The sequence below is a fragment of the Hordeum vulgare genome, chromosome 2H, assembly GCF_904849725.1.
Source record: "Hordeum vulgare subsp. vulgare chromosome 2H, MorexV3_pseudomolecules_assembly, whole genome shotgun sequence".
Classification (NCBI taxonomy): Eukaryota; Viridiplantae; Streptophyta; class Magnoliopsida; order Poales; family Poaceae; genus Hordeum; species Hordeum vulgare.
The window spans coordinates 60,353,602-60,641,959 of NC_058519.1; positions in this window are offsets into that span (position 1 = coordinate 60,353,602).

The following is a 288,358-nucleotide window of genomic DNA, read 5'->3' on the forward strand; positions in this document are numbered from 1 at the left end:
TGCTATTCGATATAGTCTTGATGATCTTAAGGGCATTAGTCCTACCCTATGCTAGCACAAGATTAAAACTGATCCCGATTCAAACCAGTTGCTGATCATCAAAGGGGATTGAATCCTAAGATGAAAGAGGTGGTAAGAAAAGAAATACTAAAGCTCCTGAAAGCAGGTATCATTTATCCTGTTGCTCATAGCGATTGGGTGAGTCCGGTGCATTGCGTTCCTAAGAAGGGAGGCATTACCATTGTCCCCAATGATAAGGATGAATTGATCCCTCAGAGGATTATTACTGGCTATAGGATGGTGATCAATTTTAGGAAACTGAATAAAGCCACCAGGAAAGATCATTACCCTTTGCCTTTTATCGACCAAATGCTAGAAAGGCTGTCCAAACACACACACTTCTGCTTTCTAGACGGTTATTCTGGTTTCTCCCAAATACCAGTTGCACAATCTGATCAGGAGAAAACAACTTTCACCTGCCCTTTCGGTACCTTTGCCTATAGACGTATGCCTTTTGGCTTATGTAATGCACCTGCCACCTTTCAAACATGTATGATGGCTATATTCTCTGACTTTTGTGAAAAGATTGTCGAGGTTTTCATCGATGATTTCTCCATTTACGGGTCTTCCTTTGACGATTTCCTCAACAACCTTGATCGAGTCTTACAGAGATGTAAAGACACCAATCTTGTCTTGAATTGGGAGAAGTGCCACTTTATGGTTAATGAAGGCATCGTCTTTGGACATAAAATTGCTGAAAGAGGTATCGAAGTCGATAAGGCTAAGGTTGATGCAATCGAGAAAATGCCATACCCCACAGATATCAAAGGGATAAGAAGTTTCCTTGGCCATGCTGGTTTCTATAGAAGGTTCATTAAATACTCCTCTAAGATTTCTAGGCCTCTTATCAATCTCTTGCAAAAGAATATTCCTTTTGTTTTTGACGAGGATTGTGAGGAAGCCTTCGAAATACTTAAGAGGGCTTTGATAACTGCACCTATTGTTCAACCACCTGATTGGAACTTGCCTTTTGTGATCATGTATGACTCTAGTGATTATGCTGTTGGTGTTGTTCTAGGGCAAAGAGTTGACAAGAAGTTGAATGTTATTCACTACGCTAGAAAAACTCTCGACAGTGCCCAGAGAAACTATGCTACTACGGAGAAGGAGTTTTTAGCACTCGTATTTGCATGTGAAAAGTTCAGGTCTTACATAGTTGATTCCAAAGTCACTATTCACACTGATCATGCTGCTATTAAGTACCTCATGGAGAAGAACGACACTAAACCTAGACTTATGAGATGGGTTCTCTTGCTACAAGAATTTGATTTGCACGTTGTCGACAAGAAGGGTGGTGATAACCCTGTAGCAGATAACTTGTCTAGGTTGGAGAACGTTCTTGATGACCCACAACCTATTGATGATAGCTTTCCCGATGAGCAATTGAATGTCATCAATGCTTCACGTAGTGCACCGTGGTATGTTGATTATGCGAACTATATTGTTGCCAAATACATACCACCTAGTTTCACGTACCAGCAAAAGAAGAAATTCTTCTTTGACTTGAGACACTACTTTTGGGATGATCCTCATCTTTATAAGGAAGGAGTAGAAGGTGTTATTAGACGTTGTGTACCTGAATATGAACAGGGACAGATCCTACAAAAGTGTCACTCCGAGGCCTACGGAGGACACCATGCGGGAGATAGAACTGCACACAAGGTATTGCAATCAGGTTTCTATTGGCCGACTCTCTTCAAGGATGCCCGCAAGTTTGTCTTGTCGTGTGACGAATGTCAAAGAATAGGTAATATTAGCAAACGTGAGGAAATGCCTATGAACTATTCACTTGTCATTGAACCATTTGATGGTTGGGTCTTTGATTATATGGGACCTTTTCCAAAATCCAATGGGTATACTCACATCTTAGTTGCTGTCGATTACGTCACTAAGTGGGTAGAAGCTATCCCCACTAGTAGTGCTGATCACAACACCTCTATCAAGATGCCGAAAGAAGTTATCTTCCCTAGATTTGGAGTGCCTAGATATCTAATGACCGACGGCGGTTCAGACTTCATTCATGGAGCTTTCCGTAAAACTCATGCTAAGTACGATCTCAACTATAGAATTGCGTCTCCCTATCACCCTCAGTCCAGTGGTCAAGTAGAGCTAAGTAATAGAGAGATTAAACTGGTTCTGCAAAAGACTGTCAACAGGTCTAGAAAGAATTGGTATAAGAAGCTCGATGATGCACTGTGGGCTTATAGAACTGCCTATAAGAATACCATGGGCATGTTTCCATACAAAATGGTGTATGGGAAAGCATGCCACTTACCTCTTGAGCTAGAGCATAAAGCTTATTGGGCAATTAAAGAGCTCAACTTTGATTTCAAACTTGCCTGTGAGAAGAGGTTATTTGACATTAGCTCGCTTGATGTGTGGAGAACTCAGGCATATGAGAATGCCAAGCTTTTCAAAGAGAAGGTTAAGAGGTGGCATGATAAGAGGATACAAAAGCGTGAGTTCAACGTAGGTTATTATGTCTTGCTATATAACTCTCGTTTAAGATTCTTTGCAGGCAAGCTTCTCTCTAAATGGGAAGGTCCCTATGTTGTTGAGGAAGTATATCGTTCTGGTGCTATCAAGATCAACAACACAGAAGGTAATTGTACGAGAGTGGTAAATGGGCACAGAATCAAGCATTATATCTCAGGTACTCCCGTAAATGTTGAAAGCAATATCATCGATACCATAACTCCGGAAGAATACCTAAGGGACATTTATCAGCCTGTTTCAGACTCCGAAAACGAAGAGGTATGTGATTCAGTTAGAAAACAGAGTCCACAACTTTCCCAATAGGAAATGTTCTCCGTTTTGGAATATTTGAAAAAATACACAAATTGGAAGTAGTCCGGAAAGTGCGCGAGGAGGCGACAAGCCTGCACGGCGCGGGCCCACCCCCTGGCCACGCCGTGAGGGCTTGTCGCCACCTCGTGCGCCTCCCGGACTCGGTTTTTGAGCAGGGTACTCCTTCTGGTCTGGAAAAAATCATCATATATACTTCCGTTTGGTCTAACCCCTGCATCACGTAGATCTCTTTTTTTTCGTTTCGAGCCTGTTTTCTGCCGTAGATCTAGGTCAAGATGTCTTCTCAGGATTCAGAGGGGGAGAGCTATGTGGATGATTACCTTGCTAACCCCAAGGTCTATGGGGACTTTGATCCATATGGCTGGACCACCGATGAGGAAGAAGAGTATGATCCCAAGGGGAAGGAACAAACAAGTTCCGATGAAGAGGAGGCTCCTCTACCTCAACCTGGACATACGCATGTGGATTTCAAGAAGTCGAGCCTCCCTGGCTCAAGGAAGAAGCCTAAGACCTTGTTTATCCCTTCTCGTTTCTTGTAGGAGTGTAAACAGGAATTATACCAAAGGGTGTTGAAGCTTGAAGAAGAAAATGATGATCCGAGGGAGCAGAATTTTATGCTCAAGTGGAAATTAAACAAGCTCAAGACCTCTTCAACAACTCCACCACCATCACCACCAAAGGAAAACAACTGAGCTTGGGGGAGTTGCCCCGGTATCGTATCACCATCACATCTTTTTCCTTTACCTTTGTTTTAGTTTTCCTTTTTAGTTTTCTTTTTCTTTAGTAGTTTTAAAGTCTTAGTGTTTTAGTCTTTAGTTTTTGCTTTGTGTCACCCCCGTTGTATTCTTGCTGATGAGCCATATAATAAAGAGTGTCTTAGTTGAAGGGCTTTGCCTCTTGCCATGATCAAAAGAGTGAGAATAGAATAAAAGCATGAAAGATCATGTAATGATCTTATGGGAAATGATGTCTTCACATATAAAAATAATGAGGATTGAAACTTGTTGAGGGTAGGCAAACGTAGACCTTGGTCATTGTTGCAATTAATTGGAAGTGATAAGGAAGGAGAGGTTCACATATAAATATATCATCTCTCACACCATCTATGATTGTGAACACTCACCAAACTATTGCATGCCTAGAAGTAGATGTTGGACAAGGAAGACAACGTAATGAATTGTGTTTGCTTGGCTCTGAACAATGTTAAATGATTAGATATCCCTTAGCATGTGACGATTGCTTCCACCTCATATTAGCCAAAACTCCCACACTAAGTAGAGATACTACTTGTGCATCCATAAACCTTCAAACTAGTTTTGCCATGAGAGTCCACCATACCTACCTATGGATTGAATAAGATCCCTCAAGTAAGTTGTCATCGGTGCAAGAAATAAAAATTGCTCTCTAATATGTATGATCTATTAGTGTGTGGAAAATAAGCTTTATATGAACCTGTGATGGGGAAGACATAAAAGCGACAGACTGCATAATAAAGTTCTTCATCACAGGATGCAATATAAAGTGACGTTCCTCCGCACTAAGAGGATACGCATTCAAACCTCAAAAGCGAATGACAACCTCTGCTTCCCTCTACGAAGGGCCTATCTTGTACCTTTACTTTTTGCCCTTGAAAGAGTCATGGTGATTTTCACCAATTCCTTATTTTGCCTTTGTCTTGGCTACCGTCATATGTTTGCGAAATATCTATATTCATATGTCAACTTGGAGGTAGGCATTCATGAGTTATTATTGTTGACATTACCCTTGAGGTAAGCAGTTGGGAGGCAATACTATAAGCCCCTATCTTTCTTTGTGTTCAGCTGAAACTTTGATCTCATGAGTACCACGTGAGTTGTAGCAATTGTAGAGAATGAAAGAATGATTGAGTATGTGGATTTGCTTTACAAGCTGTTATTTGACTCTTTCTGATGTTGTGATAAATTGCAATTGCTTCAATGACTAAAGGCTATCGGTTGTTACTTCTCGGTAAGGTTCTTGATCCATGCTTTACTTTGTGAAGGAATTATCACTTTAGCATCAGAGATTATATGTTGGTATTGTTGTTCTGAGCTTGATCATGATGCATGCATGTTCGTATCTTGTTTTGTCGACACCTCTCTCCCTAAACATGTGGACATATTTATTGAGCTAGGTTTTCGCTTGAGTACGAGCGAGGTCTAAGCTTGGGGGAGTTGATACGTCCATTTTACATCATGTTTTCATGTTGATATTTATCGCTTCTTTGGCTGTTATTTCACTTCACGGTACTACTCTTATGCCCTTTCTCTCTTATTTTGCAAGGTTTACATGAAGAGGGAGAATACCGGCAACTGGAATTCTGGCCTGAAAGTGGACCAAAGTTGAGATACCTATTCTGCGCAACTCCAAACACCGTGAAAATCAACGGGGATTTTTTTCCCAATTTATAAAAAATAATGGGCTGAAGAAGCGCCAGAGGGGCGCCAGGGGGTGGCCACAAGCCTGCACAACGCGGCCACCCCCTAGGCTTGTGGGCACCCTGCTGGCCCACTTGCCCCCGTCTTTTGCTATATGGAGGGTTTCGTCGAGGAAAAAATCAAGGAGGAGCTTTTTCGTGGTTTCGCCGCCGCCACGAGGCGGAACTTAAGCAAAACCAATCTAGTGATCCGACAGGACGATCCTGCCAGGGAAACTTCCCTCCCGGAGGGGGAAATCGTTGCCATCGTCATCACCAACACTCCTCTCATCGGAGGGGCCGCGTCACCATCAACATCTTCATCAGCACCATCTCATATGCAAACCCTAGTTCATCACTTGTAACCAATCTCCGTCTCGCGACTCCGATTGGTACTTGTAAGGTTGCTAGTAGTGTTGATTACTCTTTGTAGTTGATGCTAGTTGGATTATTCGGTGGAAAAGGCAAACTATCTTGGTTGATCAACATAATAGGTAGATGAGATCATGGAAAAGGCAAAAGTTGATACGACGGAGACGTATCAACTCCCCCAAGCTTAAAGCCTTGCTTGTCCTCAAGCAATTCAGTTGACAAACTGAAAGAGACAAAAGAAAAACTTTGACGAACTCTGTTTGATCTTGTTGTTGCAACTATGTCTAACTCATATCCAGAGTTTCAGGAAGATCACAAGCAAACCACATAAGCAAATGACATCTAGGTCTCACGGTAAACTCATATCAATGGCATAATCAACTAGCGAGCAAATAATAATAAGCCTCAGATGTCAACACTTCAATAAAAATAACATGAAGCAGTACGAACAGATGGTATCTCGCTAGCTCTTTCTGAGACCGCAAAACAAAAATGCAGAGCACTTTCAAAGACCAAGGGCTGACTAAACATTGTAACTCATGGCAATGAAGATCCAGTCATAGTCACACTCAACACTGTTAAAAGCAAAGCATAAAAATGACAGAGGTGCTCTCTAATTGGTACTTTTGTAAGAGGAGGATGACTCAACAGGAACATAAATAGACAGGCCCTTCGCAGAGGGAAGCATTGATTTGCAGAGGTGACAGAGCTCAAGCTTTGAAAACAGAGATAATAATTTTGGGTGGCATGCTTTCATTGTCAACGCAATGACTAAGAGTTCTCAACATCTTCCACGCTACACGTGCTATAGGCGGTTCCCAAACAGAAAAATAAAGTTTTGACTCCCCCACCACCAATCAATCACACTCCACGGCTAGCCGAATCCTCGGGTACCGTCCATACCAACATCAATCCTGGGGGAGTTTTGTTTGCAATTATCTTTTCGATTTGAGCATGGAACTGGGAATTCCAATTACGGGCCCCTTTCTCGTGAATGATAGTGAATAAACAAATATCGAGGATAACACGCCTAGCATGGAAGATACCAATAGCCCCCTGTCACCACATGAGCGGTTCGGGCATGCAAAATAGATTATTTCTTGAAGATTTAGAGAGTGGCACATGCAAATTTACTTGGATCGGCAGGTAGATACCACACATAGGTAGGTATGGTGGACTCATATGGAACAACTTTGGGTTTATGGAGGTGGATGCACAAACAGTATTCCCGCTTAGTACAAGTGAAGGCTAGCAAAAGACTGGGAAGCGACCAACTAGAGAGCGACAACAGTCATCAAAATGCATTGAGAGTAACTAACATTGAGTGCAAGCATGAGTAGGACACATATCACCATGAACATGAACATCATAGAGGCTATGTTGATTTTGTTTCAACTACATGCGTGAACATGCACCAAGTCAAGCCAGTTGAAACATTCAAAGGAGGATACCATCCTATCATACTACATCATAGTCATCTCAACATTCATGTTGGCAACCAAGACAAACCATTCTAAGCTCCTACCTAAGTAAGCATGGCATAAGCAACTATGATCTCTAAGTTGTCATTGCAAACATGTTTCTCTCACAACAAAGCTGAATCAGGCATGATGAGCTAGTCATATTGGCAAAAACAAAATAGATCGAGTTCATACTAGCTTTTCCACGCTCAGTCGCTTCATCATATATCGTCATTATTGCCTTTCACTTGCACGACCGAATGATGTGAACAATAATAAGCGTGCTCGTGCATTGGACTAAAGCTGGAATCTGCAGGCAAACACAAAGGAGAAGACAAAGTAATATGGCTCTATGAAAGCTAAACAGGTATGCATGCAAGAGCCACTAAACATTGTAACCAATATCTTCTACCTTGACCCAAAGAAAAAGAAAACTATCTACACGGGAAAGCTCCCAACAAGCAAAAGAAGAAAAAGAAAATATTTTTGGGTTTTCTGAAACTAGAGACACACGAAAAGAAAACGAGAAAAAGAAAATACACTAGCATGGATGATACAGTGGCAAAGTGTCAACACCGACGAACAAAGTGAAAGCATATTCAATAATGTAAAGTCGGTGAGAACACGTACTCCCCCAAGCTTAGGCTTTTGGCCTAAGTTGGTCTACTCCCAAGGAGGGAAATAACCAGCTCCAGGGTACTCCGGAGTGGATTGAGGATGCCACTGCTGTGTGAGCTCCTCTGGCTTCCACTGATAAACTGGCGTCTGGTACTCGACTGGTGGCTCGGTCACGGGCACCTGTGGTTGGGCTACGCCCCAATATGCGTAGATGTCCGAGGGCATAATAATGTACCTGCCTACATGAAGATTGAACAAAGAAGGAGCAGGCAAAGTAATAGTCTCACGAGTACCCTGACTAAATACTAGGTTATAAATCATCCTTCTATTTATATCTTTATCACGAAAGTCATGGCGAACCATCCTATCGTAATCTAGATATCTCTTGGGAAGAAGAATCTCTTCTTCCTCCTCTAGTCTAATAGGTATCTCAAAGTGTCTAGCAAGACGAGTAACATAGATACCTCCATAGACAACACCTTTAGAACGGTTCAGGTTCAACCGTTGAGCTACTATAGCACCCAAGCTATAAGTTTTATTGTTATAAAGGGCTTCGCGCAAGACCGCAAGATCTGGGGAACTAAGTGACCCAGCTTTCCCACGGCCAATCAAACATTTTCCCACAAATAGTGAGAAGTACCGAAGAACGGGAAAATGTATGCTAGCAGCTCTAGCGCAAGACACTCCTCTCTCCTCTCCTACATCAATTGTATCGATGAAAGCTTCCAAGTCCCGTGGACGAGGTTCATGAATATCCCCAACATAAGGTAATTTGCAAACATTGCAAAACTCCTGGAGTGACATGCGCTGGGGGATATCATAAAGTTTGAACTCAACCATAGGAGGATTCTTCCTCGGATAGCAATTAAAGCTCTGTACGAAGATATTAGTGTGGAGGAGGTATTGCGGACACTTATCTTCGACGAAGGCTGTAAGGCCTGCGTTATCCACCAAGTGATAAAAGTCCTCATAAATTCCAACGGCGTGTAAGAACACGTCGCTTGGCCACTCGCACGCTCGAACTTCTTCGACTCGAGGGGCCAGGTAGTTGGGCTTCTTCTCACTCCCATCATCCTTGGGGTCACGGCTTGACGAGCCTCTTAAGAACCTCCTCATCTTTTCCCTTTTATATCTTTGAAAATTTCTGAAATTTTTAGTGATTCTAAGGAAAAGTGAATAAGGCTCAACAAAACTAGTAGCAACTACTCCCACAAGTGCCTAGAGGCCATATTACGCATCAAAACTACTTGGGACCAGCTAAAATCAGCATGCAAAGCTCAAGAACAGGGTCACCAAGGCAGCAAAAATACGCGGAGTATAAGGCACTAGAGCAAAAACTAATTGGACCAATGGAGGAGTCACTTACCAAGGAGTAATTTCCCCAAAAGTTTGGAGAATGGTGATTTGAGAAAAGAGATCGAAAATCCAAGCAAGAGGAGCAAGAACACGGGTTTGAGCTGCGAAACGATTTTTTCTGGAGGTAGGAGAACCAGATGAGAGCAAGAATGAGTGGAGGGGGTGCCTGTGGGCCCCACAAGCCTGGGTGGCGCGACCAGGGGGGTGCCCGTGCCCCTAGGGCTTGTGGCCCACTGGTGTGACCCCTAGACAAACTCTTTGTCTCAGAATTTTTCAAAAATTCCAGAAAAACAGAGGTTTGTTGCCCATTGGAGAAATTTTATTTGGGGGGTACTTTTCTACCGGTCGCTAAAACAGAAAACAGAGAAAACTAAACTAAATCTATCATTTTTCATTTAAGCAACCGAAGGTGAAAGCTTGGAACAGAGGTTTGTGACTTCTCGATTCATCCAACTCATGGTCATCGAAAGAAATCCGTCAATGGGGTTGATCAAGCCTCTTTGACAAACCTTTCCAAATCGCAAAAGAGAACGGAGAATTTTCGAATAGTCACTCGGTCGCCTCAATGGGGATGTGTATTTCCCCAACAAGCAAATCATACTTCATCTTGACACAAGGAATAGGGCATTCAAAGCTCCCAATAAGAATCGATGAAGTCTTTTCGATAGCATTGATGCAATGTACGCGATATTGTTTCTTCGGAAAGTGCACCGTATACTCATTACCGTTGATATGGAAAGTGACATTGCCTTTGTTGCAATCTATAACAGCCCCTGCAGTGTTTAAAAAGGGTCTTCCGAGGACAACAGCCATGGCATCGTCCTTAGGAATATCCAAGATAACAAAGTCTGTTAAGATAGTGGTGTTAGCAACCACAACACACACATCCTCGCAAATGCCGATAGGGAAAGCAGTTGATTTGTCGGCCATTTGCAGAGAGATTTCAGTGGGTGTTAACTTATCCAGTTCAAGCCTACGATAAAGAGAAAGAGGCATAACACTAACTCCGGCTCCAAGGTCGCATAACGTAGTTCTAACGTAGTTGCCTTTAATGGAGCAAGGTATAGTGGGCACACCGGGATCACCTAGTTTCTTAGGAGTTCCACCCTTGAAGGTATAATTAGCGAGCATGATGGAAATCTCAACCTCAGGTATCCTCCTCTTATTAGTCACAATATCTTTCATGTACTTGGCATACGGAGACATTTTGAGCATATCTGTCAAACGCATGTGCAGAAAGACAGGTCTGATCATCTCAACGAAGCGCTCAAAATCCTCATCATCCTTTTTCTTGGATGGTCTGGGAGGAAAGGGCATAGGCTTTTGAACCCATGGTTCCCTTTCTTTACCATGCTTCCCAGCAGTGAAGTCATTCTTATCGTACCTTCTATTCTTAGGCTGTGGGTTATCAAGATCAACAGGTTCAGTGTCCACATCCTTATCATTGCTAGGTTGAGCATCTTCATGAACATCACAATTGATATTATCATTAGGCTAATGTTCATCACCAGATTGTGTTTCACCATCAGAGACGGAGGCACCGTTTGGACTCTTAGGGGTAGCAGCAACAGGGTTGCTAGCGTGCAGGTTCCTATCATCTTCCTTCTTCTTTCTAGGATGACTAGGTGCATCAGTGCTAGCTCCTTGAGAATCTTGTTCAATTCTTTTCGGATGACCCTTAGGATACAAAGGTTCCTGGGTCATTCTACCGCCTCTAGTGACGACTCTAACGGAATTGTCATTCAACTCATTGAGAAAGTCATTCTGAGCTTTAAGTACTTGTTCTACCTAAGTAGTAACCATAGAGGCATGTTTACTCAGAAGCTTAAGATCATTGACGTTTCTGTCCACACAAGCACTTAAATGACTAAGCATACGAGCATTATTTTCCTAATTGGGAATGTTTTACATTGTAGCTAAGCATCTATGCATAAGTGATTGAAATAAATTAAGCTCGTGAATTTCTTTCGTCTTTTCGATTTGCATTTTCATTTTTCCTCGCACGAGAAATGCCCGGAGAAAACTCTCTTGCAAGGACTCGGAGAAGTGCTCATGCAAGAAGGAAAAGTTGTAGCCTATGCGTCCAGACAGCTCAGACCTCATGAGTTGAACTATGCCACACATGACTTGGAACTAGCAGCCGTAGTGCACGCTCTCAAGACTTGGAGACATTTCCTGATCGGAAATAGTTGTGATGTTTACACTGATCACAAGAGCCTGAAATATATCTTCACGTAGAAGGAGTTGAACCTCAGACTGAGACGATGGCTAGAGTTGATCAAGGACTATGACATGAGATTGCCTTATCACCCAGGCAAGGCAAATGTTGTAGCCGATGCGTTGAGCCGCAAGAGTTATGTGAACACTCTCGCAGCTGGAGGATTACCCCAGGAGTTAGTCGATGACCTCCGAGAATTCAAATTGGAGATAGTTCCAAGAGGATTTGTTGCCACACTGGAAATTCAGTCCACTTTGATAGAAAAGATCCGCGAAGCACAGAAATCAGACAAGGAGATAGCTGAGATTAAACAGAAAATGGAAGACGGGAAGGCTAAAGGTTTTCGTGAGGATGAACACGAAAATTTATGGTTTGAGGATCGCATCTATGTGCCCAATGATCCCGAACTCAGGAAGTTGATACTTCAGGAGGCTCATGATTCCCCGTACTCAATACACCCCGGCAACACCAAGATGTATCTGGATCTGAAAGAAAGTTTCTGGTGGACAGGATTGAAGAAAGACATTGCCGAGTACGTAGCTATATGCGATGTTTGTCAGCGAGTAAAAGCCGAGCATCAGAAGCCAGCAGGTTTTCTCCAACCTCTGCCAATACCCGAATGGAAATGGGAAAAGCTTGGTATGGACTTCATCACAGGATTACCCAGGACCCGTTCTGGCTATGATTCTATTTGGGTTGTGGTCGATCGTTTGACCAAGGTAGCTCACTTCATTCCGGTGAAGACTACTTACACGAGTGCCAAGCTGGCCAAGATATATATGACGAGGATCGTATGTCTGCACGGAGTACCGAAGAGCATTGTGTCTGATAGAGGGACTCAGTTCACATCAAAATTTTGGCACCAACTGCATGAAACCTTGGGAACAAGATTGGAGTTCAGTACAACCTTTCACCTGCAGACAGATGGACAGACCGAGAGAGTTAATCAGATTCTGGAGGACATGTTGAGAGCTTGCGCACTAGACTATGGGTCTAGTTGGGATGACAACTTACCATATGCCGAGTTCTCATACAACAACAGCTACCAGACCAGTCTGAAGATGTCCCCTTTCGAAGCCCTATACGGAAGGAGGTGCAGAACACCGTTGATGTGGGATGGAGTTGGAGACCGACAACTTTTTGGTCCCGACCTTATCCGAGATTCTGAAGAGAAGGTCAAGCTTATTCGTGACCGACTCAAGATAGCTCAGTCCAGGCAGAAGAGTTATGCCGACAGCAAACGCAAGGAAGTAACGTACGTAGTGGGAGACCGAGCATATCTTCGGGTGTCTCCACTTCGAGGAATCAAGAGATTCGGTGTGAAAGGAAAATTGGCACCTCGTTTCATTGGCCCCTACAAAATTCTTGAACGTAGAGGCGAAGTTGCATACAAACTGGAACTGCCGGAAGGATTGTCCGGAGTTCATGATGTCTTCCATGTTTCCAAGTTGAAGAAATGCCACGCTGAGATGGCCGATGTTCCGTTGAGAGATACAGTGCCCCTAGAGGCCATACAACTTGACAGCGATCTGACGTATGAGGAGAAACCCGTCAGGATTCTCGAGACTCCCAACAGAGTTACCCGCAGCAAGATCATCAACTTCTGCAAGGTGTTGTGGAGCCACCACACCGAGGAAGAAGCCACCTGGGAACGAGAAGAGGATCTTCGTCGAGACCACCCGCACCTATTTTCTAGCCAACCCGAATCTCGAGGGCGAGATTCATCTTAAGGTGGGTAGGTTTGTAACATCCCAATTTTCCTAATTGGGAATGTTTTACATTGTAGCTAAGCATCTATGCATAAGTGATTGAAATAAATTTAGCTCGTGAATTTCTTTCGTCTTTTCGATTTGCATTTTCATTTTTCCTCGCACGAGAAATGCCCAGAGAAAACTCTCTTGCACGCAAGAGAGAGCGGAGGAAAATGACACTCCAAAAGTACGGGCAATCTTTGAAATATTTGAGCCAAGAAAACCCAAAGTTCTTTTGCCAAAATAACTGCAAAAAGAAATAAAGCAAATTGGGAATTTCTGAAAAAACATTTTTTTAAAGTTTTTATTTTTGCTTTGGAAAAATGTTATTCGGGTAGAGGATATTTTTCTGAATTTTTTGGTATATAATACCCTATTTTAATATTTTGATTTACTTTTCTTTTTTTTCGTTTTATTTTCTGTCTCAGAAAAGTTAGAGATTAGGAAGTATTCTTTTTTTTAGAAGCAGCCGCCCTCGGCGCTAGATAGGCTTGGGCCGCAATCCCCCACTACCCGGGATTGAATCCCTTATATGCCGGCCACCGACCCACTCCCCACCGCCCCTTCTCTCTGTGGCACGTGGACCCCCCAGCCCGAGCCAAGCTCCCGTCGGTCACCACCTTCCCTCTCCTTCCTTACACCAGTGCCCGAAACCGAGCCGCACCACCGCCGCAATTTCCTTCCCCGTATTCTCCCTCTCCCTTCCTTAGCTCGCCCTCCCCATGGCCTATAAAGACTCCCCCACCCGAGCCGCCCCCGTTCCCAACCCTACCTCGCCGAGCCGCCGTCCCCTCGCCGCCCGAGCAACCTCGCCGGCAGAAGTGCTGCCCACCTGCTGCCCCGCCTCCAGGAGCAGCCCCGAGCCCCTCTCTCCCCCGCCGCCGCCTCCCCCGAGGAGGAGGACTGCCTCGCTGCCGCCGCCCCATCCCCACTGCCCCGGAGCCCCCTCCCCCTCGCCGGTGACATGACCTTGCTGGAGTACCAGCCCCCAACACGGTAGCTCTCCTTCTTCCTCTCTGTTCCTCCTTTTGTTTCTTTTTTTCCCTTAGTAACCGTTAGATCTTAACTGGATGGTTTAGATTAGATCTAGGAATACCTCTTCGGTCTAAATCAGAAAACCAGCGTTTTTTTTGCTCACTTAACGTTTAACCAGCAACTTTTCCTTAGCTTCGGCCGTTTGCCGAAAGCAGTGCAACAAACACCCCTCCCGGCCAATAGTAGCTTGCCACGTGTACCCCATTAGTTAGCTAGTTAGCTTTTCATTTTTTCTGCCTCATTTGAAAAACAGAAACTTTCTGTTTGTTTTGGCCACAACTTTTTATCCCGAAGTCCAATGACATTGATTCTTTTTCCAGTAGCTCACAAATTTCCTTTTGTTTTTAAAAACATATAATTTGTCTATGTTTGAAAGTTTCAAATATAAGTTAGAGCAGATTTAGTTTAAACCTTGTTTTGCCTATTCCAGGAGTTTGAAAAATGATATTGAGTTGATTCTTTTTGCTACTGCTTTCTAGTGATAAAATCTTACTGTGGTAGAAGTTTCAGAATTTTTAAAGTTTTTTTACTAGTGTTTTCAACAGAAACAAGTTTCTGCCATACCGGCGCGTGATAAATTCTTTTGCTTAGGCTTTCGCAAATCATTACTTGTGATGTTATTTCTACTTGTGGCATGATTGAAGTGCTTATGGTGTGCTTTGTGTTTGTATCGGTAGATCATCCGGAGTGCGAAGCGTGTTACTTAGAAGCGCTCGAGCAAGACAACTATCATCAAGGCAAGTCATTTTGGTCATGCTATTTTTACCTAAGTTTTCGATGCATGGTAGATCACCTTCTTTGCCCAATTGCATGCTGCCTAGGTACTTGGAAACTTTAGCTTAAGTTGTAGTATCTTGTGGTAGTAACACAACAACCCCGACACTTGGCCCCGGGACGACAATATCTTAATGCTATGCTTGAGTAGACGGGTTATCGGTTGAGTGTATACCACGAGTGATGCGAGGTTGATATAATAATCAAGACCGGCTAAGACAAGACTTTCAAGACCTCGAACGCAATGCAACTCTGGGTGAAGGATGGTTGATCGGCTCCCTGGAGAAACCAGTGGATGACCTGGGATGCTGGAGACGTGTCATGACATCTTGCGGAAAGCTTCACCCAGGCTCAAAGAGACGGACGGATATTTTCAAGACCCAAGGCTTACCTGCACAGCCACAAGTCATTATGGGCTCTGGCTTGGTTGGACAACACGGTGACTCTGGACAGGCGGTGCTAGCAGATGTAGACGAACGGTCGGAATGGATGGGCACCGACAGGGATTCAGAGGGACCCGTTGAAAGACCATGTTTTGATCATCCGGTCTTCAAACACCCTGAAGTGCGAGGACAAACCCGGAGGCGATCAAATCTTGCGGGGAACGTGTGCAAAACTCTGCAGAGTGCCCAACCTAATCGATTAGCCGTGTCCACGGTCATGGACAACTTGAGCCAAAGGCATTGAATTTCCCCTGAACTCTCGACACAACTTAAAAATGATGTGGGTGTTAACAACTATTCGGGCATGAGAATTGGTTGGCGGAACCATCTCGTTAACAACAAACATTGTAGTAATATTTTGCTTTCAACCCCTCTTGTTGTAGGATAAAAACTGGCTTTATGCAAAATCTTAGCTCCACCGGCCAAATATGCATGTAGAGATAGTTGATTATTATTTTACCCCTCTCTTTGATGACTTGCCGGCATATTCAATATGCTGACCTACACGACTGCAACGTATCATGTTGCAGAGTACTTTTCCGACCAGGAGTGAGGCTACGATCTACGATCAGCGACATGCCCTTGGAGTCGGATGGACTCGTCTACCTGATGCTTCCGCTTAGTCTTCGTTAGATATCTCATGAGTTGGCCTTCAGCCACTTTATTGTAATCCTTTATTGTGATAAAGTACTCTTTATGAGATTCGATTAATAAAGCTGTGTGATTGAACTCTTGGATATATACATTATGTACTGTGTGTGTACCAGCATGATCTTGGGATGGTACAGAAACACCAGAGGCTTGACTCGTCTTGAGTCAGGTCGCTACAGAAATGGTATCAGAGCACACGCTGACCTTAGGACGTAACCTCTAGGAATGGAAAATCCTTAGGAAGAAAACTATTTTTCTCTTATGTCTATAATCTTCTATTTCCTCTTCTGATCATTTCTGACTTCTCTCCGATTTACCAATGTTTAGATGGCCACCTTCATCCCTGTTAAGTTCACGGAGTTTTGCCAGCCCGACGCCACTATGCCGTTCGGAAAGGAGCTGGTGCAGATCACCAAGGATTTGAGGATTGCTCTACCGACTATCACAGGGAAGCCAACTTCGTCTTACCCGGAGGATTCACGCTACGGGATCGAGGTGCACATTCCCGGAAGGACATTCTAGCCGCGCACTGAGCCGATGGATTTCAAGTTCATCGCACCCAACTGGATTCTCGGAAGGGACATGGCGATCCATTGTGCACTCGGACGTATCAAGGAAGAATACAAAGGCTGCCCTATTTCTCCAGACCTATTCACCGTATCTCGGAGAAACGAAGACGGAGAAATCATCTCAAGAAAGACCAAGGACGCTCTCTTGTCTTATGCTCAGACCTTGGAGAAGTACAGCGGGACTCTGGAGTATCACGTGATGAAGGACGCCAGGAAGATCAAGGAACTGTCACTCCGCGAGCTTGAACTTGAAGATGCAGCCCGGGAAGCCCACTATGAACATGAACTGGAGGCGAAGAAATTTCAGGAGCGAATCGAGAAGCTGAAGACTCGAGTTGCATACCTGGAGGAGGAACTGGACATGGGCGAGAACCTTCATCCCGAAGGAGACGTAGCCCCCTTGATCAGCAACGACGAGGACTATGAAGAAAGCTCCACCGAAGGACCCGCCACCATGCTATTCTGAGGAGGACACTTAGACTAGACCACCAAATTTACTTTATCGTTTTACGCCGATGTTTAGGATTATCGAATTTTGTATCCCCGTGTGAACCTTTGTGATGATTGAATAAAATGTGTGGTGTGATACTTGTGTGTTGCATTCATATGGGTAGTGTAATTACTCTTAGACCATTGTTCCATGCTAATCTCACCCCTCTACAAACATCAGATGCCTCCGAGACGCGCCCCTGATTCCAACTTTCCGCCGGAACTCACCCAGTTGATCCAGAAACAAAACACCCTGATGCAGCTGATCATCCAGAACCAGAACAATAACAACAACCATCACCCACCCCAGGCTGACAATCTCACCCGTTTTCTGAGGTTGAACCCTCCAACTTTCTCCAGCAGCATTGAGCCCATTGTGGCAGATGATTGGCTCCGCAAGATGGAGCGTGAACTTATCACTGCTGGTTGTACTGAAGCTGTGAAGGTGCGTTTTGCCGCACATCAACTTGAAGGCCTTGGAGCTGCTTGGTGGGAGAACTACACCACCACTTATCCCCTTGCTGGAGTCACTTGGGAGCAATTCAAGCAAGCCTTCCGCACCGCGCATGTCTCAGCTGGTGCAATGAGTCTGAAGAAGCGTGAGTTTCGCAACTTACGCCAGGGGAATCGCTCTGTGGCCCAGTACGTTGATCAATTCAGCATGCTCGCCCGTTATGCACCTGGAGATGTGGCCGATGATGCGGCCAAGCAGGAAAAGTTCTTGGAAGGACTCAATGATGAGCTAAGCATTCAGTTGACTGTAGCCACCTTCAACAACTACCAGGAGCTGGTTGATAAGGCCCTCATCTTGGAAGGGAAACATCAGCAGATGGAGAACCGCAAGCGAAAGTATGGGGTTGGAAAGTTCAACTCCGGCACTCAGCAGAAGCCTCGCTATACCCCCTATTCAGGGAATACCGGGACTGGATCCGGTAAGTTTGGAGGACACGTTCAGCATAACCACCCTCTGCACAACCATGGAGGCCACAACCATGGAGGAAATGGGAACCACCGCAACAACAGCAACTTCAAGAATGGCGGTACTGGCACTCAGCAGCATTCAGCTCCAACTCAGAAGGATCTGACTCACATCACATGCTTCAAGTGTCAGAAGACGGGACACTATGCCACTGATTGTCCCCAGAACAAGCAGGGAAATGGAAACGACAACGGCAACTCTGCAGCAAAGAAGCCCAATCCTTTTCCTCGAGCTCAGGTGAACCACATTGATGTTGAAGAGGTCTATGATCACCCCGATACTGTGGTTGGTAAGTTTTTGCTAAATTCACGTCCAGTATTGGTACTTTTTGATTCTGGTGCAACACATTCATTGATATCAAGGGTAGTTGTGGAAAAGTATAGTTGGCCAGCTAGAACCCTCAGCCAACCTATTAAGGTCAGTTCCCTAGGAGGCATGATGACAGCCGGGATAGGATGCCATGCTTTGAGTCTCAACATTGGGAACCATAATTTTCCCACCGACCTCATCGTATTAGAGTCCAAGGGATTGGATGTAATCCTAGGCATGGATTGGTTGGCCAAGTATGAAGGGAATACCGATTGTGCCCTTAAGTCTATTTTGCTCACCATCCCCGAGCAGAAGCGGACTAAGTACGTGTCTCAGCGCCCGACACGGAGTAAGCGAGTAAACTCTCTCACGGGAGTAGTCCAGGAGGAAGTACCGATTGTACAGGAGTACCGAGATGTATTTCCGGAGGAATTGCCGGGCATGTCACCCGATAGAGAGATTGAGTTCTTGATTGAGCTATTACCCGGAACAGCCCCGATATCCAAGAGACCTTATCGGATGCCCGCAAATGACTTGATAGAAATCAAGAAGCAAATTAAGGAGTTATTGGACAAAGGGTATATTCGCCCAAGTTCTTCACCTTGGGGAGCCCCAGTGCTCTTGGTTGAAAAGAAGGACAAGTCCTTGAGAATGGTCGTCGATTATCGTGCATTGAACGATGTGACCATCAAGAACAAGTACCCCTTGCCGATGATCAATGATCTGTTTGATCAATTAGTTGGAGCTCGCGTATTCTCAAAGATCGATCTTCGATCCGGGTATCATCAGTTGAAGATCCGTGAACAGGATATACCCAAGACAGCCTTTACCACTCGGAACGGTTTGTATGAGTACACGGTCATGTCATTTGGACTGACTAATACTCCGGCATATTTTATGAATCTGATGAACAAGGTATTTATGGAATACTTGGACAAGTTTGTCGTGGTGTTCATCGATGACATACTGATATTCTCCAAGAACGAAGAGGAACACAAGGAACATCTGCGTCTAGTTCTGGAGAAGCTTCGAGAGCATAAGCTATATGCAAAGTTTAGCAAATGTGAGTTTTGGTTGAAGGAAGTCGGATTTCTCGGACACGTCATCTCAGGAGAAGGCATAGCAGTGGACCCCGCCAAGGTCGCAGCAGTCACCGAATGGGTAGCACCCACTTCAGTCAAGGAGATCCGCAGTTTCCTCGGACTTGCCGGATATTACCGGAGGTTCATTGAGAATTTCTCAAAGATTGCCAAGCCCATGACAGAGTTATTGAAGAAGGAATCCAAGTATATTTGGACTGAGGAATGTGAAACCAGTTTTCAAGAGCTGAAGAAACGTCTTGTTACAGCCCCAGTGCTGATATTGCCGAACATTCGGAAGGATTTCCAGGTTTACTGTGACGCTTCTCATCAAGGACTCGGAGGAGTGCTCATGCAAGAAGGCAAAGTTGTAGCCTATGCGTCCAGACAGCTCAGACCTCATGAGTTGAACTATGCCACACATGACTTGGAACTAGCAGCCGTAGTGCACGCTCTCACGACTTGGAGACATTTCCTGATCGGAAATAGTTGTGATGTTTACACTGATCACAAGAGCCTGAAATATATCTTCACGCTGAAGGAGTTGAACCTCAGACAGAGGCGATGGCTAGAGTTGATCAAGGACTATGACATGAGATTGCATTATCACCCAGGCAAGGCAAATGTTGTAGCCGATGCGTTGAGCCGCCAGAGTTATGTGAACACTCTCACAGCTGGAGGATTACCCCAGGAGTTAGTCGATGACCTCCGAGAGTTCAAATTGGACATAGTTCCAAGAGGATTTGTTGCCACACTGGAAATTTAGTCCACTTTGACAGAAAAGATCCGCGAAGCACAGAAATCAGACAAGGAGATAGCTGAGATTAAACAGAAAATGGAAGACGGGAAGGCTAAAGGATTTCGTGAGGGTGAACACGGAACTTTATGGTTTGAGGATCGCATCTATGTGCCCAATGATCCCAAACTCAGGAAGTTGATACTTCAGGACGCTCATGATATAAGCTTGTGGGAGACTCTCTTCTTCAGCTTGAGCAAAGTTGTATATTTCTTGCAAGGCAGCTTGCTTCTTATGAGTAGGGAAATATTTTTCATAGAAGTCGTAGACCATATCCTGGGGGCTTGTTGGGGAACGTCGCATGGGAAACAAAAAATTTCCTACGCGCACGAAGACCTATCATGGTGATGTCCATCTACGAGAGGGGATGTGTGATCTACGTACCCTTGTAGACCGTACAGCAGAAGCGTTAGTGAACGCGGTTGATGTAGTGGAACATCCTCACGTCCCTCGATCCGCCCCGCGAACCGTCCCGCGATCAGTCCCACGATCTAGTGCCGAACGGACGGCACCTCCGCGTTCAGCACACGTACAGCTCGACGATGATCTCGGCCTTCTTGATCCAGTAAGAGAGACAGAGAGGTAGAAGAGTTCTCCGGCAGCGTGACGACGCTCCGGAGGTTGGTGGTGATCTTATCTCAGCAGGGCTCCGCCCGAGCTCCGCAGAAACGCGATCTAGAGGAAAAACGGTGGAGGTATGTGGTCGGGCTGCCGTGGAAAAGTCGTCTCAAATCAGCCCTAAAACCTCTGTATATATAGGGGGAAGAGGGGGAGCCTTGCCTTGGGGTCCAAGGACCCCTAAGGGCTTCGTCCGAGCCAAGGGGGGCAGCCCTCCCCTTCCAAACCGAGTCCAACTAGGTTTTGAAGGAGGAGTCCTTCCCCCTTTTCCCACCTCCTCTTTTTTTTATTTTCTCTTTGATTTTCTTCCTATGGAGCATAGGGCCTTCTTGGGCTGTCCCACCAGCCCACTAAGGGCTGGTGTGCCACCCCCAAGGCCTATGGGCTTCCCCGTGGTGGGTTGCCCCCCCGGTGAACTCCCGGAACCCATTCGTCATTCCCGGTACATTCCCGGTAACTCCGAAAACCTTCCGGTAATCAAATGAGGTCATCCTATATATCAATCTTCGTTTACGGACCATTGCGGAAACCCTCGTGACGTCTGTGATATCATCCGGGACTCCGAACAACATTCGGTAACCAACCATATAACTCAAATACGCATAAAACAATGTCGAACCTTAAGTGTGCAGACCCTGCGGGTTCGAGAACTATGTAGACATGACCCGAGAGACTCCTCGGTCAATATCCAATAGCGGGACCTGGATGCCCATATTGGATCCTATATATTCTACGAAGATCTTATCGTTTGAACCTCAGTGCCAAGGATTCATATAATCCCGTATGTCATTCCCTTTGTCCTTCGGTATGTTACTTGCCCGAGATTCGATCGTCAGTATCCGTATACCTATTTCAATCTCGTTTACCGGCAAGTCTCTTTACTCGTTCTGTAATACAAGATCCCGCAACTTACATTAAGTCACATTGCTTGCAAGGCTTGTGTGTGATGTTGTATTATCGAGTGGGCCCCGAGATACCTCTCCGTCACACGGAGTGACAAAACCCAGTCTCGATCCATACTTACTCAACGAACACCTTTGGAGATACCTGTAGAGCATCTTTATAGTCACCCAGTTACGTTGCGACGTTTGATACACACAAAGTATTCCTCCGGTGTCAGTGAGTTATATGATCTCATGGTCATAGGAACAAATACTTGCCACGCAGAAAACAGTAGCAACAAAATGACACGATCAACATGCTACGTCTATTAGTTTGGGTCTAGTCCATCACGTGATTCTCCTAATGACGTGATCCAGTTATCAAGAAACAACACCTTGTTCATAATCAGAAGACACTGACTATCTTTGATCAACTGGCTAGCCAACTAGAGGCTTGCTAGGGGCAGTGTTTTGTCTATGTATCCACACATGTATATAAGTCTTCATTCAATACAATTATAGCATGGATAATAAACGATTATCTTGATACATGAATTATAATAATAACTATATTTATTATTGCCTCTAGGGCATAATTCCAACAGTCTCCCAGTTGCACTAGAGTCAATAATCTATCCCTCACATCATCATGCAAATTACATTGTAATAAATCTAACACCCATACAGTTCTGGTGTTGGTCATGCTTTGCCCGTGGAAGAGGTTTAGTCGGCGGGTCTGCTACATTCAGATCCGTGTGCACTTTGCATATATTCACGTCCTCCCCTTCGACGTAGTCGCAGATGAGGTTGAAGCGTCGTTTGATGTGTCTGGACTTCTTGTGAAACAGTGGTTCCTTTGCTAAGGCAATGGCACCCGTGTTGTCACAGAACAAGGTTATTGGATTCAGTGCACTTGGCACCACTCCAAGATCCGTCATGAACTGCTTCATCCAGACACCCTCCTTAGCCGCCTCCGAGGCAGCCATGTACTCCGCTTCACATGTAGAATCTGCTACGACGCTTTGCTTGGAACTGCACCAGCTTACCGCACCCCCATTAAGAATAAATACGTATCCGGTCTGCGACTTAGAGTCGTCCGGATCTGTGTCAAAGCTTGCATCGATGTAACCCTTTACGGCGATCTCTTCGTCACCTCCATACACGAGATACATCTCCTTAGTCCTTTTCAGGTACTTCAGGATATTCTTGACCGCCGTCCAGTGATCCACTCCTGGATTACTCTGGAACCTGCCTGCCATACTTATGGCCACGCTAACGTCCGGTCTAGTGCACAACATTGCATACATGATAGAACCTATGGCTGAAGCATAGGGGACGGTGCTCATATGCTCTCTATCCTCATCAGTTGCTGGGCACTGAATCTTACTCAATCTCGTACCTTGTAAAACTGGCAAGAACCCTTTCTTGGACTGTTCCATTTTGAACCTCTTCAAAACTTTATCAAGGTATGTGCTTTGTGAAAGTCCTATCAGGCGTTTTGATCTATCCCTGTAGATCTTAATGCCTAGAATATAAGCAGCTTCTCCTAGGTCCTTCATAGAGAAACTTTTATTCAAGTAATCCTTTATGCTCTCCAAAAACTCTACGTTGTTTCCAATCAGCAATATGTCATCCACATATAATATTAGAAACGCCACAGAGCTCCCACTCACTTTCTTGTAAATACAATATTCTCCAACCACTTGTATAAACCCAAATGCTTTGATCACCTCATCAAAGCGTTTGTTCCAACTCCGAGATGCTTGCACCAGTCCATAAATGGATCGCTGGAGCTTGCACACCTTGTTAGCATTCTTAGGATCGACAAAACCTTCGGGTTGCATCATATACAACTCTTCCTTAAGGAAACCGTTAAGGAACGCCGTTTTGACATCCATCTGCCAGATTTCATAATCAAAAAATGCAGCTATTGCTAACATGATTCTGACGGACTTAAGCATCGCTACGGGTGAGAATGTCTCATCGTAGTCAACTCCTTGAACTTGTGAAAAACCCTTTGCCACAAGTCGAGCTTTATAAATGGCCACATTGCCGTTAGCGTCTGTCTTCCTCTTAAAGATCCATTTGTTCTTAATAGCCTTGCGGCCCTCAGGTAGTACTTCCAAAGTCCACACTTTGTTCTCATACATGGATCCTATCTCGGGCTTCATGGCTTCTAGCCATTTGTTGGAATCTGGGCCCACCATTGCTTCTTCATAATTTGCAGGTTCATTGTTGTCTAACAACATGATTGACAAGACGGGATTACCATACCACTCTGGAGCAGCACGTGGTCTCGTCGACCTGAGTGGTTCGACAGAAACTTGAACCGAGTTTCATGATCATCATCATTAACTTCCTCCTCAACGGGCGTCGCAACGACAGAGGTTTCCCCTTGCCCTGCGCCACCATCCAGAGGGATGAGAGGTTCGACAACCTCATCAAGTACTATCTTCCTCCCACTCAATTCTCTCGAGAGAAACTCCTTCTCGAGAAAAGATCCGTCTTTAGCAACAAACACTTTGCCCTCGGATTTGAGATAGAAGGTGTACCCAACTGTCTCTTTTGGGTAACCTATGAAGATGCACTTTTCCGCTTTGGGTTCCAGCTTTTCAGGATGAAGCTTTTTGACATAAGCATCACATCCCCAAACTTTAAGAAATGACAACTTTGGCCTTTTGCCATACCACAGTTCGTATGGTGTCGTCTCAACGGATTTTGATGGTGCCCTATTTAAACTGAATGCAACTGTTTCTAATGCATAACCCCAAAACGATAATGACAAATCCGTAAGAGACATCATAGACCGCACCATTTCTAATAAAGTACGATTACGACGTTCGGACACACCATTACGCTGTGGTGTTCCAGGCGGTGTCAACTGTGAAACAATTCCACATTGTCTTAAGTGAGCACCAAACTCGAAACTCATATATTCACCCCCACGATCAGACCGCAGGAACTTGATCATCTTGTTACGATGATTTTCAACTTCACTCTAAAATTTCTTGAACTTTTCAAATGTTTCAGACTTGTGCTTCATTAAGTAGACTTAACCATATCTACTCAAATCGTCAGTGAAGGTGAGAAAATAACGATATCCGCCGCGTGCCTCTACGCTCATCGGACCACACACATGGGTATGTATGATTTCCAACAAGTCACTTGCACGCTCCATTGTTCCGGAGAACGGAGTTTTAGTCATCTTGCCCATGAGGCATGGTTCGCACGTGTCAAGTGAATCAAAGTCAAGTGACTCCAAAAGTCCATCGGCATAGAGTTTCTTCATGCGCTTTTACACCAATATGACCTAAGCGGTAGTGCCACAAAAATATGGCGCTATCATTGTTAACTCTAACTCTTTTGGTCTCAATGTTATGTATGTGTGTATCGCTATCAAGATTCAATATGAACAATCCTCTCACATTGGGTGCATGACCATAAAAGATGTTACTCATAGAAATAGAACAACCATTATTCTCTGACTTAAAAGAGTAACCGTCTTGCAATAAACAAGATCCAGATATAATGTTCATGCTCAATGCAGGCACTAAATAACAATGATTCAAGTTCATAACTAATCCTGATGGTAACTGAAGTGAAACTGTGCCGACGGCGATTGCATCAACCTTGGAACCATTTCCTACGCGCATCGTCACTTCATCTTTCGCCAGCCTTCGTCTATTCCGCAGTTCCTGTTTCGAGTTGCAAATATGAGCAACAGAACCGGTATCGAATACCGAGGCACTACTACGAGAGCCGGCTAAGTACACATCAATAACATGTATATCAAATATACCTGATTTTTCTTTGGCCGCCTTCTTATCAGCCAGATACTTGGGGCAATTGCGCTTCCAGTGACCCATACCCTTGCAATAGTAACACTCTGTTTCAGGATTAGGTCCAGCTTTTGGGTTTCTTCGTCGGATTGGCAACAGGCTTGCCGCTCTTTTTTGATTTACCCTTCTTGCCTTTGCCGTTTCTCTTGAAACTAGTGGTCTTATTCACCATCAACACTTGATGTTCTTTACGGAGTTCAGACTCTGCGACTTTCAGCATCGCAAACAAATCGCCGGGTGACTTGTTCATCCCTTGCATGTTGTAGTTCAACACAAAGCCTTTATAGCTTGGCGGCAGTGATTGAAGGATTCTGTCAGTGATAGCCTCTTGCGGGAGTTCAATCCCCAGCTCAGCTAGACGGTTTGAGTACCCAGACATTTTGAGCACATGTTCACTGACAGACGAGTTCTCCTCCATCTTGCAAGCATAGAATTTATCGGAGGTCTCATACCTCTCGATCCGGGCGTTCTTCGGAAAGATAAACTTCAACTCCTGGAACATCTCAAATGCTCCATGACGCTCAAAGCGACGTTGAAGTCCCGGTTCTAAGTCATACAAGAATGCACATTGAACTACTGAGTAGTCCTCCTTACGTGCTAACCAAGCGTTCTTAACATCCTGATCAGCCGTAGCGGGTGGTTCATCTCCTAGCGCAGCATTAGGGACATAATCCTTCTTCCCAGCTTGTAAGATTAGCTTAAGATTACGAGCCCAGTCTACAAAGTTGCTTCCATCATCTTTCAACTTAGCTTTCTCTAGGAACGTATTAAAATTCAGGGTGACTGTCGCGTGAGCCATGATCTACAACACAAATATATTCAAAGTGGACTTAGACTATGTTCAAGATAATTAGAGTTTAACTTAATCAAATTACTCGCTAAACTCCCACTCAAAAAGTAAATCTCTCGAGTCATTTGAGTGGTTCATGATCCACTTACACTAGCTCAAGTCCCATCATCACGTGAGTTGAGCATAGTTTCAGTGGTAAGCATCCCCATGCTAATCATATCATCTATATGATTCATGGCCGACCTATCGGTCTCATGTGTTCCGAGGCCATGTCTCCACATGCTAGGCTCGTCAAGCTTAACCCGAGTGTTCCGCGTGCGCAACTGTTTTGCACCCGTTGTATGTGAACGTTGAGTCTATCACACCCGATCATCACGTGGTGTCTCGAAACGACGAACTGTAGCAACGGTGCACAGTCGGGGAGAACACAATTTCGTCTTGAAATTTTAGTGAGAGATCACCTCATAATGCTACCGTCGTTCTAAACAAAATAAGGTGCATAAAAGGATTAACATCACATGCAATTCATAAGTGACATGATATGGCCATCATCACGTGCTCCTTGATCTCCATCACCAAAGCACCGGCACGATCTTCTTGTCACCGGCGCCACACCATGATCTCCATCAATGTGTCGCCATCGGGGTTGTCGTGCTACTCATGCTATTACTACTAAAGCTACATCCTAGCAAAATAGTAAACGCATCTGCAAGCACAAACATTAGTATAAAGACAACCATATGGGTCCTGCCGGTTGCCGTACCATCTACGTGCTAGTCGATATTATCTGTTACAACATGATCATCTCATACATCCAATATATCACATCACATCGTTGGCCATATCACATCACAAGCATACCCTGCAAAAACAAGTTAGACGTCCTCTAATTTTGTTGTTGCATGTTTTACGTGGTGACCATGGGTATCTAGTAGGATCGCATCTTACTTACGCAAACACCACAACGGAGATATATGAGTTGCTATTTAACCTCATCCAAGGACCTCCTCGGTCAAATCCGATTCAACTAAAGTTGGAGAAACTGACACCCGCCAGTCATCTTTGAGCAACGGAGTTACTCGAAGCGATGAAACCAGTCTCTCGTAATCGTACGAGTAATGTCGGTCCGAGCCGCTTCGATCCAACAATACCGCGGAATCAAGAAAAGACTAAGGAGGGCAGAAAAACACACATCACCGCCCACAAAAACTTTTGTGTTCTAATCGAGAAGACATCTACGCATGAACCTAGCTCATGATGCCACTGTTGGGGAACGTCGCATGGGAAACAAAAATTTTCCTACGCGCACGAAGACCTATCATGGTGATGTCCATCTACGAGAGGGGATGTGTGATCTACGTACCCTTGTAGACCGTACAGCAGAAGCGTTAGTGAACGCGGTTGATGTAGTGGAACATCCTCACGTCCCTCGATCCGCCCCGCGAACCGTCCCGCGATCAGTCCCACGATCTAGTGCCGAACGGACGGCACCTCCGCGTTCAGCACACGTACAGCTCGACGATGATCTCGGCCTTCTTGATCCAGCAAGAGAGACGGAGAGGTAGAAGAGTTCTCCGGCAGCGTGACGGCGCTCCGGAGGTTGGTGGTGATCTTATCTCAGCAGGGCTCCGCCCGAGCTCCGCAGAAACGTGATCTAGAGGAAAAACCATGGAGGTATGTGGTCGAGATGCCGTGGAAAAGTCGTCTCAAATCAGCCCTAAAACCTCCGTATATATAGGGGAAGAGGGGGAGCCTTTCCTTGGGGTCCAAGGACCCCTAAGGGCTTCAGCCGAGCCAAGGGGGCAGCCCTCCCCTTCCAAACCGAGTCCAACTAGGTTTGGAAGGAGGAGTCCTTCCCCCTTTTCCCACCTCCTCTTTTTTTTTTCTCTTTGATTTTCTTCCTATGGCGCATAGGGCCTTCTTGGGTTGTCCCACCAGCCCACTAAGGGCTGGTGTGCCACCCCCAAGGCCTATGGGCTTCCCCGGGGTGGGTTGCCCCCCCCCCCCCCCCCGTGAACTCCCGGAACCCATTCGTCATTCCCGGTACATTCCCGGTAACTCCGAAAACCTTCCGGTAATCAAATGAGGTCATCCTATATATCAATCTTCGTTTCCGGACCATTGCGGAAACCCTCGTGACGTCTGTGATCTCATCCGGGACTCCGAACAACATTCGGTAACCAACCATATAACTCAAATACGCATAAAACAACGTCGAACCTTAAGTGGGCAGACCCTGCGGGTTCGAGAACTATGTAGACATGACCCGAGAGACTCCTCGGTCAATATCCAATAGCAGGACCTGAATGCCCATATTGGATCCTACATATTCTACGAAAATCTTATCGTTTGAACCTCAGTGCCAAGGATTCATATAATCCCGTATGTCATTCCCTTTGTCCTTGGTATGTTACTTGCCCGAGATTCGATCGTCCTTATCCGTATACCTATTTCAATCTCGTTTACCGGCAAGTCTCTTTACTCGTTCCGTAATACAAGATCCCTCAACTTACATTAAGTCACATTGCTTGCAAGGCTTGTGTGTGATGTTGTATTACCGAGTGGGCCCCGAGATACCTCTCCGTCACACGGAGTGACAAAACCCAGTCTCGATCCATACCAACTCAACGAACACCTTCGGAGATACGTGTAGAGCATCTTTATAGTCACCCAGTTACGTTGCGACATTTGATACACACAAAGTATTCCTCCGGTGTCAGTGAGTTATATGATCTCATGGTCATAGGAACAAATACTTGACACGCAGAAAACAGTAGCAACAAAATGACACGATCAACATGCTACGTCTATTAGTTTGGGTCTAGTCCATCAGGTGATTCTCCTAATGACGTGATCAGTTGTCAAGAAACAACACCATGTTCATAATCAGAAGACACTGACTATCTTTGATCATCTTGCAAGCCAACTAGAGGCTTGCTAGGGGCAGTGTTTTGTCTATGTATCCACACATGTATATAAGTCTTCATTCAATACAATTATAGCATGGATAATAAACGATTATCTTGATACAGGAATTATAATAATAACTATATTTATTATTGCCTCTAGGGCATAATTCCAACAGGGCTACGCACACAACCAGGAACAAGAGAAGTGAACCAGGTCTTAGCATCATCCTTTAGCGAGAAAGGAAACATCTTGAGCATATAGTTGTGGCGGATCTTTTCCTCACTAGTGAATAGGGTGGCTATATCGTGCAGTTTGGTAAGATGGGCAACAACCATTTCAGACTCCTAACCGTGAAAGGGATCAGATTTGACCAGAGTGATTAACTCAGGGTCGACAGAGAATTCATAATCCTTATCGATCACAAAGATAGGTGAAGTGCAAACTTCGGGTCGTATTTCATCCTAGCGTTTAGATATTTTTCTTTCCACTTGCGCAGAAGTTTCTCAACATCATAGATATCCTTAAACGCAAGAAAATCCTCAGCTATCTCTCCCTTCATAACATAGTGTGTATCAGGCATAACAGGCAATTCCGGCATAGTAGCAGGTTCTACTTCAATAGTATCAGCAGTTTGAGAAGTATCATCACATCTAGCAGCAACTCTAGCAAGTTGTGCATCAAGGAATGCACCTAGTGGCAAAGCAGTATCAAGCATAGCATCAGCAGGCATAGTATCAAGCATAGCATCATCAGGCATAGTATCAAGCATAGCATCATCAGGCATAGTATCAAGCATAGCATCATGGGCAGCAGAAGTAGCATCATCAAGCACACGCGACATATCAAGATTTCTAGCAGGAGGCGAAGTCGCAAACTTACTCAAAACTCAAGGTGAATCAAGTGCAGAGCTAGATGGCAGTTCCTTACCTCTCCTTGTAGTGGAAGACAGTATTTTAGTTCATGGATCTTTCGGATTCCTCATAGTGATCAGCAGACATCAATCCCAAGTGACTCCGAGAATATAGCTGTGCTTCCCCGGCAATGGCGCCAGAAAAAGCCTTGATGTCCCACAAGCGTATGGGATCGCAGCAGTTTTCGAGGGTAGTGTATTCAACCCAAATTTATTGATTCGCTCACAAGGGGAAGCTAAAGAATATTCACAAGTATTAGCAGCTGAGTTGTCAATTCAACCACACCTGAAAGATTAGTGTGTGTAAGCAAAGTATCAGTAGCAAGGTAGTATGATAGCAACGACACCAGAAAAAGCCTTGTTGACGGGATGTTAGCGCCAACAAAGTCTTGCAACAAGTAACATCGGAGTAGCAAGGAATAGTAGTAGCAGGAGCAGCAATGTAACAAGTAACAACAGTAGTTGCAGCAACAACAAAGCGACAAGTAACAGTAGTAGTGACAGCAGCAGCAAAGTGACCCAATCCCTTTTGTAGCAAGGGACAAGCCTAGGCAAAGTAACGTAGCGAGAACCATAAGTAAAAGACTCCTAGGCAGTGGATCGGTGATGGATGAGTGTGATAGATGTGATTCATGATGTAACAGCTGTAACACGGAGAGATATGTAACTAGCTCCCGTTCATCAATCTAATGTAGGCATGTATTCCGTATGTAGTCATACGTGCTTAGGGAAAAGAACTTGCATGACATCTATTGTCCATCCCTCCCGTGTCAGCAGGGTCCTAATGGAAACTACGGGATATTAAGGTTCTCCTTTTTAATATAGAACCGGAGCAACGCATTAACACGCGGTGAATACATGAACTCCTCATACTATGGTCATCTCCGGGAGTGGTTCCGACTATTGTCACTCCCGGGTTGCCGGGTCATAACACATAGTAGGTGACTACAACTTGCAAGATAGGATGTAAAACAAACATATATTGGCGGCAACATAATAAGTTCAGATCTGAAATCATGACACTCGGGCCCTAGTGACAAGCATTAAGCATAGCCAAGTAGGAGCAACATCAATCTAGAACATAGTGGATACTAGGGATCAATCCCCGTCAAGAACTAACTCGATTACATGATTGATCTCATCCAACTCATCACCGTCCAGCAAGCCTACGATGAGATTAGTCACGAACGATGAAGAGCATCATGGAATTGTTGATGGAGAAAGGTTGATGATGACGATGGCGACGATTTCCCCTCTCCGGAGCCCGAAACAGACTCCAGATCTGCCCTCCAGATCAAGAACAGGATGTGGCGGCGCCTCCGTATCGCAAAACGCGATGAACCTTTCTCTCTGCTTTTTTCCAGGCGAAACGGAAGATATAGAGCTGAGATTTGGGGCAGTGGTGCCACGTGGGCCCCACAAGCCTGCACGGCACGACCATAGGGGGTGGCCCCGGCCTGTGGGCTTGTGGCCCACTGGCACGCCCCCTCACGTGGATCTTTGCGCAGGTGTTTTTCTTTTATTCCAGAAAAAATCTCCGTAAATTTTCAGAACATTCCGAGAACTTTTATTTCTGCACAAAAACAACACCATGACTATTTTGCTGAAAACAACGTCAGTCCGAGTTAGTTCCATTCAAATCATGCAAATTAGAGTCCAAAACAAGGGCAAAAGAGTTCGGAAAAGTAGAAACAACAGAGACGTATCAACTCCCCCAAGCTTAAAACCTTGCTTGTCCTCAAGCAACTCAGTTGACAAACTAAGAGAGACAAAAGAAAAACTTTGACAAACTCTGTTTGATCTTGTTGTTGCAACTATGTCTAACTCATAACCAGAATTTCAGCAACATCACAAGCAAACCACATAAGAAAATGACATCTAGGTCTCACGGTAAACTCATATCAATGGCATAATCAACTAGCGAGAAAATAATAATAAGCCTCAAACGTCAACACTTCAATCGAAACAACATGAAGCAGTACGAATAAATGGTATCTTGCTAGCTCTTTCCGAGACCGCAAAACATAAATGCAGAGCACCTTCAAAGAACAAGGGCTGACTAAACATTGTAATTCATGGCAATGAAGGTCCAGTCATAGTCACACTCAACACAGTTAAAAGCAAAGCATAAAAATGACAGAGGTGCTCTATAATTGGTGCTTTTGTAAGAGGAGGATGACTCAACATGAACATAAATAGACAGGCCCTTCGCAGATGGAAGCATTGATTTGCAGAGTTGCCAGAGCTAAAGCTTTGAAAACAGAGATAATAATTTTGGGTGGCATGCTTTCATTGTCAACGCAATGACTAAGAGTTCTCAACATCTTCCATGCTACACATGCTATAGGCGGTTCCCAAACAGAAAATTAAAGTTTTGACTCCCCCACCACCAATCAATCACACTCCACGGCTAGCCGAATACTCGGGTACCGTCCATACCAACATCAATCCTGGGGGAGTTTTGTTTGCAATTATCTTTTCAATTTGAGCATGGAACTGGGAATTCCAATTACCGGCCCCTTTCTCGTGAATGATAGTGAATAAACACATATCGAGGATAACAAGCCTAGAATGGAAGATACCAATAGCCCCCTGTCACCACATGAGCGGTGCAGGCGTGCAAAATAGATTATTTCTTGAAGATTTAGAGAGTGGCACATGCAAATTTACTTGGAACGGCAGGTAGATACCGCACATAGGTAGGTATGGTGGACTCATATGGAACAACTTTGGGTTTATGGAGGTGGATGCACAAACAGTATTCCCGCTTAGTATAAGTGAAGGCTAGCAAAAGACTGGGATGCGACCAACTAGAGAGTGACAACAGTCATCAAAAAGCATTGAGAGTAACTAACATTGAGTGCAAGCACGAGTAGGACACAGATCACCATGAACATGAACATCATAGAGGCTATGTTGATTTTGTTTCAACTACATGCGTGAGCATGCGCCAAGTCAAGCCACTTGAAACATTCAAAGGAGGATACCATCCTATCATACTACATCATAGTCATCTCAACATTCATGTTGGCAATCAAGACAAACCAGTAGAAGCTCCTAGCTAAGTAAGCATGGCATAAGAAACTATGATCTCTAAGTTGTCATTGCAAACATTTTTCTCTCACAACAAAGCTGAATCAGACATGATGAGCTAGTCATATTTACAAAAAGAAAATAGATCCAGTTCATACCAGCTTTTCCAGGCTCAGTCACTTCATCACATATCGTCATTATTGCCTTTCACTTGCCCGATCGAATGATGTGAACAATAATAAGAGTGCTCGTGCATTGGACTAAAGCTAGAATCTGCAGGCAAACACAAAGGAGAAGACGAAGTAATATGGCTCTTTGAAAGCTAAACAGGTATGCATGCAAGAGCCACTAAACATTGTAAACAATATCTTCTACCTTGACCCAAAGAAAAAGAAAACTATCTACACGGGAAAGCTCCCGACAAGCAAAAGAAGAAAAAGAAAATCTTTTTGGTTTTCTCATACTAGACAGACACACGAAAAGAAAACTAGAAAAAGAAAATAAACTAGCATGGATGATACAGTGGCAAAGTGTGAACACCGGCTAACAAAGTGAAAGCATAAGAAAGAATGTAAAGTCGGTGAGAACTCGTACTCTCCCAAGCTTAGGCTTTTGGCCTAAGTTGGTCTACTCCCAAGGAGGGAAATAACCAGCTCCGGGGTACTTTTCCACGGGACGCTAAGACAGAAAACAGGGAAAACTAAACTAAATCTATCAATTTTCTTCTAAGCAACCTAAGGTGAAAGCTTGAAACAGAGGTTTGTGACTCCTCGATTCATCCATCTCATGGTCATCGAAAGAAATCCGTCAATGGGGTTGATCAAATCCCCTCAAACAAACTTTTTCGAATGACAAAAGAAGATGGAGAATTTTCGAATAGTCACTAGGTCACCTCAATGGGGATGTCTATCTCCCCAACAAGCAAATCATACTTCATCTTCACATGAGGAATAGGGCATTCAAAGCTCCCAATAAGAATCGATGAAGTCTTTTCGATAGCATTGATGCAATGTACTCGATATCGTTTCTTCGGAAAGTGCACCGTGTGCTCATTACCGTTGACATGGAAAGTGACATTGCCTTTGTTGCAATCTATAACCGCCCCTGCAGTGTTTAAAAAGGGTCTTCCGAGGATGACTGCCATGGCATCGTCCTCGGGAATATCCAAGATAACAAAGTATGTTAAGATAGTGGTGTTAGCAACCACAATAGGCACATCCTCGCAAATGACGATAGGGAAAGCAGTTGATTTGTCGGCCATTTGCAGAGAGATTTCAGTGGGTGTCAACTTATCAAGTTCAAGTCTACGATAAAGAGAGGGAGGCATACCACTCACAATGGCTCCAAGGTCGCATAACGCAGTTGTAACGTAGTTGCCTTTAATGGAGCAAGGTATAGTGGGCACACCAGGGTCACCTAGTTTCTTCGGAGTTCCACCCTTGAAAGTGTAATTGGCAAGCATGGCGGAGATCTCAAGATCAGGTATCCTCCTCTTATTAGTCACAATATGTTTCATGTATTTAGCATACAGAGACATCTTGAGCATATTAGTCAAACGCATCTGCAGAAAGACAGGTCTGATCATCTCAACGAAGCGCTCAAAATCCTCATCATCCTTTTTCTTGGATGGTTTGGGAGGAAAGGGCATAGGTTTCTGAACCCATGGCTCCCTTTCTTTACCGTGCTTCCTAGCAGCGAAGTCATTCTTATCGTATCTCCTATTCTTAGGCTGTGGGTTGTCAAGATCAACACTAGGTTCAATCTCCACATCCTTTTCATTGCTAGGTTGAGCATCTTTATGAACATCACTATTGATACTATCATTAGGCTCATGTTCGTCACCAGATTGTGTTTCAGCATCAGAGACAGAGGCATCGTTTGGACTCTCAGGGGTAGAAGCAACAGGGTTGCTAGCGTGCAGGTTCCTATCATCTTCCTTCTTCTTTCTAGGATGACTAGGTGCATCAGTACTAACTCCTTGAGAGTCTTGTTCAATTCTCTTCGGATGACCCTCAGGATACAGAGGTTCCTGGGTCATTCTACCGCCTCTAGTAACGACTCTGACATAATTGTCATTCAACTCATTGAGCAAGTCATTTTGAGCTTTAAGTACGTGTTCTACTTGAGTAGTAACCATAGAGGCATGTTTACTCAGAAGCTTAAGATCATTGACGTTTCTGTCCACACAAGCACTTAAATGACTAAGCATACGAGCATTCTTTTCCAATTGTCTGCTAACATAATCATTGAAACTCTGTTGTTTGACAACGAAGTTATCAAATTCATCCATACATAAGCTAGCAGGTTTATCAAAAGGAATATCACTCTCATCAAACCTACGTAGAGAATTTACTACTACTACCTGTATCGGGTTATTGAGACAATGGATCTCTTCGATAGGTGGTAGATTTTTGACATCTTCAGATTTTATGCCTTTCTCTCGCATAAATTTCTTAGCTTCTTGCATATCTTCAGGACTGAGGAATAGAATACTTCTTTTCTTCGGAGTTGGCTTAGGAGGTGGTTCGGGAATAGTCCAAGCATTCTCATTACACAAGATGTTATTCAGTAGAATCTCAACTTGTTCTACAGTTCGTTCCCTAAAAACTCTACCAGCACAACTATCTAGGTGGTCTTTGGAAGCATCGGTAAGTCCATTATAGAAGATATCAAGTATTTCATTCTTCTCAAGAGGGTGATCAGGCAAAGCATTCAGTAGCTGGATAAGCCTCCCCAAGCTTGTGGGAGACTCTCTTCTTCAGCTTGAGCAAAGTTGAATATTTCCTGCAAGGGAGCTTGCTTCTTATGGGCAGGGAAATATTTTTCAGAGAAGTAGTAGACCATATCCTGGGGGCTACGCACACAACCAGGAGCAAGAGAAGTGAACCAGGTCTTAGCATCATCCTTTAGCGAGAAAGGAAACAGCTTGAGCATGTAGTAATGGCAGATCTAGGGTGGCTATATCGTGCAGTTTGGTAAGATGGGCTACAACCGTTTCAGACTCGTAACCGTGAAAGGGATCAGATTCGACCAGAGTGATTAACTCAGGGTTGACAGAGAATTCATAATCCTTATTGGTCACAAAGATAGGTGAAGTGGCAAACTTCGGGTCGTATTTCATCCTAGCGTTCAGAAATTTTTCTTTCCACTTGCGCAGAAGTTTCTCAACATCATAGCTATCCTTACACGCAAGAAAATCCTCAGCTATCTCTCCCTCCATAACATAGCACGTATCAGGCATAACAGGCAATTCAGGCATAGTAGCAGGTTCTACTTCTATAGTATCAGCAGTTTCAGAAGTATCATCACATCTAGCAGCAACTATAGCAAGTTGTGCATCAAGGAATGCACCTAGTGTCAAAGCAGTATCAAGCATAGCATCATCAGGCATAGTATCAAGCATAGCATCATCAGGCATAGTATCTAGCATAGCATCATCAGGCATAGTATCAAGCATAGCATCATCAGGCATAGTATCAAGCATAGCATCATCCTAAGCATCATGGGTAGTAGAAGTAGCATCATCAAGCACATGCGACATATGAAGATTTCTAGCAGGAAGCGATGTTGCAAACTTACTCATAACTGAAGGTGAATCGAGTGCAGAGCTAGATGGCACTTCCTTACCTCTCCTCGTAGTGGAAGGCAGGATTTTAGTTCTTGGATCTTTCAGATTCCTCATAGTGATAAGCAGACGTAAATCCCATGTGACTCAGAGAATATAGCTGTGCTTCCCTGACAAAGGCGCCAGAAAAAGCCTTGATGTCCCACAAGCGTATGGGATCGCAGCAGTTTTCGAGGGTAGAGTATTCAACCCAAATTTATTGATTCGCTCACAAGGGGAAGCTAAAGAATATTCTCAAGTATTAGCAGCTGATTTGTCAATTCAACCACACCTAAAAGATTAGTGTCTGCAAGAAAAGTATCAGTAACAAGGTAGTATGATAGCAACGGCACCAGAAAAAGCTTTGACAATCCCCGACAACGGCGCCAGAAAAAGCCTTGATGTCCCATTAGCGTATGGGATCGCAGCAGTTTTCGAGGGTAGAGTATTCAACCAAAATTTATTGATTCGCTCACAAGGGGAAGCTAAAGAATATTCTCAAGTATTAGAAGCCGAGTTGTCAATTCAACCACACCTGAAAGATTAGTGTCTGCAAGCAAAGTATCAGTAGCAAGGTAGTATGATAGCAACGTCACCAGAAAAAGCCTTGTTGACGGGATTTTACCGCCAACAAAGTCTTGCAACAAGTAACATCAGAGTAGCAAGGAATAGTAGTAGCAACAACAGCAAAGTAACAAGTAACAACAGTAGTGACAGTAGCAGCAAAGCGACAAGTAACAACAGTAGTGACAGCAGCATCAAAGTGGCCCAATCCCTTTTGTAGCAAGGGACAAGCCTAGGCAAAGTAACATAGCGAGAACCAGTAGTAAAAGACTCGTAGGCAGTGGATCGGTGATGGATGAGTGTGACAGATGTGATTCATCATGTAACATCTATAACACGGAGAGATATGTAACTAGCTCCCGTTCATCAATCTAATGTAGGCATGTTGACGTCTGCTGAAACTAAGGAGTACCCCGCATGAAAACGGAGTCCGAGAGGCGCACGAGGTGGCCACAAGCCCTCATGGCGCAGCTAAGGGGTGGGCCCGCGCCGTACAGGCTTGTCGCCTCCTCGCGCACTTTCCGGACTACTTCCAATTTTTGTATTTTCTCAAATATTCTAAAACGGAGAAAATTTCCTACTGGAAAAGTTTTGGACTGTGTTTTCTTACCGAATCACATACCTCTTCGTTTTCAGAGTCTGAAACAGGCTGATAAATGTCCCTTAGGTATTCTTTCGGAGTTATGGTATTGATGATATTGCTTCCAACATTTATGGGAGTACCTGAGATATAATGCTTGATTCTCTGCCCATTTAACACTCTCGGACAATTACCTTCCGTGTTGTTGAACTTGATAGCACTGGAACGATATACTTCCTCAACAACATAGGGACCTTCCCATTTAGAGAGAAGCTTGCCTGCAAAGAATCTTGAACGAGAGTTATATAGCAAGACATAATGACCTACGTTGAACTCACGCTTTTGTATCCTCTTATCATGCCACCTCTTAACCTTCTCTTTGAACAGCTTGGCATTCTCATATGCCTGAGTTCTCCACTCATCAAGCGAGCTAATATCAAATAACATCTATTCATCGGCAACTTTGAAATCAAAGTTGAGCTCTTTGATTTCCCAATAAGCTTTATGCTCTAGCTCAAGAGGTAAATGACATGCTTTACCATACACCATTTTGTGCGGAGACATGCCCATGGGATTCTTATAGGCAGTTCTATAAGCCCACAGTGCATCATCGAGCTTCTTAGACCAATTCTTTGTAGACCTATTGACAGTCTTTTGCATAATCAGTTTAATCTCTCTATTACTTAGCTCTACTTGACCACTGGAACGAGGGTGATGGGGAGACGCAATTCTATGGTTGACATCGTACTTAGCAAGTGTTTTACGGAAAGCTCCATGAATGAAGTGTGAACCACCGTCGGTCATTAGATATCTAGGGACTCCAAATCTAGGGAAGATAACTTCTTTCAGCATCTTGATAGAGGTGTTGTGATCAACACTACTAGTGGGGATAGCTTCTACCACTTAGTGACGTAATCAACAGCAACTAAGATGTGAGTATACCCATTGGATTTTGATAAAGGTCCCATATAATCAAAGTCCCAAACATCACATGGTTCAATGACAAGTGAATATTTCATAGGCATTTCGTGACGTTTGCTAATATTACCTATTCTTTGACATTTGTCACAAGACAAGACAAACTTACGAGCATCCTTGAAGAGAGTGGGCCAATAGAAGCCTCATTGCAATACCTTGTGTGAAGTTCTATCTCCCGCATGGTGTCCTCCGTAGGCCTCGGAGTGACACTTCTATAGGATCTGTCCCTGTTCATGTTCAGGTACACAACGTCTAATAACACCATCTAGTCCTTCCTTATAAAGGTGAGGATCATCCCAAAAGTAGTGTCTCAAGTCAAAGAAGAATTTCTTCTTTTGCTAGTACGTGAAACTAGGTGGTATGTATTTGGCAACTATATAGTTCGCATAATCAGCATACCACGGTGCACTACGTGAAGCATTGATGACATTCAGTTGCTCATCGGGAAAGCTATCATCAATAGGTTGTGGGTCATCAAGAACGTTCTGCAACCTAGACAAGTTATCTGCTACTGGGTTATCAGCACCCTTTCTGTCGACAACGTGCAAATCAAATTCTTGTAGCAAGAGAACCCATCTAATAAGTCTAGGTTCAGCGTCCTTCTTCTCCATGAGGTACTTAGTAGCAGCATGATCAGTGTGAATAGTGACTTTGGAATCAACTATGTAAGACCTGAACTTTTCACATGCAAATACGAATGCTAAAAATCCTTCTCCGTATTAGCATAGTTTCTCTGGGCACTGTCTAGAGTTTTGCTAGCATAGTGAATAACATTCAACTGCTTGTCAACTCTTTGCCCTAGAACAGCACCAACAACATAATCAATAGCGTCACACATGATCTCAAAAGGCAAGTTCCAATCAGGTGGTTGAACAATAGGTGCAGTTATCAAAGCCCTCTTAAGTATTTCGAAGGCTTCCTCACAATCCTCGTCAAAGACAAAAGGAATATCCTTTTGCAAGATGTTGGTAAGAGGCCTAGAAATCTTAGAGAAGTCTTTAATGAACCTTCTATAGAAACCAACATGACCAAGGAAACTTCTTATCCCTTTGATATCTGTGGGGTATGGCATTTTCTCGATTGCATCAACCTTAGCCTTATCGACTTCAATACCTCTTCCAGAAATTTTATGTCCTAAGACGATGCCTTCATTAACCGTAAAGTGGCACATATCCCAATTCAAGACAAGATTGGTGTCTTTACATCTCTGCAAGACTTGATCAAGGTTGCTGAGGCAATCATCAAAGGAAGACTGGTATTGGGGAGAAACCAGAATAACCGTCTAGAAAGCAGAAGTGTGTGTGTTTGGATAGCCTTTGTAGCATTTGGTCGGTAAAAGGCAAAGGGTAGTGATCTTTCCTAGTGGCTTTATTCAATTTCCTAAAATCGACCACCATCCTATAGCCAGTAAGACTCTTGTGTGGGATCAACTAATCATTATCATTAGGGACAACGGTAATGCCTCTCTTCTTAGGGACGCAATGTACCGGACTCACCCAATCACTGTGAGCAACATGATAGATGATACCTGCTTCCAGGAGCTTTAGTATTTCTTTTCTTACTACCTCTTTCATCTTAGGATTCAATCTCCTTTGATGATCAACAACTGGTTTGAAGTCAGGATCAGTTTTAATCTTGTGCTGGCATAGGGTAGGACTAATGCCCTTAAGATCATCAAGAGTATATCCAATAGCAGCACGGTGCTTCCTCAGAGTTTTTAGTAACTTCTTTTCTTCATGCTCTGAGAGGCTAGCACTAATTATAACAGGATATATGTCCTTTTCATCAAGATAGGCATACTTATGAGTATCTGGCAACTGTTTAAGCTCGAACATAGGATCACCCTTTGGTGGGGGTGGATCCCCAAGAAGTTCAATAGGCAAGTTATTCTTAAGGATAGGATATTGTTCTAAGACAACTCTATCTATCTCCTCCCTTTCATCCATAGGCATATCATTTTCATGCTCAAGCAAGTATTGCTCTAAGGGATCAGTAGGAGGCACGGCAATAGAGGCTAAGGCAATAGTTTCATCCCTACTAGGCAACTCCTTTTCATGAGGTTGTCTACCAAACTTAGGGAAATTGAACTCATGTGACACACCTTCAAAGCCAATAGTGACAGTTTGCTTCTCACAATCAATATGAGCATTAACAGTATTGAGAAAAGGTCTGCCAAATATGATGGGACAAAAGCTATCTTGTGCGGTAGCGAGAACAAGGAAATCAGCAGGATACTTCGTTTTACCACACAAGACTTCAACATCCCTAACAATTCCCACAAGGCAGATAGTATCTCTATTGGCAAGCTGAATAGTGACATCAATAGGCTCTATCTCAACAGGTGCAATTTCATCTTCGATTTCATCATATAAGGTTTGAGGTATTGCACTAACACTAGCACAAACGTCACATAAGCCATGATAACAATGATCTCCTATCTTAACAGAAACCACACGCGTGCCAACAACAGGCCTATGTTTGTCTCTAGCGTGAGGTTTAGCAATTCTAGCAGTATCTTCACAGAAGTGAATATTATGTCCCTCAACTTCTTTAGACAGAAGATCTTTGATAATATCAATGCTAGGTTCAACTCTAATTTGCTCACGGGGTCTAGGCGTTCTAATATAGCCTCTACGTATCACAGTTGAAGCTTTAGAATGATCCTTTATCCTAACAGGGAAAGGTGGTTTCTCAATGTAAGCACTGTGAACAACAGGATCATTATAGGCAATGACTTTCTCTTCAACTGGAGTGGGTTTAACTACATTGACTTCAAAAGGAGGATGATATTTAAACCACTTCTCTTTTGGGAGATCAATATGAGCAGCAAAAGATTCACACAATAAAGCTACTATTTCAAGGTCAAGTCCATACTTAGCCCTAAAATCACTAAAGGTATTTGTCTCAACAAAAGATTTAACGCAATGAAACGTGAAATTCATACCTGACTCCTTACCTCCTTCAAGCTCCCAATCTTCAGAGTTGCGTTTAATTCTCTCGAATAAATTCCATTTGAAGTCAATATCTCTCTTCATAAAAGAACCGGTACAAGAAGTGTCAAGCATGGTGTGATCATCATGAGAAAGCCAAGCATAGAAGTTATGAATGATAATATCTCTCGAGAGCTCATGATTGGGGCAGGAATATAGCATTGATTTAAGCCTCCCCCCAAGCTTGAGCGATGCTTTCTCTGTCACGAGGCCAAAAATTGTAAATATAATTTCGATCACGATGTACTAAATGCATAGGATAAAACTTTTGATGAAATTCCAATTTCAACTGATTGTAGTCCCATGATCCAATATCATCACATAGCCTATACCATGTCAACTCCTTATCCTTAAAAGATAAAGGAAAGGCCTTCTTCTTGACCTCATCCTCGGGCACACCTGCAAGCTTAAATAAACCACAAACTTCATCTACATAGATCAGATGCAAGTCTGTATGTGATGTTCCATCTCCTGTAAAAGGATTAGCCAGCAGTTTCTCAAGCATACCCGAAAAAGAATCAAAGAAAATATTTTCAGTAGATGCAGCAACTTGAGGAGCAACTATTCGTGCTTCCGTTCGAGGTGAAGATACCCCGAACAAGCCCCTCAAAGGATTAGTATCCATAGTGACAAGTGACAATAAATTTCTGCACACTATATGAATGTTTCCTTACCAAGTTCCACTTACCAAAGGCGCTTCACTCCCCGGCAATGGCGCCAGAAAAAGGTCTTGATAACCCACAAGTATAGGGGATCGCAACAGTTTTCAAGGGTAGAGTATTCAACCCAAATTTGTTGGTTCACCAAAAGGGAAGCGAAAGAATATTCTCAAGTATTAGCAGCTGAGTGTGTCAGATTCAACCACACCTGAAAGATTAGTGTCTGCAAGCAAAGCATCAGTAGCAAAGTAGTATGATAGCAACGGTGCCAGAAACAATCTATTGACAAGGGATACTATTCCTAATTGTTGTATCAGTGGCGCCTGTAAATAGCACGTTGACGGGGGACTATCTTCCCCAGCAACTGCTCCAGAAAAGTCTTGCAACAAGTAACAGCGAAGTAGCAAGGAACAATAGTAGGAGCAGCAGCAGAGTAACAACAGTAGCAACAGTAGCAGCAAAGTGACAGCAGTAGCAACAGAGTGGCCCAATCCCTTTTGTAGCAAGGGACAAGCCTAGACAAAGTAATGTAGCGAGGACCAGTAGTAAAAGACTCGTAGGCAGTGGATCAGTGATGGATGAGTATGACGGATGTGATTCATCATGTAACAACTATAACATGGAGAGATATGTAACTAGCTCCCGTTCGTTGATCTAATCCAGGCATGTATTCCGTATGTAGTCATACGTGCTTAGGGAAAAGAAGTTGCATGACATCTATTGTACATCCCTCCCGTGGCAGGGGGTTCCTAATGGAAACTACGTGATATTAAGGTTCTCCTTTTAATAAAGTGTAGTGACCCGACTCAAGACGAGTCAAGCCTCTGTGTTTCTGTGCCATCCCTGGATCAGTATGCTGGCACACACAGTACATCAATGTATATATCAAAGTGCAATCACATGTAAATAGCGTAAAACTGATATATACCTTAAATATCTCAGCGGAAGCAGTCAAGGGAGTGGAGTCCCAATAAACACCAACGGCAAGTTGAGTGTAGACCGTAACCCTGAACCGTACTCTTACTCGTCAAAGAAAAATATCTGCAACATAAGACGTTGCAGCCGTGTAGGTCAGCATATTGAATATGCCGGCAAGTCACATAAGAGAGGGGTGGAAAGTAATCATCTATACTATATGCATATATGGCGGGTGGGGCTATAAGTTTTTAGCGAAAAGCAAGTTTTCTCCTACATCAAGAGAGGGATAAAAGCAAAATGTTACTACATTGTTGGTTGTTAACGAGATGGTTCCACCAACCAATTCTCGTACCCATGTTGTCAATAATTACCCTCATCAAATATATTTAATGGTGTTGAGAAATCGAGATAACTTCAGTTCCTTTGGCTCAAGTTGTCCATGACCGTGGACACGGCTAATCGATTAGGTTTGAGTACTCTGCAGAGTTTTGCACACGTTCCCCACAAGATTTGATCGCCTCCGTGTATGTCCTCGCACTTCAGGGTGTTTCAAGACCGGATGATCAAAACATGGTCTTTCAACGGGTCCCTCTGAATCCCTGTCGGTGCCCATCCATTCCTACCGTTCCTCTACATCTGCTAGCACCGCCTGTCCAGAGTCGCCGCGTTGTCCAACCAAGCCAGAGCCCATAATGACTTGTGGCTGTGCAGGTAAGCCTTGGGTCTTGAAAATATCCGTCCGTCTCTTTGAGCCTGGGTGAAGCTTTCCGCAGGATGTCATGGCCTCTCCAGCATCCCGTGTCATCCACTGGGTTCTCCAGGGAGCCGATCAACCGTCCTTCACCCAGAGTTGCATTGCGTCCGAGGTCTTCAAAATCTTGTCTTAACCGGTCTTGATTATTTAATCAACCTCGCATCACTCGTGTTATGCACTCAACCGAAATCCCGTCTACTCTAGCATAGCAATAAGAAATTTGTCGTCCCGGGGCCAAGTATCGGGGTTGTTGTGTGCCTACCACATGATACTACAATCTATACTAAAATTTCCAAGTACCTACTCAGCATGCAATTGCGCATAGGATGGTAGAACTACGATGCATAAAACATAGGTGATAGTATGATCAAAGTGACTTGCCTAGTATTACTTGATGAAGATAGTCGCTCTCATAATTCTGATAATTCTACTCGCCACACTCCGAGCAATCTATCGTAAACAAATAGCATTCAATAAACATTCATGCCAAAAAGGAAGAACCAAGAGAACATAAGAACAAAGCATGTCTTGGTGCAAAATAACAACGTACTAAGGTTTAATAAAAAGGTCCTAAGTGTGTTGTAAAGTGAAGGTGCAGAAATGAGATCAAAAGAGGTAATGGACGATGAACTATTGCTATATAAGCTCAACTTGCATACACTATGGGAGATGATCAAAAATATTGGGAGAACAACATGAATGTTGTTTGACAAATAGTATAAGACATAAGAATTTATTTGTAAAAGAATTTCTTGAAATGGAGCACTACAACGCAAGTTATAGCGAATTGAAGTATGAATTGAATTTGCATTCAAAAGGTCGAGAGAAGTTGAAATGAAGTACGATGGTTACGTACAAAAATATATGACATGAGTGTTTAGGGGTAAAAAGAATCAACTGAAAAGGTGGTACGATTTGCAAGATAAGATCAAATGCATGTTCGAATACAAATTTGAATTGCTCAAATTTGTAAGGTTCAAAGGTCGAAACTAATGATGCTACTGGATATAGGAGATCAATATGAGCGTGTAGAAAAAAGAATTACTAGATTTGAACTAGCGGATCAAAAGATACAAATACGTCAATATAACATTGAATCGGCTTAAAACGATGTGAACACTTTTGGGTACTAATAGATAAATCTGATTTGATCAAAATTATAAGTTGAAAAGTTAAAACTAATGATACAAACGGAAGGATTACTTTGATACGAATCCGACGCAATTGAATTCATCTAAAACGGAGCTACGGATAAAAAGATATGATCAAAAGAAGTTTGAATATGAATATGAACAAATTTCGAAATTTGAAAATTTCAAAAAATGATATGATAGGTTCACCGGACAGGTGGGATCAAGACGAAACTCTAGGCGTTGGTTTCATCTAATTCGGATAAACGAGTAAAAAGTTATGGCTATTTGAAAAATCAGGGTCAAGCTGTTTTACGGAAGAAAAGTGCTATGTCTAAAAGAATTCTAGTACTAATGTGTAAATACGAAGACTAAATAATATATCTAAATACTCTACCGTATACTAGTGTAGGAATACTAGTCTAGAAATAATAAACTACGAGAGTATAAAAAAATACGAAGAGAAATACCTTTAGAATGCACAATAAGAATTAATTCCAATGAGGAGACGACTTCGAGAAATCCCGCCGAAGAGAAAAGAATATTTTTATTTAATAAATCTAGTTAAACCAAAAGATTGATTTAACCCGAAATAGATGATTTTTGGATGCTCCTATGGATCTATATTTATAGGTGGAAGGGAGGTCTAATGGTCCATAGGTGGACGATGTGGGACTAAATATATACGTAATGTAGGGAAACTAGAAAAGAGAAGTAAAAAGGTGCCTCATGGGCCAAAGGAATCGGCCGGGCGCGCACACAGCGCATGCACACGTGCTCGCTGGATCATGAGCTTTTTTTTTTCAAATTTGTTTTTTTTTAGAACGAACAAAAATTTTTTTTAAAAAAAGAAGAAAAACGTATAAATGAAAAAGAGAGAATATTTTATATAGACATATTATATATCAAAATTTTCAGAATAATATTTTTTCTAAAACATGAACATATTTTCAAGACCAAATAAAATACTTTTAAAAAAATATTTTATGCAATAACTTTAAAATGAAAAGGAATTTGAATTTCAAATAAATTGCAAATACTTAAAATTTGAATCAAGACATTGTCTCTGATTTTGGAGGGTCACTTTCCTCCTCTCGTTTATTTTTTTTAATCAAAGGGTTTTGAAAATATTCAAACTCAAAATTGAAAAGGGATTCAACATAGAAAATTTTGGGAAAGTCATTTTATTCCCTCTCATGTTTTTGAGAAGTTTCAAATTCCACTCAAGTTTCAATCACTCAAACAAACAAACAATCAATCTAATAATTATATTAACATTCCAAAATTTATAATTTTGGGATGTTACATAAAGAACCAGACCAACGCATTAACACGCGGTGAATAGATGAACTCCTCATACTATGGTCATCTCCGAGAGTGGTTCCGACTATTGTCACTCCGGGGTTGTCGGGTCATAACACATTGTAGGTGACTACAACTTGGAAGATAGGATCTAAAACACACATATATTGGCGACAACATAACAGGTTCAGATCTGAAATCATGGCACTCGGACCCTAGTGACAAGCATTAAGCATAGCCAAGTAGTAGCAACATCAATCTAGAACATAGTGGATACTAGGGATCAATCCCCATCAAAAACTAACTCGATTACATGATAGATCTCATCCAACTCATCACCGTCCAGCAAGCCTACGATGAGATTACTGATACGTCCATTTTGCATCATGTTTTCATGTTGATATTTATCTCTTCTTTGGCTGTTATTTCACTTCACGGTACTATTCTTATACCTTTTCTCTCTTATTTTGCAAGGTTTACATGAAGAGGGAGAATACCGGCAACTGGAATTCTGGCCTGAAAGTGGAGCAATGTTGAGATACCTATTCTGCGCAACTCCAAACGCTGTGAAAATCAACGGGGATTTTTTTCCCAATATATAAAAAATACTGGGCCCTAGAAGCGCCAGAGGGCCGCCAGGGTGTGGCCACAAGCCTGCACGACGTGGCCTCCCCCCAGGTCGTGCCATGCTGGCCCACTTGCCCCCCTCTTTTGCTATATGGAGTGTTTCGTCCAGAAAAAGTCAGACGGGAGCTTTTTCGTGGTTTCACCACCGCCACAAGGCGGAACTTGAGCAGAACCAATCTAGAGCTCCGGCAGGACGATCCTGCTAGGGAAACATCCCTCCCGGAGGGGGAAATCGTCACCATCGTCATCACCAACACTCCTCTCATCGGAGGGGACTCGTCACCATCAACATCTTCATTAGCACCATCTCACCTCCAAACCCTAGTTCATCACTTGTAACCAGTCTCCGTCTCGCGACTCCGATTGGTACTTGTAAGGTTGCTAGTAGTGTTGATTACTCTTTGTAGTTGATGCTAGTTGGATTATTTGGTGGAAGAGTTTATGTTCAGATCCTTGATGCTACTCATTACCTCTCTGATCATGAGTATGATTATGCTTTGTGAGTAGTTACTTTTGTTCCTGAGGACATGGGATAAGTCATGCTAATAATAGTCATGTGAATTTGGTATTCGTTCGGTATTTTTGATAAGTTGTATGTTTTTTCCTCTAGTGGTGTTATGTGAATGTCGACTACATAACACTTCACCATTATTTGGGCCTAGAGGAAGGCATTGGGAAGTAGTAAGTAGATGATGGGTTGCTAGAGTGACAGAAGCTTAAACCCTAATTTATGCGTTACTTCGTAAGGGGCTGATTTGGATCCACTACTTTAATGCTATGGTTAGACTTTGTCTTAATTCTTCTTTCGTAGTTGCAGATGCTTGCGAGAGGGGTTAATATAAGTGGGATGCTTGTCCAAGTAAGGGCAGTACCCAAGTGCCGGTCCACCAACATATCAAACTATCAAAGTTACGAACGCGAATCATATGAACATGATGAAACTAGCATGACAGAAATTCCCGTGTGTCCTCGGGAGCGTTTTTCCTCCTAAAAGACTTTGTCCAGGCTTGTCCCTTGCTACAAAAGGGATTGGGCCACTTTGCTGCACCGTTGCTTGCTACGAATCATCTCACCACACAATCACTTGTTACCGACAATTTCAGTGCTTGCAAATATTTCTTTGCTGAAACCCACTTGTCAGATCCTTCTACTCCTCGTTGGGTTCGACACTCTTAATTATCGAATGGACTACGATTGATCCCCTATACTTGTGAGTCATCAAGACTCTTTTCTGGCGCCGTTGCCGGGGAGTGAAGCGCCTTTGGTATGTGGAACTTGGTAAGTAAACATTCATATGGTGTGCTGAAATTTATTGTCACTTGTCACTATGGATACTAATCCTTTGAGGGGCTTGTTCGGGGTATCTTCACCTCGAACGGAAGCACGAATGGTTGCTCCTCAACCTTCTGCACATACTAAAAATATTTGCTTTGAATTTCCTTCGGGTATGCTTGAGAAACTGCTGGCTAATCCTTTTACAGGAGATGGAACATCACATCCAGACTTGCATCTAATCTATGTAGATGAAGTTTGTGGTTTATTTAAGCTTGCAGGTGTGCCCGAGGATGAGGTCAAAAAGAAGGTCTGTCCTTTATCTTTGAAGGATAAGGCGTTGACATGGTATAGGCTATGTGATGATACTGGATCATGGGACTACAATCGGTTGAAATTGGAATTTCATCAAAAGTTTTATCCTATGTATTTAGTACATCGTGGTCGAAATTATATTTACAATTTTGGCCTCATGGCAGAGAAAGCATCGCTCAAGCTTGGGGGAGGCTTAAATCAATGTTAGATTCATGCCCCAATCATGAGCTCTTGAGAGAAATTATCATTCAGAACTTCTATGCTCGGCTTTCTCATGATGATCGCACCATGCTTGACACTTCTTGTACCGGTTCTTTTATGAAGAGAGATATTGACTTCAAATGGAATTTATTGGAGAGAATTAAACGCAACTCTGAAGATTGGGAGCTTGAAGAAGGTAAGTAGTCAGGTATGAATTTCACCTTTGATTGCATTAAATCCTTTGTTGAGACAAATACTTTTTGTGACTTTAGTGCTAAGTATGGACTTGACTGTGAGATAGTAGCTTCATTGTGTGAATCATTTCTTCTCATATTGATCTCCCCAAAGAGAAGTGGTTTAAATATCATCCTCCTTTAGAAGTGAATGTAGTTAAACCCACTCCAGTTGAAGAGAAAGTCATTGCCTATAATGATCATGTGGTACCCAGTGCTTACATTGAGAAACCACCTTTCCCTGTTAGGATAAATGATCATTCTAAACCTTCAACTGTGATACGTAGAGGCTATATTAGAACACCTACACCCCCTGAGAAAATTAGAGTTGAACCTAGCATTGCTATTATCAAAGATCTTCTGTCTGAAGAAGTTGAGGGACATAATATTCACTTTTGTGAAGATGCTGCTACAATTGCTAAACCTCACGCTTGAGACAAACATAGGCCTATTGTTGGCATGCATGTAGTTTCTATTAAGATAGGAGATCATTGCTATCATTGCTTATGTGACTTGGGTGCTAGTGTTAGTGCAATACCTCAATCCTTATACGATGAAGTCAAAGATGAGATTGCACCTATTGAGATAGAACCTATAGATGCCACTATTCAGCTTGCCGATAGAGATACTATCTGCCCTGTGGGAATTGTTAGGGATGTTGAAGTCTTGCGTGGTAAAACAAAGTATCCTACTGATTTCCTCGTTCTTGCTACCGCTCAAGATAGCTTTTGCCCCATCATATTTGGTAGACCTTTTCTCAATACTGTCAATGCTCATATTGATTGTGAGAAGCAAACTGTCAATGTTGGCTTTGAAGGTGTGTCACATGAGTTCAATTTATCTAAGTTTGGTAGACAACCTCATGAAAAGGAGTTGCCTAGTATGGATGAAACTATTGCCTTAGCCTCTATTGTCGTGCCTCCTACTGATCCCTTAGAGCAATACTTGCTTGAGCATGAAAATGATATGCATATGGATGAAAGGGATGAGATAGATAGAGTTGTCTTAGAACAATATCCTATCTTTAAGAATAATCTGCCTATTGAACTGCTTGGGGATCCACCCCCACCAAAGGGTGATCCTGTGTTCGAGCTCTAAACAGTTGCCTGATACTCTTAAGTATGCCTATCTTGATGAAAAGGAGATATATCTTGTTATTATTAGTGCTAGCCTCTCAGAGCGGGAAGAAAATAAGTTACTAAAAACTATGAGGAAGCACCGTGCGGCTATAGGATATACTCTTGATGATCTTAAGGGCATTAGTCCCACTCTATGCCAGCACAAGATCAAAACAGATCCGGAATTCAAACCAGTTGCTGATCATCAAAGGAGATTGAATCCTAAGATGAAATAAGTAGTAAGAAAAGAAATACTAAAGCTCTTGGAAGCGGGTATTATCTATCCTGTTGCTCATAGCGATTGGGTGAGTCCGGTGCATTGCGTTCCTAAGAAGGGAGGCTTCACCGTTGTCCCTAATGATAAGGATGAGTTGATCCCACAGAGGATTATTACTGGCTATAGGATGGTGATTGATTTTAGGAAGTTGAATAAAGCCACTAGGAAAGATCATTACCCTCTGGCTTTTATCGACCAAATGCTAGAAAGACTATCAACACACACACACTTCTGCTTTCTAGACGGTTATTCTGGTTTCTCCAAATACCAATTGCATAATCTGATCAGGAGAAAACCACTTTCACCTGCCCTTTCGGTACCTTTGCCTATAGACGTATGCCTTTTGGCTTATGTTATGCACCTGCCACCTTTCAAAGATGTATGATGGCTATATTCTCTGACTTTTGTGAAAAGATTGTTGAGGTTTTCATGGATGACTTTTCCGTTTATGGGTCTTCCTTTGATGATTGCCTCAGCAACCTTGATCGAGACTTACAGAGATGTAAAGACACCAATCTTGTCATGAATTGGGAGAAGTGCCACTTTATGGTTAATGAAGGCATCGTCTTAGGACATAAAATTTGCGAAAGAGGTATTGAAGTCGATAAGGCTAAGGTTGGTGCAATCAAGACAATGCCATACCCCACAAATATCAGAGGTATAAGAAGTTTCCTTGGTCATGATGGTTTCTATAGAAGCTTCATTAAAGACTTCTCTAAGATTTCTAGGCCTCTTACCAATCTCTTGCAAAAGGATATTCCTTTTGTCTTTGCCGATGATTGTGAGGAGGCTTTCGAAATACTTAAGAGGGCTTTGATAACTGCACCTATTGTTCAACCACCTGATTGGAACTTACCTTTTTAGATCATGTGTGATGCTAGCGATTATGCTGTTGGTGCTGTTCTAGGGCAAAGAGTTGATAAGAAGTTGAATGTTATTCACTACGCTAGTAAAAATCTAGATAGTGCCCAGAGAAACTATGCTACTACGGAGAAGGAATTTTTAGCAGTCGTGTTTGCATGTGAAACGTTCAGGTCTTACATAGTTGATTCCAAAGTCACTATTCACACTGATCATGCTGCTATTAAGTACCTCATGGAGAAGAAGGACGCTAAACCTAGACTTACCAGATGGGTTCTCTTGATACAAGAATTTGATTTGCACGTTGTCGACAGAAAGGGTGCTGATAACCCCGTAGCAGATAACTTGTTTAGGTTGGAGAACGTTTTTTATGACTCACAACCTATTGATGATAGCTTTCCCGATGAGCAAGTGAATGTCCTCAATGCTTCATGTAGTGCACCGTGGTATGCTGATTATGCAAACTATATCGTTGTCAAATATATACCACCTAGTTTCACGTACCAGCAAAAGACGAAATTCTTCTTTGACTTGAGACACTACTTTTGGGATGATCCTGACCTTTATAAGGAAGGAGTAGATGGTGTTATTAGATGTTGTGTACCTGAACATGAACAGGGACATATCCTACAGAAGTGTCACTCCGAGGCCTATGGAGGACACCATGCGGGAGATAGAACTGCTCACAAGGTATTGCAATCAGGTTTCTATTGGCCCACTCTCTTCAAGGATGCCTGTAAGTTCGTCTTGTCTTGTGACGAATGTCAAAGAATAGGTAATATTAGCAAACATTAGGAAATGCCTATGAACTATTCACTTGTCATTGAACCATTTGATGTCTGGGGCTTTGATTATATGGGATCTTTTCCCAAATCCAACGGGTATACGCATATCTTAGTTGCTATTGATTACGTCACTAAGTGGGTAGAAGCTATCCCCACTAGTAGTGCTGATCACAACACCTCTATCAAGATGCTGAAAGAAGTTATCTTCCCTAGATTTGGAGTCCCAAGATATCTAATGACCGACGGTGGTTCACACTTCATTCATGGTGCTTTCCATAAAACACTTGCTAAGTACGATGTCAACCATAGAATTGCGTCTCCCTATCACCCTCAGTCCAGTGGTCAAGTAGAGCTAAGCAAAAGAGAGATTAAACTAATTCTGCAAAAGACTATCAGCACGTCTAGAAAGAATTGGTCTAAGAAGCTCGATGATGCACTATGGGCTTATAGAAGTGCCTATAAGAATCCCATGGGCATGTCTCCGTACAAAATGGTGTATGGGAAAGCATGTCATTTACCTCTTGAGCTAGAGCATAAAGCTTATTGGGCAATCAAAGAGCTCAACTTTGATTTCAAACTTGCTGGTGAGAAGAGGTTATTTGATATTAGCTCGCTTGATGAGTGGAGAACTCAGGCATATGAGAATGCCAAGCTCTTCAAAGAGAAGGTTAAGAGGTGGCATGATAAGAGGATACAAAAGCGTGAGTTCAATGTAGGTGATTCTGTCTTGCTATATAACTCTCGTTTAAGATTCTTTGCAGGCAAGCTTCTCTCCAAATGGGAAGGTCCCTATGTTGTTGAGGAAGTATATCGTTCCGGTGCTATCAAGATCAACAACACGGAAGGTAATTGTCCGAGAGTGGTAAATGGATAGAGAATCAAGCATTATATCTCAGGTACTCCCGTAAATTTTGAAAGCAATATCATCAATACCATAACTCTGGAAGAATACCTAAGGGACATTTATCAGCCTGTTTCAGACTCCGAAAACAAAGAGGTATGAGATTCGGTAACAGAGTCCGAAACGTTCCCCATTGGAAATTTTCTCCGTTTTGGAATATTTGAAAAAATACAAAAAATGGATGTAGTCCGGATAGTGCGCGAGGAGGTGACAAGCCTGCACGGCACGGGCCCACCCCCTGGTCATGCCGTGAGGGCTTGTGGCCACCTCGTGCGCCTCCCGGACTCCGTTTTCGTGCAGGGTACTCCTTCTGGTCTGGGAAAAAACATTATATATACTTCCTTTTGGTCTGACCCCTGCATCACGCAGATTTCCTCTGTTTTTCGTTTCGAGCCTATTTTCTGCCGCAGATCTAGGTAAAGATGTCTTCTGAGGAATCTGTGGGGGAGAACAACCTCCATCAAATCTATGGAGAAGTTCATGCTGATCTGAAAAGGATGGAGGTCATGGAGGCTAAGGAGAGGCTACCTACAGAAACCAAGGGCAAGGCTAAGGAGAAGGATCAGGCATGGGACGAAGTGCAACCTGTGCTCAACAAGGAGGAAGTTGAAGAAGTGGATTTCCTCCAACCCTACCTCCACCTACTTTCTCCATCTTTGATTGAACTCTTGAGGTTTTGTGAAACAACTCGTGCTCGCAATACTTGTCTCACTCGTGAAGTTGTTTTGCTCGAGAAACATATCACAGATCTCCAAAGTATAAATTGAAGATTTATGGCCCTCATGGAATCAAAGGTTGCAACAACTCCACCACCATCACCAACAAAGGAAGACAACTGAGCATTTGTATGGGCAATCCCCTTGGCTTTTGCCAAGCTTGGGGGAGTTGCCACGGTATTGTATCACCATCACATCTTTTGCCTTTACCTTTGTTTTAGTTTTCCTTTTCAGTTTTCTTTTTCTCTAGTAGTTTAAAAGTCTTAGTGTTTTAGTCTTGAGTTTTGCTTTGTGTCACCCCTAATGTATTCTTGCTCGTGAGCCATATAATAAAGAGTGTCTTATTTGAAGGGCTTTGCCTCTTGCCTTGATCAATAGAGTGAGAATAGAACAAAAGCATGAAAGATCATGTAATGATCTTTTGGGAAGTAATGGATTCACATATAAAAAGAATGAGGATTGAAACTTGTTGAGGGTACGCAAACGTAGACCTTGGTCATTGTTGCAATTAATAGGAAGTAATAAAGAAGGAGAGGTTCACATATAAATATATCATCTCTGACACCATCTATGATTGTGAATACTCACTAAACTATTACATGCCTAGAAGTAGATGTTGGACAAGGAAGACAACGTAATGAATTGTGTATTCTTGGCTCTGAACAATGTTATATGATTAGAGATCCCTTAGCTTGTGACGATTGCTTCCACCTCATATTAGCCAAAACTCCCGCACCAAGTAGAGATACTACTTGTGCATCCATAAACCTTCAAACCAGTTTTGCCATGAGAGTCCACCATACCTACCTATGGATTGAATAAGATCCCTCAAGTAAGTTTTCATCGGTGCAAGCAATAAAAATTGCTCTCTAATATGTATGATCTATTAGTGTGTGGAAAATAAGCTTTATACGAACCTTTGATGAGGAAGACATAAAAGCGACAGACTACATAATAAAGTTCTTTATCATAGGAGGCAATATAAAGTGACGTTCCTCCGAACTAAGAGGACACGCATCCAAACCTCAAAAGCGCATGACAACCTCTGCTTCCCTCTGCGAAGGGCCTATCTTGTACCTTTACTTTTTCCCTTGAAAGAGTCATGGTGATCTTCAGCAATTCCTTATTTTGCCTTTGTCTTGGCTACCGTCACATGCTTGGGAAAGATCTATATTCATATGTCAACTTGGAGGTAGGTACCCATGAATCATTATTGTTTACATTACCCTTGAGGTAAGCAGTTGGGAGGCAATACTATAAGCCCCTATCTTTCTCTGTGTTCAGCTGAAACTTTGATCTCATGAGTACCGCGTGAGTTGTAGCAAATGTAGAGAACGAAAGAATGGTTGAGTATGCAGATTTGCTTTACAATCTCTTACTTGACTCTTTTTGATGTTGTGATAAATTGTAATTGCTTCAATGACTAAAGGCTATCGGATATTACTTCTCGGTAAGGTTCTTGATCCATGCTTTACTTTGTGAAGGAATTATCAGTTTAGCATGAGAGATTATATGTTGGTATTGCTGTTCTGAGCTTGATCATGATGCATGCATGTTCGTATCTTATTTTGTCAACACCTCTCTCCCTAAACATGTGGACATATTTATTGAGCTAGGCTTTCGCTTGAGGACAAGCGAGGTCTAAGCTTGGGGGAGTTGATACGTCCATTTTGCATCATGTTTTCATGTTGATATTTATCGCTTCTTTGGCTGTTATTTCACTTCACGGTACTATTCTTATGCCTTCTCTCTCTTATTTTGCAAGGTTTACATGAAGAGGGAGAATACCGGCAACTGGAATTCTGGCCTGAAAGTAGAGCAAAGTTGAGATACCTATTCTGCGCAACTCCAAACGCCGTGAAAATCAACGGGGATTTTTTCCCAATATATAAAAACTTCTGGGCCGAAGAAGCGCCAGAGGGGCGCCAGGGGGTGGCCACAAGCCTGCACGGTGCGACCACCCCCTAGGCCGTGCCATGGGGGCTTGTGGGCACCCTGCTGGCCCGCTTGCCCCCCTCTTTTGCTATATGGAGGGTTTCGTCCTCAAAAAAATCAGACGGGAGCTTTTTCATGGTTTCACCGCCGCTCCGAGGCGGAACTTGAGCAGAACCAATCTAGAGCTCCGGCAGGACGATCCTGCCGGGGAAACTTCCCTCCCGCAGGGGGAAATCGTCGGCATCGTCATCACCAACACTCCTCTCGTCGGAGGGGACTCGTCACCAATAACATCTTCATCAGCACCATCTCATCTCCAAACCCTAGTTCATCTCTTGTAAACAATCCCCGTCTCGCGACTCCGATTGGTACTTGTAAGGTTGCTAGTAGTGTTGATTACTCTGTGTAGTTGATGCTAGTTGGATTATTTGGTGGAAGAGTTTATGTTGAGATCCTTGATTGTAACCATTACCTCTCTGATCATGAGTATGATTATGCTTTGTGAGTAGTTACTTTTGTTCCCGAGGACATGGGATAAGTCATACTAATAATAGTCATGTGAATTTGGTATTCGTTCGGTATTTTGATATGTTGTCTGTTGTTTTTCCTCTAGTGGTGTTATGTGAACGTCGACTACATAACACTTCACCATTATTTAGGCCTAGAGGAAGGCATTGGGAAGTAGTAAGTAGATGACGGGTTGCTAGAGTGACAGAAGCTTAAACCCTAGTTTATGCATTACTTCGTACGGGGCTGATTTGGATACACTACTTTAATGATATGGTTAGACTTTGTCTTAATTCTTCTTTCGTAGTAGCGGATTCTTGCGAGAGGGGTTAATCATAAGTGGGATGCTTGTCCAAGTAAGGGCAGTACCCAAGAGCCGGTCCACCCACATATCAAACTATCAAAGTAACGAACGCGAATCATATGAACATTATGAAACTAGCATGACAGAAATTCCCGTATGTCCTCGGGAGCGTTTTTCCTCCTATAAGACTTTGTCCAGGCTTGTCCCTTGCTACAAAAGGGATTGGACCACTTTGCTGCACCGTTGCTACTTTTGTTACTTGTTGCTTGCTACGAATCATCTCACCACACAATCACTTGTTACCGACAATTTCAGTGCTTGCATATATTTCCTTGCTGAAAACCACTTGTCACATACTTCTGCTCCTCGTTGGGTTCGACACTCTTACTTATCGAAAGGACTACGATTGATCCCCTATACTTGTGGGTCATCAATTACTCACGAACGATGAAGAGCATCATGGAATTATCGATGGAGGAAGGTTGATGATGATGATGGCGACGATTTCCCCTCTCCGGAGCCCCGAATGAACTCCAGATCTATCGTCCAGATGAAGAACACGAGGTGGCGGTGCCTCCGTATCGTAAAACACGATGAAACCTTCTCTCCGATTTTTTTCCGGGCGAGACGGAAGATATACAACTGAGTTTGGGGGCGGTGGAGCCACGTGGGCCCCACAAGCCCTCATGGCGCGACCAAGGGGGGGTGGCCGCGGCCTGTGGGCTTGTGGCCCACTGGTCCACCTCCTCCGGTGGATCTTTGCGTAGGTATTTTTCTTTTATTCTAGAAGAAATCTCCATAAATTTTCAGGACATTCCGAGAACTTTTATTTCTGCACAAAAACAACACCATGGCAATTCTGCTGAAAGCAGCGTCAGTCCGGGTTAGTTCCATTCAAATCATGCAAATTAGAGTCCAAAACAAGGGCAAAAGAGTTCAGAAAAGTAGATACGACGGATACGTATCACCGCCTCGCGACGACGGCCGCCTCCATGATGACTACCCCATCAAGATGGAGCATTCATCATCTTCACCAGTGAAGGCGACGACAAGCATAGCCTGCGCCAGAGACGGCGCGAGGTGAATGCTACGGTTCCCTTGGTTTCCCAGTACATGCATTGGTCTGACAAACCAATCACATGGAGCCGGGTCGACCATCCTGCGATGATGCCCAACCCGGGCTCATACGCATTCGTCCTCGACCCCACCTTTGCCTCCAAGAGGCTCACCTACCGGTTCTCCCGGGTGCTGGTCGATGGCGGCAACAGCATCAACATCCTCTACCTCGACACTGTCCTCAAGCTCGGGCTCAAGGAGACGGACATCCTGCCAACCAGCACTGTCTTCCATGGCATCGTGCCCGGGCAGTCCTGCTCACCTATCGGCAAAATCCAGCTGGACGTCTGTCTCCTTGATAGGCTGCTTTTAACCAATATTGCTTGTAGTTGGCGTTAAACAATAGCACTTGTTTATAGACATATCAAGCATATGTTTCCCTTGAAGAGGAAAGGGTGAAGCAGACAATTGGAAATTATTTTTTGCATGCCTTCTCATGATACAATATAGATAAGATGTTACTTACTCATTGATACGTCTCAAACGTATCTATAATTTTTTATGGTTTCACGTTGTTATCTTGTCTTCTTTGGATGTTTTATGTACCTTTTATATCTTTTTTGGGACTAACTTATTAATTCAGTGCCAAGTGCAAGTTCTTGTTTTTTCTGTGTTTTTGACACTTTTCAGATCTGATTTTGGAACGGAGTCCAAACGGAAGAAAAACCCCGAAATGATTTCTTTCCGAACGGAAGAAGACCAGGGGCCTTTGGGCCAAGCCAGGTGGGCTCTAGGGAGCCCACAAGCCTCCACTCTGCCACCAAGGGGAGGCGGCGGTGGCAGGGCTTGTGGCCTCCCTGGCCGCCCCCTGACCTAGATATTTGGCCTATATATTCCCAAATATTCAGCAAAATATCAGGGGAGCCTCGAAAATAATTTTCCGCCGCCGCAAGCTTCCATTTCCGCAAGATCTCATCTGGAGACCCTTCCCGGCGCCTCGCCGGAGGGGACTTTGGAGTTGGAGGGCTTCTTCATCATCATCATCGCCCCTCCAATGACTCGTGAGTAGTTCACTTCAGACCTACGGGTCTGTAGTTAGTAACTAGATGGCTTCTTCTCTCTCTTGGATCTTTAGTACAAAGTTCTCCATGATCTTCATGGAGATCTATCCGATGTAATCTTCTTTGGCAGTGTGTTTGTCGAGATCCGATGAATTGTGGATTTGTGATCATATTATCTATGATATATATTTGAGTATTTGCTGATTTCTTATATGCATGATTTGATATCCTTGTAAGTATCTCCGAGTCTTGGGTTTTGTTTGGCCAACTAGATCTATGATTCTTGCAATGGGAGAAGTGCTTGGTTTTGGGTTCTACCATGTGGTGACGTTACCCAGTGACAGTAGGGGCAGCAAGGAACACATCAAGTAGTTACCATCAAGGGTAAAAAGATGGGCTTTTTATCATTGGTTTGAGATTATCCCTCTACATCATGTCATCTTGCTTAATGCGTTACTCTCTTCTTATGGACTTAATACACTAGATGCATGCTGGATAGTGGTCGACGTGTGTAGTAATAGTAGTAGATGCAGAAAATATCGGTCTACTTGTTTTGGACGTGATGCTTATAGATATAATCATTGCATAGATATCGTCACGACTTTGCGCGGTTCTATCAATTGCTCGACAGCAATTTGTTCACCCACCTTCTACTTGCTTTTATGAGAGAAGCCACTAGTAAACACTACGGCCCCCGGGTCTATTCACATCCATCGTTTACACCTCCGCTTTTACTTTCCATTGTTACTTTGTTGCTTTCAGTTCTCACTTGGCAAACAATCTATAAGGGATTTACAACCCCTTCATAGCGTTGGGAGGAAGCTTTTGTGTTTGTGCAGGATCATGAGATACTCCTCCACTGGATTGATAACTTGGTTCTCAAACTGAGGGAAATACTTACCACCGCTGTGCTACTTCACCCTTTACGCTTCGAGGGAACACCAACGCAAGGCTCCAAGGCCACGGGGGAAATCCTTTGCATACTTGCCTAGGAAGTCCCTTAAGGCGTAGCCGCAGCTGAAGGATTCCTGGTGCCGTCGACACGACAATTTCTGGCGCCGTTGCAAGGGAAGCACAACTGACATCAGATGTTTTTCTGGCGCCGTTGCCGGGAAGGAGAGATCAAGATCTATCCAAGTAGGTCTCGCAAACTCTTCTCTTGCATTTACTTATGTTTCCAGTTGCCTCTCGTTTTCCTCTCCCCTACTTCACATTTGCCGTTTTCATTTGCCTTTCTCCTTCGCTGTTTTCTTTTGCCTTTGCCATTTCCCTTTGCCGGTTTTCTCGCTTGCTTGTGTGCTTGTTTGTTTGTTGAAGTCATCATGGCTGAAAACACCAAACTTTGCGACTTCTCGAGCACTAATAATAATGATTTTATTCGTACTCCGATTGCTCCCGCCACTAGTGTGGAATCGTGGGAAATCAACGCAACTTTGCTGAATCTTGTTATGAAAGAGCAATTCTCTGGCCTTCCTAGTGAATATGTCGCATTCCATCTCAATAGCTTCATTGCGCTTTGTGATATGCAAAATAAAAGAGATGTGGATAATGACGTGATTAAGTTGAAACTTTTTCCTTTCTCGTTGCGAGATTGCGCAAAAACTTGGTTTTCTTCTTTGCCTAAAAATAGTATCGATTCTTGGGATAAGAGCAAAGATGCTTACATATCCAAGTATTTTCCGCCTGCTAAGTTCATCTCCTTACGTAACGATATTATGAATTTCAAGGAACTTGATCATGAACACATTGCACAATCTTGGGAGAGGATGAAGCTTATGATTAGAAATTGTCCCGCTCATGGCTTGAGTTTGTGGATGATTATACAAATCTTTTACGCTGGCTTGAATTTCTCTGCTCGCAATATCTTGGACTCCGCCTCAGGTGGAACGTTCATGAAAATCACGTTAGGAGACGCTACAAAACTCCTAGACAATATCATGACCAACTACTCTCAGTGGCACACTGAAAGGTCGCCTGCTAGCAAAAAGGTGCACGCTATAGAAGAAATTAACTCGCTTAGTGCTAAGATGGACGAGTTGATGAATTTGGTTGCTAGTAGAAACGCTATCGTAGATCCTAATGACATGCCACTATCTTCTTTGATTGAGAGTAGCAACGCTAGTTTGGACGTGAATTTTGTTGGTAGGAACAATTTTGGCAACAACAATGCTTTTAGAGGAAACTATGTTCATAGGCCTTTTCCTAGTAACTCCTCTAACAATTATGGCAATTCCTACAACAACACTTATGGAAATCACAAAAAATTACCCTCTGATCTAGAGAGTAATATCAAAGAGTTCATCAACTCTCAAAAGATTCTCAATACGTCCATAGAGGAAAAACTACTCAAAATAGACGATTTGGCTAAAAGCATTGATAGGATGTCTTGTGATATTGATGCTTTGAAAGTTAGATGCTCTCCTCCCAAGGTCAACTTGGATGAAACTTTGAAAGCTATGCGTATCTCCATGCATGAGAGCAAAGAAAGAACCGCCGAAATTCCCGCTAGACATGAATGGTTTAAAAGGGTGCATTCTAGTGATGCAAATCACGAAGATCTTAAAGTGCTTGGTGTGTCTCCTCTTGAATCTTTGTTTTCGCGTGTCAAACCTACTTATGGAGGGGCTGGATATGAATCCACTTTGGTTGAAAAACGCCCCAATGATCCAGAGACAACCTATCTTGATGATAAAGGTGTGAAGAGTGCAGTAGAAGAAATCAAAATTTTGGGTAGTAATGAAACTCCCACTTTGGATTTCAAGGAATTCAATTATGATAATTGCTCCATGTTTGAATGCATTTCTTTGATGCAATGCATTGCAAACTCTCCACATGCTTATAGCCAAAGCAAAGCCTTTACCGCGCATATCGTAGATGCTATGATGAAATCTCTTGAGGAGAAGCTCGAACTAGAAGTGTCTATACCTAGAAAACTTCATGATGAGTGGGAACCTACTATCAAAATCAAGATAAAAAACTATGAGTGCAATGCTTTGTGTGATTTGGGTGCTAGTGTTTCTGCGATTCCAAAGTCTTTATGTGATATTCTTGGTTTTCATGAGATTGAAGAGTGTTCTCTTAATTTGCATCTTGCGGATTCTACTGTCAAGAAACCCATGGGAAGGATCGATGATGTTCTTATTGTTACAAATAAGAACTATGTACCCATGGATTTCATTGTACTTGACATAGATTGCAATCCTTAATGTCCCATTATTCTTGGTAGACCTTTCCTAAGGACTATTGGTGCTATCATCGATATGAAGGAAGGGACTATTAGATTTCAGTTTCCTTTAAAGAAGGGCATGGAGCACTTTCCTAGAAAGAAAATAAGATTGCCTTATGAATCTATGATGAGGGCTACCTATGGTTTGAGCACCAAAGATGACTATACGCGATTTCATCACTTTTTGCCTAGCTAAGGGCGTTAAACAAAAGCGCTTGTTGGGAGGCAACCCAACGAATCTATCCTTTTTATTTCTGTTTTGTGTTTTCCACACTTTCATAATTCTGTTATGCTTGTGTTTTTGTGTTTCTTTTTGCGTTTGTGCCAAGCAAAACCGTTATGATTAGTTTTAGGGATGATCGTTTGGTCATGCTGTAAAAGACAAAAACTTTCTGCTCACGAAAAAAATTTCATTTTTTTCTGTAAGAGATTTTGAGTTGATTCTTTTTGCTGCTGATTGCTCCGCAAATTCTTCAGACTGTCGGAATTTTTCAGAATTTGTGAAGTACCAGAGGTATAAGAAATATAGAGATTGCTACAGACTGGTCTTCAGTTAACAGATTCTGTTTTTGTTGTGTTGGTTGCTTATTTTGATGAAACTATGGATAGTATCGGGGGTATTAGCCATGGAAGATTGAAAGTACAGTAACCCAACATCAACACAAGTAGAATTTAAGGTTGCTCTAGTACCTAAGGAAGTGGTGGTTTGCTTTCTTGTACTAATGTTATCACGAGTTTCTGTTTAAGTTTCGTGTTGTGAAGTTTTCATGTTTTGGGTGAAGTTCTTATGGACAAAGAGATAAAGAGTGGCAAGAGCTCAAGCTTGGGGATGAACAAGGCACCCCAAGAGATTCAAGGATGCCATAAAATCCTAAGCTTGGGGATGCCCCAGGAAGGCATCCCCTCTCTCTCGTCTTCAATCCATCGGTAACGTTACATGGGGCTATATTTTTATTCACCACATCTTATGTGTTTTTGCTTGGAGCGTCTTGTATCATAGGAGTCTTTTATTTTTTTTTGTGACACAATCATCCTTGATGCACACCTAGAGAGAGACATGCACTCACCGTGATTTTGTCGAGCTTCACTTATATCTTTTGGTAGACAATTTAGCTCACATGTGCTTCACTTATATCTTTTGAGCTAGATACTTTTTCTCTATGTGCTTCACTTATATCTTTTAGAGCACAGCGGTGCGTGGTTTGGTAGTTGGTCTATGCTTTGAAAGTAGTCTCAAAAGGGGTAGTTATCCAAAGGGATGCGAAAACTTCCACCTTCATGTGCATTGAATAGTTAGAGAAGTTTGATTATCCTCAATTAGTTTTGAGTTGTGGTTATGGTAATATGGAAGTCATGCTAGTAAGGTGTTGTGGATCCAGAAATACTTGTGTTGAAGTTAGTGATTACCGTTGCATGCACGTATGGTGAACCGCTATGTGATGAAATCTAAGCATGATTAGTCTAATTGATTGTCATCCTTTGCGTGGCGGTCGGGATCGCGCGATGGTTTATACCTACCAACCCTTCCCCTAGGAGTATGCGTTGAATGCTTTGTTTCGATTACTAATAAAACTTTTGCAACAAGTATATGAGTTCTTCATGACTAATTTTGAGTCCATGGTTTAGATGCACTTTCACCTTCCACCATCACTATCTTCTTAGTGCGGTGCAACTTTCGCCGGTGCTCAAAACCCACCATTAGCCTCGCTCAAAACAGCCACCATACCTACCTACTAATGGCTTTTTCAAAGTCATTCCGACATATATTGCCATGCAACTACCACCATGACATGTGCCACCACGTCTACATTGCCATTGCATGATCGTAAGATAGCTAACATGATGTTTCCATTGATGTCTATGCCATGCTAGATCATTGCCACGGTACACTACCGAAGGCATTCCATATAGAGTCATAGTTGCTCTAAGTTTTGAGTTGAAAGTGTGATGATCATCATTAATGTAGCGTTGTCCCATGTGAGGAAATAAAAGAGATCAAACAAGCCCACCAAAAAAAGAGGCCAAAGAGCCCACCAAATAAAAAAAATGAGAGAAAAAGAGAGAAGGTACAATGCTACCACTTTTTCCACACTTGTGCATATTAAGCACCATGATCTTCATCATTGAGAGTCTCTCGTTTTGTCACCACCATATAGCTAGTGGGAAATTTTCATTATATAACTTGGCTTGTATATTCCAATGATAGGCTTCTTCAAAATTGCCTTAGGTCTTCATGAGCAAGCAAGTTGGATGCACACCCACTAGTTTTCCTTAAGAGCTTTCACATACTAGTAGCTCTGGTGCATCATTTGTATGGCAATCCCTACTCATTCACATTGATATCTATTGATAAGCATCTCCACAGCTCATTGATATGCCTAGTTAATGTGACTATCTTCTCCTTTTTGTCCTGCAACCTTCACCACACTCCACACCGTCTATAGTGCTAAAACCATGGCTCACGCTCATGTATTGCGTGAGAGTTGAAAAGGTTTGAGAAAGTAAAGGTGTGAAACAATTACTTGGCCAATACCGGGGTTGTGCATGATTTAAATTCGTTGTGCAATGATGATAGAGCATAGCCAAACTATATGCTTTTGTAGGGATAACTTTCTTTTGGCCTTGTTATTTTGAAAGTTCATGATTACCTTGCTAGTTTGCTTGAATTATTATTGTTTCCACGTCAATAGCAAACTATTGTTTTGAATCTAATGGATCTAGACATTCACGTCACATAAGAGGAATTACAAAGGACACCTATGCTAGGTAGCATGAAAGAATCAAAAATTCATTCGTTATCACTTCCCTACTCGAGGACGAGTACGAGTTAAGCTTGGGGATGCTTGATACGTCTCAAACGTATCTATATTTTTTGATGGTTTCACGCTGTTATCTTGTCTTCTTTGAATGTTTTATGTACCTTTTATATCTTTTTCGGGACTAACTTATTAATTCAGTGCCAAGTGCCAGTTCCTATTTTTTCTGTGTTTTTGACTCTTTTCAGATCTGATTTTGGAATGGAGTCCAAACGGAAGAAAAACCCCGAAATGATTTTTTTCCGAACGGAAGAAGACCAAGGGGCCTTTGGGCCAAGCCAGGTGGGCTCCAGGGAGCCCACAAGCCCCCACTCCGCCACCAGGGGGAGGCGGCGGTGGCAGGACTTGTGGCCTCCCTGGCCGCCCCCTGACCTAGATCTTTGGCCTATATATTCCCAAATATTCAGCAAAAAATCAGGATAGCCTCAAAAATACTTTTCCGCCGATGCAAGCTTCCGTTTCCGCGAGATCTCATCTGGAGACCCTTCCCGGCGCCCTGTCGGAGGGGACTTTGGAGTTGGAGGGCTTCTTCATCATCGTCATCGCCCCTCGAATGACTCGTAAGTAGTTCACTTCAGACCTACGGGTCCGTAGTTAGTAGCTAGATGGCTTCTTCTCTCTGTTGGATCTTCGATACAGAGTTCTCCATGATCTTCATGGAGATCTATCTGATGTAATCTTCTTTGGCGGTGTGTTTGTCGAGATCCGATGAATTGTGGATTTGTGAACAGATTATCTATGATATATATTTGAATCTTTGCTGATTTCTTATATGCATGATTTGATATCCTTGTAGGTCTCTCCGAGTCTTGGGTTTTGTTTGGCCAACTAGATCTATGATTCTTGCAATGGGAGAAGTGCTTGGTTTTTGGTTCTACCATGTGGTGATCTTACCCAGTGACAGTAGGGGAAGCAAGGCACACATCAAGTTGTTGCCATCAAGGGTAAAAAGATGGGGTTTTTATCATTGGTTTGAGATTATCCCTCTACATCATGTCATCTTGCTTAAGGTGTTACTCTGTTCTTATGGACTTAATACTCTAGATGCATGCTAGATAGCGGTCGACATGTGGAGTAATAGTAGTAGATGCAGAAAGTATCGGTCTACTTGTTTTGTACGTGATGCCTATAGATATAATCATTGCATAGATATCGTCACGACTTTGCGCGGTTCTATCAATTGGTCGACAATAATTTGTTCACCCACCGTCTACTTGCTTTTATGAGAGAAGCCACTAGTAAACACTACGGCCCCCGGGTCTATTCACATCCATCGTTTACACCTCCGCTTTTACTTTGCTTTGTTACTTTGTTGCTTTCAGTTCTCACTTGGCAAACAATCTATAAGGGATTGACAACCCCTTCATAGCGTTGGGAGCAAGCTTTTGTGTTTGTGCAAGATCTTGAGATACTCCTCCACTGGATTGATACCTTGGTTCTCAAACTGAGGGAAAGACTTACCACCGCTGTGCTATATCACCCTTTCCGCTTCGAGGGAACACCAACGCAAGGCTCCAAGGCCACGGGGGAAATCCTTTGCATACTTGCCTAGGAAGTCCCTTAAGGCGTAGCCACAGCTGAAGGATTCCTAGTGCCTTCAACACGACAATTTCTGGCGCCGTTGCAAGGGAAGTACAACTAACATCACTCATGTTCATGCAAAACATCGTAATGGACGTATCAACATTAAAGACTTTGTTGGCGCTAACATCACGTCAACAAGGCTTTTTCTGGCGCCGTTGCTGGGGAAGCACAGCTATATTCTCTGAGTCACTTGGGATTTACGTCTGCTGATCACTATGAGGAATCTGAAAGATCCAAGAACCAAAATCTTTCCTTCCACTATGAGGAGAGGTAAGGAATTGCCATCTAGCTCTGCACTTGATTCACCTTCAGTTATGAGTAAGTTTGTGACATCGCCTCCTGCTAGAAATCTTGATATGTTGCCTATGCCTCATGATGCTATGCTTGGTACTATGCCTGATAATGCTATGCTTGATACTATGTCTGATGATGCTATGCCTGATACTGCTTTGCCAATTGGTGCATTCCTTGATGCACATATTGCTAGAGTTGCTGCTATATGTGATGATACTTCTAAAACTGCTGATACTATTGAAGTAGAACCTGCGACTATGCCTGAATTGCCTGTCATGCCTGATACGCGCTATGTTATGGAGGGAGAGATAGCTGAGGATTTTCTTGCGTGTAAGGATAGCTATGATGTTGAGAAATTACTACGCAAGTGGAAAGCAAAATCTCTGACCGCTAGGATGAAATACGACCCGAAGTTTGCTACTTCGCCTATCTTTGTGACCGATAAGGATTATGAATTCTCTGTCGACACTGAGTTAATAACTCTGGTCGAATCTGATCCTTTTCACGGTTACGAGTCTGAAACGGTTGTAGCCCATCTTACCAAACTTCACGATATAGCCACCCTATTCACTAGTGAGGAAAAGATCCGCCACTACTATATCCTCAAGCTGTTTCCTTTCTCGCTAAAGGATGATGCTAAGACCTGGTTCACTTCTCTTGCTCCTGGTTGTGTGCGTAGCCCCCAGGATATGATCTACTACTTCTCTGAAAAATATTTCCCTGCCCATAAGAAGCAAGCTGCCTTGCGGGAAATATACAAATTTACTCAAGCTGAAGAAGAGAGGCTCATCCAGCTACTGAATGCTTTTCCTGATCACCCTCTTGAGAAGAATGAAATACTTGATATCTCCTATAATGGACTTACCGATGCTTCCAAAGACCACCTAGATAGTTGTGCCGGTAGTGTTTTTAGGAAACGAACTGTAGAACAAGCTGAGATTCTACTGAATAACATCTTCTGCAATGAGATTGCTTGGACTATTCCCGAACCACCTCCTAAGCCAACTCTGAAGAAAATAGGTATTCTATTCCTCAGTCCCGAAGATATGCAAGAAGACAAGAAATCTATGCGAGATAAAGGCATTAAATCTGAAGATGTCAAAAATCTACCACCTATCGAAGAGATCCATGGTCTTGATAACCCGATACAGGTAGTAGAAGTAAATTCTCTGCGTAGGTTTGATGAGAGTGATATTCCTTTTGATAAACCTACTAGCCTATGCATGGATGAATTTGATAACTTTGTTGCCAAACAACAGAGTTTCAATGATTATGTTAGCAGACAATTGGAAAAGAATGCTCGTATGCTTAGTCATTTAAGTGCTTGTGTGGACAGAAACATCAATAGTCTTAATCTTTTGAGTAAACATGCCTCTATGGTTACCACTCAGGTAGAACAAGTACTTAAAGCTCAGAATGACTTGCTCAATGAGTTGAATGACAATTCTGTCAGAGTCGTCATTAGAGGCGGTAGAATGACCCAGGAACCTTTGTATCCCGAGGGTCATCTGAAGAGAATTGAACAAGATTCTCAAGGAGTTAGCACTGTTGCACCTAGTCATCCTAGAAAGAAGAAAGATGATAGGAACCTGCACGCTAGCAACCCTGTTGCTGCTACACCTGAGAGTCCAAACGATGCCTCTGTCTCTGATGCTGAAACACAATCTCGTGATGAACATGAGCTTAATGATAATATCAATAGTGATGTTCATGAGGATGCTCAACCTAGCAATAGTCTTAAGCTTCTGAGTAAACATGCCTCAATGGAAATTTTCTCCGTTTTGGAATATTTGAGAAAATACAAAAATTGGAAGTAGTCCGGAAAGTGCGCGAGGAGGCGACAAGCCTGTACGGCGCGGGCCCACCCCTTGGCTGCGCCATGAGGGCTTGTGGCCACCTCGTGCGCCTCCCGGACTCCGTTTTCATGCGGGGTACTCCTTTGTTTCAGCAGACGTCAACATGCCTACATTAGATTGATGAACATGAGCTAGTTACATATCTCTCCGTGTTATAGATGTTACATGATGAATCACATCTGTCACACTCTTCCATCACCGATCCACTTCCTACGAGTCTTTTACTACTGGTTCTCGCTACGTTACTTTGCCTAGGCTTGTCCCTTGCTACAAAAGGGATTGGGCCACTTTGATGCTGCTGTCACTACTGTTGTTACTTGTCGCTTTGCTGCTGCTGTCACTACTGTTGTTACTTGTTACTTTGCTGCTGTTGCTACTACTATTCCTTGCTACTCTGCTGTTACTTGTTGCAAGACTTTGTTGGCGCTACATCCCGTCAACAAGGCTTTTTCTGGTGCCGTTGCTATCATACTACCTTGCTACTGATACTTTGCTTGCAGACACTAATCTTTCAGGTGTGGTTGAATTGACAACTCAGCTTCTAATACATGAGAATATTCTTTAGCTTCCCCTTGTGAGAGCATCAATAAATTTTGGTTGAATACTCTACCCTCGAAAACTGCTGCGATCCCATAGGCTTATGGGACATCAAGGCTTTTTCTGGCGCCGTTGCCGGGGATTGTCAAAGCTTTTTTTGGTGCCGTTGCTATCATACTACCTTGTTACTGATACTTTGCTCGCAGACACTAATCTTTCAGGTATGGTTGAATTGACAAATCAGCTGCTAATACTTGAGAATATTCTTTAGCTTCCCCTTGTGAGCGAATCAATAAATTTGGGTTGAATACTCTACCCTCGGAAACTGCTGCGATCCCATACGCTTGTGGGACATCAAGGCTTTTTCTGGCGCCGTTGCCGGGGAAGCACAACTATATTCTCTGAGTCACTTGGGATTTACGTCTACTGATCACTATGAGGAATCTGAAAGATCCAAGAACTAAAATCCTGCCTTCCACTACGAGGAGAGGTAAGGAAGTGCCATCTAGCTCTGCACTCGATTCACCTTCAGTTATGAGTAAGTTTGCCACATCGCTTCCTGCTAGAAATCTTGATATGTCGCATGTGCTTGATGATGCTACTTCTACTACCCATGATGCTTAGGATGATGCTATGCTTGATACTATGGCTGATGATGCTATGCTTGATACTATGGCTGATGATGCTATGCTAGATACTATGCCTGATGATGCTATGCTTGATACTATGCCTGATGATGCTATGCTTGATACTGCTTTGCCACTAGGTGCATTCCTTGATGCACAACTTGCTATAGTTGCTGCTAGATGTGATGATACTTCTGAAACTGCTGATACTATTGAAGTAGAACCTGCTACTATGCCTGAATTGCCTGTTATGCCTGATACGCGCTATGTTATGGAGGGAGAGATAGCTGAGGATTTTCTTGCGTGTAAGGATAGCTATGATGTTGAGAAACTTCTGCGCAAGTGGAAAGAAAAATTTCTGAACGCTAGGATGAAATACGACACGAAGTTTGCCACTTCACCTATCTTTGTGACCGATAAGGATTATGAATTCTCTGTCAACCCTGAGTTAATCACTCTGGTTGAATTTGATCCCTTTCACGGTTACGAGTCTGAAACGGTTGTAGCCCATCTTACCAAACTGCATGATATAGCCACCCTATTAACTAGTGAGGAAAAGATCCGCCACTACTACATGCTCAAGCTGTTTCCTTTCTCGCTAAAGGATGATGCTAAGACCTGGTTCACTTCTCTTGCTCCTGGTTGTGTGCATAGCCCCCAGGATATGGCCTACTACTTCTCTGAAAAATATTTCCCTGCCCATAAGAAGCAAGCTGCCTTGCAGGAAATATACAACTTTGCTCAAGCTGAAGAAGACAGTCTCCCACAAGCTTGGGGAGGCTTATCCAGCTACTGAATGCTTTGCCTGATCACCCTCTTGAGAAGAATGAAATACTTGATATCTTCTATAATGGACTTACCGATGCTTCCAAAGACAACCTAGATAGTTGTGCCGGTAGTGTTTTTAGGGAACGAACTGTAGAACAAGTTGAGATTCTACTAAATAACATCTTGTGTAATGAGAATGCTTGGACTATTCCCGAACCACCTCCTAAGCCAACTCCGAAGAAAAGAAGTATTCTATTCCTCAGTCCTGAAGATATGCAAGAACCTAAGAAATTTATGCGAGAGAAAGGCATTAAATCTGAAGATGTCAAAAATCTACCACCTATCAAAGAGATCCATTGTCTCGATAACCCGATATAGGTAGTAGTAGTAAATTCTCTACGTAGGTTTGATGAGAGTGATATTCCTTTTGATAAACCTGCTACTTATGTATGGATGAATTTGATAACTTTGTTGTCAAACAACAGAGTTTCAATGATTATGTTAGCAGACAATTGGAAAAGAATGCTCGTATGCTTAGTCATTTAAGTGCTTGTGTGGACACAAACGTCAATGATCTTAAGCTTCTGAGTAAACATGCCTCTATGGTTACTACTCAAGTAGAACACGTACTTCAAGCTCAAAATGACTTGCTCAATGAGTTGTGTCATTCTGTCAGAGTCGTTACTAGAGGCGGTAGAATGACCCAGGAACCTCTATATCCTGAGGGTCATTCGAAGAGAATTGAACAAGACTCTCAAGGAGTTAGCACTGATGCACCTAGTCATCCTAGAAAGAAGAAGGAAGATGATAGGAACCTGCACGCTAGCAACCCTGTTGCTTCTACCCCTGAGAGTCCAAACGATGCCTCTGTCTCTGATGCTGAAACACAATCTGGTGACGAACATGAGCCTAATGATAGTATCAATAGTGATGTTCATAAAGATGCTCAACCTAGCAATGAAAAGGATGTGGAGATTGAACCTAGTGTTGATCTTGACAACCCACAGCCTAAGAATAGAAGATACAATAAGAATGACTTCACTTCTAGGAAGCATGGTAAAGAAAGGGAACCATGGGTTCAGTAACCTATGCCCTTTCCTCCCAAACCATCCAAGAAAAAGGATGGTGAGGATTTTGAGCGATTCATTGAAATGATGAGACCTGTCTTTCTGCAAATGCGTTTGATGGATATGCTCAAGATGTCTCCGTATGCTAGGTACATGAAAGATATTGTGACTAATAAGAGGAGGATACCTGAGGTTGAGATTTCCACCATGCTCGCTAATTACACTTTCAAGGGTGGAACTCCTAAGAAACTAGGTGATCCCGGTGTGCCCACTATACCTTGCTCCATTAAAGGCAACTACGTTACAACTGCGTTATGCGACCTTGGAGCCGGTGTTAGTGTTATGCCTCTCTCTCTTTACCGTAGACTTGAACTGGATAAGTTGACACCCACTGAAATCTCTCTGCAAATGTCTGACAAATCAACTGCTTTCCCTATCAGCATTTGCGAGGATGTGCCTATTGTGGTTGCTAACACCACTATCTTAACAGACTTTGTTATCTTGGATATTACCGAGGACGATGCCATGGCTTTCATCCTCGGAAGACCCTTTTTAAACACTGCAGGGGTTGTTATAGATTGCAACAAAGGCAATGTCCCTTTCCATGTCAACGGTAATGAGCATACGGTGCACTTTCCGAAGAAACAATATCGAGTACATTGCATCAATGCTATCAAAAAAACTTCATCGATTCTTATTGGGAGCTTTGAATGCCTTATTCCTCGTGTCAAGATGAAGTATGATTTGTTTGTTGGGGAGATACACATCCCCATTGAGGTGACTTAGTGGCTATTCGAAAATTATCCGTTCTCTTTTGCGATTCAAAAAGGTTTGTCGAGGAGACTTGATCAACGTCATTGGCGGATTTTCTTTCGATGACCATGAGATGGATGAATCGAGGAGTCACAAACCTCTCTTCCAAGCTTTCACTTTAGGTTGCTTAGGAGAAAAATGATAGATTTAGTTTAGTTTTCCCTGTTTTTTGTTTTAGCGTTCGGTAGAAAAGTACCCCGAAAATAAAAGTTCTCTGAACGCCGTGAAAATCAAGTATGATTTTTTTCTGGAATTTTTGAAAAATTCTGAGACGAAGAGTGTGTCCGGGGCCCACACCAGTGGGACACAAGCCCTAGGGGCACGGGCACCCCCTGGCCGCACCACAGAGGCTTGTGGGGCCCACAGGCACCCCCTCCACTCATTCTTGCTCTCATCTGGTTCTCCTATCTCCAAAAAAAATGTTTCGCAGCTCAAACCCGTGTTCTTGCTCCTCTTGCTGGGATTTTCGATCTCTTTGCTCAAATCACCATTCACCAAACTGTTTTGGGGAAATTACTCCTTGGTAAGTGACTCCTCCATTGGTCCAATTAGTTTTTGCTCTAGTGCCTTATACTCCACGTATTTTTGCTGCCTTGGTGACCATGTTCTTGAGCTTTGCATGCTGATTTGAGCTGCTCCCAAGTAGTTTTGATGCATAATATAGCCTCTAGGCACTTGTAGGAGTAGTTGCTACTAGTTTAGTTGAGCCTTGTTCACTTTTCCTTTGGGTCACTGAAAATTTCGGAAAAGGAAGATCTTCAGGAGAAACTTTCATGGTGGTTCCTCAGGCAAGAGAGGTCCCCATCTTGCGATTCGGGAGCCTGATCCTTACCAACCTAGGGACGCGCAGGTACAACCATGTGAATGGCCCTCTGATGAATTCATGATTGAGGCAGGTTTCAAAGATGAGTTTGATGCACTTGTTCACAACGTCGGACTCGAAGAATTCATCTCCGGTAAATGTGAATAGTATGTTGCTCTCACTGCCTCTTTTGTTTGTAGATTCACATTTTCAGCTGGCCGTGAGCCATCGGTACTGTTTGATCTCTATGATAAATCTTATACCATGGATTTAGAGTATTTCAATGGAATTTGCAAAATACCTATTTGGGGTAGCCTCAATGATCCTCCTAAATCTTCGGTTAGAGATTTTTGCGCTCGTATTACGGTTGGAGAAACTAGAGACATTACGCAAGCTACCATGGGGAGTATTCATTTTCCTGCCTTGCATTACTTTGCCCTCTTCATAGGCAGATGCATTAATGGCAAGATTGAGCATTGTCACCTCTGCGCACCCGACCTTAGTATCCTTAAGAGCGCAGTGACAGGTGACAAAAGCTTCAACATGGGAGTGCTACTACAACAAAAGACCTTCCAACGACACCAGAAACACGTGCTGACAGGAGACTGTTCTTGTCTTGATTCTCCTAAGCAACGGCACCAAGAATCCTTCTGCTACGGCTACGCCTTTAGGGACTTCCTAGGCAAATATGCAAAGGATTTCCCCGTGGCCTTGGACCCTTGCGTTGGTGTTCCCTCGAAGCGGATAGGGTGATGTAGCGCAGCGGTGGTAAGTATTTCCCTCAGTTTTGAGAACCAAGGTATCGATCCAGTGAAGGAGTATCACAAGTGCATGCACAAACACAAAGAACATGCTCCCAACGCTATGAAGGGCTTGTCAATCCCTTATAGATTGTTCGCAAAGTGAGAACTGAAAGCAACAAAGTAACAAAGAAAAATAAAAGCGAAGGTGTAAACGATAGATGTGAATAGACCCGGGGGCCGTAGTGTTGACTAGTGGCTTCTCTCATAAAAGCAAGTAGACGGTGGGTGAACAAATTACTGTCGAGCAATTGATAGAACAACGCAAAGTCTTGACGTCATCTATGGCAATGATTATATCTATAGGCATCACGTCCAAAACAAGTAGACCGATACTTTCTGCATCTACTAGTATCACTCGACACGTCGACCGCTATCCAGCATGCATCTAGTGTATTAAGTCCAAAAGAACAGAGTAACGCCTTAAGCGAGATGACATGATGTAGATGGACAATCTCATATCAACGACAGAGCCCACCTTGTTACCCTTGATGGCAACCACTCAATGTGTGCCTTGCTGCCCCTACTGTCACTCGGAAAGGTCACCACATGGTAAGAACCCAAAACCAAGCACTTCTCCCATTGCAAGAATCATAGATCTAGTTGACCAAACAAAACCCAAGACTCGTAGAGACTTACAAGGATATAAAATCATCCATATAAGAAATCAGCAAAGACTCAAATATATATCATAGATAATCTGATCACAAATCCACAATTCATCGGATCTCGACAAACACACCGCCAAAGAAGATTACATCGGAGATCTCCATGAAGATCATGGAGAACTTTGTATTGAAGATCCAAGAGAGAGAAGAAGCCATCTAGCTACTAACTACGGACCAGTAGGTCTGAAGTGAACTACTCACTAGTCATTGGAGGGGCGATGATGATGATGAAGAAGCCCTCCAACTCCAAAGTCCCCTCCGGCAGGGCACCGGGAAGGGTCTCCAGATGATATCTCACGGAAACGGAAGCTTGCGGCGGCGGAAAAGTATTTTCGTGGATCCCTTGATGTTTTTCTGATTTTTAGGGAATATATAGGCGCAAGATCTAGGTCAGGGGGGCGCGAGGGAGGCCACAAGCCTGCCCACCGTAGCCCTCCTGGCTTGGCCCACAGGCCCCCTAATCTTCTTCCGTTGGGGAAAAATCATTTCGGGGATTTTATTCCGTTTGGACCCCGTTCCAAAATCAGATCTGAAAAGAGCCAAAAAACACAGAAAAAACAGGAACAGGCACTTGGCACTGAATTAATAAGTTAGTCCCAAAAAAGATATAAAAGGTACATAAAACATCCAAAGTTGACAAGATAATAGCATGAAACCATCAAAAATTATAGATACGTTTGAGACGTATCAAGCATCCCCAAGCTTAACTCCTGCTCGTCCTCGAGTAGGGAAGTGATAAAGAACGAATTTTTGATGCTTTCATGCTACCTAGCATAGATGTCCTTTGTAACTCCTCTTATGTGGCATGAATGTTCAGATCCATTAGGTTCAAAACAATAGTTTTCTATTGACGTGGAAACAATAATAATTCAAGCAAACTAGCAAGGTAATCATGAACTTTCAAAATAACAAGGCCAAATGGAAGTTATTCCTACAAAAGCATATAGTCTGGCTATGCTCTATCATCATTGCACAACGAATTTAAATCATGCACAACCCCGGTATTGGCCAACTAATTGTTTCACACCTTTACTTTCTCAAACCTTTTCAACTCTCACGCAATACATGAGCGTGAGCCATGGTTTTTGCACTATAAGTGGTGTGTAGTGTGGTGAGGTTGCAAGACAAAAAAGGAGAAGATAGTCACATTAATTAGGCATATCAATTAGCTGTGGATATGCTCATCAATAGATATCAATGTGAATGAGTAGGGATTGCCATACAAACGATGCACTAGAGCTAAGAGTAAGTGAAAGCTCTTAAAGAAAACTAGTGGGTGTGCATCCAACTTGCTTGCTCACAAAGACCTAAGGCAATTTTGAGGAAGCCTATCATTGGAATATACAAGCCAAGTTATATAATGAAAATTTCCCACTAGCTATATGGTGGTGACAAAACGAGAGACTCTCAATCATGAAGATCATGGTGCTTAATATGCACAAGTGTGGAAAAGTGGTAACATTGTCCCTTCTCTCTTTTTCTCTCATATTTTTTTTATTTATTTAATTTTTTTTGGTGGGATCTTTGGCCTGTTTTTTTGGTGGGCATCTTTGACCTCTTTTATTTCCTCACATGGGACAATGCTCCATTAATGATGATCATCACACTTTCAACTCAAAACTTAGAGCAACGATGACTCTATATGGAATGCCTTCGGTAGTTTACCGTGACATTGATCTAGTATGGCATAGACATTAATGCAAACATCATGCTAGATATCTGACGATCATGCAATGGAAATGTAGACATGGTGGAACATGCCATGGTGGTAGTTGCATGGCAATATATCTCGGAATGACTTTGAAAAAGCCATAGTAGGTAGGTATGGTGGCTGTTTTGAGGGACGCTAATGGTGGGTTTTGTGCACCGGCGAAAGTTGCACGTCACTAAGAAGATAGTGATGGTGGAAGGTAAAAGTTCATATAAATCATCGACTCAAAATTACTCATGAAGAACTCATATACTTTTTGCAAAAGTTTTAGTAGTAATCGAAACAAAGCATTCAACGCATACTCCTAGGGGAAGGGTTGGTAGGTATAAACCATCGCGTGGTCCCGACCGCCACGCAAAGGATGACAATCAATAGACTAATCATGCTCAGATTTCATCACATAGCGGTTCACCATACGTGCATGCTACGGGAATCACTAACTTCAACACAAGTATTTCTAGATCCAGAACACCTTACTAGCATAACTTCAATATTACCATAACCACAACTCAAAAGTAATTGAGATGAATCAAACTTCTCTAACTGTTCAATGCACATGAAGGTGGAAGTTTTCATATCCCTTTGGATAACTACCCCTTTTGAGACTACTTTCAAAGCATAGATCAAATACCAAGCCATGCACCTCTGTTCTCTAAAAGATATAAGTGAAGCACATAGAGCAAATGTATCTAGCTCAAAAGATATAAGTGAAGCACATGTAAGCTGAATTGTCTACCAAAAGATATAAGTGAAGCTCGACAAAATCCTTGTGAGTGCATGTCTCTCTCTCTAGGTGTGCAGTAAGGATGATTATGACACAGTAAAAATAAAAGACTCCTACGATACAAGACGCTCCAAATCAAAACACAAAACATGTGGTGAATAAAAATATAGCCCCAAGTAACGTTACCGATGGATTGAAGACGAGAGAGGGGATGCCTTCCCGGGGCATCCCCAAGCTTAGGCTTTTATGGCATCCTTGAATCTCTTGGCGTGCCTTGGTCATCCCCAAGCTTGAGATCTTGCCACTCTTTATCTCTTTGTCCATAAGAACTTCACCCAAAACTTGAAAACTTCACAACACGAAACTTAAACAGAAACTCGTGATAACAATAGTATGAGAAAGCAAACTACCACTTCCTTAGGTACTATAGCAAACTTAAATTCTACTTATGCTGATTATGAGTTACTGCATTTTCAATCTTCCATGGCTAATACCCCCCGATACTATCCATAGTTTCATCAAAATAAGCAACCAACACAACAAAAACAGAATCTGTTAACAGCAGACCAGTTTGTAGCAATCTGTATATTTCGTATACTTCCGGTACTTAAAAAATTATAAACAATTACAACAGTCTGAAAAATATGCGTAGCAATCAGCAGCAAAAAGAATCAACTCAAAAGCTCTTACAGAAAAAAAAACTTTTCGTGAGCAGAAAGTTTCTCTCTTTTCCAGCATGACCAAACGATCATCCCCAAGACTAATCATAATGGTTTTGCTTGGCACAAACGCAAAAGAAACACAAAAAACACAATCATAACAGAATTATGAAAGTGTGGAAAACACATAACAGAAAGAAAAAGGATAGATTCGTTGGGTTGCCTCCCAACAAGCGCTTTTGTTGAACGCCCTTAGCTAGGCAAAAGGTGATTGGAATCACGTATAGTCATCTTTGGTGCTCAAACCATAAGTAGCCCTCATCATAGATTCATAAGGCAATCTTATTTTCATTCTAGGAAAGTGCTTCATGCCCTTCTTTAAAGGAAATTGAAATCTAATATTACCTTCCTTCATATCGATGATAGCACCAATAGTCCTTAGGAAAGGTCTACCAAGAATAATGGGACATGAAGGATTGCAATCAATGTCAAGTACAATGAAATCCACGGGTACATAGTTCTTATTTGCAACAATAAGAACATCGTCAATCCTTCCCATGGGTTTCTTGACAGTAGAATCCGCAAAATGCAAATTAAGAGAATACTCTTCAATCTCATGAAAACCAAGAATATCACATAAAGACTTTGGAATCGCGGAAACACTAGCACCAAATCACACAAAGCATTGCACTCATGATTTTTGATCTTGATTTTGATAGTAGGTTCCCACTCATCATGAAGTTTTCTAGGTATAGAGACTTCTAGTTCGAGCTTCTCTTCAAGAGATTTCATCATAGCATCTACGATATGCGTGGTAAAGGCTTTGTTTTGGCTATAAGCATGTGGAGAGTTTGCAGTGGATTGCATCAAAGAAATGCATATAAACAAGGAGCAATTATCATAATTGAATTCCTTGAAATCCAAAGTGGGAGTTTCATTACTACCCAAAATTTTGATTTCTTCTACTCCACTCTCCACACCTTTATCATCATGATAGGTGGACTCCGAATCATTGGGGCGTTTTTCAACCAAAGTGGAGTCATATCCAGCCCCTCCATCAATAGGTTTGACACGCGAAAACAAAGATTTAAGAGGAGACGCACCAAGCACTTTAAGATCTTCGTGATTTGCATCACTAGAACGCACCCTTTTAAACCATTCATGCCTAGCGGGAATTTCGGCGGTTCTTTCTTTTCTCTCATTCATGGAGATACGCATAGCTTTCAAAGTTTCATCCAAGTTGACCTTGGGAGGAGCGCATCTAACTTTGAAAGCATCAATATCACAAGACATCCTATCAACGCTCTTAGCCAAATCGTCTATTTTGAGTAGTTTTTCCTCTATGCACGCATTGAAAATCTTTTGAGAGTTGATGAACTCTTTGATATTACTCTCTAAATCAGAGGGTAATTTGTTGTGATTTCCATAAGTGTTGTTGTAGGAATTGCCATAATTGTTAGAGGATTTACTAGGAAAGGCCTAGGAACATAGTTTCCTCTAAAAGCATTGTTGTTGCCAAAATTGTTCCTACCAACAAAATTCACGTCCAAACTAGCGTTGGTACTCTCAATCAAAGAAGATAGTGGCATGTCATTAGGATCTACAGTAGTGTTTCTACTAGCAACCAAATTCATCAACTCGTCCATCTTAGCACTAAGCAAGTTAATCTCTTCTATAGCGTGTACCTTTTTGCTAGCAGGCGACCTTTCAGTGTGCCACTGAGAGTAGTTGGTCATGATATTGTCTAGGAGTTTTGTAGCATCTCCTAACGTGATTTCCATGAGCGTTCCACCTGAGGCGGAGTCCAAGATATTCTGAGAAGCGAAATTCAAGCCAGCGTAAAAGATTCGTATAATCATCCACAAACTCAAGCCATGAGCGGGACAATTTCTAATCATAAGCTTCATCCTCTCCCAAGATTGTGCAACGTGGTCATGATCAAGTTGCTTGAAATTCATAATATCGTTACGTAAGGAGATGATCTTAGCCGGTGGAAAATACTTGGATATGTAAGCATCTTTGCATTTATCCCAAGAATCGATACTATTTTTAGGCAAAGAAGAAAACCAAGGTTTTGCGCGATCTCGCAACGAGAAAGGAAAAAGTTTCAACTTAATCATGTCATTATCCACATCTCTTTTCTTTTGCATATCACAAAGCTCAATGAAGGTATTGAGATGGGATGCGACATCTTCACTAGGAAGGCTAGTTCGAGCTTCTCTTCAAGAGATTTCATCATAGCATCTACGATATGCGCGGTAAAGGCTTTGTTTTGGCTATAAGCATGTGGAGAGTTTGCAGTGGATTGCATCAAAGAAATGCATATAAACAAGGAGCAATTATCATAATTGAATTCCTTGAAATCCAAAGTGGGAGTTTCATTACTACCCAAAATTTTGATTTCTTCTACTCCACTCTCCACACCTTTATCATCATGATAGGTGGACTCCGAATCATTGGGGCGTTTTTTAACCAAAGTGGAGTCATATCCAGCCCCTCCATCAATAGGTTTGACACGCGAAAACAAAGATTCAAGAGGAGACGCACCAAGCACTTTAAGATCTTCGTGATTTGCATCACTAGAACGCACCCTTTTAAACCATTCATGCCTAGCGGGAATTTCGGCGGTTCTTTCTTTTCTCTCATTCATGGAGATACGCATAGCTTTCAAAGTTTCATCCAAGTTGACCTTGGGAGGAGCGCATCTAACTTTGAAAGCATCAATATCACAAGACATCCTATCAACGCTCTTAGCCAAATCGTCTATTTTGAGTAGTTTTTCCTCTATGCACGCATTGAAAATCTTTTGAGAGTTGATGAACTCTTTGATATTACTCTCTAAATCAGAGGGTAATTTGTTGTGATTTCCATAAGTGTTGTTGTAGGAATTGCCATAATTGTTAGAGGATTTACTAGGAAAGGCCTAGGAACATAGTTTCCTCTAAAAGCATTGTTGTTGCCAAAATTGTTCCTACCAACAAAATTCACGTCCAAACTAGCGTTGGTACTCTCAATCAAAGAAGATAGTGGCATGTCATTAGGATCTACAGTAGTGTTTCTACTAGCAACCAAATTCATCAACTCGTCCATCTTAGCACTAAGCAAGTTAATCTCTTCTATACCGTGTACCTTTTTGCTAGCAGGCGACCTTTCAGTGTGCCACTGAGAGTAGTTGGTCATGATATTGTCTAGGAGTTTTGTAGCATCTCCTAACGTGATTTCCATGAGCGTTCCACCTGAGGCGGAGTCCAAGATATTCCGAGAAGCGAAATTCAAGCCAGCGTAAAAGATTCGTATAATCATCCACAAACTCAAGCCATGAGCGGGACAATTTCTAATCATAAGCTTCATCCTCTCCCAAGATTGTGCGACGTGGTCATGATCAAGTTGCTTGAAATTCATAATATCGTTACGTAAGGAGATGATCTTAGCCGGTGGAAAATACTTGGATATGTAAGCATCTTTGCATTTATCCCAAGAATCGATACTATTTTTAGGCAAAGAAGAAAACCAAGGTTTTGCGCGATCTCGCAACGAGAAAGGAAAAAGTTTCAACTTAATCATGTCATTATCCACATCTCTTTTCTTTTGCATATCACAAAGCTCAATGAAGGTATTGAGATGGGATGCGACATCTTCACTAGGAAGGCTAGTTCGAGCTTCTCTTCAAGAGATTTCATCATAGCATCTACGATATGCGCGGTAAAGGCTTTGTTTTGGCTATAAGCATGTGGAGAGTTTGCAGTGGATTGCATCAAAGAAATGCATATAAACAAGGAGCAATTATCATAATTGAATTCCTTGAAATCCAAAGTGGGAGTTTCATTACTACCCAAAATTTTGATTTCTTCTACTCCACTCTCCACACCTTTATCATCATGATAGGTGGACTCCGAATCATTGGGGCGTTTTTCAACCAAAGTGGAGTCATATCCAGCCCCTCCATCAATAGGTTTGACACGCGAAAACAAAGATTCAAGAGGAGACGCACCAAGCACTTTAAGATCTTCGTGATTTGCATCACTAGAACGCACCCTTTTAAACCATTCATGCCTAGCGGGAATTTCGGCGGTTCTTTCTTTTCTCTCATTCATGGAGATACGCATAGCTTTCAAAGTTTCATCCAAGTTGACCTTGGGAGGAGCGCATCTAACTTTGAAAGCATCAATATCACAAGACATCCTATCAACGCTCTTAGCCAAATCGTCTATTTTGAGTAGTTTTTCCTCTATGCACGCATTGAAAATCTTTTGAGAGTTGATGAACTCTTTGATATTACTCTCTAAATCAGAGGGTAATTTGTTGTGATTTCCATAAGTGTTGTTGTAGGAATTGCCATAATTGTTAGAGGATTTACTAGGAAAGGCCTAGGAACATAGTTTCCTCTAAAAGCATTGTTGTTGCCAAAATTGTTCCTACCAACAAAATTCACGTCCAAACTAGCGTTGGTACTCTCAATCAAAGAAGATAGTGGCATGTCATTAGGATCTACAGTAGTGTTTCTACTAGCAACCAAATTCATCAACTCGTCCATCTTAGCACTAAGCAAGTTAATCTCTTCTATAGCGTGTACCTTTTTGCTAGCAGGCGACCTTTCAGTGTGCCACTGAGAGTAGTTGGTCATGATATTGTCTAGGAGTTTTGTAGCATCTCCTAACGTGATTTCCATGAGCGTTCCACCTGAGGCGGAGTCCAAGATATTCTGAGAAGCGAAATTCAAGCCAGCGTAAAAGATTCGTATAATCATCCACAAACTCAAGCCATGAGCGGGACAATTTCTAATCATAAGCTTCATCCTCTCCCAAGATTGTGCAACGTGGTCATGATCAAGTTGCTTGAAATTCATAATATCGTTACGTAAGGAGATGATCTTAGCCGGTGGAAAATACTTGGATATGTAAGCATCTTTGCATTTATCCCAAGAATCGATACTATTTTTAGGCAAAGAAGAAAACCAAGGTTTTGCGCGATCTCGCAACGAGAAAGGAAAAAGTTTCAACTTAATCATGTCATTATCCACATCTCTTTTCTTTTGCATATCACAAAGCTCAATGAAGGTATTGAGATGGGATGCGACATCTTCACTAGGAAGGCTAGTTCGAGCTTCTCTTCAAGAGATTTCATCATAGCATCTACGATATGCGCGGTAAAGGCTTTGTTTTGGCTATAAGCATGTGGAGAGTTTGCAGTGGATTGCATCAAAGAAATGCATATAAACAAGGAGCAATTATCATAATTGAATTCCTTGAAATCCAAAGTGGGAGTTTCATTACTACCCAAAATTTTGATTTCTTCTACTCCACTCTCCACACCTTTATCATCATGATAGGTGGACTCCGAATCATTGGGGCGTTTTTTAACCAAAGTGGAGTCATATCCAGCCCCTCCATCAATAGGTTTGACACGCGAAAACAAAGATTCAAGAGGAGACGCACCAAGCACTTTAAGATCTTCGTGATTTGCATCACTAGAACGCACCCTTTTAAACCATTCATGCCTAGCGGGAATTTCGGCGGTTCTTTCTTTTCTCTCATTCATGGAGATACGCATAGCTTTCAAAGTTTCATCCAAGTTGACCTTGGGAGGAGCGCATCTAACTTTGAAAGCATCAATATCACAAGACATCCTATCAACGCTCTTAGCCAAATCGTCTATTTTGAGTAGTTTTTCCTCTATGCACGCATTGAAAATCTTTTGAGAGTTGATGAACTCTTTGATATTACTCTCTAAATCAGAGGGTAATTTGTTGTGATTTCCATAAGTGTTGTTGTAGGAATTGCCATAATTGTTAGAGGATTTACTAGGAAAGGCCTAGGAACATAGTTTCCTGTAAAAGCATTGTTGTTGCCAAAATTGTTCCTACCAACAAAATTCACGTCCAAACTAGCGTTGGTACTCTCAATCAAAGAAGATAGTGGCATGTCATTAGGATCTACAGTAGTGTTTCTACTAGCAACCAAATTCATCAACTCGTCCATCTTAGCACTAAGCAAGTTAATCTCTTCTATAGCGTGTACCTTTTTGCTAGCAGGCGACCTTTCAGTGTGCCACTGAGAGTAGTTGGTCATGATATTGTCTAGGAGTTTTGTAGCATCTCCTAACGTGATTTCCATGAGCGTTCCACCTGAGGCGGAGTCCAAGATATTCCGAGAAGCGAAATTCAAGCCAGCGTAAAAGATTCGTATAATCATCCACAAACTCAAGCCATGAGCGGGACAATTTCTAATCATAAGCTTCATCCTCTCCCAAGATTGTGCGACGTGGTCATGATCAAGTTGCTTGAAATTCATAATATCGTTACGTAAGGAGATGATCTTAGCCGGTGGAAAATACTTGGATATGTAAGCATCTTTGCATTTATCCCAAGAATCGATACTATTTTTAGGCAAAGAAGAAAACCAAGGTTTTGCGCGATCTCGCAACGAGAAAGGAAAAAGTTTCAACTTAATCATGTCATTATCCACATCTCTTTTCTTTTGCATATCACAAAGCTCAATGAAGGTATTGAGATGGGATGCGACATCTTCACTAGGAAGGCTAGTTCGAGCTTCTCTTCAAGAGATTTCATCATAGCATCTACGATATGCGCGGTAAAGGCTTTGTTTTGGCTATAAGCATGTGGAGAGTTTGCAGTGGATTGCATCAAAGAAATGCATATAAACAAGGAGCAATTATCATAATTGAATTCCTTGAAATCCAAAGTGGGAGTTTCATTACTACCCAAAATTTTGATTTCTTCTACTCCACTCTCCACACCTTTATCATCATGATAGGTGGACTCCGAATCATTGGGGCGTTTTTCAACCAAAGTGGAGTCATATCCAGCCCCTCCATCAATAGGTTTGACACGCGAAAACAAAGATTCAAGAGGAGACGCACCAAGCACTTTAAGATCTTCGTGATTTGCATCACTAGAACGCACCCTTTTAAACCATTCATGCCTAGCGGGAATTTCGGCGGTTCTTTCTTTTCTCTCATTCATGGAGATACGCATAGCTTTCAAAGTTTCATCCAAGTTGACCTTGGGAGGAGCGCATCTAACTTTGAAAGCATCAATATCACAAGACATCCTATCAACGCTCTTAGCCAAATCGTCTATTTTGAGTAGTTTTTCCTCTATGCACGCATTGAAAATCTTTTGAGAGTTGATGAACTCTTTGATATTACTCTCTAAATCAGAGGGTAATTTGTTGTGATTTCCATAAGTGTTGTTGTAGGAATTGCCATAATTGTTAGAGGATTTACTAGGAAAGACCTAGGAACATAGTTTCCTCTAAAAGCATTGTTGTTGCCAAAATTGTTCCTACCAACAAAATTCACGTCCAAACTAGCGTTGGTACTCTCAATCAAAGAAGATAGTGGCATGTCATTAGGATCTACAGTAGTGTTTCTACTAGCAACCAAATTCATCAACTCGTCCATCTTAGCACTAAGCAAGTTAATCTCTTCTATAGCGTGTACCTTTTTGCTAGCAGGCGACCTTTCAGTGTGCCACTGAGAGTAGTTGGTCATGATATTGTCTAGGAGTTTTGTAGCATCTCCTAACGTGATTTCCATGAGCGTTCCACCTGAGGCGGAGTCCAAGATATTCCGAGAAGCGAAATTCAAGCCAGCGTAAAAGATTCGTATAATCATCCACAAACTCAAGCCATGAGCGGGACAATTTCTAATCATAAGCTTCATCCTCTCCCAAGATTGTGCGACGTGGTCATGATCAAGTTGCTTGAAATTCATAATATCGTTACGTAAGGAGATGATCTTAGCCGGTGGAAAATACTTGGATATGTAAGCATCTTTGCATTTATCCCAAGAATCGATACTATTTTTAGGCAAAGAAGAAAACCAAGGTTTTGCGCGATCTCGCAACGAGAAAGGAAAAAGTTTCAACTTAATCATGTCATTATCCACATCTCTTTTCTTTTGCATATCACAAAGCTCAATGAAGGTATTGAGATGGGATGCGACATCTTCACTAGGAAGGCTAGTTCGAGCTTCTCTTCAAGAGATTTCATCATAGCATCTACGATATGCGCGGTAAAGGCTTTGTTTTGGCTATAAGCATGTGGAGAGTTTGCAGTGGATTGCATCAAAGAAATGCATATAAACAAGGAGCAATTATCATAATTGAATTCCTTGAAATCCAAAGTGGGAGTTTCATTACTACCCAAAATTTTGATTTCTTCTACTCCACTCTCCACACCTTTATCATCATGATAGGTGGACTCCGAATCATTGGGGCGTTTTTCAACCAAAGTGGAGTCATATCCAGCCCCTCCATCAATAGGTTTGACACGCGAAAACAAAGATTCAAGAGGAGACGCACCAAGCACTTTAAGATCTTCGTGATTTGCATCACTAGAACGCACCCTTTTAAACCATTCATGCCTAGCGGGAATTTCTGCGGTTCTTTCTTTTCTCTCATTCATGGAGATACGCATAGCTTTCAAAGTTTCATCCAAGTTGACCTTGGGAGGAGCGCATCTAACTTTGAAAGCATCAATATCACAAGACATCCTATCACCGCTCTTAGCCAAATCGTCTATTTTGAGTAGTTTTTCCTCTATGCACGCATTGAAAATCTTTTGAGAGTTGATGAACTCTTTGATATTACTCTCTAAATCAGAGGGTAATTTGTTGTGATTTCCATAAGTGTTGTTGTAGGAATTGCCATAATTGTTAGAGGATTTACTAGGAAAGGCCTAGGAACATAGTTTCCTCTAAAAGCATTGTTGTTGCCAAAATTGTTCCTACCAACAAAATTCACGCCCAAACTAGCGTTGGTACTCTCAATCAAAGAAGATAGTGGCATGTCATTAGGATCTACAGTAGTGTTTCTACTAGCAACCAAATTCATCAACTCGTCCATCTTAGCACTAAGCAAGTTAATCTCTTCTATAGCGTGTACCTTTTTGCTAGCAGGCGACCTTTCAGTGTGCCACTGAGAGTAGTTGGTCATGATATTGTCTAGGAGTTTTGCAGCATCTCCTAACGTGATTTCCATGAGCGTTCCACCTGAGGCGGAGTCCAAGATATTCCGAGAAGCGAAATTCAAGCCAGCGTAAAAGATTCGTATAATCATCCACAAACTCAAGCCATGAGCGGGACAATTTCTAATCATAAGCTTCATCCTCTCCCAAGATTGTGCGACGTGGTCATGATCAAGTTGCTTGAAATTCATAATATCGTTACGTAAGGAGATGATCTTAGCCGGTGGAAAATACTTGGATATGTAAGCATCTTTGCATTTATCCCAAGAATCGATACTATTTTTAGGCAAAGAAGAAAACCAAGGTTTTGCGCGATCTCGCAACGAGAAAGGAAAAAGTTTCAACTTAATCATGTCATTATCCACATCTCTTTTCTTTTGCATATCACAAAGCTCAATGAAGGTATTGAGATGGGATGCGACATCTTCACTAGGAAGGCTAGTTCGAGCTTCTCTTCAAGAGATTTCATCATAGCATCTACGATATGCGCGGTAAAGGCTTTGTTTTGGCTATAAGCATGTGGAGAGTTTGCAGTGGATTGCATCAAAGAAATGCATATAAACAAGGAGCAATTATCATAATTGAATTCCTTGAAATCCAAAGTGGGAGTTTCATTACTACCCAAAATTTTGATTTCTTCTACTCCACTCTCCACACCTTTATCATCATGATAGGTGGACTCCGAATCATTGGGGCGTTTTTCAACCAAAGTGGAGTCATATCCAGCCCCTCCATCAATAGGTTTGACACGCGAAAACAAAGATTCAAGAGGAGACGCACCAAGCACTTTAAGATCTTCGTGATTTGCATCACTAGAACGCACCCTTTTAAACCATTCATGCCTAGCGGGAATTTCGGCGGTTCTTTCTTTTCTCTCATTCATGGAGATACGCATAGCTTTCAAAGTTTCATCCAAGTTGACCTTGGGAGGAGCGCATCTAACTTTGAAAGCATCAATATCACAAGACATCCTATCAACGCTCTTAGCCAAATCGTCTATTTTGAGTAGTTTTTCCTCTATGCACGCATTGAAAATCTTTTGAGAGTTGATGAACTCTTTGATATTACTCTCTAAATCAGAGGGTAATTTGTTGTGATTTCCATAAGTGTTGTTGTAGGAATTGCCATAATTGTTAGAGGATTTACTAGGAAAGACCTAGGAACATAGTTTCCTCTAAAAGCATTGTTGTTGCCAAAATTGTTCCTACCAACAAAATTCACGTCCAAACTAGCGTTGGTACTCTCAATCAAAGAAGATAGTGGCATGTCATTAGGATCTACAGTAGTGTTTCTACTAGCAACCAAATTCATCAACTCGTCCATCTTAGCACTAAGCAAGTTAATCTCTTCTATAGCGTGTACCTTTTTGCTAGCAGGCGACCTTTCAGTGTGCCACTGAGAGTAGTTGGTCATGATATTGTCTAGGAGTTTTGTAGCATCTCCTAACGTGATTTCCATGAGCGTTCCACCTGAGGCGGAGTCCAAGATATTCCGAGAAGCGAAATTCAAGCCAGCGTAAAAGATTCGTATAATCATCCACAAACTCAAGCCATGAGCGGGACAATTTCTAATCATAAGCTTCATCCTCTCCCAAGATTGTGCGACGTGGTCATGATCAAGTTGCTTGAAATTCATAATATCGTTACGTAAGGAGATGATCTTAGCCGGTGGAAAATACTTGGATATGTAAGCATCTTTGCATTTATCCCAAGAATCGATACTATTTTTAGGCAAAGAAGAAAACCAAGGTTTTGCGCGATCTCGCAACGAGAAAGGAAAAAGTTTCAACTTAATCATGTCATTATCCACATCTCTTTTCTTTTGCATATCACAAAGCTCAATGAAGGTATTGAGATGGGATGCGACATCTTCACTAGGAAGGCTAGTTCGAGCTTCTCTTCAAGAGATTTCATCATAGCATCTACGATATGCGCGGTAAAGGCTTTGTTTTGGCTATAAGCATGTGGAGAGTTTGCAGTGGATTGCATCAAAGAAATGCATATAAACAAGGAGCAATTATCATAATTGAATTCCTTGAAATCCAAAGTGGGAGTTTCATTACTACCCAAAATTTTGATTTCTTCTACTCCACTCTCCACACCTTTATCATCATGATAGGTGGACTCCGAATCATTGGGGCGTTTTTCAACCAAAGTGGAGTCATATCCAGCCCCTCCATCAATAGGTTTGACACGCGAAAACAAAGATTCAAGAGGAGACGCACCAAGCACTTTAAGATCTTCGTGATTTGCATCACTAGAACGCACCCTTTTAAACCATTCATGCCTAGCGGGAATTTCTGCGGTTCTTTCTTTTCTCTCATTCATGGAGATACGCATAGCTTTCAAAGTTTCATCCAAGTTGACCTTGGGAGGAGCGCATCTAACTTTGAAAGCATCAATATCACAAGACATCCTATCACCGCTCTTAGCCAAATCGTCTATTTTGAGTAGTTTTTCCTCTATGCACGCATTGAAAATCTTTTGAGAGTTGATGAACTCTTTGATATTACTCTCTAAATCAGAGGGTAATTTGTTGTGATTTCCATAAGTGTTGTTGTAGGAATTGCCATAATTGTTAGAGGATTTACTAGGAAAGGCCTAGGAACATAGTTTCCTCTAAAAGCATTGTTGTTGCCAAAATTGTTCCTACCAACAAAATTCACGCCCAAACTAGCGTTGGTACTCTCAATCAAAGAAGATAGTGGCATGTCATTAGGATCTACAGTAGTGTTTCTACTAGCAACCAAATTCATCAACTCGTCCATCTTAGCACTAAGCAAGTTAATCTCTTCTATAGCGTGTACCTTTTTGCTAGCAGGCGACCTTTCAGTGTGCCACTGAGAGTAGTTGGTCATGATATTGTCTAGGAGTTTTGCAGCATCTCCTAACGTGATTTCCATGAGCGTTCCACCTGAGGCGGAGTCCAAGATATTCCGAGAAGCGAAATTCAAGCCAGCGTAAAAGATTCGTATAATCATCCACAAACTCAAGCCATGAGCGGGACAATTTCTAATCATAAGCTTCATCCTCTCCCAAGATTGTGCGACGTGGTCATGATCAAGTTGCTTGAAATTCATAATATCGTTACGTAAGGAGATGATCTTAGCCGGTGGAAAATACTTGGATATGTAAGCATCTTTGCATTTATCCCAAGAATCGATACTATTTTTAGGCAAAGAAGAAAACCAAGGTTTTGCGCGATCTCGCAACGAGAAAGGAAAAAGTTTCAACTTAATCATGTCATTATCCACATCTCTTTTCTTTTGCATATCACAAAGCTCAATGAAGGTATTGAGATGGGATGCGACATCTTCACTAGGAAGGCTAGTTCGAGCTTCTCTTCAAGAGATTTCATCATAGCATCTACGATATGCGCGGTAAAGGCTTTGTTTTGGCTATAAGCATGTGGAGAGTTTGCAGTGGATTGCATCAAAGAAATGCATATAAACAAGGAGCAATTATCATAATTGAATTCCTTGAAATCCAAAGTGGGAGTTTCATTACTACCCAAAATTTTGATTTCTTCTACTCCACTCTCCACACCTTTATCATCATGATAGGTGGACTCCGAATCATTGGGGCGTTTTTCAACCAAAGTGGAGTCATATCCAGCCCCTCCATCAATAGGTTTGACACGCGAAAACAAAGATTCAAGAGGAGACGCACCAAGCACTTTAATATCTTCGTGATTTGCATCACTAGAACGCACCCTTTTAAACCATTCATGCCTAGCGGGAATTTCGGCGGTTCTTTCTTTTCTCTCATTCATGGAGATACGCATAGCTTTCAAAGTTTCATCCAAGTTGACCTTGGGAGGAGCGCATCTAACTTTGAAAGCATCAATATCACAAGACATCCTATCAACGCTCTTAGCCAAATCGTCTATTTTGAGTAGTTTTTCCTCTATGCACGCATTGAAAATCTTTTGAGAGTTGATGAACTCTTTGATATTACTCTCTAAATCAGAGGGTAATTTGTTGTGATTTCCATAAGTGTTGTTGTAGGAATTGCCATAATTGTTAGAGGATTTACTAGGAAAGGCCTAGGAACATAGTTTCCTCTAAAAGCATTGTTGTTGCCAAAATTGTTCCTACCAACAAAATTCACGTCCAAACTAGCGTTGGTACTCTCAATCAAAGAAGATAGTGGCATGTCATTAGGATCTACAGTAGTGTTTCTACTAGCAACCAAATTCATCAACTCGTCCATCTTAGCACTAAGCAAGTTAATCTCTTCTATAGTGTGTACCTTTTTGCTAGCAGGCGACCTTTCAGTGTGCCACTGAGAGTAGTTGGTCATGATATTGTCTAGGAGTTTTGTAGCATCTCCTAACGTGATTTCCATGAGCGTTCCACCTGAGGCGGAGTCCAAGATATTCTGAGAAGCGAAATTCAAGCCAGCGTAAAAGATTCGTATAATCATCCACAAACTCAAGCCATGAGCGGGACAATTTCTAATCATAAGCTTCATCCTCTCCCAAGATTGTGCAACGTGGTCATGATCAAGTTGCTTGAAATTCATAATATCGTTACGTAAGGAGATGATCTTAGCCGGTGGAAAATACTTGGATATGTAAGCATCTTTGCATTTATCCCAAGAATCGATACTATTTTTAGGCAAAGAAGAAAACCAAGGTTTTGCGCGATCTCGCAACGAGAAAGGAAAAAGTTTCAACTTAATCATGTCATTATCCACATCTCTTTTCTTTTGCATATCACAAAGCTCAATGAAGGTATTGAGATGGGATGCGACATCTTCACTAGGAAGGCTAGTTCGAGCTTCTCTTCAAGAGATTTCATCATAGCATCTACGATATGCGCGGTAAAGGCTTTGTTTTGGCTATAAGCATGTGGAGAGTTTGCAGTGGATTGCATCAAAGAAATGCATATAAACAAGGAGCAATTATCATAATTGAATTCCTTGAAATCCAAAGTGGGAGTTTCATTACTACCCAAAATTTTGATTTCTTCTACTCCACTCTCCACACCTTTATCATCATGATAGGTGGACTCCGAATCATTGGGGCGTTTTTCAACCAAAGTGGAGTCATATCCAGCCCCTCCATCAATAGGTTTGACACGCGAAAACAAAGATTCAAGAGGAGACGCACCAAGCACTTTAAGATCTTCGTGATTTGCATCACTAGAACGCACCCTTTTAAACCATTCATGCCTAGCGGGAATTTCGGCGGTTCTTTCTTTTCTCTCATTCATGGAGATACGCATAGCTTTCAAAGTTTCATCCAAGTTGACCTTGGGAGGAGCGCATCTAACTTTGAAAGCATCAATATCACAAGACATCCTATCAACGCTCTTAGCCAAATCGTCTATTTTGAGTAGTTTTTCCTCTATGCACGCATTGAAAATCTTTTGAGAGTTGATGAACTCTTTGATATTACTCTCTAAATCAGAGGGTAATTTGTTGTGATTTCCATAAGTGTTGTTGTAGGAATTGCCATAATTGTTAGAGGATTTACTAGGAAAGGCCTAGGAACATAGTTTCCTCTAAAAGCATTGCTGTTGCCAAAATTGTTCCTACCAACAAAATTCACGTCCAAACTAGCGTTGGTACTCTCAATCAAAGAAGATAGTGGCATGTCATTAGGATCTACAGTAGTGTTTCTACTAGCAACCAAATTCATCAACTCGTCCATCTTAGCACTAAGCAAGTTAATCTCTTCTATAGCGTGTACCTTTTTGCTAGCAGGCGACCTTTCAGTGTGCCACTGAGAGTAGTTGGTCATGATATTGTCTAGGAGTTTTGTAGCATCTCCTAACGTGATTTCCATGAGCGTTCCACCTGAGGCGGAGTCCAAGATATTCCGAGAAGCGAAATTCAAGCCAGCGTAAAAGATTCGTATAATCATCCACAAACTCAAGCCATGAGCGGGACAATTTCTAATCATAAGCTTCATCCTCTCCCAAGATTGTGCGACGTGGTCATGATCAAGTTGCTTGAAATTCATAATATCGTTACGTAAGGAGATGATCTTAGCCGGTGGAAAATACTTGGATATGTAAGCATCTTTGCATTTATCCCAAGAATCGATACTATTTTTAGGCAAAGAAGAAAACCAAGGTTTTGCGCGATCTCGCAACGAGAAAGGAAAAAGTTTCAACTTAATCATGTCATTATCCACATCTCTTTTCTTTTGCATATCACAAAGCTCAATGAAGGTATTGAGATGGGATGCGACATCTTCACTAGGAAGGCTAGTTCGAGCTTCTCTTCAAGAGATTTCATCATAGCATCTACGATATGCGCGGTAAAGGCTTTGTTTTGGCTATAAGCATGTGGAGAGTTTGCAGTGGATTGCATCAAAGAAATGCATATAAACAAGGAGAAATTATCATAATTGAATTCCTTGAAATCCAAAGTGGGAGTTTCATTACTACCCAAAATTTTGATTTCTTCTACTCCACTCTCCACACCTTTATCATCATGATAGGTGGACTCCGAATCATTGGGGCGTTTTTCAACCAAAGTGGAGTCATATCCAGCCCCTCCATCAATAGGTTTGACACGCGAAAACAAAGATTCAAGAGGAGACGCACCAAGCACTTTAAGATCTTCGTGATTTGCATCACTAGAACGCACCCTTTTAAACCATTCATGCCTAGCGGGAATTTCTGCGGTTCTTTCTTTTCTCTCATTCATGGAGATACGCATAGCTTTCAAAGTTTCATCCAAGTTGACCTTGGGAGGAGCGCATCTAACTTTGAAAGCATCAATATCACAAGACATCCTATCACCGCTCTTAGCCAAATCGTCTATTTTGAGTAGTTTTTCCTCTATGCACGCATTGAAAATCTTTTGAGAGTTGATGAACTCTTTGATATTACTCTCTAAATCAGAGGGTAATTTGTTGTGATTTCCATAAGTGTTGTTGTAGGAATTGCCATAATTGTTAGAGGATTTACTAGGAAAGGCCTAGGAACATAGTTTCCTCTAAAAGCATTGTTGTTGCCAAAATTGTTCCTACCAACAAAATTCACGCCCAAACTAGCGTTGGTACTCTCAATCAAAGAAGATAGTGGCATGTCATTAGGATCTACAGTAGTGTTTCTACTAGCAACCAAATTCATCAACTCGTCCATCTTAGCACTAAGCAAGTTAATCTCTTCTATAGCGTGTACCTTTTTGCTAGCAGGCGACCTTTCAGTGTGCCACTGAGAGTAGTTGGTCATGATATTGTCTAGGAGTTTTGCAGCATCTCCTAACGTGATTTCCATGAGCGTTCCACCTGAGGCGGAGTCCAAGATATTCCGAGAAGCGAAATTCAAGCCAGCGTAAAAGATTCGTATAATCATCCACAAACTCAAGCCATGAGCGGGACAATTTCTAATCATAAGCTTCATCCTCTCCCAAGATTGTGCGACGTGGTCATGATCAAGTTGCTTGAAATTCATAATATCGTTACGTAAGGAGATGATCTTAGCCGGTGGAAAATACTTGGATATGTAAGCATCTTTGCATTTATCCCAAGAATCGATACTATTTTTAGGCAAAGAAGAAAACCAAGGTTTTGCGCGATCTCGCAACGAGAAAGGAAAAAGTTTCAACTTAATCATGTCATTATCCACATCTCTTTTCTTTTGCATATCACAAAGCTCAATGAAGGTATTGAGATGGGATGCGACATCTTCACTAGGAAGGCTAGTTCGAGCTTCTCTTCAAGAGATTTCATCATAGCATCTACGATATGCGCGGTAAAGGCTTTGTTTTGGCTATAAGCATGTGGAGAGTTTGCAGTGGATTGCATCAAAGAAATGCATATAAACAAGGAGCAATTATCATAATTGAATTCCTTGAAATCCAAAGTGGGAGTTTCATTACTACCCAAAATTTTGATTTCTTCTACTCCACTCTCCACACCTTTATCATCATGATAGGTGGACTCCGAATCATTGGGGCGTTTTTCAACCAAAGTGGAGTCATATCCAGCCCCTCCATCAATAGGTTTGACACGCGAAAACAAAGATTCAAGAGGAGACGCACCAAGCACTTTAAGATCTTCGTGATTTGCATCATTAGAACGCACCCTTTTAAACCATTCATGCCTAGCGGGAATTTCGGCGGTTCTTTCTTTTCTCTCATTCATGGAGATACGCATAGCTTTCAAAGTTTCATCCAAGTTGACCTTGGGAGGAGCGCATCTAACTTTGAAAGCATCAATATCACAAGACATCCTATCAACGCTCTTAGCCAAATCGTCTATTTTGAGTAGTTTTTCCTCTATGCACGCATTGAAAATCTTTTGAGAGTTGATGAACTCTTTGATATTACTCTCTAAATCAGAGGGTAATTTGTTGTGATTTCCATAAGTGTTGTTGTAGGAATTGCCATAATTGTTAGAGGATTTACTAGGAAAGGCCTAGGAACATAGTTTCCTCTAAAAGCATTGTTGTTGCCAAAATTGTTCCTACCAACAAAATTCACGTCCAAACTAGCGTTGGTACTCTCAATCAAAGAAGATAGTGGCATGTCATTAGGATCTACAGTAGTGTTTCTACTAGCAACCAAATTCATCAACTCGTCCATCTTAGCACTAAGCAAGTTAATCTCTTCTATAGCGTGTACCTTTTTGCTAGCAGGCGACCTTTCAGTGTGCCACTGAGAGTAGTTGGTCATGATATTGTCTAGGAGTTTTGTAGCATCTCCTAACGTGATTTCCATGAGCGTTCCACCTGAGGCGGAGTCCAAGATATTCCGAGAAGCGAAATTCAAGCCAGCGTAAAAGATTCGTATAATCATCCACAAACTCAAGCCATGAGCGGGACAATTTCTAATCATAAGCTTCATCCTCTCCCAAGATTGTGCGACGTGGTCATGATCAAGTTGCTTGAAATTCATAATATCGTTACGTAAGGAGATGATCTTAGCCGGTGGAAAATACTTGGATATGTAAGCATCTTTGCATTTATCCCAAGAATCGATACTATTTTTAGGCAAAGAAGAAAACCAAGGTTTTGCGCGATCTCGCAACGAGAAAGGAAAAAGTTTCAACTTAATCATGTCATTATCCACATCTCTTTTCTTTTGCATATCACAAAGCTCAATGAAGGTATTGAGATGGGATGCGACATCTTCACTAGGAAGGCTAGTTCGAGCTTCTCTTCAAGAGATTTCATCATAGCATCTACGATATGCGCGGTAAAGGCTTTGTTTTGGCTATAAGCATGTGGAGAGTTTGCAGTGGATTGCATCAAAGAAATGCATATAAACAAGGAGCAATTATCATAATTGAATTCCTTGAAATCCAAAGTGGGAGTTTCATTACTACCCAAAATTTTGATTTCTTCTACTCCACTCTCCACACCTTTATCATCATGATAGGTGGACTCCGAATCATTGGGGCGTTTTTCAACCAAAGTGGAGTCATATCCAGCCCCTCCATCAATAGGTTTGACACGCGAAAACAAAGATTCAAGAGGAGACGCACCAAGCACTTTAAGATCTTCGTGATTTGCATCACTAGAACGCACCCTTTTAAACCATTCATGCCTAGCGGGAATTTCGGCGGTTCTTTCTTTTCTCTCATTCATGGAGATACGCATAGCTTTCAAAGTTTCATCAAAGTTGACCTTGGGAGGAGCGCATCTAACTTTCAAAGCATCAATATCACAAGACATCCTATCAACGCTCTTAGCCAAATCGTCTATTTTGAGTAGTTTTTCCTCTATGCACGCATTGAAAATATTTTGAGAGGTGATGAACTCTTTGATATTACTCTCTAAATCAGAGGGTAATTTGTTGTGATTTCCATAAGTGTTGTTGTAGGAATTGCCATAATTGTTAGAGGATTTACTAGGAAAGGCCTAGGAACATAGTTTCCTCTAAAAGCATTGTTGTTGCCAAAATTGTTCCTACCAACAAAATTCTCGTCCAAACTAGCGTTGGTACTCTCAATCAAAGAAGATAGTGGCATGTCATTAGGATCTACAGTAGTGTTTCTACTAGCAACCAAATTCATCAACTCGTCCATCTTAGCACTAAGCAAGTTAATCTCTTCTATAGCGTGTACCTTTTTGCTAGCAGGCGACCTTTCAGTGTGCCACTGAGAGTAGTTGGTCATGATATTGTCTAGGAGTTTTGTAGCATCTCCTAACGTGATTTCCATGAGCGTTCCACCTGAGGCGGAGTCCAAGATATTCCGAGAAGCGAAATTCAAGCCAGCGTAAAAGATTCGTATAATCATCCACAAACTCAAGCCATGAGCGGGACAATTTCTAATCATAAGCTTCATCCTCTCCCAAGATTGTGCAACGTGGTCATGATCAAGTTGCTTGAAATTCATAATATCGTTACGTAAGGAGATGATCTTAGCCGGTGGAAAATACTTGGATATGTAAGCATCTTTGCATTTATCCCAAGAATCGATACTATTTTTAGGCAAAGAAGAAAACCAAGGTTTTGCGCGATCTCGCAACGAGAAAGGAAAAAGTTTCAACTTAATCATGTCATTATCCACATCTCTTTTCTTTTGCATATCACAAAGCTCAATGAAGGTATTGAGATGGGATGCGACATCTTCACTAGGAAGGCTAGTTCGAGCTTCTCTTCAAGAGATTTCATCATAGCATCTACGATATGCGCGGTAAAGGCTTTGTTTTGGCTATAAGCATGTGGAGAGTTTGCAGTGGATTGCATCAAAGAAATGCATATAAACAAGGAGCAATTATCATAATTGAATTCCTTGAAATCCAAAGTGGGAGTTTCATTACTACCCAAAATTTTGATTTCTTCTACTCCACTCTCCACACCTTTATCATCATGATAGGTGGACTCCGAATCATTGGGGCGTTTTTCAACCAAAGTGGAGTCATATCCAGCCCCTCCATCAATAGGTTTGACACGCGAAAACAAAGATTCAAGAGGAGACGCACCAAGCACTTTAAGATCTTCGTGATTTGCATCACTAGAACGCACCCTTTTAAACCATTCATGCCTAGCGGGAATTTCGGCGGTTCTTTCTTTTCTCTCATTCATGGAGATACGCATAGCTTTCAAAGTTTCATCCAAGTTGACCTTGGGAGGAGCGCATCTAACTTTCAAAGCATCAATATCACAAGACATCCTATCAACGCTCTTAGCCAAATCGTCTATTTTGAGTAGTTTTTCCTCTATGCACGCATTGAAAATCTTTTGAGAGGTGATGAACTCTTTGATATTACTCTCTAAATCAGAGGGTAATTTGTTGTGATTTCCATAAGTGTTGTTGTAGGAATTGCCATAATTGTTAGAGGATTTACTAGGAAAGGCCTAGGAACATAGTTTCCTCTAAAAGCATTGTTGTTGCCAAAATTGTTCCTACCAACAAAATTCACGTCCAAACTAGCGTTGGTACTCTCAATCAAAGAAGATAGTGGCATGTCATTAGGATCTACAGTAGTGTTTCTACTAGCAACCAAATTCATCAACTCGTCCATCTTAGCACTAAGCAAGTTAATCTCTTCTATAGCGTGTACCTTTTTGCTAGCAGGCGACCTTTCAGTGTGCCACTGAGAGTAGTTGGTCATGATATTGTCTAGGAGTTTTGTAGCATCTCCTAACGTGATTTCCATGAGCGTTCCACCTGAGGCGGAGTCCAAGATATTCCGAGAAGCGAAATTCAAGCCAGCGTAAAAGATTCGTATAATCATCCACAAACTCAAGCCATGAGCGGGACAATTTCTAATCATAAGCTTCATCCTCTCCCAAGATTGTGCAACGTGGTCATGATCAAGTTGCTTGAAATTCATAATATCGTTACGTAAGGAGATGATCTTAGCCGGTGGAAAATACTTGGATATGTAAGCATCTTTGCATTTATCCCAAGAATCGATACTATTTTTAGGCAAAGAAGAAAACCAAGGTTTTGCGCGATCTCGCAACGAGAAAGGAAAAAGTTTCAACTTAATCATGTCATTATCCACATCTCTTTTCTTTTTCATATCACAAAGCTCAATGAAGGTATTGAGATGGGATGCGACATCTTCACTAGGAAGGCTAGTTCGAGCTTCTCTTCAAGAGATTTCATCATAGCATCTACGATATGCGCGGTAAAGGCTTTGTTTTGGCTATAAGCATGTGGAGAGTTTGCAGCGGATTGCATCAAAGAAATGCATATAAACAAGGAGCAATTATCATAATTGAATTCCTTGAAATCCAAAGTGGGAGTTTCATTACTACCCAAAATTTTGATTTCTTCTACTCCACTCTCCACACCTTTATCATCATGATAGGTGGACTCCGAATCATTGGGGCGTTTTTCAACCAAAGTGGAGTCATATCCAGCCCCTCCATCAATAGGTTTGACACGCGAAAACAAAGATTCAAGAGGAGACGCACCAAGCACTTTAAGATCTTCGTGATTTGCATCACTAGAACGCACCCTTTTAAACCATTCATGCCTAGCGGGAATTTCGGCGGTTCTTTCTTTTCTCTCATTCATGGAGATACGCATAGCTTTCAAAGTTTCATCCAAGTTGACCTTGGGAGGAGCGCATCTAACTTTCAAAGCATCAATATCACAAGACATCCTATCAACGCTCTTAGCCAAATCGTCTATTTTGAGTAGTTTTTCCTCTATGCACGCATTGAAAATCTTTTGAGAGGTGATGAACTCTTTGATATTACTCTCTAAATCAGAGGGTAATTTGTTGTGATTTCCATAAGTGTTGTTGTAGGAATTGCCATAATTGTTAGAGGATTTACTAGGAAAGGCCTAGGAACATAGTTTCCTCTAAAAGCATTGTTGTTGCCAAAATTGTTCCTACCAACAAAATTCACGTCCAAACTAGCGTTGGTACTCTCAATCAAAGAAGATAGTGGCATGTCATTAGGATCTACAGTAGTGTTTCTACTAGCAACCAAATTCATCAACTCGTCCATCTTAGCACTAAGCAAGTTAATCTCTTCTATAGCGTGTACCTTTTTGCTAGCAGGCGACCTTTCAGTGTGCCACTGAGAGTAGTTGGTCATGATATTGTCTAGGAGTTTTGTAGCATCTCCTAACGTGATTTCCATGAGCGTTCCACCTGAGGCGGAGTCCAAGATATTCTGAGAAGCGAAATTCAAGCCAGCGTAAAAGATTCGTATAATCATCCACAAACTCAAGCCATGAGCGGGACAATTTCTAATCATAAGCTTCATCCTCTCCCAAGATTGTGCGACGTGGTCATGATCAAGTTGCTTGAAATTCATAATATCGTTACGTAAGGAGATGATCTTAGCCGGTGGAAAATACTTGGATATGTAAGCATCTTTGCATTTATCACAAGAATCGATACTATTTTTAGGCAAAGAAGAAAACCAAGGTTTTGCGCGATCTCGCAACGAGAAAGGAAAAAGTTTCAACTTAATCATGTCATTATCCACATCTCTTTTATTTTGCATATCACAAAGCTCAATGAAGGTATTGAGATGGGATGCGACATCTTCACTAGGAAGGCTAGTTCGAGCTTCTCTTCAAGAGATTTCATCATAGCATCTACGATATGCGCGGTAAAGGCTTTGTTTTGGCTATAAGCATGTGGAGAGTTTGCAGTGGATTGCATCAAAGAAATGCATATAAACAAGGAGCAATTATCATAATTGAATTCCTTGAAATCCAAAGTGGGAGTTTCATTACTACCCAAAATTTTGATTTCTTCTACTCCACTCTCCACACCTTTATCATCATGATAGGTGGACTCCGAATCATTGGGGCGTTTTTCAACCAAAGTGGAGTCATATCCAGCCCCTCCATCAATAGGTTTGACACGCGAAAACAAAGATTCAAGAGGAGACGCACCAAGCACTTTAAGATCTTTGTGATTTGCATCACTAGAACGCACCCTTTTAAACCATTCATGCCTAGCGGGAATTTCGGCGGTTCTTTCTTTTCTCTCATTCATGGAGATACGCATAGCTTTCAAAGTTTCATCCAAGTTGACCTTGGGAGGAGCGCATCTAACTTTCAAAGCATCAATATCACAAGACATCCTATCAACGCTCTTAGCCAAATCGTCTATTTTGAGTAGTTTTTCCTCTATGCACGCATTGAAAATCTTTTGAGAGGTGATGAACTCTTTGATATTACTCTCTAAATCAGAGGGTAATTTGTTGTGATTTCCATAAGTGTTGTTGTAGGAATTGCCATAATTGTTAGAGGATTTACTAGGAAAGGCCTAGGAACATAGTTTCCTCTAAAAGCATTGTTGTTGCCAAAATTGTTCCTACCAACAAAATTCACGTCCAAACTAGCGTTGGTACTCTCAATCAAAGAAGATAGTGGCATGTCATTAGGATCTACAGTAGTGTTTCTACTAGCAACCAAATTCATCAACTCGTCCATCTTAGCACTAAGCAAGTTAATCTCTTCTATAGCGTGTACCTTTTTGCTAACAGGCGACCTTTCAGTGTGCCACTGAGAGTAGTTGGTCATGATATTGTCTAGGAGTTTTGTAGCATCTCCTAACGTGATTTCCATGAGCGTTCCACCTGAGGCGGAGTCCAAGATATTCTGAGAAGCGAAATTCAAGCCAGCGTAAAAGATTCGTATAATCATCCACAAACTCAAGCCATGAGCGGGACAATTTCTAATCATAAGCTTCATCCTCTCCCAAGATTGTGCGACGTGGTCATGATCAAGTTGCTTGAAATTCATAATATCGTTACGTAAGGAGATGATCTTAGCCGGTGGAAAATACTTGGATATGTAAGCATCTTTGCATTTATCACAAGAATCGATACTATTTTTAGGCAAAGAAGAAAACCAAGGTTTTGCGCGATCTCGCAACGAGAAAGGAAAAAGTTTCAACTTAATCATGTCATTATCCACATCTCTTTTATTTTGCATATCACAAAGCTCAATGAAGGTATTGAGATGGGATGCGACATCTTCACTAGGAAGGCTAGTTCGAGCTTCTCTTCAAGAGATTTCATCATAGCATCTACGATATGCGCGGTAAAGGCTTTGTTTTGGCTATAAGCATGTGGAGAGTTTGCAGTGGATTGCATCAAAGAAATGCATATAAACAAGGAGCAATTATCATAATTGAATTCCTTGAAATCCAAAGTGGGAGTTTCATTACTACCCAAAATTTTGATTTCTTCTACTCCACTCTCCACACCTTTATCATCATGATAGGTGGACTCCGAATCATTGGGGCGTTTTTCAACCAAAGTGGAGTCATATCCAGCCCCTCCATCAATAGGTTTGACACGCGAAAACAAAGATTCAAGAGGAGACACACCAAGCACTTTAAGATCTTTGTGATTTGCATCACTAGAACGCACCCTTTTAAACCATTCATGCCTAGCGGGAATTTCGGCGGTTCTTTCTTTTCTCTCATTCATGGAGATACGCATAGCTTTCAAAGTTTCATCCAAGTTGACCTTGGGAGGAGTGCATCTAACTTTCAAAGCATCAATATCACAAGACATCCTATCAACGCTCTTAGCCAAATCGTCTATTTTGAGTAGTTTTTCCTCTATGCACGCATTGAAAATCTTTTGAGAGGTGATGAACTCTTTGATATTACTCTCTAAATCAGAGGGTAATTTGTTGTGATTTCCATAAGTGTTGTTGTAGGAATTGCCATAATTGTTAGAGGATTTACTAGGAAAGGCCTAGGAACATAGTTTCCTCTAAAAGCATTGTTGTTGCCAAAATTGTTCCTACCAACAAAATTCACGTCCAAACTAGCGTTGGTACTCTCAATCAAAGAAGATAGTGGCATGTCATTAGGATCTACAGTAGTGTTTCTACTAGCAACCAAATTCATCAACTCGTCCATCTTAGCACTAAGCAAGTTAATCTCTTCTATAGCGTGTACCTTTTTGCTAGCAGGCGACCTTTCAGTGTGCCACTGAGAGTAGTTGGTCATGATATTGTCTAGGAGTTTTGTAGCATCTCCTAACGTGATTTCCATGAGCGTTCCACCTGAGGCGGAGTCCAAGATATTCTGAGAAGCGAAATTCAAGCCAGCGTAAAAGATTCGTATAATCATCCACAAACTCAAGCCATGAGCGGGACAATTTCTAATCATAAGCTTCATCCTCTCCCAAGATTGTGCAACGTGGTCATGATCAAGTTGCTTGAAATTCATAATATCGTTACGTAAGGAGATGATCTTAGCCGGTGGAAAATACTTGGATATGTAAGCATCTTTGCATTTATCCCAAGAATCGATACTATTTTTAGGCAAAGAAGAAAACCAAGGTTTTGCGCGATCTCGCAACGAGAAAGGAAAAAGTTTCAACTTAATCATTTCATTATCCACATCTCTTTTCTTTTGCATATCACAAAGCTCAATGAAGGTATTGAGATGGGATGCGACATCTTCACTAGGAAGTCTAGTTCGAGCTTCTCTTCAAGAGATTTCGTCATAGCATCTACGATATGCGCGGTAAAGGCTTTGTTTTGGCTATAAGCATGTGGAGAGTTTGCAGTGGATTGCATCAAAGAAATGCATATAAACAAGGAGCAATTATCATAATTGAATTCCTTGAAATCCAAAGTGGGAGTTTCATTACTACCCAAAATTTTGATTTCTTCTACTCCACTCTCCACACCTTTATCATCATGATAGGTGGACTCCGAATCATTGGGGCGTTTTTCAACCAAAGTGGAGTCATATCCAGCCCCTCCATCAATAGGTTTGACACGCGAAAACAAAGATTCAAGAGGAGACGCACCAAGCACTTTAAGATCTTCGTGATTTGCATCACTAGAACGCACCCTTTTAAACCATTCATGCCTAGCGGGAATTTCGGCGGTTCTTTCTTTTCTCTCATTCATGGAGATACGCATAGCTTTCAAAGTTTCATCCAAGTTGACCTTGGGAGGAGCGCATCTAACTTTGAAAGCATCAATATCACAAGACATCCTATCAACGCTCTTAGCCAAATCGTCTATTTTGAGTAGTTTTTCCTCTATGCACGCATTGAAAATCTTTTGAGAGTTGATGAACTCTTTGATATTACTCTCTAAATCAGAGGGTAATTTGTTGTGATTTCCATAAGTGTTGTTGTAGGAATTGCCATAATTGTTAGAGGATTTACTAGGAAAGGCCTAGGAACATAGTTTCCTCTAAAAGCATTGCTGTTGCCAAAATTGTTCCTACCAACAAAATTCACGTCCAAACTAGCGTTGGTACTCTCAATCAAAGAAGATAGTGGCATGTCATTAGGATCTACAGTAGTGTTTCTACTAGCAACCAAATTCATCAACTCGTCCATCTTAGCACTAAGCAAGTTAATCTCTTCTATAGCGTGTACCTTTTTGCTAGCAGGCGACCTTTCAGTGTGCCACTGAGAGTAGTTGGTCATGATATTGTCTAGGAGTTTTGTAGCATCTCCTAACGTGATTTCCATGAGCGTTCCACCTGAGGCGGAGTCCAAGATATTCCGAGAAGCGAAATTGAAGCCAGCGTAAAAGATTCGTATAATCATCCACAAACTCAAGCCATGAGCGGGACAATTTCTAATCATAAGCTTCATCCTCTCCCAAGATTGTGCAACGTGGTCATGATCAAGTTGCTTGAAATTCATAATATCGTTACGTAAGGAGATGATCTTAGCCGGTGGAAAATACTTGGATATGTAAGCATCTTTGCATTTATCCCAAGAATCGATACTATTTTTAGGCAAAGAAGAAAACCAAGGTTTTGCGCGATCTCGCAACGAGAAAGGAAAAAGTTTCAACTTAATCATTTCATTATCCACATCTCTTTTCTTTTGCATATCACAAAGCTCAATGAAGGTATTGAGATGGGATGCGACATCTTCACTAGGAAGTCTAGTTCGAGCTTCTCTTCAAGAGATTTCGTCATAGCATCTACGATATGCGCGGTAAAGGCTTTGTTTTGGCTATAAGCATGTGGAGAGTTTGCAGTGGATTGCATCAAAGAAATGCATATAAACAAGGAGCAATTATCATAATTGAATTCCTTGAAATCCAAAGTGGGAGTTTCATTACTACCCAAAATTTTGATTTCTTCTACTCCACTCTCCACACCTTTATCATCATGATAGGTGGACTCCGAATCATTGGGGCGTTTTTCAACCAAAGTGGAGTCATATCCAGCCCCTCCATCAATAGGTTTGACACGCGAAAACAAAGATTCAAGAGGAGACGCACCAAGCACTTTAAGATCTTCGTGATTTGCATCACTAGAACGCACCCTTTTAAACCATTCATGCCTAGCGGGAATTTCGGCGGTTCTTTCTTTTCTCTCATTCATGGAGATACGCATAGCTTTCAAAGTTTCATCCAAGTTGACCTTGGGAGGAGCGCATCTAACTTTCAAAGCATCAATATCACAAGACATCCTATCAACGCTCTTAGCCAAATCGTCTATTTTGAGTAGTTTTTCCTCTATGCACGCATTGAAAATCTTTTGAGAGGTGATGAACTCTTTGATATTACTCTCTAAATCAGAGTCTAATTTGTTGTGATTTCCATAAGTGTTGTTGTAGGAATTGCCATAATTGTTAGAGGATTTACTAGGAAAGGCCTAGGAACATAGTTTCCTCTAAAAGCATTGTTGTTGCCAAAATTGTTCCTACCAACAAAATTCACGTCCAAACTAGCGTTGGTACTCTCAATCAAAGAAGATAGTGGCATGTCATTAGGATCTACAGTAGTGTTTCTACTAGCAACCAAATTCATCAACTCGTCCATCTTAGCACTAAGCAAGTTAATCTCTTCTATAGCGTGTACCTTTTTGCTAGCAGGCGACCTTTCAGTGTGCCACTGAGAGTAGTTGGTCATGATATTGTCTAGGAGTTTTGTAGCATCTCCTAACGTGATTTCCATGAGCGTTCCACCTGAGGCAGAGTCCAAGATATTCCGAGAAGCGAAATTCAAGCCAGCGTAAAAGATTCGTATAATCATCCACAAACTCAAGCCATGAGCGGGACAATTTCTAATCATAAGCTTCATCCTCTCCCAAGATTGTGCAACGTGGTCATGATCAAGTTGCTTGAAATTCATAATATCGTTACGTAAGGAGATGATCTTAGCCGGTGGAAAATACTTGGATATGTAAGCATCTTTGCATTTATCCCAAGAATCGATACTATTTTTAGGCAAAGAAGAAAACCAAGGTTTTGCGCGATCTCGCAACGAGAAAGGAAAAAGTTTCAACTTAATCATGTCATTATCCACATCTCTTTTCTTTTGCATATCACAAAGCTCAATGAAGGTATTGAGATGGGATGCGACATCTTCACTAGGAAGGCTAGTTCGAGCTTCTCTTCAAGAGATTTCATCATAGCATCTACGATATGCGCGGTAAAGGCTTTGTTTTGGCTATAAGCATGTGGAGAGTTTGCAGTGGATTGCATCAAAGAAATGCATATAAACAAGGAGCAATTATCATAATTGAATTCCTTGAAATCCAAAGTGGGAGTTTCATTACTACCCAAAATTTTGATTTCTTCTACTCCACTCTCCACACCTTTATCATCATGATAGGTGGACTCCGAATCATTGGGGCGTTTTTCAACCAAAGTGGAGTCATATCCAGCCCCTCCATCAATAGGTTTGACACGTGAAAACAATGATTCAAGAGGAGACGCACCAAGCACTTTAAGATCTTCGTGATTTGCATCACTAGAACGCACCCTTTTAAACCATTCATGCCTAGCGGGAATTTCGGCGGTTCTTTCTTTTCTCTCATTCATGGAGATACGCATAGCTTTCAAAGTTTCATCCAAGTTGACCTTGGGAGGAGCGCATCTAACTTTCAAAGCATCAATATCACAAGACATCCTATCAACGCTCTTAGCCAAATCGTCTATTTTGAGTAGTTTTTCCTCTATGCACGCATTGAAAACCTTTTGAGAGGTGATGAACTCTTTGATATTACTCTCTAAATCAGAGGGTAATTTGTTGTGATTTCCATAAGTGTTATTCTAGGAATTGCCATAATTGTTAGAGGATTTACTAGGAAAGGCCTAGGAACATAGTTTCCTCTAAAAGCATTGTTGTTGCCAAAATTGTTCCTACCAACAAAATTCACATCCAAACTAGCGTTGGTACTCTCAATCAAAGAAGATAGTGGCATGTCATTAAGATCTACAGTAGTGTTTCTACTAGCAACTAAATTCATCAACTCGTCCATCTTAGCACTAAGCAAGTTAATCTCTTCTATAGCGTGTACTTTTTGCTAGCAGGCGACCTTTCAGTGTGCCACTGAGAGTAGTTGGTCATGATATTGTCTAGGAGTTTTGTAGCATCTCGTAACGTGATTTCCATGAGCGTTCCACCTGAGGCGGAGTCCAAGATATTCCGAGAAGCGAAATTCAAGCCAGCGTAAAAGAGATGATCTTAGCCGACGGAAAATACTTGTTCATGATCAAGTTGCTTGAAATTCATAATATCGTTACGTAAGGAGATGATCTTAGCCAGCGGAAAATACTTGGATATGTAAGCATCTTTGCATTTATCCCAAGAATCGATACTATTTTTAGGCAAAGAAGAAAACCAAGGTTTTGCATGATCTCGAAACGAGAAAGGAAAAAGTTTCAACTTAATCATGTCATTATCCACATCTCTTTTCTTTTGCATATCACAAAGCTCAATGAAGGTATTGAGATGGGATGCGACATCTTCACTAGGAAGGCCAGAGAATTGCTCTTTCATAACAAGATTCAGCAAAGCTGCATTGATTTCATATGATTCCGCGCTAGTGGCGGGTGCAATCGGAGTACTAATAAAATCATTATGATTAGTGCTCGAGAAGTCGCAAAGTTTGGTGTTTTCAGCCATGATGACTTCAACAAACAAACAAGCACACAAGCAAGCAAGGAAACCAGCAAAGGAAAATGGCAAAGGAGAAAGGCAAATGAAAACGGCAAATGTGAAGTGGGGGAGAGGAAAACGAGAGGCAACTGGCAAAAAAGAAAATGCAGGAGATGAGTTTGTGAGACCTACTTGGATAGATCTCTCATTCCCCGGCAATGGCGCCTGAAATACTTCTGCTACTGCAACCAAAGAACTTCCAACGGCGCCAGAAACACGTGCTGAAGGGAGACTGTTCTTGTCTTGATTCTTCTCAGCAACGGCACAAGGAATCCTTCTGCTACGGCTGCGCCTTTAGGGACTTCCTAGGCAAATATGCAAAGGATTTCCCCGTGGCCTTGGAGCCCTGCGTTGGTGTTCCCTCGAAGCGGAAAGAGTGATGTAGTGCAGCGGTGGTAAGTATTTCCCTCAGTTTTGAGAACCAAGGTATCGATCCAGTGAAGGAGTATCACAAGTGCCTGCACAAACACAAAGAACCTGCTCCCAGCGATATGAAGGGGTTGTCAATCCCTTATAGATTGTTCGCAAAGTGAGAACTGAAAGCAACAAAGTAACAAAGCAAAGTAAAAGCGGAGGTGTAAATGATAGATGTGAATAGACCCGGGGGCCGTAGTGTTTACTGGTGGCTTCTCTCATGAAAGCAAGTAGACGGTGGGTGAACAAATTACTGTCGAGCAATTGATAGAACCACGCAAAGTCGTGACGTCATCTTTGGCAAAAATTATATCTATAGGCATCACGTCCAAAAATAGTAGACCGATACTTTCTGCATCTACTACTATAACTCCACACGTCGACCGCTATCCAGCATGCATCTAGTGTATTAAGTCGAAAAGAACAGAGTAACGCCTTAAGCAAGATGACATGATGTAGACGGACAATCTCATATCAACGACAGAGCCCACCTTGTTACCCTTGATGGCAACCACTCAATGTGTGCCTTGCTGCCCCTACTGTCACTCGGAAAGGTCACCACATGGTAAGAACCCAAAACCAAGGACTTCTCCCATTGCAAAATCATAGATCTAGTTGGCCAAGCAAAACCTAAGACTCGGAGAGACTTACAAGGATATCAAATCATGCATATAAGAAATCAGCAAAGACTCAAATATATATCATAGATAATCTGATAACAAATCCACAATTCATCGGATCTCGACAAACACACCACCAAAGAAGATTACATCGGATAGATCTCCATGAAGATCATGGAGAACTTTGTATTGAAGATCCAAGAGAGAGAAGAATCCATCTAGATACTAACTACGGACCCGTAGGTCTGAAGTGAACTACTCACTAGTCATTGGAGGGGCGATGATGATGATGATGAAGAAGCCCTCCAACTCCAAAGTCCCCTCCAGCAGGGCACCAGGAAGGGTCTCCAAATGAGATCTCACGGAAACGGAAGCTTGCGGCGGCGGAAAAGTATTTTCGTGGATCCCATGATTTTTTTTTTCTTATTTTTAGGGAATATATAGGCGCAAGATCTAGGTTAGGGGGGGCCCAGGGAGGCCACAAGCCTGCCCACCGCCGCCTCCCCCTGGTGGGGGAGTGGGGGCTTGTGGGTTCCCTGTAGCCCTCCTGGCTTGGCCCAGAGGCCCCCTAATCTTCTTCCGTTCGGGAAAAAAATCATTTCGGGGATTTTATTCCGTTTGGACTCCATTCCAAAATCAGATCTGAAAAGAGCCAAAAACACAGAAAAACAAGAACTCGCACTTGGCAGTGAATTAATAAGTTAGTCCCAAAAAAGATATAAAAGGTACATAAAACATCCAAAGATGACAAGATAACAACATGAAACCATCAAAAATTATAGATACGTTTGAAACGTACCAGGGAGCTATTATAGCAAGGAGGCTGAACAAGAATGCTATTGAAGGGGATTTCTTTGTTGGGATCTATGCCTCTCGCATAGTAAATTTTCTTGGAGTACCCATCCGCGAAGGAGATCCCCCGCTCCATACAGCTGTCCTTGACCACGTCGCTTTGACACACTACCAGTTCCTTGAGAGGGATGATGAATCCCTCCTATACTGTTTGATATTTAAACGGAAGCGTGTTTTCCATATTACCCTTCCTGCTCCTGCTTTCTTTGACTTTCAGGTAAAACGAAGATATTACATAACCAGAGGAGAGGCAGAGGAGTATGAGAGGGAGGCAAAGGGTGCTCGTCTCCGTGAGGCAGCTATTCCGGCAGTGGCTGCAGCGCTCCCTTATAACCCCCATTATGATTTTGGGTTTCGCCAGGACCATCCTTGGGAGTAGACCAACTTAGGCCCAAATCCTAAGCTTGGGGGAGTACGTGTTCTCACTGACTTTACATTCTTGCTTATGCTTTCACTTTGTTCGTCGGTGTTCACACTTTGCCACTGTATCATCCATGCTAGTTTATTTTCTTTTTCTTGTTTTCTTTTCGTGTGTCTGTCTAGTTTGAGAAAAACCAAAAAGATTTTCTTTTTCTTCTTTTTCTTGTTGGGAGCTTTCCCGTGTAGATAGTTTTCTTTTTCTTTGGGTCAAGGTAGAAGATCATGGTTAGAATGTTTAGTGGTTCTTGCATGCATACCTGTTTATTTTTCAAAGAGACATATTACTTTGTCTTCTCCTTTGTGTTTGTCTGCAGATTCCAGCATAGTCCAATGCACGAGCATTCTTATTATTGTTCACATCATTCGGTCGTGCAAGTGAAAGGCAATAATGACGATATACGATGAAGTGACTGAGCGTGGAAAAGCTAGTATGAACTCGATCTATTTTGTTTTTGTAAATATGACTAGCTCATCATGCCTGATTCAACTTTGTTGTGAGAGAAACATGTTTGTAGTGACAACTTAGAGATCATAGTTGCTTATGCCATGCTTACTTAGCTGGGAGCTTATAATGGTTTGTCTTGGTTGTCAACATGAATGTTGAGATAACTATGATGTAGTATGATAGGATGGTATCCTCCTATGAATGATTCAAAGTGGCTTGACTTGGCGCATGTTCACGCATGTAGTTGAAAAAAAATCAACATAGCCTCTATGATGTTCATGTTCATGGTGATTTATGTCCTACTCATGCTTGCACTCAATGTTAGTTAATCTCAATGCATGTTGATGGCTGTTGTCGCTCTCTAGTTGGTCGCTTCCTAGTCTTTTGCTAGCCTTCACTTGTACTAAGCGGGAATACTGCTTGTGCATCCACTTCCATAAACCCAAAGTTGTGCCATATGAGTCCACCATACCTACCTATGTGCGGTATCTACCTGCCATTCAAAGTAAATTTGCATGTGCCACTCTCTAAATCTTCAAGAAATAATCTGTTTTGCATGCCCGGACCGCTCATGTGGTGATAGGGGGTTATTGGTATCTTCCATCCTTGGCGTGTTATCCTCGATATGTGTTTATTCACTATCATTCACGAGAAAGGGGCCGGTAATTGGAATTCCCAGTTCCATGCTCAAATCGAAAAGATAATAGCAAACAAAACTCCCCCAGGATTGATGTTGGTATGGACGGTACCCGAGGATTCGGCTAGCCGTGGAGTGTGATTGGTTGGTGGTGGGGGAGTCAAAACTTTATTTTTCGGTTTTGGAACCGCCTATAGCATGTGTAGCGTGGAAGATGTTGAGAACTCTTAGTCATTACGTTGCCAATGAAAGCATGCCACCCAAAATTATTATCTCTGTTTTCAAAGCTTGAGCTCTGGCACCTCTGCAAATCAATGCTTCCCTCTGCGAAGGGCCTGTCTATTTATGTTCCTGTTGAGTCATCCTCCTCTTATAAAATCACCAATTAGAGAGTACCTCTGTCATTTTTATGCTTTGCTTTTAACTGTGTTGAGTATGACTATGACTGGATCTTCATTGTCTTGAATTACAATGTTTAGTCAGCCCTTGGTCTTTGAAGGTGCTCTGCATTTATGTTTTGTGGTCTTAGAAAGAGCTAGCGAGATACCATATATTCGTACTGCTTCATGTTGTTTTGATTGAAGTGTTGACACTTGAGGATTATTATTATTTGCTCGCTAGTTGACTATGCCATTGATATGAGTTTACCGTCAGACCTAGATGTCATTTGCTTATGTGGTTTGCTTCTAATCTTGCTGAAATTCTGGTTATGATTTAGACATAGTTGTAACAACAATATCAAACAGAGTTTGTCAAAGTTTTTCTTTTGTCTCTTTCAGTTTGTCAACTAAATTGCTTGAGGACAAGCAAGGCTTTAAGCTTGGGGGAGTTGTTACGTCCCCGTCGTATATACTTTTCCTAACACTTTTCCCCTTGTTTTTGACTCTAATTTGCATGATTTGAATGGAACTAACCCGGACTGACGCTGTTTTCAGCAGAATTGCCATGGTGTTGTTTTTGTGCAGAAATAGAAGTTCTCGGAATGTCCTGAAAATTTACGGAGAATTTTTCTGGAATAAAAGAAAAATACATGCGCAAAGATCCACCGGAGGGGGCGTGCCACTGGTCCACAAGCCCCTGGTCCGCGGCCACCCCCTTAGGCCGCGCCGTGAGGGCTTGTGGGGCCCACGTGGCACCACCGCCCCCAAACTCAGCTCTATATCTTCTGTCCCACCCGGAAAAAAATCAAAGAGAAGGTTTCATCTCGTTTTACGATACGGAGGCGCCGCCCCCTCCTGTTCTTCATCTAGAGGGCAGATCTGGAGTCCGTTTGGGGCTCCGGAGAGGGGAAATCGTCACCATCGTCATCATCAACCTTCCTCCATAGACAATTCCATGATGCTCTTCATCGTTCGTGAGTAATCTCATCGTAGGCTTGCTGGACGGTGATGAGTTGGATGAGATCTATCATGTAATCGAGTTAGTTTTGACGCGGATTGATCCCTAGTATCCACTATGTTCTAGATTGATGTTGCTACTACTTTGCTAGGCTTAATGCTTGTCACTAGGGCCCGAGTGCCATGATTTCAGATCTGAACCTATTATGTTGTCGCCAATATATGTGTGTTTTAGATCCTATCTTGCAAGTTGCAGTCACCTACTATGTGTTATGACCCGGCAACCCCGGAGTGACAATAGCCGGAACCACTCCCGGAGATGACCATAGTATGAGGAGTTCATGTATTCCCCGTGTGTTAATGCGTTGGTCTGGTTCTTTATTAAAAGGAGAACCTTAATATCCCGTAGTTTCCATTAGGACCCCGCTGCCATGGGAGGGATGGACAATAGATGTCATGCAAGTTCTTTTCCCTAAGCACATATGACTATATACGGAATACATGCCTACATTAGATTGACGAACGGGAGCTAGGTACATATCTCTCCGTGTTATAGCTGTTACATGATGAATCACATCCGTCATACTCATCCATCACCGATCCACTTCCTACGAGTCTTTTACTACTGGTCCTTGCTACGTTACTTTGTTTAGGCTTGTCCCTTCCTACAAAGGGATTGGGCCACATTGCTGCTACTGTTGCTACTGCTGTTACTTTGCCGTTGTTTCTACTTCCGTTCCTTTCTACTTCGATGTTACTTGTTGCAAGATATTTTCCGACACTGTTGTCGGGGAAGAATAGTTACTCGCCTACGTGCAACCTACTGGCGCCATTGATACAACATTTAGGAATATTCTGTCGTCAACAGATCATTTCTGGCACCATTGCTATCATACTACTTTGCTACTGATACTTTGCTTGCAGACACTAATCTTTCAGGTGTGGTTGAATCTGACAAACTCAGATGCAAATACTTGAGAATATGCTTTCGCTTCCCCTTTGGAGAACCAACAAATTTGGGCTGAATACTCTACCCTCGAAAACTGTTCCGATCGCCTATACTTGTGGGTTATCAAGACCTTTTTATACTTGTGATACGTCTCCAACGTATCTATAATTTTTTATGGTTTCATGCTAATATCTTGTCAAACTTTAGATGTTTTGCATGTTTTTTACCCCTTTCAGAAGAGATTTTGAAATGGAGTCCAAACGGAAGAAAACCCCGAAAAGAATTTTTCTGTAACGGAAGAAGAGCCCTAGGGGCCCCACAAGCACCCACCCCGCGGCCAGGGGAGACGCGCCATGCAGGCTTGTGGGCCCCCTGGAGGTCCCCTGACCTAGATCTTGCGCCTATATATTCCCAAATATTCCCAAAAAATCACGGGAGCATCGTAATCACATTTCCGCCGCCGCAAGCTTCTGTCTCCGCAAGATCCCATCTGGGGCACGTCCTGGTGCCCTGCCGGAGGGGGGATTCGGACACGGAAGGCTTCTCCATCAACACCATGACCTCTCCGATGATGCGTGAGTAGTTCACCATAGACCTACGGGTCCATAGCTAGTAACTAGATGGCTTCTTCTCTCTCTTGGATCTTCAATACAAAGTTCTCCATGATCTTCATGGAGATCTATCTGATGTAATCTTATTTCGCGGTGTGTTTGACGAGATGCGATGAATTGTGGATTTATGATCAGAATATCTATGAATTTTATTTGAGTTCTTCTGATCTCTCTTATGCATGATTACATATCCTTGTAATTCTCTTCGAGTTGTGGGTTTTGTCTGGCCTACTAGATCTATGATTCTTGCAATGGGAGAAGTGCTTGGTTTTGGGTTCATACCTTGCAGTGACCTCACCCAGTGACAGAAGGGGTAGCTAAGCACGCATCGTGTTGTTGCCATCAAGGGTAAAAAGATGGGGTTTTCATCATTGGTTTGAGATTATCCCTCTACAACACGTTATCTTGCTTAAAGCGTTACTCTGGTCGTCATGAACTCAATACACTAGATGCATGCTGGATAGCGGTTGATGTGTGGAGTAATAGTAGTAGATGCAGAAAGTATAGGTCTACTTGTCTCGGACGTGATGCCTATATGTATGATCATTGCCTTAGATATCGTCATGACTTTGCGCGGTTCTATCTATTGCTCGACAGTAATTGGTTCACCCACCGTAATACTTTCTATTTTGAGAAAAGCCCCTAGTGAACACTATGGCCCCCAGGGTCTACTTCACACCATATTTTCAGCCTTCCACTTTTTACTTCGTTGCACTTTCCGCCTTCAGATCTCACTTTGCAAACAATCTTGAAGGGATTGACAACCCCTTTGAAGCGTTGGGTGCAAGCTTGTTTTTGTTTGCGCAGGTACTCTGGACTTGATGAGACCCTCCTTCTGGATCGATACCTTGGTTCTCAAACTGAGGGAAATAGTTACTGCTCCTGTGCTGCATCACCCTTTCCCCTTCAAGGGAAAAACCAACGCAAGCCCAATCTCCGGCAACGTGTCAATTTCTGGCGCTTTTGTTTGAGAAGTAGCAGAAGGATTTCTGGCGCTGTTGCCGGGGAGGAAGATCAAGTAAAGAACTCATCCAAGTAAGTATCGCAAACTCATCTCTTGCATTTACTTTGTTTGCGAGTTGCCTCTCATTTTCCTCTTCCCCACTTCACCAATTCGCCTTTTTCGTTTGCCTTTTTTGTTCGCCCTTTTCTCTTGCTTGCTTTCTGCTCGTCTGTGTGAGATAGTCTATCCTGATGGCTAGATCCACCACTTCAAACGATACTCCCAAGAGCGAAGTTCTCAATTTCAAACAAATTGTGGGAGAAAACTTAAAGGACGCTTGGTATAGGATTTGCAATGCTCAGAGTAGATCTACTCATAAACAATCCACTACCGTCTTGCTTCACAGTTTTTATGTGGGTATTTCTCCTTGGAATAGGTATATTCTTGACACCATCGTAGGTGGAAATTTCTTGGGTAGCCATACGTTGATTCTTACGGCGATGTGATAAATTTGGTAGGCTCACCCCCACTAATGGTTAATGGAACTACCTTAACTCTAGAACATGTGATGCGTAGGCTCGACGCTATTGACAATAAAATTGCTACGATTGAGCTCATTGCGAATTTGGATGAAAAGTTCCAAAATCAAATCACTCAGTACTGATCCAAGGTGGGAATGGTTTTGAAACAATTAAAGGAGAAGGAACCCACAGTTAACGAAAAGCTAGGTCATGATTCCGCTAGGATTGGCAAACTAGAGGATGTTATAACCAACTTGGGTTCCGCTTTTGCCGCTCTGTAGAATACTCCAAATTTTGCCCACAATAAAATCACCAAATCCGTCTTTGTTCCTAAAAGTAGTGGTGAATCATCTAGCAAGAAAGATGAAAACCTCAAGATGATAAGTGATCACGCCACTTATGGTTTGAGCACCAAAGACGACGATACGTGATTCTATCGCTTCTATGCCTAGCTAAGGGCGTTAAACAATAGCGCTTGTTGGGAGGCAACCTAATGAATTTATTTTTTTCTTTCCATTTTTTTTGCATCCACACTTTCATAATTCTGTTGTGATTGTGTTTTTGTGTTTCTTTTTATGTTTGAGCCAAACAAAACCTTTATGACTAGTCTTGGTAATGGTTCTTTGATCCTGCTGGAAAAAGACAGAAACTTTTCGCTCACAAGATGATTTTTAATTTTTATTCAGAAAGAGATTTTGAGTTGATTCCTTTGGCTTCTGATTTATATGCTTTTTCCCCAGACCGTCGTAATTTTTCAGATTTTTTGAGGTATCATAAGTATACGAAGTATACAGATTGCTACAAACTGGTCCATTTTTGGCAGTTTCTGTTTTTTTGTTGGGTTGGTTGCTTGTTTTGATGAAACTATGGTTAGTATCGGGGTGTAATAGCCATGGGAAAGTGAGAATACATTAGCCCATCATAAATATAGATAGAATTCAAGTTTTCTAAAGTACCAAAAGAAGCGGTAGTTTGTTTTCTTGTACTAATGTTATCACAAGTTTTTGTTTAAGTTTTGTGTTCTGAAGTTTTCGAGTTTTGGGTGATGCTCTCATGGACAAAGAGACAAGGAGTGGAAAGAGCTCAAGCTTGGGGATCCACAAGGCACCCCAAGCCAAATTCAAGGACACCAAAAAGCCTAAGCTTGGGGATGCCCCGGGAAGGCATCCCCTCTTTCGTCTTCAATCCATCGGTAACATTACTTGGAGCTATATTTTTATTCACCACATGATATGTGTTTTTCTTGGAGCGTCTTGTATCATAGTAGTCTTTTCTTATTGTTTTGTCACAATCATCCTTGCTGCACACCTTTTTGAGAGAGAGAGACATGCACTCATCGTAATTTTGCTAGAATGCTCATAGTGCTTCACTTATATCTTTTGAGCTAGATACTTTTGCTCATGTGCTTCACTTATATCTTTTGAGCTAGATACTTTTGCTCATGTGCTTCACTTATATATTTAGAGCACGGCGGTACATTATTTGGTAGTTGGATTACGCTATGAAAGTAGTACCATGTGCTAGGTACCCAAAGAGGATGCAAAAACCTCCATCTTCATGTGCATTGAGTAGAAAGACAAGTTTCGATTCCTCTCAATTATTTTTGAGACATGGATTCGGCAATATTAAAAGCTAAGTTAGTTGGGTGTTGTGAAACTAGAAATACTTGTGTTGGAGTTAGTGATTCCCGTAGCATGCACGTATGGTGAAGCGCTATGTTAGGAAGTCGGAGCATAATTGATATATTGATTGTCATCCTTTGTGTTGAGGCCGGGATCGCGCGATGGTTTACACCTACCAACCCTTCCCCTCGGAGTAGCAAGTATGTGAGTTCTTTATGGCTAATGTTGAGTCGATGGTATAGATGCACTTCCACCTTCCACCATTGCTAGCCTCTCTAGTGCCGTGCAATTCTCGCCGGTGCACAAACCCACCAAATTCCTTCCTCAAAACAGCCACCATACCTACCTACTATGGCATTTTCATAGCCATTCCGATATATATTGCCATGCAACTACCACCGTTCTGTCTCATGACTTGTGTCGTCACTCTCATATTGTCATTGCATGATCATACTAGATTGTTGCACATCCCGGTACACTGCCGGAGGCATTTCCTATGGAGTCATCATCATTGTGATCTTCGAGCTATGAGTAAATAAAAGTGTGATGATCATCATTATTAGAGCATTGTACCATGTGAGGAAATAAAAAAAAGAGGTCGAAGAGCCAAAAACAAAAATAAAGAGAAAAGGAAAGAAAAAAAGAGGCCTAAGAGCCCAAATAAAAAAAGGAGAGAGAAAAAGAGAGAAGGGACAATGCTACTATCTTTTTCCACACTTGTGCTTCATGATAGCACCATGTTCTTCATGATTGCTATCTTCTTGCTTTGTCACTACCATGTTCTAGTGGGAATCTTCACTATATAACTTGGCTTTTATACTCTAATGATAGGCTTCCTCGAAATTGCCCTAGGTCTTCGTGAGCAAGCAAGTTGGATGCACACCCACTAGTTTCCCTTTTGAGCTTTCATATACCTATAGCTCTATTGCATCTCTTGTATGGCAATCCCTACTGATTCACATTGATATCTATTAATGGGCATCTCCATAGCCTATTGATACGCTGAGTCAATGTGACCATCTCCTCCCTTTTTGTCTCACAACCACCACCACACTCTATTCCACCTATAGTGCTATATCCATGGCTCGCGCTCATGTATTGCATGATAGTTATAAAAAGTTTGAGAAAGTAAGAGTGCGAAAACAATTACTTGGCCAATTCCGGGGTTGTGCATGATTTACATTAGTTGTGTGAGGATGATGGAGCATAGCCAGATGATATGATTTTGTAGGGATAATTTTCTTTGGCCTTGTTATTGCGAAAGTTCATGATTACTTTGCTAGTTTGCTTGAAGTATTACTGTTTTCATGTCAATAGCAAACTATTGTTTTGAATCTTACGGATATGAACATTCATGTCACGTGAAAGAAGTTGCAAAGGACAACTATGCTAGGTAGCATTCCACATCAAAAAATCATTCTTTATCACTTCCCTACTCGAGGACGAGCAGGAGTTAAGCTTGGGGATGCTTGATACGTCTCCAACGTATCTATAATTTTTTCTGGTTTCATGCTAATATCTTGTCAAACTTGGATGTTTTGGATGCCTTTTATTTATTTTCTGGGACTAACTTATTAACTCAATGCCAAGTGACAGTTCCTATTTTTTCATGTTTTTGACCCCTTTCAGAGGAGATTCTGAAACGGAGTCCAAACGGAAGAAAATCCCCGAAAAGAATTTTTCTGGAACGGAAGAAGATCGGAGGATTTGGGAGCCAAGCCAGAAGAGCCTAGGGGCCCCACAAGCCCCCACCCCGCGGCCAGGGGGGCCGCGCCATGCTGGCTTGTGGGCCCCCTAGAGGTCCCCTGACCTAGATCTTGTGCCCATATATTCCCAAATATTCCCAAAAAAATCAGGGGAGCATCGTAATCACTTTTCCACCGCCGCAAGCTTCTGTCTCCACAAGATCCCATCTGGGGCACGTCCTAGTGCCCTGCTGGAGGGGGGATTCGGACACAGAAGGCTTCTCCATCAACACCGTGACCTCTCCGATGATGCGTGAGTAGTTCACCATAGACCTACGGGTCCATAGCTAGTAACTAGATGGCTTCTTATCTCTCTTGGATCTTCAATACAAAGTTCTCCATGATCTTCATGGAGATCTATCCGATGTAATTTTCTTTTGTGGTGTGTTTGTCGAGATCCGATGAATTGTGGATTTATGATCAAATTATCTATGAATCTTATTTGAGTTTCTTCTGATCTCTCTTATGCATGATTTCATATCCTTGTAATTCTCTTCGAGTTGTGGGTTTTGTCTGGCCAACTAGATCTATAATTCTTGCAATGGGAGAAGTGCTTGTTTTGGGTTCATACTGTGCGGTGACCTCACCCAGTGACAGAAGGGGTAGCGAGGCACGCATCATGTTGTTGCCATCAAGGGTAAAAAGATGGGTAAACATATGTCGCAAACAATTGGAAAACATGAGTAAGTTTGCAACCCCTTTGTGTTGATTTCACACAAACAAGCTTGCACCCAACGCTTCAAAGGGAAAAACCAACGCAAGCCCAATCTCCGTCAACGTGTCAATTTCTGGCACCCTTGTTTGAGAAGTAGCAGAAGGATTTCTGGCGTCGTTGCCGGGGAGGAAGATCAAGCCAATAAGTCATCTAAGTAAGTGTCCTAAACTCATCTCTTGCATTTACTTTGTTTGTCAGTTGCCTCTCATTTTCCTCTCCCCCACTTCACCAATTTGCCTTTTTCGCTCGCCTTTTTGTTTGCCCTTTTCGTTCGCCCTTTTTCTCACCTGCTTTTTGTTTGTTTGTGTGCTTGCTTGCTTGCTGAAGTCACCATGAACGAAAACACCAAACTTTGTGACTTCTCGAATAGTAATAATAATGATTTTATTAGTACTCTGATTGCTCCCGCCACTAGTGCGGAGTCATACGAAATCAATGCCGCTTTGCTGAATCTTGTTATGAAAGAGCAATTCTCTGGCCTTCCTAGTGAAGATGTCGCATCCCATCTCAATACCTTCATAGAGCTTTGCGATATGCCAAAGAAAAAAGATGTGGATAATGACGTGATTAAATTGAAGCTTTTTCCTTTCTCATTGCGAGATCGTGAAAAATCTTGGTTTTCTTCTTTGCCCAAAAATAGTATCGATTCTTGGGATAAGTGCAAATATGCTCATATATCCAAGTATTTTCCGCCGGCTAAGATCATCTCTCTCCGTAATGATATCATGAATTTCAAGCAACTTGATCATGAACATGTTGCACAAGCTTGGGAGAGAATGAAGTTAATGATTAGATATTGTCCCGCTCATGGCTTGAGCCTTTGGATGATTATTCAAATCTTTTACGCTGGCTTGAATTTCGCTTCTAGAAATACCTTGGACTCTGCCTCAGGTGGAACGTTCATGGAAATCACGTTAGGAGAAGCCACAAAGCTCTTAGACAACATCATGACAAACTACTCTCAGTGGCACTGAAAGGTCACCTACTAGTAAGAAGGTACACGCTATAGAAGAAATTAACTTGTTGAGTGCTAAAATGGATGAGTTAATGAATTTGGTTGCTAGTAGAAGTGCTCCTTTGGATCCTAATGATATGCCTTTGTCTTCTTTGATTGAGAGTAGCAACGCTAGCTTGGACGTTAATTTTGTTGGTAGGAATAACTTTGGCAACAACAATGCTTTTAGAGGAAACTATGTTCCTAGGCCTTTTCCTAGTAACACCTCTAATAATTTTGGCAACTCCTACAACAATACTCATGGAAATTACAATAGATTACCCTCTGATCTAGAGAGTAATATCAAAGAGTTCATCAACTCTCAAAAGATTTTCAATGCGTCCATAGAGGAAAAACTACTCGAAATTGACGATTTGGCTAAGAGCGTTGATAGGATTTCTTGTGATGTTGATGCTTTGAAAGTTAGATGTGCTCCTCCCAAAATCAACATGGATGAAACTTTGAAAGCTATGCGTGTTTCCATGATTGAGAGCCAAGAAAGAACCGCCCAAATTCATGCTAGACATGAATGGCTTAAAAAGGCATGTTCTCGTGATGAGAATTACGAATATCTTAAAGTGCTTGGTGTGACTCCCATTGAATATTTGTTTTCTTGTGTCAAATGATTATGGGGCTGGATATGAATCCACTTTGGTTGAAAAGTGCCCCAATGATTCGGAGTCCATCTATCTTGATGCTAAAAGCATTAAAAGTGGAGTATAGGACGTTAAAACTTTGAGTAGTAATGAAGTTACTACCGTGGGTTTCAAGGAATTCAATTACGATAGTTGCTCCTTGATTGAATGCATTTCTTTGATGCAATCCATGTTAAACTCTCCACACGCTTATAGCCAAAACAAAGCCTTTACCGATCATATCGTCGAAGCTATGATGAAAGCTCTTGAAGAGAAACTTGAATTGGAATTCTCTATCCCTAGAAAGCTTCATGATGAGTGGGAACCTACCATCAAAATCAAAATCAAAAACTAGGAGTGCAATGCTTTGTGTGATTTGGGTGCTAGTGTTTCTATGATTCCAAAGTCTTTATGTGATGTTCTGGGTTTTAATGAGATTGAAGAGTGTTCTCTTAATTTGCATCTTGCTGATTCTACTGTCAAGAAACCCATGGGAAGGATCTATGATATTCTTATTATTGCAAATAGGAACTATGTACCCGTGGATTTCATTGTGCTTGACATTGATTGCAATCCTACATGCCCTATTATTCTTGGTAAACCTTTCCTAAGGACTATTGGTGCTATCATCGATATGAAGGAAGGGAATATTAGATTTCAATTTCCTTTCAGGAAGGGTATGGAACACTTTCCTAGAAAGAAAATAAGACTGCCTTATGAATCCATGATGAGGGCCACTTATGGTTTGAGCACCAAAGACGACGATACGTGATTCTATCGCTTCTATGCCTAGCTTAGGGCGTTAAACAATACAATTGTTGGGAGGAAACCCAATGAATTTATCTTTTTCTTTCTGTTTTTTTGCGTCCACACTTTCATAATTCTATTGTGATTGTGTTTTTATTTTTGTGTTTGAGCCAAGCAAAACCTTTATGACAAGTCTTGGTAATGGTTGTTTGATCTTGCTGGAAAAAGACAGAAACTTTTTGCTCAGGAGATGATTTTTAATTTTTATTCAGAAAGAGATTTTGAGTTGATTCTTTTTTATGCTGATTGATATGCTTTTTTCCCAGACCGTTGTAATTTTTCATATTTTTCGAGGTACCAGAAGTATAAGAAGTATACAGATTGCTACAGACTGGTGTGTTTTTGACAGATTCTGTTTTTGTTGGGTTGGTTGCTTGTTTTGATAAAACTATGGTTAGTATCGGGGGGTACTAGCCATGGGAAAGTGAGAATACAGTAGCCCATCATCAATATAGATAGAATTCAAGTTTTCTACAGTACAAAAATAAGTGGTAGTTTGTTTTCTTGTACTAATGTTATCACAAGTTTCTGTTTAAGATTTGTGTTGTGAAGTTTTCAAGTTTTGGGTGATGCTCCCGTGGACAAAGAGATAAGGAGTGGAAAGAGCTCAAGCTTGGGGATGCCAAGGCACCCCAAGCCAAATTCAAGGACACCAAAAATCCTAAGCTTGGGGATGCCCCGGGAAGGCATCCCCTCTTTCGTCTTCATTCCATCGGTAACATTACTTGGAGCTATATTTTTATTCACCACATGATATGTGTTTTGCTTGGAGCATCTTGTATCATAGGAGTCTTTTATTTGTGTTGTGTCACAATCATTCTTGCTGCACACCTTTTTCAGAGAGAGAGACATGCATTCATCGTGATTTTGTTAGAATGCTCATAGTGCTTCACTTATATCTTTTGAGCTAGATACTTTTGCTCATGTGCTTCACTTATATCTTTTGAGCTAGATACTTTTGCTCACGTGCTTCACTTATATCTTTAGAGCACGGCGGTGCATTATTTTGTAGTTGGCTTATGATATGAAAGTAGTTCCATGTGCTAGGTACCCAAAGAGGATGTAAAAACCTCCATCTTCATGTGCATTGAGTAGAAAGAGAAGTTTCGATTCGTCTCAATTAGTTTTGAGACATGGATTCAGTAATATTAAAAGCTATGTTAGTAGGGTGTTGTGAATCTAGAAATACTTGTGTTGAAGTTAGTGATTCCCGTAGCATGCACGTATGGTGAAGCACTATGTTAGGAGGTCAGAGCATAATTGATCTATTGATTGTCATCCTTTGTGTTGAGGTCGGGATCGCGCGATGGTTTACACCTACCAACCCTTCCCCTCGGAGTATGCATTTAGCACTTTGTTTCGATTACTAATAAAAACTATCGCAACAAGTATGTGAGTTCTTTATGATTAATGTTGAGTCCATGGTATAGATGCACTTTCACCTTCCACCATTGCTAGCCTCTCTAGTGCCGCGCAATTCTCGTCGGTGCACAAACCCACCAAATTCCTTCCTCAAAATAGCAACCATACCTACCTACTATGGCATTTTTATAGCCATTCCGAGATATATTGCCATGCAACTACCACCGTTCCGTCTCATGACTTGTGCCGTCACTCTCATATTGCCATTGCATGATCATACTAGATCGTTGCACATCCCGGTACACTATCGGAGGCATTTACTATGGAGTCGTCGTCATTGTGATATTCGAGCTATGAGTAAATAAAAGTGTGATGATCACCATTATTAGAGCATTGTCCATGTGATGAAATAAAAAAGGCCAAAGAGCCCAAAAAAAGAGAGAAAATAAAATAAAAAACAGGCCTAAGAGCCCAAATAAAACCTTCTCTCCGATTTTTTCCGGGCGAGACGGAAGATATACAACTGAGTTTGGGGGCGGTGGAGCCACGTGGGCCCCACAAGCCCTCATGGCATGTCCAGGGGGGCCGCGGCCTGTGGGCTTGTGGCCCACTGGTCCACCTCCTCCGGTGGATCTTTGCGCAGGTATTTTTCTTTTATTCTAGAAAAAATCTCCATAAATTTTCAAGACATTCCGAGAACTTTTATTTCTGCACAAAAAGAACACCATGGCAATTCTACTGAAAACAACGTCAGCCCGGGTTAGTTCCATTCAAATCATGCAAATTAGAGTCCAAAACAAGGGCAAAAGAGTTCGGAAAAGTAGATACGACGGAGACGTATCACCGCCTCGCGACGACGGCCGCCTCCACAATGACTACCCCCATTAAGACGGAGCATTCGTCGTCTTCACCAGTGAAGGCGACGACAAGCATAGCCTGTGCCAGAGACATCGCGAGGTGAATGCTACGGTTCCCCCGGTTCCCCAGTACATGCATTGGTCTGACAAACCAATCACATGGAGCCGGGTCGATCATCCTGCGGTGATGCCCAACCCGGGCTCATACGCACTCGTCCTCGACCCCACCTTTGCCTCCAAGAGGCTCACCTGCCGGTTCTCCCGGGTGCTGGTCGATGGCGGCAGCAGCATCAACATCCTCTACCTCGACACTCTCGTCAAGCTCGGGCTCAAGGAGACAGACATCCTGCCAACCAGCACTGTCTTCCATGGCATCGTGCCTGGGCAGTCCTGCTAGCCTATCGGCAAAATCCTGTTGGACGTCTGTCTCCTTGATAGGCTGCTTTTAACCAATATTGCTTGTAGCTGGCGTTAAACAATAGCGCTTGTTTATAGACATATCAAGCATATTTTTTCCCTTGAAGAGGAAAGGGTGAAGCAGACAATTGGAAATTATTTTTTGCATGCCTTCTCATGATACAATATAGATAAGATGTTACTTACTCATTGATACGTCTCAAACGTATCTATAATTTTTTATGGTTTCACGCTGTTATCTTGTCTTCTTCGGATGTTTTATGTACCTTTTATATCTTTTTTGGGACTAATTTATTAATTCAGTGCCAAGTACCAGTTCTTGTTTTTTCTGTGTTTTTGACACTTTTCAGATCTGATTTTGGAACGGAGTCCAAACGGAAGAAAAACCCCGAAATGATTTATTTCCGAAGGGAAGAAGACCAGGGGGCCTTTGGGCCAAGCCAGGAGGGCTCTAGGGAGCCCACAAGCCCCCAGTCCGCCACCAAGGGGAGGCGGCGGTGGCAGGGCTTGTGGCGTCCCTGGCCGCCCCCTGACCTAGATCTTTGGCCTATATATTCCCAAATATTCAGCAAAAAATCAGGGGAGCCTCGAAAATACTTTTCCGCCGCCGCAACCTTCCATTTCCGCGAGATCTCATCTAGAGACCATTCCCGGCGACTTGCCGGAGGGGACTTCGGAGTTGGAGGTCTTCTTCATCATCATCATCGCCCCTCCAATGACTCGTGAGTAGTTCACTTCAGACCTATGGGTCCGTAGTTAGTAGCTAGATGGCTTCTTCTCTCTCTTGGATCTTCAGTACAAAGTTCTCCATGATCTTCATGGAGATCTATCCGATGTAATCTTCTTTGGTGGTGTGTTTCTCGAGATCCGATGAATTTGGATTTGTGATCAGATTATCTATGATATATATTTGAGTCTTTGCTGATTTCTTATATGCATGATTTGATATCCTTGTAAGTCTCTCTGAGTCTTGGGTTTTGTTTGGCCAACTAGATCTATGATTCTTGCAATGGGAGAAGTGCTTGGTTTTGGGTTCTACCATGTGGTGACCTTACCCAGTGACAGTAGGGGCAGCAAGGCACACATCAAGTAGTTGCCATCAAGGGTAAAAAGATGGGCTTTTTATCATTGGTTTGAGATTATCCCTCTACATCATGTCATCTTGCTTAATGCGTTACTCTGTTCTTATGGACTTAATACACTAGATGCATGCTGGATAGTGGTCGACGTGTGGAGTAATAGTAGTAGATGCAGAAAGTATCGGTCTACTTGTTTTGGGCATGATGCCTATAGATATAATCATTTCATAGATATTGTCACGACTTTGCGCGGTTCTATCAATTGCTCGACAGCAATTTGTTCACCCACCGTCTACTTGCTTTTATGAGAGAAGCCACTAGTAAACACTACGGCCCCCGGGTCTATTCACATCCATCGTTTAAACCTCTGCTTTTACTTTGCTTTGTTACTTTGTTGCTTTCAGTTCTCACTTGGCAAACAATCTATAAGGGATTGACAACCCCTTCATAGCGTTGGGAGCAAGCCTTTGTGTTTGTGCAGGATCTTGAGATACTCCTCCACTGGATTGATAACTTGGTTCTCAAAGTGAGGGAAATACTTACCACCGTGGTGCTACATCACCCTTTCCGCTTCGAGGGAACATCAACGCAAGGCTCCAAGGCCACGGGGGAAATCCTTTGCATACTTGCCTAGGAAGTCCCTTAAGGCGTAGCCGCAGCTGAAGGATTCCTGGTGCCGTCGACACGACAATTTCTGGCGTCGTTCCAAGGGAAGCACAGCTGACATCAGAAGTATTTCTGGCGCCATTGTCGGGGAGGAGAGATCAATATCTATCCAAGTAGGTCTCACAAACTCTTCTCTTGCATTTACTTGTGTTGACAGTTGCCTCTCGTTTTCCTCTCCCCCACTTCACATTTGCCGTTTTCATTTGCCTTTCTCCTTCGCCGTTTTCTTTTGCCTTTGCCATTTCCCTTTGCCGGTTTTCTCGCTTGCTTGTGTGCTTGTTTGTTTGTTGAAGTCATCATGGCTGAAAACACCAAACTTTGTGACTTCTCGAGCACTAATAATAATGATTTTATTAGTATTCCGATTGCTCCCGCCACTAGTGCGGAATCGTATGAAATAAACGCAGCTTTGTTGAATCTTGTTATGAAAGAGCAATTCTGTGGCCTTCCTAGTGAAGATGCCGCATCCCATCTCAATACCTTCATTGCGATTTGTGATATGCAAAAGAAAAGAGATGTGGATAATGACGTGATTAAGTTGAAACTTTTTCCTTTCTTGTTGCGAGACCGCGCAAAAACTTGGTTTTCTTCTTTGCCTAAAAATAGTATCGATTCTTGGGATAAGTGCAAAGATGCTTACATATCCAAGTATTTTCCGCCTGCTAAGATCATCTCCTTACGTAACGATATTATGAATTTCAAGCAACTTGATCATGAACACGTTGCACGATCTTGGGATAGGATGAAGCTTATGATTAGAAATTGTCCCGCTCATGGCTTGAGTTTGTGGATGATTATACAAATCTTTTACGCTGGCTTGAATTTCGCTTCTCGCAATATCTTGGACTCCGCCTCAGGTGGAACGTACATGGAAATCACGTTAGGACACGCTACAAAACTCCTAGACAATATCATGACCAACTACTCTTAGTGGCACACTGAAAGGTCGCCTGCTAGTAAAAAGGTGCACGCTATAGAAGAAATTAACTCGCTTAGTGCTAAGATGGACGAGTTGATGAATTTGGTTGCTAGCAGAAACGCTATCGTAGATCCTAATGACATGACACTATCTTCTTTGATTGCGAGTAGCAACGCTAGTTTGGACGTGAATTTTGTTGGTAGGAACAATTTTGGCAACAACAATGCTTTTGGAGGAAACTATGTTCCTAGGCCTTTTCCTAGTAACTCCTCTAACAATTATGGCAATTCCTACAACAACAATTATGGAAATCACAACAAATTACCCTCTGATCTAGAGAGTAATATCAAAGAGTTCATCAACTCTCAAAAGATTTTCAATGCGTCCATAGAGGAAAAACTACTCAAAATAGACAATTTGGCTAAAAGCGTTGATAGGATGTCTTGTGATATTGATGCTTTGAAAGTTAGATGCTCTCCTCCCAAGGTCAACTTGGATGAAACTTTGAAAGCTATGCGTATCTCCATGAATGAGAGCAAAGAAAGAACCGCCCAAATTCGCGCTAGATATGAATGGTTTAAAAGGGTGCGTTCTAGTGATGCAAATCACGAAGATCTTAAAGTGCTTGGTGTGTCTCCTCTTGAATCTTTATTTTCGCGTGCCAAACCTACTTATGGAGGGGCTGGATATGAATCCACTTTGGTTGAAAAACGCCCCAATGAACAAGAGACCACCTATCTTGATGATAAAGGTGTGAAGAGTGCAGTAGAAGAAGTCAAAATTTTGGGTAGTAATGAAACTCCCACTTTGGATTTCAAGGAATTCAATTATGATAATTGCTCCTTGTTTGAATGCATTTCTTTTATGCAATCCATTGCAAACTCTCCACATGCTTATAGCCAAAGCAAAGCCTTTACCGCGCATATCGTAGATGCTATGATGAAATCTCTTGAAGAGAGGCTCGAACTAGAAGTGTCTATACCTAGAAAACTTCATGATGAGTGGGAACCTACTATCAAAATCAAGATCAAAAACTATGAGTGCAATGCTTTGTGTGATTTGGGTGCTAGTGTTTCTGCGATTCCAAAGTCTTTATGTGATATTCTTGGTTTTCATGAGATTGAAGAGTGTTCTCTTAATTAGCATCTCGCGGATTCTACTGTCAAGAAACCCATGGGAAGGAGCGATGATGTTCTTATTGTTGCAAATAAGAACTATGTACCCATGGATTTCATTGTACTTGACATATATTGCAATCCTTAATGTCCCATTATTCTTGGTAGACCTTTCCTAAGGACTATTGGTGCTATCATCGATATGAAGGAAGGGAATATTAGATTTCAATTTCCTTTAAAGAAGGGCATGGAGCACTTTCCTAGAAAGAAACTAAGATTGCCTTATGAATCTATGATGAGGGCTACCTATGGTTTGAGCACCAAAGATGACTATATGCGATTTCATCACTTTTTGCCTAGCTAAGGGCGTTAAACAAAAGCGCTTGTTGGGAGGCAACCCAACGAATCTATCCTTTTTATTTCTGTTTTGTGTTTTCCACACTTTCATAATTCTGTTATGATTGTGTTTTTTGTGTTTCTTTTTGCGTTTGTGCCAAGCAAAACCGTTGTCATTAGTCTTAGGGATGATCGTTTGGTCATGCTGGAAAAGACAGAAACTTTCTGCTCACGAAAAAAATTTCATTTTTTTTCTGTAAGAGCTTTTGAGTTGATTATTTTTGCTGCTGATTGCTACGGAAATTCTTCATACAGTCGGAAGTTTTAAGAATTTGTGAGGTACGAGAGGTATACGAAATATACAGATTTCTACAGACTGGTCTGCTATTAACAGATTCTGTTTTTGTTGTGTTGGTTGCTTATTTTGCTGAAACTATGGATAGTATCGGGGGTATTAGCCATGGAAGATTGAAAGTACAGTAACCCAACGTCAGCACAAGTAGAATTTAAGGTTGCTACAGTACCTAAGGAAGTGGTGGTTTGCTTTCTTGTACTAATGTTATCACGAGTTTCTGTTTAAGTTTCGTGTTGTGAAGTTTTCAAGTTTTGGGTGAAGTTCTTATGGACAAAGAGATAAAGAGTGGCAAGAGCTCAAGCTTGGGGATGACCAAGGCACCCCAAGAGATTCAATGATGCCATAAAAGCCTAAGCTTGGGGATGCCCCGGGAAGGCATCCCCTCTCTCTCGTCTTCAATCCACCGGTAACGTTACATGGGGCTATATTTTTATTCACCACATGTTATGTGTTTTTGCTTGGAGCGTCTTGTATCATAGGAGTCTTTTATTTTTTTTGTGACACAATCATCCTTGCTGCACACTTAGAAAGATAGACATGCACTCACCGTGATTTTGTTGAGCTTCACTTATATCTTTTGGTAGACAATTCAGCTCACATGTGCTTCACTTATATCTCTTGAGCTAGATACTTTTGCTCTATGTGCTTCACTTATATCTTTTAGAGCATAGCGGTGCGTGGCTTGGTAGTTGATCTATGGTTTGCAGGTAGTCTCAAAAGGGGTAGTTATCCAAAGGGATGCGAAAACTTCCACCTTCATGTGCATTGAATAGTTAGAGAAGTTTGATTATCCTCAATTAGTTTTGAGTTGTGGTTATGGTAATATTGAAGTCATGCTTGTAAGGTGTTGTGGATCTAGAAATACTTGTGTTGAAGTTAGTGATTCCCGTAGCATGCACGTATGATGAACCACTATGTGATGAAATCTGAGCATGATTAGTCTAATTGATTGTCATCCTTTGTGTGGCGGTCGGGATCGCGCGATGGTTTATACCTACCAACCCTTCCCCTAGGAGTATGCTTTGAATGCTTTGTTTCGATTACTAATAAAACTTTTGCAACAAGTATATTAGTTCTTCATGACTAATGTTGAGTCCATGGTTTAGATGCACTTTCACCTTCCATCATCACTATCTTCTTAGTGTCGTGCAACTTTCACCGGTGCTCAAAACCCACCATTAGCCTCGCTCAAAACAGCCACCATACCTACCTACTATGGCTTTTTCAAAGTCATTCCGACATATATTGCCAAGTAACTACCACCATGACATGTGCCACCACGTCTACATTGCCATTTCATGATCGTAATATATCTAACATGATGTTTCCATTGATGTCTATGCCATGCTAGATCATTGCCACGGTACACTACCGAAGGCATTCCATATAGAGTCATAGTTGCTCTAAGTTTTGAGTTGAAAGTGTGATGATCATCATTAATGGAGCGTTGTCCCATGTGAGGAAATAAAAGAGACCAAACAAGCCCACCAAAAAAAGAGTCCAAAGAGCCCACCAAATAAAAAAAATGAGAGAAAAAGAGAGAAGGGACAATGCTACCACTTTTTCCACACTTGTGCATATTAAGCACCATGATCTTCATGATTGAGAGTCTCTCGTTTTGTCACCACCATATAGCTAGTGGGAAATTTTCATTATATAACTTGGCTTGTATATTCCAATGGTAGGCTTCTTCAAAATTGCCTTAGGTCTTCGTGAGCAAGCAAGTTGGATGCACACCCACTAGTTTTCCTTAAGAGCTTTCACATACTAGTAGCTCTAGTGCATCATTTGTATGGTAATCCCTACTCATTCACAATTATATCTATTGATGAGCATCTCCATAGCTCATTCATATGCCTAGTTAATGTGACTATCTTCTCCTTTTTGTCTTGCAACCTTCACCACACTCCACAACGTCTATAGTGCTATAACCATGGCTCACGCTCATGTATTGCGTGAGAGTTGAAAAGGTTTGAGAAAGTAAAGGTGTGAAAAAATTACTTGGCCAATACCAGGGTTGTGCATGATTTAAATTCGTTGTGCAATGATGATAGAGCATAGCCAGACTATATGCTTTTGTAGGGATAACTTTCTTTTGGCCTTGTTATTTTGAAAGTTCATGATTACCTTGCTAGTTTGCTTGAATTATTATTGTTTCCACGTCAATAGCAAACTATTGTTTTGAATCTAATGGATCTGAACATTCACGTCACATAAGAGGAATTACAAAGGACACCTATGCTAGGTAGCATTAAAGCATCAAAAATTCATTCTTTATCACTTCCCTACTCGAGGACGAGCAGGAGTTAAGCTTGGGGATGCTTGATACGTCTCAAATGTATCTATAATTTTTGATGGTTTCACGCTGTTATCTTGTTTTTTTGGATGTTTTATGTACCTTTTATATCTTTTTTGGGACTAACTTACTAATTCAATGCCAAGTGCTAGTTCCTGTTTTTTCTGTGTTTTTGACTCTTTTCAGATCTGATTTTGGAACGGAGTCCAAACGGAAGAAAAACGCCGAAATGATTTTTTTCCGAACGGAAGAAGACCAAGGGGCCTTTGGGCCAAGCCAGGTGGGCTCCAGGGGGCCCACAAGCCCCCACTCTGCCACCAGGGGGGAGGCGGCGGTGGCAGGGCTTGTGGCCTCCCTGGCCGCCCCCTGACCTAGATCTTTGGCCTATATATTCCCAAATATTCAACAAAAAATCAGGGGAGCCTCGAAAATACTTTTTCGCCGCCGCAAGCTTCCGCTTCCATGAGATCTCATCTGGAGACCCTTCCCGGCGCCCTGTCGGAGGGGACTTTGGAGTTGGAGGGCTTCTTCATCATCATCATCGCCCCTCCAATGACTCGTGAGTAGTTCACTTCAGACCTACGGGTCCGTAGTTAGTAGCTAGATGGATTCTTATCTCTCTTGGATCTTCAATACAAAGTTCTCCATGATCTTCATGGAGATCTATCCGATGTAATCTTGTTTGGCGGTGTGTTTGTCGAGATCCGATGAATTGTGGATTTGTGATCAGATTATCTATGATATATATTTGAGTCTTTGTTGATTTCTTATATGCATGATTTGATATCCTTGTAAGTCTCTTCGAGTCTTGGGTTTTGTTTGGCCAACTAGATCTATGATTCTTGAAATGGGAGAAGTGCTTGGTTTTTGGTTCTACCATGTGGTGACCTTACCCAGTGATAGTAGGGGGAGCAAGGCACACATCAAGTAGTTGCCATCAAGGGTAAAAAGATGGGGTTTTTATCATTGGTTTGATATTATCCCTATACATCATGTCATCTTGCTTAAGGCGTTACTCTTTTCTTATGGACTTAATACTCTAGATGCATGCTGGATAGCGGTCGACGTGTGGAGTAATAGTAGTAGATGCAGAAAGTATCGGCTACTTGTTTTGGACGTGATGCCTGTAGATATAATCATTGCATAGATATCGTCACGACTTTGCGCGGTTCTATCAATTGCTTGACAGTAACTTGTTCACCCACCGTCTACTTGCTTTTATGAGAGAAGCCACTAGTAAACACTACGGCCCCGGGTCTATTCACATCCATCGTTTACACCTCCGCTTTTACTTTGCTTTGTTACTTTGTTGCTTTCAGTTCTCACTTGGCAAACAATCTATAAGGGATTGACAACCCCTTCATAGCGTTGGGAGCAAGCTTTTGAGTTTGTGCAAGATCTTGAGATACTCCTCCACTGGATTGATACCTTGGTTCTCAAACTAAGGGAAAGACTTACCACCGCTGTGCTATATCACCCTTTCCACTTCGAGGGAACACCAACGCAAGGCTCCAAGGCCATGGGGGAAATCCTTTGCATACTTGCCTAGGAAGGCTTTTTCTGGCACCGTTGCTGGGGAAGCATAGCTATATTCTCCGAGTCACTTGGGATTTACGTCTGCTAATCACTAAGAGGAATCTGAAATATCCAAGAACCAAAATCTTTCCTTCCAATACGAGGAGAGGTAAGGAATTGCCATCTAGATCTGCACTTGATTCACCTTCAGTTATGAGTAAGTTTGAGACATCGCCTCCTGCTAGAAATCTTGATATGTTGCCTATGCCTCATGATGCTATGCTTGACACTATGCCTGATAATGCTATGCTTGATACTATGCCTGATGATGCTATCCCTGATACTGCTTTGCCACTTGGTGCATTCCTTGATGCACATATTGCTAGAGTTGCTGCTAGATGTGATGATACTTCTGAAACTGCTGATACTATTGAAGTAGAACCTGCTACTACACCTGAATTGCCTGTTATGCCTGATACGCGCTATGTTACGGAGGGAGAGATAGCTGAGGATTTTCTTGCGTGTAAGGATAGCTATGATGTTGAGAAATTACTACGCAAGTGGAAAGAAAAATCTCTGAACGCTAGGATGAAATACGACCCGAAGTTTGCTACTTCGCCTATCTTTGTGACCGATAAGGATTATGAATTCTCTGTCGACACTGAGTTAATCACTCTGGTCGAATATGATCCTTTTCACGGTTATGAGTCTGAAATGGTTGTAGCCCATCTTACCAAACTTCACGATATAGCCACCCTATTCACTAGTGATGAAAAGATCCGGCACTAATATATCCTCAAGCTGTTTCCTTTCTCGCTAAAGGATGATGCTAAGACCTGGTTCACTTCTCTTTCTCCTGGTTGTGTGCGTAGCCCCCAGGATATGGTCTACTACTTCTCTCAAAAATATTTCCCTGCCCATAAGAAGCAAGCTGCCTTGCGGGAAATATACAAATTTACTCAAGCTGAAGAAGAGAGTCTCCCACAAGCTTGGGGGAGGCTCATCCAGCTACTGAATGCTTTTCCTGATCACCCTCTTGAGAAGAATGAAATACTTGATATCTCCTATAATGGACTTACCGATGCTTCCAAAGACCACCAAGATAGTTGTGCCGGTAGTGTTTTTAGGAAACGAACTGTAGAACAAGCTGAGATTCTACTGAATAACATCTTCTGCAATGAGATTGCTTGGACTATTCCCGAACCACCTCCTAAGCCAACTCTGAAGAAAAGAGGTATTCTATTCCTCAGCCCGAAGATATGCAAGAAGCCAAGAAATCTATGCGAGAGAAAGGCATTAAATCTGAAGATGTCAAAAATCTACCACCTATCGAAGAGATCCATGGTCTTGATAACCCGATACAGGTAGTAGAAGTAAATTCTCTGCGTAGGTTTGATGGGAGTGATATTCCTTTTGATAAACCTGCTAGCCTATGCATGGATGAATTTGATAACTTTGTTGCCAAACAACAGGGTTTCAATGATTATGTTAGCAGACAATTGGAAAAGAATGCTCGTATGCTTAGTCATTTAAGTGCTTGTGTGGACAGAAACGTCAATAGTCTTAAGCTTCTGAGTAAACATGCCTCTATGGTTACCACTCAGGTAGAACAAGTACTTAAAGCTCAGAATGACTTGCTCAATGAGTTGAATGACAATTCTGTCAGAGTCGTCACTAGAGGCGGTAGAATGACCCAGGAACCATTGTATCCTGAGGGTCATCCGAAGAGAATTGAACAAGATTCTCAAGGAGTTAGCACTGTTGCACCTAGTCATCCTAGAAAGAAGAAAGATGATAGGAACCTGCACGCTAGCAACCCTGTTGCTGCTACACCTGAGAGTCCAAACGATGCCTCTGTCTCTGATGCTGAAACACAATCTGGTGATGAACATGAGCCTAATGATAATATCAATAGTGATGTTCATGAGGATGCTCAACCTAGCAATGATAAGGATGTGGAGATTGAACCTAGTGTTGATCTTAATAACCCATAGCCTAAGAATAGAAGATACGATAAGAATGACTTCACTGCTAGGAAGCATGGTAAATAAAGGGAACCATGTGTTCAGAAACCTATGCCCTTTCCTCCCAAACCATCCAAGAAAAAGGATGATGAGGATTTTGAGCGATTCATTGAAATGATGAGACCTGTCTTTCTGCAAATGCGTTTGATGGATATGCTCAAGATGTCTCTGTATGCTAAGTACATGAAAGATATTGTGACTAATAAGAGGAGGATACCTGAGGTTGAGATTTCCAGCATGCTCGCTAATTACTCTTTCAAGGGTGGAACTCCTAAGAAACTAGGTGACCCCGGTGTGCCCACTATACCTTGCTCCATTAAAGGCAACTACGTTACAACTGCGTCATGCGACCTTGGAGCCGGTGTTAGTGTTATGCCTCTCTCTCTTTACCATAGACTTGAACTGGATAAGTTGACACCCACTAAAATCTCTCTGCAAATGTTTGACAAATCAACTGCTTTCCCTATCGGCATTTGTGAGGATGTGCCTGTTGTGGTTGCTAACACCACTATCTTAACAGACTTTGTTATCTTGGATATTCCCGAGGACGATGCCATGGCTGTCATCCTCAGAATACCCTTTTTAAACACTGCAGGGGCAGTTATAGATTGCAAGAAAGGCAATGTCCCTTTCCATGTCAACGGTAATGAGCATACGGTGCACTTTCCGAAGAAACAATATCGAGTACATTGCATCAATGCTATCAAAAAAACTTCATCGATTCTTATTGGGAGCTTTGAATGCCTTATTCCTCGTGTCAAGATGAAGTATGATTTGTTTGTTGGGGAGATACACATCCCCATTGAGGAGACTTAGTGACTATTCGAAAATTATCCGTTCTCTTTTGTGATTCGAAAAGGTTTGTCGAGGAGAATTGATCAACCTCATTGGCGGATTTTCTTTCGATGACCATGAGATGGATGAATCGAGGAGTCACAAACCTCTCTTCCAAGCTTTCACTTTAGGTTGCTTAGAAGAAAAATGATAGATTTAGTTTAGTTTTCCCTGTTTTTTGTTTTAGCGTTCGGTAGAAAAGTACCCCGAAAATAAAAGTTATGTGAACGCCGTGAAAATCAAGTATGATTTTTTTTTGGAATTTTTGAAAAATTCTGAGACGAAGAGTTTGTCTGGGGTGCCACACCAATGGTCCACAAGCCCTAGGGGGCGCGGGCACCCCCTGGCCACACCACATAGGCTTGTGGGACCCACAGGCACCCCCACTCCACTCATTCTTGCTCTCATCTGGTTCTCCTACCTCCAAAAAAACGTTTCGCAGCTCAAACCCGTGTTCTTGCTCCTCTTGCTGGGATTTTCGATCTCTTTGCTCAAATCACCATTCACCAAACTGTTTTGGGGAAATTACTCCTTGGTAAGTGACTCCTCCATTGGTCCAATTAGTTTTTGCTCTAGTGCCTTATACTCCGCGTATATCTGCTGCCTTGGTGACCATGTTCTTGAGCTTTGCATGCTCATTTTAGCTGGTCCCAAGTAGTTTTGATGCGTAATATAGCCTCTAGGCACTTGTGGGAGTAGTTGCTGCTAGTTTACCCTTGTTCACTTTTCCTTTGGGTCACTGAAAATTTCAGAAAAGGAAGATCTTCACGAGAAACTTTCATGGTGGTTCCTCAAGCAAGAGAGGTCCCCGTCTTGCGATTCGGGAGCCTGATCCTTACCAACCTAGGGACGCGCAAGTACAACCATGTGAATGGCCCTCTGATGAATTCATGATTGAGGTAGGTTTCAAAGATGAGTTTGATGTACTTGTTCACAACGTCGGACTCGAAGAATTCATCTCCGGTAAATCTGAATAGTATGTTGCTCTCACTGCCTCTTTTGTTCGTAGATTCAAATTTTCAGCTCGCCATGAGCCATCGGTACTGTTTGATCTCTATGATAAATGTTATACCATGGATTTAGAGTATTTCAATAGAATTTGCAAAATACCTATTTGGGGTAGCCTCAATGATCCTCCTAAATCTTCGGTTAGAGATTTTTGCGCTGGTATTACGGTTGGAGAAACTAGAGACATTACGCAAGCTACCATGGGGAGTATTCATTTTCCTGCCTTGCATTACTTTGCCCTCTTCATAGGCAGATGCATTAATGGGAAGATTGAGCATTGTCACCTCTGCGCACCCGACCTTAGTATCCTTAAGAGTGCAGTGACAGGTGAAAAAAGCTTCAACATGGGAGTGCTACTGCAATAGAAGACCTTCCAACGGCGCCAGAAACACCTGCTGACGGGAGACTGTTCTTGTCTTGATTCTCCTCAGCAACGGCACCAGGAATCGTTCTGCTATGGCTACGCCTTTAGGGACTTCCTAGGCAAATATGCAAAGGATTTCCCCGTGGCCTTGGACCCTTGTGTTGGTGTTCCCTCGAAGCGGATAGGGTGATGTAGCGCAGCGGTGGTAAGTATTTCCCTCAGTTTTGAGAACCAAGGTATCGATCCAGTGAAGGAGTATCACAAGTGCATGCACAAACACAAAGAACCTGCTCCCAACGCTATGAAGGGGTTGTCAATCCCTTATAGATTGTTCGCAAAGTGAGAACTGGAAGCAACAAAGTAACAAAGCAAAATAAAAGTGGAGGTGCAAACGATAGATGTGAATAGACCCGGGGGCCGTAGTGTTTACTAGTGGCTTCTCTCATGAAAGCAAGTAGACAGTGGGTGAACAAGTTACTGTCAAGCAATTGATAGAACAGCGCAAAGTCGTGATGTCATCTATGGTAATGATTATATCTATAGGCATCACGTCCAAAACAAGTAGACCGATACTTTCTGCATCTACTACTATCACTCGACACTTCGACCGCTATCCAGCATGCATCTAGTGTATTAAGTCCAAAAGAACAGAGTAACGCCTTAAGCAAGATGACATGATGTAGATGGACAATCTCATATCAATGACAGAGCCCACCTTGTTACCCTTGATGGCAACCACTCAATGTGTGCCTTGCTGCCCCTACTGTCACTGGGAAAGGTCACCACATGGTAAGAACCCAAAACCAAGCACTTCTCCCATTGCAAGAATCATAGATCTAGTTGACCAAACAAAACCCAAGACTCGGAGAGACTTACAAGGATATAAAATCATGCATATAAGAAATCAGCAACGACTCAAATATATATCATAGATAATCTGATCACAAATCCACAATTCATCGGATCTCGACAAACACACCGCCAAAGAAGATTACATCGGAGATCTCCATGAAGATCATGGAGAACTTTGTATTGAAGATCCAAGAGAGAGAAGAAGCCATCTAGCTACTAACTACGGACACGTAGGTCTGAAGTGAACTACTCACGAGTCATTGGAGGGGCGATGATGATGATGAAGAAGCCCTCCAACTCCAAAGTCCCCTCCGGCAGGGCACCGGGAAGGGTCTCCAGATGAGATCTCGCGGAAACGGAAGCTTGCGGTGGCGGAAAAGTATTTTCGTGGATCCCTTGATGTTTTTCTGATTTTTAGGGAATATCTAGGCGCAAGATCTAGGTCAGGGGGGCGCGAGGGAGGCCACAAGCCTGCCCACCGTTGCCTCCCCCTGGTGGCGGAGTGGGGGCTTGTGGGCTCCGTGTAGCCCTCCTGGCTTGGCCCACAGGCCCCCTAATCTTCTTCCATTCGGGAAAAAATCATTTCGGGGATTTTATTCTGTTTCGTCCCCGTTCCGAAATCAGATCTAAAAAGAGCCAAAAAACACAGAAAAAATAGGAACTGGCACTTGACACTGAATTATTAAGTTAGTCCCAAAAAAGATAAAAAAGGTACATAAAACATCCAAAGATGACAAGAGAATAGCATGAAACCATCAAAAATTATAAATACATTTGAGAGGTATCAAGCATCCCCAAGCTTAACTCCTGCTCCTCCTCGAGTAGGGAAGTGATAAAGAATGAATTTTTGATGCTTTCATGCTACCTAGCATAGATGTCCTTTGTAACTCCTCTTATGTGGCGTGAATGTTCAGATCCATTAGATTCAAAACAATAGTTTGCTATTGAGGTGGAAACAATAATAATTCAAGCAAACTAGCAAGGTAATCATGAACTTTCAAAATAACAAGGCCAAATGGAAGTTATCCCTACAAAAGCATATATTCTGGCTATGCTCTATCATCATTGCACAACGAATTTAAATCATGCACAACCCCGATATTGGCAAAGTAATTGTTTCACACCTTTACTTTCTCAAACATTTTCAACTCTCACGCAATACATGAGCGTGAGCCATGGTTTTAGCACTATAAGTGGTGTGGAGTGTGGTGAGGTTGCAAGACAAAAAAGGAGAAGATAGTCACATTAATTAGGCATATCAATGAGCTGTGGAGATGCTCATCAATAGATATCAATGTGAATGAGTAGGGATTGCCATACAAACGATGCACTAGAGCTAAGAGTAAGTGAAAGCTCTTAAAGAAAACTAGTGGGTGTGCATCCAACTTGCTTTCTCACAAAGACCTAAGGCAATTTTGAGGAAGCCTATCATTGGAATATACAAGCGAAGTTATATAATGAAAATTTCCCACTAGCTATATGGTGGTGACAAAACGAGAGACTCTCAATCATGAAGATCATGGTGCTTAATATGCACAAGTGTGGAAAAGTGGTAACATTGTCCCTTCTCTCTTTTTCTCTCATATTTTTTTAATTTATTTTAAAAAAATTGGTGGGCTCTTTGGCCTGTTTTTTTGGTGGGCATGTTTGACCTCTTTTATTTCCTCACATGGGACAATGCTCCATTAATGATGATCATCACACTTTCAACTCAAAACTTAGAGCAACGATGACTCTATATGGAATGCCTTCGGTAGTGTACCGTGACATTGATCTAGCATGGCATAGACATTAATGGAAACATCATGCTAGCTATCTTACGATCATGTAATGGAAATGTAGACGTGGTGGCACATGTCATGGTGGTAGTTGCATGGCAATATATGTCGGAATGACTTTGAAAAAGCCATAGTAGGTAGGTATGGTGGCTGTTTTGAGGGAGGCTAATGGTGGGTTTTGTGCACCGGCGAAAGTTGCACGTCACTAAGAAGATAGTGATGGTGGAAGGTAAAAGTTCATCTAAACCACGGACTCAACATTAGTCATGAAGAACTCATATACTTGTTGCAAAAGTTTTAGTAGTAATCGAAACAAAGCATTCAACGCATACTCCTAGGGGAAGGGTTGGTAGGTATAAACCATCGCGCGATCCCGACCGCCACGCAAAGGATGACAATCAATAGACTAATCATGCTCAGATTTAATCACATAGTGGTTCACCATACGTGCATGCTATGGGAATCACTAACTTCAACACAAGTATTTCTAGATCCACAACACCTTACTAGCATAACTTCAATATTACCATAACCACAACTCAAAACTAATTGAGATGAATCAAACTTCTCTAACTATTCAATGCACATGAAGGTGGAAGTTTTCGTATCCCTTTGGATAACTCCCCTTTTGAGACTACTTTCAAAGCATAGATCAAATACCAAGCCATGCACCTCTGTGCTCCAAAAGATATAAGTGAAGCACATAGAGCAAAAGTATCTAGCTCAAAAGATATAAGTGAAGCACATGTGAGCTGAATTGGCTACCAAAAGATATAAGTGAAGCTCGACAAAATCACGGTGAGTGCATGTCTCTCTCTCTAGGTGTGAAGCAAGGATGATTATGACACAATAAAAATAAAAGACTCCTAGGATACAAGACGCTCCAAGCAAAAACACATAACATGTGGTGAATAAAAATATAGTCCCAAGTAACGTTACCGATGGATTGAAGACGAGAGAGGGGATGCCTTCCCGGGGCATCCCCAAGCTTAGGCTTTTACGGCATCCTTGAATCTCTTGGGGTGCCTTGGGCATCCCCAAGCTTGATATCTTCCCACTCTTTATCTCTTTGTCCATAAGAACTTCACCCAAAACTTGAAAACTTCACAACACGAAACTTAAACAGAAACTCGTGATAACCATAGTATGAGAAAGCAAACTACCACTTCCTTAGGTACTGTAGCAAACTTAAATTCTACTTATGATGATTATGAGTTACTGTATTTTCAATCTTCCATAGCTAATACCCCCCGATACTATCCATAGTTTCATCAAAATAAGCAACCAACACAACAAAAACAGAATCTGTTAACAGCAGACCAGTTTGTAGCAATCTTTCTATTTCGTATACTTCCGCTACTTCAAAAAATCTGAACAATTACAACTGTCTGAAGAATTTGCGTAGCAATCAGCAGCAAAAAGAATCAACTCAAAAGCTCTTACAGAAAAAAAAACTTTTCATGAGAAGAAAGTTTCTATCTTTTCCAGCATGACCAAACGATCATCCCCAAGACTAATCATAACGGTTTTGCTTGGCACAAACGCAAAAAGAAACACAAAAAACACAATCATAACAGAATTATGAAAGTGTGGAAAACACAAAACAGAAATAAAAAGGATAGATTCGTTGGGTTGCCTCCCAACAAGCGCTTTTGTTTAACGCCCTAAGCTAGGCAAAAGGTGATTGGAATCACGTATAGTCATCTTTGATGCTCAAACCATAAGTAGCCCTCATCATAGATTCATAAGGCAATCTTATTTTCTTTCTAGGAAAGTGCTCCATGCCCTGCTTTAAAGGAAATTGAAATCTAATATTCCCTTCCTTCATATCGATGATAGCACCGATAGTCCTTAGGAAAGTTCTACCAAGAATAATGGGACATGAAGGATTGCAATCTATGTCAAGTACAATGAAATCCACGGGTACATAGTTCTTATTTGCAACAATAAGAACATCGTCGATCCTTCACATGGGTTTCTTGACAGTAGAATCGGCAAGATGCAAATTAAGAGAACACTCTTCAATCTCATGAAAACCAAGAATATCACATAAAGACTTTGGAATCGCGGAAACACTAGCACCCAAATCACACAAAGCATTGCACTCATGATTTTTGATCTTGATTTTGATAGTAGGTTCCCACTCATCATGAAGTTTTCTAGGTATAGAGACTTCTAGTTCGATCTTCTCTTCAAGAGATTTCATCATAGCATCTACGTTATGCGCGGTAAAGGCTTTGTTTTGGCTATAAGCATGTGGAGAGTTTGCAATGGATTGCATCAAAGAAATGCATTCAAACAAGGAGCAATTATCATAATTGAATTCCTTGAAATCCAAAGTGGGAGTTTCATTACTACCCAAAATTTTGATTTCTTCTACTCCACTCTCCACACCTTTATCATCATGATAGGTGGACTCCGAATCATTGGAGCATTTTTCAACCAAAGTGGATTCATATCCAGCACCTCCATCAATTGGTTTGACACGCGAAAACAAAGATTCAAGAGGAGACACACCAAGCACTTTAAGATCTTAATGATTTGCATCACTAGAACGCACCCTTTTAAACCATTCATGCCTAGCGGGAATTTGGGCGGTTCTTTATTTTCTTTCATTCATGGAGATACGCATAGCTTTCAAAGTTTCATCCAAGTTGACCTTGGGAGGAGCACATCTAACTTTGAAAGCATCGATATCACAAGACATCCTATCAACGCTCTTAGCCAAATCGTCTGTTTTGAGTAGTTTTTCCTCTATGGACGCATTGAAAATCTTTTGAGAGTTGATGAACTCTTTGATATTACTCTCTAAATCATAGGGTAATTTGTTGTGATTTCCATAAGTGTTCTTGTAGGAATTGCCATAATTGTTAGAGGAGTTACTAGGAAAAGGCCCAGGAACATAGTTTCCTCTAAAAGCATTGTTGTTGCCAAAATTGTTCCTACCAACAAAATTCACATCCAAACTAGCGTTAGTACTCTCAATCAAAGAAGATAGTGGCATGTCATTAGGATCTACAGTAGTGTTTCTACTAGCAACCAAATTCATCAACTCGTCCATCTTAGCACTAAGCAAGTTAATCTCTTCTATAGCGTGTACCTTTTTGCTAGCAGGCGACCTTTCAGTGTGCCACTGAGAGTAGTTGGTCATGATATTGTCTAGGAGTTTTGTAGGGTCTCCTAACGTGATTTCCATGAGCGTTCCACCTGGGGAGGAGTCCAAGATATTGCGAGAAGCGAAATTCAAGCCAGCGTAAAAGATTCGTATAATCATCCACAAACTCAAGCCATGAGTGGGACAATTTCTAATCATAAGCTTCATCCTCTCCCAAGATTGTGCAACATGTTCATGATCAAGTTGCTTGAAATTCATGATATCGTTACGTAAGGAGATGATCTTAGCCGGCGGAAAATACTTGGATATGTAAGCATCTTTGCATTTATCCCAAGAATCGATACTATTTTTAGGCAAAGAAGAAAACCAAGTTTTTGCGCGATCTCGGAACGAGAAAGGAAAAATTTGAACTTAATCACGTCATTATCCACATCTCTTTTCTTTTGCATATCACAAAGCTCAATGAAGGTATTGAGATGGGATGCGACATCTTCACTAGGAAGGAGAGAGAATTGCTCTTTCATAACAAGATTCAGCAAAGCTGCATTGATTTCATATGATTTCGCGCTAGTGGCGGGAGCAATCGGAGTACTAATAAAATCATTATTATTAGTGCTCGAGAAGTCGCAAAGTTTGGTGTTTTCAGCCATGATGACTTCAACAAACAAACAAGCACACAAGCAAGAAAGGAAACCAGCAAAGGAAAATGGCAAAGGAGAAAGGCAAATGAAAACGGCAAATGTGAAGTGGGGGAGAGGAAAATGAGAGGCAACTGGCAAAAAAGAAAATGCAGGAGATGAGTTTGTGAGACCTACTTGGATAGATCTCTCATTCCCCGGCAACGGCGCCTGAAATACTTCTGCTACTGCAACAAAAGACCTTCCAACGACGCGAGAAACACGTGCTGACGGGAAACTGTTCTTGTCTTGATTCTCCTCAGCAACAGCACAAGGAATCCTTCTGCTACGGCTACACCTTTAGGGACTTACTAGGCAAATATGGAAAGGGTGATGTAGCGCAGCGGTGGTAAGTATTTCCCTTAGTTTTGAGAACCAAGGTATCGATCCAGTGAAGGAGTATCACAAGTGCCTGCACAAACACAAAGAACCAGCTCCCAACGCTGTGAAGGGGTTGTCAATCCCTTATAGATTGTTCGCAAAGTGAGAACTGAAAGCAACAAAGTAACAAAGCAAAGTAAAAGCGGAGGTGTAAACGATAGATGTGAATAGACCCGGGGGCCGTAGTGTTTACTGGTGGCTTCTCTCATGAAAGCAAGTAGACGGTGGGTGAACAAATTACTGTCGAGCAATTGATAGAACCGCGCAAAGTCGTGACGTCATCTATGGCAATGATTATATCTATCGGCATCACGTCCAAAACAAGTAGACCGATACTTTCTGCATCTACTACTATCACTCCACGGACCGCTATCCAGCATGCATCTAGTGTATTAAGTCGAAAAGAACAGAGTAACGCCTTAAGCAAGATGACATGATGTAGACGGACAATCTCATATCAACCACAGAGCCCACCTTGTTACCCTTGATGGCAACCACTCAATTTGTGCCTTGCTGCCCCTACTGTCACTGGGAAAGGTTACCACATGGTAAGAACCCAAAACCAAGCACTTCTCCCATTGCAAGAATCATAGATCTAGTTGGCCAAACAAAACCCAAGACTCGGAGAGACTTACAAGGATATCAAATCATGCATATAAGAAATCAGCAAAGACTCAAATATATATCATAGATAATCTGATCACAAATCCACAATTCATCGGATCTCGACAAACACACCACCAAAGAAGATTACATCGGATAGATCTCCATGAAGATCATGGAGTACTTTGTATTGAAGATCCAAGAGAGATAAGAAGCCATCTAGCTACTAACTACGGACCCGTAGGTCTGAAGTGAACTACTCATGAGTCATTGGAGGGGCGATGATGATGATGAAGAAGCCCTCCAACTCCAAAGTCCCCTCCAGCAGGGCGCCGGGAAGGGTCTCCAGATGAGATATCGCGGAAACGGAACCTTGCGGCGGCGAAAAAGTATTTTCGTGGATCCCATGATTTTTTTTGTTTTTTAGGGAATATATAGGTGCAAGATCTAGGTCAGGGGGGACCCAGGGAAGCCACAAGCCTGCCCACCGCCGCCTCCCCCCTGGTGGCGGAGTGGGGCCTTGTGGGTTCCCTGTAGCTCTCCTGGCTTGGCCCACAGGCCCCCTGATCTTCTTCCGTTCGGGAAAAAATCATTTCGGGGATTTTATTCCTTTTGGACTCCGTTCCAAAATCAGATCTGAAAAGAGCCAAAAACACAGAAAAAACAGGAACTGGCACTTGGCACTGAATTAATAAGTTAGTCCCAAAAAAGATATAAAAGGTACATAAAACATCCAAAGATGAGAAGATAACAGCATGAAACCATCAAAAATTATAGATACGTTTGAGACGTATCAGGGAGCTATTATAGCAAGGAGGCTGAACAAGAATGCTATTGAAGGGGATTTCTTTGTTGGGATCTATGCCACTCGCATAGCAAATTTTCTTGGAGTACCCATCCGCGAAGGAGATCCCCCGCTCCATACAGCTATCCTTGACCACGTCGCTTTGACACGCTACCAGTTCCTTGAGAGGGATGATGAATCCCTCCTATACCGTTTGATATTTAACCGGAAGCGTGTTTTCCATATTACCCTTCCTGCTCCTGCTTTCTTTGACTTTCAGGTAAAACGAAGATATTACATAACCAGAGGACGGGCAGAGGAGTATGAGAGGGAGGCAAAGGCTGCTCGTCTCCGTGAGGCAGCTATTCCGGCAGTGGCTGTAGCGCTCCCTTATAACCCCCATTATGATTTTGGGTTTCGCCAGGACCATCCTTGGGAGTAGACCAACTTAGGCCGAAATCCTAAGCTTGGGGGAGTACGTGTTCTCACCGGCTTTACATTCTTGCTTATGCTTTCACTTTGCCACTGTATCATCCATGCTAGTTTATTTGCTTTTTCTCGTTTTCTTTTTGTGTGTCTGTCTAGTTTGAGAAAAACCAAAAAGATTTTCTTTTTCTTCTTTTTCTTGTTGGGAGCTTTCCCGTGTAGATAGTTTTCTTTTTCTTTGGGTCAAGGTAGAAGATCATGGTTACAATGTTTAGTGGTTCTTGCATGCATACCTGTTTAGCTTTCAAAGAGACATATTACTTTGTCTTCTCCTTTGTGTTTGTCTACAGATTCCAGCATAGTCCAATGCACGAGCACTCTTATTATTGTTCACATCATTCGGTCGTGCAAGTGAAAGGCAATAATGACGATATATGATGAAGTGACTGAGCCTGGAAAAGCTAATATGAACTCGATCTATTTTGTTTTTGTAAATATGACTAGCTCATCATGCCTGATTCAGCTTTGTTGTGAGAGAAACATGTTTGCAGTGACAACTTAGAGATCATAGTTGCTTATGCCATGCTTACTTAGCTAGGAGCTTATAATGGTTTGTCTTGGTTGTCAACATGAATGTTGAGATAACTATGATGTAGTATGATAGGATGGTATCCTCCTTTGAATGATTCAAAGTGGCTTGACTTGGCGCATGTTCACGCATGTAGTTGAAACAAAATCAACATAGCCTCTATGATGTTCATGTTCATGGTGATTTATGTCCTACTCATGCTTGCACTCAATGTTAGTTAATCTCAATGCATGCTGATGAATGTTGTCGCTCTCTAGTTGGTCGCTTCCCAGTCTTTTGCTAGCCTTCACTTGTACTAAGCGGGAATACTGCTTGTGCATCCACTTCCATAAACCCAAAGTTGTGCCATATGAGTCCACCATACCTACCTATGTGTGGTATCTACCTGCCATTCCAAGTAAATTTGCATGTGCCACTCTCTAAATCTTCAAGAAATAATCTATTTTGCATGCCCGAACCGCTCATGTGGTGATAGGGGGCTATTGGTATCTTCCATCCTTGGCGTGTTATCCTCGATATGTGTTTATTCACTATCATTCACGAGAAAGGGGCCGGTAATTGGAATTCCTAGTTCCATGCTCAAATGGAAAAGATAATTGCAAACAAAACTCCCCCAGGATTGATGGTATGGACGGTACCCGAGGATTCGGCTAGCCGTGGAGTGTGATTGGTTGGTGGTGGGGGAGTCAAAATTTAGTTTTCTATTTTGGAACCGCCTATAGCATGTGTAGCGTGGAAGATGTTGAGAACTCTTAGTCATTGCGTTGACAATGAAAGCATGCCACCCAAAATTATTATCTCTGTTTTCAAAGCTTGAGCTCTGGCACCTCTGCAAATTAATGCTTCCCTCTGCGAAGGGCCTGTCTATTTATGTTCCTGTTGAGTCATCCTCCTCTTATAAAAGCACCAATTAGAGAGCACCTCTGTCATTTTTATGCTTTGCTTTTAACTGTGTTGAGTATGAGTATGACTAGATCTTCATTGCCTTGAATTACAATGTTTAGTCAGCCCTTGGTCTTTGAAGGTGCTCTGCATTTATGTTTTGCGGTCTCAGAAATAGCTAGCAAGATACCATCTATTCGTACTGCTTCATGTTGTTTTGATTGAAGTGTTGACACTTGAGGCTTATTATTATTTGCTCGCTAGTTGATTATGCCATTGATATGAGTTTACCGTGAGACCTAGATGTCATTTTCTTATGTGGTTTGCTTGTGATCTTGCTGAAATTCTGGTTATGAGTTAGACATAGTTGCAACAACAATATCAAACAGAGTTTGTCAAAGTTTTTCTTTTGTCTCTTTTAGTTTGTCAACTAAATTTTTTCTTGAGGACAAGCAAGGCTTTAAGGTTGGGGGAGTTGATACGTCTCCGTCGTATATACTTTTCCGAACTCTTTTGCCCTTGTTTTTTACTCTAATTTGCATGATTTGAACGGAACTAACCCGGACTGACACTGTTTTCAGCAGAATTGCCATGGTGTTGTTTTTGTGCAGAAATAGAAGTTCTCGGAATGTCCTGAAAATTTACAGAGAATTTTTCTAGAATAAAAGAAAAATACATGCGCAAAGATCCACCGGAGGGGGCGTGCGAGTGGGCCACAAGCCCCTGGACCGAGGCCACCCCCCTAGGCCGCGCCGTGAGGACTTGTGGGGCCAGGTCTTTATCTTCCGTCTCGCCCAGAAAAAAAATCAGAGAGAAGGTTTCATCGCGTTTTACGATACGGAGGCGCCGCCACCTCCTGTTCTTCATCTGGAGGGCAGATCTGGAGTCCGTTTGGGGCTCCGGAGAGGGGAAATCGTCGCCATCGTCATCATCAACCTTCCTCCATCAACAATTCCATGATGCTGTTCATCGTTCATGAGTAATCTCATCGTAGGCTTGCTGGACGGTGATGAGTTGGATGAGATCTATCATGCAATCAAGTTAGTTTTGACGCGGATTAATCCCTAGTATCCACTATGTTCTAGATTGATGTTGCTACTACTTTGCTATGCTTAATGCTTGTCATTAGGGCCCGAGTGCCATGATTTCAGATCTGAACCTATTATGTTGTCGCCAATATATGTGTGTTTTAGATCCTATCTTGCAAGTTGTAGTCACCTACTATGTGTTATGACCCGGCAACTCCGGAGTGACAATAGCCGGAACCACTCCCGGAGATGACCATAGTATGAGCAGTTCATGTATTCCCCGCGTGTTAATTCGTTGGTCCGGTTCTTTATTAAAAGGAGAACCTTAATATCCTGTAGTTTCCATTAGGACCCCGCTTCCACGGGAGGGATGGACAATAGATGTCATGCAAGTTCTTTTCCCTACGCACATATGACTACATACGGAATACATGCCTACATTAGATTGACGAACGAGAGCTAGTTACATATCTCTCCGTGTTATAGCTGTTACATGATGAATCACATCCGTCATACTCATCCATCACCGATCCACCGCCTACGAGTCTTTTACTACTGGTCCTTGCTATGTTACTTTGTTTAGGCTTGTCCCTTGCTACAAGGGGATTGGGCCACATTGCTGCTACTGTTGCTACTGCTGTTACTTTGTTGTTGTTGCTACTTCCGTTCCTTGCTACTTCGATGTTACTTGTTGCAAGATATTTTCCGACACTGTTGTCGGGGAAGAATAGTTACTCGCCTACGTGCAACCTACTCGCGCCATTGATACAACATTTAGGAATATTCTGCCGTCAACCAATCGTTTCTGGCACCATTGCTATCATACTACTTTACTACTGATACTTTGCTTGCAAACACTAATCTTTCAGGTGTGGTTGAATCTGACAAACTCAGATGCTAATACTTGAGAATATTCTTTCGCTTCCCCTTTGGAGAACCAACAAATTTGGGCTGAATACTCTACCCTCGAAAACTGTTGCGATCCCCTATACTTTTGGGTTATCAAGACATTTTTATACTTGTGATACGTCTCCAACATATCTATAATTTTTGATGGTTTCATGCTAATATCTTGTCAAACTTTGGATGTTTTGCATGTTTTTGACCCCTTTCAGAAGAGATTTTGAAACGGAGTCCAACCGGAAGAAAATCCCCGAAAAGAATTTTTCTAGAACGGAAGAAGAGCCCCAGGGGCCCCACAAGCCCCCACCCCGCGGCCACGGGAGCCGCGCCATGCAGGCTTGTGGCCCCCCTGGAGGTCCCCTGACCTAGATCTTGCGCCTATATATTCCCAAATATTCCCAAAAAATCAGGGGAGCATCGTAATCATTTTTCCGCCGCCGCAAGCTTTTGTCTCCGCAAGGTCCCATCTGGGGCACGTCCTGGTGCCCTACCGGAGGGGGGATTCGGACACGGAAGGCTTCTCCATCAACACCATGACATCTCCGATGATGCGTGAGTAGTTCACCATATACCTACGGGTCCATAGCTAGTAACTAGATGGCTTCTTCTCTCTCTTGGATCCTCAATACAAAGTTCTCCATGATCTTCATGGAGATCTATCCGATGTAATCTTATTTTGCGGTGTGTTTGTCGAGATGCGATGAATTGTGGATTTATGATTAGAATATCTATGAATCTTATTTGAGTTTATTCTGATCTCTCTTATGCATGATTACATATCCTTGTAATTCTCTTCGAGTTGTGGGTTTTGTCTGGCCAACTAGATCTATGATTCTTGCAATGGGAGAAGTGCTTGGTTTTGGGTTCATACCTTGCAGTGACCTCACCCAGTGACAGAAGGGGTAGCTAGGCACGCATCGTGTTGTTGCCATCAAGGGTAAAAAGATGGGGTTTTCATCATTGGTTTGAGATTATCCCTCTACATCATGTCATCTTGCTTAAAGCGTTACTCTGTTCGTCATGAACTCAATACACTAGATGCATGCTGGATAGCCGTCGATGTGTGGAGTAATAGTAGTAGATGCAGAAAGCATCGGTCTACTTGTCTCGGACGTGATGCCTATATGTATGATCATTGCCTTAGATATCATCATGACTTTGCGCGGATCTATCTATTGCTCGACAGTAATTTGTTCACACACCATAATACTTGCTATTTTGAGAGAAGCCCCCAGTGAACACTATGGCCCCTAGGGTCTACTTCACACCATATTTTCAGCCTTACACTTTTTACTTCGTTGCACTTTCCGCCTTCAGATCTCACTTTGCAAACAATCTTGAAGGGATTGACAACCCCTTTGAAGCATTGGGTGCAAGCTTGTTTGTGTTTGCGCAGGTACTGTGGACTTGACGAAACCCTCCTTCTGGATCGACACCTTGGTTCTCAAACTGAGGGAAATAGTTACTACTCCTGTGTTGCATCACCGTTTCCCCTTCAAGGGAAAAACCAACACAAGCCCAATCTCCGTCAACGTGTCAATTTCTGGCGCTGTTGTTTAAGAAGTAGCAGAAGGGTTTCTGGCGCCGTTGCCGGGGAGGAAGATCAAGTCAAGAACTCATCCAAGTAAGTGTCGCAAACTCATCTCTTGCATTTACTTTGTTTGCGAGTTGCCTCTCGTTTTCCTCTTCCCCACTTCACCAATTCGCCTTTTTCGTTTGCCTTTTGCGTTCGCCCTTTTATCTCGCTTGCTTTCTGCTGGTCTGTGTGGGATAGTCTATCCAGATGGCTAGATCCACCACTTCGAACGATACTCCCGAGAGCGAAGTTCTCAATTTCAAACAAATTGTGGGAGAAAACTTAAAGGACGCTTGGTATAGGATTTGCAATGCTCAGAGTAGATCTACTCATAAGCAATCCACTACCGTCTTGCTTCGCAGTTTTTATGTGGGTATTTCTCCTTGGAATAGGTATATTCTTGACACCATCGTTGGTGGAAATTTCTTGGGTAGCCATACCGTTGATTCTTACGGTGCTGTGATATATTTGGTAGGCTCACCCCCACTAATGGTTAATGGAACTACCTTAACTCTAGAACATGTGATGTGTAGGCTGGACGCTATTGAAAATAAAGTTGCTACGATTGAGCTCATTGAGAATTTGGATAAAAAGTTCCAAAATCAAATCACTCAGTACCGATCCAAGGTGGGAATGGTTTTGAAAAATTTAAAGGATAAGGAATCCACAGTTAACGAAAAGCTAGGTCATGATTCTGCTAGGATTGGCAAACTAGAGGATGTTATAACCAACTTGGGTTCCTCTTTTGCCGCTCTGCAGAATACTCCAAGTTTTGCCCACAATAAAATCACCAAATCCGTCTTTGTTCCTAAAAGTAGTGGAGAATCATCTAGCAAGAAAGATGAAAACCTCAAGATGATAGGTGATCACGCCACTTATGGTTTGAACACCAAAGACGACGATACATGATTCTATCGCTTCTATGCCTAGCTAAGGGCGTTTAACAATAGAGCTTGTTGGGAGGCAACCCAATGAATTTATTTTTTCTTTCTGTTTTTTTGCGTCCACACTTTCATAATTCTGTTGTCATTGTGTTTTTTGCGTTTCTTTTTGTGTTTGAGCCAAGCAAAACCTTTATGACTAGTCTTGGTAATGGTTGTTTGATCTTGCTGGAAAAAGAAAGAAACTTTTCTCTCACGAGATGATTTTTCATTTTTATTCAGAAAGAGATTTTGAGTTGATTCTTTTTTCTTCTGATTGATATGCTTTTTCCCCAGACCGCCTTAATTTTTCAGATTTTTTGAGGTAGCAGAAGTATACGAAGTATACAGATTGCTACAGACTGGTCTGTTTTTAACAGATTCTGTTTTAGTTGGGTTGGTTGCTTGTTTTCATGAAACTATGGTTAGTATCGGGGGCTACTAGCCATGGGAAAGTGAGAATACAGTAGCCCATCATCAATATAGATAGAATTCAAGTTTTCTAAAGTACCAAAAGAAGCGTTAGTTTGTTTTCATGTACAAATGTTATCACAAGTTTCTGTTTATGTTTTGTGTTGTGAAGTTTTAAAGTTTTGGGTGATGCTCTCATGGACAAAGAGACAAGGAGTGGAAAGAGCTCAAGCTTGGGGATGCCCAAGGCACCCCATGCAAAATTCAAGGACACCAAAAAGCCTAAACTTGGGGATGCCCCGGGAAGGCATCCCCTCTTTCGTCTTCAATCCATCGGTAACATTACTTGGAGCTATATTTTTATTCACCACATGATATGTGTTTTGCTTGGAGCGTCTTGTATCATAGGAGTCTTTTCTTTTTGTTGTGTCACAATCATCCTTGCTGCACACCTTTTTCAGAGAGAGAGACATGCACTCATCGTAATTTTGCTAGAATGCTCATAGTGCTTCACTTATATCTTTTGATCTAGATACTTTTGCTCATGTGCTTCACTTATATCTTTTGAGCTAGATACTTTTGCTCATGTGCTTCACTTATATCTTTAGAGCACGGCGGTGCATTATTTAGTAGTTAGATTACGCTATGAAAGTAGTACCATGTGCTAGGTACCCAAAGAGGATGCAAAAACCTCCATCTTCATGTGCATTGAGTAGAAAGAGAAGTTTTGATTCCTCTCTATTAGTTTTGAGACATGGATTCGGCAATATAAAAAGCTATGTTAGTAGGGTGTTGTGAATCTAGAAATACTTGTGTTGGAGTTAGTGATTCCTGTAGCATGCACGTATGGTGAACCGCTATGTTAGGATGTCGGAGCATAGTTGATCTATTGATTGTCATCCTTTGTGTTGAGGCCGGGATCGCGCGATGGTTTACACCTACCAACCCTTCCCCTCGGAGTATGCGTTTAGCACTTTGTTTCGATTACTAATAAAAACTTTCGCAACAAGTATGTGTGTTCTTTATGACTAATGTTGAGTCGATGGTATAGATGCACTTTCACCTTCCACCATTGCTAGCCTCTCTAGTGCCGTGCAATTCTCGCCGGTGCTCAAACCCACCAAATTCCTTCCTCAAAACAGCCACCATACCTATCTACTATGGCATTTTCATAGCCATTCTGAGATATATTGCCATGCAACTACCACCGTTCTGTCTCATGACTTGTGTCTCCACTCTCATATTGTCATTGCATGATCATACTAGATCGTTGCACATCCCGGTACACTGCCGGAGGCATTTCCTATGGAGTCATCATCATTGTGATCTTCGAGCTATGAGTAGATAAAAGTGTGATGATCATCATTATTAGAGCATTGTCCCATGTGAGGAAATAAAAAAAAGAGGCCGAAGAGCCAAAAACAAAAATAAAGAGAAAAGAAAAGAAAAAAAAGAGGCCTAAGAGCCCAAATAAAAAAAAGGGGAGAGAAAAGGAGAGAAGGGACAATGCTACTATCTTTTTCCACACTTGTGCTTCATGATAGCACCATGTTCTTCATGATTGAGAGCTTCTTGCTTTGTCACTACCATGTTCTAGTGGGAATCTTCACTATATAACTTGGCTTGTATATTCTAATGATAGGCTTCCTTGAAATTGCCCTAGGTCTTCGTGAGCAAGCAAGTTGGATGCACACCCACTAGTTTCCCTTTTGAGCTTTCATATGCCTATAGCTCTAGTGCATCTCTTGTATGGCAATCCCTACTCATCCACATTGATATCTATTAATGGGCATCTCCATAGCCTATTGATACGCCGAGTCAATGTGACCATCTCCTCCCTTTTTGTCTCACAACCACCACCACACTCTATTCCACCTATAGTGCTATATCCATGGCTCGCGCTCATGTATTGCATGATAGTTATAAAAAGTTTGAGAAAGTAAGAGTGCGAAAACAATTACTTGGCCAATTCCAGGGTTGTGCATGATTTACATTAGTTGTGTGAGGATGATGGAGCATAGCCAGACTATATGATTTTTGTAGGGATAATTATCTTTGGCCTTGTTATTTCGAAAGTTCATGATTACTTTGCTAGTTTGCTTGAAGTATTACTGTTTTCATGTCAATAGAAAACTATTGTTTTGAATCTTACGGATCTGAACATTCATGTCACGTGAAAGAAGTTGCAAAGGACAACTATTCTAGGTAGCATTCCACATCAAAAATTCAGTATTTATCACTTCCCTACTCGAGGACGAGCAGGAGTTAAGCTTGGGGATGCTTGATACGTCTCCAACGTATCTATAATTTTTTATGGTTTCATGCTAATATCTTGTCAAACATGGGATGTTTTGCATGCCTTTTATTTATTTTCTGGGACTAACTTATTAAGTCAATGCCAAGTGCCAGTTCCTATTTTTTCCATGTTTTTTACCCCTTTCAGAGGAGATTTTGAAATGGCGTCCAAACGGAAGAAAATCCCTGAAAAGAATTTTTCTCGAACGGAAGAAGATCGGAGTACTTGGGAGCCAAGCCATAAGAGCCTAGGGGCCCCACAAGCCCCCACCCCGTGGCCAGGGGGGCCGCGCCATACAGGCTTGTGGGCCCCCTGGAGGTCCCCTGACCTAGATCTTGTGCCTATATATTCCCAAATATTCCCAAAAAAATCAGGGGAGCATCGTAATCACTTTTCCGCCGCCGCAAGCATCTGTCTCTGCAAGATCCCATCTGGGGCATGTCCTAGTGCCCTGCTGGAGGGGGGATTCAGACACAGAAGGCTTCTCCATCAACACCATGACCTCTTCGATGATGCGTGAGTAGTTCACCATAGACCTACGGGTCCATAGCTAGTAACTAGATGGCTTCTTCTCTCTCTTGGATCTTCAATACAAAGTTCTCCATGATCTTCATGGAGATCTATCCGATGTAATCTTCTTTTGCGGTGTGTTTGTTGAGATCTGATGAATTGTGGATTTATGATCAGATTATCTATGAATCTTATTTGAGTTTCTTCTCATCTCTCTTATGCATGATTTCATATCCTTGTAATTCTCTTCGAGTTGTGGGTTTTGTCTGGCCAACTAGATCTATAATTCTTGCAACGGGAGAAGTGCTTGGTTTTGGGTTCATACCGTGCGGTGACCTCACCCAGTGACAGAAGGGGTAGCGTGGCACGCATCATGTTGTTGCCATCAAGGGTAAAAAGATGGGTAAACATATGTCGCAAACAATTGGAAAACATGAGAAAGTTTGCAACCCCTTTGTGTTGATTTCACACAAACAAGCTTGCACCCAACGCTTCAAAGGGAAAAACCAACGCAAGCCCAATCTCCATCAACGTGTCAATTTCTGGCACTGTTGTTTGAGAAGTAGCAGAAGGATTTCTGGCTTCGTTGCCGGGGAGGAAGATCAAGTCAATAAATCATCCAAGTAAGTGTCGCAAACTCATCTCTTGCATTTACTTTGTTTGCCAGTTCCTCTCATTTTCCTCTCCCCCACTTCACCAATTTTCCTTTTTCGCTCGCCTTTTTGTTTGCCCTTTTCGTTCGCCCTTTTTCTCGCCTGCTTTTTGTTTGTTTGTGTGCTTGCTTGGTTGCTGAAGTCACCATGAACGAAAACACCAAACTTTGTGACTTCTCGAATACTAATAATAATGATTTTATTAGTACTCCGATTGCTCCCGCCACTAGTGCGGAGTCATACGAAATCAATGCCGCTTTGCTGAATCTTGTTATGAAAGAGCAATTCTCCGGCCTTCCTAGTGAAGATGCCGCATCCCATCTCAATACCTTCATTGAGTTTTGCGATATGCAATAGAAAAAAGATGTGGATAATGACATGATTAAATTGAAGCTTTTTTCCTTTCTCGTTGCGAGATCGTGCAAAATCTTGGTTTTCTTCTTTGCCCAAAAATAGTATCGATTCTTGGGATAAGTGCAAAGATGCTTATATATCCAAGTATTTTCCGCCGGCTAAGATCATCTCTCTCCGTAATGATATCATGAATTTCAAGCAACTTGATCATGAACATGTTGCACAAGCTTGGGAGATAATGAAGTTAATGATTAGAAATTGTCCCGCTCATTGGTTGAGCTTTTGGATGATTATTCAAATCTTTTACGCTGGCTTGAATTTCGCTTCTAGAATAATCTTGGACTCCGCCTCAGGTGGAACGTTCATGGAAATCACGTTAGGTGAAGCCACAAAGCTCTTAGACAACATCATGACAAACTACTCTCAGTGGCACACTGAAAGGTCACCTACTAGTAAGAAGGTACACGCTATAGAAGAAATTAACTCGTTGAGATGAGTTAATGAATTTGGTTGCTAGTAGAAGTGCTCGTTTGGATCCTAATGATATGCCTTTGTCTTCTTTGATTGAGAGTAGCAACGCTAGCTTGGACGCTAATTTTGTTGGTAGGAATAACTTTGGCAACAACAATGCTTTTAGAGGAAACTATGTTCCTAGGCCTTTTCCTAGTAACTCCTCTAATAGTTTTGGCAACTCCTACAACAATACTCATGGAAATTACAATAGATTACCCTATGATCTAGAGAGTAATATCAAAGAGTTCATCAACTCTCAAAAGATTTTCAATGCGTCCATAGAGGAAAAACTACTCAAAATTGACGATTTGGCTAAGAGCATTGATAGGATTTCTTGTGATGTTGATGCTTTGAAAGTTAGATGTGCTCCTCCCAAAATCAACATGGATGAAACTTTGAAAGCTATGCGTGTTTCCATGATTGAGAGCCAAGAAAGAACCGCCCAAATTTGTGCTAGACATGAATGGCTTAAAAAGGCATGCTCTCGTGATGAGAATCACGTAGGTCTTAAAGTGCTTGGTGTGACTCCCATCGAATCTTTGTTTTCTTGTGTCAAACCTAATGATTATGGGGCTGGATATGAATCCAGTTTTGTTGAAAAGTGCCCCAATGATTCGGAGTCCATCTATCTTGATGCTAAAAGCATTAAAAGTGGAGTATAAGACGTTAAAACTTTGAGTAGTAATGAAATTACTACCGTGGGTTTCAAGGAACTCAATTACGATAGTTGGTCCTTGATTGAATGCATTTCTTTGATGCAATCCATGTTAAACTCTCCACACGCTTATAGCCAAAACAAAGCCTTTACCGATCATATCGTTGAAGCTATGATGAAAGCTCTTGAAGAGAAACTTGAATTTGAAGTCTCTATCCCTAGAAAGCTTCATGATGTGTGGGAACCTACCATCAAAATCAAAATCAAAAACTACGAGTGCAATGCTTTGTGTGATTTGGGTGCTAGTGTTTCTACGATTCCAAAGTCTTTATGTGATGTTCTGGGTTTTAATGAGATTGAAGAGTGTTCTCTTAATTTGCATCTTGCTGATTCTACTGTCAAGAAACCCATGGGAAGGATCAATGATATTCTTATTATTGCAAATAGGAACTATGTACCCGTGGATTTCATTGTGATTGACATTGATTGCAATCCTACATGCCCTATTATTCTTGGTAGACCTTTCCTAAGGACTATTGGTGCTATCATCGATATGAAGGAAGGGAATATTAGATTTCAATTTCCTTTAAGGAAGGGTATGGAACACTTTCATAGAAAGAAAATAAGATTGCCTTATGAGTCCATGATGAGGGCCACTTATGGTTTGAGCACCAAAGACGACGATACGTGATTCTATCGCTTCTATGCCTAGCTTAGGTCGTTAAACAATACCGATTGTTGGGAGGAAACCCAATGAATTTATCTTTTTCTTTCTGTTTTGTTGCGTCCACACTTTCATAATTCTGTTGTGATTCTGTTTTTCTTTTTGTGTTTGAGCCAAGCAAAACCTTTATGACTAGTCTTGGTAATGGTTGTTTGATCTTGCTGGAAAAAGACAGAAACTTTTCGCTCACGAGATGATTTTTAATTTTAATTCAGAAAGAGATTTTGAGTTGATTGTTTTTTATGCTGATTGATATACTTTTTTTCCAGACCGTCGTAATTTTTCATATTTTTGGAGGTAACGGAAGTATAAGAAGTATACATATTGCTACAGACTGGTCTGTTTTTGACAGATTCTGTTTTTGTTGGGTTGGTTGCTTGTATTGATGAAACTATGGTTAGTATCGGGGGGTACTAGCCATGGGAAAGTGAGAATACAGTAGCCCATCATCAATATAGATAGAATTCAAGTTGCTACAGTACAAAAAGAAGTGGTAGTTTGTTTTCTTGTACTAATGTTATCACAAGTTTCTGTTTAAGATTTGTGTTGTGAAGTTTTCAAGTTTTGGGTGATGCTCCCATGGACAAAGAGACAAGGAGTGGAAAGAGCTCAAGCTTGGGGATGCCAAGGCACCCCAAGCCAAATTCAAGGACACCAAAACTCCTAAGCTTGGGGATGCCCCGGGAAGGCGTCCCCTCTTTCGTCTTCATTCCATCGGTAACATTACTTGGAGCTATATTTTTATTCACCACATGATATGTGTTTCTCTTGGAGCGTCTTGTATCATAGGAGTATTTTCTTTTTGTTGTGTCACAATCATCCTTGCCGCACACCTTTTTCAGAGAGAGAGACATGCACTCATCGTGATTTTGTTAGAATGCTCATAGTGCTTCACTTATATCTTTTGAGCTAGATACTTTTGCTCATGTGCTTCACTTATGTCTTTTGAGCTAGGTACTTTTGCTCACGTGTTTCACTTATATCTTTAGAGCACGGCGGTGCATTATTTGGTAGTTGGCTTATGCTATGAAAGTAGTTCCATGTGCTAGGTACCCAAAGAGGATGTAAAAACCTCCATCCTCATGTGCATTGAGTAGAAAGAGAAGTTTTGATTCCTCTCAATTAGTTTTGAGACATGGATTCAGTAATATTAAAAGCTATGTTAGTAGGGTGTTGTGAATCTAGAAATACTTGTGTTGAAGTTAGTGATTCCCGTAGCATGCACGTATGGTGAACCGCTATGTTAGGATGTCAAAGCATAATTGATCTATTGATTGTCATCCTTTGTGTTGAGATCGGGATCGCGCGATGGTTTACACCTACCAACCCTTCCCCTTGGAGTATGCGTTTAGCACTTTGTTTCGATTACTAATAAAAACTTTCGCAAGAAGTATGTGAGTTCTTTATGACTAATGTTGAGTCCATGTTATAGATGCACTTTCACCTTCGACCATTGCTAGCCTCTCTAGTGCCGCGCAATTCTCGCCGGTGCACAAACCCACCAAATTCCTTCCTCAAAACAGCCACCATACCTACCTACTATGGCATTTTCATAGCCATTCCGAGATATATTGCCATGCAACTACCACCGTTCCGTCTAATTACTTGTGCCGTCACTCTCATATTGCCATTGCATGATCATACCTTAATGAAATTCATGCGAGCGACTGTGGTCATCATGCTGGGTCACGCTCCCTGGTCTCCAAAGCCCTTAGAAATGGATTTTATTGGTTGACGGCTCATGCAGACGCGGAAGAGATAGTTCGTCGATGTAATGGTTGCCATAAATTCGGACATCAGATGCACGTGTCGACTCGGGAGTTGCGGATGATTCCAATCACTTGGTCATTTGCAGTCTCGGGGCTGGACATGGTTGGTCCTTTCAAGATGTCGTCCAATAAAAATACTCACCTATTGGTGGCGGTTGACAAGTTCACTAAGTGGGTTGAAGCAGAACCTGTTAGTAGCTTTGATGCAGATAATACTGCCAAATTCTTGAAAAAGTTGATTTTCCGGTTTGGATACCCTCATAGTATCATTACTGACAATGGTACTAATCTATCAAATGGCGTAATGCAAGAGTTTTGCGGCCGAGAGCATATCCGGCTTGACGTTTCTGCAGTTGCACATCCCCAGTCTAATGGGCAGGCAAAAAGGGCGAATTAGGAAATACTGCGAGGAATCAAGCCCCGGCTTATGGTACCTTTGGAGCGTACTCCAGGATGTTGGGTGGAGGAGTTGCCCTCCATATTATCGAGCATCAGGACCACCCAAAACCGCTCCACTGGTTTTACTCCTTTCTTTCTGGTCTACGGAGCAGAGGCGGTGTTGCCAAGTGACATCAGGCACGATTCGCCGCGAGTCGCTGCCTATGTGGAACAGGACAACGAGTTGGCACGACAAGATTTGTTGGATGCTTTGGAGGAAGAGCGAGACTTGGATGCATCGCGATCGGCGATCTATCAACATGACTTGCGACACTATCGTAGCCGCCATGTCAAAAGCCGTACTTTTCAAGAGGGTGACTTAGTGCTCCGGTTGATTCAAGACCACACTGGTATGCATAAGTTATCACTTCCATGGGAAGGACCATTTGTCATCAGCAAGAATCTTCGGAACGGCTCATACTATTTGGTGGATCTTCGCCCTGACCGGCCAACTATAGAGGTTGAGACAACTCGCCCCTGGAACATAGCCCACCTGCGGCCTTACTACACCTAGAGCCATGGGCTCCTTTCTTTTCTGCAAATCTCAGAACTTGTAATCTTTTATTTATAAAGCAATAAAGCCGGCACCCATGAATTTCGGGGTCCTTTGTCGTTTCAGCTTTTGGAAAGCATGAGTCTTTATTGTTCTATGAGTCGTCCAAGCATGGACGCTATCAGCACCAAAGAGCATAAGTCGCCACGCTGCACTTGTTTCAAAACTGGGTACTGGTAAGCCAAAGAGGACCAAAGTTGCCACGTTGCACGGTTCAAACATGGGCGCCTTATATGGTTTTGAGAATTAAGTCGGCTTACTTGGAGGCTACTAGTTCCCAAGTCTTTTTGCGGTAAAAGCGTAAAACGCTTCTGCAATCCTATGTTCGACTTTTCCCTAATCATAGGTCACTTGGGGGCTTCCACTCACTGAGTTCAGCCTGAATACCCTCTTGACTAGCGAAAAATTACCGCATTACAAATGGTTATACTGGACTATGTGTTGGATGAGTCGCCATATGGACCCATGTACTCTTGGCGAGTCAATCCACTTTTTGGACCCTGAACTCGCCTTGGTTAAAACATGAAAGGTACTGGCCAGAGCCACACATGGAAAATAGAGAAACCATAGGTTCACTGAACCTACTTCACTGAAGCCTGACTCGCGCCTGGTCAGCCGGTCTAAAAACTTGGGGGCTATTGCAGAGGCCTTCCTCGGGTAGCACTAGAGTTTTGCAAACTCGTCCTATCATGTCGTAGCTCATCGAGCCGACAAATTTTTATGACTATCTTCGTGGCACTGCCGCAAGGTTTCGTAAAACTTTATATGACTCGTCGTGACTCACTGAGCTGGCTCCTTGCTTATAACTCCCCATGACTCATTGAGTCGGCCTATGGCGTTTTCTCCCTGATAAACGGGTGCAAGAAGTTGTCTTGTCGACATATGACACTTCTTAAAACTATCAAGCATCAAGATTGGTAAAGGCGACTTATGATTCGCATAAAGGATAGGCTATTCAACAATGTCAAGCAAAAGGCATGGATGGAAGATTGTTTCCCTAACAACTATTACATGGCTCACGCGGCCACACCGGGTATCATCTCCCGGTCAAGGAAAGATCAAATTGTTTTTCCAGCAATGACTACACCTTGGTTAGACTTAAGGCGCCTCCGAGTCGACTTGCCTTGAGCTCTCTCCATCTTCAATTTGTAAGTCGCCGAGTTTCCAGTTGCACTTGGATAAGGCGACGAATTCATCTTCATCGTTCAGAAAGACAGATAAGTCTGCTTCAAAGTCGAAGGGATTCTTGGGCCGGCGAGGAGTTAGGCTCGTGATTCCAAACGAAGGAGAAGTCAAATTTTTGTTATGGTCATCATACAAAGCCTGGTATTTATTCAAGTCCAAACTGGCACCAGTTGAGTCGCCGCGTCACGGGACTCTTTCACAACTCGGTGGTAATCATCTTCAGTAAACTCTGACTCGTCTTATTTCAGCTCAGGGTAACTAGCTGCTACTTCCTCTGGCTTAAGTTCAGGGGCATACGCCAGGCACTGGCTTAGGGTGGTCAAAGCTCCCTTGCGGGCGGCTAACCTCTTTAGCTCCTCTACTTGTGGCGGCAACGTTGACAAGAAACCCAACATAGTCTTGATGGACTTGATTGGCTCCTTGTTGCACATCACTGCCCTCATTGTCAGGATGCTCCCTATGTATAGTTGCTCCATAAAGGTGTAAATCGCGTTCAGCTTCAGGATGCAGTCATCTTGGAGATTGGCGGCTCGCGGACCTACATAAGGCAAAATAATGACAATCAGTATTTGTAAACTAAGATTATGACTTCTTTTTCCAAACAAGGGAATTTCTCCTTACCAAAGATGGCTTGGGTCATGTTGGAGACATGCTTTCTTAGCCTGGAGAGCTCCTGAAGGGTGGCTTCTAACTTTACCTAGGCTTGTTCTGCCCGCTGGAGGAGGGCATCTTGGTCAGCATTGACTTTCTTCTCAAATTTTTTGTGGTTGGCTTCATCTTCTCCATGTCAGCTAGAGCCAAATGATATTTTTCGTCAGACGCAGTCCGAGCATCCTTCTGTTCAGCTAAGCTTTTCTTCAAGTCAGCAAGAGATGACTCGTCCCGGGTCACAGATTCCTGCAAAACCAATTTTGGGGAGACAAGTTTCAGAATTGTTGCAAGCAATATCCCTGACACTTGGCAGCTAATGTATGATTGTATTCGAAGTCATACAAAATACAAGACCCGGCTCATCTTTCAAAAGATGACCCGGCCCTTGGGGGCTACAGGTTGAAGTTTTCCCTAAATACAAGACCCGTCTAATCTTTCAAAAGATGACCCGGCCCTTGGGGGCTACAGGTTGAAGTTTTCTCTAAATACAAGACCCGGCTCATCTTTCAAAAGATGACCCGGCCCTTCGGGGCTACAGGTTGAACCCACTCATCTTTCAAAAGATGACCCGGCCCTTGGGGGCTACAGGTTGAAGTTTTTCTCTAAAATACAAGACCTGGCTCATCTTTCAAAATATGACCCGATCCTTGGGGTTACAGGTTTAAGATTTTATCCAATACAAGACCCGGCTCATCTTTCACAAGATGACCCGGCCCTTGGGGGCTACAGGTTGAAGCTTTTATCTAATACAAGACACGGCTCATCTTTCACAAGATGACCCGGCCCTTGGGGGCTACAGGTTGAAGTTTTTCTATCTAATGCAAGATCTGGCTCATCTTTCAAAAGATGAGCCGACCCTTGGGGGCTATGGATAGATATGGGTCTATCACTGATTGCAACAAATATTATTTCATCAAGCAACACTAGTTTCCTGGAAGGCTAATGGGTGGAAGAACACATAAGAAAGGGCATACCTCATGTTTGGCTTTCATCATGTGTATCAAGCTCTTATCCATTTCATAACTCGTTTCCAGGCGACTTACGAAGCCAGAGCAGAGTTGGTCAAATTCGAGCTTCTCATAATGGGGAAGTTTCGACATCTTGTTCGGCGGATGGATGGTGTCGTGGTTTTATCACGGCAGATGTCCTCGTGAAAGGACTTAAATATGGAGCCATCGCACCTTGGTGGCGACTCGAAGGGGGTGAGCGAAAGCGAGACTCAGATTTACCCAGGTTTGGCCCCTTGTGAGGAGGTAAAAGCCTACATCCTGCTTTGTGTAGATTGATGATGGTTTTGATTACAAGGACGTTGTAACTCGCCTGACCTAGCTCTCAATTCTCTCGAACTCTCCTGACTTTTTCCCGGGACTCGCCTTTATATACACGTCGAGGCCCTAGGGTTTACAAAAGTCCTGCAATGCTACTCTTCGTAGCTTTCCCTATCTCTAAGTCGCCGTGTGCTACAAGATTGGGAACTCCCTTGGGAATCTATCATCTACATAACCTCAAGAACCGCCATCCAGCTTCTGGGCCATGAGACACACTTCTAATGGTAAGTCGCCACTTTGATGACCCGGCCCACTAAGGGTGGGTTATCCGCAGGTAATATCCCCAACATTAGGCCCCATATTGTCTTGAATTCAATCATGTCAATAAACCTTCCCCATTTGGGGCGACTCATACCATCCCTGCTTTTCGACGAACGATAAGTCGCCATTTGTTGTGATTTTATCTGACTCACCGTGCAATCTTTGATGACATCACCTTATCCCCTTAATCTCGGGGTTTTTAATGCCAAAACCGCCCAACGGATTTTTTGCTCCGTATTCACTTATCCCGAAAATCTAGGCGCCATCATTGCAGATTCTGACTTGTCGCCTCGATCTCCGCCCTAACCGCCTCGGTTCCCGTTCTGGCCGCCCCGATTCCCGTTCTGACCCTTTAAATAACCGCAGGAGAAATGGGGGAGCTTCGTCACCTACCCCCACCTCAGTCTTCGTCTTCCTCACGCTCTTCTCCTTCCTGTGCCAGCACCTCGGTGTCATCACCGGCTCCTGAAGCTTCTTCGGCAACCGTGGTCTTCCGGGCGCCTTCAAGTCAACGAGAGGCGCGAAGTTCTCCGCACCCATCCCCGGCGCTTGTCTCCTTTCCTCAGGTACACGCATTCCCTCATTAGGGTTAAACCGAGAATGCCATTGCCATTATCCCTGCAAGCTAGCTTCGAGATGCGACAAACATCCCTTCCTGCTTCAGATCCGCCTTATATCCTTTACAGTAGATTTCGGCAGTAGGCAAATATGGTCACTTTATTGCGTTCTTTCGATACCTTAAACTCTCGCGCCGTAGATCCAGGCGATAGTACTATCGCTGCCTTTTATTCATAGCTTTCATCATTTTCCCGAGCTTTATTCCTTTATTTTGGTCCACTCGTAGATCCATAATTTACTGCTTGTCTTTAGAAACATGTTTGTTTGTCCCCTGAGAATATCCCTAAGGAAAAAGGACCCTTGAGTGTTGTCGTTCAGCTCCTGCTTCCATAGCGACTTAAACTTATCATCATAGCTATGCCCCCTTCCTTTTCGGTTGAAAGGCGAGTTACATTACTTTAAAGATATTTCCATGAACCGCCTGACTAGCGAGTTATGATATATGTCACCTATTGGCGAGTCACCAAATCCTTCTCGAACATATTGTAGACCCATACTAGCGAGTTAGAACACTTCATAGTCTTCAATGAACCGCCTTGTTCCCCTTTCTTTTGTAGTCATGGCTATTTTGAAGTGCAATTGGTTACCAACCAAAATCGATGACGGTACTCTCGAGAAGTTTGTTAAGTCGGGTCTTCTTGACAACAAGGAAACCATTGGTTGGAGAACCACCCTGGGTGAGTTGATTCCCAATCCTGCCGCAGGAGAATTAGTCATTTTCATCGACTACCTTGAACGAGGTTTTAAACCGCCGGGTCAAAGTTTTTTCGAGGCATCTTGCATTTTCTTAACATCCATCCTCAAGACCTGGGACCCAACTCCATCAGCAACCTTTGCCAGTTCCAAGTCTTTTGTTAGGTATATTTGCAGAGAGAGCCCACAGTTCCTTTATTTTGGAACTTCTTCCATCTGAATCGCCAGATTGAGTTTACCAACGGTCCGAATCATGAACTTGGAGGAGTCAACATTCAAAGACACAACGAGCGTGGATTTCCATCAGTCCTTATGCCCAGCCATCCCAAAGGCTGGGCCGAGTCAAGGTTTTATTGCCGAGACACCTCTCCACCTGGCGAGAACCCACTCCCAGGTTTCAGAGAGGATCGCCTGCCTATGGACTTCAAACTTCCCGAGAAACTCACGGAAGAGGAAGAGTCGGAATTTATCCCCATTTTCTCCGAGTTGCGGTCTTTGACCAATAATGGGCTCATCGGGATTGATCTGTTCCGCTGCTGGGTGGAGTGGAATATTGTTCCCTTGAGTCACCGAGACGGGTTAATGTATGATTATGATGGTACGGTAAACCATCCGCAATGCTTCCACCACAAAAGACTCGCAGAGAGTGACATTGTTGGAATAATCAAGAAGCTAACCGGCGAGCCTTTGGAAGAATGTGCCAAGATTGGGCTCAAGGCCTTATGCCGCTCCAACCCGATTTCGCCAGTAAGAATACAACCCGCCTTTCTTTTCTTTATAAATATACTTACCAATGCTCTTGGTTTGAAATTTACTTCTGTTCATCAGAAAAGTGATCCATTTTGGCGAAGGGGTCCAAAAGTGACTGCCCAAAAGAACACCAAGCCACCGCCAAAGGACAAAAAGAAAACACGCAAAGGTAAAGCCGCCGCCAAAGATTCATCTCTTGTCGGCGGGTCACGAGCTGTGGAAGAGCAGTCAGAGGTAAAACTTCACCCTTACTCATCACCTGTGTATTCCGACTCATGCTTATACCATGTGTCTTTATGTGTAGGGCGAGGAGAATGAGAGCCAAGATGATGTGGTCGAGGTAATTTCTATTTCTTCCGACGCACCTTCCCCTTCTCCTAGACCAGCCAGACGGCTCTGTGGGAAAGTGCCCATGTCTCACCCATATGCTTATATGGACCCTGCTTTCCTTTTGAAGAAAGCAAGATATACTCCCAAGCGCAAAACCCGTAGTCATTCTGGCGACTTAATTTTGGGGCTACCTGAGAAGACAACCGGTCGGAAGCGCACCAGCGAGGTACACTTTTGTTTTACCATACTCTTCCTTGTGGAAAATACGATTCTCAACTTCCTTAGCTTTTTAAACTTTTATTCTACCAGACTTCACCCCCTTCATCCGGCGACTCAGCATTGTCAGCTCTCCCGCCGATGATTCGTGTGCAAGGGTGAGTCCATTTTGTTAACTCAATTTCTTCCAAATAATGATATGTGCCTTAATCTTGGTGCCTTTGTCTCAAGGCACAAGCGAAGAAAAGGAAAACTGGCGACTCATCTTCTGCTCCCAAGAAAACTGAAACCTTAGGCACGAGCGCCTCTGTCCCAGAGATTGATGAGGAGCAAGCGGCGGCTCATGACATTCCTGCGGATGATATTCCCGATGTTCGGGATGACTCGCCCGTAATTTTGAAGGAAACTGCTGACAAGGTTAACCCGCCAAGCCCTCTCAAGGCAACCGAGGATCCACATGTCGTCCTGATCACCGGTACTGGCTACTCCATGCCTTCAGCTAAGGTGCTATCCAAGCATACCTCAAAGGAATATCATCCTTCCACTGAACAAGACACCAGTAAGTTCAAGCTCCCCCAGTATGAGAAGCTGGAATTTGAGCAACTCTTCTCTGGCTTCGCAAGTCGGCTAGAGACGAGTTATGAGATGAACAAAAGTTTAATTCACCTTATGAAGGTTAAGCATGAGGTACGTCTATTTATGTATTCTCTTCCACCCATTAGCCTTCCAAGGGCCGGGTCATCTTTTTGAAAGATGAATCGGGTCTTGAATATAGTTAAAATCTTCAACCTGTAGCCCCCAAGGGCCGGGTCATCTTTTTTGAAAGATTAGCCGGGTCTTGAATATAGTTAAAATCTTCAACCTGTAACCCCCAAGGGCCGGGTCATCTTTTTGAAAGATGAGTCGGGTCTTGAATATAGTTAAAATCTTCAACCTGTAGCCCCCAAGGGTCGGGTCATCTTTTTGAAAGATGAGCCGGGTCTTGAATATAGTTAAAATCTTCAACCTGTAGCCCCCAAGGGCCGGGTCATCTTTTTGAAAGATGAGCCGGGTCTTGAATATGGTATGACATTGAATAAAATCATACATTAGCCCCCAAGTGTCAGGAGTATTGCTTGCGATAATTTTGAAACTTGTCTCCCCGAATTTTATTTGCAGGAGTCTGTGACCCAGACCGAGTCAGCTTTAGCCGACTTAAGAAAAAATCTGGCTAAACAACAAGATGCACGATCTAAGTCGGAGAGGAAATACCACTTGATTTTGGCTGAGATAGGGAGGATGAATGCTGACCATCAAAAACTGGAGAAGAAAGCCAAGGCTGGCCAAGCCGCCATCCTTAAGCGTGCTGGGCAAGCCGAGGAAAAACTGGAAGCAGCCCAGCAAGAGCTTTCCGGTTTGAAAAAGCACATCACCAACATGACTGTAGCTATGTTTGGTAAGCATTAACTCTTTCTTTTCGAAGAAAGAAATCTAATATCCCAAAAACTATCAAATACTGACGTGTCCTTTGTAGGTTCACGAGCCGCCAATCTCCCAGATGACTGCATGTTGAAGCTAAAGGCTATATATACCTTCACCGGGCAGCTATATACCGAGGGCATGCTGACAATTAAAGCGGTGATGGGCAGCAAGGAGCCAGTTAAAATCATCAAGAACATGCTCAACTATCAGTCCACATTGCCTCCTCAAATAGAGGAACTGAAAAGATCAGCCGCCCGGAAAGGAGTCTTGAACACCCTAAGTCGGTGTTTAGCCTACGCTCCGGAGCTCAAACCAGAAGAAATAGCCGCTGGTTACCCTGAACTGAAGGACAACGGGTCGAAGTTCACCGAGGAGGACTACCACCGAGTTATCAAGGAATACCGCTTCTCGGCGACTCAGCTGGCAGCCGGCTTGGATTTGAATAAGTACCAAGCCGCATATGATGAGAAGTACAAGAAAGTGACCCCCCTTTGTACGAAATTGCTAGCTTGGTTCCTCGTCGGCCTAAGAATCCCTTTGGCCTTGACATGGATCTGTCCCTCTTCCTTGATGACGAAGATGAGTTCGTCGCCCTATCTATGTCTAACTCGAAACTGGGCGACTTACAAATTGAACCTGGCGAGAGATCAAGGCAAGGTGACTCGGAGGCGGCTTGAGTCTTCCCAAGGTGTAACTTGTACCTTAAAAAGACAACCTGATCCCTTCTTCATTGGGGGATGACGCCCGACTTGGCCATGTGAGCCATGTAATAGCTTGTTAGATTTTGTGGAGAAACAATTGGTCGTCAGTGCCTTCTGACCTTCCAGAACCATTTATTCCTTGAATCTTATGTGTCAGGAAAAACATACGCCGACTCAGTGAGTTTACGGCAAAGAATAGACCAGCCCCTTGGGTCATGGCAAATAGTAGTTAAAAAACAATGAGTTGGGGCAAGTTATAAATAAAGGCCGACTCAAAGATATTATGAAACCTTGTGTTCGTGCCATCAAGAAATAAAATTTCGTCGGCTCAATGAGCTACGACAGGACAAGACAAGTTTGCAAAACTCTAGTGTTACCCTTAGAAGGCTTTTTGTAAAAAGCCTTGTTGTTTTAGACCCGCTGATCGGGCGCGAGTCAAGCTTCCGTGAAGCAGGTTCAATGAACCAATGGTTTTTCTATTCTCCATGTGTGACTCCGGCCGGTACCTTTTATGTTTTAACCAAGGTGAGTTCAGGGTCGAAATGACGGATTGACTTGTCCTGAGTACATAGGTCCATGTGGCGACTTGTTCAACACATAGTCCAGTATAACCATTGGCCAATGCGGTAATTTTTCACTAGCCAAGAGGGGATTCAGGCTGAACTCAGTGAGTAGAAGCCCCCAAGTGACCTATGATTTAGGAAAAGCCGGGCATAGGATCACAGAAGCATGTACGCTCTTACTGCAAAACGACTTGGGGACTAGTAGCCCCCAAGTAAGTCGGCTTAGTTCTCAAAACCATATAAGGCGCCCATGTTTGAACCGTGCAACGTGGCAACTTTGGTCCTCTTTGGCTTTATCAAGGCCCAGGTTTGAAGTAAGTGCAGCATGGCGACTTATGCTCTTTGGCCTCGATAGCGTCCATGTTTGGACGACTTATAGAACAATAAAGACTCATGCTTTCAAAAGCTGAAACGGCAAAGGACCCCGAAGTTCATGGGTGCCGGCTTTATTGCTTTTCATAGATAATGAATTACAACCTTCTAAAAATAGAAAAAGGGAGCCCATGGCCCTAAGTGTAGTAACACCGCAGGTGGGCTATGTTCCAGGGGCGAGTTGTCTCAACCTCTGTAGTCGGCCGATCTGGGCGAAGATCCATCAAGTAGTATGAGCCGTTGCGAAGATTCTTGCTGATGACAAACCGTCCTTCCCATGGAGGTGATAGTTTGTGCATACCAGTGTGATCTTGAATCAAACGGAGCACCAAGTCGCCTTCTTGGAAAGTCCGGCTCTTGACCCGGCGGCAGTGGTAGCGTCGCAAGTCTTGTTGGTAGATCGCCGATCGTGACGCGGCCAAGTCACGTTCTTCCTCCAAGGCGTCCAACGAGTCTTGTCCTACCAGCTCGTTGTCCTGTTCCACATAGGCGGCGACTCGTGGTGAATCGTGACTGATGTCACTTGGTAACACCGCTTCTGCCCCGTAGACCAGAAAGAAAGGAGTAAAGCCCGTGGAGCGATTTGGAGTTGTCCTGATGCTCCACAATACTGAAGGCAACTCCTCCACCCAACACCCAGGAGTACGTTCCAAAGGTACCATGAGCCGAGGCTTAATCCCCCGCAATATTTCCTGATTCGCCCTTTCCGCCTGCCCATCGGACTAGGGATGTGCAACCGCTGAAACGTCAAGCCGGATATGCTCTCATGAACAAAACTCTTGCATTGCACCTTTGGATAAATTAGTACCATTGTCAGTAATGATGCTATGAGGATATCCAAATCTGAAAATAAGTTTCTTCAAGAATTTGACGGTCGTATCTACATCACGACTGCTAACGGGCTCCGCCTCAACCCACTTGGTAAACTTGTCAACCGCCACCAATAGGTGAGTCTTTTTAGTGGAAAACATCTTGAAAGGGCCAATCATATCAAGCCCCCACACTGCAAACGTCCAATTGATCGGTATCATCTGCAATTCCTGAGCTGGCACGTGCATCCGATGTCCAAATTTTTGGCAGCCATCACATTGGCGAACGATCTCCTCTGCGTCTGCATGAGCCGTCAGCCAATAGAACCCATGTCTGAAGGCTTTGGAAACCCAGGATCGTGACCCAACATGATGACCACAGTCGCCAGCATGAATCTTATTAAGGATCATACATCCTTCTTCAGGGGAGACACGTCTTTGAAATACCCCTAAGCTACTTCGTTTATGCAACTTGCCATTGTGTATGACCATGGATTTACACCGGCGGACGATTTGGCGAGCCAATAATTCATCAACAGATAACTCGCCTTTGGTGAGATACGCCATATAAGGAGTCGCCCAATCCGGAGTAGCACGAAGAGCCGCCACGAGTTGAGACTCGGGGTCCGACACTGCTAAGTCGTCCTCTGAAGGCAGTCTCAGGGGTTATGTAATACATCCAAAAAGACATTGGGAGGAATTGTCTTACGTTGTGAACCGAGACGGGAAAGAGCGTCCGCTGCTTCATTAAGTCGCCGGTTGATGTGATCCACTAGATAGCCATGGAAGTGACCCGCCACATCTGAAACAACACGTTTGTAAGCCGCCGTCAAAGGGTCTCGGGAATCCTAGGTGCTAGAAACCTGCTGTGCCACCAAATCTGAGTCGCCAAGACATCTGACTCGCGTGAGGTTCATCTCTTTGGCGAGTTGCAAACCATGGAGCAAAGCTTCGTATTCTGCAGCATTATTGGTACATGGGAACATGAGCCGAAGGACATAGCAAAACTTGTCACTTGAGGCGAAGTTATCACCACGCCAGCCCCCGAGCCTTCCAATTGCCTGGATCCATCGAAATAGATGGTCCAATAAGTATGATCGGGCTTGTCCTCTGGAATTTGCAACTCGGTCCAATCATTGATGAAGTCCACGAGCGCTTGAGATTTGATGGCCGTCCGAGGCGTATACCGCACATGATGGGGTCCTAGCTCGATGGCCCACTTAGCAATCCGTCCAGTGGCCTCTTGATTCTGTATGATGTCGCCGAGGGCGCGGAACTGACAACCGTAATCGGGTGTTCCTGGAAGTAGGGCTTCAGCTTCCGACTTGCCATAAACACCCCAAAAACCAGCTTCTACCAATGTGGGTAACGTTGCTTGGAGAGGATTAGGACCTCGCTGATAAAATACACTGGTCGCTGGACCGGATACTCCTCTCCCTCTTCCTTCCGCTCGACAACTACTGCCACGCTGACTGCCTTGGAATTGGCTGCGATGTACACGAGCATAGGTTCCTTGTCCGCCAGAGCCGCCAACACTAGCGGGTTAACTAATTGCCGCTTCAAGGCTTCAAAAGCTTCGTTGGCTTCGTCCGTCCATACGAAACGATCAGTTTTCTTGAGCAACTGATAGAGAGGGATGGCCTTCTCCCTGAGGCGACTTATAAAGCGACTCAGAGCTGCGATTCGACCCGCCATGCGCTGGACCTGGTTAACGTTGGCCGGTTTCCCCAATGAATTAATTTTCGCAATTTTGTCTGGGTTAGCTTTAATGCCATGTTCGGACACCAAATAACCCAACAACTTCCCCGCAGGGACACCAAAAACGCACTTGGTGGGGTTATGCCTCATATGGTAAACGTGCAGGTTGTCAAAGGTTTCCTTGAGATCCTTCGAGAGTGACTCCTTTCGACGACATCTGACCACAATGTCATCCACATAAGCATGGACATTACGACCGATCTGGTCGTGCAAGCAATTTTGGATGCAACGCTAATAAGTTGCCCCGCACTCTTGAGCCCAAACGTCATAGATACGTAACAGAAGGCCCCGAATGGGGTTATCAAGGATGTCTTCTCCTGATCTGCCACCACCATCTTGATCTGATGGTATCCCGAATAAGAGTCCAAGAAAAACAAACGCTCACATCCTGCTGTCGAGTCAATAATTTGATCAATGCGGGGAAGGGCGAAGGGATCCTTTGGACAGGCTCTGTTGAGGTCAGTGTAGTCGATGCACATGCGGAAAGTGCCATTATTTTTTAGCACCGGGACCGGGTTAGCCAGCCATTCAGGATGGAAAACCTCAATGATAAACCCGGCGGCCAGAAGCCGGGCAACTTCCTCTCCGATCGCCTTACGACGCTCCTCATTATACCTGCGAAGGTACTGTCGAACTGGCTTAACTTTGGCGTCAGTATTAAGATGGTGCTCAGCGAATTCTCTCGGTACACCCGGCATGTTAGAAGGTTTCCATGCAAATATGTCCCGATTCTCACGGATGAATTCGATGAGCGCGCTTTCCTATTTGGGGTCCAGACCCGCCCCAATAGTAAACTGCTTGGTGGAGTCGCCAAGTGTGAAGTCTATGACCTTGGTATCGTCCGTCGGTTTAAACTTAAGGGGAGGCTCAGAATCGATGGTTGGCCTCTTGAATGGCGTCATATCTGTCGGGTCAACATTAGATTGGTGAAATTTGAGCTCTACAGCCGCCCAAGCCGACTCGGCGTAAGCTACGTCTCCTTCTTCACATTCTTGAGCTATTTTCCTATCTCCACTGATGGTAATAGGTCCCTTAGGGCCGGACATCTTGAGTTTGAGATAGACATAGCATGGACGAGCCATTAATCTCGCGTATGCCGGCCGTCCAAACAACGCATGGTAGGGGCTCTTGATTTTGACCACCTCGAACAGGAGAGACTCGCTCCTGTAATTGGACTATGTGCCAAAGGCCACGTTAAGTTTAATCCGCCCAATTGGATATGCCGACTTACCGGGGACGATGCCGTGGAAGACCGTGGACGATGGCATCAAGTCTTTCTCCAAGAGGTTCATCCGTCAGAAGGTATCGAAGTATAAGATGTTGATGCTGCTGCCTCCATCCATGAGGACCTTGGAAAGGGTGTACCCTCCGACTTGGGGAGCCATGACCAAAGTCAAGTCGCCAGGTTTGTCCACTTAGGGTGGGTGGTCTTCCCTGCTCCATGTTATGGGTTGTTCAGACCAGTAAAGGTATCGATGGAGTGCCGGCTCGGCTATGCTGAAGGTTCTATGCTTCACCTTATGATCCCGTTTGCGGGTGCTGGTGGTGAACACGTGATATTGCCCACTTTTTAGTTGCTTATGGTTATTCTGAAACCCTCCATGATATTCCTGTCGCTGGGAATATCCTTGTGGGGGTGGTTGCGGAAACACTCTCGGCGGATGGTATTGCTGATTGTGAACATGGTACTGCCCAGCGTTGGGCTGTGATCCACGTGTAGTCCCGGGTTAGGAAAACCGCCGAACTGGATCTGGCATGAGCCGGACGCGCCGGGCTACCATATGTCCGGTGTGCACGCGGAGTCTACCATATGTCCGGTGTGCGGCGTTACTCGATACAAGAAGAGGAAGAAAGCTCTTAGAAAAGTGGTGTGGTACTTTCCGAGCACTCCTCGTCTGCAGCGGTATTTCGCGGACCCTAAGCAAGCAGAGCTCCTACGTTGGCACGCGGATAGGGAGGAGAAGAAGCGACAAGATGAAGGAAATGATCTAGAGATAAATAAAAAAGACAAGATGCTGAGTCACCCTAAGGATGCGAGCCAGTGGCAAGCGTTGAACTTCGAACACCCAGAATTTGGGGACGATCCAAAGAACATCATGTTGGGCGCGAGCACCGATGGAGTCTGCCCGTTAGGCAGCCAGAGAAGCACACATAGCACCTGGCCAGTGTTTGTGTGGATGTACAACCTTCCCCCCTGGATGTGCATGAACAGGAAGTACATTCACATGAGTATGCTAATTCAAGGGCCGAAACAACCAGGGAACAACATCAATCTGTATCCGGGGCTGCTAAAATAGGAGCTAGACACGCTGTGGAAAACGCCAACCAATACGTGGGACGCCGCAACGAAACAATATTTCCCTATGAGAGTCGCACTGCTCACGACGGTGCACGACTATCTCGGTTACGGATATTTCGCGGGGCAGGTGGTCCACGGATTTTGTGCATGCGTCAGGTGCATGGATGACACAACGTATCGCCAGCTAGATAGAGATCCCGGGTCTTTGAAAACCGTGTTCACGGGACATCGAAGGTGGCTTCGCGACGATGACGCATGGAGAAAACGCAAGGATCTGTTCGATGGTGAAACCGAACCCCGAAGAGCCCGGCGAGGAAATAGACGAGTTGTTGAAAAATTGGAAAGAGTTCCCACCGCCGGGAAAGAAGCAAAAGGCACCAGAGCCGCTTCTGAAGGTATGGAAAACGAGGTCTGTTTTCTGGCACTTGCCGTACTGGAAGATCCTCTGTGTGCCTCACAGCCTTGATGTCATGCGTATCACGAAGAACGTGTGCGAGAGTCTGCTTGGTACCCTGCTCAACATGCCAGAGAGGACCAAAGATGGGCCAAAAGCAAGGGCAGACTTGCAATCAATGGGCATCAGGGAGGAGCTTCACGCAAAATGCCCTAATGATGATGATGACGATGATGAGGCAAAGGACACGGAAAGTCGTCGCAAAGGCAAAAAGGCCAAGAAGATCGAATATGACTGCCCTCCCGCGTGCTTCACTCTAAGTCAGAAGGAGATCGATCAGTTTTTCACCTGCCTCGTAGGAGTAAAACTTCCTTACGGTTATGCGGGGAAGATAACCAGATACCTAGACTCAGCGAAGCAGAAGTTCAGCGGGATGAAGTCTCACGAGTGTCACATGCTGATGACGCAGATACTTCCAGTTGCAATCTGTAGGATCATGGACGCGCACGTCCGTGAAACGCTATTTGGCCTATGCAACTTTTTCGACGTCATCTCTCGGAAGTCGGTTCGCGTGAGGCAACTCAGAAGGCTACACGAAGAGATCGTGGTGATACTATGCGAGCTTGAGATGTACTTCCCGCCCGCATTCTTCGACGTTATGGTGCATCTGTTGGTCCATATCGTGGAGGATATCATCCAACTCGTTCCGACGTTCCTGCACAACATGATGCCGTTTGAAAGGATGAATGGTGTCATCAAAGGATACGTTCGCAACAGGGCACGTCCAGATGGAAGTATAGCACAGGGCTTTCTAACCAAAGAGTGCATCTCCTTCTACACGAATTATCTAGGAATCGAGAACCCCGTTGGTCTTCCCGTCAACAGGCACCTCGGCAGGCTCGCTGGATGGGGTCACCGCAAGGGTCGCCGCAAAATGCATGTCGACTTCAAGGGTCGACTCGCCGACTTTGAAAGAGAAAACCTAGTCGCGCTACAACACATAGACGTGGTCGATCCTTGGGTGGTAGAGCACAAAACATTTATTGAGAAGACGTACAATGACCGAGGTCAATAGAGGACGGACAGAGATATAATCAAAGAGCACAACTCATATTTCACGCGTTGGTTCAAGGACAAGCTTCTCTCGTACCCTTTACACGAGGATTCTTCCACGAAAGAAAAACTCAGATTCGCCTTGTCACAGGGCGCCGAGCACAACCTGATAACCTATGAGGCGTACGATATCAACGGGTACACATTCTACACCGAGGAAAATGACATAAAGAGCAATTATCACAACTCCGGGGTAACGATGGAATCCTACACCGGTAACGACAAGGACAGATACTACGGAAGGATCGAGGAGATCTGGAAGCTGAGCTACGCTGAAGAGAAGGTTCCGATGTTCTGTGTCAAATGGGATAAGAGCGTCCTAAAAGAAGACAGGTATTTCACCACCATGGTTATACACGAAGCCAAATCGAAGACCGCGGGCGCAAACGTCACCGCGAAAAATGAGCCATGGGTACTGGCTTGCCAAGTGGACCAATGCTTCTTCATTACCGACCCGTCAAAGCCCAGTCGTGTTGTTGTGAGGAGAGGCAAAAGGAACATCATCGAAATGGATGGAGTCGCCAATGAGCAAGACTTCGACAAGTACGGCAACCCGAAGATGGAAGATGACGACAACGATGAAGTAGCACACAACACAAGAAGAAGCAGGACCACCCTACCTAAAGGACGTCCATTCAAGAGAAGAATTGAAGGGGTTCTGGGGCTAAATTATTCAACCGCGAGAAAGAAGGGCAAGAAGATCATTGTGAAAAGATAGTTAATTAAGATCGAATCACGACGTGTCGGCCGCGTGTGTGTGTCAGTGGCAAGCTCAATCTTTGATGACTGTTATTTCACGTCAGTTGATTTCAACCATGTCATGTAATTCTAAATCTTTGCACCATGTCATGTAATTCTAAATCGTTGGGCTATTCCATTACTTTTCGGTTATTAAGTCATGTGCATGCAGAAACCTTGTTAAAAGTATATGGATAAGTGGTAGAAGACTAAAATTAATGCAAAAACAAGATCATCATGAGAACAAGATCATCATGCAATATGTAACAAAATTATTACATGCAACTAAAAATCCAAAATTAGTAATAATTTTAGTTATCACATGCAACTAAAAATCCATAAGTGATAACCAAAAACAAGATCATATTGTTACAAAATTATTACATGCAACTAAAAAGTGATAACCAAAAGTATTACATGCAACTAAAAATCCAAAAAAATAAAAAAGAGTTAGTAATGGCGCACCAGGAGAAGGTGCGCCATTGCTATTCCTCCCCACTTATGGCGCACCACTAAAAGGTGCGCCACTGATATGCCACTTATGGCGCACCCCTAAATGGTGCGCCATTGCTAACCCTCCCTCGTTCTATCCCCTTCTTCCCTCTCCGCACTCGCCTCTCCCCCGCATCTCCACTCCAACCGCACCCCTCCCTCCCTCCCATCTACCCTCGTCAGCCACCGCCGCCGCCCTCCTTGTCAGCCATCGCCGCCCTCCTCGTCAGCCACCGCCGCCCTACTCGTCAGCCGCCGCCACCCTCCTCGTCACTGCCCCAGGCCCCGGCCACCCCGCACATGTCGCCACCGCCGTACGGGTCAGGCGGCCATCACCGCTGCGGAGGTGAGCACCCCCGCCCCTCCCTCTTCCCCATCTCTCCCCCGCCCCTCCCTCTTCCCCATCTCCCCACCGTCCTCCCCTCATGCCACCTCTTACTTCCGCTGGCGCGTCACCCCCTGCAACCCTAGCCGTCCATCTCCGTCTACCGGCGCGCCTCCTCGCCGTCGTGGAAGTACCGGTGACTATGTAGAATATATTGAATTTTGAAATGGGTTTCAGTCAATCAAAAACCACTGAATTTATTAGCCCACACATATGGTCGGGGATTATGATGAATTAAACAAGAGCGGTGCACACACTGAATTTGAGTTCAGTCAACCAAATACAACTGATTTCAGTCAAATGGCATGTTGTTGATGTTCTAGTAGAATATAATTTAGTTATTCTCTATAAGGTTTGCTTTTTTCTAAAATAGTCACGACATCTAGTTTTCAGGAGACAACCAAAAGGGGTTGTCACATTGCAAAGCACATCAGGTTATTTGGGCGAACTTTTCATTCACCGCATTGCTATGAGACAGAATTAGGCAACTACTAGAACATAATACAACAAATCTTTGTGCACCTTGTATGTTTCCTCGTAGACCAAGAAAATGGGGTCTAGAAACGGGGTCTAGGAATATTTGGAGAATGAATTTTATTACTTGGACAATGATTTTTTTATGTTGATCACTGATTTATGCCTTTTAATTGTAGTGGTTATGTTAAATTTATTTCTTAAATTTTTTGGCATCCTGCTTGTGCAGTAAGGTTGTAATGACTCATATTTGTTACCCCTTTCTCCTGAAATGTAGATTAATTTCTGTTTCAGTTGAGAATTGGGCACTCCTAGTTCAAGAAAATTAGCAAAGGTCATGCCCAATTTTCTTGACCTAGAAGGTGCCCGATTCAACCCCGTGCAATAACTCTAGTAGACTTTTTTCCTATTTAGAGCGAACATGGCCAACAACGATGAGGCCGGCGGTTCGGGCAAGCAATTTTGGGAGCTGTCCCAGGAGCTGGAGGAAGAACCTCACCGCTATGAGGACGCCGCGAAGACACCGATCACGACTACACAACCCCTAGTGGCGTCGGGGATGACACCACTGATGCTGCCGCTGGGGATGCCACCACTGATGATGGCAGCGAACGCACAGATGGCAGCCAACCAAAGAAGCAATGGAAGGACCGGCGCCCGAACGTGCTCGGCACCGTGAGGGAGGAATTTACTGAAGTGTCCTCCAGTGGGCATCCAACGGTGCCCAAAGAATTAGTCGGTGGGTACACGGGATAACTCGGGTGCATTCTTCGGAGCACCGTCTCGATCAACACCGAGAACCTAAGGCATCAAGGCTGAGCGATTTTGCGCAACCTCCTCTTCACGAAGTTGCATGAACGATACAAGTTCCCCGGTGACGTCGCAAACACACGCCTCGGAGGGAATAAAGTGAACAGTGCCGCCCTCACGAAGATGAGCACGGCCCTGGCTACTTGGAGAGCCTCGGTGAAGAGAAGGATTCTAAGAGGTGATAGTTATGAGAAGATCAAGGAGACAAATCCTTTGATCAGCGAAGCTGACTACTAGGAGTTCAAGATCAAGTGCGAGAGCAACACATCCACGGAATCAAGTCAGTGGGGGAAAGATATGCGGGACTTGAACTTAGGGGTCCACAAACTCGGTCCCGGCGGTTACAGAGTGGCGGAACCTAAATAGGACAAGGAGGACGCGGAGCGTGCCGAGCAAGGCCTACCGCCCATCTTCGATAAATACCCTAAAAAGGAGACCAGGAACTATGTCAGGGCCAGGTACAAGGTGGACCCGGTAACAAAGGAGCTTACCACGGATCCGAAGGTCTAGGAGCTTGAGCGTGTTTTGGTAAGGAATACACCCCGTGTAATTAGCTCCATATGGTTGCATTCTAATTAATGAAGCCAAATTTCTAAATGGTTCATGTTCCTTCCGCAGGAAACTGAAAGTAGTAGCGCGGGGTCTCCGAGCTCCCCGTCTACCCCTTGGGACAGCACATTAAATAGGGCGTTGAACGTAATGAAACACAAGGATAAGCTCAGTAAGCCGTCGTCAGCTGGTCATGTGGCCGGCGAAGGCTTTTCCACGAAATGGTCGGAATACTATAAGGTTGGGCGAAAGGACAGAAAGACTAGCTCGGAAAACCAGGAGCGCGAGGTTAAAGAACTCAAGGCACAAGTGGCGCGGATTCCAGAGATAGTCCAAGAGCAAGTGTGAGACCAACTTGGAGCGACGGTCACCGCCATTATGCCTTCCTTGCTTGAGGGGCTGCGGGGGTGGATTGCGAGCGGCCAACAGGGGTCGCCCCCAATTCCCAGCTTTACGGGCAGCAACTCGCACAACGCGCCGGCATCGGTGTCTCCGGCGGAGGCAGCATTGCAGGTGCCTCCGGCGTCGGCGCCGGTATTGGAGGTTAATGCACCCGTGTGTGGGAAGAATACGTCGGCCAGCACCTTGGCATCCAGCGGCCCCTCCGTCACTTGCACGCCCGCTGTTGGCGGTGCCTCGACATTAGCCGAGCTCGACGCCATCACGGTAACTATAAGCTTCGGCCGATGACTTCATCTCCTTGCCTTTTTGACTGGGCATCCATGACGCCCTACATGTTTTCGCAGGGCGCCGCCAACGTTCCATGCACTCTCCTGCACTTCGTGGACAGCGAGTTGATCAATGTCGCCAGGGCCAAAATTGTTGAACCGGGAAACCGCATGTTCCATGGTAATCCGATGCGACCCACCGTGTATAGGGTTCAACTGGTTCGGGTGTTGCGGGTCTGCGACGACTTTTTACCTCTGTATCGACCCGTTGGGGCCGACGAAGATGATGTGATGACCCTCAGCGCCTGCTTAAAATGGTCCATGATTTGGCCGAAGAGCCAGATTCGTTTGGGGGCGGGGGACACCACCCCATAGACAACACCGCCAATCGTGCCGGCGCCAAGCCATGGCAAGACCGCTGCAACGCTACCGTCGTCGGCTGATCCGGACATGCATATGACACATGATCCGGACGACGACGACGATACAATTTCCAATGTCGATAAGTACATCAACGAACATGGGTACGGTGAAGATGACGCCTTGTTCGGGCCTCCTTCTCAAGAACCCAACCGTGCAAAAGACGATGGCGATCTATGTGGTACCGTAGAGAAACCCAATTTCAACAGGCATTGGCTGTTCAGTTCTCAGGAGACGGCTCCAGCTCCTGCCTTCACCAAGACTCAAATAGCCGAGGTGCGAAATATTATCAGCCCCAACACACTCAAGAAGGTGGTCTGTGAGTAGAACTCGATCCCATTACAGCAGAAGAAGCAGAAGGGACGGAAAAGAAAAACTAACACGGGTGCGAGCCAACAGGCACCGAGTACGATCCGTGCTCAAGACGGGCCACCAATATCTAAGGATATTGAGAGGAGGGTGCATGTGGCGGGTAGGCCGATGCTACCGAATAATATGCTCAATGCTGCAATCGGTGCTATGCGGAGTCTGCATGACGTTGTTCTTTATATGGAGAAGCGGCGTCTCTCCGAGAATGATGGGGCATACCCGGTTTTCCTGGCCAAGGTGCCACAGGGCAAGGGCTTTGTCGATAGCAACATCGGGCATATGATCGTCCTGCGGTTTGATGACATCTTCGCTATGCTTAACCTTTATCCGTTGCACTAAACCTTCATTTGGCTATTTTCGCTCAGTATGGAGATGCGGATCATTAGAGACAAGACCCCGAACATCGTGATAGTCGACCCCTTCTACATGCGTGCAAAGCTCTTGGACGGCGCTGGGGACTGGCATGTCGCGAGTTCATACCTCGAAGGCGTCATTCTGGCGAACGCAAATAAGGATAACTTCCTCGTGCCTTACTTTTCTGAGTAAGTCATCCCCTCATCGCCCCGTAACATATGATTTCTTAGATTTCGATCGTTCTTTTTTTCTAACATTCCGTGTTTTGTGCAGTGACACACATTACACACTCATCCTCTTCAGCCCGAAATATTCCATGGCCACGTATTTCGACTCGGTCCGTCAGTCGAAGAAAGACTACACAAATATCAAGAAAGTTCTTGATGATGTCCTCCCCGGCTACGCCAAATCTGGAGGCACCTTCAGGAGGCCAATTCTTAGGTATGGCAAGCACATGTTCACCCACGTAACGACATTCCCCTGCGTCAAGCAGCCGCCTGGAAATCAGAAGGATGCCTACTACGCCCTCCATCACATGCGGGCGATCGTACGGGACCAGCATCACCGTATACTACTAACTGAGCTCAAAGAATGGGCCGCATGGTTGTCGGCAATCCAGGACAAGGACATCAGACAAGAATTCTTTCGCATCCATTCGGAGTTGGCGGAAATCATCTATCAAGATGTCCTTGCTAGATCGGGGCAGTTCTACCTAAACTGTCCACCGTCCAACAATGATATTGACACAACGCTACAAATGCAGGCTGACAACGACCGCACATTCATGACCATCACGAAATACGGCAGCTTCATCCACGCTCCGGTCCCTGAGTCGAGTTGAAAGTATTGATGCTATGTTGTAATTAAACTTTAATGAACTTGTATGTCTCTTTAGTTTGGACAGTCGTTGAACTTATATGTGTAGTCGGTGCTATTTATTAGTAGGACTATCCATCGTGCTATTAATGTGTTGCTTTTCTCTTCCGATCCTTTTATTGCATACTTATATATTGCTTATATATTATCTGTGAATTGCTTTTGTTTGTCTAGTGCATAGAAATGTCTTCGTATGTCGTGTACAAGGGTGAGGTTCCCGGAGTCTACGACAACTGGGAGGAGTGTCGGAGACAGGTTAACCGTTTCAGCGGTAACAGTTACAAAGGGTACACCACTAGGGCGGAGGCGGAAGCTAGATACGCGCGCTATCTAGCGGGAGAGAGGAGGGAGCGGACGAGGAACCAGATGAAGATCAGTTTCATCGCGATGATGCTCATCGTGACCGCAACCCTCTTCTATGTGATATGGTAGTTTAGATATCGACTTGTAATGTGAAGACAAACTCGCTACTCGCGAGACTTGTAATGTTCTAACTTTGTTCGGTATTTTGAATTCGAAGACTAATATGATGAATTGTATTCGGAGACTAATCTTCTATTGTATTCGATAAATCTGTTGTTTATATATACGTTGTGTCATTCATATTATGTGCTATTATGTATATTTTAACCTATATAAATATCAGAGAAGAAAAAAATCCTAATATTCATAGTAGTGGCGCACCTACAGGAGGTGCGCCATTAGGATCTGGGATAGTAATGGCGCACCAGGTGGTGCGCCATTATTGTCTTAGATAGTAATGGCGCACCAGGTGGTGCGGCACTGTTATGTATATTAACAGCGGCGCACCAGGGTGCGCCATTACTATTTATTAGTAGTGGCATGATAATAATGGCGCACTTATACTGCGCCATTAATAGCTAAAGTGGGTGCGCCACTAATAGGCCTTTTTCTAGTTGTGCACACGAGGGGCCGAACTGAGTAAATCTGAGTCTCGCTTTCGCTCACCCCCTTTGAGTAGCCACCAAGGTGCAATGGCTCCTTCATTAAGTCCTTTCACGAGGACATCTGCTGTGACAAAACCACGACAATATGCATGCACGAAAGTCAATAGTTACGCAATGAAGTTACATCCTTCTATGGTGCATTGTTCGGTGTTAGTTATGACTCAATGCTCACTTATGTGAATTTTCGTTCCTTGGTTTGATTGCTTCCCAATCTATTTGCTAGCCTTCATTTGTACTAAGTAGAAATACTGCTTGTGCATCCAAAATCCTTAAACCAAGTTTTGCCTCATGAGTCCACCATACCTACCTATATGCGGTATTTCCATGTTGTTCCAAGAAAATTTGTATGTGCCATCTCTAAATTTTCAAAATAATTTTTCTCTTTTGTGTGCCCATACCGCTAATGACACGGTGGGGAGTATCCAATATTTTTCCATGCTAGGTGGGTTATTCTCACGATATGTTTTGATTCACTATCATTCACGAGAAAGCGGCTGGTATTCAGGATGCCCAATTCCATGCTCAAAAATCAAATCAAATATAATGAAATAAAACTCCCTGAGGAATATTGTTGGTATGGACGGTACCCGTGGATTCGGCTCGCCGTGGAGTGTGATTGATTGGTGGATGGGGAATAAAAACTTTACCATTCTGTTTGGGAACCGCCTATAATGTATCTAGCATGGAAAGTATTGTGGGCTACTTTGTCGTTTTCGTTGAGAGGAAAAGCATGCTACTCAAAGTATTTTTTCTCTCTCAATTTAAACCTTGAGCTCTGGAACCTCTACAAATCACTACTTCCCTCTGCGAAGGGTCTATCTATTTACTTTATGCAATTTTTATTTTTTCTTTGAGTCTCCATTTTCTCTTATAAGCACCAACTAGGGAACACTATGATCGTACTTAAGCATTGGGCATAACTAATATTTGAGTGTGTTTCATGAATGGATCAATGAATGAGCATGACGGGCTAGGGATAACTTTATTTAGTGTTGATATTTTGAAAGACATGGTTGCTTGTTGACATGCTTGAGTATTGAAGTCATTATGTTAAAAATAGACTATTGCTTTGAATCACTTACAAGTCCAAATGTCCATGCTATGCAAAAAAGAAAAGAATTTGATGAACATGTTACGCAGCATTCCACATCAAAAATTCTGTTTTCATCATTTACCTACTCGAGGACGAGCAGGAATTAAGCTTGGGGATGTTGATACGTCTCCAACGTATCTATAACTTTTGCTTATTCAATGTTGTTATATTATCATTCTTGCATGTTTTAAATCATTTTACTACAACTTTATATTATTTTTTGGGACTAACATATTAATTATTGCAAAATTGCACAAGTTCTTATTTCACACTTTGATTTGTATGAATTAATTAGATATTGTCGAAAAACGCAAAAGGAGCCTTGTTGGAGGACTCTCACTCTCTTTAAATCTGTCCACAAACAGTTTTTAAGATCATCAGTTTTAACCCCGAATACAGCCTCAATTGGAAATGGCTAAAACGACGAAAGTGTGGGGGATTTTATGGCAATGATTCTGGACTACAAATTGGTCCAAAACGGAGTTCGTATGTGATCTGGAGACCTGTTTTACTAAGGGAAAATATCTGATTACGGGACCACGAGAATTGTTGACGTGATTGAGCCCAACTCTTAACATGTCTGATATATTTGGCCAAGCATGTGAACTCTTTGTCGCACGTGAGGGATTTATATATGATTCAATTATGTTAGTATTGTTGAGAAAACTTGTACTAGTGAAAGTATGGACCCTAGGCCTATTTCCAAGCATTTATACAACATTTTGCTTGTTGTTTACTATTTGTTACCTTCCTGTTTTTATATTTTTAGATTAAAAAACCTATATCTACCATACATATTACACTTGTATCACCATCTCTTCCTCGAACTAGTGCACCTACACAATTTACCATTGTATTCGGTGTTGGGGACACAAGAGACTCTTTGTTATTTGATTGCAGGGTTGCTTGAGAAAGACCATCTTCATCCTATGCCTCCCACGAATTGATAAACCTTAGGTCATCTTGAGGGAAATTTGTACTATCCTTCAAAACCCTGCGCTTGGAGGCCCAACATGAGTCTACAAGAAGAAGGTTGTGTTGTAGACATCAGAATTGCAACCCTATTGTTGTAATCTGCTATTACTTTAGTTGTTTGCGTGATGAATCACATCTTGGTTCCCTTTTTGTCAGCACTTAAGCTTGTGAATTTTTCACTGAGCAATTTGATCTCATCTTCAGGGGAGACAATTTGCTCTGGCGACTTGTTCATCAGATTTTTTTGCAAATATCTATCCTCTTGAGCTTTTGCTCTTTTTGCTTGTTTGGATTGTTGAGCCTTCCACTCTTCCTCATTGATGAAAGAGGCCACCATGTGACTTGGTCCAGGTCGAAGCTTCAAGTGTGTTTGGATCCACAAACCAGATGTCAATGAAATCCATTACTGCATTTCGATCGAGTGCGAGGGGAATGGTTGAACCTTTTGCTTGTGCAACCCTTTCTTGCTTGTTTACGATGATGGCCTTAAGAGTTTCATCATCATATTCCTCACATTCTGATGCAGAAGAAACATTGAGGAAAACTTTTTTGGGCTTCGTCTTGTTCCTCTCCCAGCAGTCTTCTTCATCTTCGTGATCCCACCTGAAGAATTGTGGGCAGAACCAGAGTTAGATGGTTTTGAGGGAACTGGGGTCCCTGTTGGTCGCTGACTTGGCTGGGATTGTGTTGGTGGTGAAGACTTTGTTGCGATTGAGGATTTTGCAGCAGTCGAGGATTATAAAGTAGTTGAGAATTTTTCAAGAACACTTGGAACTGGCTGAGGGTTTTACTGTTGTGATGACTTGGACTGTTCAGTTTTCTTCATCTCAACATTTTGTGGGGCAGGTTCAGTGGCACAAGCCACAACAGCAGAGGGGGAGGCGGCAACAACTTCATTTGCAAATTCTGCATGTGTGGTCTGTGCTGCTTGTTTTGAGTCTTTCTTCAGTTTTTCCAAATACTTGGCTTTGTCCTCAGGATAATCTTCAATTGTGGCCATGCTTGAAGATTGAGCACTCTGTTGTTCACCCAGAGGGGTCTCGTGCAAGGAGCCTTGAGGTCAATTTTCATGGCATACTAAGGAGTGATGTATTTATATGTTTTCCACTCCTTTGCCAATCTGCGTTCAATTCTTTGAAGCCTTATCTTGCGCTTCTCTTTTGTTTCTTTGCCATGAAGTGCCTCATCACGCGTGCAATAGTCAGTGTATATTTCTTCAGGTATGTCATATGCAGTGTTGGTCTCTGGCTTCTTGCCACCTTTGTTATGTTTCTCAGCCATTTTCTTCGGTTGAGAAATTTGCTAAGGAATTTGAACTATTGATGAATCTAATGACAAGGGAAGATTTTCTTCAAGAAACGCTGCAAATGAGTTAATTTGATGAGAACCTAGTGATTCATCAGATGACATTTTGTACGTGTGAACAGAGTTTAGATGCCAAGAATTTGAAGAGGTCATATGCTTTCTTAGAGTTGAGGAATTTAAAGAGTTACTAGAGTTGAGGAATTTGACCAATACAGTGTTTGAAGAATTTCGCTAAGCATTCTGATCTTGGGCTCTAGAGTTGTGCAGATTCGAAAATTTACGCAATTGAGGAATCTCGTGAAGAATGTGATGACTTAGAGAAATTCATCAAGTGTTCTAGGCATGGATATGTTCATGTGAAGAGTTTTCTGAGGAATAACAATTTTCACCGTAGCATTGTAAAAATGAAGATTAATAGGGGCAGTAAAATTAGGTTTTAATTACCCTGTGTGAAGAACACGACGAACTGAGAAGTGTAGAACTGAAGCTCATTGGTTTAGATCTCCAGTGCCGTAATTTGGTGAGTGGAGATAGCTACGTCGGCGGCGGAGGAAAATGATCCGCGGTCGACGTGAGGCCGGCGACGACGAGGTCGAGGCAGTGAAGCTTTTATTCACCGGCGATGAAGATTTCTGAATTTTTTTTCAAAACTAATACAAAATTTGTAATAAATTTTAAAATAATGTATCTGTTTTTAAAAATGCCAGAAGTAGCACCTCATCATCTTGTGGGTGGCCCATGGGGGACATGTCGTCCTCTGGGTGGCCGATGGGGGGTTCTCGGCCTATAGGTGGCCGAAGTGCCACCTGTCGGCATGGGGGTGGCCGAAGAGGGGCCGTCGGCCTCTAGGAGGCCGAAGAGCCCCTGGATAGCCCTTGTCGACCCCCTTCTTCCTCCTCCTTCCTCATCATTTTCTCTTTTCTCTGGTTTCTCTTCTCTCTGTCGTTTTCCCCATTTTGCCCCCTCTGATCTCCTCCATCCTCCACCCATTTTCCTATTCAATCCGCTGAATCAACACATCCTACCCATCTCCACCGGGCTACGGTCTCATTTTGGAGGTGGAGGTCTGGGTAAAGGTGGTGGTGGTCATTCCGTGTTCGTCGTTTCTTCGCACGCTTCAATGGTAAATTCAACAATCATTCCCGTATGCTCCGGTAGATTTGGATATATTTAGGTGACTCTGTTAAGTAGTTTAAATATTTTTAGGTTGTCCGGTAGATTTGGATATGTTTTAGGTCTGTCAATTAATTAGTTTATATATTTTTTAGGTTCTCCGGTAGATATATTTAAGTCTGTCTCGTAGATATATTTTAGTTTCTCCGGTAGATATAGTTAAGTTGTTTAAATATTTTTAGATATTTAAATCTGCTAGTTAACTTTTTTATTTATATTTTTGTTCTCCGGTAGATTTAGTTCTGCCAATTAATCTGCCATGGCTTCTTGAAGCGAGGAATCAAGCTCTTCTTGGGATGACGATAGTGTGATTAGCTAGGTACGTTAATTTCGGGTTTCCAGCATTTACGGGTAGGTTTACCGTTCTTCATTTCGGGATTTCATAACAGTTTGATGTCGTTTGTTTTTAGCTTCCTAGGACTATCCCATGCTATGAAGGGAGTGGCATTGCTCATGAACTATCTTCTCGCTGTATGCATCTAGAGTCTTGCCTTAGGCAAGTTACATTTCAATCTACTAACAGTGGACGGTGTTTTCTTGCTTGTGCAAAGGAGAAGGTATGTTGCACTGTAATTAGTTAATCTTAGTTAGTTTTCTGCTCCACTCAATTTCATGTATGTTAATCACTGAAATTACTTTGAATTTTAGGCAGAGGAGAAATGCTTCTATCTAGAGTGGATAGACCTTGAGTGGTCAGTTACTATGCAGTTTTGCATAGGTCAATTGTGGAGCATGCATGACAAAGAAAACAAGGACAGAATCAGAGATAATCTGAAGATGGGTGAAGAAAAATGCAGAATAGTTGGAGAAAAGAGGAGGATGGAGAAAGAGCTTCGATTTTTCAAACTTGATTTTATAAAAATGGTGGCAGACAAGGACGAGGCTATTAGTCAGCCTGGCAGTGCTAGGTTGGCTATCTGTGATCTGAAAGATGAGCTTGAGAAGAAGAAGTTGGCAGACCATTCTTCCACCAATCTACATCGGGTACTTAGGGTGAAGGCAGAGAAGGAGAGGGACCAGCTTGTGCTAGAGAGAGACCAAATGAAGGAAGAGAAGAAGAAGCTGGAGCAAATCATTTCTGATATGATGAAACAGAACCATGGCTATAAGGACAAGGTGAAGAAGTTGAAGGAGATTTGTGATGAATTTTAAGTATGTAATGGTTGAATTTGTATTAAACTATCCAGTAGTAGAACAATCAAGTAGTTGAACTATCGAGTACTACAATTTGTATTGAATTATCCAGCAGAACTATCCTGTAGTAGAACTATTCAGTATTTGAACTATTCAGTAGTTGAACTATCCAGTACTAGAATTTGTATTGAATTATGCAGCGGAATTATCCAGTAGTATCAGTAATTATCCAGCAGAAGTATCAAGTAGTATCAGTAATTATGTTTTTTAACTACGCTCATGCAGACATAGTGCAGACATAGTACAAATTTAAACATAGTGCAGACATATTACAAATGAAAACATAGTGCAAACATAGTCCGACATAGTACACATTAAAACATTGAGCAAATATATTACAAATTAAACCGTAGGCCGACAAATTATGTAGCTTCTCAGTTATTTATTCCTTGTCCACCCCTTCAGCTTCGACTGCCATGGCCACCATGACTGCCACGACCACCTCTTGCTGCTGTTGTCGCAGCCGTCGATGTGGAAGCACTCGTCGATGTGGAAGCTCCGTCTTTGTTCAGGTCGGGGCAATATTTCATCCTATGTCCATAAGCCGTGCAGAGCAAACATTGTCTAGTTGCTCCACCAGCTTCAGATTGGTCCATATCGTTTCGGATGCGCTTTACCTTACGTCTGCCCTTGCTAGTTCATCGAAGTCCAGGATCCGGGATGTATATTCTCTCACCATCAATAACCTTGTTGAAATTGCCGACGACTCTAAACCCTGTGATCTCACCTGTCCACGCATTGAGTACTGCCTCTTTTGAATAGTACGGAGACACGAAGGAGATACTTTCTAACACAATCTGGCCACAGACAACCAACACATGTGAGCAAGGCAGATGCAACAACTGCAGTTTGTTGCATGTACACTCGCAAGTTGGATAAAATTCTGTTCCAATTTTAACCTCATGCGTCTTTCACCTTATTTGCAAAACCAAAAACATCAGTAGGAAGCTGAACCTCATACCTCCTTTCGTGATTACCTATGAGCGTGGCAGTGTGCTTTTTTGCTTTCTTTATCTTCTGATCCATGTACTCCATGACACGGCTACAATAAGGTGTGTTCTGATTATCTTCAATATGCTTCTTTGCTAACTCGTGCCTTTCTCTGAAATATCTCAAAGTCCCCTGGAATATAGCCTCCACAATAGCTATCAGTGGCAATGCTCTATTCCCTCTGAGTATAAAGTTATACACCTCTGCAAGATTGGTTGTCATGTGGCCATACCTAGCTCCATGGGTGTCATGCAGCAAAGAACAATTCACTGGAGGCTCTTTCTCTATCCACTCAGAAAAATTCTTTATTGCCCTGCCCTTCTTTCTCTTCGTATTAGGAGGGTCAATTGCTGGCAAGTCACAAAGACCTACTGGCTCCTCTAGATCCGCGATGAGTGCTGTTAAATTAACCTGGTCTTTTTCCATTTTGTTCCTAGCAAGGACCTCCTTCTTAGTAAACTCATCTAGTTTTGACCAAATAAATTCGTATTTGTGCTGCTGGTTCTGCTTGCATAACTTTTGAACAAGTTCATGAACCGTTTGTTCTTGAACTGTGAGAAAAAATTTGCACCCAGATGGCGCATGCACCACCGGATTTGCAAGTCCTTCCAAGGTGTTGGCTTGTCAGCTGTTGGATTACTTAGTGTCTTCATGGACTTTAATATACCAGGATGTTTGTCATGAATGACACACATGTTTAGTCGGTCCTTCATGATCGCAATTTTAACTTGTCGGAAGAAGCATACCCAGCTCAGAAAGTTCTCGCCCTCCACAAATTCCATGGCTAGTGGGATGATTTGGTTGTTCCCGTCCACACCAATAGTAGTAAGGATTTTCCCTTTGTACTGACCAGTCAGGAATGTACCATCCGCAAACATCACATGAGGACAATGACGGAAAGCTTCGATGCACAAACCGAAAGAGAAGAATACTCGTTTCAACACCTTGTAATCTGGTATAATCTCCAACCTCGTGTGGTGTACGTTAACATAAGTGTCGGGATTCCTCTCCTTCAGTATGTCAAGGAGACGGACAACATTATCATATGAGTGAAGAACGTCCCAAACCTTTCCTCCATAGCCTTCTGCTTAGCCCTCGAAGCCTTCCCATATGGAATGTCATAATTCCATCTGACCTTCACTGCTTTCTGGATATGTTTTGCTTCCATATATTTCTTCTCAACTATCTCAGTATACATGAGTTGCGCTATAAGAGTTGAACTCGGGTTTGGATGACAAACCAACAGATTTTTCCTCACACAATTATGTGGGACCACATTGGTGACAACCCAGTGGATGTTATACTTCGGCACGTGCCCGTGCACCTTCACAGGACAACTTGCTTCAACACAATTCATGGTATATTTTTTTGGAGTCGATATGTGTGTCGGGAAAACCCTCTGCGTAGACATAGCACACCTTATCACCGCATACTTCAATTTTTCTTTGTGTCAAACATAGCCCCGATCTGGACTTGGTTCAGATTATATTGCCATGTAGTCTCATGGCCATCGTTAACAGTAATGCCATCGAGCATGTCCTTATCCCATCCAGAAGGAATCGGCACATCCACTTCATCCTTGGAATTTTCAGAATCCAGATCATCCGCAAACCCATCCTCATTATCTTCCTCCATCACCCTCTGCATTTTGTCGCCTTCCTCATCCCCATCAGCAACACCAGAGCCAACTAATAGTATCGATTGAATACTCTACCCAGTCTCATTGTGTGGCACATAATTTGACTCTTTCTCCGCTTGTCTAGCATCCACATCCGGTGGCTGTGACCCGGATACATGACTGCCCTATCCTGGTTCATGCCCCACGTTGACTTGTACGAAATTCTCCTCCTTCGCCACTGGTTGCACTAGGACATATGGGTGGATTCTTCGTCTCTGGAACGACTTAACACGGACAACCAATGGTGGCTCCTATCTATCAGCATCAACTCCCACTTGACATTTTTACACGATTTGGTCCACAATGCATGAATGCTGACGGAATAGACTTCAGGATCCAGCCCAATACTAGTAGTCAACTAGTGCTTCAACTGCCTAATGTCCAGTCTGTCAGGGTCTGAAAGTGTCAGCATGCCTTTCTTAAACTCGCTAAGATCAACCCCCAAATCATTATACAGAACAATACCAGGGCCGTAATAAACATTCAAATTTACAGATTCGGACATTTTTCACCTGTCAGACATTGCAAGCTTGTCATTATTCGCAACGAACAAATTTATAAAAAAATAAACCTAATACACTAAATAAACCAACACTAAAAAGAACCTACACTAAAAAATTGGTATACCTTCGACGTGTGTGTCCCCTTCTTCTTCCTCTCCACCTTCTTCTTCCTCTGCACCACACCACCTCCTCACCTCACCATCCACAACTCCACCATCCAAAACTACGCATTGCACAAAATGAGACCGTAGACCGGTGAAGATGGGTAGGATCTATTGATTCCGTGGATTGAATAGGAAAATGGGTGGCAAAATGGGGGGGGTTGAGAGAGAAAAGAGAAACCGGGAAATGAGGAGGAAGGAGGAGGAAGAAGGGGGCAGCAGGGGCTATCCAAGGGCTCTTCGGCCTCGTGGAGGCCGACGACCCCTCTTCGGCCACCCCCAGGCCGACAGGTGGCACTTCGGCCACCTACAGGCCGACAGCCCCCCATCGGCCACCCAGAAGCCGACAGGTCCCCCATCGGACACCCACAGGCCGACAGGGTGCTACTTCTGGCATTTTTTTAAACGGATACATTCTTTTCAAATTTATTACAAATTTCGTATTAGTTTTGAAAAAAAATCAAGATTTCTAGCGACGGCGCTAGGTTTGAGCTCGAGTGGAGAAGACGAGTCCGGGAGAAGAGTTTTTACTGAAGGGGTAAGGGGGTTATTTATAGCTCAGGTGAAAACGGTTCAAAGCAAAAATTTCGGAATAAAACACCCCTGACTTTTCCTCTCCATGTGACACGCGTCACCCATGTATGAAGCAGTGGATTTAGTGGACATCGTGCTTATCTATCATGGGTAGTGGGTGCGGTTAGAGCGGTAACGCCCGAAAAATTTGTGTTTTTGTAACTTTGAGAATTTTGTTAGCATAGTCTTCAGCTGAAAAGGACTCGTGAAGACTTTGAACAATTATCAAATAGAACGCATATGAAGAATTGAGAATAGATTGGGTTGAGCTTAGCATAGAGGGGAGTTGGGTTCGATCACATTCACTTAGAACAAAAGCCAACTTGAAGACTTAGCAATAAGTGAATGTTGTTGAGGACATTTAAAGCTCCTAACTTAGAATATAGTCAATGAAGATTACCATCAAAAAATTTAAGAATTGAAATTTAGAGGAATTTGCAATCTTGAGGATTTGAAAATCTGAAGTCATTCAAGATTTCAAGAATTTGCAAAAGGTCTCAGTTTTGAAGATTTCAACTTTGAAGAATTTCAACTTGGGTGGTGGCATGACCCACCATATAAGAATGATGATTTCAGGCACTGCGAAATTATCGTAGGGCAATGAGAATCAAATTCTTCACTAATTTCTTCACACTTAGAGTGTTATTCTTCATTGATCGAAGAAAAAGGTTACTTTGCGTGTTGCAAATCTAAGTCATCAATTTTTATAAGTGTTAAGATGTGTGCCTTTTTCACAACACGTTCAAAGAGTCTAGGATATTTAGCTCACACCAAAAACTTGAAAATTCTCTTTTCATCCAAGGGCTTAGTGAAGATATCCGCTAGCTGGCCTTCAGTCTTCACGTGGTCGATGATGATGTTGCCCTTGAGTACATGATCACGAAGAAAATGATGAGGAATCTGGATGTGCTTGGTCTTCGAGTGTTGTACTGGGTTGTTGTTGGGGAACGTTGCATGGGAAACAAAAAACTCCTACGCACACGAAGACCTATCATGGTGATGTCCATCTGCGAGAGGAGATTAGATCTATGTACCCTTGTAGCTCGCTAAGCGGGAAGCGTTAAGAAACGCGGTTGATGTAGTGGTACAGCTTCGTGATTCAAATCACCGTCGTCCCACGATCCATCCCACGATCCGTTCCGATCTAGCGCCAAACGGACGGCACCTCCACGTTCTGCACACATACAACTCGATGACGATCTCGGCCTTCTTGATCCAGCAATAGAGACGGAGATGTAGATGAGTTCTCCGGCAGCGTGACGGCGCTCCGGTGGTGGTGATGATCTATTCCTCCAGGGCTCTGCCCAAGCTCCGTAGAAATCCGATCAAGAGGTAAAGCTACGTGGTATAGGTTTGAGTTGCACGTGGCAAAGTTGTGTCTCAAAAAGCCCTAAACCACCAATATATATAGGAGGTATGGAGGGGCTAGCCTTGGGGCTGAAGGAGCCCCTTGGTGCGCCGGCCGAAGGGAGAGGAGGACTCCTACTCCAATTCGGTTTGGGGAAGGAGGAGTCCTCCTCTTCCTTCCGACCTCCCTCTTTCTCTTTTTTTCCCTTCCTTTGGTGATTTTCCCTTGTGGCGCCATGGCCCTATTGGGCTGGCCTTACCAGCCCACTAAGGGCTGGTGCGCCACGCTAGGGTCACTCGGCTCACTCTCGAGTGGGTGGGCCCCTCCCGGTGAATACCCGGAACCCATTCGTCACTCCCAGTACGCTGCCGGAAATGCCCGAAACTTTTCGGTGACCAAATGACACCATCCTATATATCAATCTTCATTTCCGGACCATTCCGGAAACCCTCGTGACGTCCATGATCTCATACGGGACTCCGAACAACATTCGATAACCACACATATAACTCAACTATACTAAAACATCATCGAACGTTAAGTGTGCAGACCCTGCGGGTTCGAGAACTATGTAGACATGACCCGAGACACTCCTCGGTCAATATCCAATAGCGGGACCTGGATGCCCATATTAGATCCTACATATTCTCTGAAGATTTTATCGGTTGAACCTCAGTGCCAAGGATTCATATAATCATGTATGCCATTCCCTTTGTCCTTCGGCATGTTACTTGCCCGAGATTCGATTGTCGGTATCCACATACCTATTTCAATCTCATTATCGGGAAGTCTCTTTACTCGTTCCGTAATACAAGATCCCGTGACTTACACTTAGTCACATTGCTTGCAAGGCTTGTGTGTGATCTTGTATTACCGAGTGGGCCCCGAGATACCTCTCCGTCACACGGAGTGACAAATCCCAGTCTTGATCCATACTAACTCAATGGACACCTTCGGAGATACCTATAGAGCACCTTTATAGTCACCCAGTTATGTTGTGACGTTTGATACACACAAGGTATTCCTCCGGTGCCAGTGAGTTATATGATGTCATGGTCATAGGAATAAATACTTGACACATAGAAAACAATAGCAACAAAAGGACACGATCACATGCTACGTTCATAGTTTGGGTCTAGTCCATCATATGATTCTCCTAATGATGTGATCCAGTTATCAAGTGACAACACTTGCATATAGTCAGAAAACCTTGATTATCCTTGATCAACTGGCTAGCGAACTAGAGGCTTGCTAGGGACATTGTTTTGTCTATGTATCCACACATGTATCTATGTTTTCATTCAATACAATTATAGCATGGATAATAAACGATTATATTGAAACACGAAATGTAATAATAACTATTTTAGCATTGCCTCTAGGGCATATTTACAACAGTCTCCCACTTGCACTAGAGTCAATAATCTAGTCCGCACATCGCCATGCGATTTACATTGTAATAAATCTAACACCCATACAGTTCTGGTGTTGATCATGTTTTGCCCGTGGAAGAGGTTTAGTCAATGGATCTGCTACATTCACATCCGTGTGCATGTTGCAAATATTTACGTCCTCTCCTTCGATGTAGTCGCGGATGAGGTTGATTCGTCGTTTGATGTGCCTGGTCTTCTTGTGAAACCTTGGTTCCTTTGCTAAAGCAATGACACCAGTGTTGTCACTAAACAAAGTTATTGGATTTAGTGCGCTTGGCACAACTCGAAGATCCGTCATGAACTGCTTCATCCAGACACCCTCCTTAGCTGCCTCCGAGGCATCCATGTACTCCGCTTCACATGTAGAATCTGCTACGACGCTTTGCTTGGAACTGCACCAGCTTATCGCACCCCCATTAAGAAGAAATGCGTATCTGGTTTGAGACTTAGAGTCATCCGGATCAGCGTCAAAGCTTGCCTCGACATAACCCTTTACGACGAGCTCTTCGTCACCTCCATAAACGAGAAACATTTCCTTAGTCGTTTTTAGGTACTTCAGAATATTGTTGACCGCCGTCCAGTGATCCACTCCTGGATTACTTTGAAACCTTCCTTTCATACTTATGGCCAAGCTGACGTCTGGTCTAGTGCACAACATTGCATACATGATAGAACCTATGGCTGAAGCATAGGGGATGGAACTCATTTATTCTCTATCTTCCGCAGTTGCTGGGCACTGAGTCTTACTCAATTTTATACCTTGTAATACTGGCAAGAACCCCTTCTTGGACTGTTCCATTTTGAACTTCTTCAAAACTTTATCAAGGTATGTGCTTTGTGAAAGTCCTATCACGCGTCTCGATCTATCCCTATAGATCTTAATGCCTAGAATGTAAGCAACTTCTCCTAGGTCCTTCATAGAAAAACTTTTATTCAAGTAATCCTTTACGCTCTCCAAACACTCCACGTTGTTTCCAATCAGCAATATGTCATCCACATATAATATTAGAAACACCATAGAGCTCCCACTCACTTTCTTGTAAATACAAGATTCTCCAACCACTTGTATAAACCCAAATGCTTTGATCACCTCACCATAGCGCTTATTCCAACTCTGAGATGCTTGCACCAGTCCATAAATGGATTGCTGGAGCTTGCATACTTTGATAGCATTCTTTGGATCGACAAAACCTTTGGGTTGCATCATATACAACTCTTCCTTAAGAAAACCGTTAAGGAACGCTGTTTTGACATCCATCTGCCAGATTTCATAATCGAAAAATGCTGCTACTGCTGACATGATTTGGACGGACTTAAGCATCGCTATCGGTGAGAACGTCTCATCGTAGTCAACTCCTTGAACTTATGAAAAAACCTTTCTTACAAGTCGAGCTTTATAAACGGTCACATTACCGTCCGCGTTTGTCTTCTTCTTAAAGATCCATTTGTTCTGAATAGCCTTGCGGCTTTCAGGTAATACTTCCAAAGTCCACACTTTGTTTTCATACATAGATCCTATCTCGGACTTCATGGCCTCCAGCCATTTTTTGGAATCCGGGCCCACCATTGCTTCTTCATAATTCGCAGGTTCATTGTTGTCTAACAACATGATTGATAAGACAGGATTACCGTACCACTCAGGAGTAGTACATGAACTTGTCGACCTCTGAGGTCCGATAGGAACTTTATCCCAAGTTTCATGATCATCATCATTAACTTCCTCCTCAACCGGCATCACTTCGACAAAGGTTTCCCCTTGCCCTGCGCCACCATCTAGAGGGATTAGAGGTTCGACAACCTCATCAAGTTCTATCTTCCTCCCACTCAATTCTTTCGAGAGAAACTCCTTCTCAAGAAAAGCTCCGTTCTTCACAACAAACACTTTGCCCTCGGATTTAAGATAGAAGGTGTACCCAACTGTCTCCTTTGGTCAACCTATGAAAACGCACTTTTCCTCTTTGGATTCCAGCTTTTGAGGCAGAAGGTTTTTTGACATAAGCATCACATCCCCAAACTTTCAGAAACGACAACTTTGGTGTTTTGCCATACCACAGTTCGTATGGTGTCGTCTCAACAGATTTTGATGGTGCCCTATTTAAAGTAAATGCACATGTCTCTAATGCATAACCCCAAAATGATAACGGCAAATCGGTAAGAGACATCATAGATCGCACCATTTCTAACAAAGTACGACTACGACGTTCGTACACACCATTACGTTGTGGTGTTCCAGGCGGTGTCAACTATGAAACAATTCCACACTATCTTATGTGAGCACCAAACTCAGATATTCACCCCCACGATCAGAACGTAGGAACTTGATCTTCTTGTTACGAATTTTGAACTTCACTCTGAAATTGCTTGAACTTCTCAAATATTTCAGACTTGTTCTTCATCAAGTAGATATATCCATACCTACTCAAATCGTCAATGAAGGTGAGAAAATAACGATATCCGTCACGCGCCTCTACACTCATTGGACCGCACACATCGGTATGTATGATCTCCAACAAGTCACTTGCACGCTCCATTGTTCCGGAGAACGGAGTCTTAGTCATCTTGCACATGAGGCATGGTTTGCATGTGTCAAGTGAATCAAAATCAAGTGACTCCAAAAGCCCATTGGAATGGAGTTTCTTCATGTGCTTTACACCAATATGACCTAAGCGGCAATGCCACAAAAACATGGCGCTATCATTGTTAAGTCTACATCTTTTGGTCTCAATGTTAATCTTCGCTATCAAGATTCAGTATGAACAATCCTCTCACATTGGGTGCATGACCATACAAGATATTACTCATAGAAATAGAACAACCATTATTCTGTGACTTAAACGAGTAACTGTCCCACAATAAACAAGATCCATATATAATGTTCATGCTTAACGCAGGCACTAAATAACAATTATTTAAGTTCATAACTAATCCTGATGGTAATGGAAGTGAGACTGTGCCGACGGCGATTGCATCAACCTTGAAACCATTTCCCACGCACATCGTCACTTCATCCTTCGCCAGCCTTCGTTTATTGCGTAGTTCCTGCTTCGAGTTGCAAATATGAGCAACACAAATGGTATCGAATACCCAGGCACTACTACGAGAGTTGGTTAAGTACACATCAATAACATGTATATCAAATATACCTGATTTTTCCTTGGCCGCCTTCTTATCAGCCAAATACTTGGGGCAGTTGCACTTCCAGTGACCCAGTCCCTTGCAATAATAACACTCTATTTCAGGCTTAGGTCCAGCCTTGGGTTTCTTCGTCGGATTGGCAACAGACGTGCCACTCTTCTTGGAGTTACCCTTCTTGCCTTTGCCATTTCTCTTGAAACCAGTGGTCTTATTGACTGATACATCTCCATCGTATCTACTTTTCCAAACTCTTTTGCCCTTGTTTTGGACTCTAATTTGCATGATTTGAATGGAACTAACCCGGACTAACGTTGTTTTTAGAAGAATTGCCATGGTGTTGTTTTTGCGCAGAAATAGAAGTTCTCGGAATGACCTGGAAATTTACGGATAATATTTGTGGAATATATAAAAAATACGGGCGCAAGAATCAATGGAGGAAGTGGAGCATGGGGCCCACAAGCCCACCAGGCGCGGGCCCCCCCTGGCCGCGCCTGGCAGGCTTGTGGGGCCCACGTTGCTCCACCGCCTCCAATCTCAGGTCTATTTAGCCTCTTTCGTCCAGAAAAAAAATCAAGGAGAAGAGTTCATCGCGTTTTACGATACGGAGGCACCACCACCTCCTGTTCTTCCTTTGTAGGGCAGATCTGGAGTCCGTTCTAGGCTCCGGAGAGGGGAAATCGTCGCCATCGTCATCATCAACCTTCCTTCATCACCAATTGCATGATGCTCTTCACCGTTCGTGAGTAATCTCATCGTAGGCTTGCTGGACGGTGAAGGGTTGGATGAGATCTATCATGTAATCGAGTTAGTTTGGACGGGAATTGATCCCTAGTATCCACTATGTTCTGAGATTGAAGTTGCTACTACTTTTCCATGCTTAATGCTTGTCACTAGGGCCCGAGTGCCATGATTTCAGATCTGAACCTATTATGTTGTCGCCAATATATGTGTGTTCTTGATCCTATCTTGCAAGTTGCAGTCACCTACTATGTGTTATGACCCGTCCACCCCGGAGTGACAATAGCCGGAACCACTCCCGGAGATGACCATAGTATGAGGAGCTCATGTATTCACTAAGTGTTAATGTGTTGGTCTGGTTCTTTATTAAAAGGAGAACCTTAATATCCCGTAGTTTCCATTAGGACCCCGCTGCCACGGGAGGGATGGACAATAGATGTCATGCAAGTTCTTTTCCCTAAGCACGTATGACTACATACGGAATACATGCCTACATTACATTGACGAACTGGAGCTAGTTACATATCTCTCCGTGTTATAACTGTTGCATGAGGAATAGCATCTGGCATAATCATCCATCATCGATCCAATGCACGAGTCTTTTCCTACTGGTTCTTGCTACGTTACTTTGCTGCTACTGCTATCACTGCTACTACTGTTACTCTGTTGCTACTGGTGTTACTTTGCTACTACTGCTATCACTTTGCTGCTACTGGTTACTGTTGCTACTGTCGCTATCATACTACCTTGCTACTGATACTTTGCTGTAGATACTAAATCTTTCAGGTGTGATTGAATTGGGAACTCAACTGCTAATACTTGAGAATATTCTTTGGCTTCCGCTTGTGTCGAATCAATAAATTTGGGTTGAATACACTACCCTCGAAAACTGTTGCGATCCCCTATACTTGTGGGTTATCATTGACCATCAACACTTGATGCTCTTTCCGAAGTTCTGACTCTACGACTTTCAGCATCGCGAATAACTCGCCGGGTGACTTGTTCATCCCTTGCATTTTATAGTTCAACACAAAGCTCTTATAACTAGGTGGCAGTGATTGAAGAATTTTGTCAGTCTTAGCCTCTTGCGGGAGTTCAATCCCCAGCTCAGCTAGACGGTTTGAGTACCCACACATTTTGAGCACATGTTCACTGACAGATGAATTCTCCTCCATCTTGCAAGCATAGAATTTATCTCCTAGCATAGCATTAAGGACATCTTGGCTAGACGTAGCGGGTGGTTCATAGAATTTATCTCCCCAGCTCATTGAACTACTGAGTAGTCCTCCTTACGTGTTAACCATGGAATCAAAACATCTTGGCTAGACGTAGCGGGTGGTTCATCTCCTAGCATAGCATTAAGGACATAATCCTTCTTCCCAGCTTGTAGGAGCAGCTTTAGATTACGAGCCCAGTCTACAGAGTTGCTTCCATCATCTTTCAACTTAGCTTTCTCTAGGAACGTATTAAAATTCAGGGTTGCTACTACGTGAGCCATTGATCTACAACACAAATATTGCAACGTGGACTTAGACTATATTTAAGATAATTAGAGTTTAACTAATCAAATTACTGATAAATTCCCACTCAAAAAGTACATCTCTCTAGTGATTTGAGTGGTACATGATCCAAATTCACTAACTCAAGTTCGATCATCACGTGAGTTGAGAATAGTGTCAGTGGTAAGCATCTCTATGGTAATCATATCAACTATACGATTCATGCTCGACCTTTCGGTCTCATGTGTTCTGAGGCCATGTCTGCACATGCTAGGCTCGTCAAGTTTAACCCGAGTGTTTCGCGTGTGCAACTGTTTTGCACCCGTTGTATGTGAACGTTGAGTCTATCACACCCGATCATTGTGTGGTGTCTCGAAATGACGAACTGTCGCAACGGTGCATAGTCAGGGAGAACACAATTTCATCTTGAAATTTTAGTGAGAGATCACCTTATAATGCTACCGTCGTTCTAAGCAAAATAAGGTGCATAAAAGGATTAAATCACATGCAATTCATAAGTGACATGATATGGCCATCATCTTGTGCTTCTTGATCTCCATCACCAAAGCACTGGCATGATCTTCTTGTCACTGGCGCCACACCATGATGTCCATCATCATGCCGACATCGAGGTTGTCGTGCTATCTATGCTATTACTACTAAAGCTACGACCTAGCAATATAGTCAACGCATCTGCAAACACAAACGTTAGTTTAAAGACAACCCTATGGCTCCTACCGATTGTCGTAGCATCGACGCGCAAGTCGATATTAACTATTACAACATGATCATCTCATACATCCAATATATCACATCACGTCAATGGCCATATCATATCACAAGCATACCCAGCAAAAACAAGTTAGACGTTCTCTAATTTGTTGTTGCATGTTTTACGTGGCTGCCATGGGTAGCTAGTATGATCGCATCTTACTTACGCAAAAACCACAACAGAGATGTGCAAATTGCTATTTAACCTCTTTCCAAGGACCGCCTCGGTCAAAACCAATTCAACTAAAGTTAAAGAAACCGACACTCGTCCGTCATCTTTATGCAACGAGTTGCATGTCAGTCGATGGAACCAGTCTCTCGTAAGCGTACGGGTAATGTCGGTCTGGGCCGCTTCAATCCAACAATACTACCGAATCGAGAAAAGACTAAGGAGGGTAGAAAATCGACCATCAACATCCACAAAACCTTTTGTGTTCTACTCAAGATAACATATACGCATGAACCTAGCTCTGATACCACTGTTGGGGAACGTTGCATGCGAAACAAAAAATTCCTACCCACACGAAGACCTATCATGGTGTTGTCCATCTATGAGAGGAGATTAGATCTACGTACCCTTGTATATTGCTAAGCGGGAAGCGTTAAGAAACGTGGTTGACGTAGTGGTATAGCTTCGTGATTCAAATCACCGTCGTCGCACGATCCGTTCTGATCTAGCGCCGAATGGACGGCACCTCCGCGTTCAGCACACGTACAGCTCGATGATGATCTCGACCTTCTTGATCCAGCAAGAGAGACGGAGATGTAGACGAGTTCTCCGGCAGCATGACGGTGCTCCGGTGGTGGTGATGATCTACTCCTGCAGGGCTCCGCCCGAGCTCCGCAGAAATCCGATCTAGAGGTAAAACTACGTGGTATAGGTTTGAGTTGCACATGGCAAAGTTGTGTCTCAAAAAGCCCTAAACCACCAATATGTATAGGAGGAGGAGAGGGGCTAGCCTTGGGGCTCAAGGAGCCCCTTGGTGCGCTGACCGAAGGGAGAGGAGGACTCCTACTCCAATTCGGTTTGGGGAAGGAGGAGTCCTCCCCTTCCTTCCCACCTTCCTCTTTCCTTTTTTTCCTTTCCTTTGGTGTTTTTCCCTTGTGGCGCCATGACCCTATTGGGCTGGCCTCACCAACCCACTAAGGGCTGGTGTGCCACCCTAGGGTCACTGGACTCACTCCCGGGTGGGTGGGCCCCTCCCGGTGAACACCCGAAACCCATTCGTCACTCCCGGTACACTTCCGGAAATTTCCAAAACATTTCAGTGACCAAATGAAACCATCCTATATATCAATCTTCGTTTCCGGACCATTCCGGAAATCCTCGTGACGTCTGTGATCTCATCCAGGACTCCGAACAACATTCAGTAACCTCACGTATAACTCAACTATACTAAAACATCATCGAACCTTGAGTGTGCAGACCCTGCGGGTTCGAGAACTATCTAGACATGACCCGAGACACTCCTCGGTCAATATCCAATAGCGGGACCTTGATGCCCATATTGGATCCTACATATTCTCCGAAGATCTTATCGGCTGAACCTCGGTTCCAAGGATTCATATAATCTCGTATGTCATTCCCTTTGTCCTTCGGCATGTTACTTGCGCTAGATTCGATCGTCGGTATCTGCATACCTATTTCAATCTCGTTACCGCCAAGTCTCTTTACTCGTTCCGTAATACAAGATCTCGTGTCTCACACTTAGTCACATTGCTTGCAAGGCTTGTGTGTGATGTTGTATTACCAAGTGGGCCCCGAGATACCTCTCCGTCACACGGAGTGACAAATCCCAGTCTTGATCCATACTAACTCAACGGACACCTTCGGAGATACCTGTAGAGCACCTTTATAGTCACCCAGTTACGTTGTGGCATTTGATACACACAAGGTATTCCTCCGGTGCCAGCGAGTTATATGATCTCATGGTCATAGGAATAAATACTTGACATGCAGAAAACAATAGCAACAAAATGACACGGTCACATGCTATGTTCATAGTTTGGGTCTAGTCCATCACATGATTCTCCTACTGATATGATCCAGTTATCAAGTGACAACACATATAGTCAGAAAACCTTGACTATCCTTGACCAACTGGCTAGCCAACTAGAGGCTTGCTAGGGACATTGTTTTGTCTATGTATCCACACATGTATCTATGTTTTCATTCAATACAATTATATCATGGATAATAAATGATTATCTTGAAAGAGGAAATAAAATAAAAACTATTTTATCATTGCCTCTAGGGCATATTTCCAACAGTTGTATGCAATCTTGATTGCACTCTCATTGTCACGGTAGAGGGGCACATTCTTCATGTTGATGCCATAGTCCTTGAGGGTTTGCTTCATTCAAAGAAGTTGAGCACAGAAAGAGCCAGCAGCAATGTACTAAGCTTCAGCAATGGAAAGTGATACGTAGTTCTGTTTCTTTAAGGACTAACATACTAAGGATCGTCCGAGGAAATGGCAGGTGCCAGAAGTTGACTTGTGATCTACACGTTCACTAGCATAATCAGAATCAAAATATCCAACGAGGTCAAGATTTGATCCCTTGGGATACCATAATCCAAGTGTTGGTGTGTGAGCTAGATATGAAAGAATGTGTTTCACAGCCTTATGGTATGATTCCTTTGGTTTTGCTTGGAAGCAAGCACACATGCAAAACTAAGCATTATGTGTGGCCTAGATGCACATAGGTACAATGAAGAACCAAGCATAGAGCGATATACCTACTGATAGAAATCTTTACCATTTTCGTTAGTACAGAGGTGGTCGTTGGTTGGCATGGGAATTTTGACACCTTTGCATTCATTCGTGTCGAATTTCCTCAGGACATCCTTGAGGTATTTCTCTTGAGAAATGAAGATGTCGTTGCGTTGTTGACAAATTTGAAGCCCTAGGAAGAATTTCAGCTCCCCCATCACAGACATTTGATATTCTTCACCCATCATGTAGGCAAATTCATCACTGTAATGTTTGTCAGTACAACCAAAGATAATATCGTCCACATATATTTGACATACAAATAGTTCATTATCATAGGATTTTGTGAAAAGAGTGGGATCGAGTGAACCGTATTTGAAGGCTTTCTTCACAAGGAATTCCTTCAATGTGTCATACCACACCTAAGGGGCTTGCTTGAGGCCATAGAGTGCCTTTTTGAGTGTGAAGACTTTGTCTGGATTCTTCGGGTCTTCAAAACCTGGGGGCTGAGCAACATATACTTATTCCTCAAGCTTATCATTGAGGAATGCACTTTTCACATCCATTTGATAGAGAGTTATATTGTGAAGGTTAGCATAAGCAAGAAATATATGAATAGCTTCAAGTCTAGCAACAGGTGCAAAAGTTTCATCGAAGGCAATTCCTTCAACTTGTGTGTAGCCTTGGGCTACAAGTCATGCCTTGTTCCTCACTACTTGACCATCCTCATATTGCTTGTTTTGGTAAATCCACTTAGTACCGATGATATTGTGCTTGCGAGGGTCTGGCCGTTTGACGAGTTCCCAAACATTGTTAAGCTTGAATTGAAGAATTTCATCTTGCATGGCTTGAATCAATTCAGGTTCCATGAAGGCTTCGTCAATGTTTGACGGTTCTGTGATAGACGCAAAGGAGAAATGCACAGAAAAGTTAATCAAATGTGAAGCTTTTGAGTGAGTGAGGGGACCTAGCGCATTGATGTCATCAAGGATTTTGTCAATTTCCACTTCATTTGTAATCCTAGGATGAGTATGATATTTTGATCTGGTTGAGGAATTTGATCTGTATCCATTTCCTCAAGTGCACCAGCTTGAGTTTCATCAATGATGGGGACGAGTTCTTCAACTCGAGGTTGTTCCACAATAGCCTTGATCTTAATAGCTTCCTCAGGAGTCAATTTATGTGTCACAGAAGGCAGCTACTCTCTTTGCGAGCCATTAGTTTCATTGAACCGCACATTTATAGTTCCAACAACCTTGTTGTGATAGTTGTTGAAGACTCTGTAGGTGTGCGAATCCTTTCCGTACCCGAGCATAAAACCATCATGTGCTTTCGGTGCAAATTTAGAACTGTGGTGAGCATTTCTAATCCAGCATCTCGCACCGAAGACTTTGAAAAAACTTACATTTGGTTTTTTCTCAGTGTGGAGTTCGTATGAAGTTTTCTTGAAGAATTTGTGAACATATACATTGTTGATGATGTGGCAGGCAGTGTTGATTGCCTCAAGCTTGAAGAGACAAGGAGTTCAATATTCTTTAAGCATAGTTTTTGCCATTTCAACCAGAGTCCTATTCTTGCGCTCGACGACGCCATTTGTACCCAAGTATAACGAGAATAGTCATCAACTATGAAAAATCCATATAGAGATAGTGTGTTGGTTAGAGTAGCATAGTGAGTAGGTCCAAAGAGATCCATATAGAGATGGTGCGTTGGTTAGAGTAGTAGTCATGATAGTCTTTGATGGGTGCTTAGATCTGGTCATCTTCCCACACTCACAAGCCCCGTAGAGATGGCACATATAAGGAGAGAAAATCCCTAATTGTGGCAGAGCCACCAAGAGCCACGAATTTGCCTCTCCCTTGGCAGCCGCCAAGAAGGGGAGAGGCTCCTCCATTGCAGCACCAAAACCAAGGAAGAAGGAGGGGCAAGGGGACGCCGACCGTTGCCACCGCCACCGCCCGTCGTCGGTGCCATGGCCGCCATCGCCTCCATCTCTTCGGGGATGCACCTCTCCATCAAAAAATCTCTCTCTCTTTCTCACCATGATAATGTATGAGTAATCCTCCTCGGGGCTGAGTGTATGTACTAGTAGCTATGTGTTCAATCTCTCTCTCTCATGTTGTTGATACGGCACGATCTTGATGTATCGCGAGCTTTACTAATATAGATGAATCATATGGAGTCTTCCCCTCTCTATCTTCTTGTGATGAATTGAGTTTTCCCTTTGAAGTTTTCTTATCAGATTGAGTCTTTGAGGATTTGACAACACTTGATGTATGTATTGCGATGGGATATCTATGGTGACAATGGGATGTTCTATTGATCCACTTGATGTATGTTTTGGTGATCAACTTGTGGGTTCCGTGACCTTGGGAATCTATGCATAGGGGTTGGCACATGTTTTCGTCTTGACTTTTTGGTAGAAACTTTGGGGCACTCTTTGAAGTTCTTTGTGTTGGATTGAACATGAAGAATATAAAATTATGTGATGCATATCGTATAATCATTCCCATGGGTACTTGTGGTGACATTGGAGTATCTAGGTGACATTAGGGTTTTGGTTGATGTGTATCTTAAGGTGTTATTTTAGTACGAACTCTAGGGCAGTTCATGACACTTATAGGGATAGCTCATAAGATTGATCAGAAAAGATAACTTTGATGTGGTTTCGTACCCTACAATAATTTCTTCGTTTGTTCTCCGCTATTTGTGACTTTGAAGTGAACTCTTTGTCGCACGTGAGGGATTTATATATGATTCAACTATGTTAGTATTGTTGAGAGAACTTGCAGTAGTGAAACTATGGACCCTAGGCCTTGTTTCCAAGCATTTATACAACGTTTTGCTCGTTGTTTACTATTTATTATATTTCTATTTTTTATATTTTTAGATAAAAAACCTATACTTACCATCCATATTACACTTGTATCACCATCTCTTAGCCGAACTAGTGCACCTATACAATTTACCATTGTATTGGGTGTGTTGGGGACACAAGAGATTCTTTGTTATTTGATTGTTGGGTTGCTTGAGAGAGACCATCTTCATCCTACGCCTCCCATGGATTGATAAACCTTAGGTCATCCACTAGAGGGAAATTTGCTACTATCCTACAAAACCCTGCGCTTGGAGGCCCAACATGAGTCTACAAGAAGAAGGTTGTGTTGTAGACATCAGAACTACAACCCTTTTGTTGTAATCTGCTATTACTTTAGTAGTTTGCGTGACGAATCGCATCTTGTCTCCCTTTTTGTTAGCACTTAAGCTTCTGAATTTTTCACTGAGTAATTTGATCTCATCTTCAGTGGAGACAAGTTGCTCTGGCGACTTGTTCATCAGATTTTGTTGTAAATATCTCTCCTTTTGAGCTTTAGCTCTTTTTGCTTCTTTGGCTTGCTGAGTCTTCCACTTGTCCTCACTGATGAAAGAGGCCCCCATGTGACTTGACCCAGGTGGAAGCTTCAAGTCATCAATGGGTGTGTTTGGATCCACAAGCCAGAGGTCAATGAAATCCAGTACTACTTTTGGATCGAGTGCGAGGGGAATGGTTGAACATTTTGCTTGTGCAACCCTTTCTTGCTTGTTTTTTATGATGGCCTAAAGAGTTTCATCATCATATTCCTCACCTTCTGATGCAGAAGGAACATTGAGAACAACTTTGTTTGGGCTTGGCCTTCTTCCTCTCCCAACAGTCTTCTTTATCTTCATGATCCCACCTGAAGAATTGTGGGCAGAACTAGAGTGAGATGTTTTTGAGGGAATTGTGGTTCCTGTTGGTTGCTAACATGGCTGGGATTGCGTTGCTGGTGAAGACTTTGTTGCCGTTGAGGATTTTGCAGCAGTTGAAGATTTTTGAGGAACGCTTGGAGCTGGCTGAGGGTTTTGCTGGTGTGATGACTTGGACAGTTCAGTTTTCTTCATTTAAACATTTTGTGGGGTAGGTTTAGTGGCAGAAGCCACAACAACAAAGGAGGAGGAGGCAACAGCTTCATTTGCAGATTCTTCATGTGTGGTCTGTGCTGCTTGTTTTGAGACTTTCTTCAGTTTTGCCAAATACTTGGCTTTGTCCTCGGGATAATCTTTAATTGTGCCTATGCTTGAAGGACGAGTATTCTGTTGTTCACCTACAGGGGGTCTGGTGCAAGGATCCTTAAGGTCAAATTTCTTGGCATACTTCGAAGTGACGTATTTACATGATTTCCACTCCTTTGCCCATCTGCGTTCAATTCTTTGAAGCCTTATCTTGTGTTTTTGTTTTGTTTCTTTGCCATGAAGTGCCTCATCACGCGTGCCATAGTCAGCGTATATTTCTTCAGGTATGTCATAAGCAGTGTTGGTCTTTGGCTTCTTGCCACCTTTGTTCTGTTTCTCAACCATTTTCTTCGGTTGGGGGAATTTGAACTCTTGATGAATCTGATGACAAGGGCAGATTTTCTTCAAGAAACGCTGCAAATGAGTTAAGTTGATGAGAACCTAGTGATTCATCAACTGACATTTTGTACCTGCGAACAGAGTTTAGATGCAAAGAATTTGAAGAGGTCATATGCATTCTTAGAGTTGAGGAATTTAAAAAATTACTAGAGTTGAGGAATTTGACCAATACAGTGTTTGAAGAATTTTTTAAGCATTCTGATCTTGGGCTTGAGAGTTGTGCAGATTCGAAAATTTACGCAATTGAGGAATCTCGTGAAGAATGTGGTGACTTAGGGAAATTCATCAAGTGTTCAAGGCATGGATGTGTTCATGTGAAGAGTTTTCTGAGGAATAATTGTTTTCACCGTAGCATTGTAAAAATGAAGATTAATAGGGGCAGTAAAATAAGGTTTTAATTACCCCATGTGAAGAACATGACGAACTGAGAAGTGTAGAATTGAAGCTCGTCGGTTTAGATCACCAGTGCCCTAACTTGGCGACTGAAGATAGCTACGGCGGCGGTGGAGGAAGATGATCCGCGGTTCACGTGAGTCTGGCAATGAAGATTTCTAGCGGCGGCGCTAGGTTTGAGATCGAGTGGAGAAGATGAGTGCGGGAGAAGAGTTTTTACTGAAGGGGTAAGGGCGCTATTTATAGCTCAGGTGAAAACGGTTCGAAGCAAAAACTTAAGACAGAAACACCCCTGACTCTTCCTCTCCACGTGACACGCATCACCCACGTAGGAAGCAGTGGATTTAGTGGAGATCGTGCTTATCTATCATGGGTAGTGAGTGCGATTAGGGCGCTAACGCCCGAAAATTTGTGTTTTTGTAACTTTGAAGATTTTGTTAGCAAAATCTTCAGCTGACAAAGACTAAGTGAAGACTTTGAACAAGTGTCAAATAGAACGCATATGAAGAATTGAGAATAGATTGTGTTGAGCTTAGCATAGAGGGGAGCGGGTCTGATCACATTCACTTAGAAGAAAGACCAGCTTGAAGACTTAGCAATAAGTGAATGCTTTTGAGGACATTTAAGGCTCCTAACTTAGCATATAGTCAATGAAGATTACCACATAAAATTTTAAGAATTGCATTTTGAGGAATTTGCAATCTTGAGGATTTTGAAAATCTGAAGACATTCAAGATTTGAAGATTTTTCAAAAGGTCTCAGTTTTGAAGAATTTCAACTTGGGTGGTGGCGTGACCCACCGTATAAGAATGATGATTTCACGCATTGCGTACAATTCTTGTAGGGCCCTGAGAATCAAATTCTTCATTAATTTCTTCACACTTAGAGTGTTATTCTTCATTGATTGAAGAAAATGTTACTTTGTGTGTTGCACATCTATGTCATCAATTCCGCATAAGTGTTAGGATGTGTGCCTTTTTCACAGCACGTTCGAAGATTCTAGGATATTTAGCTCACACCACAACTTGCAAATTCTATTTTCATCCATGGGCTTAGTGAAGATATCCGCTAGCTGGCCTTCAGGATCACGTGGTCGATGATGATGTTGTCCTTGAGTACATGATCATGAAGAAAATGATGACGAATCTGGATGTGCTTGGTCTTCGAGTGTTGTACTAGGTTGTATGGAATCTTGACTGCACTCTCATTGTCACGGTAGAGGGGCACATTCTTCATGTTGATACCATAGTCCTTGAGGGTTTGTTTCATCCACATAAGTTGAGCACAACAAGAGCCAGCAGCAATGTACTCAGCTTGACCAATGGAAAGTGATACGCAGTTCTGCTTCTTTGAGAACCAACATACTAAGGATCGTCCGAGGAAATGGCAGGTGCCATAAGTTGACTTGCGGTCCACACGGTCACCAGCATAATCAGAATCAGAATATCCAACGAGGTGAAGATTTGAGCCCTTGTGATACCATAATCCAAGTGTTGGTGTGTGACCTAGATATCGAAGAATGTATTTCACAGCCTCATGGTGGGATTCCTTCGGTTTTGCTTGGAAGTGAGCACACATGCAAACACTAAGCATTATGTCCGGCCTAGATGCACATAGGTACAATGAAGAACCAATCATAGATTGATATACCTATTGATCGAAATCTTTGCCATTTTCGTTAGTGCAGAGGTGGCCGTTGGTTGGCATGGGAATTTTGACACCTTTGCATTCATTCGTGTCGAATTTCTCAGGACATCCTTGAGGTATTTCTCTTGAGAAATTAAGATATCATTGCGTTGTTGATGAATTTGAAGCCCTAGGAAGAATTTCAGCTCCCCCATCATAGACATTTGATATTCTTCACCCATCATGTAGGCAAATTCATCAGTGTAACGTTTGTCAGTACAACCAAAGATGATATTGTCCACATATATTTGACATACAAATAATTCATTATCATAGGATTTTGTGAAAAGAGTGGGATCGAGTGAACCAGGTTTGGAGTCTTTATTTACAAGGAATTCCTTCAATGTGTCATACCATGCCCGAGGAGCTTGCATTGCTTGAGGACATAGAGTTTCTTTTTGAGTCTGAAGACTTTCTCTGGATTCTTCAGGTCTTCAAAACCTGGGGGCTGAGCAACATATTCTTCTTCCTCTAGATTTCCATTGAGTAATGCACTTTTCACATCCATTTGATAGAGAGTTATATTGTGATGGTTAGCATAAGCAAGAAATATACGAATAGCTTCAAGTCTAGGAACACGTGCAAAAGTTTCATCAAAGTCAATTCCTTCAACTTGTGAGTAGCCTTGGGCTACAAGTCATGCCTTGTTCCTCACTACTTGACCATCCTCATCTTGCTTGTTTCGGTAAATCCACTTAGTACCGATGATATTGTGCTTGTGAGGATCTGGCCGTTTGATGAGTTCCCTGATGACCCACATGTATAGGGGATCAATCGTAGTCCTTTCGATAAGTAAGAGTGTCGAACCCAACGAGGAGCAGAAGGCTGTGATAAACGGTTTTCAGCAAGGTAATAACTGCAAGCACTGAAAGTAGCGGTAACAAGTGATGGTGTAGTGAGGTGAAACGTAGCAAGCGAAAAGTAACAGGTAACAAGTAGTAGCAATGGTGCAGCAAGTGGCCCAATCCCTTTTGTAGCAAGGGACAAGCCTGAGCAAAGTCTTATAGGAGGAAAAACGCTCTCGAGGACACACGGGAATTTCTGTCATGCTAGTTTCATCATGTTCATACGATTCTCGTTCGTTACTTTGATAGTTTGATATGTGGGTGGACCGGCGCTTGGGTATTGCCCTTACTTGGACAAGCATCCCACTTATGATTAACCTCTTTCGCAAGCATCTGCAACTACAAAAGAAGAATTAAGACAACGTCTAACCATAGCATTAAACTAGTGGATCCAAATCAACCCCTAACGAAGCAACGCATAGACTGGGGTTTAAGCTTCTGTCACTCCAGCAACCCATCATCTACTTACCACTCCCCAATGCCTTCCTCTAGGCCCAAGTATGGTGAAGTGTTATGTAGTCGATGTTCACATAACACCACTAAAGGAAAAGACAACATACATCATATCAAAATAACGAACGAATTTCAAATTCACATGACTATTATTAACATGACTTATCCCATGTCCTGAGGAACAAAAGTAACTACTCACAAAACATAATCATAATCATGATCATAGGTGTAATGAATAACATCAAGGATCTGAACATAAACTCTTCCACCAAATAATCCAACTAGAATCAACTACAAAGAGTAATCAACACTACTAGCAACCTTACAAGTACCAATCAGAGTCGCTGATGAAGATGTTGATGAAGATGCCTCCCCTCCGACGAGAGGAGTGTTGGTGATGACGATGGCGACGATTTCCCCCTCCGGGAGGGAAGTTTCCCCAGCAGGATCGTCCTGCCGGAGCTCTAGATTGGATCTGCTCAAGTTCCGCCTCGTGGTGGTGGCGAAACCACGACAAGGCTCTCGAATGATTTTTTTTCTGGAACGAAACCCTTCATATAGCAAAAGAGGGGGGCTAGTGGGCCGTTAGGGATCCCACAAGCTTGCCCTCCGCCACGAGGGGGGTGGCGGCGACACGGCTTGTGGCGCCCTGGCAGCCCCCCTCTGGTACTTCTTTCACCCAGTATTTTTTATATAATCCCAAAAAATTCCACGTAACTTTTCAGGGCATTTGGAGATGTGCAGAATAGTAGACTACGATTTTCTCCTTTTCCAGTCCAGAATTCCAGCTGCCTGAATTCTCCCTCTTAAAATAAACCTTGCAAAATAAGAGAGAAAAGGCATAAATATGGTTCCACGAAGTAATATAACAGCCCATAAAGCAATAAATATCAACATGAAAGCATGATGCAAAATGGACGTATCATTCCCACACATCGTTCAGCTTGAATTCAAGAAGTTCATATTGCATGGCTTGGACCCATTCAGGTTGCATGAAGGATTCATCAACCTTTGAGGGGTCTGTGATAGACAAAAAGGAGAAATGCCCACAAAAGTTAATCAAAGGTGAAGCTTTTGAGTGAGTGAGGGGACCTGGCGCATTGAGGTCATCGAGGATTTTGTCAATTTCCACTTCATTTGCAATCCTAGGATGAGTAGGTTGAGGATTTTGATCTGATTGAGGAATTTGATCTGGATCAATTTCCTCAGGTGCACCGGATTGAGTTTCATCAATGCTGGGGACGACTTCTTCAACTGGAGGTTGTTCCTCAGTAGGAATGATATCTTCAGTACACTTGAGCTTAATAGCTTCCACAGGAGTAAATTTATGTGTCACAGAAGGTAGTTTCTCTCTTTGCGAGCCATTAGTTTCATCAAACCGCACATCTACAGTTCCAACAACCTTGTTGTGATAGTTGTTGAAGACTCTGTAGGTGTGCGAATCCTTTCCGTAAACGAGCATAAAACCATCATGTGCTTTCAGTGCAAATTTAGAACTGTGCTGAGGATCTACAATCCAACATCTCGCACCGGAGACTTTGAAATAACTTACATTTGGTTTTTTGTTAGTGAGGAGTTCATATGATATTTTCTTGAGGAATTTTGAAGATATACCCTGTTGATGATGTGGCAGGCAGTGTTGATTTCCTCAAGCTAGAAGCGACGAGGAGTCTGATATTCTTCAAGCATAGTTTGTGCCATTTCAACCATAGTCCTATTCTTGCGCTCGACGATGCCATTCTGTTGAGGAGTATAAGGGGCAGATAATTCGTGAGTAATACCAAGTTCATCAAGATAGTCATCAAGGCTTATATTCTTGAATTCTATTCCATTATCACTCCTGATGTGTTTGATTTTGACGTCGAAGTTCGTCGAGGCCCTTGAGGAAAATCGTTTGAAGACTTCGTCTACTTCGGTTTTGTAAACAATGATATGTACCCAAGTATAACGAGAATAGTCATCAACTATGACAAAGTCATATAGATATGTTGCATTGGTTAGAGTAGCGTAATGAGTAGGTCCAAAGAGGTCCATGTGAAGCAATTCAAAAGGACGAGTAGTAGTCATGATAGTCTTTGATGGGTGCTTGGATCTGGTCATCTTCCAACACTCACAAGCCCCGTAGACATGGTCCTTGAGGAATTTGACGGTTTCGATGTCAATGACATGCTTCTTCTTCGCCAGTGTGTGCAAATTCCTCATGCATGTGCGACCTAGTCATGGATGCCATAACCAGCCTTCTGAGGCTTTTGCTAGAAGACACTTGGCTAGTTGAGGACCTGTAGAGAAATCGACAATGTACAAGTCTCCTCTCCTAAAGCCTTCGAAGACTTTGGATTTGTTAGATTGCATGATGACTATGCATCTACATTTTCCAAAGATGATAATCACATCAGGATCACAAAGCATTGAGATTGACATGAGGTTAAACCCAAGGGAATCCACAAGCATGACTTTGTCCATGTGTCGATCCTTGGAGATTGCCACTTTACCAAGTCCTAATACTTTGCTTTTACCTTTGTCAACATAGGTGATATGCTTCAATTTCGATGGAGTCAATGGGATATTCATCAGTATTTTTGTGACCAGTCATGTGATTTGTGCACCCACTGTCAAGAACCCAGTCTTTGGTTTAAGGTTTGTCATCCTGCAGATGAATTAGTACTACTTACCATCTCATATACTTCAAAGTGAAGAATATGATATCAAGTTCATCAAACTTGAATTTCATCACATGATATAAGGTTAGGATAATGTGAGGACTTGTGAAATGAGAATCATTTCATCGTGATTAGCTTGAGTCCTTTCAAGCAATTTCCTCACATCTCCAGCAAATTCTTCAAATGATAACTTTCATCTGGAGACCTGACCTCCTAAAGTGATTAGTTCAATTTCTTCACTTCTAACTCTTGAGTTTGCGTTGGTTTTCCCTTGAAGAGGAAAGGGTGATGCAGCGAAGTAGATAAGTATTTCCCTCAGTTTATTGAGAACCAAGGTATCAATCTAGTAGGAGGAACGATCTATATGAAAGGAATTAAACTTCTCATCATACGCAATCCACTTAATATGAAAGTTTTTATTATACCCCTCTTAGATGCCCATTATATTAGGACTAAATTCAAAACCTAAACCAATTACCATGCTGTTTAAAGAACTCTCAAAATGATATAAGTGAGGTACAAGAGTTTAATACTCCCTTCATTCCTAAACGTAAGGTGTATTAGTTTTTCAAAAATTCAAACATTTTCTATGTTTGACCAATTTTATTGCAAAATATATAAGGATCCACAATACTAAATATGTCAAATATAAAAATATATTGCATGATGAATCTAGTGACTATGATTTGTCTATGCATTGATATTTTTCCCTATAAATTTGGTCAAAGTTAGAGAAGTTTGACTTTTTGAAAAAATAATACACCTTATATTTAGGAGCGGAGGGATTAATTTCTATAAAACACAACACCGTTGTGCTCTAAAAGATATAAGTGAAGCACTACAACATCATTGCCTAACTCAAAAGATATAAGTGAAGTTCAAAGAGTATTCTAAGAAATTCAAGATTCAGTGTGCGTCTCTAAAAAGATGTGTGCAGCAAGGATGATTGTGGCAAACTAAAAAGTAAATACTCATATCATACAAGACGCTCCAAGCAAAACACATATCATCTGGTGAACAAAAATATAGCCTCAAGTAAATTTACTGATGGATTGAAGACGAAAGAGGGGATGCCTTCCGGGGAATCCACAAGCTTAGGATTTTGGTATCCTTGAATATGTCTTGGAGTGCCTTGGGAATCCCCAAGCTTAGGCTCTTGCCACTCCTTATTCCATAGTCCATCAAATCTTTACCCAAAACTTGAACACTTCACAACACAAAACTCAACAGAAAACTCATGAGATCCGTTAGTATAAGAAAAATAAATCACCACTTTAGGTACTATTGTGAAATCATTCTTTATTTATATTTATGTAATATTTACTATATTACAACTTCTCCATGGTTCATACCCCCCGATACAACCCATAGATTCATCAAAATAAGCAAACAACACAAAGAGAACAGAATCTGTCAAAAACAGAACAGTCTATAGCAATCTATTTACTTCGAATACTTCTGTAACTCCAACAATTCTGAAAAAATAGGACAGTCTGGGAAATTTGTAAAACAATATTTTGTAAAAAAAATCAGATCAAAAGCTTGTTCCAGAGAATTTACAAAATTCCTGGACTAAGAGCGAAAGTTTCTATTTTGTAGCAAAATCAACTTGCAAACACCGTAGACCATCCCAATGGTCTTACTTGGCTCAAACACTAATTGAAACAAGAAAACACAATTATTACAGAGGTAATAATGTGTGCAGCAGTCAAAAACAGAAGCACAAAAAAATCATAAAAATAAAATTGGGTTACCTCCCAACAAGCGCTATTGTTTAACGCCCCTAGCTAGGCATAATGCAATAGATCTAGGTATTGTCATCTTTGGTATGCAATCCATAGGTAGCTCTCATAATAGATTCATAATGTAATCTTATTTTCTTTATAGGAAAGTTCTCCATGCCTTTCCTTAATGGAAATTGGAATCTAATATTACCTTCTTTCATATTAATAATTGCACCAATCGTTCTAAGGAAAGGTCTACCAAGAATAATATGACATGTAGGATTGCAATCTATATCAAGAACAATGAAATCTACAAGCACATAATTCCTATTTGCAACAATAAGAACATCATTAATCCTTCCTCCAGGTTTCATAATTGTAGAATCCGCTACATGCAAATTTAAAGAGCAATCATCAAATTCACGGAATCCTAGCACATCACATAAAGTTTTTAGAATCGTGGAAACGATAGCACCCAAATAACACAAAGCATGGCACTCATAATCATTAATTTTAATCTTAATAGTAGGTTACCACTCATCATAAAGCTTTCTAGGTATAGAAACTTCCAACTAAAGTTTTTCTTCAAAAGATTTCATCATGGCATCCAAAATATGTTTAGTAAAAGCTTTATTTTGATTATAAGCATGCAGAGAATTCAACATGGATTGCAACAAGGAAACAAAATCAATCAAAGAGCAACTATCATAATTAAAGTCCTTGAAATCCAAAAGAGTGGGTTCATTGCTATTTAAAGTTTTGACCTCTTCAATCCCACTTTTATCAATCTTATCATTAATATCTATAAACTCTGAATCATTGGGATGCCTTTTAACTAAAGTTGACTCATATACAGTCCCATATTTATCAAGATTTATACTAGAAAAGAAAGATTCAATAGGTGTCACATCAATCACTTTAAAATATTCATCATTATTAACACGAGAAAACATCTTTTCAAGCCATTCACGCTTAGCATATATTCTAGCGGTTCTTTCCTTACACTCATCAATAGAAATCCTCATAGATTTTAAAGACTCATTAATATCATGCTTGGGTGGAATAGCTCTAATTTTCAAATAATCAATCTCAAGAGAAATTCTATCAATGTTCCTAGCCAAATCATCAGTCTTGAACATTTTTTGTTCAATCATAGCATTAAAACCTTTTTGAGAGCTAATGAATTCTTTAATATTATTCTCAAGATCAGAGGGCATCTTATTGTAATTTCCATAAGAATCTTTGTAGGAATTACCATAATTATTAGAGGAATTACTAGGAAACGGCCTAGGATTGAAATTACCTCTATACGCGTTATTACCAAAATTGTTCCTACCAACAAAATTCACATCCATAGATTCATTATTATTTCCAATCAAGAAGACAAAGGCATATCATTGCGATCAATAGGAGCACTCTTACTAGCAAACAATTTCATTAATTCATCCATCTTTCCATTCGAAGTGTTTATTTCTTCCATAGCATGCACTTTCTTACTGGTAGGAGATCTTTCGGTATGCCATTAAGAGTAGTTTGCCATAATATTATCTAGGAGTTTAGTAGCTTCTCCTAATGTGATTTCCATAAAGTTACCACCCGCGGCGGAATCTAAAAGATTTCTAGAAGGAAAATTCAGTCCCGCATAAAAAATGTGTATAATCATCCATAAATCAAACCATGCGCGGGGCAATTCCTAATCATTAGTTTCATCCTATCCCAAGATTGTGAAACATGCTCATGATCAAGTTGCTTAAAATTCATTATATCGTTCCTAAGGGAGATAATCTTAGCGGGCGAAAAGTACTTGGAAATAAAAGCATCTTTACACTTATTCCATGAATCAATACTATTTTTAGGTAAATATGAAAACCAAGTTTTGACACAATCTCGTAGTGAGAAAGTAAATAGCTTTAATTTAACAATTTCATTATCCACATCTTTCTTATTTAGCATAGGACACAACTCAACGAAAGTATTTATGTCGGTGTTTACTCACAACATAAGCCATGGGTAGGCTAAAGATGGTGGGAACCGAAGTGGCACCGGAGGGCGCTGGGAACGACGATGGTACAAGCATGGAACGCATGATGTACCCAGGTTCAGGGCTCTCCGTAGATATAATAGCTCTAATCCTGCCGGAGTGTATGATGTATGAATGGGACTACAAAGTGCTCCTGGAGCTGTATTGCGGAGGAGGAAGAAGGAGCTGTCGGCTCGCGTCTGCCTCTCCTATGTGGTGTGTGTGTGTTTGCTGAGTTGACCGACCCTCTGCATGGAGGGGGCGGGGGGTTTTATAGACGAACCCACCGACCTACAATATGGATAGAAGTACAAGAGTGGGACCCGACTCGAAGCCTCGCCGGCTGGCCAGGGGGGCCCACTGGGGTCTTGTCTTGTTGCTGGAGGGGCCCGCAGGCTGCAAGGTCCCGTCTGGCTATGGGACCCGACAGCTAGCCAATAAGAGTCTCGCGTAAGGTTGATGCAGGACACGTGTGGTACGTCCGGCGTCGTCCAGCAAGAATCGTCATGGGCAGACAGTACGACCGTCTCCACTGTTCCCACACCAAGTGCAATAATGGAGTGGGAGTTTGATGGGCCGACACTGTGCAGGGTGATGGATCGGAGCCGGTGGAGGTCAGCGGCATGGCCGCCGACGATGTACCTGCCCTGCACCCCGATCCACTACCTTTGCTGACGCGTAGCCACCTTTAACCGTTGGGTCTCGTCATGACCTACGGTCTGATGTGACTTGAGCTCCCTAGCTGGCTGGTCCCTTGACTAGTCGGCTTGGGCACGACCGCCTAACCCCTAGCCGGCTGGCTTGCCCTAGACGGCCAGAGGGAGGTAGCCGTCCTGCCTCTAGCTAGCAGGTGCTTCCTGGCCGGCCAAAGAGTTGGTCGTCTCGCCCCCAGCCGGCAGGTACTTCCTAGCCGGCCAGGGGGACTTGGGCTTTGCAGAATGGTTCATGCTATTCCTTCTTGGTTGAAGGCAAAGGAGTATCCCCCCCCCGAAAGTAGTCCCCAAAGCTGGGGAGGCCCGCTCCCTTGGAGCGGGTGGCCTCGCCGGCTTAAGTTGTTTGTTGTTGAATTCCTATCGCCTCCTGCGACAGGAGACGCCGGCTCGGAAGCCGGCTGGCTTCCAAGCGACGCCTCGGCTTCGTCGTAGGTCGCGCACATTGCGCCACGTGCCAGGCCCGGCCTGACGTGATGATGGATTGTTCATATGACGGGACTGGGCCTGAGCCCTGGGTCCCACCATGACGCCCCCTCGGCCCCCGCACGGAGGATCCTCTGCGGATTTACTCTGTGACGGTTGGGTTTCGGGAGTCGTAATGCCTCCGTAAAAATCGGAGATGATGGGACCGATGCACACCGGATCCCCTCCCGACGATCCATCGTGGGGTTTAAATGGGGTGTGGGGGTACCAAGGAGGCCCATTCACCCCCTTCTCGCCCCGCACTTGCGCTCCCTCATTCCCTAAGCCTAGAGAAAGAGAGAGTCTCGCCTTCTTCTTCTTCTTCGTAGTCACGCTGACCGTCGCTGCCTCCTCTTCGAGCTCTCCCCGCTCGCCGTCATGTCGAGCAGCTCTTCCAAGAAGGGTCAGCACAATGGTGCTTGGTTCGGCAGCGACATCTGCGCCGAACACATCGACGCGCTCCGCCATCGCCGAATGCTGCCTCCGGCCTCCCTCGTGGCCGTGCGGAATCCCAAAGCCGAGAACGCCCCAATGCCGCAGGAGGGAGAAGTAGTCGTGTTCGATGAACACTTCTACAGAGGCTTCGGGCTCCCGGCGAGCACCTTCTTCTGCAACTTCCTCACCTTCTTCATCTTGCAGTCGCACCATCTGGCGCCAAACGCCATCCTTCAGCTCGCCTCGTTCATCGTCCTGTGCGAGGGGTTTTTGGGGATCGAGCCCCGCCTCGACCTCTCGTAGAGCCTGTTCTTCTTCAAGATGGACAAGGCCGAGGTGGAGAAGCTCGATGGCCCACGCCCGTTGACCCCGTGCGGCGCGGCACTAGTGCATCACCGGACGAAGAGCGGCTTCCACTAGATGCTGCTCCAAGAATCCATGAAGCAGTGGAAGAGGGGCTTCTTCTATGTGAAGAATGCTAGCCCCTCCCGCGACGCCATCAACATCCCCCACTTCGCCATCGAGCCTCCGATGGAGAAGAAGAACTGCCAATCCAAGTACCCGAAGCCGATTCCCAAGGTAGCGCAGATAGGCATCTACCTCGATAGCCTGAAGGCTCGCGGCCTCGTAGGCCGCGACCTGCTTACCACCATAATGACCCGTCGGATCCTGCCTCTGCAGAGATGGCCTCATCTTATATGCCAGATGAGCGGCTGGCACGATCCTTGCCGGCTCTCCACCAAAAGTTTCCATGCCGGCACGGTGGCGAAGAATGTGAACCAGATATCCTCCGCCAACATGAATGAAGGAGGAGACTGGGAATGGGGGTTGGTCCCTTATGACAAAGCCCATCCACCCCCCATGGTGAGTGTCTTCAGGATCTTGTATTCCTTTGTCTTTTCAAACTGTTGTTTCTTCTCATTAAGCCGGCTGCAAACTCTGTTGAATCAGTTGTTTGAGAACCTGCAAGGGCACACCCCGCCGGCTCCCGACGTGGAGACGTCGGACCCCTCGAAGATTGAGGACGAGGGGATGATCGAGTCGCGGGATGCCATCTCGGAGGAGGCGCTGGAGTCGGAAGGCTCCGAGCCGTCTGGTGAGAACCTGAGGCCTCCCCTTGTTGAGTGGACGGATGATGACGAGACGCCACCATCTTCGTATGATGCAGCCTTCGGGGAGGATGCCGAGGAGGTGGAGGAAGTCACCAGCCCTCCCATGACCCGAGGCCGCCGCAATGCTGGCGAGACGGTTGTGCCTGGTGAGGCGGCCAAGAACAAGGGCAAGGGTTCCACAACCTCCAAGCCGGCCTCCAAACGCGCCGCTCCTGGACCTCCAGCCGGAGGGCGAGCAGGTGGCACCAAGAAGCGTCGAGCCGGCGCCGGCAGGAAGCAGGTGCCCGTCGTGGCGGGGTAAGAGTCCTTCGCTATCTGTTTTTTCTTTGTCGAGTGAGGATAGGTTCCTCAAATTGTGCCTGGCAAGGAGGCAGAAGACGTAGCGGAAGAAACCGCCTCCGCCACCGAACGAGTCGGTTGGGCAGCGGCTGACGCTGCCCAGAAGGCTTTGGATGTTCAATCCGCCCTTCGCTAGGAAATGGCGGCGAAGAAGATGGTCGCGGGCCAATCTCAGCCCAGCCGAGCTGAGAAGCCCAAGGAGAAGCGGTCCAAGGCTAGTCATGACCCCTCCAAGCATACTCGTGTGGAGGAGCCAGCTAGCGAGGCGGCTCCGAGGCGCACCCAGAGAACCGAGGCGGCCAAGCCTCCTGAGTCGGCCGTCTCCACACCTGCGGACCTCGAGATGATCCCCTACACGCTGGAGGCCGAGGTAGGCGACGCGCCGGAGCTGAACCTGGAGGCACCGGAGGTGACCATGAATGCGCCAGAGGCAGCCGATCCACCCCCAGCTACAGAGACGGCGGCGACTGGAGCGTCCACAGAGTCGGCCACCAACCAGCCACCTGGAGTCGGCACCATCATCGTGATCAACCGCGGCCCAGCCGCTCTAGGAGCCGGCTCTAGCACGGGGAGCCGGCTCATGAAGACTTGGCGCGTGCCCAACGCCAAGCACCTGACGATGACCCCAGGTGCCAAGCTCAGCGGTGTCCCGGAACTGGTGGCAATGTTTACCAATAGCCGGGACAAGGTGAAGCAAGCGGCCAGGGTGGCCCATAGCACTCGAGCGCCTGGAGGAACGTGCCAGGGTGAGTGCTTCATCCTTTGCATCTTCATTGTCTTGGTTTTGGTATTTTCTTCTCTTGAATCAATGGGGGCGTGCCAGCGCACCCACTAGGTGTAGCTCCCGAGAATCGGGCCGGCCAAGCATTGGCCGGGCCGAATCTCTTCTTGTTATGCCTTGTCTTTGCTTTTTTAGTGGGCGCGGGCTAGCACACACACTGGGTGTAGCCCCCGAGAATCGGGTCGGCTATGAATTAGCCAGGCCGAATCTTACTTCCTTTGCTTTCTTTTGCTTTGCTTGTAGGAGCTTCATTACTCCCAAGTGCAGGCGTACAACACGTTGTGGGCTCAGACCCTGGCGGTTGATGCCCAGGTTGTTGATCTTCAGGGCCAGTTGGGCGTGGCCGTCTCGGAGCAAGACGCCTTGCGCGAGGCGGACCAGCAATTGACTCTTCTCCGGACGTAGAAGAATGATCGCGAGGCGGTCCTTCAGGACGAGCTGGGGCAGCTGCGCACCACCCTTGATGAGAAGGACACCTCCTATGCTGCCGACACGGAACGTCTGAAGACGGCTCATCTCGAGGAGATGAAGCTCAAGGACGCTGCCCTGAAGGAGAAGGAGGAGACCCTGATCCGGAAGCAGGCGCAGATGGCCAAGGCGGTGGAGACGGTTGTGGCCCTCCAGGAAGAGCTCTCCCATGCAGCCCAAGCGAGCATGGTGCAGGAGCGCGAGGCCCTCAAGGAGGCCCACGAGACCGATGCCCATTTTGACCGTAAGCCCTTCTTTCATTTTGTCTTGAATTTTTCTTCTTTGTTTCTCTCCCCTCTTATTCTTCTTCTCACCCCTTCCCCTGCCCCAGGAATCTTCCCTGAGTCACGGGAAGCGGCTGAAACGACTGTTGAGAGCAGCCGCGAGGAGCATCGCGCTGCTGGTGAGGAGGTGGATGCCAACGCCGGCTGGACTGTGGAGGAGATTGGCGTGGGCATCAGAGCCCGCCTGCTTGTCCTGGCCGAATCCATGGAGCGGCTCCAGAGTGACGGTGTGTCGATGATAAAGGCTCTATGGTCCGAAGCCGTGAATCCGGTGTCGGTGAGCCGGCTATCCCACTGGCTTGCAGCTGGTGGCGATCGCCTTGACGCCTGGTGCGCCTCAGCCGCGCGTGCTGGTGCCTACATGGCGCTGCACTTGGCCAAGTACTAGTATCGGAACCTGGACTTGTGCAAGCTCGTCACATAGCGCCGTGGCTCGGAGGGGGAGCCGTAGACCATGGAGGACCAGCTGCGGATGAGGGCCAGCGACATCGCCTCGTATGCCGCCTGGGACGAGCCTAACTTGGAGCGGGATGAAGATGGCAACATGGTCCGTGAGGACTTGCATCGTCTTCAGCCATATGATGCCAATGGCAGCTCCGACGAGGCGGCCCTTGAGGAGGAAGACGCCGACTCCAGTAGCGAGGCTTATGCCGACTCCGCCAGGGACGTAGCCGAAAGCTCTCGTGGAGGAGACGGCGCCACCACCTCGGGAGCAGCCGGCGATGGTGAAGCCACCACTTCAGGAGCTGCAGTCGGGGCAACAGACGAGGCCGCCGCCCCTTAGTTGGTCCTGTTTTTGTTTTTGTTGTCTGCAATGTATCGTCAGTCCAACAGTTCCACCCACTGGGGGTGTTTATTGTAATGAACTTCGGTCGTGGGCCAAATGCTTTTGAATGTATATATTCTGCATTAAATTTATAACACCATGCGTGCTGCCTTGTATTTTCATCTTTTGATTCCTGCTTGACTTCTTTTTCTCCAACCCCGTTACTCCCTCTAGCATCTACCCCGACAGCCCGACAGCGAGGAGCCAGTCTGTGACTGGGTCGAGGCTTCTTCCTTTGAGAATATTGGACTTAGATTTTTCGAAGCCATCAAGACTTAAAGACTCAAACACAAGCCAACAGAGGCCGGCTAGAATATCGCAAAAAAGGATCAAACCAACCCGAGCCGGCAACCATTTTTGTAGTTGAACTTTTCATGCAACCAGCCTTACCTAGCGCCGCCTTGCTAGCCGGACAGTCGGGAGCCGGTCTGTAGCTGTTACGAGACGGCCAGGGTTCGACCCGGCGTACACTATATGTTCTTCTACAACTAAGGAAATCATTCGGGGCATCTAGCGAGCCCCCGAGCCCGTTAGAGCCAGACCAAGGGACTCACAGAATGAGTAAAGACTCCGGTTATGAATCCAAAAGAGGCATGCTCCAAGCCTCGGCTTGAAACACCCATTGCATTCATTGGAAATCCCGAAGAGGGAGAAAGATACATATGTTCATGCTCTTTCCATTTTTCTTACTTGCCTTCTAGCAATAGAACGGGTGAAGCAACGCCGCGTTCCATGGACGCTCCGTCTCCTGGCCGGAGTTGTCTCTCTTGCGCTTCCTTGGCTTCTGGGCATCGATCAGGTAGTATGCATTGTTATGCAATGCCCAACTGATGTTGAAGGGCCCCTCCCATGGGGACGAGAGCTTGTGCTGGCCGGCTGTTCGCTGGATTCTTTTGAGCACCAAGTCCCCCTCTCTGAAAGAGAGAGGCTTGATCTTCTTGTTGTGGTAGTATCTCAACTTCTGTTGATAAATGGTCATCCGGCTCAAGGCTAGATCCCGTGCCTCCTCGAGCAGATCGACGTTGTCTTCTCTTGCCTCCTTTGCTTTTGTCTCTGTGTATAAGGTGACCCGAGGCGAGTCGAACTCAACATCCATGGGGATGATTGCCTCGGACCCCTATACCAGAAAGAATGGGGTGAAGCCGGTTGACCGGTTCGGCGTGGTGTAGACGCTCCACAACACTGCCGGCAGCTCTTCAATCCAACAGCCGGCTGACATGATGAGTGGCACCACCAGTCTTGGCTTGATGCCGGCCAGGATAAGGCCGTTAGCCCTCTCCACCTGGCCATTGGACTGTGGGTGTGCCACCGATGCCAAGTCGAGCCGGATGCCTTCCTTGGAGCAGTAGAGTGCCGAAGCACCCTTGGCGAAGTTGGTGTCGTTGTCGGTGATGATGTTGTGGGGGACGCCGTAGCGGACAGCAATGTCCTTGATGAACCTGACGGTCGTGGGGCCGTCAAGCTTCTTGATGGGCCTAGCCTCGATCCACTTGGTAAATTTATCGATGGCTACCAAGAGATGAGTCATGCCGCCTCGAGCGGTCTTTAATGGCCCCACCATGTCCAACCCCCAGACAGAGAATGTCCATGACAAGGGGATGGTTTTGAGGGTTGAAGGTGGCATGTGGCTGTGTGCGCCAAAGCGTTGGCAGCCCTCGCATTTGTTGACCATGTCCACAGCCTCATCGAGGGTCGTGGGCTAGTAGAATCAATGGCGGAATGCCTTGGCCACCAGGGTTCTAGAGGCGGCATGATACCCACACTCTCCCTAGTGAATGTCTCTGAGGATATCCTGTCCCTTTTCTGATTCGACGCAACGCTGGAACACGTCACTCACGCTACGCCAAACCAGCTCGCGATTGATGATGGCGTAGGCTTCTGATCAACGTTGAATCTGCCTTGCCTCCGCCTCATCTTGAGGAAGCTCGACACGAAGAAGGAAGGCCAAGATGGGTTAAGCCCATGACGGAGCCGACACAAGGGTTGGCTCCATCTCGACCTGAGTGTCAGGGGCTTCAGCAGCCCCCGCGCTTGATGAAGCAGTCGCAGGCTCGAGACTCTCTGTCTCTGATGCCGTTGTGGAAGCCGGCTCGTCGTCTACCTCCATGACGTCCAGCCACTGGGTGTCGAGACGACAGGATTCGAGGCTTGGCGAAGCCGGATTTGTTGTTGTAGCCGGCGAAGTAGTCGTAGCCGGCGAAGTAGTTGTAGCCGACACAGCAATTGGAGTCGGCAGAGCCAGTGTAGCCGGCACAGGAGCTGTAGCCTGCACAGCTGGCGTAGCCAACGGCGCTTGTACTGAGGGATCAGCTGGCACAAAAACTGACGCCGAATCCAGAGACGGCTTGATGGACGGCTTGTACAGATGTTCGAGGGAGACACCGGCTGGAATTGCTTGTCTTGTAGAGCCGATCTTGGCCAATGTATCAGCCGCCTCGTTGTCTGCTCTGGGAACGTGGTGAAACTCACAACCCTCAAAAGGGCCGCTGAGCTGCTGGATGAGGAAGCGATAGCTTGCCATGTTGGCGTCCCTGGCGTCCCATTCGCCAAAGACTTGCTGCACCACGAGGTCTGAGTCGCCAAAGCAAAGAAGCCGCCGGATGCCAATCTCCTTGGCAAGCTGGAGGCCATGAGCGAGCCCTTCATACTCGGCGACGTTGTTGGAGGCGGCGAAGTGAATCTGGAGAACATACTTGAGCCGGTCTCCTTTCGTAGACGTCAAGACAATGCCGGCTCCCAGACCAGTTCGCATCTTCGAGCCATCGAAGTGCATCCACCAATGAGTGGAATCTGGAGGTGGCGGCTCAAACTGGGTTTCGGCTTAGTTGACAAGCAAGTCGGCCACCACCTGAGACTTGATGGCAGTGCGTGGCTCGTAACAAATGTCGTGGTCGGCCATGGAGATGGACCACTTGGAAATCAGGCCAGTCGCTTCATGGTTGCCCATGATTTCTGGAAGTGGAGCAGTGCTCACCACAGTGATGGCATGCTCTTGGAAGTATTGCTTCAACTTCTTTGCGGCAAGGTAAACACCATAACACATTTTCTGGTAGTGGGGGTAGTTTTGCTTGGAGGCAGACAAGAACTCGCTGAAGTAATAGATAGGGCGCTGCACTAATAGTACCTTGCCCTCCTACTTGCGCTCTACTACCAGCACAACACTAACCATGCGAGTGGTCGCTGCAATGTATATGATAATGGGTTCCCTTTCAGCTGGTGCTGCCAAGATTGGCAGGCTTGAGATGACCCGCTTGAGGTCGCGGAAGGCTTCGTCCTCCTGGTCGTTCCACTCGAACTTGGTTGTTTTCTTCATGAGCTGGTAGAGTGGAAGCGCCTTCTCGCCGAGCCGGCTGACAAACCGGCTAAGGGACGCCAGGCAGCCGGCGAACTTCTGGAAGTCGAGGATTCGAGCCGGCTTCACCATCCGCTCGATGGTGCCGATTTTCTCAGGGATCGCTTCAATGCCACGAGCGGACACGAAAAACCCCAAGAGCTTGCCACCTGGAACCCCGAAGATGCACTTCTCCGGGTTGAGACGGATCTTGTATTCGCGCAGGTTGGCGAACATCTCCCGCAAGTCGTCAAGGAGACTGAAGTGCTGCTTGGTCTTGACGATGATGTCATCCACATAGACGTGGATGTTTCTGCCAATATATGGCAGTAGGCACTGCTACATGCAGCGTTGGAATGTCGCACCAGCGTTCTTTAGACCGAATGTCATGGTAGTGTAGCAGTAGGCCCCGAAGGGCGTGATGAATGAGGTCTTCAGGCGATCAGCTGGATCCAGCCTGATTTGATGATAGCCTGAATAAGCATCCAGAAACGACAGCAGATCGTAGCCGGCCGTGGAGTCGATCACTTGATCAATCTTGGGCAAGGCGAAAGGGTCTTTCGGGCATGCCTTATTCAGGCTCGTGTAGTCGATACACATTTGCCACGTGTTGTTCTTCTTCAGCACAAGGACTGGATTGGCCAACTCATACATCTCCAACGTATCTATAATTTTTGATGGTTCCATGGTATTATCTTGTCAAATTTGGATGTTTTATATGCATGTTTATGCTATTTTTGAGACTAACTTATTAACTCAGTGCCAAGTGCGAGTTTCTGTTTTTTCGTGTTTTTAACCTTTTTCAGAGAAGAATATTAAATGGAGTCCAAACGGAATAAAACCTGCGGGGTGATTTTTTCCATAATAGAAGATATGTAGGGGACTTGAGAACCAAGGCAGAGGACCTTGGAGGAGGTCACAAGCCCCCTAGCCGCGGCCTAGGGGCGCGCCTAGCAGGCTTGTAGGCCCCACGTGGCTCCTTCGCCCTACCTCCTTCACCTATAAATTCTTTAAAAATCCAAGACCACCAGAGAGAGCCACGAAAATACTTTTCCGCCGCCGCAAGCTTCTGTCTCCGCAAGATCCCATCTAGGGCACGTTCTGGTGCCCTGCCGGAGGGGGATTCGAACATGGATGGCTTCTTCATCAACACCATTGCCTCTCCGATGATGCGTGAGTAGTTCACCACAGACCTTCGGGTCCATAGCTAGTAGCTAGATGGCTTCTTCTCTCTCTTGGATCTTCAATACAAAGTTCTCCATGATCTTCATGGAGATCTATCCGATGTAACCTTCTTTTGCGGTGTGTTTGTCGAGATCCGATGAATTGTGTATTTATGATCATATTATCCATGAATATATTTTGAGTCTCCTCTGATCTCTTATATGCATGATTTCGTATCCTTGTAATTCTCTTCGGGTTATGGGTTTCGTTTGGCCAACTTGATCTATAATTCTTGCAATGAGAGAAGTGCTTGGTTTTGGGTTCATACCGTAAGGTGTCCTCACCTAGTGACAGAAGGGGTAGCGAGGCACGCATCATGTTGTTGCCATCAAGGGTAAAAAGATGGCGTTTATATCATATTGCATGAATTTATCCCTCTACATCATGTCATCTTGCTTAAGGCGTTACTCTGTTTGTTATGAACTCAATACACTAGATGCATGCTGGATAGCGGTCGATGTGTGGAGTAATAGTAGTAGATGCACATAGTATCGGTCTACTTGTCTCGGACGTGATGCCTATATGTTTGATCATTGCCTTAGATATCATCATGACTTTGCGTGATTCTATCAATTGCTCGACAGTAATTCGTTCACCCACCGTAATACTTTCTATCTTGAGAGAAGCCTCTAGTGAATACTATGGCCCCCGGGTCTACTTCACATCATATTTTCAGACCTACACAATTACATTGTTGCACTTTTCTCCTTCAGATCTTAGCTTGCAAATAATCGTGAAGGGATTGACAACCCCTTTATAGCATTGGGTGCAAGTTTGTTTGTTTTTGCGCAGGTACATTGGTGCCTCTTATTGATACTCCTACTGGATTGATAGCTTGGTTCTCAAACTGAGGGAAATACTTTACGCTACTGTGTTGCATCACCCTTTCCTCTTCAAGGGAAAAACCAACGCAAGCTCAAGAGGTAGCAAGAAGAATTTCTGGCGTCGTTGTCGGGGAGTATTGAAAGTGAAGCATATCCAAGTAACTATCACAAACTCATCTCTTGCATTTACTTTATTTTCCTTTTGCCTCTCGTTTTCCTCTCCCCCACTTCTGAAAAAACAAAACTTACAAAAATATTTGCCTTTTTCGTTCGCCCTTTTCTTTCGCTTGCTTTCTGTTCGCTTATGTGCTCGTTTGCTTGCTAAGTCACCATGACTGAAAACACCAAATTGTGTGACTTCTCGAATACTAATAATAATGATTTTATTAGTACTCCGATTGCTCCCGCCACTAGTGCAGAATCATATGAAATCAATGCTGCCTTGCTGAATCTTGTTATGAAAGAGCAATTTTCCGGCCTTCCTAGTGAAAATGCCGCATCCCATCTTAATACCTTCATTGAGTTATGCGATATGCAAAAGAAGAAAGATGTGGATAATGATGTGATTAAATGGAAGCTATTTCCGTTCTCATTACGAGATCGAGCAAAAACTTGGTTTTCATCTTTACCCAAAAATAGTATTGATTCTTGGAACAAGTGTAAAGATGCTTATATTTCCAAGTATTTTCCACCGGCTAAGATTATCTCTCTCCATAATGATATCATGAATTTTAAGCAACTAGATCATGAACATGTTGCACAATCTTGGGAGAGAATGAAGTTGATGATTAGAAATTGTCCCGCTCATTGCCTGAGTCTTTGGATGATTATACAAATCTTCTATGTTGGTTTGAATTTTGATTCTAGAAATATCTTAGATTCTGCCTCCGGTGGAACTTTCATGGAAATCACACTAGGAGAAGCCACAAAACTCCTAGATAATATCATGACAAACTATTCTCAATGGCACACTCAAAGGTCACCTACTAGTAAAAAAGTGCATGCTATAGAAGAAATTAACTCTTTGAGTGCTAAGATGGATGAGTTAATGAAATTGTTTGCTAGTAAAGGTTCTCCTCTAGATCCAAATGATATGCCTTTGTCATCCTTGATTTATAATAGCAATGCGAGCTTGGATGTTAATTTTGTTGGTAGGAATAATTTTGGCAACAACAATGCTTATAGAGGTAACTTTAATCCTAGGCCTTTTCCTAGTAATCCCTCTAATAACTTTGGCAATTCCTACAACAATTCTCATGGAAATTACAATAAATTACCCTCTGATCTTGAGAGTAATATTAAAGAGTTTATCAACTCGCAAAAGATTTTCAATGCGTCCATAGAAGAAAAACTATTCAAAATTGATGACTTGGCTAGGACCGTTGATAGAATGTCTCTTGATATTGATGCTTTGAAATTGAGATGTGCTCCTCCCAAGATTAATATGGATGAAACTTTCAAAGCTATGCGTGTTTCCATGAATGAGAGTAAAGAAAGAACCGCCTAAATTCGTGCTAGACATGAATGGCTTAAAAGGCGTGTTCTCGTGATGAGAATCACGAAGATCTTAAAGTGCTTGGTGTGACTCCTATTGAATCCTTGTTTTCTAATGTCAATCCTAATGATGATGGGGCTGGATATGAATCCACTTTGGTTGAGAAACGCCCCAATGATACGGAGTCTATTTATCTTGATGCTAAAAGCACTGAAAGTGGAGTAGAGGATATCAAAACTTTGAGTAGTAATGAAATTATGACTTTGGATTTCCAGGAATTCAATTATGATAGCTGCTCTTTGATTGAATGTATTCCCTTGATGCAATCCATGATAACTCTCCACATGCTTATAGCCAAAATAAGGCCTTTACCGATCATATCGTTGATGCTATAATGAAATCTCTTGAAGAGAAACTTGAGTTGGAGATATCTATTCCTAGAAAACTTCATGGTGAGTGGGAACCTACTATCAAAATCAAGATTAAAAACTATGAATACAATGCTTTGTGTGATTTGGGTGCTAGTGTTTCCGTTATTCCAAAGTCTTTATGTGATGGTCTAGGCTTCAATGAGATTGATGAGTGCTCTCTTAATTTGCATCTTGCGGATTATACTGTTAAGAAACCTATCGGAAGGATCAATGATGTTCTTATTATTGCAAATAGGAACTATGTGCCCTTAGATTTCATTATGCTTGATATTGATTGCAATCCGACATGTCCCATCATTCTTGGTAGACCTTTCCTTATGACTATTAGTGCTGTCATCGATATGAATGAAGGAAATATTAGATTTCAATTTCCATTAAATAAGGGCATGGAACACTTTCCTAGAAAGAAAATAATATTGCCTTATGAATCCATGATTAGGGCTACTTATGGTTTGAACACCAAAGAAGACGATACTTGATTCTATCGCCTTATGCCTAGCTAAGGGTGTTAAACAATAGAGCTTGTTGGGAGGCAACCCAATGAATTTATCTTTGCTTTTTTATTTCTGTTTTGTTGTGTCCACACCATCATAATTCTATTATGATTGTGTTTTTTATGTTTCTTTTAGTGTTTGTGCCAAGTAGAACCTTTGTGATTAGTTTTGGTGATAGTTGTTTGATCATGCTGAAAAAGACAGAACCTTTGCGCTCACGAAATTGTTTTTAATTCCTATACAGAAAGAGATTTTGAGTTGATTCTTTTTGCTTCTTGTCATAATTTTTCAGAATTTTTGGGATACCAGAGGTATACGAAGCATATAGATTGCTACAGACTGGTTTGTTTTTGATAGATTCTGTTTTTGTTGTGTTGATTCTTATTTTGATGAAACTATGGTTAGTATCGGGGGGTACTAGCCATGGAAAAGTGAGAATACATTAATATAACATCAATCTAAATAGAAATAAACTTTACTACAGTACCTAAAGAGTGGTGATTTGTTTTCTTATGCTACTGATATCACTAGTTTCTGTTTAAGTTTTGTGTTGTGAAGTTTTCAAGTTTTGGGTGATGTTCTCATGGACAATGGGCTAAAGAGTGGAAAGAGCTTAAGCTTGGAAATGCCCAAGGCATCCCAAGACAAATTCAAGGACACCAAAAGCCTAAGCTTGGGGATGCCCCGGGAAGGCATCCCCTCTTTCGTCTTCAATCCATCGGTAACGTTACTTGGAGCTATATTTTTATTCACCACATGATATGTGTTTTGCTTCGAGCGTCGTGTATTATAGGAGCCTTTTCTTTTTGTTTTGTCACAATCATCCTTGCTGCACACCTTTTTGAGAGGGACATGCACTCATCGTGACTTTGCTAGAATACTCATTGAGCTTCACTTATATCTTTTACGCTAGATAACTTTGCTCTAGTGCTTCACTTATATCTTTTTAGAGCACGGCGGTGTCATATTTTGAAGAAATAAAAACTCTCGATCTTCACTTATATCTTTTTGAGAGTGATCCCTCTAAGTAACTTGGTAATTGGAGTGTGCTATGAAATTAGTCCCAAATATGATAGGCATCCAAAGAGGATCTAATAAAAAATTCCATATTCAAGTGCATTGATTAGTAAGAGAAGTTTGATTCTTCACAATTAGTTTTGAGATATGGGTATGGTAATATTAGAGTTATGTTAGTAGGGTATTGTGAATCGAGAAATACTTGTGTTGAAGTTAGTGATTCCCGTAGCATGCACGTATGGTGAACCGCTATGTTAGGAAGTCAGAGCATAATTGATTCATTGATTGTCATCCTTTGTGTGGAGGTCGAGATCGCGCGATGGTTAACACCTACCAACCCTTCCCCTAGGAGGATGCGTTTAGCACTTTGTTTCGATTACTAATAAAACTTTCGCAATAAGTATATGAGTTCTTCATGACTAATGTGAGTCCATGGTATAGATGCACTTTCACCTTCCACCATTGCTAGCCTCTGTAGTGCCGCGCAACTTTCGCCGGTGCACAAACCCACCATATACCTTCCTCAAAACAGCCACCATACCTATCTATTATGGCATTTTCATAGCCATTCCGAGATATATTGCCATTAAACTCCCACCGTCCCATCTCATGACATGTGCCGTCACTTTCATATTGTCATTGCACGATCGTAAGATAGCTAGCGAGATGTTTCAACGTCATATGCTAATCTAGATCGTTGCACATCCCGGTACACTACCGGAGACATTTCCTATAGAGTCATCATTGTTCTCAGTATTGAGTTGTAAGTAAATAAAAGTGTGATGATCATCATTATTAGAGCATTGTCCCATGTGAGGAAATAAAAAAAAGAGGCCAAAGATGCCCACCAAAAAAATGAGAGAAAAAGAGAGAAGGGACAATGCTACTATCTTTTTCCACACTTGTGCTTCAAAATAGCACCATGTTCTTCATGATAGAGAGTCTCTTGTTTTGACACTTCCATATACTAGTGGGAATTTTCATTATATAACTTGGCTTGTATATTCGAATGATGGTCTTCCTCAAAATTGCCCTAAGTCTTTGTGAGCAAGCAAGTTGGGTGCACACCCACTAATTTTCCTTTTGATCTTCCACACACTCATAGCTCTTGTGCATCCATTGCATGGCAATCCCTACTCAATCACATTGATATCTATTGATGGGCATATCCATAGCCCATTAATATGCCAAGTCAATGTGACCATCTCCTCCTTTTTGCCTCACAACCTCCACCACACTATATTCCACCTATAGTGTTATATCCATGGCTCACGCTCATGTATTGCGTGAGAGTTCAAAAAGTTTGAGAAAGTAAGAGTGCCAATACCAGGGTTGTGCATGATTTAAATTCGTTGTGTGGGGATGATGGAGCATAGCCAGACTATATGATTTTATAGGGATAACTTTCTTTGGCCTTGTTATTTCAAAGGTTCACGATTACTTTGCTAGTATGCTTGAAGTATTATTGTTTTCATGTCAATAGTAAACTATTGTTCTGAATCTTACGGATCTGAACATTCATGCCACAAGAAAGAAGTTACAAAGGACAAATATATTAGGTAGCATTCCACATAAAAAATTCAGTCTTTACCACATCCCTACTCGAGGACGAGCAGGAGTTAAGCTTGGGGATGCTTGATACGTCTCCAACGTATCTATAATTTTTTATGGTCCATGCTATTGTCTTGTCAACTTTGGATGTTTTATATGCATGTTCATGCTATTTTTGTGACTAACTTATTAACTCAGTGCCAAGTGCCAGTTTGTGTTTTTCGTGTTTTTGTCCTTCTTCAGAGAAGAATATTAAACGGAGTCCAAACGGAACAAAACCTGCGGGATGATTTTTTTTTCCATAACAGAAGATACGCAGGGGACTTGAGAGCCAAGGCAAAGGACCTCGGGGGAGGTCACAAGCTCAAGAGGTAGCACCAACCAGTCTGGGTGGAAAACCTCCATGAAGAAGCCGGTTTCAAGGATCCGGGCAATCTCTTCTCCAATTGTGCGTCGCTTCCCCTCGGCGAAGCGGCGCAAAGGTTGTTTCACCGGCTTTGCATCCGGTCGCACGTGAAGTTTGTGCTCGGCATACTTCCTCGGAACCCCTGGCATGTCTTTGGGAGACCATACAAAGATGTCCCGATTCTCACGGAGGAAGTCGACGAGCTCGCCTTCCTATTTGGGGCTAAGGTTAGCCCCGATGGTGACGCATTGCTTGGGGTTCGCAGGGTCGAGTGGCACCTGCTTGGTTTCTTTGGTTGGCTTGCAGGAGCCTTCACCGGCCGACTAGGATGGAGGAGTAGGGATCGCTGTTGGAAATATGCCCTAGAGGCAATAATAATTAGTTATTATTATATTTCTTTGTTCATGATAATCGTTTATTATCCATGCTATAATTTTATTGATTGGAAACACAATACTTGTGTGGATACATAGACAAAACAATGTCCCTCGTAAGCCTCTAGTTGACTAGCTCGTTGATCAAAGATGGTCAAGGTTTCCTGGCCATAGGCAAGTGTTGTTACTTGATAACGGGATCACATCATTAGGAGAATCATGTGATGGACTAGACCCAAAATAATAGACGTAGCATGTTGATCGTGTCATTTTGTTGCTACTGTTTTCTGCGTGTCAAGTATTTGTTCCTATGACCATGAGATCATATAACTCACTGACACCGGAGGAATGCTTTGTGTGTATCAAATGTCGCAACATAACTGGGTGACTATAAAGATGCTCTACAGGTATCTCCGAAGGTGTTCGTTGAGTTAGTATGGATCAAGACTGGGATTTGTCACTCCGTATGACGGAGAGGTATCTCGGGGCCCACTCGGTAATACAACATCACACACAAGCCTTCCAAGCAATGTGACTTAGTGTAAGTTGCGGGATCTTGTATTACGGAATGAGTAAAGAGACTTGCCGGTAAACGAGACTGAAATAGGTATGCCGATACTGACGATCGAATCTCGGGCAAGTAACATACCGAAGGACAGAGGGAATGACATACGGGATTATACGAATCCTTGGCACTGAGGTTCAAACGATAAGACCTTCGTAGAATATGTAGGATCCAATATGGGCATCCAGGTCCCGCTATTGGATATTGACCGAGGAGTCACTCGGGTCATGTCTACATAGTTCTCGAGCCCGCAGGGTCTGCACACTTAAGGTTCGACGTTGTTTTATGCGTATTTGAGTTATATGGTTGGTTACCGAATGTTGTTCGGAGTCCCGGATGAGATCACGGACGTCACGACTGTTTCCGGAATGGTTCGGAAACGAAGATTGATATATAGGATGACCTCATTTGGTTACCGGAAGGTTTTCGTGCATTATCGGAAAAGTTTCGGGCTCATCGGTAGTGTACTGGGAGTGCCGGGAGGGTGCTGGGGACCATCAGGAGGGGTGTCACGCCCCAAGGGGTCTCATGGGCTATGGGAAGAGATAAACCAAACCCTAGTGGGCTGGAATAAGTTCCCACTAAGGCCCATAAGGTTTGAGAAGGAAAAAACACAAGGTGGAAAGAGTTTCCAAGTGGGAAGGTGGAATCCTACTCCAAGTAGGATTGGAGTAGGACTCCTCCACCTCCAATTTCGGCCAAACCTTTAGGTTTTGAGGCTGCCTCCTCCCCTCCCTCCCTCCTATATATAGTGGGGTTTTAGTGCTGATTTGAGACAACTTTTGGCCACGGCAGCCCGACCACATACCTCCACGGTTTTTCCTCTAGATCGCGTTTCTGCGGAGCTCGGGCGGAGCCCTGCTGAGATTAGATCACCACCAACCTCCGGAGCGCCGTCACGCTGCCGGAGAACTCATCTACCTCTCCGTCTCTCTTGCTGGATCAAGAAGGCCTAGATCATCGTCGAGATGTACGTGTGCTGAACGCGGAGGTGCCGTCCGTTCGGCACTAGATCGGAGCGGATCATGGGACGGATCGCGGGACGGTTCGTGGGACGGTTCGCGGGGCGGATCGAGGGACGTGAGGACGTTCCACTACATCAACCGCGTTTCTTAACGCTTCTATTGTGCGATCTACAAGGGTACGTATATCAGAAATCCCCTCTCGTAGATGGACATCACCATGATAGGTCTTCGTGCGCGTAGGAAATTTTTTGTTTCCCATGCGACGTTCCCCATCAGTGGCATCATGAGCTAGGTTCATGCGTAGATGTCTTCTCGAGTAGAACACAAAAGTTTTTTTGGGCGGTGATGTGCGTTTTGCTGCCCTCCTTAGTCTTTTCTTGATTCCGCGGTATTATTGGATCGAAGCGGCTCGGACCGACATTACTCGTACGCTTACGAGAGACTGGTTTCATCGCTATGAGTAACTCTCTTGCTCAAAGATGACCGGCGAGTGTCGGTTTCTCCAACTTTAGTTGAATCGGATTTGACCGAGGAGGTCCTTGGATGAGGTTAAATAGCAATTCATATATCTCCATTGTGGTGTTTGCGTAAGTAAGATGCGATCCTACTAGATACCCATGGTCACCACGTAAAACATGCAACAACAATTAGAGGACGTCTAACTTGTTTTTGTAGGGTATGCTTGTGATGTGATATGGCCAACGATGTGATGTGATATATTGGATGTATGAGATGATCATGTTGTAATAGTTAATATCGACTTGCACGTCGATGGTACGGCAACCGGCAGGAGCCATAGGGTTGTCTTTAAACTAACGTTTGTGCTTGCAGATGCGTTTACTATATTGCTAGGACGTAGCTTTAGTAGTAATAGCATGAGTAGCACGACAACCCCGATGGCGACACGTTGATGGAGATCATGATGATGGAGATCATGGTGTGACGCGGGTGACAAGAAGATCGTGCCGGTGCTTTGGTGATGGAGATCAAGAAGCGCATGATGATGGCCATATCATGTCACTTATAAATTGCATGTGATGTTAATCCTTTATGCACCTTATCTTGCATAGAACGACGGTAGCATTATGAGGTGATCTCTCACTAAAATTTCAAGACGAAATTGTGTTCTCCCCGACTGTGCACCGTTGCGACAGTTCTTCGTTTTGAGACACCACGTGATGATCGGGTGTGATAGACTCAACGTTCACATACAACGGGTGCAAAACAGTTGCACATGCGGAACACTCGGGTTAAGCTTGACGAGCCTAGCATGTGCAAACATGGCCTCGGAACACATGAGACCGAAAGGTCGAGCATGAATCGTATAGTTGATATGATTAGCATAGAGATGCTTACCACTGAAACTATTCTCGACTCACGTGATGATCGGACTTGAGATAGTGGCTTTAGATCATGTACCACTAAAATGACTAGAGAGATGTACTTTTTGAGTGGGAGTTCTTAAGTAATATGATTAATTGAACTAATTGTCATGAACATAGTCTAATGGTCTTTGCGAATTACGATGTAGCTTGCGCTATAGCTCTACTATTTTTATATGTTCCTAGAGAAAATTTAGTTGAAGTTGATAGTAGCAAACTTTGCAGAGTATTGTCCTCGTTGCTGCGCAGAAGGCTTATGTCCTTAATGCACCACTCGGTGTGCTGCACCTCGAGCGTCGTCTGTGGATGCTGTGAACATCTGACATACACGTTTCTAATGACTACACGATAGTTCAGTGCAAAATACTTAAAGGCTTAGAAGCAAGGCGCCGAAGACGTTTTGAAACGTCACGGAACATAAGTGATGTTCTAAAGAGATGAAATTGTGATTTCATGCTTGTGCCCTTGTTAAGAGGTACGACCTCTGACAAGATTCTTTGTCCACAAAGTAAAGGAGAAAAGCTCAATCGTTGAGCATGTGCTCAGATTGTCTGAGTACGACAATCGCTTGAATCAAGTGGGAGTTAATCTTCCAGATGAGATAGTGATGGTTCTCCAAAGTCACTGCCACCAAGCTGTGAGAGCTTCGTGATGAACTATAACATATCAAGGATAGATACAATGATCCTTGAGCGATTTGCGATGTTTGACACTGCGAAAGTAGAAATCAAGAAGGAGCATCAATAGTTGATGGTTAGTAAAACCACTAAGTTTCAAGAAAGGCAAGGGCTAGAAGGGATAGTTTGTGAAACGGCAAAACAATTGCTGCACTAATGAAGAGACCCAAGATTAAACCCAAACCCGAGACTAAGTGCTTCTGTAATGAGGGGAACAGTCACTGAGGCGGAGCAACTCTAGATACTTGGTAGATAAGAAGGCTGGCAAAAGTCGAAAGAAGTATATTTGATATACATGATGTTGATGTGTACTTTACTATTACTCCTAGTAGCACGAGGGTATTGGATACCGGTTCGGTTGCTAAGTGATTAGTAACACGAAATGATAGCTACGGCATAAACGGAGACTAGCTAAAGGCGAGGTGACGATACGTGTTGGAAGTGTTTCCAAGGTTGATATGATCAAAATGTCGCACGCTCCCTCTACCATCGGGATTGGTGTTAAACCGAAATAATTGTTATTTGGTGCTTGCGTTAAGCATGAACATGATTGGATCGTGTTTATTGCAATACGATTATTCATTTAAAAGAATAATGGTTACTCTATTTGCTTGAATAATCACCTTCAATGGTTTATTGAATCTCGATCGTAGTGTTACACATGTTCATGATATTGGTGCCAAAAGATACGAGGTAATGATGATAGTACCACTTACTTGTGGCACTGCCGCTTGAGTCATGTTGGTATAAATTGCATAAAGAGGCTCCATGCTGATGGATCTTTATACTCACTTGATTTTGAATCACTAGTGACATGCAAATCATACCACATGAGCAAGGCCTTGTTTTCATTGAGATGAAAAAAGATAGTAACTTGTTGGAAGTGATACATTTTGATGTATGCAGTCCAATGGGTGCTGAGGCACGCAGTGGATATCATTATGTTCTTACTTCAATGACGATTTGAGTAGATACAAGAGTATTTACTTAATGAATCACAAGTCTGAAATATTGGAAAGTTCAATTATGTTTCGGAGTGAAGTTCATCGTAACAAGAGGATAAACTGTCTACGATATGATCATAGAAATGAATATCTGAGTTACGAGTTTTGGTACGCAGTTAAGACAATGTGGAAATTGTTTCGCAGTTCATGCCACCTGGAACATCATAGTGTAATGATGTGTCTGAATGTCATAGCCACGCACTATTTGGTATGGTGCATGCTATGATGTCTCTTATCGAATTACCACTATCGTTTATGGGTTATGCATTAGAGACAACCGCATTCACTTTAAATAGGGCACCGCATATTTCCGTTGAGATGACACAGTATAGACTGAGGTTTAGAGAAATCTAAACTGTCGTTTCTTGAAAGTTTGGGGCTTCGACACTTATGTGAAAAAAATTCAGTCTGATAAGCTCGAACCCAAAGCGGATAAATGCATCTTCATAGGATATCCAAAACAGTTGGGTACATCTCCTATCTCAGATCCGAAAGCAAAGTGTTTGTTTCTAGAAACGGATCCTTTCTCGAGGAAAGGTTTCTCTCGAAAGAATTGAGTGGGAGGGTGGTAGAACTTGATGAGGTTATTGAACCATCACTTCAACCAGTGTGTAGCAGGGCGCAGGAAATTGTTCCTGTGGCGCCTACACCAATTGAAGTGAAAGCTGATGATGGTGATCATCGAGCATCGGATCAAGTTACTACAAGCCTCGTAGGTTGACAAGGTCGCGTACTACTGCAGAGTGGTACGGTAACCCTGTCTTGGAGGTCATGTTGTTGAGCAACAGTGAACCTACGAGTTATGGAGAAAGCAATGGTGGGCCCGGATTCCGACAAATGGCTGGAAGCCATGAAATCCGAGAGAGGATCCATGTATGAAAACAAAGTGTAGACTTTGGAAGAACTACTTGATGTTCATAGGACTATTGAGTAAAGATGGATCTTTAAAAGGAAGACAGACGATGATGGTGATAAGTCACTATGAAGAAAAGCTCAACTTGTCGCAAAGATGTTTCCGACAAGATCAAACAGTTGACTATGATGAGACTTTCTCACTCGTAGCGATGCTAAAAGTCTGTTAGAATTATGTTAGTAGTTGCTGCATTATTTATGAAATATTGCACACAGGATGTCAAAACATTGTTTCCTCGATGGTTTCCTTGAGCAAACATTGTATGTGATACAACCAGGAGGTTTTGTCGATCCTAAAGATACTAGCAAGTATGCAAGCTCCAGCGATCCTTCAATGGACTGGTGCAAGCATCTCGGAGTTGGAATATACACTTTGATGAGATGATCAAAGATTTTGGGTTTGTACAAGGTTTATGAGAAACTTGTATTTCCAAAGAAGTGAGTGGGAGTACTATAGAATTTCTGATAAGTATATGTGGTTGACATATTATGGATCAGAAGTAATGTAGAATTTCTGTAAAGCATACAAGGTTGTTTGAAAGGAGTTTTTAAAGGAATACCTGGATTGCGCTACTTGAACTTTGAGCATCAAAGATCTACGGAGATAGATCGAAAGCGCTTAATAGAAGTTTCAACAAGATGCATGCCTTGACAAGTTTTTGAAGGAGTTCAAAATAGATCAGCAAAGAAGGAGTTCTTGGTTGCGTTGTGAGGTGTGAATTTGAGTAAGACTCAAAACCCGACCCCGGCAGAATAAAGAGAATAGACGAAGGTCGTCTTCTATGCCTTGGCCGTAGAATCTGAAGTATGCCATGCTGGGTACTGCACCTGATGTGTGCCTTGACTCAAAGTCTTTTGAGAGGTACAGAGAGTGGTCCATGATTAAATCACTAGCAGCGGTCAAAATTTATCCTTAGTAACTGATGGACTAAGGAATTTTTCTCGATTATGGAGGTGGTTAAAGAGTTCGTCGTAAAGGGTTACGTCGATGCAAGCTTTGACACTAATCCGAATAACTATGAGTAGTGAAACAGATTCATATAGTAGAGTAGATATTTGGAGTATTTCCGAATAGCACATAGTAGCAGCATCTATAAGATGACATAAAGATTTGTAAAGAACACACGGATCTGAAAGTTTCAGAACCGTTGACTAAAACCTCTCTCATGAGCAAGACGTGATCAGACCCCAGAACTATATGGGTGTTGGATTCGTTGAAATCACATGGTGATGTGAACTAGATTATTGACTCTAGTGCAAGTGGGAGACTGTTGGAAATATGCCCTAGAGGCAATAATAATTAGTTATTATTATATTTCTTTGTTCATGATAATCGTTTATTATCCATGCTATAATTTTATTGATTGGAAACACAATACTTGTGTGGATACATAGACAAAACACTGTCCCTAGTAAGCCTCTAGTTGACTAGCTCGTTGATCAAAGATGGTCAAGGTTTCCTGGCCATAGGCAAGTGTTGTTACTTGATAACGGGATCACATCATTAGGAGAATCATGTGATGGACTAGACCCAAACTAATAGACATAGCATGTTGATCGTGTCATTTTGTTGCTACTGTTTTCTGCGTGTCAAGTATTTGTTCCTATGACCATGAGATCATATAACTCACTGACACCGGAGGAATGCTTTGTGTGTATCAAATGTCGCAACGTAACTGGGTGACTATAAAGATGCTCTACACGTATCTCCGAAGGTGTTCGTTGAGTTAGTATGGATCAAGACTGGGATTTGTCACTCCGTATGACGGAGAGGTATCTCGGGGCCCACTCGGTAATACAACATCACAGACAAGCCTTGCAAGCAATGTGACTTAGTGTAAGTTGCGGGATCTTGTATTACGGAACGAGTAAAGAGACTTGCCGGTAAACGAGACTGAAATAGGTATGCCGATACTGACGATCGAATCTCGGGCAAGTAACATACCGAAGGACAGAGGGAATGACATACGGGATTATATGAATCCTTGGCACTGAGGTTCAAACGATAAGACCTTCGTAGAATATGTAGGATCCAATATGGGCATCCAGGTCCCGCTATTGGATATTGACCAAGGAGTCACTCGGGTCATGTCTACATAGTCCTCGAGCACGCAGGGTCTGCACACTTAAGGTTCGACGTTGTTTTATGCGTATTTGAGTTATATGGTTGGTTACCGAATGTTGTTCGGAGTCCCGGATGAGATCACGGACGTCACGACTGTTTCTGGAATGGTTCGGAAACGAAGATTGATATATAGGATGACCTCATTTGGTTACCGGAAGGTTTTCGTGCATTACCGGAAAAGTTTCGGGCTCATCGGTAGTGTACTCGGAGTGCTGGGAGGGTGCCGGGGACCATCAGGAGGGGTGTCACGCCCCAAGGGGTCTCATGGGCTATGGGAAGAGATAAACCAGACCCTAGTGGGCTGGAATAAGTTCCCACTAAGGCCCATAAGGTTTGAGAAGGAAAAAACACAAGGTGGAAAGAGTTTCCAAGTGGGAAGGTGGAATCCTACTCCAAGTAGGATTGGAGTAGGACTCCTCCACCTCCAATTTCGGCCAAACCTTTAGGTATTGAGGCTGCCTCCTCCCCTCCCTCCCTCCTATATATAGTGGGGTTTTAGTGCTGATTTGAGACGACTTTTGACCACGGCAGCCCAACCACATACCTCCACGGTTTTTCCTCTAGATCGCGTTTCTGCGGAGCTCGGGCGGAGCTCGGGCGGAGCTCGGGCGGAGCCCTGCTGAGATTAGATCACCACCAACCTCCGAAGCGCCATCACGCTGCCGAAGAACTCATCTACCTCTCCGTCTCTCTTGCTGGATCAAGAAGGCCTAGATCATCGTCGAGCTGTACGTGTGCTGAACGCGGAGGTGTCGTCCGTTCGGCACTAGATCGGATCGGATCATGGAACGGATCGCGGGACGGTTCGTGGGACGGTTCGCGGGGCGGATCGAGGGACGTGAGGACATTCCACTACATCAACCGCATTTCTTAACGCTTCTGCTGTGCGATCTACAAGGGTACGTAGATCGGAAATCCCCTCTCGTAGATGGACATCACCATGATAGGTATTTGTGCGCGTAGGAAATTTTTTGTTTCCCATGCGACGTTCGCCAACAATCGCCGGCTGCTCGGTAGCCTGAGCCACGAGCCGGTCAATTTGCCTTTTCTCCTCAGCAATCACCATGGCGTCGGTCAGGTGGCTTCTATCCTGTGCACACTCGAGCGACTTCTTGTAGTCGCCAACGATGGTGATGATGCCCTTCAGACCCGGCATTTTCATCTTGAGGTAGGCGTAGTGGGGGATGGCCATGAATTTGGCCAGAGCCGGCCTGCCCAGCAGTGCGTGATACGGGCTGCTGAGATCCACCACCACGAACCATATGGACTCATGGCGGAAGTGAGCCTTGTCGCCGAAAAGGACGTCCAGCTGGATTTTGCCAATCGGCGAGCAGGACTGTCCCGGCACAATGTCATGGAAGACAGTGTTGGTCGGCTCGAAGTCCTTCTCCTTGAGCCCAATCTTGAGCAGGGTGTCGAGGTAGAGGATGTTGATGCTGCTGCCGCCATCGACCAAGACCCAGGAGAACCGGCACGTGAGCCTTTGAGAGGCGAAAGTGGGGTCGAGGACGAGCGTGTATGAGCCAGGGTTTGGCATCACTGTAGGATGGTCACCCCGGCTCCATGTGATGAGATTTTCAAACCAATGCATGTATTGGGGAATCGGGGGGACCGTCGCGTTCACCTTGCATCGACATTGGCGCTGGTTGTGCTTGTCGGCAACCTCACTGGTGAAGACAACGAACGCTCCGTCTTGATGGGGGAGTCGTCATGGAGACGGCCGTCGTTGTGAGGCGGCGGCGGCGGAGCCGGAGGTGGGTACTACCTCTTGAGCTTGCGTTGGTTTTTCCCTTGAAGAGGAAAGGGTGACGCAGCACAGTAGCAGTAAGTATTTCCCTCAGTTTGAGAACCAAGGTATCAATCCAGTAGGAGTATCAAGGCAAGTCTCCAAAGTACCTGCGCAAAAACAACAAACTTGCACCCAACGCTAAAAGGGGTTGTCAATCCCTTTACGATTGATTGCAAAGTGAGATCTGAAGGCGGAAAGTGCAACAAAGTAAAAGTGTAGAGTTGAAAATATGATGTGAAGTAGACCTGGGGGCATAGTGTTCACTAGAGGCTTCTCTCATGATAGCCAGTATTACGGTGGGCGAACGAATTACGGTCGAGCAATTCATAGAACCGCGCAAAGTCATGACGATATCTAAGGCAATGATCATACATATAGGCATCACATCCGAGACAAATAGACTTATACTGTCTGCATCTACTACTATTACTCCACACATCAACCGCTATCCAGCATGCATCTAGTGTATTAAATTCATGACAAACGGAGTAACGCCTTAAGCAAGATGACATGATGTAGAGATATAAATTCATGCAATAGACATAAACCCATCTTTTTATCCTTGATGGCAACAACATGATGCGTGCCTCGCTACCCCTTTTGTCACTGGGTGAGGTCACCGCACGGTATGAACCCAAAACCAAGCACTTCTCCCAATGCAAGAATTATAGATCAAGTTGGCCTAACGAAACCCACAACTCGAAGAGAATTACAAGGATACTAAGTCATGCATATTAGAGATGAGAGGAGACTCAAATAACAATCATAGATAATCTGATCATAAATCCACAATTCATCGGATCTCGACAAACACACCGCAAAAGAAGATTACATCGGGTAAATCTCCATGAACATCATGGAGAACTTTGTATTGAAGATCCAAGAGAGAGAAGAAGCCATCTAGATACTAGCTATGGACCCGAAGGTCTGTGGTGAACTACTCACGCATCATCGGAGAGGCAATGGTGTTGATGAAGAAGCCCTCCGTGTCCGAATCTCCCCTCCGGTAGGGCACCAAAACGTGCCCCAGATGGGATCTTTTTTGAGACAGAAGCTTGCGGCGGTGGAAAAGTATTTTCGTGGCTCTCTCCCGTGATTTCAGATATTTAGGGAATTTTTTTTTATTTTTTTTGACCGGCTACTGTAGGGAAAACCCCCCACAGCCTTTTTTCTTTTATTCCCTTATATAAGAGCAGTATGTACAAGAAGAAATTAGAATGTACAGATGGGATGAGGATCTAAGGCTACAAACCTCAAGGCGGCAAAAAGGAAACCCATTTAAGGAGATCATCCGTGAAACTAGCCTTAATCCTATGAGCTAACAGGGAAATGTCATGGATGAAGCCAGATCTCCATTTTCTGAACTTTGGCTGCTCCTGGTTAAAGACCTTGGCATTTCTGACAGTCCAGATGTTCCAACATGCAGTGAAGACCACCTCAGCAAAAAAGGGGTTATGGAAGTCTCGTTTAGCAGCTACAGTAGCACTCCACACGGATGGACCCTGTCATGTGATCTGCAGGTAATTCCAGACCCTGGTACTGAAAAGACAGTTGAAGAATAAGTGATCTCTGTCTTCCTTGACTCGAGCATGGCATAGAACACAGAGATTGGAGTCGGAAACATTCCAGTGATGCCGTTCAAGCATGTCTTGAGTGTTAAGCCTGTCCATGATGAGCATCCAGGCAAACATCTTAATCTTCATGGTACAACAGCTTTTCTAGATCCAGTTGAGTAAGGGTTTGGTGTAATACTGCTGTGAATGTGAGTATAGTATCTCTTGGTTGTGTAGGCCTTAGCATCTTTTCCCCATACCCATCTGTCAGAGGCCTGATGATCAATATCCAGGACTTGAAGCAAAGATTGAACTGAAAGCAGCTCCTGGTAAGCTTGAGCAGACAGTGGCAAGTGGAACATAAAGAGCATGTTGTCATCGTAAAAGGCTTTAAAGACCTCTTGAGTTGTGCAGAAAGGATCAGTCACAAAAGAAAAAGTCTTTGGAATCTAGCAGCCAGGGGCCTAGTGGAGTTTCCAATCAACCAGGAGTCACCCTTGTTAGGCTGAACAAATGTAACTGATCTGAATTTGTCAAGCCGTTTACAGATATCCTTCCACCAAAAAGAACCACAAAGGGCAGTTCCCTGAGGTACTGTGTCATGATAGTAAGTGTTCCAGATTAAGTGAACCCATGGGATATCAGCATGATTTAGAAATTTATTAACATGCTTGAGAAGCAGTGCTTCATTCTGGATTGCTAGATTCATAATACCTAACCCCCCTTTATTTTTAGGTCTGCACACCAGTTGCCAGGCAGCAAGAGAAGGTGCATGATCTTGCCCATTTTTCCTCCATAGACATTGCCTTTGAATTATTTCAATCTGTTTCAGTATGCCTGGTGGGATATCCAGACTGCATAGAAAGAAGATAGGCATAGAAGATAGTGTTGAGTTTAAATACTGTAACCTTCCCCCCTGAGCGAGAAAAGATGAACTAGCACTGAGCCTTCTTTCCATGTTATCAACCAGTGGCATGAGATCGATGATTCTTGGTTTTGTTGTCCCAACTGGAAGGCCAAGGTATGTGAAGGGCAAAGATCCCACTTTGCAGCCAATGAAGTCTGCCAGGTCCTGGAGTTGCTGTGGAGTAGTCTTGACAGGTAGAAGGGCAGATTTGTGATAATTCACCTGTAATCCAGTGGATTGGGAGAAAAGTAAGAGCATTTTCTTGAACTGTAACAATTGAGGTTTATCAGCAGGTAGGATGATAAAGGTATCATCAGCATATTGCACTATGGGGAAATCCTTATCATGACAAGGTATGGGCAGCTGAATCAGACCCTCCACCAGCAGTTGGTTAACCAGAGTCTGTAAAAAATCAGCAGCAATAGCAAAAAGCAGTGGGGACATGGGATCTCCCTGCCTGACTCCTTTCTTGCACATAAACTTCTTTCCAGGCACACCATTGATCATGACCGAAGATGAGCCAGAAGTTAGTAGCTGCTTTACCCAAAGTATCCATCTGTCATTGAAGCCTTTGTGTTTGAGAATCTGAAAAATGAACTCATGCTCCACAGAGTCGAATGCCTTTTCAAAATCCAGCTTGAGAATGACTATAGGTTTCTTGGATTGATGGCATTGGTGCAGGTACTCCAGAGTCCATCCAACACAATCTTGAATGGTTCTAGACTTGATAAAACCATACTGATTCTTGTAAAGACACTTCACAATCTGCAACTGTAACCTGTTAGCAATCATTTTGGACAGAAATTTGAGGCCCATCCCAATAAGTGATATTGGTCTGTAATCTCCCACTTGTTCAGGTGATCTCTTCTTGGGAATCAGAGTAATATAAGATGAGTTCATGTTCTCAAGTTGAGCATGACCAGCATGGAAAGCATCAGCAAGTTGATAAAACTCAGGGGAGATAATGGGCCAGCATTTCTTGAAGAAAAGACCATTAAAACCATCAGGTCCAGGAGCTTTGTCAATGGGCATTTCTAGAACGGTCTTGTCCATTTGAGACTTAGAAAAAGGTTCTGTGAGAATATCCAGACCCTCCACCTTCTGAAGCATAGATTGTAAATCAAATGCCATGTTAATGCTAAGAGAAGTGCCCATTCTATCCTTAAATGATGCCCAAAAACATGCAGCAATTTGATCATGATCAGATATGATGGAACCATCACTTAACTTGAGAGATGCAATGGAATTCCTCCTATATCTCTCAGTTTCCATAGCATGGAAGAATTTAGTGTTTTCCTCACCAACTTTAACAAATCTGATAGTGGCTCTCTTTTTCCAGTATAAGCACTGGAGATGCAAAAGATGCTCCAAGTGTAACTTAACAATATTCCTGAAGTTAGCCTCTGGTCTGAAGAGTGTCCTCAATTCCTCAAGCTCATCCAAGCACAACACAGCTTGATTGCATCTGGAGATGAAAATTTTCAACTGAGATAGGTCTGTCTGCCACTTTTTCAGAGCCTGCCTAAGATGTTTCATCTTATCCATAATGACAGCAGTAATATGGGTTTTCCTGGAAGGAATGAGCCAGGATTGCTAAACACACTCCATGAAGCCCTCCATTTCAACCCAGTAGTTTCCAAAGCGAAATAAGTTGCACTTAGGGTTGGAAGTGTTGACAGTGACCACACAAGGAACATGATCAGAAGCTGTCTTTGCAAGGGGGAGCACTTGTGTAAGAGGATATGAGGAGATCCAGTTGGCTGATGTGAAAAACCAGTCAAGCTGCTCCAGAAGAGGGGAATCTTGCATATTGGACCAAGTGAAAAATCTGCCTTTAATGGGTAGTTCCAGCAATCCCAGATGCCCAATAATTTCATTGAAGATGAACATATCATTTACATCAGCCCCAGGAAGGTTTCTGTTGTCAGGGGATCTAATGAAATTAAAATCTCCAAGAAGCAACCAATTAGCCCCAGTGGGTATATGAAGATTGTATAGCCAGCTAACAAATAGATCTCTAGCTTCACCTTGACAAGGACCATAGACATTCACCAAAGTTCAGGATTCACCAGTATGATTTGAGGTAAAGGAGATGATCAAACCATAGGGTGTGCATTCAACTAACTAAGCAGTAAGAACGGAAGAGTTCCAAAGGGTGATAAGCCCCCCTGATGCCCCCTGGAGGGAGAGTATGCAAACTGATCAAAACGTTTGGGACAGAAACACTTGACTGTACGAAACTCAATTGACTGCATTTTGGTTTCCTGCAAGCACACCACAGCAGCTAGGCTCTCATCAATCTTGTTACGAACCGCACGTTGCCTATGGTCCAAATTTAAACACGCACATTCCAACACAGCACACGCCAACTTCTCGTAGAACGACTATCCATTGGACAATATACATAGAGCAAATGCAGGGCTATGTAATAGCCTGTGCGACCAAGGTTCAGTTAACCAAAAGACAGAGCAAGCAGAAGTCTCACAGTACATGGAGCCAGTACAGTAATAAATTAACATAAGTGAACTAATCATCAGCAGACGGTGGCGCGGAATCAGCAGGATCTTCCATAAGTCGATCCACAGTTAGCTTCTCAGGGGCAATGCCAAGTGTCGGCCCGACCGCCTGTATCACCGGAATAGGAGTGGCAGGAGGTACTTGCACATCATCAGACTCCTGCGGTGGAGAAGGCATTGGCTTGGCCTTGGGCTTCCTCTTCTTGGGGATGTGCGTTGGCAGCTCCTGCAGGATCGGTTTGAAGCCATCTCGCTTGATGGAGCCGCGGGTGCATCGAAGAACAGAGGAGTCGACGACAGGAGTGGTCTGCGTGCGGGTCCCTTTCTTCGTTGGAGCAGAAGATTGAAAGGATAAGTCCTCTGCAGACGAAGATGGACTGACAGGGATTACCTCATCCACGGAGAGTGTGCTGCTAGCAGGCTCTGGTGGTGGTAGCACTGGAGCAGCAGGGTCGAAGGCCGCCGCCATGATCGCTTGGGGATCACAATGGGCGCCACCATTGACATCTGCAACTAGCGAGGCACGTGCATAGACGTAGCAGCTCCCATTAAAGCATCAAAAGTACGGGACCAGGATAGAACTGGCGGTAGAGGAGGCCCATAAAAAACCCTGGCAGCCCCAACAAAGAGGTTGTCAGACTGAATTTGAGGGGGTTTGTATGGGACAAACGCCAGAGGATTGTCATCTTGCGCCTCCTCCACCCCAAGCACATCCTCCTCCGGCTCAGCAGCAGGACCCTGGACAACCGGTGCCATGTCAGCATCAGGGGCGACAGGGTTAACCACTATCACCTCCAGGTTGGGAGTCGGGGGGGCTTGATCAGCAGGTTCCGCCTCAATGTCACCCTGCGGCTGCGGGTCGAGGTCGACAAGCTCATGAACCGAGTCGGAGGAAGAAGGACTCGGTTGATCAATCACCATGGACTCTTGATCCTGAACAGGATCAGCAGCAGGTGCTTCTGGGGCCGCTTCAGGTTCCCACCCTCCTCCATCAGCAGCTGCCGGCGGCTGTCCCCAACCACCGTCATCAGCAGCAGCAGGTACCACTGGATCTTCAGGTGCTAGCGGCACCGCATTCCATCCCAACACAGGGTACGGGGGCAGAGCAAATTGCAGGTTGTCATTGACGAGATGTCCAGGAAGCGGGTGAGGGTTGCCATTGAGGGGCATGAGATCCTCATCATTGGGCAGTACTTCGGCAGGCGCCGCCCCCAGGATGTATACCGGTCTAGACCAGGACACCTTGCCCCCCCCCCCAAGTAGCATATTCGGAGAAATTGATACTGCGAGGGACAAGTCGGTCGTCTGGAAATGAAGCAAACACAATGGAGTGAACCAAGTAAAGATCATCGCTGACCCAATGATGGAACTCTCCGAAGGTGTTGACAGCAGCCCGCAAGTCTTCAGTATTGCGGAAGTCCAGGGGGACCCCCAGAAGCATGAGGCACCCATGGCGAAAACCCTCTTGTCCACGGAAACCAACGCCCTGATCATGTCTCAAGAAGCGCACTACAGAGTTATGGGCAACTTCCTGCGGAACCATGTGAACCGCAATGTAGCTCTCCGCCGCATCTCTAAGTTCAAACAGTCCAACGCCCTCAATCCATGGCTAGGCAGATCGAACATGAAGTCCTCAATGTAGAAGAAGAGCGGCTACTTCTTGTCGTACCTGGACCAAGTGGTCAGCCGGGGACGCAGGGTGGACGTCAGCAATTACAAAGCGCTCATGACGCCTGGTGATGGGGACAGCATGCGTGGTGTAGGTCCGAGGCAGCCGGTCAGGTCCTGCGTTGATGATGTTGTGGCCCGGCGGGAGAAAGAACTCAGGATCGAGCTCGAAGTTCGCCATTGCGGGAGGCGGTGGCGGAGTGGTAGGCGGCGTCTCGGAAGGAGTTCGAGGATGCGACGGCGATGAGACAGGGCGGAACTGTGCTGCAGGCGTTGCGGTTTTGCCAAGAGTATCAGCAGTTCCCGAGATATTAGCGACAGGGGAGGTGGTGGGTCTCTTACAGTTCCAAGTAATACAATTATTACGCATAAAAGAGGCTCCTCTAGATCGTGCGTGACCCACAGTTCTGTCAGCGAATCCAGGCGAAGCCGTGCAGTTGGCAGCTAGATGTCCCCGAGCGTTACAAATCGAGCAAGAAAAGATTTCCTCAACCATGCCATTAATAAGTTCATCAAAGGCCAGATGGGCTTCCTGTGAGGAGGGAATATCCATCCTAGGATTAGGTTCGGGCCGAGAGAAGGAGGTAACCTCAGCAGGCTCATTAATGAGCGTGGAAATTGGCCCAGAGTCCAAACTTTCCACAGAAAATTGATACTCATAATTTGAAATACCATGAATCTTGGCGGGACCAGCTGCAGCACCTTGTTGCACGGGAGAAGTTCCGTTAATTTTGGCGATTTGAAAATCAGCTCCGGGAGATCCGGGGGTGAATGTTGGTGAGAAACTGTGCCGAACGTGATATGCGGCGTGGCCGTCGTCCACCGAAGTTCTGCCGGCGGTGGCGCAGAGATGATGACACGTTCAGGAGAAGGCACCGTATAACCAGCCTGTTCAAGCATGAGTAGCTCATCGTGGGAAACAGGACATCTATAACCCTTGCAAACCTCATATTGTTGGAGGGATGCGAATGTGAGCTTCTTACGAACAGATGATCCAGATTTAAGAGAAGGTTTTAGAGGTCTGGAATGCATTGCCATCAGACCTAGTGAGGCTCTCCTCTTAGATGGACTCACAATAATTCATTCAGCATCACATTGCTTCTTCCACAAAGAGAATTCCCGATGCCAATTCGGACCACCATGGACCCATAGATGGAAAAAGCACTTAAAAATTGAGCATTTGAACGAGCGTAGGTCCAAAATATGAAAACCAACTTGCATGCAGGACACCTTGAAGGAGAAAACCGAGTCTGTCACTTGAGAGACGCGAAACTCAATAGCAGATCCCCCAATCACAGATTCCAGAGCTGCGGCGACCGTGTCCTTAGAGAGACGGAACACATGACGACCAAAAGAAACCACCATGATGAAGGAGCGGCGGTGCTTCATAGGGTGGACCGTAACCCCAGAATGGCGATAAACCTCCTCGGCGAAATCCAAACCATGAGAAAAATCCAGATCCAACGTGGAACCACCCATGCAAGCCATGCACGACCACGTGAGGGGGGTCAGGAGGGTTCACCTGAGCAGTAGAGCGACGATAAGGGTAGATGCGCCGGCTAGAGCACCAGATCGACATGGAGTCGCCGAGGTGGGAGGTGGGTTGGGGGAGTCGCCATCCCGAGTCTTTACTTGCAGAGGTTGTTTTTTTAGGGAATTTATAGGCGGAAGAGGTAGGGCAAGGGAGCCATGGGGGGCCCACAAGCCTGCTAGGCGCCCCCCCCCCCCAGGCCGCCGCTAGGGGGCTTGTGGCCTCCCCCGGGACCCTTTACCTTGGTTCCCAAGATCCCTGCTTATCTTCTGTTCCAGAAAAAATAATTCCAAAGATTTTTTGCCATTTGGACTCCGTTTAAAATTCTCCTCTGAAAAAGGTCAAAAACACGGAAAAAACAGGAACTGGCACTTGGCACTGAGTTAATAGATTAGTCCCAAAAAAGATATAAAATGCATACAAAACATCCAAAGTTGACAAGATAATAGCATGGAACCATCAAAAAATATAGATACGTTGGAGACGTATCAAGCATCCCCAAGCTTAACTCCTGCTCATCCTCGAGTAGGGAAGTGATAAAGACTAAATTTTTGATGTGGAATGCTACCTAACATATTTGTGCTTTGCAACTTCTTTCATGCAACATGAGTGTTCAGATCCATAAGACTCAAAACAATAGTTTTCTATTGACATGAAAACAATAATACTTCAAGCAAACTAGCAAGGTGATCATGAACTTTTGAAATAACAAGGCCAAAGAAAGTTATCCCTACAAAATCATATAGTCTGGCTATGCTCCATCATCCCCACACAATGAATTTAAATCATGCACAACCCCGGTATTGGCCAAGTAATCGCTTTCGCACACTTACTTTCTCAAACCTTTTTCAACTCTCACGCAATACATGAGCGTGAGCCATGGATATAGCACTATAGGTGGAATAGAGTGTGGTGGAGGTTGTGAGGCAAAAAGGAGGAGATGGTCACATCGACTCAGCATATCAATGGGTTATGGAGATGCCCATCAATAGATATCAATGTGAATGAGTAGGGATTACCATGCAACGGATTCACTTAAAGCTATAAGTATGTGAAAGCTCAAAACGAGAACTAGTGGGTGTGCATCCAACTTGCTTGCTCACGAAGACCTAGGGCCATTTTGAGGAAGCCCATCATTGGAATATACAAGCCAAGTTATATAATGAAGATTCCCACTAGTATATGGAAGTGTCAAAACAAGAGACTATCAATCATGAAGATCATGGTGCTATTATGAAGCACAAGTGTGGAAAAAGATAGTAGCATTGTCCCTTCTCTCTTTTTCTCTCATTTTTTTGTTTGGGCTCTTTGGCCTCTTTTCATGTTTTTATCTTTTTTTATGTGGGTAACTTTTGCCTCTTTTCATTTTTATCACATGGGATAATGCTCTAATAATGATGATCATCACACTTTTATTTACTCACAACTCAACACTTAGAGCAATGATGACTCTATAGGAAATGCCTCCGGCAGTGTACCGGGATGTGCAACGATCTAGCATGGCGTATGACGTTGAGACATCTCGCTATCTATCTTACGATCATGCAATGGCAATATGAAAGTGACGGCACAAGTCATGAGAGGGAACGGTGGGAGTTGCATGGCAATGTATCTCGGAATGGCTATGGAAATGCCATAATAGGTAGGTATGGTGGCTGTTTTGAGGAAGGTATATGGTGGGTTTGTGCACTGGCGAAAGTTGTGCGGCACTAGAGAAGCTAGCAACGGTGGATGGTGAAAGTGCATCTATACCATGGACTCACATTAGTCATGAAGAACTCATATACTTATTCCGAAAGTTTCTTAGTAATCGAAACAAAGTGCTAAACGCATACTCCTAGGGGAAGGGTTTGTAGGTGTAAACCATCGCGCGATCCCGACCGCAACACAAAGGATGACAATCAATAAATCAATTATGCTCCGACTTCCTAACATAGCGGTTCACCATACGTCCATGCTACGGGAATCACGAACCTCAACACAAGTATTTCTAGATTCACGACACCCTACTAACATAACTCTAATATCACCAAATCCATGTCTCAAAACTAATTGAGAGGAATCAAACTTCTCTTACTAATCAATGCACATGAATATGGAAGTTTTTATTGTATCCTCTTTGGATGCCTATCATCTTCAGGACTACTTTCATAGCACAAGCCAACTACCGAGTTGCTCAGAGAGAGCATCTCAAAAAGATATAAGTGAAGATCGAGAGTTCTTATTTCTCCAAAATATGACACCGCCGTGCTCTAAAAAGCTCTAAGTGAAGCACTAGAGCAAAGTTATCTAGCTCAAAAGATATAAGTGAAGCACATGCGAGCTAAATTGCCTAACTCAAAAGATATAAGCGAACCTCAAAGAGTATTCTAGCAAATTCACGATGAGTGCATGTCTCTCTCAAAAAGGTGTGCATCAAAGATGATTGTGACACAACAAAAAGAAAAGACTCCTATGATACACGACGCTCCAAGCAAAACACATATCATGTGGTGAATAAAAATATAGCTCCAAGTAACGTTACCGATGGATTGAAGACGAAAGAGGGGATGCCTTCCCGGGGCATACCCAAGCTTAGGCTTTTTGGTGTCCTTGAATTTGGTTTGGGATGCCTTGGGCATCCCCAATCTTGAGCTCTTTCCACTCTTTATCCCATTGTCCATGAGAACATCACCCAAAACTTGAAAACTTCACAACACAAAACTTAAACAGAAACTCGTGATATCATTAGCATAAGAAAACAAACCACCACCTCTTTAGGTACTGTAGAGAACTTGATTTCCATTTATATTGGTGTTGGATTACTGTATTCTCACTTTTCCATGGCTAGTACCTCCTGATACTATCCATAGTTTCATCAAAATAAGCAATCAACACAACAAAAAACAGAATCTGTCAAAAACAAACCAGTCTGTAGAAATCTGTATACTTCTTATACTTCTGTTATCTCAAAACTTATGAACAATTATGAAAATTAGGGCAATTGGCATATCAACCAGCAGCAAAAATAATCAACTCAAAATCTCTTTCTGGATAGGAATTAAAAATAGTTTCGTGAGCGTAAAGTTTATGTCTTTTTCACCAAGATCAAACAACCATCACCAAAACTAGTCATAAAGGTTTTTCTTGGCACAAACACAAAAAGAAACACAAAAAACACAATCATAACAGAATTATGATGGTGTGGACACAACAAAACAAAAATAAAAAAGCAAAGATAAATTCATTGGGTTGCCTCCCAACAAGCGGTATTGTTTAACGCCCTTAGCTAGGCATAAGGCGATAGCATCAAGTATCGTCGTCTTTGGTGCTCAAACCATAAGTAGCCCTCATCATGGATTCATAACGCCATCTTATTTTCTTTCTAGGAAAATGTCCCATGCCCTTCTTTAATGTAAATTTAAATCTAATATTCCCTTCCTTTATATCGGTGACAGCACCAATAGTCCTTAGGAAAGGTCTACCAAGAATGATAGGACATATTGGATTGCAATCAATATCAAGCACAATGAAATCTACGGGTACATAGTTCCTATTTGCAATAATAAGAACATCACTGATCCTTCCCATAGGTTTCTTAACGGTAGAATCCGCAAGATGCAAATTAAGAGAGCACTCATCAATCTCATTGAAGCCTAGAACATCACATAAAGACTTTGGAATAGCGGAAACACTAGCACCCAAATCACATGAACATTGCATTTGTAGTTTTTGATTTTGATTTTGATAGTAGGTTCCCACTCATCATGAAGTTTTCTAGGAATAGAAACTTCCAACTCAAGTTTCTCTTCAAGAGATTTCATCATAGCATCGACGATATGATCGGTAAAGGCTTTGTTTTGGCTATAAGCGTGTGGAGAGTTTAGCATGGATTGCATCAAGGAAATACATTCAAGCAAAGAGCAACTATCATAATTCAATTCCTTGAAATCCAAAGTAGTAATTTCATTACAACTCAAAGTTTTGATATCCTCTACTCCACTTTCAATGCTTTTAGCATCAAGATAGATAGACTCCAAATCATTCGGGCGTTTCTCAACCAAGGTGGATTCATATCCAGCCCCATCATCATTAGGTTTGACATCAGAAAACAAGGATTCAATGGGAGTCACACCAAGCACTTTAAGATCTTCGTGATTCTCATCACGAGAACACGCCTTTTTAAGCCATTCATGTCTAACACGAATTTGGGCGGTTCTTTCTTTACTCTCATTCATGGAAACACGCATAGCTTTCAAAGTTTCATCCATATTGATCTTGGGAGGAACACATCTCAATTTCAAAGCATCAATATCAAGAGACATTCTATCAACGCTCCTAGCCAAGTCATCAATTTTGAGCAGTTTTTCTTCTATGGATGCATTGAAAATCTTTTGTGAGCTGATAAACTCTTTAATATTACTCTCTAGATCAGAGGGTAATCTATTGTAATTTCCATGAGCATTGTTGTAGGAATTGCCAAAGTTATTAGAGGGATTGCTAGGAAAATGTTGTTGCCAAAATTATTCCTACCAACAAAATTAACATCCAGGCTCTCATTGCTACTCTCAATCAAGGAAGACAAGGGCATATAATTTGGATCTAAAGGAGCACCTTTACTAGCAAATAATTTCATTAACTCATCCATCTTAGCACTCAAAGAGTTAATTTCTTCTATAGCATGCACTTTTTTAATAGTAGGTGACCTTTCAGTGTGCCATTGAGAATAGTTTGTCATGATATTGTCTAGGAGTTTTGTAGCTTATCCTAATGTGATTTCCATGAATGTTCCACCGGAGGCAGAATCCAAGATATTTCTAGAAGCAAAATTCAAACCAGCATAGAAGATTTGTATAATCATCCAAAGACTCAAGCCATAAGCGGGACAATTTCTAATCATAAATGTCATTCTCTCCCAAGATTGTGCAACATGTTCATGATCTAGTTGCTTAAAATTCATGATATCGTTATGGAGAGAGATAATCTTAGCCGGTGGAAAATACTTGGATATATAAGCATCTTTGCACTTGTTCCAAGAATCAATACTATTTTTGGGCAAAGACGAAAACCAAGTTTTTGCTCGATCTCGCAATGAGAACGGAAATAGCTTCAGTTTAATCACATCATTATCCACATCTTTCTTCTTTTGCATATCGCATAACTCAATAAAGGTATTAAGATGGGATGCGGCATCTTCACTAGGAAGGCCAGAAAATTGCTCTTTCATAAAAAGATTCAGCAAAGCAGCATTGATTTCATACGATTCCGCACTAGTGGCCGGAGCAATTGGAGTACTAATAAAATCATTATTATTAGTATTCGAGAAGTCACAAAGTTTGGTGTTTTTAGTCATGGTGACTTCAGCAAGCACACAAGCACACAAGCGAACAGAAAGCAAGCGAGAGAAAAGGGCGAACGAAAAAGGCAAATGTATTTTTGTAATTTTTGTTTTTCAGAAGTGGGGGATAGGAAAACGAGAGGCAAAAAAGTAAATGCAAAAGATGAGTTTCCGACAGTTACTTGGATAAGCTTCACTTAGAATAGTCCCCGGTGCGAGAAATTGACACGTTGATGGAAGACTATTCTTGACTTGATACTCCCCGGCAACGGCGCCAGAAATTATTCTTGCTACCTCTTGAGCTTGCATTGGTTTTTCCCTTGAAGAGGAAAGGGTGATGCAGCACAGTAGCAGTAAGTATTTCCCTCAGTTTGAGAACCAAGGTATCAATCCAGTAGGAGTATCAAGGCAAGTCTCCAAAGTACCTGCGCAAAAACAACAAACTTGCACCCAACCCTAAAAGGGGTTGTCAATCCCTTTACGATTGATTGCAAAATGAGATCTGAAGGCGGAAAGTGCAACAAAGTAAAAGTGTAGAGCTGAAAATATGATGTGAAGTAGACCCGGGGGCCATAGTGTTCACTAGAGGCTTCTCTCATGATAGCAAGTATTACGGTGGGTGAACGAATTACTGTCGAGCAATTGATAGAACCGCGCAAAGTTATGACGATATATAAGGCAATGATCATACATATAGGCATCACGTCCGAGACAAGTAGACTGATACTATCTGCATATACGACTATTACTCCACACATCGACTGCTATCCAGCATGCATCTAGTGTATTAAGTTCATGACAAACGGAGTAAGGCCTTAAGCAAGATGACATGATATAGAGGGACAAATTCATGCAATAGATATAAACACCATCTTTTTACCCTTGATGGCAACAACACGATGCGTGCCTCGCTACCTCTTCTGTCACTGGGTGAGGTCACCGCACAGTATGAACCCAAAACCAAGCACTTCTCCCAATGCAAGAATTATAGATCAAGTTGGACAAACGAAACCCACAACTCGAAGAGAATTACAAGGATACGAAATCTTCCCTATGAGAGATCAGAGGAGACTCAAATTACAATCATAGATAATCTGATCATAAATCCACAATTCATCGGATCTCGACAAACACACCGCAAAAGAAGATTACATCGGATAGATCTCCATGAAGATCATGGAGAACTTTGTATTAAAGATCCAAGAGATAGAAGAAGCCATCTAGCTACTAGCTATGGACCCGAAGGTCTGTGGTGAACTACTCACGCATCATCGGAGAGGCAATGGTGTTGATGAAGAAGCCCTCCGTGTCCGAATCTCCCCTCCGGCAGGGCACCAGAACGTGCCCCAGATGGGATCTTGCGGAGACAGAAGCTTGCGGCGGCGGAGAAGTATTTTCGTGGCTCTCTCCCGTGGTTTCATATTTTTAGGGAATTTTGGGCGGAAGAGGTAGGGAAAGGGAGCCACGGGGGGCCCACAAGCCTGCTAGCCCCCCCCCCCAGGTCATGGCTAGGGGGCTTGTGGCCTCCCCCGGGACCCTTTGCCTTGGTTCTCAAGCTCCTTGCGTATCTTCTATTCCGGAAAAAATCATTCTGAAGATTTTTTCCTTTTGGACTCCGTTTAAAATTCTCCTCTGAAAAAGGTCAGAAACACGGAAAAAACAGGAACTGGCACTTGGCACTGAGTTAATAGGTTAGTCCCCAAAAAGATATAAAATGCATACAAAACATCCAAAGTTGACAAGATAATAGCATGGAACCATCAAAAAGTATAGATACGTTGGAGACGTATCACTGGACCGGGAGCCGGAGCATGAGGCGTTGCAGCTGCACCTGGGGGAGCCGGCAGGCCCTCCCCTGGCGACAGTCGTCGTGCAAAGCTGCACTGTCGAAGGGTATGGGTAGAGGGCTGATACGTCTCCAACGTATCAATATTTTTTTATGGTTCCATGCTATTATCTTGTCAACTTTGGATGTTTTGTATGCATGAATATGCTATTTTATATCTTTTTGGGACTAACATATTAACTCAGTGCCACGTGCCAGTTTCTGTTTTTTCCGTGTTTTTGACCTTTTTCAGAGAAGAATATTAAACGGAGTCCAAACAGAATAAAACCTGCGGAATGATTTTTTCCATAACAGAAGATACGCAGGGGACTTGAGAACCAAGGCAAAGGACCCCGGGGGAGGCCACAAGCCCCCTAGCCGCAGCCTCGGGGCTGCGCCTAGCAGGCTTGTGGGCCCCCCGTGGCTCCTTTGCCCTACTTCTTCCTCCTATAAATTCTCCAAAATTCCAAAACTGCCAGAGAGAGCCACAAAAATACTTTTCTGCCGCCGCAAGCTTCTGTCTCCGCAAGATTCCATCTGGGGCACGTTCTGGTGCCCTGGCGGAGGGGGGATTCGGACATAGAGGGCTTCTTCATCAACACCATCGCCTCTCCGATGATGCGTGAGTAGTTCACCATAGACCTACGGGTCCATAGCTAGTAACTAGATGGCTTCTTCTCTCTCTTGGATCTTCAATACAAAGTTCTCCATGATCTTCATGGAGATCTATCCGATGTAATCTTCTTTTGCGGTGTGTTTGTCGAGATCCAATGAATTGTGGATTTATGATCATATTGTCTATGAATATTATTTGAGTCTTCTCTGATCTCTTATATGCATGATTTGATATCCTTGTAATTCTCTTCGAGTTGTGGGTTTCGTTTGGCCAACTTGATCTATAATTCTTGCAATGGGAGAAGTGCTTGGTTTTGGGTTCATACCGTGCGGTGTCCTCACCCAGTGATAGAAGGGGTAGCGAGACACGCATCATGTTGTTGCCATCAAGGGTAAAAAGATGGGGTTTATATCTATTGCATGAATTTATCCCTCTACATCATGTCATCTTGCTTAAGGCGTTACTCCGTTTGTCATGAACTTAATACACTAGATGCATGCTGGATAGCGCGTGATGTGTGGAGTAATAGTAGTAGATGCAGATAGTATCGGTCTACTTGTTTCGGACGTGATGCCTATATGTATGACCATTGCCTTAGATATCATCATGACTTTGCGCGATTCTATGAATTGCTCGACAGTAATTCATTCACCCACCGTAATACTTGCTATCTTGAGAGAAGCCTCTAGTGAACTCTATGGCCCCCGGGTCTACTTCACATCATATTTTCAGCTCTACACTTTTACTTTGTTGCACTTTCCACCTTGACATCTCACCTTGCAGTTAATCGTGAAGGGATTGACAACCCCTTTATACCGTTGGGTGCAAGTTTGTTTGTTTTTGCGCAGGTACATTGGAGACTTGTCTTGATACTCCTACTGGATTGATACCTTGGTTCTCAAACTAAGGGAAATACTTACTGCTACTGTGCTGCATCACCCTTTCCTCTTCAAGGGAAAAACCAACGCAACCTCAAGAGGTAGCAAGGGCTTCGCCCCAGAGTGCATCTTGCAGGGCATGTCAAGAATTTGCTCAAAGCTGAGCTTGGGCTGCGAGTCATTCTTGCCGGTCCGCCTCTGTTGAGAGCCGGCTTGAGTAGCCGGCGCCTCTCCCTCCATGTTGGCTACCAACTTGTTGGAGCGTGAATCAAGTTGATCCGCCTTGCGCTTGTTGTTGTCCTGGCCGCCTCGATTGTCGCCAGCCGGCTTGGGAGTAGTCGACGTGCGGACAGCTTTGTCCGAGGCGGTCATCTTGACCCGCATCACGGAGTCGGCCGTGTTGTACTTGTCCACCTTAGCAATGAGCACCGCCAGAGAGGTGGGCTCAGAGCACATGAGCTTGTGCTTGACGAGAGTGCCATCTCAGCAGTCGTCGATGAAGTACTGGATGGCATGTACCTCATGCACTCCCTCGCAGGAGTTGCGAAGCTCCGTCCAACGCGTGACGTAGTCGCGAAGGGGTTCGTCGGGCCTCTGGACGCACATGGCCAGCTCGCGAGGCCGGCCAGGGCGCTTGTAGGTGCCAGTGAAGTTGCGGACGAACGCCTCCTCGAAGTCAACCCATGAGTTGACGTTGTCGGCTGGAAGGTTGTTGAGCCATGTCCGAGCCGAACCGACCAGCATGAGTGACACGTAGCGGATGGCTACACGCTTGTTGCCCCTGGCGATGCCAACGGCAGTGGTGTAGTCGATCAGCCAATCTTCATGCTTGGATGTCCCGTTGTACTTGGGGGTGTCCCGAGGAAGAGTGAAGCCTCGAGGAAACGGCTCCCCTCAGATCCGGGGGCCGAAGCATGCCGGACCGATGGGACCGTCTTCCTCCAGAAGAGCTGACTGCGCCAGGGTGTTGAGACGCTTGTGGGTGTCGTTGTCGCCATGTGGGACATGAGCGCCGATCCGAGCCGTGATCGGAAGGGTGCCTTGTGAGCCGGCGGCATGGGTCCTCCCCGGATGAGGAACCTCATACACCGAATCTCTCTCATCATCCCTGCGATGCCGGCTCGAAGTTGGCTCGCTCTGGCGCTGAGAACGCCTGTCGTGGCTGCCCTCGCCCTTCTGGCCGGAAGTGCGATGCGAGGAAGATCCCTCGCCTTGACGATGACCACTAGGGTTACGGCGCGCTCCGGGATCGGGTCCCGGAGACTCTGACTGAGCTTGACTGGGGTCAAGCCATGTTTGCTGCTCGTTGGCGGCGTCAAGGAGATCCTTGACACGCTTCTCCTGAAGGACGCGCTCCTCGCCCTCCAAGCCTGGCATTTTTTCCATGGCCGTATGGGCCGCCCGTAAGTTGGCCGCAGGAGTCTCGTAGATGGATTGCTTGCTACCTAGGATCTCGGCAATGACACAGTCGCGGCCGCGGACTGTGCCAAGCCGGCTAGGACCCTCGGATACCGGAGTGAGGCCGTAGGCGGAGTTATACTCGTGCTGCATGGCCTCCATCCGGCGTTTAGCCGCAGCGATGGCAATGCCCTCCTCCAAGATCTGCCTGCGAGCCTCCGCCAGCGAGGCCCGCGCGTCGGTGGGGTTTGTGAAGGTGGCGATGGGTGTCTTCAAGCCGGTAACAGCGGCCTGAAGCGTGTCGGCGGAGACAGCAGCAGGCTCACCAGCGTCTGCTGACGCCTTGCCATGAGTCGTGCTGGTGCCGGCACCGATAACCATCACCTCCACGACGTTGGAGACAACGGCGACGTGATACAGGTTAAGGAACCCCGCAGACGACGGCGGACCGTCGAAGACGAGCACGTTGCTGGGGTACACGTCAAATGTAGGCGTCTCGGCGAGAGAGAGCCTACTGAAGCTGGCACATAATGCCTCGACGTCGAAGTCCTCGCCAGGGTAGCGAGGGCCATCGCCGAGACGTAGCTCGCTCAAGAGAAGGATGAGGTTCTCCATAGCAGCGACAACGACGCTAGGGAGCGACTCCTTGCCGGACTCCCCATCAGAATCCGCATGACGAACTAGGACGTCGATCATCATCGGTGAAGCCTCATTGAAGGCAGGCTCCACGGGCATGTAGATCGGTCTGGACGTGATGCATCCGGCGGTGTAAGTGCAGGGCCCCGCCCAGCGTGTGAAACCAGCCGATGCCGCGGACGGCCCCATGGTGGGCGCCAAATGTCGATGTTTACTCACAACATAAGCCATGGGTAGGCTAAAGATGGTGGGAACCGAAGTGGCATCGGAGGGCGCTCGGAACGAGGATGGTACAAGCATGGAATGCATGATGTACCCAGGTTCACGGCTCTCCGTAGAGATAACACCCCTAATCCTGCCGGAGTATATGATGTATGAATGGGACTACAAAGTGCTCCTGGAGCTGTATTGCGGAGGAGGAAGAAGGAGCTCCCGGCTCACGTCTGCCCCTCCTATGTGGTGTGTGTGTGCTGAGTTGACCGACCCTTTGCATGGAGGGGGCGGGGGGTTTTATAGACGAACTCACCTACCTACAATATGGATAAAAGTACAAGAGTGGGACCCGGTTGGCAGCCTCGCCGGCTGGCCAGGGGGCCCACGGGGGTCTTGTCTTGTAGCTCGAGGGGGCCGCCGGCTGCGAGGTTCCATCTGGCTGTGGGACCCGCCGGCTAGCCAATAGGGCTATCGCGTAAGGTTGACGCAGGACACGTGTGGTACGTCCGACGTCGTCCAGCGAGAATCATCATGGGCAAACAGTACGGCTGTCTCCATTGTTCCCATGTCGAGTGCAATAATGGAGTGTGAGTTTGACGGGCCGACACTGTGCAGGGTGATGGATCGGAGCCGGAGGAGGTCAGCGGCGTGGCCGCCGACGCTATACCTGTCGTGCACCCCGATCTAGTACCTTTGCTGACGCATAGCCACCTTTAACCGTTGGGTCTCGTCATGACCTACGGTTTGATGTGACTTGAGCTCCCTAGCCGGCTAGTCGCTTGACTAGCCGGCTTGGGCCCGGCCGCCTCGCCCCTAGCCGGCTGGCTTGGCCTAGACGGCCAGGGGGAAGTAGTCGTGCTGCCTCTAGCCGGTAGGTGCTTCCTGGCCGGCCAAAGAGTTAGTCGTCTCGCCACCAGCCGGCAGGTACTTCCTAGCCGGCCAGGGGGACTTGGGCTTTGCAGAATGGTTCTTTCTATTCCTTCTTGGTTTAAGGAAAAGGAGTAGGCTCGATGATCCTACCCCGGGGTTATCCCCCCCGACAATTTAGATGGGATGCGGCATCTTCACTAGGAAGGCCAGAAAATTGTTCTTTCATAACAAGATTGAGCAAAGCGGCTTTAATTTCACAAAATTCCACACTAGTGGCGGGAGCAATCGGAGTACTAATAAAATCATTATTAGTAGTAGTGGAAAAGTCACATAACTTGGTATTCTCTAGAGCCATCGTGACAAAGCAAGCAATCTAGCACACAAGCAAGCAAACAAAAGGACGAACGAAAAAAGGGCGAACAAAAAGGCAAATCTTTTTGGTATTTTCTGAAAATCATTTTAGAAGTGGGGGAGAGGAAAACAAGAGGCAAATGGCAAATAAAGTAAATGCAAGAGATGAGTTTGTCATGGGTACTTGGTAGGCTTGATCTTGCTATGTATCCTCCCCGACAACGGCACCAGAAATCCTTCTTGCTACCTCTTGATCTTGCGTTGGTTTTCCCTTGAAGAGTAAAGGGTGATGCAGCGAAGTAGATAAGTATTTCCCTCAATTTGTTGAGAACCAAGGTATCAATCTAGTAGGAGGAACAAGCAAGGCCCCAATCATAGTACCTACACAAACAATCAAACACTTGCATCCGACACTAAAAAGGGGTTGTCAATCCCTTGAGATTTTTTGCAAGGATGAGATCTGATAGAGATAGATATAAAAGATTGCGGAAACAAAAGTAAATAAATTGCAGCAAGGTATTTTTGGTTTATAGATCTGAAAGTATAATATGGAAAATAGACCCGGGGCCATAGGTTTCACTAGAGGCTTCTCTCATAAAGGAAAATAATACGGTGGGTGAACAAATTACTGTCAAGCAATTGATACAAAAGAGAATAATTATGAAGATATCCAATGCAATGATTATGCATATAGGCATCACGTATGTGTCAAGTACACCGAAATGATGCTGCATCTACTACTATTACACCACACATCGACCCACTCCTGCGTGCATCTAGAGTATTAAGTTCATGAAGAACAGAGTAACGCATTAAGTAAGATGACATGATGTAGAGGGATAAACTCAACAAATATGATGAAAACCCCATCTTTTTATCCTCGACGACAACAATACAATATGTGCCTCACTACCCCTACTATGTCACTGGGTGAGGACACCGCAAGATTGAACCCAAAACTAAGCCCTTATCTGACTACAAGAATTACCAATCTAGTTGACCAAACCAAACCAATAATTCAAAGAGACTTGCAAAGATATGAAATCATGCATATAAGAATTCAGAAGAGACTCAAATAACATTCATAGATAATGTGAACATAAACCCACAATTCATCTGATCTCGACAAACACACTGCAAAAGAGTATTACATCGGATAGATCTCCATGAAGATCATGAAGAACATGGTATTGAAGATCAAAGAGAGGGAAGAAGTCATCTAGCTACTAGCTATGGACCCATAGGTCTATGGTGAACTACTCACGCATCATCGGAGGGGCAACGGAGTTGATGTAGATGCCCTCCGTGATCAATTCCCTCTCTCGCAGATTACCGGAAAAGGCTCCTAGATTGGATCTCACGGGAACAGAGGCTCACGGCGGCAGAAAAGTATTTTCGTGGCTCTTTTCTGTGATATGAGAATATTTGGGAACTTATAGGCCAAAGAATAGGGTTAGGAGACCTGCAGGGGACCCACAAGTGAGGGAGCGTGGCCACCCCCCCCCCTAGGGCGCACCATGCAGGCTTGTGGCCTCCCAGCAGATGCCATGCCCCCTACTCCAAGTCTTCTTCGTTTCTTCTGGTCCAAGAAAAATCATTTCGGAGATTTTATTCTGTTTGGACTCCGTTTAATATTCCTTATCTGCAATACTCAAAAACGTGGAAAAAAATAGAAACTGGCACTAGGATTTAGATTTAGGTTAGTCCCAAAAATAATATAAAACAACATATTAATGCATATAAAACATCCGAAACAGATAATATAATAGCATGGAACAATCAAAAATTATAGATACATTGGAGATGTATCATTCACCACCCACATCTGAAGGGATGGTAAAGAGTTTATCATCATGTGAGCACCATATGAGAATTGAGTCATTGAGGCTAATACACTTCGTTTCACAGGAGGGGGTTAGAGTACTCAAATGAATAGGCAGAGAAATTCTTTGAGGACTTATGAACATAGTGATTTGAAGAATAATGCACATATTCATGTCCCTTAAAGTTTCCCGGCATATCAGAAGCATTAGTGCGAGTACGAGCATAGTTTTGACCATATGAGGATTTCAATCCTTGTGAAGACTTTGGTCCACCAAAGGAATTTGATCTGGGGTTCCTGTTCTTCACTCGTGGTGTCATGAGGACATTCACGTGAAGAATTTCAAGGATGCTTTTTAGAACCCATGTTTTCTTCAGGGATGGTCAATTCCTGCCGTTAGTTCCAACATATCAAGCAAATACTTCACCACCTGATTTTTGAACAGTTTATAGTTTGAGTATATGACATTTCATACGTAAAGCCTGTTAGAGTGGATGGATCAACAAGAGGTCCTTTTGTAGAAACCCATGAGGTTTTGGGATATTGGTCAGGTTTCGAGTATGAACCATCAACATTCAGTTTCCTCCCAAAGGCAGTGCCCTCTTTCCTCGGGTTCCTGTTCAGAATCTTCTTTTTGAGCACATCACAAAGGGTTTGATGCCCTTTGAGGCTTTTTTTATATGCCTATCACATATAATTCCCTCAACCCTGCATTTTCATCAGTGACACTTGTGGTTTCCTCACGTGAGGAATTTGTTACCACAGAAATAGTTGAAGAATTTGTAGCAATAGAAGCATTTGAAGATTCAGGTGAAGAATTTGCAGTTTCACGTTCGATGCATTTTAAACAGGGTGGAATGAATTCTTCTTGAGCGGTACTGATCTGTTGGGTAATCAAAGAATCATTTTCGACTTGAAGATCATCATGAGACATTCTTAGCTTTTCAAGATCTTGCTTTCTTTCAATAAATTCATAGGAAAGCTTCTCGTGATCAGTCGAGTGTGCCATTACGTTCTTGAAGACTATAAAACCTAGACTGAAAACAATCAACATCTTGAGTGAGGATTTGAGTCCGATTCATTTTATCGCTCAATAGGTCATCCCTTTTATCTAGCAGTTTCTGAAGTTTTTCAATAGCAGCTTGTTGCTTAGTGGCAATATTAGCAAGTTTATAGTAACTGGGTTTTCGATAATCAGCAGGTTCACAGTCACTAGAATCAGAAGAGGAAGTGTGACTTGGTACCTTTGAACCTTTTGCCATGAAGCAACACGTTGGAGCAAAGTCATCATCATAGTCGTCGGTGTTGTTGACGTTGTCATTTTCTTCGAGGTCGAAGATGGACTTGTTGACGAATGTGGTAGCAAGGGCTAATCTTGCCACCATAGACTCTGACTCCTCTTCAGAACCTTCATCTTCATCACATTCCTCGAATTCTTCTTCAGAATCCATTTCCTTGCCAATCAGCGTCTGAGCCTTTCTGAAACTGGTCTTCTTGTGCGATGAGGACTTCGAAGATTTCTTATTTTTCTTCGAGTCATCAGAACTGTAATCCTTGTACTTCTTCTTCTTTGATTCCTTCACCCAACAAGGACCGTCAGCAATGTAGTGACCACACTTCTTGCATTTATGGCAGGTTCTCTTCTTGAAGTCTTCAGATGAGGATTTTGATTTCCTCATATCTTTTCTTGAAGACTTTCCAAACTGTACATGCCATGAGAACTTTTGGAATTTCCTCACGAGCATAGCAAGTTCTTGACCAAGTTATTCAGGATCACCAAGACTAGAATCACAGTCTTCTTCAGATGAGGAAATAGCCTTTGCCTTCAGCGCACAAGGTCTTGAATAGCTTGGTCCATAAAGATCTCTCTTCTCTTCTTGTTGGAATTCATCAGTATTGAGTCTCTCAAGGATATCAGCAGGATCAAGTAGCTTGTAGTCTCTTCGTTCTTGAATTATCAGTACCAGTGTATCAAATGAAGGATCAAGAGATCGTAGCAGTTTCTTCACAACTTCATGGTGAGTGATGTCTATGGCCCCAAGAGCCTGAAGCTCATTGGAGATATCAGTGAGGCGATCAAAGGTATCTTGACAGCTTTCATTATCAAGTCTCTTGAAACGATTGAAGAGATTGCGAAGAACATCAACATGAGGGTCAGGTTGTGTGGACACGCCTTCGTTTACTTTGGACATCCTTTCCTAGATAAGCTTCACAGAACCCAAGGCACTCACTCTGCCATACTAACCTTTCCTCAGATGGACACAGATGATATTCTTCTCTTGAGAGTCAAGTTGCTTGAATCTCTTCACATCAGCGGCGGTGATAGTTGCAGTGACAGAGGGAACACCATTTTCCACAATGTACCAGAGATCGTTGTCAATTGCTTCAAGGTGCATGAGCATCTTGTTCTTCCAGAAGGGGGAATATATTCCTTTGAAGGTACGACATCCAACAATAACCATGATCATACCTGCGGTTGACATAACTAAAACTCCAGGTGGTTAAACCAAAATCACACAGAACAATGGAGTACATTGCTCTCATACCAATTGAAAGTGTGTTATATCGACTAGAGGGGGTGAATAGGCGATTTTTATGAATTCATCACTAAGGAAAATTCTCGTGAGGAAAGTCCTTAGTCATGAACTGACTGCAGCGGGATAAGTACTCAAGCAGTGGTGCAAACGCAGCTATAGCTTAATTCTCAAAGTGAGTTGTAGCGTTCGATTTGCACAGGTCGCGTGAACAGGATAAGCGGGTGATGAATAACTCAAGTGAAGAATTTAAGGTGAGGATTTCAGAGAAAATCTTCAGTCAAATTCTTCACACAGTGCGGATCAAAGTTATCAACATGCAATTGAGGGAATGAAAGATTTGAAGAAGTAGAACTCGTAGCTCGATGAAGACAATGGTTTGATGACCTAGTTCCAACTACTGTGATAGTTGTACATCTGGTTTGGAGCAGCTTGGTATTCAAACCAAAGGACACATTATCCCTACTGTATTCTCCTTGAGCTAAGGACACACATTCCTCGCCCAACACTCGTGGTAAGTCTTCAGGACAAACTTCCAAACCCTCACAAACTTGGTCAGCTGGCGATCCACAATTGACTGTTGGATGCTCTAGACTATTGACGCCTAACCATCTGTAGGATGCACAGTCCTCAAAGGTAACAAGCGTCGGTTCCACACAGGAACAATCTCTTCAGTAATGCTCAATCACTTTGGGTTTTGGTTTTGGTTTGGGCATTTGGGGTTTTTCCTCACTTGATGATTTTCACTCAAAGTCCTCGAGGAATAGGTTGCTCTAAATGACAAGTGTCAGTTTCTCTTGGTGCAGCCAACCAGCTAGTGGTTGTGGGGGATGGCTATTTATAGCCTTGGAGCATCCCGACATGATTTTACATTAATGTCCTTAATGACATGACCGTTGTGTGGATAATATTGTGGACAGGTGGCGCGCGGTGCGGCAACGGTTGGATCTTTCAACTTTGGAAGTCCTCATGTCTATCATCTTCCTCAGTGATAGGCAATTCGCACTAGCGAAATCCTAACTCCTGAGTTGGTGCAATTTCTTGAGCGACCAGAAGAACTTTGTCTCTATCACTCAAGACTTTGACTAATCCGTAAGATATTTCAAAGGCTTCACTCTGAGGATTTGCTTATGTAGGCTTTGAGTTGAGCATCATGAGGAAATTCTTTCCTTTGTATTACCTTGACCCCCTGTTAGGGCATATTTCGTCCTAAGTGATTTTGGTGCTTGATGACAGTACCTCTGCGGATTAATCGTATGCATTGAGCATTTCAGATAATACATGGCAAGGCACAAGACGATTCGTCGCCCCTTGGTGGTTTTGAAGCACGGTGGATTCTACGATTCTCTTTGGTGGTTTTGAGTCGTAGGAAAGCCGTACTATTAAGAGGGGGTCCGCGTCGAAAAGGTTTGGGTGGAATCAACACACACACACGCACACTTTTTCTTTCCACCACCTTTTCCTTGCAGCAATGGAGCTCCCACATGTTATCTCCCTGTCTCTGCAAAAAGGTCCAACGGTAGTACCACTCCGGATGGGCGGTCGTACCGCTTTAGGACGGTAGTACCTCTCACTCTGAGCGGTTGTACTTCGTCCGAATTTTTGTGAATACTTTTCCTGCTGTTGTAGGCTCGGCAGTAGTGTTTTTACTACCGTGGCTATGTGCCTACCAAGCGGTAATACCGCTCCAGGCCTAGCGGTAGTACCGTTTGGGCTAGCGGTAGTACCGCTTCCTACCAAGCGGTGGTACCGCTAGGGGCAGGGGTAGTACCGCTACCCCCAAGCAGTAGTACCGTGTTGTGGGTGCTGTAAGTGGGGGTAACGGTTGGATCTGTTCCCTCACTATATAAATGGTTCTTCCACTCCAAGAACCCTACCTTTGACCTTCCAAGACTCCATTGTTGCTCCTAAGCTCATTCGTGCCCTATCTCTCTCCCTAGCCAATCAAACTTGTTGATTTCCTAGGTATTAGTTGAGAAGGCCAAGATCTACACTTCCACCAAGAGATATTTGATTCCCCCCACTAATACCTTGTGGATCTTGTTACTCTTGGGTGTTTGAGAACCCTAGACGGTTGAGGTCACCTCGGATCCATATCCATTGTGGTGAAGCTCCATGGTCTTGTTGGGAGCCTCTGAGCATTGTGTGGAGATAGCCCCAACCTTGTTTCTAAAGGTCCGGTCGCCGCCTTCAAGGGCACCAATAGTGGAATCACGGAACCGCGCATTGTGTGAGGGCGTGAGGAGAATACGATGGACCTAGTGTCTTATTGGGGAGCATTGTGCCTCCACACCGCTCCAACGAAGACGCATTTCGTGTCAAAGGGAAGGAACTTCGGTAACACATACTCGTCTTCATCGGTTCCACTTGCGGTTATCTCTTACCTTTACTTTATGTATATTATTGTTGTTGTGTATTTATTGCTTGCACTAGTTATCATGGTAGTTAGCATCATATAGGTTGCTCACCTAGTAGTTAATTTAGAGAACCTTTGTGTTGCTTTCTCTAACTTGTTAGGAAGTGCTAAAAATTGGTAGTTGCCTATTCACCCCCCCCCCTCTAGCCAACCATATCGATCCTTTCAATTGGTATCAGAGCCACGTCTCTTTATTAAGGGTTTCACCATCCGAAGAGTATGGTTGACGATGAAGAGGGAGTCAGTGGACCACCCGAGGCCGTGTCCTTGAATTCGATCACAAGGGACGACTTGAATGAGGCTATGGCCTCCCTCAGGTCGTCCTTGACGAACAAAGTAAAGTCTATGTTTAAAGAATTGCTTGAGGGGTTGAAAATTCTCCCGAACCGGCGTTGCTGGTTAAACCTACCAACATGGAATCACAGGCCAATTCCACCAAGGAAGCGGCTAAAGTTATGCAACCTTCTTCCCCTCTCAACAAGAATGGGACAGGAACCTTTGCCTCGGTTCCACCTCCCCCTGTCTATGGAGGATCGGTTCCTACACCGCATATTAATAATTTTGGTCCTCCTCCTAAGCTTGTTAAGGGGGAGTTTGCTAATTGGGTGTTCTGCATTAAGTCTCATTTGAATCACAGCTCAACAAATTTATGGAGAATCATTGAGCAAGGCTTCTACCCGCATGACCCAAGCAAACTCACGCCAAGAGAAGAAGCGGACAATAAATATAATCATTCCGCATTGTTCATTCTTCAGTCTGCGGTGCCTCCTAAAGATATTGCTCACTTTCGTCCTTTCAATCGTGCCAAGGACTGTTGGGAGCACATCATGGTGTTGTACAAGGGAAGCTCAAGCATTCAACGGTCCAACTATGAAGTGGTTCTTGATGAGGCCGATGAGTTTGTGATGAAGGAAGATGAGGACCCTCGAGATCTCTATGGAAGGGTGACTGCTCTTGATGTTGCTCTCCAGGATCACGGGAGCAAGGATGTGGATGACACATGGATCAAGCGCAAGTTTCTCAAGGCCATCATGCCATTCAACAAAGCTATGTCATCTGTCATTCGTCAACGGCCAGATTTTCACACCTTGTCCTCCGGTGAAGTGTTGGATGAATTGATTGCAATGAGTGTCATGAACAAGATTGGTGATAATGCTCTTGCTCGCGTTCGGTCAAAGACAGCTTCACCCAACCTTGACTTAAATTCCAAGGTTGTTTCTGATGAAGAAGAGGAAGAGGAAGAGGATGGATGCCCTGAAGACACTAAGTATGCTTATCACGAGCACATGGCTCTTGCGTCAAGGCAATTCTGGGGCAACAAGAGAAACTCAAGGCCCAACTTCTCCAAGAATAACTCGAGTGGGTCCAAGACCAAGCAGTGTGTAAGGACATGCTATAACTGCGGCAATGTGAGTCACTTCGTGGCAGATTGTCCTTATGAGAAGAGGGAAGACAACGGTGGCAAGCTCATTCGCAAAGACAAAGCCAAGTCTTTCCCAAACATGAAAAACTTTGTCAAGAAACCCCATCCAAAGGGTATGGTGGCACTTGAAGAGTACACCTCCGATGATGATACGGTGGCAACGGCTACTGTAGCCATAGCCACCTCCTTTCCCAAGGTGTCTCTCTTCGGCGCCCCCAACGACAACCGCATCGCCAAGTGCCTTATGGCCAAAGGTATCGATCACGTAACACCCAGCATTAAGACCACCATCACTACTTCTCCTTCATTGTTAAACTGTGTTGATGATAGTGATGTTGTGGAACTTAATGAGCATGATTTTGACAAATTTATGTGTAAAATCAAAGGACAATACAAGAAGCATTTGTTTGCTCTTTTGGAACAATCATGAGGAGACTATCTCCGGGATGCAAGGACATAGTAATGACTATGCCGATGATATTGCTAAATTTTCTATTGCTCTAGAAGAAGAGTGCAGTCTTCGTTTGGCTCTTGAGGACTCACACAACAATGATTGTGCTAAATTACAAAAAGAGCTAGATCGCGCAATTGTCCTTACCCGTGTGCTTAAGTCTGAAAAGGCTGCACTTGGGGTTGGCCATGAAAGACTCAAGGGAGATTTTTATACACTTGACAAGGCCCACAAGGTCTTGAAAGGTGCACATTTCTCCCTGAAGGAGTCTCATGATCAACTCCAAGCAAAGCTTACCAAGGAGATCTCTACCTGTCCTCCTTTTGTTTTAATTGATAATGCTTGTGCACCTAACCCTTGTTGTGAGCATGTACATCTTGTGGAGGAAAATGCTAAGTTGAAGGATCAACTTGAGAAGGGCATTCTGTCATGCATCCAAGGCGAGAAGAACCTAAACGACCTTTGGAGTAATCAAAGGGAAGTTGTAGGAAAGGAGGGACTTGGACTTACATCCAAGTCGGAAAGAAAAAGGAAGAACAGGAACAAGCGATCGCTTACTCTCAAGGACATTTTTGTCAAAGAGGGCGAGGCGACTCAGAAGGAGAACAAGAACAAGGTACGAGATGGTAATGCCAAGAAGGGAAAAACAATCCCTACCAACACAGCCGGCAAATTTAATCCTTCTTATGTTTTATTTCGTGCTGGTGATGGGCATGTATATGCCAGATTTGTTGGTTCTTATTATGAGTCCATTGAATGGGCTATTTGGGTTCCTAAGACCCTTGTTTCTAACATCAAAGGACCCATTCAAGAATGGGTACCTAAAACCAAGCCTTGATCTATTGCAGGAGTTTGCTTCCGGTGGGGTGTCATGGTTGCTCGATAGTGGAGCAACAAATCATATGACCGGAAGCAAGGACTTGGTGGTGGACGTGCATCCTACCCCATCTATGCCCACCCATGTCCTATTTTTTGATGCTTCAACGTCTAAGGTACTGGGATTTAGTAAGGTGGTCATCTCTCAAGATTTATTTATTGAGAAGGTCATTCTTGTTGAGTCCCTTGCTTACAATTTACTCTTTGTTCGTCAACTTGCAATTATGGGCTTTGCCACATTCTTTAATCTTGAAACCATGTCCCTTTGCGGAGCAAGACTCTTAAAGTAGCCTATGTTGGATATGTCAAAAATGGTCTCTATGTGGTGAACTTTTCACAGTGACCCACTAAGACTGCGACTTGTCTAATGGCTAAAGTTGATGTGGGCTGGCTTTGGCATCACCGACTAGCCCATGTCAATATGAGATCTTTGCAAAGTCTTCTCAAAGGGGACCATGTTCATGGACTAAGAAATGTGAGTTTTGCCAGAGATCGTGCTTGCAGTGCTTGTATTGAAGGGAAGATTCATGAAACTGCTCATCGTCCCACGACTCTCATTTACACTAAGAGGCCCTTGGAGCTCCTTCATATGGATCTCTTTGGTCCTCCATCTTTTGATAGTCTTGGGGCAGAAAGTATTGCTTGGTGAATGTTGATGATTACTCAAGATACACTTGGGTATATTTCTTCAAGAGGAAGAGTGAGACTCAACAGACCGTCATCAACTTTGCTAATGAAGCTCAACCTCAACATGAAGCAAAAAAAATTGATGATTAGAAGTGACAACGGCACCGAGTTCAAGAACTACACCCTGGATGAGTTTCTCAGTGATGAGGGGATCAAGCATCAATATTCAGCACCATACACCCCTCAACAAAATGGTGTGGCAGAGAGGAAGAACCGGACGTTGATGGACGCGACAAGAACAATGATGGCGGAATTCAAATCTCAGTACAACTTTGGGCTGAAGCCATCAACACAGCATGTAATGCATCCAATCGGCTCTATATCTGTAAAGGCTTGAACAAGACTCCATATGAGATCCTCACCGGAAACAATCCCAACCTCAAGTACTTCAAGGTATTTGGGTGTAAGTGTTTCATTCTCAAGAAAGGTGCACATTTAGCTAAATTTGATTCTAGAGCTCAAGAGGGCATATTTGTTCGTTATGCTACAAACTCTCATGCTTACCTTATCCTCAACAAGTCCACCGGACTCATTGAGGAGACGTGTAACATGGAGTTTGATGAAAATAATGGCTCCGAGGTGGAGCAAAGTGGTCTTTGTGGTGTACGTGATGAAATTCCTCCCCAAGCCAAAAGAAGAATGGGGATTGGTCAAATACTCCCCTTTGAGGAACCCCTTGTGGCTGAAGGAGAAGGACAATGCTCTACTCAAGTGGAGCCATCACTCTCGCTAGCCCCACATGTTTCCGATGAACAAAGTGAAGACCCTCAACTAGCTGAACAGGATCAAGGACGAGATCAACCACACGAAGATGGTGATGCACCAAATGATGTCCAAGTTCTAACACAAGGTTCCGAATCTGCTCATGATCCAGATCAAGTGCAGCCACAAGATCAAGATCAAGAGCAACCACAAGATAAAGAACAGACCAGTGAGCTTGCTCAAGATGAAAATCAAGTTGATCAGGTGGTTGCTCCTCAATTTCCTACTGCGGCACCTAAAAGGGGTTGTGGTGCCAAGGCAGGATCAAAACCCAATGACAAGGCCAAACAACGTGATCAAGTTGATGCTCCTCAATTAAATAGCGCGGAACTCTTGGAGCGTCGCGCAGCCAAGATAGTATCCAAGCTAAGGGTAAAATCACATCTTATCAAGAATGTGCTTGGAAGCTTAAAAAGGGCAGTATCCACTCGTCAACAAATTTCAAATTATTGTGAGCATAACGTGTTTGTTTCGTATTGTGAACCTCAACAGGTACAAGAAGCGCTCGATGACGAGGATTGACTCATGGCCATGCATTAAGAACTGAACAACTTCGAGTGCAATCAAGTTTGGGAATTAGTGCTAAGACCAAAGGAGGAACATAATGTCATTGGGACCAAATGGATCTTCAAAAACAAGCAAGACGCCAATGGGATTGTGGTTCGAAAAAAGGCAAGACTGGTGGCTCAAGGCTACTCCCAAGTCGAGGGTATCGACTACGGCGAAACCTTTGCCCCTGTTGCTCGTCTTGAATCTATTCGCATGCTGCTTGCATTTGCCTCTCATCATGATTTCAAATTACAACAAATGGATGTGAAGAGTGCATTTATTAATGGTCCTTTAAATGAGTTGGTATATGTCAAACAACCCCCGGGGTTCGAACATCCCAAGCTCCCCAATCATGTATACAAACTCAACAAGGCGCTCTATGGCCTTAAACAAGCCCCACATGTGTGGTATGAGTACCTTACTGAGTTGTTGCAAGATCGTGGGTTTGAAATTGGGAAGATCAATCCCACCCTTTTTACCAAAAAGGTCAAAGGGGATTTGTTCATATGCCAACTATATGTTGATGGTATAATTTTTGGTTCTCCTAATGAATATTTCAATGAAGAATTTTCTGCACTAATGACCGAGAAATTTGAGATGTCAATGATGGGTGAGCTGAAGTTCTTCCTCGGATTCGAGATTAAACAAGGCTTAGAAGGAACCTTCATCAAACAAGCCAAGTACACCCAAGACATGCTCAAGAGGTTCGAGCTAGAGGACGTCAAGCCGGTCAAATTTCCATGCCAACCAGATGCAAGCTTGACAGTGATCCCGATGTCAAAGCAGTGGATCAAAAGGTATATCGCTCCATGATTGGATCCCTTCTTTACCTTTGTGCATCTAGACCGGATATCATGTTAAGTGTAGGGATTCATGCACGGTTTCAATCTGCACCAAAAGAAAGCCACTTTGCGGTTGTTAAACGAATCTTTCTATATTTGGCTCATACCCCAAACTTTGGCCTATGGTATCCCAAAGGAGAAAGCTTCAATCTAGTGAGCTATTCTGACTCAGATTGGGCAGGAGACTGTGTGGAGAGGAAGTCAACGTCTGGAGGATGCCAATTTCTTGGTCGTTCGTTGGTGGTGGCTCCCGTCGCTCAAACCCGGTTCGTGACACCCAGTCCAAGAGGTTCCGCAACAATGATGTCCGGAAGGTTCCAATCCCCCGAAGCGCAATATAAAGCGGACTGCATCGAAGGACAAGGAGGCCAAGATTGACACACTATGACTCTTAAAGAGTTTGTGAAGCACCAAAAGTGCAACCCTTATGTCAGTGAGAGGGCTCAGCTCAGGGGTTGTGAGTTGTTCTGGTCCAAGAAGAAAGCCCTGATCTATCAAGATGTCGTCTTGACTCGGAAGAAAAACTATGTCCCGGTGTAGTGGATTAATCTTAACCATATCCAGAGGGATCCTGGATATTTTGGAGAGGTCGTGCATATGATACAATAGCTGGGTATTGAGGACCTCATCACCTTTGACTATGACTTCGATCCAGAGATAGTGGCACAATTCTATGTCACTGTCTACTTTCATTCTGATGTGGATCTGTAACGACTAAGATGCGGCCCTTTCCTTATTTGGGGGCGAGGCATCAAAAGGGAAAGGGGCGCATCTACACGTTTCGCAAGCGAGATAATCATAACATTACATAACTGAAAGAGTGACAAGTAGGGCATACACTTGCCATCTGTTAAGAATATAGCATATAGCTTATAGACACACATTATTCAGAGCATGGTTTAGTCCAGCTACGGACAAGAAGAAAACAGATAAAGCTATGAAATCCTGCATGCTGGCCCCATGATCATGACCACGGCCTCTAGTCCTCCGGATAAGTCACGTACAGTCTGCCAGAGTCCTCATCGAACTCCCACTTCCACTGGCTGTCATCAGGATCTCCTGCATCGGGTGTACCTGTACCTGTGGGTGTTTGTAGTAAACCGTGAGCAACGAGGACTCGGCAATCGAATGACCTTGGTATCGAATCTAGCTGAGTTAATGGGTGAGAAAGGTTAAGTGTATGGGTTTGCAGCAACCTAAGCATATATGGTGGCTACCTTACAATGATCAGAGTAAACATATGGTGGTCTACGCAAGTCGGTCGGATACTAGATTGATCACTAAGTGATCCTGAACACCTACTTACGTCAGACATAACCCCACCATGTTCTTGATCGGAGAAGGATCCCCGAAAGGGACAGTCATGGTTACGCACTCACTTGGTAGTTTTATTAGAATTACTTTTAAGTTGTCTAGAACCGGATGTTAACAAAATATCCATATTTTCCACCTAACCGCGGGCACGGCTTTCCGAAAGATTAAACCCTGCGGGGGTGCTCCAACTAGTCCATCACAAATTACCACAGGCCGCAAAGTAATCCTCTATCACGAAACTCGTGATCTCGTCGGATTCCTTGGAGGAAAGCCTCAACTTTGAGGCGACCCAAAGATTCACCGGAATTCCAATGCGCAAGATATATCGCTAAGGTAAGACAAATCTGGCAAGACCTCCCGACATGTCGACGAACCCGATAGGAGCCGCGTATCTCGTTCTCAGGACACGACGGGTGAGCACAGCATACAGTGGCCTGATAGAAATCTCCTGAGTTGCCCCGGGTTGGCCCCGCACACGACTCTAGTTTGGACCAACACTCATGAGGAGCACTAGCCCGGGTTGTTGATTAATTCCTCAGGGTAGCTATTCCCTATGCATTTAATTATTAGGTTATTAGCATATTAAAACCAAAGTTGGGTCCTGCCAGACAAGCCTTAACACTATACGATTTATCAAGGGGTTCCCCATAACAACCCCGAACGTGTTAGGAGCGTTCAGTTATGGAATCAAACACCGGTAGCCGAAACTAAGGCGGCAACAACGGAAGAAATCACCCGGAAAAAGGCTAGGCCTTCCGTTATTTACAAAGTATATAGGTGCATTAATTAAATAGCAGTTGAACATAATGATATCAAAATGCCCATGTTATCACATGGGCCAGCTGGCACCTGCAACTAGAAAAGCTATCCATTAGAGGTTGAGCAAGCCTACTTAGCCAAACAACATTTGCTAGGAGAGGGAAGTTTTTGAGGTTTCATGGCAAAGATAGATGGCATATATATCATGTGGTAGGCAGCGAGCATGTAATGATTGAAACGTGATTCTAAGCATAACAAAGCTAGATACGGTGTCAAAGTCACGGTCATCTTGCATGTGACTTCTTTAGACTGGAACTGCTCTTGTTCTTCCTGCACGAAGTCTCCAGAATCCACATACTCGCTCTCCGTTCCCGATGCTAACCAAAGACAAGATAACAGCAAATAAACACCAGCAAAACATAATGCAACAACCAATGTGATGCATGTGTGAACAAGAAAGCATGCACCACTATTCTAGTCACTTTCACATGCATTAGTTGACTTGTTTATATTCTGGACAGAACCTCATGTTAATTTATCTTGACATGCATGAACATGGCATAATCATATGCATCACGAGAAAACGATGCAAAAACATATGAAGAACGTCGTGAACGGAGTCTTGGATCAACCGGAAACTACAAAACAGGTTACGAAGGTCTACGGGTTCAAAACAGCCACAAACCCACTTAAATGGGCACTCACTGGTGTAAACAGGATGCCAAGTGATCAAGCTTCAAAATACAAGTGGAATGGTGCTTGAGAACACACCACACCATCAACCATAGCTCACACAAGCTCAAAAACCATCTAGACACACAATCTGTTTTTTAATAGCAACATAGCACTTTGACTACCAGATCTACAGCAGCTACAGCCCTCTAAATGATTCAAACAAGACATGAAACTGAAGTCATCTAACTGCATTACAACCTCTAACAAGTAGCTAAAGCAAAGGGCCCACACATTAGCAGATTTACAGCCTCTAACTTGGACAAAATATCACAGATTGGGACTTAGTGAAAATTACAGATTTTCACCAGCTGCTTATGCTCTGAAGCATTTTGCCAGCCTCCAAAATGATATCTACATGAGGTATGTGGACATGATATTTTACATAGAGCTAGAAAAACATAACAGCAAACAAACATTAGTTTGTTGCTTCGGCTAATTCCCAACAGAGGAGCAAATATGAACAAGACAACAGGGGAAGAAAATAACCCCAGATTCCCGGACTTAGTGAAATTCTCAGGTTTTCACAAATCTGTCATATCAGTCAAGTGCCCACTTTGGCAAGGTGAAATAAGTACATGCAAAAACCTAAGAACAAAATGAATGCCCCATGTTGTAGAGGGGTTCACCCACTTCAACTCCATCAAGGAATCACCAACAATGGATCAAAGCTCCACCTAATATGAAGCTCTAAACAGGGCATGAAAATATACAATGCAACACTTAGGGAAAAGAAAATATACATGAAGAGGGGTCCACTTGGCAATGGCTCGTCTCAGGATGACATGTGGGTCCTTTGGACCCACTATCATACACACCCTACCTACACCTGCTACATACACACAACTACACACACATGCACATACACATGGAAAACACAAAACAAAAAAAAGGTGGCAAAAGGGGGGTCGAACCCACCACCTCCTACTAGCAATTCACATCAGCTACCACTGGGCTAGCATCTCATTGCTGCTCGAAAGGGAGCAACAGAGGAGGTGAACATCATCTGCTGATGCTGCACAGGAAAACAAATCGAACAAATAAAAGGGGGCGCTAGGGGGATCGAACCCGAGACCACAGGCGAAATAGCACGGCGCTCGACAAGTCGGGCTAGGAGGGGGAACCTGACCCAGGAGGGGGTTCAGCCTCACTCAACATGTCGCCACTGTTACCCCAACAGGGCAACTCGTCGCCGAAACAGGGGACGGCGGCATCTCATTCCCCGGCGACGAATCGGGCCTCCTATCCTATGCGCGAGGGAGATGTAGCCACGGGGGATCCATTCTCGGGGTCAGCTCTCTGGGAGGAGACCCACGACAGCGGCTCGACAGCGCGGCTACTGCTACTTCTTGAGCTTGTGTTGGTTTTTCCCTTGAAGAGGAAAGGGTGGTGCAGCAAAGTAGAGATAAGTATTTCCCTGAGTTTGAGAACCAAGGTATCAATCCAGTAGGAGTATCAAGATGAGGCACCAAGGCACCTGCGCAAAGACAAACAAACTTGCACCCAGCGTGATAAAGGGGTTGTCAATCCCTTTACACTTACTTGCAAGGTGAGATCTGATAGTGATAATAGGTAAATATAAATAAATAAATAAAAGTGCAGCAAGGTATTTTTGTATGTAGATCTGAATATATAATGTGTAAAATAGACTCGGGGGCCATAGTGTTCACTAGAGGCTTCTCTCATGATAGCAAGTATTACGGTGGGTGAACGAATTACTGTCGATCAATTGATAGAATCGCGCAAGGTCATGACGATATCTAAGGCAATTATCATACATATAGGCATCACATCCGAGACAAGTAGACCGATACTTTCCGCATCTAATACTATTACTCCACACATCGACCGCTATCCAGCATGCATCTAGTGTATTAAGTTCATAACAAATAGAGTAACGCCTTAAGCAAGATGACATGATGTAGAAGGATAAATTCCTGCAATATGATATAAACCCCATCTTTTTTACCCTTGATGTCAACAACATGATGTGTGCCTCGCTACCCCTTCTGTCACTAGGTGAGGACACTGCACGATATGAACCCAAAACCAAGCACTTCTCCCATTGCAAGAATTATAGATCAAGTTGGCCAAACCAAACCCATAACTCGAAGAGAATTACAAGGATATGAAATCATGCATATAAGAAATTAGAGGAGACTCAAATAATATTCATAGATAATCTGATCATAAATCCACAATTCATCGGACCTCGACAAACACACCGCAAAACAAGTTACATCGGATAGATCTCCATGAAGATCATGGAGAACTTTGTATTGAAGATCCAAGAGAGAGAAGAAGCCATCTAGCTACTAGCTATGGACCCGAAGGTCTGTGGTGAACTACTCATGCATCATTGGAGAGGCAATGGTGTTGATGAAGAAGCCCTCCATGTCTGAATCCCCATCCGGCAGGGCACCAGAACAGTCCCCAGATGGGATCTCGCGGAAACAGAAGCTTGCGGCGGCGGAAACGTATTTTCGTGGCTCTCTCTGTTGGTTTGGGGATTTTAGGGAATTTATAGGCAAAAGAGGTAGGGCAAAGGAGGCACGGGGGGCCCACGAGCCTGCTAGGCCCCCACCCCGGGGTGCGCCTAGGGGGCTCGTGGCCTCCTCTGTGGCCCTCTGCCTTGGTTCTCAAGTCTTCTGGATCCCTTCTGTTATGGAAAAATCATCCCGAAGGTTTTATTCCGTTTGGACTCCGTTTAATATTCTTATCTGAAAAAGGTCAAAAACACGGAAAAAACAGAAACTGGCACTGGGCACTGAGTTAATAGGTTAGTCCCAAAAATGATATAAAATAGCATATAAATGCATATAAAACATCCCAAGTTGATAATATAATAGCATGGAACAACAAAAAAATTATAGATATGTTGGAGACGTATCAAGCATCCCCAAGCTTAACTCATGCTCGTCCTCGAGTAGGGAAGTGATAAAGACCGAATTTTTTATGTGGAATGCTACCTATCATATTTGCTCTTTGTAACTTCTTTATTGTGGCATGAATGTTCAGATCCATAAGATTCAAAACAATAGTTTAATATTGACATGAAAACAATAATACTTCAAGCATACTAGCAAAATAATCATGAACTTTTGAAATAACAAGGCCAAAAAAATTATCCCTACAAAATCATATAGTCTGGCTATGCTCCATCATCCCCACACAACGAATTTAAATCATGCACAACCCCGGTATTGGCCAAGTAATTGTTTTCGCACTCTTACTTTCTCAAACTTTTTCAACTCTCGCGCAATACATGAGAGTGAGCCATGGATATAGCACTATAGGTGGAATAGATTGTGGTGGAGGTTGTGAGGCAAAAAGGAGGAGATGGTCACATCGACTCAGCGCATCAACGGGCTATGGAGATGCCCATCAATAGATATCAATGTGAAATGAGTAGGTATTGCCATGCAACGGATGCACTAGAGCTATAAGTGTATGAAAACTCAAAAATAAAAACTAGTTGGTGTGCACCCAACTTGCTTGCTCACGAAGACCTAGGGCAATTTTGAGGAAGCCCATCATTGGAATATACAAGCCAAGTTATATAACGAAAGTTCCCACTAGTATATGAAAGTGACAAAACAAGAGACTCTCTATCATGAAGAACACGGTGCTATTTTGAAGCACAAGTGTGGAAAAATATAGTATCATTGTCCCTTCTATCTTTTTCTCTCATTTTTTTGTATGGGCTCTTTGGCCTCTTTTTTTCATTTCATTTTCCCCCTTTTTTGGTGGGCAGCTTTGGCCTCTTTTTTTATTTCCTCACATGGGACAATGCTCTAATAATGATGATCATCACACTTTTATTTACTTACAACTCGATACTTAGAACAATAATGACTCTAGATGAAATGCCTCCGGTAGTGTACCGGGATGTGTAACGATCTAGCTTAGCGTATGACGTTGAAACATCTCTCTAGCAATCTTACGATCATGCAATGGCAGTATGAAACTGATGGCACATGTCATGATACGAAACGGTGGAAGTTGCATGGCAATATATCTCGGAATGGCTATGAAAATGCCATAATAGGTAGGTATGGTGGCTGTTTTGAGGAAGGTATATGGTGGTTTGGTGCACCGACGAAAGTTGCGCGGCACTAGAGAGGCTAGCAATGGTGGAAGGGTGAGAGTGCATCTATACCATGGACTCACATTAGTCATGAAGAACTCATATACTTATTGCGAAAGTTTTATTAGTAATCAAAACAAAGTGCTAAACGCATACTCCTAGGGGAAGGGTTGGTAGGGGTTAACCATCGCGCGATCCCGACCGCCACACAAAGGATGACAATCAGTAAATCAATTATGCTCTAACTTCCTAACATAGCGGTTCACCATACGTGCATGCTACGGGAATCACTAACCTTAACACAAGTATTTCTAGATTCACAACACCCTACTATCATAACTCTAATATTACCATATCCATATCTCAAAACTAATTGTGAGGAATCAAACTTCTCTTACTAATCAATGCACTTGAATATGAAAGTTTTTATTATATCCTCTTCGGATTCCTATCATATTTAGGACTAATTTTATAACACACGCCAATTACCAAGTTACTTAGAGAGAGCACTATCAAAATGATATAAGTGAAGATCGAGAGTTCTTATTTCTACAAAATATGACACCGCCGTGCTCTACAAAGATTTAAGTGAAGCACTAGAGAAAAATTATCTAGCTCAAAAGATAGAAGTGAAGCTCATGGGAGCAAAATTATCTAGCTCAAAAGATATAATTGAAGCACATGCGAGCTAAATTGCCTAACTCAAAAGATATAAGTGAAGCTCATTGAGTACTCTAACAAATTCACGATGAGTGCATGTCCCTCTCAATGGATGTGCAGCAAGGATGATTGTGATAAAACAATAATCAAAGACTCTTATAATACACGGTGCTCCAAGCAAAACACATATCATGTGGTAAATAAAAATATAGCTCCAAGTAACGTTACCGATGGATTGAAGACGAAAGATGGGATGCCTTCCCGGGGCATCCCCAAGCTTAGGCTTTTTGGTGTCCTGGAATTTGGCTTGGGATTACTTGGGCATCCCCAAGATTAGGCTCTTTCCACTCTTTATTCCATTGTCCATAAGAACATCGCCCAATACTTGAAAACTTCACGACACAAAACTTAAACAGAAACTCGTGATATCATTAGCATAAGAAAACAAACCACCAACTTTTTAGGTACTGTAGTAAACTTAATTTCCATTTATATTGATGTTATATTACTGTATTCTCACTTCTCCATGGCTCGTACCCCCGATACTAACCATAGTTTCATCAAACTAAGCAATCAACACAACAAAAACAGAATCTGTCACAAACAGAACAGTCTCTAGCAATCTGTATATTTCGTATACCTCTGCTATCCCAAAAATTCTGAACAAATTATGAAAATTAGGGAAATTTGCATATCAATCAGCAGAAAAAATAATCAACTCAAAAGCTCTTTCTGGATAGGAATTAAAAATAATTTCGTGAGCACAAAGTTTCTGTCTTTTTCAGCATGATTAAACAACTATCACCAAAACTAATCATAAAGGTTCTACTTGGCACAAACACTAATTAAAACAAAAAAACACAATCATAACAGAATCATGATGGTGTGGACTCAACAAAACAGAAAGTAAATAGCAAAAATAAATTTATTCATTGGGTTGCCTCCCAACAAGCGCTATTGTTTAACGCCCTTAGCTAGCCGTAAGGCAATAGATTCAAGTGTTGTCATCTTTAGTGTTCAAACCATAAGTAGCTTTCATAATGGATTCATAAGGCAAGTTTATTTAATTTCTAGGAAAGTGTTCCATGCCCTTCTTTAATGGAAATTGAAATTTAATATTCCCTTCCTTCATATCAATAACAGCACCAATAGTCCTAAGGAAAGGTCTACCAAGAATAATGGGACATGTCGGATTGCAATCAATATCAAGCACAATGAAATCTACGGGCACATAGTTACTATTTGCAACAATAAGAACATCATTGATCCTTCCCATAGGTTTCTTAATAGTAGAATCCGCAAGATGCAAATTAAGAGAGCACTCATCAATCTCATTGAAACCTAGATCATCACATAAAGATTTTGGAATTGTGGAAACACTAGCACCCAAATCACACAAAGCATGGCATTCATAATTTTTAATCTTAATTTTTATAGTAGGTTCCCACTCATCATGAAGTTTTCTAGGAATAGATATTTCCAACTCAAGTTTCTCTTCAAGAGATTTCATCATAGCATGAACGATATGTTTGGTAAAAGCCTTATTTTGGCTATAAGCATGTGGAGAGTTTAGCATGAATTGCATCAAGGAAATACATTCAATCAAAGAGCAACCATAATAATTAAATTCCTTGAAATCCAAAGTAGTAATCTCATCACTATTCAAAGTTTTGATATCCTCTACTCCAGTTTTAGTATTTTTAGCATCAAGATAAATAGACTCTAAATCATTGCGCAATTTCTCAACCAAAGTGTATTCACATCCAGCCCCATCATCATTAAGATTGACATTAGAAAACAAGGATTCAATAAGAGTCACACCAAGCACTTTAAGATCTCCGTGATTCTCATCACGAGAACACGCCTTTTTAAGCCATTCATGTCTAGCACGAATTTGGGCGGTTCTTTCTTTACTCTCATTCATGGAAACACGCATAGCTTTCAAAGTTTCATCCATATTAATCTTGGGAGGAACACATCTCAATTTCAAAGCATCAATATCAAGAGACATTCTATCAACGGTCCTAGCCAAGTCATCAATTTTAAGCAGTTTTTCTCCTACGGAAGCATTGAAAATATTTTGCGAATTAATAAACTCTTTAATATTACTCTCAAGGTGAGAGGGTATTTTATTATAATTTCCATGAGCATTTTTGTAGGAATTAACAAAATTATTAGAGGGATTACTAGGAAAAGGCCTAGGATTAAAGTTACCTCTATAAGCATTGTTGTTACCAAAATTATTCCTACCAACAAAATTAACATCCAAATTTTCATTGCTATTCTCAATCAATAAGATAAATGCATATCATTTGGATCTAGATGAGCACTTTTACTAGCAAACAACTTCATTAACTCATCCATCTTAGCACTCAAAGAGTTAATTTCTTCTATAGCATGCACTTTTTTACTAGTAGGTGACCTTTCAGTCTACCATTGAGAATAATTTGTCATGATATTATCTAGAAGTTTTGTAGCTTCTCCTAGTGTGATTTCCATAAAAGTTCCACCAGAGGCGGAATCCAAGATATTTCTAGAAGCAAAATTCAAACCAGCATAGAAAATTTGTATAATCATCCAAAGACTTAGGCCATGAGCGGGACAATTTATAATCATCAATTTCATTCTCTCCCAAGATTGTGCAACATGTTCATGATCTAGTTGCTTAGAATTCATGATATCATTACGGAGAGAGATAATCTTAGCAGGTGGAAAATACTTGGAAATAAAGGCATCTTTACACTTGTTCCATGAATCAATACTATTTTTGGGTAAAGATGAAAACCAAGTGTTTGCTCGATTTCGTAATGAGAACGGAAATAGCTTCAATTTAATCATATCATTATCCACATCTTTCTTCTTTTGCATATCGCATAACTCAATAAAGGTATTAAGATGGGATGCGGCATTTTCACTAGGAAGGCCGGAAAATTGCTCTTTCATAACAAGATTCAACAAGGCAGCATTAATTTCATATGAATCCGCACTAGTGGCGGGAGCAATTGGAGTACTAAAAAATCATTGTTATTAGTATTAGAGAAGTCACACAATTTAGTGTTTTCAGACATGGTGACTTAGCAAGCAGACAAGCACACAAGCAAACAGAAAGCAAGCGCAAGAAAGGGCGAATGAAAAAGGCAAATAAAGAAAGGAAAATATTTTTGTAAATTTTGATTCAGAAGTGGGGTAGAGGAAAACGAGAGGCAAATGGCAAATAATGTAAATGCAAGAGATGAGTTTGCGATAGGTACTTGGTAGATATGCTTCACTTGAATACTCCCCGGCAACGACGCGAGAAATTCTTCGTGCTACTACTTGAGCTTGCGTTGGTTTTTCCCTTGAAGAGGAAAGGGTGATGCAGAAAAGTAGAAATAAGTATTTCCTGCAGTTTGAGAACCAAGGTATCAATCCAGTAGGAGTATCAAGATTAGGCACCAAGGCACCTGCGCAAAGACAAACAAACTTGCACCCAACGCGATAAAGGGGTTGTCAATCCCTTTACGATTACTTGCAAGGTGAGATCTGATAGTGATAATAGGTAAATATAAATAAATAAATAAAAGTGCAGCAAGGTATTTTTGTATGTAGATCTGAATATATAATGTGTAAAATAGACTCGGGGGCCATAGTGTTCACTAGAGGCTTCTCTCATGATAGCAAGTATTACGGTGGGTGAACGAATTACTGTCGATCAATTGATAGAATCGCATTAGTTGACTTGTTTATATTCTG